This window comes from Spodoptera frugiperda, chromosome 12 (assembly GCF_023101765.2).
Source record: "Spodoptera frugiperda isolate SF20-4 chromosome 12, AGI-APGP_CSIRO_Sfru_2.0, whole genome shotgun sequence".
NCBI classification, from domain to species: domain Eukaryota; kingdom Metazoa; phylum Arthropoda; class Insecta; order Lepidoptera; family Noctuidae; genus Spodoptera; species Spodoptera frugiperda.
The window spans coordinates 10,363,282-10,634,373 of record NC_064223.1 but is presented as its reverse complement, the minus strand read 5'-3'; the positions used below and the strand labels follow the sequence as shown (position 1 = coordinate 10,634,373).

The 271,092-nt window shown below is 35.5% G+C and overlaps 20 protein-coding genes across 39 annotated transcripts; 10 read left to right on the top strand and 10 right to left on the bottom strand.

Annotated features, from left to right (window-relative positions):
* Positions 1-26,352: 26,352 nt before the first annotated feature.
* Positions 26,353-31,507, top strand: LOC118262941 (protein hunchback). Its single transcript, XM_035574647.2, has 3 exons — positions 26,353-26,618; positions 28,179-28,273; positions 28,423-31,507. Exons 2-3 carry the CDS (start codon positions 28,181-28,183, stop codon positions 30,190-30,192), a joined length of 1,863 nt encoding a protein of 620 aa, XP_035430540.2. The 5' UTR covers positions 26,353-26,618; positions 28,179-28,180; the 3' UTR covers positions 30,193-31,507.
* A 30,374-nt stretch (positions 31,508-61,881) lies between these two features.
* LOC118263013 (proteasome subunit beta type-6) lies at positions 61,882-63,900 on the top strand. The gene is made up of 4 exons (XM_050697771.1): positions 61,882-62,048; positions 62,248-62,517; positions 63,063-63,197; positions 63,567-63,900. Exons 2-4 carry the CDS (start codon positions 62,253-62,255, stop codon positions 63,842-63,844), a joined length of 678 nt encoding a protein of 225 aa, XP_050553728.1. The 5' UTR covers positions 61,882-62,048; positions 62,248-62,252; the 3' UTR covers positions 63,845-63,900.
* A 521-nt stretch (positions 63,901-64,421) lies between these two features.
* On the bottom strand, positions 64,422-75,589 carry LOC118262267 (PHD finger protein 20). Of its 6 annotated transcripts, none has more exons than XM_035573460.2 (19): positions 75,404-75,589; positions 74,550-74,782; positions 73,773-74,120; positions 73,495-73,636; positions 72,330-72,610; positions 71,667-72,071; positions 71,147-71,424; positions 71,018-71,062; positions 70,379-70,939; positions 70,111-70,205; positions 69,612-69,915; positions 69,401-69,509; positions 68,500-69,324; positions 68,047-68,198; positions 67,518-67,729; positions 66,956-67,165; positions 66,334-66,464; positions 65,829-65,978; positions 64,422-65,551 (listed from the first exon to the last, which is right to left on the bottom strand). In XM_035573460.2, exons 2-19 carry the CDS (start codon positions 74,779-74,781, stop codon positions 65,424-65,426), a joined length of 4,608 nt encoding a protein of 1,535 aa, XP_035429353.2. In that variant the 5' UTR covers position 74,782; positions 75,404-75,589; the 3' UTR covers positions 64,422-65,423. The 6 variants fall into 6 exon arrangements, with proteins under 6 accessions (XP_035429353.2, XP_035429355.2, XP_035429356.2 ...); XM_035573462.2 differs by having other exon boundaries at positions 71,018-71,059; XM_035573463.2 differs by having other exon boundaries at positions 71,147-71,421.
* A 525-nt stretch (positions 75,590-76,114) lies between these two features.
* LOC118262268 (small G protein signaling modulator 3 homolog) lies at positions 76,115-78,793 on the top strand. The gene has a single exon (XM_035573467.2). It carries the CDS (start codon positions 76,259-76,261, stop codon positions 78,647-78,649), a length of 2,391 nt encoding a protein of 796 aa, XP_035429360.2. The 5' UTR covers positions 76,115-76,258; the 3' UTR covers positions 78,650-78,793.
* Positions 78,794-79,495: 702 nt separating this feature from the next.
* Positions 79,496-80,811, top strand: LOC118262991 (60S acidic ribosomal protein P1). The gene is made up of 3 exons (XM_035574716.2): positions 79,496-79,689; positions 79,905-80,154; positions 80,702-80,811. The coding sequence occupies exons 1-3, from the start codon at positions 79,618-79,620 to the stop codon at positions 80,713-80,715; spliced, it is 336 nt and encodes a 111-aa protein (XP_035430609.1). The 5' UTR covers positions 79,496-79,617; the 3' UTR covers positions 80,716-80,811.
* A 548-nt stretch (positions 80,812-81,359) lies between these two features.
* Positions 81,360-82,505, bottom strand: LOC118262540 (28S ribosomal protein S14, mitochondrial). The gene is made up of 3 exons (XM_035573995.2): positions 82,329-82,505; positions 81,985-82,208; positions 81,360-81,535 (listed from the first exon to the last, which is right to left on the bottom strand). Exons 1-3 carry the CDS (start codon positions 82,392-82,394, stop codon positions 81,433-81,435), a joined length of 393 nt encoding a protein of 130 aa, XP_035429888.2. The 5' UTR covers positions 82,395-82,505; the 3' UTR covers positions 81,360-81,432.
* A 245-nt stretch (positions 82,506-82,750) lies between these two features.
* Positions 82,751-87,106, top strand: LOC118262539 (Fanconi anemia group D2 protein). The gene has a single exon (XM_035573994.2). It carries the CDS (start codon positions 82,893-82,895, stop codon positions 86,922-86,924), a length of 4,032 nt encoding a protein of 1,343 aa, XP_035429887.2. The 5' UTR covers positions 82,751-82,892; the 3' UTR covers positions 86,925-87,106.
* A 1,989-nt stretch (positions 87,107-89,095) lies between these two features.
* LOC118262859 (60S ribosomal protein L10a-like) lies at positions 89,096-91,127 on the bottom strand. 2 transcript variants are annotated; one of them, XM_035574491.2, is made up of 5 exons: positions 90,978-91,127; positions 90,644-90,799; positions 90,073-90,228; positions 89,601-89,766; positions 89,096-89,296 (listed from the first exon to the last, which is right to left on the bottom strand). In XM_035574491.2, exons 1-5 carry the CDS (start codon positions 90,980-90,982, stop codon positions 89,126-89,128), a joined length of 654 nt encoding a protein of 217 aa, XP_035430384.1. In that variant the 5' UTR covers positions 90,983-91,127; the 3' UTR covers positions 89,096-89,125. The 2 variants fall into 2 exon arrangements, with proteins under 2 accessions (XP_035430384.1, XP_050553729.1); XM_050697772.1 differs by lacking the exon at positions 90,978-91,127 and adding an exon at positions 90,904-90,970.
* A 228-nt stretch (positions 91,128-91,355) lies between these two features.
* LOC118262793 (uncharacterized) lies at positions 91,356-92,397 on the bottom strand. The gene is made up of 3 exons (XM_035574400.2): positions 92,058-92,397; positions 91,662-91,832; positions 91,356-91,552 (listed from the first exon to the last, which is right to left on the bottom strand). The coding sequence occupies exons 1-3, from the start codon at positions 92,199-92,201 to the stop codon at positions 91,412-91,414; spliced, it is 456 nt and encodes a 151-aa protein (XP_035430293.2). The 5' UTR covers positions 92,202-92,397; the 3' UTR covers positions 91,356-91,411.
* A 459-nt stretch (positions 92,398-92,856) lies between these two features.
* LOC118262791 (polyisoprenoid diphosphate/phosphate phosphohydrolase PLPP6) lies at positions 92,857-96,230 on the top strand. Of its 10 annotated transcripts, none has more exons than XM_035574394.2 (5): positions 92,923-92,993; positions 93,370-93,428; positions 94,168-94,320; positions 94,648-94,747; positions 95,409-96,230. In XM_035574394.2, exons 2-5 carry the CDS (start codon positions 93,420-93,422, stop codon positions 95,798-95,800), a joined length of 654 nt encoding a protein of 217 aa, XP_035430287.1. In that variant the 5' UTR covers positions 92,923-92,993; positions 93,370-93,419; the 3' UTR covers positions 95,801-96,230. The 10 variants fall into 10 exon arrangements, with proteins under 10 accessions (XP_035430292.1, XP_035430287.1, XP_035430291.1 ...); XM_035574395.2 differs by having other exon boundaries at positions 92,955-93,095; positions 93,407-93,428; XM_035574397.2 differs by having other exon boundaries at positions 92,975-92,993; positions 93,407-93,428.
* A 639-nt stretch (positions 96,231-96,869) lies between these two features.
* On the top strand, positions 96,870-97,668 carry LOC118262573 (single-pass membrane and coiled-coil domain-containing protein 4). The gene is made up of 2 exons (XM_035574055.2): positions 96,870-97,038; positions 97,186-97,668. Exon 2 carries the CDS (start codon positions 97,193-97,195, stop codon positions 97,373-97,375), a length of 183 nt encoding a protein of 60 aa, XP_035429948.1. The 5' UTR covers positions 96,870-97,038; positions 97,186-97,192; the 3' UTR covers positions 97,376-97,668.
* Positions 97,669-97,781: 113 nt separating this feature from the next.
* On the bottom strand, positions 97,782-112,099 carry LOC118262917 (thiamine transporter 2-like). The gene is made up of 7 exons (XM_035574588.2): positions 111,386-112,099; positions 106,708-106,838; positions 105,083-105,227; positions 104,348-104,469; positions 103,797-103,982; positions 101,074-101,291; positions 97,782-100,510 (listed from the first exon to the last, which is right to left on the bottom strand). Exons 1-7 carry the CDS (start codon positions 111,618-111,620, stop codon positions 100,261-100,263), a joined length of 1,287 nt encoding a protein of 428 aa, XP_035430481.1. The 5' UTR covers positions 111,621-112,099; the 3' UTR covers positions 97,782-100,260.
* A 245-nt stretch (positions 112,100-112,344) lies between these two features.
* Positions 112,345-116,463, top strand: LOC118263061 (zinc finger protein 16). The gene is made up of 6 exons (XM_035574832.2): positions 112,345-112,738; positions 113,271-113,392; positions 113,815-114,024; positions 114,457-114,591; positions 115,348-115,431; positions 115,653-116,463. The coding sequence occupies exons 1-6, from the start codon at positions 112,602-112,604 to the stop codon at positions 116,381-116,383; spliced, it is 1,419 nt and encodes a 472-aa protein (XP_035430725.2). The 5' UTR covers positions 112,345-112,601; the 3' UTR covers positions 116,384-116,463.
* A 58-nt stretch (positions 116,464-116,521) lies between these two features.
* Positions 116,522-189,571, bottom strand: LOC118263060 (uncharacterized). 2 transcript variants are annotated; one of them, XM_035574828.2, is made up of 7 exons: positions 189,395-189,571; positions 177,659-177,808; positions 143,440-143,808; positions 122,860-122,984; positions 121,913-122,182; positions 121,421-121,610; positions 116,522-121,255 (listed from the first exon to the last, which is right to left on the bottom strand). In XM_035574828.2, exons 3-7 carry the CDS (start codon positions 143,784-143,786, stop codon positions 117,307-117,309), a joined length of 4,881 nt encoding a protein of 1,626 aa, XP_035430721.2. In that variant the 5' UTR covers positions 143,787-143,808; positions 177,659-177,808; positions 189,395-189,571; the 3' UTR covers positions 116,522-117,306. The 2 variants fall into 2 exon arrangements, with proteins under 2 accessions (XP_035430721.2, XP_035430724.2); XM_035574831.2 differs by lacking the exons at positions 143,440-143,808; positions 177,659-177,808; positions 189,395-189,571 and adding an exon at positions 123,574-123,830.
* Positions 135,351-139,442, top strand: LOC126911298 (uncharacterized). The gene has a single exon (XM_050697753.1). The coding sequence runs from the start codon at positions 135,774-135,776 to the stop codon at positions 139,080-139,082; it is 3,309 nt and encodes a 1,102-aa protein (XP_050553710.1). The 5' UTR covers positions 135,351-135,773; the 3' UTR covers positions 139,083-139,442.
* Positions 189,572-211,179: 21,608 nt separating the features above from the next.
* LOC118263027 (MFS-type transporter SLC18B1-like) lies at positions 211,180-224,939 on the bottom strand. 4 transcript variants are annotated; one of them, XM_050697756.1, is made up of 12 exons: positions 224,613-224,939; positions 219,563-219,732; positions 218,951-219,098; positions 217,541-217,727; positions 216,594-216,709; positions 216,220-216,244; positions 215,905-216,073; positions 215,276-215,371; positions 213,990-214,158; positions 213,543-213,694; positions 212,979-213,062; positions 211,180-212,380 (listed from the first exon to the last, which is right to left on the bottom strand). In XM_050697756.1, the coding sequence occupies exons 1-12, from the start codon at positions 224,721-224,723 to the stop codon at positions 212,212-212,214; spliced, it is 1,596 nt and encodes a 531-aa protein (XP_050553713.1). In that variant the 5' UTR covers positions 224,724-224,939; the 3' UTR covers positions 211,180-212,211. The 4 variants fall into 4 exon arrangements, with proteins under 4 accessions (XP_050553713.1, XP_050553715.1, XP_035430660.1 ...); XM_050697758.1 differs by lacking the exon at positions 212,979-213,062 and having other exon boundaries at positions 211,180-212,392; XM_035574767.2 differs by lacking the exon at positions 216,220-216,244 and having other exon boundaries at positions 215,905-216,098.
* A 3,188-nt stretch (positions 224,940-228,127) lies between these two features.
* Positions 228,128-244,281, top strand: LOC118263038 (protein takeout). The gene is made up of 5 exons (XM_035574795.2): positions 228,128-228,694; positions 238,591-238,831; positions 240,571-240,704; positions 242,027-242,176; positions 242,593-244,281. Exons 1-5 carry the CDS (start codon positions 228,592-228,594, stop codon positions 242,742-242,744), a joined length of 780 nt encoding a protein of 259 aa, XP_035430688.2. The 5' UTR covers positions 228,128-228,591; the 3' UTR covers positions 242,745-244,281.
* Positions 244,282-245,362: 1,081 nt separating this feature from the next.
* On the bottom strand, positions 245,363-249,056 carry LOC118262843 (protein takeout-like). Its single transcript, XM_035574468.2, has 6 exons — positions 248,898-249,056; positions 248,332-248,421; positions 247,825-247,972; positions 247,213-247,346; positions 246,725-246,877; positions 245,363-245,531 (listed from the first exon to the last, which is right to left on the bottom strand). The coding sequence occupies exons 1-6, from the start codon at positions 248,962-248,964 to the stop codon at positions 245,380-245,382; spliced, it is 744 nt and encodes a 247-aa protein (XP_035430361.1). The 5' UTR covers positions 248,965-249,056; the 3' UTR covers positions 245,363-245,379.
* A 2,534-nt stretch (positions 249,057-251,590) lies between these two features.
* Positions 251,591-254,795, bottom strand: LOC118263018 (uncharacterized). The gene is made up of 5 exons (XM_035574751.2): positions 254,272-254,795; positions 253,705-253,948; positions 253,301-253,434; positions 252,429-252,569; positions 251,591-252,068 (listed from the first exon to the last, which is right to left on the bottom strand). Exons 1-5 carry the CDS (start codon positions 254,387-254,389, stop codon positions 251,917-251,919), a joined length of 789 nt encoding a protein of 262 aa, XP_035430644.2. The 5' UTR covers positions 254,390-254,795; the 3' UTR covers positions 251,591-251,916.
* A 777-nt stretch (positions 254,796-255,572) lies between these two features.
* Positions 255,573-266,823, bottom strand: LOC118263001 (circadian clock-controlled protein daywake). Its single transcript, XM_035574727.2, has 5 exons — positions 266,659-266,823; positions 261,095-261,335; positions 259,874-260,013; positions 257,861-258,004; positions 255,573-257,206 (listed from the first exon to the last, which is right to left on the bottom strand). Exons 1-5 carry the CDS (start codon positions 266,714-266,716, stop codon positions 257,037-257,039), a joined length of 753 nt encoding a protein of 250 aa, XP_035430620.1. The 5' UTR covers positions 266,717-266,823; the 3' UTR covers positions 255,573-257,036.
* Positions 266,824-271,092: the final 4,269 nt, after the last annotated feature.

The window sequence follows — 271,092 nt, the reverse complement described above, 5'->3', positions numbered from 1 at the left end:
AAGAAGTAAAACTACTTAGGCATATACGACAAACTACATTTGAACTTGAGAGTCTTGGAATAAAGACACTGATTGGCCGACGGGAGTGAGTTCCTCGTCAATCAGTTACGTGATTGAGCCGATAACATAATAATTAATTTAGTATGTAAGTCTCACGAAAGTTATAATAAAATTATATTCAAATCAAATAGTTATCTTTTCTTTGGAGATAATTACTATTATTGAACAGTAATTAGTACTACTGTGTAAATTAGTACTAAGTGTGGGAGAGCCATGCTTCGGCACAAATGGGCCGGCTCGACCGGAGTGATACCACGGCCTCACAGAAAACCAACGTGAAACAACGCTTGCGTCGTGTGAGTGAGGTTACCGGAGGCCCAATTCCCCCCTTCCCAATCCCCGATTCCCTAACAACTCTTAAATTCCTAACCCCCAAAAGGCCGGCTACGCACTTGTAACGCCTCTGGTGTCCATGGGCGGCGGCGATTGCTTACGATCAGGTGATACGTCTACACGTTTACCGATAAAAAAACTACAGTCATATTAATTCAATACAAATTACATGAATACATAGTTATTTTTTTCCGTTAACTGTCTAAATGTTTGTTAAGACATTGAACAGTAAATAAATACGTGTTTAATCTTTGACCCCATACCGTTTTGAACTTATTACAAAATCCACTAGTATTTTTTTACACGCCAACAATTTACATATTTTACATAACATGAACAAGTAACATACACAAATGTAAGTAAATGTTAATTTAACTGAAATGTTTAGGCTCAATAATATCACTTTAGACACTGACAAACGGTGAAGGAAAATATCGTAAGGAAACTTTGGCTTATAATTTCTAATTATAAGTTTGAAATCGCCAACCGGCATTGAGCAAGCATGGTGATTAATGCTCAAACCTTTTTTGTGTAAAAAGACGCTTTTGGTCAGTACTGGCCACATATAAGCTGTTGATGTATGTACCTATGTATGTTTAGGCTCAAACTGATAAAAGTGTAATTTATAAAGTCATCTTTAACTATTTAATCATTCTCAATTCCAATCATCTAATTTAATTATTATGTTATCGGCTTACTCACGTATTGATTTGACGAGGAACTCGACTAGTTTCAAGCCATGCTAGAGGCTCATATTCATGAGCAGCATTCCGCGACACACGACGCGGCGATTGTCGCGCTGCTACTCTAAATATAATAATTAATGCTACCATCATAATTAATTTAGTATGTCTCACGAAAGTTACAATAAAATAATCATCTAATTGTAAAAAAATTAAGATGGATTTGACTACCTAATATAGATTAGTTATGCACATGTTTGTTTTTTCTTATGTAATACTTAAATGCTTGCGTAAATGCTTACATTGAACCTAAGAATTTCTGGTTTTTCGCTATTCGTATTTAATATCATAGATATTTGTTGCAGACCTGACTATTCCTAGGTAAAACGTATGAAAAGATTAAAATGGCCTATAAATTCTCAATATGCGTAGTTTAAACTTAAATAGTTTAATCAACATTATACCTAGTCCATAATAATAGTTAAGTAGTAGTAATAGTTAAGTAGTAATAATAGTTAAGTTAATAAGTTCAGATCCATAATAATGACCAGGAAATAATAAAACAAACGAAACAAACACAGATTTTTACATATAACACAAATATACCAATATTGGTCATATTAATCGATGTAAACACACACATTAAACATCCTTCCCTGTTTTGAAAATAATCATAATTATGCTTTTTATGATGATAAATCAGGATAATGACATATTTAGCACAAACTATTCCGCATACGTAACAGGATATTACAATTTGGCACAAACAACAACAGCACTTAGGAACGTGAACCAATCAGTATTTGTTCAAAGAAAATAAAATCCACGAAACCTAAGATTCAAAAGCAAATATAGTTTTCGTGTCCCATAAAAATATTGATGCAGCTTTTAGCAGTAGACGGGGAGAGGGCGGTCCGCCGTTGCTATGGCGACGGGCGACCCTCCGAGGGGAAAAAACGGGTAAAAATTGCGGGAGCGAACGAACGCTGATTTTTTATGGCATCGTACATTTTTTCTAGTGAGCGCCGCGACGCCGACCACGGTCGTGTGGGTGTGAGCCAACGTACAGCGTGTGTCAAAAGTCAAGGCAATTTTCATGTACTATTATTTCTTTATTTATATTATGTTTAGTTTTTCCTTTGTTTTTTTCGACCCTTTGTTTCAGTATTGTCTTGTTTTTTTTGTTGAGCATTTTTTGTGTTTATAAATTAAGGATTAATTTGAATATTATTAACTGTTCGATAGTAATTTCATTACTGGCAAAATGCAAGATAAGTCACTTTTGTAGCATGAAATCGTTGTATTTTCTTTGATAGGACTAATATTTTTTTATCTCATACTGTATCTGACACTATACCTAGGTCTTTAAGTCGCTAGACAGTGTTTAAAAAGTTAATAAACTCTTCAATGTCCAAAACATCATCATAACGTATTCTGCGAACATTTTGTTTTATTCAACAACACAGGTGCGTCCTGACGCATGATTTTTTACGCATACGAAAAACGCATATTATCGGAACACGCGTGTAAATATTTACAGTTTTCTTCCCGAAAAAAAGCGAACGTGTCAATCAAATTCTTTAGGTATTCCATTCATTAATACGTAATCAATGTAAATTCATGTAATTATTTCGTATTGTAATGATATGTCGGCAACTGACATTTTGTATGCCTATAAAAAGATGTGCACTTGACTTGATTTATTTTTTGCACAGTATTCTAATAGTGGTGTTAAATTATTCATGTCTATGTCTGTGACAGACTGGTCTAAGATTAATACTCTTTTGTTTTTTCGCATTTCCCGTGTGTGTAGTTTAGAAAACATCACCTGGTTTGACGACCTCAATATTAAGAGGCTGCTAAGAGTTTCCTTTTTGTAGAACATTTTTTAATAGTATGAAAACCGTTAGATTTATAGTATTAACTACCTTGATTATGGAGTAAAAAATTATGAAAATGAAACCTCTTCAAACATCATACACCAATATAAGTTTTTAAACTGACATGGTCATTAACACTATTATTAGAACTTATGACGGGATATTTACTGCACTGTTGCAAGCGCCATGATCACGAATTGGCGTTACAACAGTGCCAAAATATCGGAAACTCATCGAAGTGAATAAACATGGTAAATATCCCGTCATAAGTTCTAATAATATCATACATCAATGACTTAAACGTGGCCTTCTAGCGTCTATAATAGTTAAAAGAAAATCTAGAAAACTGTTGTATTTACCATTAACGTTGCGTATTCATTAACATAAACTTACCTAACCTAAACAAATTCTTAATAAAAATTCTACACTTAAAAGTATAAAGAAGTATATTGAAACAGCCTGTACTCTGTCCGAACTCTCCATGGAGTGCTAAATCGTGTTTCGTATGTGTGAGTGTTGAGAGTGGAGGCTGCAAATATTATAAGTATGGATTTTATACCTCTCTCGTTCCCTCGTTTTCTATCTCAGTCTGACGTCGAAGGAAAAAATATTCTCGGAGGGAATCTAAAATTATGAGAGTAGAGGAAAGTTTCATGCGTTTATATGAAAAGGGAATGTTGGACCGAATCGGTTCATAAATCTTCTGATGTAGAAGGTATTCGATCGTTATTTAGCTTCGGTAAAATGTCGTTGGAGCAGTTTTACTTTCGCTCGAGAATTGATGAACGACGCAGGAAATGGTCTTTTAATGATACGTTATGATATTGTTGATTCGCTGTTATTTCGCGCTAGTGCTACAGAGGGCCTACGGCGTAGCAAGTTTATGTGCGCATTTTTGTTTTTGCTCTTGCTTGCTAATATACTTTTTATTTTGATAAGCCAGTTAGTTTTTTACAAGTCTTTGTAACTGTGCCTACTTTAAGTTATTGTAGACTAAAGTCTTTCGAAAGCATTACAGCGTTATTGTATGAAGACTATACCAACTATATTCTTTCTGAATCTCTCGGTAATTAGAAGAACTACGAGAGATTTGTATTGTCGAATGTTTGAATATTATCGAAGTCGACTGTAGTATAAGCTGACTACTACTCAAGTATACGCTTTCTATACTTGTATTGTTTAGTTAGGGCATCATGGATAAGAAGTGTATATAAGTAGGTAGATGCTATGTACTTTTCGTTACAAAACATATCTATAAGCCCATTTTCCTTATATTTTTCCATCGACGAAAGAAAACAAACGGGACGTTCGTCTGTTATCGATATTGATAATCGCTTGTTATTTTGTCATACTTACGTGATTTATAATAAAATTAGGCAAACATATAGTTAATGATATAATCGTTAAACATATAATATGTTTCAGGAAAACTCAATCATTAGTATGCACCCTTATTATATATATAATACTAATATAATAATAAACTAGCTGATGCCCGCGGCTTCACTCACGTGGATTATGAACTAAGTGAAAGTAACCTAAGTTACTCCTTAATACTTACATGAACTACACACTATATTTTGGTATGTATATTCAGCGGGTAGTTTAAAGCGGTTAGCACAATATTACAAACAGAATTTTGCATCTATATGCAAATGTATTTTTTGTTTATTTGTTTTTTGCCTCGTTGGTCGACTGACTGCAAGTGCGTCTGTCGGACAAGGGGTCTCGGGTTCGATTCCCGGATCGGGCAAAGCACTGTTGGGTTTTTTTCGGTTTTTTAAAAATTTCTCAGTAGTACACGGTGTCTAGAATTGTGCTCAATATATGGCAATAGGCGCACCCCCTATTACATGGGACTTATAACACAAATGGTGAAAAGTGTGTGTACATTATATAGAGGCATTACGTGCCGTAATGTACACCTCTGCCTACCTTCGGAGATAAAATACATGACATTGCATTGTCTTTGATTTTAACGAAGAGATTTCATAGTATAAATAGGCTGAAGTTTTTCTTTCACCCCGCGGACAAAACCGTAAGCTACATAATATTATGTACCATACATCTATATGTAACAAATAAATTATACTAGAAACATTAGATCGTAGTTCACACGATACTTTTAGGGGCGATGTGTCTGTCAATAAAAGGGTGCAATCTGAAATGATAACTCTTTTGTCTGACACCCCTTTCGCTCTGTCACTTTCGCAAATGAAAAAAGCTACCCCCTTTATATAGAGGATGATATATGGATAATAGTTACCTATATACTTAAATGCACATAGGATTAGTTCATAGTTTAATAGATTCAAACTCGTGATTAGAAATTTTTTAATAGACATTTGTTATTTTAATAAGACTACTTTCTGCTAGCAGCATTTACCGCGGTCTTGAAATTTGGCATACAGACATGGTATGAACAGGCTTGGGTGATACGATACTTTTTATCCTACGGGAACGCGGGCGATGCGGCTGGCAGAAGCTAGTTATCGTGAGACATATTAAATTAACTAAAAGATACTTCACGTGTATCAATGGAGAAAAGCTCTAAAAAAGATAAAGAGCCCCTCTGTGACTCGAAACTAGTAGAGCTTTTCTTCATTAATGTAAATAAATGTAAGGTAAGTATGTAATAAATAAATAAATTAAATCAAATAAAATAAATAAAAAATCTTATTGCGACCATATTTATCATTAGGTTAAATAAATACACTTGATTGAATACACAATGCATATTTTATTGTTTTAAGGACATACAAAGTACCCTAGACTGTAAAAATTGAATACAATTTGGGAATAATAGTCTAGACTAGACAGGAAACGTCGAACTTTACGTACGTCAAAGTCAAAGTCAAAGCCAATACATTTATTTAAATTAAACCATAAATGATACTTCTGAAAATTTATGTTTTCTGAATCAACTCTTTAATTAATTGATGCCGTATATCGTATGGAAGGTAATTAATACTTATAACAATTACCTTTAAAATTTGAGTCTTTTATTGCAAAACGAATTACCTCTTTTTAAGTTATAGATAGAGGGTTGTTTTAAAGAAAAAGAGACGCTAGAGTCTCTGTTTCTTTGCTCCCAACTGTATCAAAGTGTGATTTACTTCATACTATTTCATTACAGCTCTTACATCATTATTACATCACGCTACAAAACTCCTACAAAAAAATCATACAACAGCATTTTTCAAATCGTCTCAATCGAAAATTTCACCCATTGTGTTCGATAACACAATGCTCTCGAAAATTTCATAGACAACAGTTGCAATCCCAATATAACTGGCCGGTTACACAGAGAAAAAAAAATCGATACTCCCCTAACCCTTCGCGGATAGTGTCACAAAAAACTGAGGGGGAATCAAGCAGAATGGACCACATTTAATAAATCGAGGGAAAGGGTTACACGTACCCCCTACCCCTCACCTCCCACTCCTGTCAAACGGCCATGTTTTATTCATGACACGTTGAAGCCGAATCAGGATTGTATCGGAGATTGGAATCAAATCTTTTTGTTATTTAGCTATTTATGGGAATTCACCATAGTCTGCTTTGGGAATATATGTATTGTAGGTACATAATGTAATTCTGTAGAAATTGCTTTGATTATATGGAACCGAATCAATATATTACATACATAGTACAATATATAAAATACTCTACACATATGTACAGATAACCTACCAATCAAAATGAGCTCCTAAAGTAACAGCAGTGTGGATCATAATCAAATGCACGATTTGACATCTCAATAACATACATTCACTTTATTTACAATAAGAAATGAACATATCATAATAATTGATAATTAAGGATAAATTATGAAAATAATTGATTTTGACTTTGACCGTACGTACCTAACTGTACGATCGCACGAAATTATTGTAATTTTACAAAAAATTTAAGAACCTCAATTATTTCAATGACAAACTGGATTAATTGACCAATATAAATAACTGACTCACTTTATAGGTACCTAATAACTTTCAAACAATCGCTTAGTTTTTTTTCTTAACCATCCAATGTTTAGGGTACTGAAGCTTCAGCTTTATGTTGTGTTACCTACTACTCTATTTCACGAGAGGCAGTTTCCCGCCTCTCAAAAATGGAATAGTGGGAACAACCAATGACTTCTTCTTGGGCGAGGCGAAAGAGGGACTCTTACTGACTAAAAACCACCCCGTTCCTACTTCTGCTTTTTGAGCCGGAGCCCCGGTAACACGCTAGTAACATGACATTAAATACACACACTAATTTCACTTGAAACTGTTTACTACTGTTTAAACAATTTTGTGTTATAGTCACTTTTTACTTGATTAATATTAAATGACACACCTATTACATGGGACTTCAACATAAATTGTGAAAAGTGGGTGTACATTGTACAGTGGCATTATGCCATAATGTGCACCTCTGCCTACCTCTTCAGGGATTAAAGGCGTATGTATGTAGGTATTTTACTTGATTACTCTTTACTGCGGTCCTAAAGACCACACTCGACTGTTTGACGGTTAATCAGTCCTTTTTGAAGGTCAATGATTATAATGTATAATTCGCGTATTGTTATTTAAGTATCATTTAATTTATTTCGTCCGTAATTTCACCCCGTATTCCTGACTCAGTATTAGGATATTTCAATGTAGTCTATTTTTAACTCAACAATATTATTTCAATTAAATATACATACGTACTTTGTAATAAGTTTCAAGGCACACCTGCTTAAATAACTTTTATTGAAAAAAAAAATGGCAGTACAATAGATAAATGAAAAATAAATTCAGAACATTTTCGGGTTTAAATGAATAATCATGACTAAGATAGTTTTAAAGCAGTTTCGTCATTATTTTTAAAATAAATATATAAAGTAATAAAAATACCTAATAAAATAATCGTAAGATTCTCTTAGAAACAACACTTACGTTGTCAGAGTGAGCTTACTGGCTAATACCCAATTCCCCAACAACCCTTAAATTTCTAACTCCCAAAAGGCAACGCAGTTGTAACGCCTCTGCTGTGTCGGGTGTCCATGGACGGCGGCGATTGCTTGCCATCAGTTGATCTGTCTGATAAAAAAGAAACAAAACAAAACAATGCTGTCCAATTTTTGTTCATTAAAAATAACACTCCTATTTTTATTTTCTCAATACCAGACCAGAAGTAACCTGTATCCAAAAAGTGACGTAAAGAATAGTTCGGTTCGGTAACACAAAAAAAATACATATTATCCGTCATTACCGAGTAATTCTTAAAATTGCAGGTGGTAACTTATGCCATCGATCAAATGTGGCATTTACCGCCGATTCCTTTGCCAAACGATAAAACGATACAAAATGGACATTCCTAATCTTCCGTGTCCTTTTTAAAAAATAACAAAGGAGTTTCGTGTAAAAAGTTTGCTTCTGTGAAAAGACAACTTTATATTGCGTTCCAAAAACAAATTATAAGTTCTTATTGTAAGGACATAAAGCTTTATTTCCTTTGATTTTTCGTTTGTGAGTTACATTTGTGTTGTATTAAGTACACTGGCTACTAAAAAGTTGCCAATTATAAAAAAATCACATCGATCTTGCATCGGTTGGCAGTAAAATATTTCTTACTTATCATCCTACGTGCTTTGTGCACTGCGGAGGTGGCTTTTATTACGAAGGTGGCATACCTTTCCAGTAAAAAATAAGTAAATGTCCTTAATAAGTTAAATGCGGACATTTCAAATTGTTTGGTGGACTTGGGATACCATTAAATATTGGCACGTTTTATTTTTACTAAAAAAATTACTTATTTACCAATAAATGGACCCCTAAGATAAGTAAAGGATTTTTCTTGAAATGGAAAAACACAGTAATTACACTGCCGATGAAACATAACTAACGAAAATTATAAATACACTCTTGCCCATTCCTTCGCGAAATTACAAATATACCTACTGTCATATCAATATGACAATATAAAAAATATTTAAAAAAAAATATATCACAAATGGCTTCATTACAATTCAAATCAGCAGTGAACTTTGTCGCGCTGAAGTACTTTAATTACAAAAGCATACAAAATTAAAGATATCTCGAACATTCCCACAATTAAATTGTTCAATGTCAAAAAAGAAAAATGGTGTGTATGGACAGTCGATGCAACGGTTGCTCAGAATGCTTAGTTCCGCACGTTTGGACAAAATGTCGGAAACTTCACATATTGTGCAATAAATCGCACACGTCAAGGGGTATTTTTGAGCCATTTTTAATTTATCTGCCCCCGGCCATTATTTTAGACCGAGGGGTCAAGCACAATGACTTGCCATTTGGGTTCCATTCCCGGAGTGCGCTTTATTGCCGTTTCGAAATTTTACGTACACACATTTTATATACAAATACGAATAGTAAGTAAGTAAACCCATATATTACGCCCGCGGTAAAAAAAATAACAATTCATGTAATTAACAATTTTGAAAAATTCCATAATGTTTTAATATAAAATGGGGCCGTGTTTAATAAATTCAAAATACGTCTTTGCTTACTTGGGTCACTTTTTTGCTGTTGTTTGTCTTTATAATGAATAATTCAATAGTCAAGTAATTTACATCAAATTAATAGTTTAATATTCCGTATTCCTATTGAATATTGAAATGTAGTTATAACTATTTGTGTTGGTAAAAAATGTCCTCTAGACAGACGTCCTCGTGACACGATCTTTTTTGTTTCGTACGTACGTATGTTCATACTTCATACAAGTCAGTGTTCGTCCAACTATTTTGCTATTTCAAGTTTTCAACGTTCAAGGCCCGAGACCTGAATAAATTAAATACAAAAAAATGCAGTCTTGAATTTTTAATTTCAATTTTGCCTCAACATTACTTAACAATATGCATAATTATGTAAATAGACTTATGTAAAGGGACGAGTGCCTAACTTCCATGTATATTGAGCTACCGTCTCGTTTGCGACAATACGAAATGTTCGTTTATTTTGGTATTGGGGAAAAAAACGCAGAATTCCATTATTGTAATGACATAGAATTGTAAATCTTTCGAAATCCTCGTAGGACAGAGTCGATCACGAGTGAATCGGAGCGGTCGCAAATTGGTGCTAAGCCCGCTAGGGTCACCGACAATAGCACGGTCACACATATTGACACCCCAACAATAGCCAGGGGTCACTTTTATTTGTTGCAGAAACTTAATTTATAATCTTTTCATACACGCCATTAAGAAGATTACTAAAATCTACCCTTTTTCCTAAATAACAATTGTACATTGTTACATTTTGTGAAATGAAATAAAATAAAATAAAATAAATGTAACCGTACGACTATTGTGTGATGACCGTTGGTGTTCGATTTTTGACACATTTTCGATTTTCAAACTCCTTATGTTCGATCGTTTGATTTATGTTGTAAAGCGAGGATTATGTGAAACAGTATCGTTTAGGTGATGGGAGAGTGTTTAGGCCATGGGTCAATGGTGTCAATGGTGTTGAGATATTAATTGTATAACGGTCACAAGGTCGCACACTTCTTAAGTTCACTGGGGTTAACGGCCGAAGACGTTGGCAGGGTGATTTTTTGTTCCATACATGGTCATGATTAATATTTCAATTCAGTACATAGTTACTGGACTTCTCCAATAGTAGGTACCTACCTACATGATTATACTTATACATAAGTAGCTTTACAGAAACCATTGAAAAATATCTCCATGCTCCTATATCAGGTAAGAAATAAAAAGAGGTTGACAGAGGAAATTATTTCCTACTTCATTAGTGATAATTGTCAGTGTGAGGATGAATCGAGTATCATATCTCTTAAGTCTTAAAAGATTTAGATTTCAGCCATGATCGTCCCACTGCAGGGTAAAGGCCCCAATACCTTCCTTCCACTCCTCTCTGTGTAAAGCTTTTTACAGCCAATCCTTGTCATAGATGTCGAGTTCGTCCTGCCACCTCCTTTAATCCAGTGTTAAAAGTCAACTAAAAATTAATGGTATAACTAAACGAAATGACAGTAAAAATAATGAATAGCCAATGCTGTCCCACTGCTGAAACTGTTTAACTAATATTAATTAATAATTCGAAATAATTCAGTAGCACAAAATAAATCGTTGACCCAAAACTGAAATACAAAAGAGACGTATCACCGATGTTCTCATTTTACAATTTGACAACAATATCAAGGGTGTTACATTTTTGAAAAAAATCAATAAATCGGTTGGCCCCTGACCATTTTGACCCCTGGTCTATGGACAATAGTGGCCGACGTCTTAAAGGGACTGATCCGTAATAATAACTCCAATTACAATAGTTATTGAGATACCATAAATTATAAATTATTGCAATTTCCACAAAGGAACTGTAAAGGTCACATATAAATAAATTGTTCATGGTCCAACGGTCAAATTAGTGTGTATCTGTGTACTTTGTATGTGTTTGTGCATATGTTGTTATGGGATAAGTAGAGAAGTCAAAGTTGAATAATTTTTATATTAATTTTAAGAACAGTTGACAAGATATAACCCTAAATTAAAAGTTACTAGAGAAAAGTATGTAATAAAAAACATTAAGAGTATTGAACCGAATTTGAGGAAAAGCAATCTATTTAAAAAAACATTAACAGTTTTCAACACATAACATAACTTTTCATATGAACCTACAACCCAGATTACGTGTAAATTCTCACCTCAATCATTTAATCTCACCCACTAACATAACCTGTAACAAAATCCACCCTTACGACAGTTTAACAAAAAGGGCAAAAAACTGACTAAACAACGAAACTCATACATCAATATAATAAAACGACTCAATAAAAAGTAGACACGCGTAAACATACCCCTAATAAATAGGTATTAACACGATACTTTAAAAAACGTGAGAGAGATCGGTATCTCTACAAAAACCAACCCTCACTTTGCTAAGGTGGGTAAAAAGTACCCCAACAAAACGTTCAAAGGTAAAAAACCTGCCGCCGCTTTTTTACAAACCTGATCACATAAGCCACCCCTGTGTAGAACGTGATTCGGCTTTTTTCATTCATGTCAAAAGTGGTTTTTTGTGAGCTAATCGCATTTTTTGTGATTTTTATTAAGCTTTCGATTGTAGGGTGTCTTTTTATCCCTCTGTGTAAAGGTTAAATGGCTAATTTTGACACTTGATCTTTAATAAGCAAGTTGTTAATAGGGTTAATGACTAATTTTTATTGTATTGTCCGTTTTGTAGGTTATTTTAAAATATCAGCCTTCTATTTTTTGTTTTCTTACGGAAATAAATGCTTTCCAAGCTATATTGATTTGAAATATCGCATGGAAAGCATACTAGGTACGAAGTGCGTACGTTTTATACATAAAAATTACGTATTTGTAGGAGCAAATACATTAGTTTAAGAGTGGAAACTACGAAACTTTGATTCGTATTATCTTATATGACAAAATAAAAAAATACGTGTCTAACATTTTTTTATTACCTAGCTGGCAGACTAAGCAAATTTTTAATTTTCATATCCCGTCATCACCCGTATTCGATTCTTTATAGGTAGGTATTGTTTTTAAGAACATATACTGCATGTTAAATTTTAAACGATTTTTTTAAAGAACTTTCCGTTTCTTCTAAAAACACAAAAGATATTTAGCATTCACTTTCGCATTGTTTTGTGCAAAGACCTTCCAGGTACCCGGCAAATCTGCTACCGGGTTTACGACATCATTCTTTTAGAAAAATAATGTATAACAATAATATCTCAAACTGTAGCGAATATTCGAGTAAAAAATAACTAAAGCTTTTACTTTTGTTTCGCAAAAAAATCTTTTTGTAGCTAAGAAACAAACGAAGCCAAATTTGCATGCCGTGTTCGCAAAATGAAGTCTGCACTGCAAAAAACTTTCCCTTTTTATAGTTTTAATCTTAAACACTGGCTGCAAAAATATCGTATTCCAATAACTTTGAAACTCTGTTGATTTCTGGTGACAGCTTTCGAGAACCAATACTTTTGCATTTTTTTTTTTTTCGAATTCGGAAGAGGAAGCACGGCAGCTGCGTCTCGTGCCGACTAGAACTCGCGCCTGCGCTAGTTTTTACACGCTCCACTAACACGACAATTTTTTCCTCATTTTTTTGTTTTTCGAACGTTAGATACTGGTGCCTATTTTTTTTATTTTTAAAATAAGACGTTAGAATTCATATGTTTTCTGCTTTCCTACTAAAAAAACATTAACTTCTGTTTTGCAACATGTGTTATCAAAATATTTGCTGTTTAGTAGTTTGAATCTGTACAAATGCTTGTTCAGAAAGCACCCGTTTTATTTTTCCTTAATCCATTTTAATATTATATTCAATAGAAATAATATTAACCAAAAATGCTTTGACAGGAACTTTAATAATAAACCTAACATTTAAATCCACTACAACAAAACACCACAGTGGTAAATTATGTACCTAACCAAAATAGAAAAAAAGTGAAACTGGTCAGTCAAAAAATTAAAATAAAACAATTAAAATGTTGCAAAAGGTGCAAATGACGCCACAATGCATCGCAATTTGGGCTACTGAATGGGCAAGCAACTGATTTATGACCAGCAGCTGAGTCCACTGGTGGCATTCGCCATAATTTTGGAGCAAAAAATTGCAGTAAAACGACACTCGCTTTCATAGGTCAGTTTGGTAACTATGTGTGACGGGACGGTATTTAGTAAAAATAATTACAATTTTAACTACGTACATTCTTGGATCTTTTCCGCAACATCTATTACAAAAGTAACACTAAAAAGAGTATAACTTTTTACCATTTTAATCCGAAAGTATTAGAATTAAAAGGAACTAAACCGAAATGACAAAACGTAAGTAGTAGGACTACCTATTACCTTTGTTCTAACACAATGTTATCGTTATCCGATCACAGAATCCCTAATTTCATATAATCCCTGTAAGTCGGCTTTTTACGCTTATACCTAGGGTTTTATGCCGCAATATAAACATGCTGTCGAATAAAACGTGAACAATACTGGGTTGCGAAACGGACGCGGTCCCAAAGACCCCGCTGTCCGTCCGCCGGCGTCCAAAACAATCAGCCTCATTGTAGGGTTGCAATAAATTATTTTAGTTTAGCACAAAATGTTCACAATATAGGGGCACTTTCGCTTTTTGCTACTACCTACTTAGTTTTTTGTTTCCGGGTCGTATGCGCATGCGCAACAAGGCGGTGCATATCGACGGTGACACGTGGCCGTTATTAAGTTTGAACTTGGTTTTACTGGAGCATACATAATAGCTGTTAGGGAACGTTTTTTGGTTTTTGGTTTTAATTTTATGCTGATATTAGTTTTAATTATTGTGAAGAGTTTTTTTTTGCTTTTTTGCTGTAGCTCTTACATAGTTTTGTAATAAGTATCGCTCAGTTAATGCCGGTATAAATTAAACATACCTATATACCGACTACTAATCTTTTCATATTTTAACCGACTTCCCAAAAAGGAGGAGGTTATCGATACTATGGACAATGTTGGTATAGGTAGTATCAGTAAGTTATATTTTATTTTGGCACTATCTTTCTAAACTAGCAGTTGGTAGATACCGGCAGTACAATGAATAATAGTTATTTTTAGTATCTGGAAGTTGGTTTTTTTAAGTAACTAAAATGATTGCACAATCTAGAAAATTCTTACTATTTAAATATTGGGCGCATATCTCAAAAAGAACTCGCGTTCTCTATTTAAACATAAACTAATTAAATATTAAACATACGAAGGATAAAGTCAGTAAATAACAAACAAATGTGGTGTGATAGTTTTGGATGTGTGTTAAAATGTTAGTTAACAATAACTTAAGTAAATAATATTACACACATAGACATAGTACTCGTACAGTTCCCTTAGTACGAGTTTGCTTGATGTTGAACGAAAACGAAACGAGAGCGCGTTCGGCGCTCTGATTTGCCAATGCTAATAATCTAGCCAATCAGAGCGCCGAACGCGCTTGTACTAATTGTACAGAACACTGTGTACTAATTCTTGGTCTGAATGTAAAAATTACATATTATTATAGACTAACTTTATACATGTTTATTTAATGTTTGTTGTAAGAAATCGGTGTTCCAGTCTGTATTACTATCCGCAGCTGCGGACTGAAACGGAGTGGTTTTTAGTCAGTAACAGTCTGAAACTACCTCTCGCCTCGCCCAAGGAGAAGAAGTCACTGAATGATTTTCCCCTCTTAGAAAAATTAAAACAGGTCTATACTACTACGCTAACAAAATAGAACTGAAAACTTAAATCAATCACATATTATAGTGATTGATATTCACATTAAAAATTCAGAAGCATTGTATCAATCCCCTACATAACCTTTTCTCATACCTATATAGACCACAAAATCCAATCGATATTACAGAAAACTATCCCTAACCACAAAAGTAATCAATCTATTTCAAGAAAAACAAATATAAACATAGAGCAAAAATCCTTTCATCGTTATTAAAAAGCATTTTTCTTTGTTCAACGATACGAAATCTTGGCAGCAGCACTCAAAAGATTCATTTTACGGTGGTGTAGTTCAAGTCATTCATATAGCTTGGGTAGAGAGGACATTAGGAGGGTGGGAGGGAACCCGAGGGAGCGGCCCTCCGCCCGGGATAGATTTGAAGGTACAATCATTTTTTATGCGAGGGGAAATAATGCCAGGCTTGGGACATACACAGAGAAGATGTTGTTGTTTTTATTTTTATGTAGGGACCTCTAGTTTTACTATTTATATGTATTTGGGAAAAAATGTGACTGTTTTTAAGTTCAAGTCGATATATTATATTGTTTATTATGTTGTATACTTAACCTTAAAAGGTTCCTTTGCCGGAATTTCTACATTTGGTGGAATTTCCGAAGTGAAATTAAATAAGTTATAGTTATAAATTCAGTACTTTACCATTTTATTCATGGCCTATGTACACAAATGGTTATATTATCCATTTAGGTGATACTTTGTTTTAGTTGCACACAATTTGCTTCTTACAGTTAAAACCTTAAAAAACATATTACTTATCAAATAAGTAACAGTGAGACTTACGAAAATGTGCTCCACAGATCCGCTAAACAAAATTTTCCTTGAGTTCCAAATACATGTCAATTAATAAATAAAATTATCACTTAGAACTCAGTAAATAATTAAAACAAAACACATTTTAAGCGCCTCATTAAATAACTCTTCGTTATTGTTAGATAATAGATAATTTATTATAAATATCCATGCCCCTGGTCACGTAGGTTGAAAATAAAATTTATGTAATTATTGTAACATGCCTATATTTATGTGGTATTGTCAATTTGTATGAAAAAGTTGCTAAATATACAGTACCTTTAATGTATTTCTCGGTAATTTAATTCTCTAAACAAGGTGATGAGGAAAACATATGTACCTGTTTTAGTGAAGATATATATTATAAACGTGTATCTCCATTGCAGTAATTTAGTATTTAATTTTCCTATCCAATATATAAATATTCAATTTGGACAAAAAGTTATTTATACTTTTGCGAAGTATTAATGTAAAAGAGATATCTTTTTGAACAACCTTTTACAGAGTACCTACAAGTTATATATTCACCTATAGGTACCCACCGTTTACGGAATAAAAACAACAACATAATAACATATTATTAAACCAATTTTTATAGGAAAACTGTATAGGTAATGAACATAAATATATAATTTATTTATTTACACAAATTGAAAAATATGGGACTAATGGAAAATTTTACTGTCTAGTGGGTTACGTGGTTCTCGAAAAACAAGAGAAGGAATGGGGTGGTTTTTAGTCAGTAAGAGTCTGACATTCCCTCTCGCCTCGCCCAAGACGAGAGAAGTCAAAGGATGATTATATTCCCTTAAAAAAGAAAAGCCTTTCATCAAATTCGATAGGCACTAATTGTGCACTTTACCTAAATGCAATATCCAATTTAAACCTGTAAAACCCTATATATACAATGTGATAGGGGCGAGACTTCTAACCCGTTAAGGCTGAGTTCTACATCTAATTTTATCGACAAAAGTCGGGGGTCGAAGGGGTCGAATCCCCTCCCCCTAAAAATTATGGCTATTTTAATATTTTTTTTACTTTTTTTATATCAAAGGTTGTATGCGTCGTAGAAACAAAAAAAAACGACAAACGGTAGCTAATAACCTTGGCTAACTAATTCATTACTTTTTTCATATGTTTGATAATGTTTTGGTGAGAAAAAAATCATTTGTGAATTATTTTTACCGAATAAATCACTATTTTTCAATATTTTCAATTAGGGGTTCAACCGCCCATATCTTTTTTTTTTTGTCGATAAAATTAGATGTAGTACTCAGCCTTAACGGGTTAGAAGTCCCACACCTATCACATTGTATATTGGGGACAAACCTATAACTATACAAATTTTTAGTCAACATCATACCTATTACTGTGAATTTTTGTAAATGTCGGCAATACCATGACCAACGCGAGAATTCGACCTGTACCCTTAGTCCAAGTTTTCTGTTCATTTAAAGTAATCGAAACGAGAGCACGTTCGGCGCTCTGGTTGGTTGCTTTATTCGAGCCGGCCAATCATATCACTGAATGGCCTCTCGTTTCGATTACTTTAAACATAAAACAAACTCATAGTAAAGGTACTGAATGAAACGCCTAGAAGAATATGCAATGTGAAGTGAAGACTAGTTCGACTAAATATTATCTCCACGAGGGCAAAGCTGTTGCAGAACCTACTTAATTATAAATAATCGGTTATGCAATGTTTTTGCTCGCAAATATTATAAACTTTATAAACAATATATAACAATATAGGTATAAAAATAATAATATTATTTAATTTAATTTTAAATAATATTATTGAATAATTTTACTGCACAGGTGATAATAATGTGTTATATTTAATCATGTGTATGGTATATTTCAATACTAATTTATAATTAATACCTGGAAAAAACAATGACATTTACTTAGGTACTGAAAATCAAACTCGAGATTGTTTTTCAAACAATATTTAGTTATTCTACCACTGCAATAACTGTTCACTTTTAGATGTAAGGGCACATGGCACTATATAAGACATGTATAACGTATAATAATTAAAAGTATAAAAGGTTTTCCAAGTTATATGTACTTTCTAAGATTATTTAGACACCTCTGACAAACGATGAAGGAAAACATCGTGAGGAAACCTGGGCTCATAATTTCTAATTATAAGTTTGAAATCGCCAACCCGCATTGAGCAAGCGTGATTATTAATGCTCAAACCTTCTCCGTGTGAGAAGAGGCCTTTGGTCAACAGTGGCCACTTATAGGCTGTTGATGTAAGGATAATTTACAAAGACAACGTCAAAACGCGTTTTTATTTTTTGAGGGGTAATATCATCCAATGTCTTCTCCCGCCTTGGGCGCGGCGAGAGGGAGTGTCAGACTTTTACTGACTAAAAACCACCCCGTTCCTACTCCTGCTTTTCGAGCCGGAACCCCGGTAAACCCGCTAGGTAGTCCGCAGCTCCGGAGACAGAACGGAGTACAGTACTGCAGTAATTTTACAATATAATAGTACTTTCATAACCTAGGTGCATAACATTTTTTTTAATAAAAATATCAAAATTACTCATCAACTCTTTATTTCTATAAAACAATGAAATTTCCTGTCCAGTCCCTACCATGTGTATTATAAAAATATCAAAATTACTCATCACCTCTGCATTTTTATAAAAGAACTAGCTTTTGCCCGCGACTTCGTTCGCGTGGAATAGTGACTTCCGGCAAATTTTTGGTTTTAACCACATAGTTCCCGATCTCGCGGGATCTCTTCAAAAATGAGATGTGGAAGATATTCCAGGGAACTCTTCAAAAATCAACATAATGAGCTCTGCGTTTGAATTTAATAGATGTATACTCACTTAGGGCATTGAAAAAATAGTTTAAAAACGGACTTAAACTAACTTAAAACTAAAGAAAGCTACGAATTACGAATTTATAACAATTAAAAAAGAAACTATATTACAACCTATCCTCTATGCTATAATAACCAAGCTTAAACTAAATAATTTAAAAGAAACGACTTTAATCTAATTAATTTATAAATTAGACTTACAATTTTATTAAAAAAACTAACTACAGTAACTACTAATAATCGATATCAAACTAAACCTACGTTAAATAGTTTAACCAAAAAACCAGGAAAACCCAACAAATAAACTTATTAATTGACAAATACAACGAAACCAATTTAGAATATACGAAACAGCAGGACCACTACAGACAAATAATCATACGACTGATAATACACTTTTTCTACGATAGTACCGAAGCGCTCGGCCGATACCCAACCAAATGAATGTAACGAAACCATAGCGCGATCTATTTCGATCCCAACGCCATCTATCGAGGATAAAGACAACTTGGATTATTTATTTATACTCCGTTCGGGCATTTTCTTTGTACTAAAAGTTTAATTATATTGATATTATTTTTTTCATACCTTTTTACTATTTATTTACTTTTTTTCGATGAATTAAAACAATAACATGAACCGAAGTCGTGTAACGATCGACATAGAATTATCTATACTCCGTTAGAGCATTTTCTTTGTACTAAATGTTTTATTATATTGATATTATTTTTTTCATACTTTTTTACTATTTATTTACTTTTTTTCGATAAATTAAAACAATAACATGAACCGAAGTCGTGTAACGATCGACATAGAATTATTTATAAATAATTTATTTCTTATTTTTATTTTTTGATTTTTGAAATAAAAATATATCTATGTCCTTTCTAAGGTTCTAAACTATATCTGTACCAAATTTCAACCAAATCCGTCAAATAGTTGCGGAGATTAATGGTATAAGCATAGAATGTTCGACGTGATTCTTTAATTTGACATAACTTTTTTATTTATGAACCGATTGACATGAAACAAACACTAAATGTAAATTTAAGCATCCCACAATATATTCGTGAAAACCGCATCCAACTCGGATCAGCCGTTTCTGAGATTAGCGCGCACAGACGAACAGACAAACAGACAAACAGACAAACAGACAAACAGACAAACAGACAAAAAAAAAGTTAATTACATTTTTGGGTTCGACATCGACATAACAATAACCCCTGCTATTTTTTTTATTTTTATTTTCAATGTACAGACAGCACTTTTCTACGATTTTATTATATGTATAGATGGAATTTCCTCACCATTTCTCCCAGTGTACACCAAGCTTAACCCAAAGCCTTGCCCTCCGTAATAAAGAGCGTGTCTCGAAACTGCCATAAAGGCTGGACGCATTACTTTTTACTCGCTACGATAAGAACGCTGAACTGACTCGGACAAACGAACAAATGTATATACGCTACTGGCTATATACAAGCTCAGTATATAAGGTACAACTCAATATCAACGCTATAGCTTTGAGTATAAAGTTTATTATTAAAATTGTTATGTTAAAATGGATGTGGAAAGTTTTTAACGAAAATGTTAGGTAGGACCTATATGGTGTATATAAGGTTTAGGTACTTAACCGAATATCTGCGTTATGGCTTTTAGTATAGAGTTTATTATTCAAAAATCACATCCGAAGTAAATGGGAAAAAATATGAAGTGTATGCCATAATAAATAGTCATTATTAAATTAAAGCACATAATATTTATGTACGATGTGATTTTTATTATCCTTGATTAATTAGGTAATGGTATAAACAATGGGAATACTGTAACTATGGTAATTTAACTTACCTGTTTACTGATTTCAAAACTTAAAAGCAATGGAGCAGGATGTATGAAAACTGAAACCGAAAAACCTGGGGGCACGGGAGTGCCCCGCCAAGACGAGCGAAATAAATTATAATTTATTCCAATTTAACCACATTATACTTAGGTACTTTTGAAACGTCAACAAAGAGAGAAATAAATAATAGTCTGTCAGTTTGTCCGTCAGCGAATAATATTGACAGTCACTTGACATGAGTGTTGTCTAAAGGTGCTCCCACACAGCAGTTATATAATGTTATACAACATTGTGTAGCGTATAACATGCTCTACAACTACTGTTATAATTTGTTTAAATACAAATGTTAAGTCAGTCTCTAATGTTATATAACTGCTGTGTGGGAGCACCTTTATATTCACTTTTATGTTCATTGATTTTAAACTGTATATCACTAGAAGCTATACATGGTGCCTTTATGTTCTCAAACCTTGATCTCGTATGCCCGCAGCCTTCTCGCCCAAGCAGCGCATATTTTCGCGAGTGTACTGACCGGAAAATGGGAAATTTCTCCTTGCCTCGATCGAGGGTGGTTATTGCCAAAATATTAGATACCGCGCTCCTGTTCGAGCCGTTATCTGAATTTTAGTGGTTTTCTTACATACAGAGGGGAATTTGATGGAGAAACCACCCAAAAAATTACTGTTATTCTGCTTATCATTTTGAAGTTTCATTCCTTCTTCCATCCATCCATCGCCATTTCAGCCTTTACTTCGTGTAAATTGGGGATAATTCAAAATGTCAAAGCCAAAATGTCAAAGTCAAAATTATTTATTTCAATTAGACCGAGAAGACACTTTTGAACGCCAAAGCACAACAATCACAAGCAATCACAATATAATAAAAATCAAAATGTCTATCTGTCAGTCAGTCCTCTAGTGAAGCTATTTGCTCGATCCAAATTGCAGATTCCTATGGAGAAGAACAGCAAGAAACACTAAAGGTTACTCATTTTCAATCAGGTTAATTTATGACCTTATCCGGTGATGGCCGAGCCACATCACTAGAAGGACTGACAGCCGATGGACCAGGAAAGTGCTGGAATCAACTATAAGGGGGAGACAATTCTTCAGTGCCAGTGATGGACATCTTTAGGCTGATGATGGTCTTATCTAAATGGTCACACAAAGACTTGAAGCCTAGAGAAATACTCGCGCTGTATTCCGAGAGTCCATGGGCTGGTCTGATCGCTTACCATCAGGTAACCCGTCTGCTCGTTTGTCCACTATTCCTGATTATTCCATTAAAAATGGGTACTAACTTTAGGTGCTACGTGACACTTCTCTTAACAACAAAATAAGTTAATATTAAATTATTGATTCTAATTGACGTCATCGCTATCAAGAGCAAACATTAATATTTTTGTTATTGAACGTTTAAATTGATTGTGAACAAATAAAAAAATGGGTTAAAATTGATTATTTGAACTGAATAATAATACTCCTTTATGAAGTAAACTTTGTAGTCCAACAATACATAAGTAAGTGCATTCTTAATTTCTACATTTTCGTGTGGTGTGGTCGGATGTCCTGGTACAAAAAACTGGTGACATGGTCAGAGTCACAGATAAATAGATGAAAATGAAAAGGGCAAATTGTTGTTCGGTCTAGTGTGGCGGACTAAGCATAGGGTTAGCAGTGGATGATACTCACTCCCGGCTGACGATGATGATGAGACAAATACGTCCAAGCTATGAAATATCCAGTTATGAGTTTAACAAAAGAATTAGAAGCATTTATCCACCGCTGGCAGAAGTTAGTATTAATATAATTGTTGACCTAGTGAGTGCCTAGATCATGATAAATTTTATTTGTATTTTTTTATGGTAAAACCCGGTAAACAAACAGACGCATCACCTGATGGTAAGCAATCACCGCCGCCCATGGACACCCGAAACACGAGAGGCGTTACAAGTGCGTTGTTACTAGCCTTTTGGGGTGAATTTAAGCGTTGTTGGAGAATCGGGGTTTGGGAAGAGGGTCATTATTTTGTGGTTGCAATACAACATGAAACCTAGTCTAGGTAAACAATAGATTATGACTGTTATCTTTTGTCCCCAAACAAAACAATGTCTTTATCCAATAGTGTGGGAAAAGTGATACAACAGAGCACACATTTCGAATAGATAAAACTATATAACCAATAAAATATTAAATTAACACGTGTAGGAAGGAACAAGAAATAATCTAGAATAATTACTAAATCACATATAAGTATATCATCATGTAACATGAACGTACCATTATTTTGTAATTAATAAATTTGTTTTAGATAATAATTATGTTTGTTGGTCCACATCGTCCTATCTTTGAGTCATTTTTGAGTTCTAATTATTGTTACTCTTTATCGTAATTAGGGGTAAAAAGTGTCAGTAGTGGGTTGGATAGCGTAGTGTACACTGCTTCTAGGCAGAACGGTGACATAGGTACTTATCATTAGAATCATAGGCAACTGAATGGTGGTTTGAAGACTGTGAAGGATTATCCTTAAGTGTGTTAGACTAAGCGCTTGTTAAGTAATACCTACCTCATCTAAGTTTAAACACTACAGGTATGTCAAATTTTGTTTTTTTTTACGTGTATTTTCACAACAGATACAAATCCCAGGGTAAAATCATTCTTTATTTGAAAGTAGCTTCTGTCCGCGACTTCATGCCTACGCAAAAATCTGGTTTCTTTTTTAAATTTTCAGTCAAATCGATTTAGCCCTTCTTGAGTAGTGGATAGGTAAATAAAGTAACCAACTCGATTCCTTTAACATACAACATAGATAAAACTTTAGACAGTAATTTCGTAAAAAATTAAAACCTAAAGGACCAAATAATAAACCAAAAGGACCAAACTAAATTACCAATAAGTAAAACCTTTTTGGAACGGACAAAAAACTATCAAAACAAGTATTTCTAACCAGTATCAATAGACTGCATTGGCGCTTAAACATCAAAAAGGTTGGTAGCTATTTGATTGGTAAACCCATTAGTAATTACCGCTTTATTATAGTCAAATTATAGTTAAGTTGGTAGATAAAAAGATCCGACACGTTTGTTACCTAATGCACTAACGATGACAACTATTATTTTTTTATAACGACTTTTTTCCCTTTCATTTTGCCGACAGCGACGCCTTATTATCATCAACATAATGACTAAATTAATTATTTAACTAAATAAAAACCCGCCGGCAATTAGAAATAGTTAGAAAAACGATTAATTTATAACCAAAAGGAGTTTTTAATGCATTCGTTTATCGTGCGGCTTCCACGATACTATATTATTTGCATTTTGTTTAATTCAGTACCTACCTACTACCTACCTATCGTTAATAGGTGTTAATCTTTATGTTAGGAAACTGCATAGCAACATCATTAATTGTTTTTTTTAATTATTACGTAAGCAAAGAATCGCTTGGTATAAAAATCTAATATTTCACTTAGCCAAAAATTTTAAAAACTAATTAGTGTCAACATATTTTCACGTCCCAGTGATAATATCCGTAGAACTTTAAAAAATATATATATTTTATTCACAAGGAGTTAAGGCAAGTAGGTACCTACACTATCCATTGGTGAAAACCACATGAAAATGCGTTCAGTAGTTTCTGTGTTTTATGCAAGGTTTTATTAACAACATGACAATGATTATAAGATCAGTAACATATATAAGACGGCATTTGATGTCATCATCGATTTGAATATTGAATATTAAATAATAACTTGAATAAAGTAATAAAGCAAATAAAATAAACCTCTTTATATACAATATCAGTAAAAATCAACAAACTGAGTCGAAGCGTGACGCATTGCTTTACCTGACCTACCTATAACCTAGTTGTTACTCCATCACCCATAACCAACTCACTCATTTACACAGCTGAACAAAAAACATCACACATAGGGGAAGTCCCTAGTGGCGGACACCTAAGGTTATTTAAATAAAACAAAAACTATTTTAGGAATGTTTATTAAATTATGACTTATATTAGATAACAAAGTTAGAAATCAAATTAAATTAACAAAAATGCAACCCCTGCTAAAAAATAATAAATACCATCAATCAAACTTTGTTAACAAAAATCATAATTTTAAAAAGTGGCACCTAGTACCGGACGGATATTGTGCCATACCCCTAACACCGGAAAATTACAAAATAACCTGCATCGATCACATATGTAGCCATCTCCACACTCTGGAATGTCTTCACAAGCTTCATGTATCCATCCCCGACAGGATGAGCACTGGATCCAGTCTTCGTCAGTGTCTTCTAAGCAAACTACGCAAATTGTTATCAATAGCAGTTTGTAAGCCCTGTGGCTCCCAGGATCCTTTCTTTTTCTTCTCTTTCATTTTAATTATGTTCTTTCTTCTATACTCTAAAACAAAATTAAATAATTCGAATAAAATACGTCATTTCTTACAAGAAATATCGATATGTTTACTGTCCGGCACTAAGGGACGACTTAGTGTCCGGCGCTAAGGGACACACATGTTCGTTCATTAGGTGGTATCTACTAAAATTGTTTAAAAGATCTAATAATATTCTACCATTTTACGGATAACAATCGAGTACTGCTTTTATCTTTGAATACAACTCATATGTAAATGCATAAATATACTAGAATTACTTACATTGATATTTAGGTGACGCCGTGTTTTCACGCCTAAAACAGCAAACAGTTACTCCAGCCGCGGCCGTGTGCGTCCCTGGCGAGACCTGGCGCGTGATCCTGTACCTGTGTGCCCCCCGCGACCCTTTCACTTGTATTTTGAATTGAACTGCTTTATACTCGCTTGAATAGTACGAGTGTCCGGCGCTAGGTGCCGTCCGGCGTTACGGGACTTCCCCCTACAATGGTATATCTGACGTTAAAACAAACTATCAAGAACAATTAAAGATGTTTAAATAAAAATCGAAAAGTCTTATCAATACAATTTATGACCGCCGACCAATGCAGCCCCGCCAAGGCATAAATAGAAAACTAATTTTAATTGGTTGCTTGATACAGAAGAAAAAGTAAACGGCATTCCTTTTTTAATCTGCAGTCTGCTATTGGCTGGCGGTTGACGTAAAAAGCTCGACGCCCCTTCACCGCGTAGCCGCGCTACGAGTTTTTTATGATCCACCTTTTTTACGCTATAAAAAGTGGAGTAAATAGAGGGGACGGGATCTATACATAGGGGTTACTCTCATGTGGTTTTAAGGGACATAAACTCTAAAGTAAGCCTATTTACCACATACAAACGACTCATGAATGACAAACAAACAATCCATTTGTTTTAACGTTCGCCCTCAAATATTTTATTGTCTTACTTAATAAATGGGGTAAACATACATAAAAATCACATTATAACCGTAAACATTAAGTGATACAATACGAAAACAATCTAATTTCCCTACACGCAGTTTTATCGGGCAATAATACCCGATATAATACGGCCAGGCGGTATTACAATAACAACTGGCAAAATACGCGGGGTTGCTTATTTTTTATTATTAATATCGCATAAACAATAACTTAATAACTTGATCCCCACCCACCGAAGCTCGCATCGTATTGGTTCAAGTAAAAATAGGCTGTGGGGACGAGAGCGGAACAAACGTATCTATCAGTATTGCCGTCCCTGTCTGCCAAAGACGTCGCTTTCAAACATAGAATACATTTATCGATGTTTGGAGCATAAAAATTGACAGATTTTTTTCAGTTCATTGTGAGAAGTGGCGACGGGCAGACGTGTCCCGGCCGTCGCATCGAAGGGTTGTCTCAAAAAACGCTCAACGTTTTATCGTGTGTATGAAAAATAATTTAACTGTGTAACCAAGGACTAAAGTGAACTTTAAGGATTATTGCTAATGTTATTTATGTTGTGCTGTGTTTGAGTTACTTCGTTATAGTTAATAAGGTATGTGCTTTTTAAGTTATGACCAATTTTATTTTACTAATATTTAGGCTGATTTATTTACTCCTATAAATAAATTGGCCGATAATATGCTTTAGAAATAAGATTTAAAAATGTTTATTATTGTTTTGTTTAGAGAGGTTATCCCGGTGTTCAGCATCGATAGTGTTCCTATGTTATTTTTCTAAAATAACTTCATTGACGTTTATTACATAACGGCTGTTACAATTGTGGTTCGTTTTAAAATATGTTTTATCTAGGTTGTTTAAAAAAATAACTAGTTTACTTTTTACAATATTTGATAATAAATCAAAACGATAGTTAAATATAACATTCTATATTAAGGATTCAGCCAACATCATTAGATTAAAAAACTTAATTGAATAGAAGCTTTTGGTTGATAAATTATTGTTGGCTTTCAATACACCTCTGTCTACTCCTTTGAAGATGGAAAGGTGTAACGTTGTTCTATATTCAGAAGACTTAGTTCATAAACGATTCGTAAACTATATTATATATATTTTATATTTTACTTAAGTACCGACTTTGTGCTTTCTTACTATTCAACCTAAACTTGTAGTAGTACTCTTGTTTTTTAATCAACCTGTATATAGGTGGATAGTAATGGCGTCACCTACAATGGTTTCAATGTGATCTTAATAGATACAGCACCACATGCATCTTTTTAATCTCTTTTTAATATACGGTACCTAAACAGAGCTTGCCCTACAATATATGCCTATTAAATATAAATAACACGCATTCAATACATACAAAAGAATAATAAAAGGGTTATAAAACAATATTCATCTCAGTAGGTGCAGTAATATAAATTATGTCACCCATATAATATAATAGGTACTAATAATAAAATACCTAATATTACTAACACACAGGTAACACTTTGACTCACTCAAAACGATAAAATATAAAATTATTACAAAATAATTTACTAATTATCCTTCAGTTTCAAGACGTTTTGTTTAAATCAAGGAAAACTCTAGCAGTAATTTGTTGCAAATGTTAATTATTGATGTTGTACCATTCGTCACTCTTATTGTGTTGCGCCAAAAATGCAGCAGACATTGCTATTATCAGTATCCTCTAAGTCACCTTTAGAAATAACTCTAATTTTTTATTATAACCACGAATTTTACACTCATACATTAGCCAAGTATAATATACTCATAGAGTTGAAATAACCGCAAAACAATTAATATTTTTTGGCCTACATTTCCTCTGTACAGTAAATTGATCACGGTTACACAACCGCTGTATGTTTACAAACAAATATTATGCAAATATACGTAATATCGACACAAAATCTGTGCAAGTAGGTACTGGATCCAATATTCATTGCCAATACAAACGCTTGACACTGCAAAATGTATTGCAACTCTGTACTCTAAATACGAAATATGCCAATGTACGTGATTGTCGGAGTCGCATTTTTTACGTTACTTAGCAATCTAGTTACTGAGTTATTTTAATACTTATTTCACAATTGATTTACCTACTTTGTACCTAAGCTACGTTGTACTCATGAAGTTTTTCTTTCCCCAGGTATGATTAGCTGCGCATCCCCCGCTGGCATGCCGCCCGCGCATCACACGCCGCATCCCCAAGCCTGGGGATCACTGCTACAGCAGCCCACTGTGGTAAGTATCTTCACATTACATAACAACGTACAATTTTAAATGTTCATAGTGTCTTAAACAAACTTATTTGTATAGAAAAATAAATTAGTCTGACTCGTGAGATTTTTTCGGAACCTACTTGTGGTCTATAACAACTTTATTCTTTATAGAAATCCGAACCAATGGAAGACGGAAGCTTTATGAAAGACCAGACCAGCGGTTTCTACTCGGATGGCTTCCACAGCGCATCGCCCTCCTCCTCCAGCAAGGATTCAAACGGGCACTCGCCGCGTAGCGTCGGCAGTTCTGGAGAGCCTTCTCCATTCTACGACAACATGACGCTGAAAGCCAAAGCGAATCTGGGTATGCATCTGGACTCGTTCCGTAACAGTTTGCCGTACAGTCTACTCACACCGCCCGGCTTTGAACCCCGTAACAATGACGGACGCGAGCAATCGCCTGGCTATGAAACCTCTTACTCGCCGAGAAACTTGGCGCCGCCCGCGCATGTGTCCACGCCATTACCGCGTGCCGACGCTACGCCGCCGAAATCACCGCGAACGCCTTCCTCTCCAGATAGAGACCATGACAGAAGATCATATGAAAGGTACCAAGACTCTGGATACGATGGTGTTGGCCAGAAAAACGACGGTGACGATGGCCGAGATGGCTCCGGTGACGAAGACTTTGATGATGAACCCGGACTCCGCGTCCCCGCTGTGAACTCGCACGGCAAAGTCAAAACTTTCAAATGTAAGCAATGCGAATTTGTTGCCGTCACGAAACTAAGCTTTTGGGAACATAGCAAAGAACACATCAAACCAGAGAAGATGCTATGTTGCAGAAAGTGTCCGTTTGTCACGGAATACAAACATCACCTCGAATACCACATGAGGAACCATTTAGGATCGAAACCATTCCAGTGTAGTCAGTGCTCGTACTCATGTGTCAACAAGTCTATGCTCAACTCTCACTTGAAATCTCACTCCAACGTGTACCAGTACCGCTGCGCGGACTGCAACTACGCCACCAAGTACTGCCACTCTCTCAAACTGCACTTACGCAAGTACCAACACAACCCTGCCATGGTACTCAACCCCGACGGCACACCAAACCCATTGCCGATCATCGATGTGTACGGAACTCGGCGCGGACCGAAACAGAAGCCTTTATCTAAAATGTTCGACCATCCGTCGCCCATGAACAATAACACACAGCCGCAGGGACCCCCGCCGACGCACCCAATATTCGGCAATCACTTCCCCGTCAACTTGCCGTACCTCCCGCCGCTGCTACCTCACTCGTTCTTGTTCCCGCCGAACAATAACTATGAACACAGAACATCACCTAAACTACCTGAAATGGTAGCGGAGAAACCTCAAGAGATGTCACCTCCGCCTTCATTACTGCACCAACGGCTCGCGTACGCGGAGAGGGCGCTCGAGACTGGTACAACTTCGCCGCCTCCCTCTAAGTCACCTGCGAGCTTACCACAAACGCCAACAACTCCGCGAGAGACACCTGCGTCGGCGGGCAACGACGCTCTTGACCTTACCAACACAAAGACGAGCGAAGCAGGTACGCCACCCCCTAGCACAGAGCGAGTGACGCCGGTCACTCCGACCACAGCCCTGAAGAACAGAAGGAAAGGGCGCGCCTACAAGCTGCAGCCAGCAGCGCTGCGGCTGCAACACGAGGACGACAAAACTAAGGACATGGAGATCTCTGACAGTGAGTCGGACGGGTCGGTGGAAGCTGCGGCAACAAACCAGTCTTACTCTTGTCAGTACTGCGACATCACGTTCGGCGATCTGACGATGCACACGATCCACATGGGTTTCCATGGTTACAACGACCCGTTCATGTGTAACAAGTGCGGGGAGCGCAGCGCCGACCGCGTGGCGTTCTTCATCCACCTCGGCAGAGCGCAGCACGCCTAGCTGTGCTACACGCGCCGCAACGACGCTTAGCTAGAGGCTATCCCGTGTTAGAGTCAACTAAATTATTGTAGAGTATTTTATTATGGCCAAAGACTTTGTATTGTACATAATTATGTATGTAATAGTGCAAAAGTTCATCGGATAAAGTTTTCCTTTAAACTTTATCGCGATTAACTTTTGGCTTCACTAAAGTATGTTTAACTTGAAATTTTTTGAAATGTAAATAGGTGTATTTATGCTAACCTTAAAAGTATAGTCATAGTATAGTGTATGTACATAAAGTTGTATGTTAGCCTGTGTTTGAGTAGATCTAGACGAGAAGTAGTTACGAGTGACCAATGTATAAACAAGACTGTACCTCTCGATTAAGTACAAAACAGTTCATAATTCGTGTGTTACTTTAGCTTAGTTTTAAGTTATTAGCGAGTCAATGGAACTCACTGATTAAAGCACCATCTTAAACTTTGTTTAGTGTGTCCTATTTAACGTTTTTCTATATGTAACAACTTCATAACTACAGAAAAGGTCATAGAAAACATCAAATGACATGCTATTAATATATTATAACAATACCAGTCACATATGGTGTTAATTATTTTCGGTCTAAAAATAGCACGTTCTTTATTTGCGAGTGTTACATTATGGAAAAACAATTAGATAAGTTTCTGTACATTATTCTGCAAAACGGTGAAGTTACCTATTAGTCATAGCGGTATGTTAGTGTTTAACATAAAAAATACAATAACAATTAATGTATAAATTATAATTAGATCAGAGTGTATTTATAACGTATGAAAAAAGATTTTATTTTATTTATTTATCCTTATTCTGTATGTAGGGAGTAATTTGGTGTTTTGTCACATACATACACACATACCTACATTGATTTCAATTAATTTTGTAATGTATAATTTTAGCGAAAGTGTGTTGCAACCCGACCTTGCTTCGTAAACAATACTTTTGTTTTATAAAAATAATAAACGTCAGCATTATGGCATGACGTCTATATTGTCTACGGTGCATTTTTTAAAACCGCCATACTTGAAGTCTTTGACCTGTGACTTGAATTTCGAATGCAAAGTTTTCAAGGTTTTAAAACTAAATATTTAATTGAAATTAGGTATTCATGTGCATTCTTATTTTATTTAATAATTATTTTCATTTGTTAAATTGCATTATCATTGTAAATCTGTACAAATAGCTTGATGTTTAAGAAAAATATAAGAATCTATGAAACTCGAATGTTTCAAATAACAAATATAGTGACGAATAAATTGTGTGCTGGATACAAAATAAAATTGGAAGTTTTATCTCATTTTCTTTAGTTTTATTTCCACGTTTACAACTTTCAAGCCCTTTATTTTCTAAAGGAGTAAACAAAGGTTAAATATTAAAAATAACGGTACTTTTCTTCAGTTATGTTAAAAGAAAGAAAGGAGAAAGAAAAACAATTTATTTGCACCCTTGTAAGATATAAAATCCCAACATAATAGCTATAGATTATTGTCTGAATACCAAACACCAGAAATTTAAAACAAAGCACTTTTACTGAGAATTTTGTAAGACGAAAACCGACCAATGGACTTGATAATCAAACCAGCTTTTCTTAACTATTAGGTATCTACACTTGCAACCAAAATATAAATGCCTTCCTGCCAAAAGAAGCTAAGTGGCATTTTCTTACGATATTCAGTTATACACATCATTCGTTGGAGAAAAAATTAGCTGATTCCAAATATGTATATACATATGTAACTCAAAATTGCAAAAATAAAATCGCTTTTATAAAAGTAATGTAGAAGAGGATCTTTTGGCCGATAGGCATCGATATAACTATTTATCAATACACAAATTCCCATGATTAAAAGAACGCTGCCATGTATTGTTTATTTACCATAAATGTAAATGTTATCTACACCATGGTGTTGATGGCAATTTTACCACTCAATCACCCTGGAGGCTGGGAGAGTAAACAGTTCAAGTGATTCTGGTGATTGATGTCGAAATATGCCAAATACATTAGGTAAGAGGTACCTATTATTAATATAATTACAGTCAACTGTCGTTTAGTCTTTGACTGCCAATAGAAAACTGTTGAAGGCAAATCCTGCGCTAACGTCGGTCACCGGTGTCCACCACGGCGTTCAATGTGTTAAATCGAAACTAGAGAGACTTTCAAAATATTTCAAACTAGCTTCTGCCAGTGGCTTCGCCTGCGTTCCTGTGGAATAAAAAGTGTAAATGTGTTACGAATATTCCATTCTAGATCATAATCTACCCATGTTACAAATTTCCTCCCAATACCTTCAGCCGTTTTGACGTAATTGAGTAACAAACTCTAACTTACAATTAAGATTACCCAATGTTCGAAATATGAAATGGTCAAAAAAATAAACTAGCCTCAAAACTGATGTATAACTGACATATATTCGTAAACGAATACATGTATTTATAAATAATATTAATAGGATGTAGGAAATATTAGTTTAAACATAGAATATGTAATCTCAATTTATAATTAAAATAATTAGTCACCATAACATAGGGTTTAAATTGATTCGGTATAAATACTAATATTTGATACTTACAAGCGAATGCGACGCATTATGCGCGTGGTATTTTTTATACCTTTTTTTGAGGGGTAAAATCGTCCAATATCCAAGAGAAAAGCGTCCCGCAGTCTCTAGAAATCTACAACTAATATATTTAAAAAAACGTATGGGCCAATTATCTAGCTAGAATTTACACCTGTTTCGTGGATGCATTTACAAAAATACCAAAAATTTCACATAAACATGACACCCAGACCCGAAGCAACAATTTGTGGATCACATAAAGAGTTACTCCGTGCGGGAATAGACTCAGCTACCCGTTGCACCGCAGCCAGTTGCTGAGCAACCGCGTCAAACTTGCAGTCAATAAATATCATTGGTTTTATAGAACGTATTATATAGTTATTACATCTATCTATAATATTTTTAACCTATCAATTAGGGGAAGAATAGACAAAATAATCACGTGTCTATGATTTTTTTTCCTGTATTTTTTTCAGTTGTTATAGTATGTGCCAAAAATAGTAGCCATTAAATACAAGAAGACCGTTTTAAAAATAGTTTTTTTTAAACATTATCTTTACACAAGGTCGCATTATTTCAGAGTCCGAAATGTCCTTTCAAGTTCAAAAATCCCTAAGGCAACGGTTTTTTCGATAATTTGATTTTATAATAGTTTCGATTGGGAATATATTAGTAATTTAATAGTTTCATTAATAGACAATACATATTTAAAGATTGAAATATATTTTTTATTACTTATAGCTCAAAGTGAAAAAAAATATGAATAACGAATACAAAAATGTATCGTATTTTAGGGTCAAAGTCAAAATTATTTAATTAAAATAGGCCGGTAAGGAACTTTTGAACTTCATAGCAAATATTACAATATTAAACAGCCCTTATTAGGTATATTGCGGTTTTATTTCAGAGTCGGAATAGGTGCTCTCCTGTACAAACAACTATATCAATTTACGATACTAAAGTACAATGCGGTTTTATTAAGGAAATATTTATTATTGCTATCACGCGAATTTTGAACGCGCTAGGTAAGTTCGGTTAATTGGGAAAAATCCAGGTGTCCCATACCTAATTAAATAAATTAATTATTATCAACGCACTGCGGTTCATTACCACATCTTGTTTTCATATACTAACGAAAATTATACCTAGGTACTGCTAAAGTATGAATACTAAGGAATAAAGTCCCTGTCGAATAAAGTGGTCCCTGTCGTACTAAGGAATAAAGTGGTTTTCCCAGTAGGCTATATATGGGGTTATCCAAGAAGGGAGATAAGGCGCATGTAATGCCCCAAGTGTTGCAAGCGTTCATAGGTTAAGGCAACCACTTACCATCAGGTGGTCTGTGTGCTATCTTGCCACCGTCGTGGTATAATAAAGAAGTATGTATAAAAGGACAAACTTTTCTCTTTTAGAAATCAAATCCTTAATATGGTGAACGGCATGGACACAGTTGCTGCTTAGCATATATAAAAAATAGACAGATTTTTTTACCACTCGGTGGAAAAATATGTTTTTCTCAAGAAAGAAGTAACTAAAGGTCTAAAAGAAAGAAAGAAAAGGAAAAGTAACTAAAGGAAATTTTAAGAAATGCCTGAAAATCGAGCATTAAATACATCCCTAATTAGTACTTGCCACTCCAATCGATGAATAAAGTAGTCTATAATATAACAATTGAATCTGCCTTTAGCACAGAGAAGATTACGGTATAGATAAAACAGCCAGTAGCAACTACTCTTCCTTAATTACTTATTTTTTACTAACACACCGCCAAAGACGTTTGCAAGAGCCAGTTATGCAAAAAGCTCATTATTTTTTACTCCTAAATACGTACTGTTTTAAATGTTTTTCGTCATTACTACGTCATTCAAATGACATTTACATACAATGATTGCAGGCGACTGAGATTATTTTTACATTGAACACTACAATTGAGCTATTTTTATCTCTAAAATAAATGAGATTGTAACAATAGGTAGTGTATCTCGTGCCGATTGTCGAACTAACTCACGTGGGCAGAAGGATAATAGGGTAGTTATTATATCTATGCTTCTTTTTTCAATTTGTTGTTATTGTATTTATTTGATATTGATCACTAAACAATTAGCGTTGCTCATGAACACATAGACACATGCGTTTCCAGCTTTTTGGGGCGGGATGATTATCGCTTTCGGTAACCTCACTTACACAGCGAAACATAGTCCGAGTCATGTTCCACGTTGGTTTTCTGTGACGCAGCCAAAGACGTATGCAAGAGCCAGTTATGCAAAAAGCTCATTATTTTTTACTCCTAAATACGTACTGTTTTAAATGTTTTTCGTCATTACTACGTCATTCAAATGACATTTACATACAATGATTGCAGGCGACTGAGATTATTTTTACATTGAACACTACAATTGAGCTATTTTTATCTAAATAAATGAGATTGTAACAATAGGTAGTGTATCTCGTGCCGATTGTCGAACTAACTCACGTGGGATGAAGGAAAATAGGCTATCATTGCTTCTTTTTTCAATTTGTTTTATTGTATTTATTTGATATTGATGGAAACAATCAGCATTGCTCATGACTTCTCACATGCGTTTCCAGCTTTTTAGGCATGATTATCGCTTTCGGAGCCTCACTCACACAGCGAAACATAGTCTGAGATGTTCCACGTTGGTTTTCTGTGACTAAGTGGTACCATTCCGGGACCTTACTCGAGTTAGCTTTTCGTTTGCCGGAGAAACCCCGGAACCAACCCAGCTACGCCGAACGCTCCGTTAAACAAAGCTCCTAAGGATCAGGGTATCCAGCCTGATGACTACTGGGTCCCCATCTTCTACGTGGTCCTGCTGCATCTGCTTAATATTGCTATTGCTGTTTGATGTAAGTTGACAGATTGACATTCAGCGTGGCTGACTAAGGTGATCTTTCTTCATTAGACGTCTCTTGGCTTGACTGATGATGTCTGATGATGATCTTACTGCAGTGTAGTCTGAAAAGAAGATTTGAGGTACTTCAATTATTTATCTTTTTCAATGACATCATATTGGGTGTTTTGGACATTTTTGTAGGAAACCTTAGTTTTTTTTACCCATAATTTATCAGATAATTTTAACATTTAAGTACGCTTGCAATGGTATCAACATTGCAATATTTACATAGGATACCGTTATTAGGTTAGAAAGTTAGGTTAAGAAACTTGATTTTATTAGAAAAAACTACTTTATGTTAAAACTAAGTATCAAAATAAACTTTATCCATTTTTTTATTGAGGAAGGGGTAGACCTTGTAGGTCTTATCGTGTCGGTATTATTATAGATGAGAGTCATATTAAAAGATGTTAAGCTATTTTTAAGTAAACCCATTCATTGAAGCGGTAGATACTGTTTTACAGTATTTAGTGATACACTAACAAACGTATTATAAGGAAAAACAATGACTACATTTTAAAACGGTAACACATTGGCAGTGACGAAAGCATCCGTGTTGTAGACAACCGCACATCAACCTACCCTCCACTGTCACATTACTACAAAAGAAAATCGACTTTAACACAAAACAAATAAAGTTGAAAATCTTGTACCACGAAACTTGACAAGAATAACATATTCTTTTGTTTTTAAAATAATAGTTAACTTATTTATGAAGCGGAGTTATTTTTTTACGAAACAATACAATTTTTATGTCACCGTTACGGCTAAAAACTCAATATGAATATTCATAAATTCATACATGTTACGTAGGTACGTATGTATGTATGTGTGTATGTGTGTGTCGTACCATCAAAACGTTCTGAATATTTTTACTTAATTGTCTTACCACCGTACTCAGAGTCAATCAATGGTTACTTAACCCAGTCCTTAGCAATTATTTTCGATACAAAATCGTTACTAAGGTATAGTTTGAATGTCTCTGAGTGCGACAGTTACTCAAAAACATATGGAGATTCAGTTAGGAATTTGTCATTACGTCTATTTGTACGATTTTAGAATATTTGTTACTATTTTTAGATGCCATTGTTTTTCTAAAGTACCTTTGAGTCAATGTCAAAGCAGGTGATGTAGTTAGCCTCTTTATGTACCTTTTACAATACAGTACAATACAAATACGTGCGCACGTATTATTTTTTTCTTCATTATAGGTATCTACACCTTATTACATAAACAACACATAAGAGAATGACTTTGTAATATGGGGCAAGTATTTTATACATTTATTTTAGATTCTACATAAAACTCTTGTCCCTATATGAATTTAAATATTATTAAAATCACACCAATATTATTATATGTGAAAGTTTGTTTGTTTGGATCTTTGTCAGTCAATCACACTGAAACTACTGAACGGATTTTGATGAAATTTGGTATACAGGCAAGGTATGAGGTGACTTAAGTGATAGGATTCTTTTTATCCCTCAGGAACGCGGATGAAACCGCTGGGAGAAGCTAAATATACTATTACTAGCTCTACTATACTACCTTAATACTAGGTATATATGTATATGTATATTATTTCTGTATAATGCCTTTCTTTATTAATGATGTCTTCTAGACGACCAAAAGACGAATAAAGGACATTTGCTTACCTACAAGTGGTTAGGTCATGTAACTCTTACCTAGAAAATTTTATATTTCTTGTAAAATAAATAAAACCCTGTACAACGTGTAACAAAAAGGGGGTATACATATCAATTGTACGGCTTCTAGATAACATAACAAACGATACGGGAAGGGTTTTTTAAACTCATGTTTTCATGGTACCAAGTTATGAATTTTTCAAATCGCGCCGCCGCGTGATTCAAAATTAGGTAGACAGGTACTAGGCGATCAGATTGACAGAAGAAATGTTTCGTAATATTAGCGAGTGATCCCTGTAGTGTTGTGATACGTTTGTATGATTTAAAATCAAAAACCATGCGATACCAAGTATTTGGTACAATTTTTTTTTAAATCGTATTTTAAGCTGAAACTTCGTGTAGAGACTCTATTCAACCTGTATTCATCAGCCCTTCTTGATGTATATGGGTATTTTGTTACACGTTGTATAATTCAACCTAATCTAGACGTAGATCCATCATTAAACGGAATTCGCCCTCCGGAGCTGCGGACTACCTAGCGGGTTTACCGAGGCTCCGGCTCGAAAAGCAGGAGTAGGAACGAGGTGGTTTTTAGTCAGTAAGGGTCTGACACTCCCTCTCGCCTCGCCCAAGGCGAGAGAAGTCATATGATGATTTTCCCCTCCTAAACAAAACAAGACGGAGTACGTCCACGGCTATGAGCCCCTAGCGTGATTCGAAACTTGTTGAGTAACTTCGTTGTATAGGTAAATAAGTAAGCCGCCATTTAATAAAAATAAATAAACACAATAAAATATGTATGACGATAGTTACAACACAAAGCTGTATAAAAACGTTTAATAACGTTTTAAATAACCTTAATGACGTAACAGCGGTTATTTTTAGATATTATTTTAAACGTATAGTAGGTATTTTCTTCCAAATATAACTTGTAAGGTTCATGAAAAATAATGTCAACAGCGATCCAAGAATAGAATAACAACTAAAAATATCAATTGTCAGCGATAAATCATTTCATCCAAAGAGGTTTTCAGACCCATTATTCATCATATAATTTTAGATTTCCTGAAAACTCTTAATGATTTAAAAGGAATATTGTAATATTGTGGCTGACGAATGATAATAGGATTATCCCCTATTTCCCCTATTTTTTTAAGTGGAACATCATCCTCTGACTTCTCTCGCCTTGAGCAAGGCGAGAGGCAGTGTCAGACCCTTACTGACTAAAAACCACCTCGTTCCTGCTCCTGCTTTTCGAGCCGGAGCCCCGGTAACCCGCTAGGTAGTCCACAGCTCCGGGTCGGCATCAGCCCTACTGAGCCCCATTTCTGGTGGTCTGAAGGCTCTTAAGCACAGACGGGAGGATTATCTGTATGGAAGTCTAATATCTAATAAAGAAAGTCTAGTAAAAAATAGATATTACATCAAACACGTGCAATTTTTTGTGATCCCTGCTGACTTTGCTAAAATGACGTAAAATGACTTACAACCTTATTTCAATAAATATAAAAAAAAAACCAATTATGTAAATAACAACTGGTTCCAATTCTCACACTTGATAACTCAGTATCAGCGGTGTAAAAATAGACCGTGTCTTTATTTAGACAGTCTTAAATACACTTGCAAGTGAAATTACAAATAAAAAACTGTAACAACCTCGTTTTAACTTTTAAATAAGTACTTAAATTAGATACGGTGGGGTTTACCATACTTAAAACATTAAAATTCTAATTGATAGATGAAACTAAGGCTAGTCCTTCAATTAAACTTCAATTATAATGTGTTTCTAGGCTATTTTTAGACTATTTAGCCTTCACAAATGTATATAAGTAGTACTAGTACTAGACTATTTTTATTTTAACTTACGTGAGACATAGAAAATTAATTATCGGCGATTGTCGCGCTGCTACAAGCAACGCTCGCGTAGCAGTCGCCGTGTCGTGTGTCGCGGAACGCTGCTCATGAATATGAGCCTCTAACATGGCTTGAAACTAGTCGAGTTCCTCGTCAAACAGTTACGTGAGTAAGCCGATAACTTAATAATTAATCTAGACTATTTTTGCGTGTATTTGATTAGGTCTGATAGAATTAAAAAGAAATTTAATTACTTATGTTATTAGTAGGTAAATCTCATGTGTTCTGAATCTGAATGGTATTTAATTATGTGAGAGTACCTACTATTGGTTCTAATCTACCCTTTCTGTGGATAATGTGGGACGAACAGCTCTAAAAAACCTTTTTATTATTTCTGTACTGATTTTCATCGTGAGATTTTTTTCTATTTACCTAATAGCTGGCAAACGCGCAGACGGGCCACCTGGTGGTAAGCGATCAGCGCCGTCCATGGACACCCGCAACACCAGAGGAGCTACATGTGCGTTGCTTGCTTTTTAAAAAGGAATAATGCTGATAATTTTACAACACCGACTTGAACCACTTATACTTACTTCTCCAGATATGTGCTGCAGTCTCTAACAGGCGTTGCAAAGCGGGAGCTGGTATACTTAGAGGACTAGGAGCACCCTAGAGACCGGTGTCCTCCTACAGTGACCACTGTGCGGGGTGGTTTAGTGAGGTAAGAACCCCTAGTCTTTCTCTCTAGAAGTTGTAGATACCTTTTAGGGTCAATCTCCAAAACGGACGTATTCGTGTGATCACTCTGTCGCTTTACAGATAAAGATATTTAATGGTAATTATGTATCTCATTGAAAATAATGATATTCCAATATGTAGTATATTTTTTGTTATTTTCAATGTGAAACATAATAACCATTAAATATCTATATCTGGAAAGCAAAGTCGTGTGATCGCACGACTACGTTTTGGAGATTGATACTTTAAAGGTTTCTTATCATCATTTATTTGGTACTTGATCGCCATTTGGTGAATGTAGATTGTGCTAATGGTTTTGCATTGATTGTAAATGTGTGTCAGTCCCACAGAAATAAATACGTAAAAAAAAAAATTATTTAAGTAGACTATTTTCTCCGGCAACTGCTTGCTAACGCCCAGTTTCAATATTTAACCAAATAAATATTTGTTTATTTATTATTTAATAAAATTAGTAGTCATTATTGTTCAGAAGCTGGAATTCTGACCGGTGTGTGGTTTGGTTCAGGGATTTTCCTATAAAACTTGGGACTCAAAACAATGTGATAGGTGTTAACATTTCAATAATATTTGTACCTTTTCCCATAAAATAAAACAATACGCAGTTGTATTAATATTGTAATCGTATATGGAATAAATAACTAAAGGTTGGTTACATAAAAATGTTGACTGTGAAAAAGAAGTACCTACCTCACTGACGTCATCAGCTGCCCGTGCTTCGCTGGTCGTGTGGAAAATTTTCATACACTTGTATCACCAAAAAATAGTTTAAGTAAAACAATAGTCTTAAATATATAACTGCAGATAAAGCTACCCTTATCCATCCAACGATTGATTTTCAACCTTAAAACTATGTGAAAGAGTTGAAATTCTATTAGAACTTTGACGGTTTGGTATAGCTTCATATGCGTCCGTTATGCCGATTTGGCTGAATAAAAGAAACGGTTAGTTTAAAAAACATGTAGAAATGAATCATTGTTATGGAGTACGTGATGTTTTCTAAATTCTTTGTTATTATTTTGCGGTGGTTTCCATACTGATGCCATGACACCGTTTCTTTTTTTTTTAATAATAAGTATTATTTTGCTGATGCGGCACGGAAGCGTGGTCATCTTTTAACTAACTATGTAGATACTAATAGATATTAGTACACTCACCCTCTATTACAGGGGACTTATAACATAAATAGTGAAAAGTGGGTGTACATTGTACAGTGACATTACGTGCCGTAGTGTGCACCTCTGTCTACCCCTTAGGAGAGAGGCTTATATCCAGCAGTGGACGAACACGGGCTGATGATGATGATGACGATGATGTATGTATTTGTATTTATAGCAGTTCTTAGTTATACTCACAAATTATTCTATACACCTGCAAATGGGCATGCTACCTAAAAATCCTACATATTTATTGTATGATTGTAATCTTCGCAAATAGTGCGCGTCACCCACAATTGTCGCCTGACCCAAATCCAGGCGGATGTTGCAGTTTTCAATGAAAAGACCGTTTTTAGAAAAAAAATGCGCTTAAAAAGAATTCGGCTTAACTCCATACGAGTGGTATGGGAACAAAAATCTGTGGAAACGAAATGATACCTTATCTTTGGATTATAAAATAATTATAAGTGATGTTGGTTATAATTATTATATTTTATTTCTGTACTGTACAGCAACGTCAAAATCTTTTCGTCAAACATTTTACTTACAACCAAAACATATGGATAAAATATAGCTAATATGTTAAATTCTATAACTGAACTAAAATCGTAATTATTGTATCCAAAACCTTCGAAAAACAGGCAAATCCAAAAACAACAGATATATTTCTATCACTCACTAGGCCACTCCATCACCAAGAAATACATCTCCACACCATTCCTGTCCAAAAATCGTTTCCCAATAATTCAATGAATCGGTGTGGATGGAATAATGCGACTTTTTTGTCAGGTTCGTGCCACGCAGGTGCTGTATGGTAACCAATAAAAAAACTAAAGGACCTGCGTAAAACGTGCACTTCTATATAATGGTCCTTTAGCACAAAGGATTTTGGTAACTTATGTGTAACATATCGGACCATCCATTCAGTATTTTTGAAGTAGGTACGCATTGAAATTTGCCAGTCCACGAATGTAACCGGTTTTTTTAAATATAGGTATGGTGCAGATTCGTTTTAGAAATAACTTAACTTTTTTATGAAAATTCTTTAAGAAATAAATAGAATTAAATAACATAAAAAAACGTTTATTTTTTAATTATTTTTTACAAAGAATATGATTTTTTACTGTACCTACTCATAAAGTACATAAACTTAACCTTATAAGAAACTATTTGAAAATAAACACACGCTACATATTCACTTTATATAATGTGATAGTAAGAACCTCTCGTTCTCCAAGGGTGAAGGCCTCCTCTAGAGATTTCCACCTAAGTATGTCGCATGTTGTTGCTGTTCCATATATGTCCTTGTCCTTTGCTATTATTCTCCAAAAAGTATTTACCACACTGGTAATATCACGAAAACTACGCTCTTCACGATTAAAACGTGTTTTACTTCACTACCGCCACCAAATTGTATTCAAACCTCAAAGAAAATTTTAATCTATATTAATATTTAAAATTTTAATAAGTTTTGAAGACTTCCCTCTCAATATTAATCTTCACCATACTCCAGTACATGTGCCTAGAATATGATGAAGATACCTTTCAATACCTTTTCTACATGTTTCCCATAAATACGAAGAATTCGGAGAATTTCTCCTAAAAAATCCTAACTTTCACGCTAAAAGCCGCTCCACACTGCACATTCTACATTAAAAAACGCTGCCTAAAAGATAATTTAATAAGTCCATCAATTCTCAAAACCCATTTATCAAGAGGCGGCGCCAAAGCATCCTCGGATGCTGTGAGTCTAACAATAATACCTCTAATTTGTGATTTTTCACACACACCCTTATAATTTTCGCGTAAAATATTCTATTAAAAACGTTGCTTTCATTGATTGATTATATTTTTGGCAACTTTTTAATAAATCGGCAGTTATTTTGTCTTTTTTGTGAAAAAAATGGTGCTTTTTTTTCGTTAGTATAAAATATTGTTTGATGTAATGTTCCAGGTCTTATTACTATTTATCCAAATCGGTATATGTGTACCCCATATAAGTTGTGAACATCAAGATCCCAAATACGCAATGAATGACCGTTAGGTACCGCAATGAACTTGACGAAGATACAAATTCAGTTCAGGTACGAAAATTTTTTGAATATTTACATTATGTATCTAAAAATTATAAGTTTAATTACCTATACACCATATGGCTTACCAACTGACCACATGCGATACCGCTTAACCTACCAACCAATTTTCGGTAAAAATAAAAAGTAAATCTGCAAGTAAAAACTGCAGTAAGGGGCGTCCACGGGGCGGCACGCTCCGTAACCTCAAAATACGCGATTTTTTCCTAAAGCCCGTATATTTTTTTCTTTTCAAAAATCTATTTTTTTCTAAAGAAACCAGCTGTTGTTTGACCACTCGTACTGTCCAATTTTTTGTCCGGACCGACCGCTGAATGTTAACCGATACTTTGATTGAAGTGGATTGAACTTATAAAGACTGCAGATGTCTTTCAAAAGCTCACCGTTACTCCTAAGACCCTTTAGAGATTATTTTCGCTAATTTCCGTGCTTAGCTTAAGTAAAGAACAGCTTTGTAAATGAAAAAACGTACGTGTAATATGAATACTGGAGCTTTAAATAAACTAAATAGCTAAAAATTATCAAAAATCTACTCCAGTAGTTTCGAGTCACAGAGGGACTGAGGAAAGACACACCCTCTGTGACTCAAAACTAGTGGACCTTTCTCCATTCATTTACTTGAGTATACCGTGATTTTTAGTTAATTTAGTATGCCTCACGATAGTTATTTTAAAACAAAAATATATGCATCTACTTTCTAATTTTTATACAATGTTTTCTTTATTTAAAACATAAAAATGGAACTATAATCCTAACTCCTCCTTCGCATCATGTGGCCCAAAGCTAACCAGGTGCGCCTTTACAACTCTAGTTCCAAAAACACCGAAAATAGTCAGCAACAACATGCAAAAATATATTTTTTGTCACAAAAATGTATAAAAACGAGTTCCTAATCCCCAAAATAAGGAGAACGAAATGCAAAGGGGATGACATTAGAATAAAAATCGATTTCTCGTTTCTAGGAAGCGAGGCACTTGCTTAATCTGGCGACGCGCAAACTATTATTTTGTCACGACACGTGGGCCGCGTTAACTTTTTTTCTTTTTTTTCGTTTTAGAAAATTAATTCGTGTCTTTGCTCGTTCGTGCTGTTGAGTACGATTGTTTCTCGATTTCAACGAATAAAGAATGTCTAAACTGCACTTTTTATTTTTTTTTGTCTATTTTATTACGATTAACGTTAACTAAGAACTTTCCGCAGTAATAACGCAGAAATATTTTTTTTTCATACTAGCTGTTGCCCGTGACTTCGACCGCGTATTATAATAACCTCTGAGAGAATTTAGGTTTGAGATTCTTGTAAAATAAATGTAGCCTAAGTTACTCCTTAGTATATCAGCTACATACTAACAAAAGTCCCGTCGAAACAGTCCAGCCATTTCAGTGATTAGCCAGAACAAACAGCGGTTATTTCAATGTTACATACAGACACTCCAATTTTATTTATTACTCTAAATTTAGGCGCGGCAAAAACACATTGTCATAGCGCAAACAATCATATTTTTAATCCTAATTATCTAAACATAATAATTATTACAATTATTTAACAGATTCTCAATCGAGTTTCCTAGTCAACACACCGATAGTACGGACACAGACTCACTCCTCAACTCCTCACCAATATTGGTAAACAGTATCTATGTTGCAATCGACACCAACCACAGAGGATTAAAGCATTAAGGTTTTAACAACAAAACAGTTCTACAACTGTTTAATACTGATTTAATCTAAATCCATCTCCTAACTTATTCCTACAGACAGGTGACAATATTATCAATAATCAAGAATTCATTTTATCATATCTTAAAAAAAGGTTTTTAATCCCTGTCTTGTGTTGACGATGTAATTTTGAGATGTTACGCAAAATTAAAGTTTCATTTAAAACTGTTAAGCCGTTTTCAATGTTGTGTTTTTTAGTTTCATTTGTCATCATTTATTTAAGTTTTAGTGCTTGTGTCTAAAAATATTCGTTAGTTTTTAAGTTTATTAATAGCACAGAATTTGTTTTATTATAAGTATCTATGATTAATAACAATTGTTGACTCTTTCTAATATTATTACTACATACTATTGAAAACTAGGTGTACATTGTACAGTGGCATTACGTGCCGTAATTTGCACTTCTGCTTACCATTTCGGGGGTAAAAGGCGTGACGATACAATTTAACTACTACTTAGTTATACAATGCAATGGAATCCAGATCAAGCTTGAAGCTATTTAAAGACAAAAATGTACAATTAGGTAGTTTCCTCAGTCAAATATAAGTTATTTCGATAAAATATTAAAAAATAATCACACTTCCATTTATAGATTTGTAGATGTACAATTTCAATTTATCTAGCTATTTTTCTAGAAATAAGTCGCCTGTTTGACTCTAAAATCTGATGACGTCAAAACGCTTTTGCCTACGCATAACGCATAACTATATCGCACAAAATTCACGTTTCGAAAAAATCTTCCTAATCCCCGTTTCCCCAACAACCCTTAAATTCCTAACCCCCAAAAGGCCGGCAACGCACAAGGCGGGCGGCGGCGATTGCTTACCATCAGGTGATCCGTCTGCTCGTTTACCGGCTTATACAATAAAAAAGATAAATAAATAGAAAACTTTTTTTATCATAAAACATCAAAAAAGAAAGATTTCATTGCCTTTATACATAATGTATTACTTAAAGTACATACGGCTATAAGTCCCGTCTCCCAACACGATCGACCCCAGCAACAGTAATAGATGCACTGATTGGAAATTCAAATGAGACTGGCCGAATTTATGGCCCTCCGCCCTCGCAGTGAGGGAGCGCCCTCTTTTTACTTACAGGATCGATGTACGAGGAACTTTTATGAGCAACCTTCTTTGTTTTGTATCTAAATAAACGTCAATGATGGCCGAAAATATTTTTGGTGTTTTTTTTTTGTGGAAATAATCTATGAAAGGATTATTCAGACGGCTATAGGAAATTGAGAATTCAAATGTAAGCAAATGTTTCATTCTAAAATTCGCTAAGTATAAAAAAACACATAACATTCGGAACAATTATTATTTTAGATGAATCCTTGTCAAACGATGTCGGGATTATTTATTTAAAAGAAAGTTTTTATTGTAAAAAGCAAGGAAAGGAAATGCAAAAACGCGAGTACCTGCCCCGCACTGTCCCTTTGCAGCCACATGCGCATTCCATTTTTAAATGTTATTCCAGTGATTGCCACATCAAAAAAATATATCTTTCATAAACTATCAATCTTTGCCATGCGAAAAAATCCTTTGTCATTACATATTACGAACTCCTTTGTACAGTTATGTGGAAATTCGCAAAATATGCTCCAAATTATAATCCTTTTATGTTACGCTTGTATTTTTAATTTTGTTACAATATTGTAAAGCTCGTTCGGTTGATTAGACAAAGTAAATGTGACAACTTCGCACTACATTAAACACATTGGTTGTATTAAAAGCAAAAAATAAATACTATTACATAATATATAATGTATTCACATACCTAGTAGTCACATGTTGTAAAACGAAGTTGGTAGTTTGATAAGTCTACTAACCCAACCATTACTGAATTATCCGTAATATTGGCCACCAATGTTTAGTATTTTGATCCAGAACAAAGAAAGTAACATTTTATATTCTGGAATGTACCTATTTTGATGGCTGTATCTTTATCATTGGCATATAAGTAGATAGAATTATTCCGACTTCAATGTAGCTGGTATACGGCCAGAAAAATAAATAAGGATAGTGGACATCATATTTATTTTCTTCTTTTGTTGAAAAGGTCGCCAAGGAGGTTGAAAAGATCCCTAGACCATTCCGGTCTGGATCTGCGGACTGTCTAGTGGGTTACCGGGGCTCTGGCGCGAAAAGCAGGAGTAGGAACGAGGTAGTTTTTAGCCAGTAAGAGTTTGACATCCCTTCTCACCTCTCTCAAAGCGGGAGAAGGAATTGGATTATTTTCCTCTCTCAATATAGAAACTTAATTTGAAGTGATTTGAGTCTAGGTACGCACACCCAGACTTTGGTACTCAGAGCAAAAGGCTTAGTTTCATCAATTCCTATACCAAAAAATACATAAAAATCTTAGGATGCTGTTAAATTAAACATAAAGTTAGGAAGTATAACATTCCGTCAAATAACGACACAGACAACTGTTCCAAACTGAACAATACACCAAAACAGTAAAACCTCCATTCATACTCCATTGATTTGCATTTTATTATTTTAACTCTTTGTCAGTTTCTTAGACGTGTTCGAAATAAAATGTAGTTAACCCGTAAACAGTGGTGCGGGAACAAAATGCAAATCTTCGTGTTTAAATATGCAAATATATTACTTTAGAGTGAACAACAAAAGACGGCACCCGACTTCGTGGACCGTCGTAAAAAGCTTAGAAAATAACACAAAGAAATTGTTACAAATATTACCAAGGTAACGGTACCGCCGGCGGCCTCCGATAAAAAAAGGGTTGAACATTAAAAGCGGAGTTTTTGCAATAGAAAATCCTTTTAACTTGATTAATGGACAATGGTATTAATTTTTCAATGCTTTGTTTAGTTAGGCTGAGTAGAATAACGGGGAAACAAAACGCAGCCAAAACACTTTCATGTTCCCGAATGGCGCGCGTGCAAAAAAAAAAAAATTAACAGATTTAACCGTTTCCCTAATACCCTAAAGCGTACCGCCGAATTCTAAACCTATTTTAGTATTTTAATACATAACAGGATTATAAGTACATTCACAGTTTTTGTCAATTTCAATGACATTTACCTGTTCACTAATTATTGTGGAGTTCTCTGAATTAGCTGTAATATAATGACCCACCATCCCACCTACATAAACACCCATATAAGTATATATGAAAAATAAACATATTATTTAGGCAAGTACTAGATACCTATACCATTACCTACTTCATTAGGTAAATAAATTAACCCGATAACCCAAAACTTTAACAGGAAACTTGAAAATGTATTACAAGGGCACGGTCCAAGAGTCCGTGGAGAACTAATATACATAAATAGAATAAAAAAAAACAGGTAATTTACCAAAAAATGTACAGGACATGGACACATTAAGTTTTGATGATTATAAATATACTTATGTGTGTTTTTAATTGCAAATCGATTAGCACAAGGCACTTTACCAAGAGAAAGTATCCTTGGCGCAATTGATTTTATCAAAAGTTAACATGAACACTTTATCTATTTACTTGCCTAAGATATAGGTACCAACGACTAATTTCATAATAACTTAGGTTATCAGACTTGGCTATGGCTATGAGAGATTTAATACATTTTATCTAGATTTTATGTCAAAATTACAATCTATATCTACATATATGTATATGTAGATATAGATTAATCTTGGACAATAGATATTATTGTCCTATATTTACAACTAGTTTCTGCCAGTGGCTTCGCTTGCGTTCGCATGGGATAAAAAGTCCCCGTTTGTATACAAAATTTCATCAAAATCCGTTCAGTGGTTTCAGCGTTATTGACGGACAAACATCCAAACAAACAAACTTTCACATTATAATATTAATGTGGTCTACAGATATATTGTGATTAGCCGTAAATAATTTTTATCTAGATAAATACGTACTTCCCCATATAAAACCGTTGACTAAAATAAACACATCTTCCTTTCTTCCTTACAACATCTAAAGCTGTGACCCCAAGGAACTTTGGAATTAAAGAGGGTTGCACACAATGCCGGAAGCGTGCACACTTGACATTTACGCCCCGCGGTTAAAAACGCGCACGCGAGCGGTAAAAAAACGCACAATTATTTATTTATAACTTTTTAAACGCACCCTAATTTTTGAGGTGCGCTCCCTAACTACCTTTTTGCGGTTTTTTTTCTTCTTGTTAGTAAAAAAGTGACGAACGCGTGTAATTGTAATTTGATGATATGTGATTAGGGGGTTTTTAGTTGTGGTCGTGGTTTTTTTTAAGTTTATTTGGGGAATATTGGTGTTGATTTCTGACATGTGTATTTTTTTCAAATATTGTTGTTAGATGTAGTTTAAATGTTTTTTTAACGGATTATGTGAAACGTTACGTAGTACAGGATTACCGGGACTCCGGCTCGAAAAGCAGGAGTGGAGTAGAAACGGTGCAGTTTTTAGTCAGCAAGAGTTTGACTCTCGCCTAGCCCAAGGCGGGAGAAGTAATTGGATGATTCCCCCCTTAAGAAAAAAAAAGTACTAAGTAGAAATTTCAGTACCTATACCTAAGTAGCTAATTTCTTCAATTCTGTACGTCGTAGATTTTGCGTAACATAGTTAAACAACGAATTTCAATAGTAATTTCTTAACTCTTTTTTCCATTTTCCGGTCAAAACGGCGCCGCGGTGTAGGTACCTTATAGTACCTATTGCCACCCAGAAACAATAATGACATTAATGTAGTTGGGTGGCATTACACCTCTTTAACGACACCTCCATAAACCTGTGGTACAGACTGCCCCAATTTTTTACCGACAATAGTAAAAACTACATACAGTAAATAGAGGACACTTTTAACACGTTTTTACCACGCTTACGGGTAAAAAATCACCCTAGTTATCAAAAAAATAACATTATTAAAATAGGGAACTTTTTATAGCTACGCTAACAAAGCATGTCGCTCGGTATAATTAAACAATAAAAATAGGTTTAAGCTAAATATAAATGTATTTAACAGTCGTTTTTCTTGTTAAATAAATATGCAGACAATGTAAAACAAATAAAAAAAGTGTGATGACGTCTTTCGTATAATAGTAACCTTGTGTCCAAAACCTGTTCAAACTAGTTCTTTTAATTGCCAATATTGCCACATACTAACTTCATGCTTGTTACTCCCTGAAGGGTAAGCAGAGGACTCATTAAAATGCCCCATTTTTTAACAGTCCAAATTTCATTTTCATCTCAGGGCATGGCTCAACATTGTTTTACTGTAATTATGTTGTGAGACTTCAAAATCAATAGGCTCACCCCCTATTACATGGGACTTATAACACAAATGGTGAAAAGTTGGTGTACATTGTATAGTGGCATTACGTGTCGTAATGAGCACCTCTGCCTACCCCTTCGGGGTTAAAAGGCGTGACTTTAAAATCTGTAACAAACTGCTATTAGGATTTCCAATATGTATAATCAACAGCTTATTAGAATTACATTAAAAAATCAAGTAACTTATATTAGCCAAGGTTTCACCCACGTGGATGAACGGTTAAAGGAAAAAGAATTTGATAATACGTAATCACTCTACACGCAATACTTCTCCAGAGCCTCAAATCCATCACCAGATACCAAAATCATACAATAAACCGGGACCGGGGCTCCGGCTCGAAAAGCAGGAGTAGGAACGGGGTGGTTTTAGTCAGTAAGAGTCTCCCTCTCGCCTCGCCCAAAGCGGAAGACGTAATTAGATGATTATCGCCCCTCAAAAAAATAGCTACAAACATTCGCATTTACCTATAATAATATTAGTAAAGATTCATTAGCAAGATTATAAAACGTGTTAATTAGGTAACGAGGCAAAAACAATTGACGAACACTATTTATATTTTTGAAATCTATTTTCATATTTATTGCCCAAAAAAATTTACAAAAACTAGCGACTAAATACGTATTATCTACGTAATGTTTAATTAATTTTTTAATTTAATTCAGTGACAGACGTCATAGCTTAGCATAGGTAATAGAATTTACGAAAATAGGTACCTAAATACCTATCCAGACTTTTGTTAGTTTTTTGATGTAATTAATGTGCATTTTTGTATTAAAATTTTATATTTTGATTATCATATCTATCTATATTTAAAACAACACTGTCTGGAGCAATTCTCCTTGATAAGTCGGAAGCTTTTAAACTGCGATTTTTTTAATGGTATAAGCCGGTAAACGTGCATCGGATCATCTGATGACATCCGACACACCAGAGGCATTACAAGTGCGTCGCCGGCCTTTTGGGAGTTAAGAATTTAGGGGTTGTTGGAGAATCGGGGATTGAGAAAATAAAAGGTTGCGGCTAAGGTTATAATATCTACTAGTACATAATAATTCATTAGTTTTCTAGTACCAACCTAAGCAAATGCACGTTGCGTTGCTCGAGCGCAGCGTTTGTAAGCGCAAGAGCCATTAGACCACCACAGATAGGGTCCAGTAGAACTGATGCCTGACCCGGAGCTGCGATCTACCTAGCGGGCTACCGGAGCCAGCTTAAAGAGCAGGAACAGGGTGGTTTTCAGTCAGTCAGTAAGAGTCTGACACTCTCTCTCGCACACACACAACGACAACATGGGACTTACAAAATAAAATCTGGTGGTAACCGGCTGTCACATTGAGCTTGTAAGTTGGATGTAGGTTACCCATATTTCTAGGTATTATGAGAACATCGTGAGGAAACCTACGATTATAATTTCTAATTATAAGTTTGAAATCACCAACCCGCATTGAGCAAGCGTGGTAATTAAAGCTCAAACCTTCTCCGTGCGAGAAGAGGCTTTTGGTCAGCAGTGGCCACTTGCAGGCTGTTGATGTGATGTGTGCATGTACCCTACCCAACTTCTAATTGAAGTTTCCCTTCAAGGATTTCAATTACGTTATGACGTTATTTGTAATTAGGTACTTACAATGAAAAAACATTTCTAAACAAACTGATTTAATCAACCGACGTTCATAAACTTTTTTATCACCATTTCGAGTAAGTAGTCAACTCGGACCACATGCCTACGGCCCATTTGGGACGAGTTGCAGAAAATAAAATAAAATAATATTTTTAGTGGTCAACTCGTCCCACGTCGCTACCAGAATGAGATAAGGTACAGTCAGTAGCAAAAGGGTGGAATGGAAATAATAAAGTTCTATTACTTTGATGAAAACAAAAGATTTTCTAAGAACTTCATTATATCTATGTTATCATTTACTTCATAAGTGACCGCCATGACCATTGTTTAAGCCACACATGTTTACTATTCTTAGTAATTTTGGATAACACATGAATTTGTGCGATTGTTAAAAAAAATGAGCTAATAAATTATTTAACCGACACTAAAAAAAGAGGTTCTTACTTCGTAAGGATTTTGTAATACGAAATAATCTATGAACAAAACGAAAGTAAAGAAAAAAACTATAAAAAAATATTTTTAATCTTGTGTTGCTAACTGTACCAAACATTGATAAAGTTTAAAAATCCATACAAAAAAAAAAGTGGGACGAGTTGACCACTAAAAATTTAATATATTTTTAATTTCCCCAACTCGTCCCAAATGGGCCGTAGGCATGTGGTCCGAGTTGACTACTTACTCACCATTTCAAATGTAACACGTTTACATCACTAGAGGTGAATAAAAAAACAAATGACGAATGTACTTATCATTTTAATTGAATTAACATAATATTCACACATTTGTTAAACAAGAACTGGATAAAACTGACGAAAACGTACCAAAAACCTTAGACATGCTTAATGATTAAAGCTTAGTCTTAATATACATACATACAACTATTATAACAATCTCACACAGCTACAACTGCTTCGATGCCTGAGTGGTACAAAGATTGTGTGCGCAACTGTTGACCGTGAATTACTGAGGCACAAGGTTTTTGGTAAAAAATATTGTCGGTTGTTAGATTTTTAGCCTTAATGTAAATTTGTAATATGGCATAATCTTCTGGTTTAAATAGTACTCATTTAAATATCTTCGTTTTTTATGTTTTAATAGGGTAGATGACTAAGTTTATAATTTTAATGTCCGTCTTTTAGATTATTTTAAAACATTGGACACGTATAGTATTTATTTTCTTATGAAAACTTTCGCTGTTACATGTGCGTTGCCCTATTGGAAGATTGTTTGAAATTTGGGAATTGGTGAGTTTGGGGAGTGGGCTTAAGGGGATAATTTATTCAAACGTTTTGAGTTAGGTAAGGACCTTTTTTAATATCAAATCTATGCAGCGATGATTTAATATCTAGATAACTTAAAATACGCATTAATTCCTTTAAAAATACAGATGTTAAAACAGTCCAAACCATGCGAACATAAGTAAGTAAATAAAGCATCTAATCTACAGGGTTAAAGGGTAAGTCGACCTAAATCCTTTAAGACGTGATAGTTTACATCATTCCTGACTGATTTGACCATGGGACCCCATATCCCAAACTTAACCGTTTTCAAATTATCGGCATCTTAACCGTTTTCAAATTATCGGCAGCTCCGGATCAGGCATCAGCCCTACTGGGCTCCATCTGTGGTGGTCTGATACAGGTCCGCCTCTACCGATCCACTTATTGGGATAATTAGTGTCCAGTGCGGGCCTGCGTACGGTGAGCAAGGGTAGCTAGCCGCCCGACCAGAACCAGACCCGTGCGTACGACACGTTACGTTCCGCGCGCGCCTCAAAGAGCCATCAGACCACCACGGATGGGGCCCAGTAGGGCTGATGCCTGATCCGGAGCTGCGGACTACCTAGCGGGTTTACCGGGGCTCCGGCTCGAAAAGCAGGAGTAGGAACAGGGTGGTTTTTAGTCAGTAAGAGTCTGACACTCCCTCTCGCCTCGCCCAAAGTGGGAAAAGACATTGGATGATTTTCTCCACTCAAAAAAAAGCCACTCCCTGACACTCCTTCTGAAGTGAAGTGAACCAGTTTGTTTTATTTTGTTATCTGACTCAAGTTAAATTTGAAGCTTAAATATCGATATTCTTATTACTACCTTGTAGTACTTCATCGATATTTTGGCAAAGAATTCAAATTATTCCCTATCATGTTATACCTTATCGGAAAGCTGAAGAATTGTAGATATTTTAACGCACATTTGCAGAACAGTTGTCATAGACTTTTTTTTAAATATCTTACAAAGAAAAACAACTTATCACAAATTTATTTACTTTTTTTAACATTCGATCTTCTGCTACGACTCAGTTGGTACAGTTATTTACAGTTTTAGTTTTCTAAATAATAAAGCAACTAATCTACTACACAAAAAAGCAAAAACAAAACAAAATTTAGCCACCAAAGACAAAACAAGGGAGAAATAGCCAAAAAAATGGGAAATTTTATCAAAAAAGTTAAAATGCCGATAATTTGAAAACGGTTAAGTTTGGGATATGGGGTCCCATGGTCAAATCAGTCAGGAATGATGTAAACTATCACGTCTTAAAGGATTTAGATCGACTTACCCTTTAACCCTGTATATCAAATCACCAACGCAATTGAGCCTTCAAACTTTTTACTCCAAGAGATAACCAAAACCAATTTCACGAGTAATAAAACGTGTCTATCGGGAGATCTAAATCTGCATCTCTATCTTCACTGCACATTTCCAGGGCACTCGACGCGAAACCAAAATCAAGATGTAAGTTGTAACCGATCCTCAAATTGTAATCCGCCGTTACTTTATCCGTTTTTCAAAAACTCAAAAACGGTCAGTCAAGCCTCTCCTTTGTAACCTTTGTTACACTTTTTCGACTCCGGTCCACAATACGCAATAATCTCCAAAAAGTGACCCCAAAGTGTGCTCAGGGCTCGGCCCCTGAACACACTGCACACAGACACTGCAGCGGTGTGCACAAAAAAATATAATCGTCTATTTGTACAGAATTCTGATATTCACATACAGCGTGTTTTTATTTTTACCTGTTTGCTTCAGTAGATAGGTGTTTCATATACAACTTTTCGAAACTCTTTAAATTAATTCATCTGCATGTAACAACAGTTTTGTAAACAGGAAAAATATTACTTCTAGGTTACTCCAACATTTAAATTAATCTTCAAACTGTTAAAAGCTTGTTTTGTTAGCCAACAAAACAGTGTCATGCTATTTATATCGATTCTATTGCCACAAGTGTGCCTATCTATGACGTAGGTGCCACAAAATAACTCCGATATATAAATTTTATCACAAAAATATGGCCTTTATTTGAGTTTGTTTGGACTCGATTAAAACACAAGCTTAACAAAAACATTCACGGCTTATGTACGTCTTAAGGTCGAATGAAGGAAATTCTTTAGTGTTTTTCCAATATGCGTAGGTAACAAATTATTTACATAAGATGTTCAATACAGATGAAAAATATATACAATAGTTATGTAAGTACTACTAGATACTACATTGTTTGTATAAATACATTTATAACTATAATTTAAAATAAGTATGTTGGCATCCCCCTGTAGAGTGACATATGCCCGTGGTGTATGGCCGAGCAGCTTGTCCCGTCACATAATGGCATAAAGGATGGACGCGCGTCGGCCGCGCGCCAACCTCGCACCTGCTTGCATACTACTGCACACTGACTACCATGCATGACGCTAGATATAGCAAAAAACTGAGGCGTAAAGATCTTAATCAGTTATCCAATATTTCACATCAAATAAAAAAAACAAGAGTGATTAAAACGAATTATCTGCTTAGCTGAAGCCACAAACCGTTTCCATAACTTAAAACTTTCTGAATCGCTGACACCAGCTCCGAATAGACCAGAGATAAAAACGAAAGTCTCATAATTTTTTCCCAACTTTTCGTCCACTGATTACAGGCATCAGCAAAAATAAATCTCGAACGAAAAACTTGAGAATCCAAAGTATTATAGCGGAGAAAATATCGAGGGTATGTGAGAGGCGCAGTCTACTCTACAGCTTATAACATCTAACGCGAGGCGGATCAATATCGCGCGCCGTTTCATCACGTCGATGGGAAAAAAGAGGAAAAAAAATACATAACTTTTTAGGGGCGGCTTCCCCCCACCGACGGCCCGCCCGCCGCCGGTGCCACCTACCGAAATATATAAAAAATATCGACGCGAGCTACAACGCGTGCTCACAATACTCTATAAAATATCGTATCAAATTTATATAATGGGAAGTGCCTTTGTTGGCACGAGGAAAGAGGGAAAAAACTGCTATTGGGATAAAGGACCCGGACATTAGGGCTGTTTTGATGGATTTAGGGAAGCGAAGCGCGGATATTACTTAACGATCTGCTCAGATGGACTGAAGCTACGGTGTATTGGCGGCTGGAGAGCTTTGAATAGGCGACTCTTGGCCTTGGCACATAAGCCTTAAGTTCTTAACCGTGGTCCTTAACTTACCTACTTTAAATGACCAATGTTTTCAAATATCAAAAGTAAATGATTTTATCGGATATCTTGTTATTATAGGAACTGGAACTAACCACAACTTCAGCAATGGCTTCAGGCTTGTAACTATTGCTCTGCCATGCAGTTTGCACTTTCCAATTTAGTGTAAGTTTGTAACTATTATATCGTAATTTTACATTCAGGTAATGAAAGCTTCTTTTTCAAATGGGCTTATTCAGTTATCAGAGATTAAAACAAGTACCTTTCGATTAATAAATATAATCCATAATACAACATCAAAATTCTTTACAATTAAACAATATCGTAATACAAAAAACCGCAACAACCCCCACGTCTTTTACAAAGCGTATCGGAACTTTCAAAGTCAAAGGATAAAAGCACATAAGTGCTTATATTTCAGCAGCCGCCTGTGTAAGGTTTCAGCTATTTCTTCGAAGCGCAGCCTTTAAGCCTTCAGTAGGTTTCATAACACCCCAGTGCGCTACTGTAAAGTAAAAGTTTTTCGTACCTTGGGTGGAAGCCAGATAGCAGATTAAGTTCGATATAATCATTTTCCAGTGAAGTTAAGGGATAGATTAACTTGTTCTTATATCGGTGTCGATACATACCTACTTAGTGGTTACCTAACCATTAATCATTCGCTAGCTGTGTCATCGAGATAACTGGGTCAAGTATAAAAACAGCCGAAATATCTGAAATATTGGATAAGGGATACATTTTAGTAATTCACTAGCTGACCCGGCAAACTTCGTACCGCCTCAAACATTTTTTCTCACCTTTTAGACCTGCCCTGGACTTCCGCAAATATACCAAGATCAAAATTAGTCAAATCGATCCAGCCGTTCTCGAGTTTTAGCGAGACTAACGAACAGCAATTGATTTTTATATAGAGATATGCTTGTAACATAGGTAAGTTGAGCAAAAAGGTAGGTACACATCTTTCTGAAAAGCCATGTCAACTCAAAGTGTTCAAATTATTAAATTCGTTATTAATTTAATGAAGACACAATATTAAATATGTTCTAAAGATAATCACGTTTGGTTCTCTCGCAGGAAAACCGCATCTACATGTTTTTAAATAATTTTACATTAAATATCTAAATTCTAAACTCAATTTCGATGTAATAATATTCCTGAAATACGATGGAATTTTTAAAATAAATCTTATTTACCTGTATAACTTTGTACATATAAGGTAGGTACTTAAATTACATAATAATTATGTAGGAAAGATATCCACATAGGTAGGTAGGTAGGTACTTAGGTGTGCTTTGGTTACCAAGTCATTAATAGGATAGTAGGTAGTAGGCGGTAATACAAAGATTTTTTAATGTCCGTCTGGTAGATTATTTTTAAACATTACATCATATTTTACTTTTCTTTCAAAATTAAATACATTAATTTAAACTATCGTGTGACGTACGACCTCCCACTCTTAAACTTAACTCTCTTTCATTTAAGTATTGTAGCTTTTTATGAGATAATAAAAAAATACGTACTTAAGTAATGAAATTATCCGCGTTCCCGTCGGATAAAAATTCCTATCCTATCACTAACTCGTATTATTGTACCTTTTTATGAGAAAATAAAAAATATCTCCGTAAGTATGTAATAAAATTATCCGCGTTCCCGTCGGATAAAAAGTCCTATCCTATCACTCAAGTCAGCTCACCCCCTGTCTGAGCACCAAATTTCATCAAAATCCGTTCAGTAGTTTCAGCGTGATGGACGGCCAAACATGCAAACAAACAAACTATAATATTAGTTTGATGTAATAAAATAAATGTTGTACCTATATTTTGTATACCTAATATCTATTTACGTTATATATTTCACATTACATAACGTTGAAGGAATTATTATCATCAATGTAAGTAGGTACCTACTTCATAGGACTTCATAGTCATAAGTACTTTTTCAGGAATAAGAGTTAGATGGTCCCACACACAGACAAACAATCTTACTTTTAAGGTTTATTATTATGTATTAGGTACTAAATTAACCAAATAGGCACTAGACGACAACCACCAAAACCTCAAATTCCTGCGCAAATAAGTTTATGGTCAACAGTAAAATTGGTTGTGGGATTAGTAGGAATCGTTTTGGCAACTTAAATCTTCGACTCAGTAGCAACACGATTACATGTAAAGTTTATTTGGTCGCATTATTAGGTAAGTATACCTAATAAGGTACCGTACCTCCTATATCTAATAAATACATACATAAAATGGGGTGAATAGAAACAAATCGGGGGTGAATAGGAACATTTTGTTGTGTTTTCACGTAATTTAAAACTGTTTACCATTTACCATACCATTTAAATGTTTTAACAATATTAAAACCTAAAATGCTTTATTAAAACCAAAAATAAAAATTTTGTTTCTATTCCCCCCTGAGTTTCTATTCACCCCATTTTACCCGGTATATAAAAATGAATTGCTGTTCGTTAGTCGCTAAAACTCGAAAATGGTGGACGAATTCGGCTAATTTTCGTCTTGAATTATTTGTGAAAGTCCAGGGAAGGGATAAAAGGCATGAAAAAATGTTTGAAGTGGTATCTACGAAGTTTGTCGTCAAAAAATCTGTTTTTTCTGGCTAATCTCTTAAATTGCTAGACCAATTTTATTGGCTGGCGGTAGCTGCTGTACTAAGGAGTAGGTAATTTAGACTACTTTTATATGTCACAAAGTCCGTAATCCACGTGAGTGAAGCCGCGGTAAATAAGCTAGTGACCTAATTACCTATATAAAAAGTGAGATAAGGAATACTCTCATTACCTCCATAACAATTATTTAGTACCTATGTCAAAGGTAATTCACATCTATTGCTAAGTACATAACATAAGATCAAATTTTACGACCTCGTCATCAAACGGTAGTAGTACCTACCTACCTACCTAACTAAATATAATTTAGGTACCTATACTGTGTTTACTAGATGTAATAAATAGGATCACAACTCTGGGATCGCGTTTTGTATGGTCACCGTTAGGTATTCACTTAAAACAGTATTGTTGTTTTAATTTAGAGGAAAACCGACCTCTTGTATACCATATACCAGGTAGGTATTACTTCAGCTACCTATAAGTAATTACTTTAGTAGTTCACCTTTAAATAGATACTTAAACACTAAGGCGTTTAACAATTGTTTTATCCTGCATTTTATAAACTGCATTCAGTCATCCATTGCTATCTGAGCTAGTTTCCTATTTAGTTAATTACTTGATAGCTTCTTATACGTCATTTTGTTGTTAGATACCTATCAATTTATTTGTTACTTAGCTAGAAAACGAAATAAATGTTCATAAAGTAGCAAATGTCTAAATCTAAATGTCATCTCTCACTCGCAGTTCTCAGTTCTCGTAGCAGTTTTAATCGATAATGATAATTTGATGGAACGTAATGAATCGAGTGAACTTAACAAGGATCGACTGACAATTCAGCTGACGGTTAACTGAGGGTCCAACGGAAACTAGTATCGTGACAATGGCTATCGAAACTTAAAATACATTGTAATGTAGAAAAAAATATCAACATCTGGCCATTGTACGATTCGCGGGGGAGTCTCTGTGAAATAAATAAATAAATAACAAAACGTCGCCACCGCACGCGTCATTATTCAAGTGCGATTGACAGGCACTTCCACGGCGCGGGGTCGCGGCCACCTCAATAATACGCCTACTTATTGCCGCTGAGCAATGCGCGGCAACTACAGCGACTAAATACGTTTGATACTTTTTAAACTAAACCGCTTTGCTATCGAAATCGGAATACCACTGTTGAACAAGGGCTTTTTCTTAAGAGAGAATTTATCGTTACTAGGGATAATGACTAACCCGCTGTGCAAGTGGTTCAAGATTGCATCTAGCTAGGTTACTAACAACATAATTTTACCATCAGCAAAAGTGTATACTAATAAAGGATGACACTGTCTCCGTAGCTATTAACATAGCTAGATATCTACAGAACCAAGCTTAAAATGTAACAGTCTAAAAAGTAAAAACTGTGCACGTGGCTTTGCTGATGTAACAATTTTTTCATATTTTACGTTTTTAAGACAACAACTATTTCAAAACTAGCCAGCCATAAAAATTAAAAGCTTCTTAAGAACTCTACTAGCGCCACCGCATTAATAAATTGTAATTAAGCTAAATATTACGGCAAGTATCAAGACTAGTTACAAGTATGACGAAGGATTTTTCTAAGACGTGTGCTATCGTATTGAACAACGGTGGCGAATCGAAAACTTCATGAATAAATATAAATTCGATATTCTTTTTGAATGAAAACGTCGAATAAAAAGGTGATTTATCATAAATGTCGCGTGCTTTCAATGGAACCCAGTCTTTTATAACTTTTAAATAAACATCAGTTTTGGGGATGACGTACAAAATGGCGCGCAGCGAATCATTTTTTTTTTTACTGTCTTTTTAGTGGGACAAGGGATGCTAATGAGTGGAGGACACCCACGCAACGATGACAATGCGTTTTCTTTTTTAAACATAGATAATGTTTGCGAATCTTTCATGCGATGTGTGTTTTGTCTGACAGCGTTTAACAGCTGGAGTGCATACAGATCAAATAAATATAGATAAATACCTAGTGTGATAATACTCACCCAGAAAATACATTAATTAAATTTATTATAGAATAGATAATATCAACTTAGAGTTTATGTTTTTTTTATCACACCTCACTTTGGCATTTTACAAAATATTTAACTTTTTACTGATTTTTAAGATTCGAAACTGAACTTCCTTCACGTCGCGCGTCGGCCAGTTAGATAAAAAGGTGACACAAAACTACGTTCTGTTGCCTTAAAGCTGTTAAATGGTTATTTATAGCCCAAAAATGAGTGTGCAAACACAGGTGCACTAATAAAATTAGACCTCATTGAAAAGATATACCTGATATCAGTGGTGCAATTACCAAATTGTCCTTGAGTGAATTAGTAATTAACATACATTTTATGAGTACATATCATTATGAAAATAGCAATAATAAGAAACTTTGATCATTGAACATTGTAGGACTTACAAAAGAAAGAACCAATCCTCAAATACAAACGCTAAGTCCTCAAATCTTCGACTTCGAAATTCTAAAAGAGCCGGCAACGCACTTGTAACTTCTAACCGTCCATAGAGCAGCGCCAATTGACCTCTGTCCCATTAAACTTAATAAATAAAAGTGAACGTGACTCCCCTTCTAAATTAATAGAGTGCACCTATAAATAATATTAAAAAAATAATACGTGAATATTATTCATTACGCATAACTTAAAAAAAATATATGCTTATTCTAAAAAACATTAAATCAGTTAATATATGCGTATAGAGAAACGTTATAGTTACGTTCCGTTACGCGAAAATAATCCACCTTTTTGAATGCTCACACTAAAGAAGATTACGTTTAAAGGAACGTAGTTGACACTACGTTCCGTTACGCGTTAGATTGTTGATTGGTTTGAATGCTACTACAACCGTATATTCTAATCAACATATTAAAGGAATTAACATTTTGTTACAAATTAACATATTGTTAAATAAATATTTTTAATTTATTTACATAAATACATACCGTAAATAAAACAAAACAATTAAATATTTCCTAGTCAACAGTTACAATACTGCTTGTTACGGATTACGGGGCATGAGTTGATAGTTTCGATGACGTTCCAATTTGACAGTGACAAAAGAAATTGGTATTCACCGCATCAAACCGTGACTTTCATAAATTGTTTTAGCTAAATAATTGTTAAGTTTTTAGTGTAAATTCATGTAAGTATCAACTACCGACCGTCTTTCCTAAGTGCTTTATTCATATTTTCTGTTATTATAGACTATAACATGACATAAATGTTGCAATGACGCTACAACAAACAATTGAAAATGCTGTCTTCGGTGTTCTGATTATTGCTACTTTATGCACTATTCCATTATAGACGTTTATTAAATACCCTATTTCTGTTTATTCCAGTAAAAATGGCGGCATCAGTAGTGAACGCGTATAACGATCCTTGCATTCCTGAATGGATGAATGCGCCGCACAGCACAGGAACGTCTATCATGGCGTGTGAGTTCAACGGTGGAGTGGTCATTGGCGCCGACTCTCGCACCACGACCGGCGCCTACATTGCCAACAGAGTGACTGACAAACTCACCAGGATTACTGACCATATCTACTGCTGCAGATCTGGGTCGGCGGCTGATACCCAAGCCATTGCCGATATTGTTACTTATCATTTGAGTGAGTGAACCTTTTTTTAAAGTTCTTTATTCCTATTAGATGAAACAGGCATTTGAAACTTAATATTAAACTTATTGAGTAGAAACAAACATTAGAGTTAGAAATTTTTTATTAATCTTGAATGGGTAGAAGTAAACCGAGGAAGTCAAGCAATCCATTCTCTAGAAGAGTATAGTCATTATGCATACTGTAGCTTGGAATAAGCTTGTAGTCTACATTAGGTATCTTCAGTACCCATACATAGTTTCCTTCACATTTAAACTCATTAAAGTAATAGCACACTTGGCACTCTGATCGGCCAGTTCAAATAAACGAAATTACTCGTACCAAATGGTACAGATAGCCTATTGCTAATAAATCATTGAATGTCATCATAATCTACATTTATGCAAGTTCTCCCTTTAACAACCTTTGGTTAGCTAAAACATAGATCTATGCAGGACATTATATTACTGTCTATTGTGTCTCATTTACCTAGTTTAAAGTACCTGCCTCGAGTGTTTAATAGTAATAAAGAGTAATTATGTAACTGTGTTTGTTTTCAGATTTCCACAAGATGGAGCTGGGTGAGCCTCCCCTAGTCCACACGGCCGCTGCTATATTCCGTGAGCTCTGCTACAACTACCGTGACTCCCTGGTCGCTGGTATCCTGGTTGCTGGCTGGGATAAGAAGAATGGAGGTACTTCATTCACTTATTTTGTAATTACTTGCTATCTGCCCTGACACTCGTAAGAGTAGAATAGTAGAGTAAAATACTGATTTTTTACCTAATCTGATTTAGATCCAGAACTAATTAGGAAATGTGTGAAAGAAAGAATAGCCTGCCTTCTTGTGTGCAGTTTAAGATGCCTTATATAAATCTCATAGAAATACTGGGACAAAAAGTATCATATGAAAAGCTTTTTCCTGGAAAAGTAATATAATGTAAATAAGAGCTAGGTTTTTGATTTTTCGGCTGCTAATGTTTACCCTAAACTCCATAAAAAATATCGTTCTCAGCTGTTCTTTCAGACCTTTATTTGACTAAACAACTTTTCTGCCTTTTCAGGCCAAATCTACTCTGTCCCCATCGGTGGTATGGTGCAGCGCCAACAAGTTTCCATCGGCGGGTCCGGTTCTACCTACGTCTATGGTTACGTAGACGCTAACTTCAAGCCGAACATGACTAAGGAGGAAGCTATCAAGTTTGTCACCAACACCCTCACCCTTGCTATCCTGCGTGATGGCTCATCAGGAGGTGTTGTGAGGCTCGGAGTCATCACTGAAGCTGGTGTGGAGCGCTCCGTCATCCTAGGCGACCAGCTACCGAAATTCTATGAGGGTTAATTTGCATTTGCTCTTTGTACTTTTATTTTGTAAGTAATAAAACTTTTGGAAACAAGTATGTGGTTTTTTATACATAATAATGTATGTTATCTCACGCTGCACTGCACTCCTTGGTAAGAGAACAGAGAACCCCCTCAACCCGTTGTTTGTCGGAAAGCAGATCTACGCGAGCGAGACACGATGTGTTTGCTCTTGTTTCTCATATACCTACATACCAACAGACAAGAAGTTAATCCAGCTTACATTTTGAGATTCATATTTTTCCTTATGATCTAAAATTATTGTTGTCCCTACATCACATGAAAATCTTCCAATATCTCAAAATCTAGAGGTCCTGTCTTTCGTTATTTACTTTAGATCTTTTTGCTGATTGGTGATGTATAGTGTTAATGACAATGGCCTGAATAGGCCAACATTTTGTAAATGATAGATCTCAAAAGTGATGTACACTATAAACTTTCACTAAACTGAAACTGGCTCCTATGCGAGCGAAATTAAACTAACTTATTATAACAGGCGCGGCCCTGAACGCGTTCCACTTTATTATCTGACAAGTAGTTAAAAATAAAAGAAATGCTATTTGTGCAGTCCTTTATTTCTATTTTGGTATCATCACATACAACATCATTAGATATTATAATATTACCTACATATTATATTTATATCAACAGGCATATAGACTTTCTGAAAACATTTTCATTTATGACTTAGTATTTGTAATAACACTTAGAACAGATATATTTATGGCAATTTCTTCGCAGTAATTTATTTACAGACAATAGTTTTTATACAAAATAATACATCAATTTCTGTTCTCACTAAAACTTGGGAATGGCTGGACCAAATTATGTAAGGTGAGAAATCCCTAAAATTGTTACGTAAATATATATTCTCGCGTGGGCAAAGCCGCGGGCACAACTATTACCAAATATATAAGCTTACATAGTTTACAGCAATTAGCTAGCTTACCTAAGATATACATTAAAGCTTTTTTAATTTACATAAACCCTAAAATATGGTTTGTCAACATTTCATTTACTTCCTAACTTCCAATATTGTTTGCCTCATCGTGAAAGTTTACTTATGGAACAAAATATCATTATAGTCATCAGTATACTTACTGAATAAGTATGTGTGTGTAAAAGTCGGTGGTATAACTTATAGTTCATTTTAAACAAGGCACTACTTGCTTGCTTGCTTTTGTCCAAAATTAAGGTCTAGGCCGCACTACGGTTATACTGTAGCGGTTTTCAATATTAGTTGATTGTCTTGATTACTGAATTAATTAAACAACAACACGAATAGGTACTTGCGGTATTTATCCGCGACTAATTTTAAAACCGTGAACAATGTATTGAACTTAGTTAGGACTTAGGGATAAAATTGCAGATGCTTTAGCCGTTTATAACCAATGATCATGGTAATGGCAAATGGCATTTCAAAAGATATATCGAGGTAAACTCCTTTGGGAAAATACCGTACTGCGACCTAAACCTTATAAGACAACTGTGTGTAATAAATTCATATTGTAATGCTTATTACTACACTTCCTTTCATTAATTGCTTGTGATGTATAATTCTACGTGATGACTCCCAACTCCTCCATGGTCTCGAGATCTCTCATCAGCATCTGCACCGTCTGCTTGGTGCGCGGGAAGTACTCGGCTGTCTCGTCGTCCTCGAATGACGGGTCTTGAGATTCTAGTTCTGGGAATTGGAAATAAGTTACAAAGTGTTTAAGAGACAAATCTAATAAATAGCTTTGTAAATTAACTACCAATACCAAGTAGCAAATCTATTAAATAGAAAACTGTTGTACAGTCAATAAATTCTTTACTTTACACCGCGTCTGCCCCAGGCCCCAGGACGACGAGCAACATTTTTTTTTACAATGTACCACTGTCTAAATATTATATATTTAACAGACAAATGGGGCTATCAATGACTTTTTTATTACTTGGTTAATATTATTTAAATAATTTACCTGCAACCTGCGCCTCGATGGAGTCTAGCCTGGCGTCTATAAGTGCCTGGCAGCGTTGTAAGTGTTTCAGTAGCTGGCGACGACAGGTCGCGTTCTCTATGGGAGGCTCGGGCTGAGGGGCTACTATCATGGCGCGTTGGGCTTCTTGCTCTGTGAAAATGTAATATATTGAGGTTACATTACAATTTACAAGTATAAACATTGGCTTGATTCCAAACTATAACACATATAAACATTTTTATAGATAACGATTTAGATTTTCAATATAATTGGTTGAAAAATAAATAGGTGTTAGCTGGAATAGAGCATGTAATTGGTATCTGTACACTTCAGTTAGTATTCAATCTGACCGAAAATAAATACTACTGCGATAAACGGACTAATAGCAGCTCATAACAAATTGGCGTTTCAATCCCAATATTCACTAGTAGACCCTAGATCAGTAAAAACTGAGGTATGTGTAATTACAGGTATCATAACTTAAGTAGGTAATATATAAGCTCACCTTGAACAGATATAGCGAGCCGTTCCAACTCAGATGTGCTGATGGGCAAGTCCAGTGAAGCATCGCCCGGACTCGACAGTAACCCACTCAGCAACGACTGAGCGCCCAGCTGTGCATCCTTATGTGAATACCTGTAAGTGCAAGAAGAAAATATATAAGTTATGAAAATGTGTTTTTCTGTTACATTCGACATTTAAACTAAAAACTAACAGACCTGTTTTAATATTTATTTTGATAGGACTGTAACGATTATTAAGGACACAACGATAACGAGTTACCATATCGAACAGCTACGTGAGTAAGCGGTTAAACAATTAATTAATATAGACTTATTATCCATTAATATATTTAACTAGCTGACCCGGCAAGCTTCGTTCAATAATTATTTTCTCACTTTTTTAAACCTTCCCTGGACCAATAATTCAAGACCAAAATTTGCCAAATCGGTCCAGCCATTCTCGAGTTTTAGCGAGACTAACAAACAGTAATTGATTTTTATATATAGAGAAGATTATTCATACTAACAAAACTGAACAACAAATAAGTTTCTCCATATTTTAATACCCGACAGCATCACGTAAAGGACAGTAATGTGTTTATCACCAATATTTGGATCACTTACCTTTCCTGATCCTGTTCTTCAGAAGGCGGCGTCTTGAGGTCCAGTTGTATATCCTTCACGTCTTCCGGCTTAATAGGTTTGTTCTCCTTGTCCATATTGATCATAATGTTCAGGTCTGAATAGTCAGAGTTCAGCTTCTCCTGCGTGTTCTGAATCTCAAGCTGCTCCCAATCCTTGGCCCATAGGTATAACTTTGGATGGTCTTTCTTGCTGTGGAATTAAAAATTATGTTTTATTAAAGTCTGTTATATTTTATTTAGTTAACGGGCTATAAATTAGCATTGTTAAAAACAAATAGTGGTATTTCCTATTTGACTATATCGAGAAGAAAAACTCATACGTAAAAATTCTGAGTATCATCAATCATTGGCCAGCGCGAATAAACTAACCAATCACAACGCCGAACGCACTCTGCTTCGATTATTTTAAACGTACTGTAAACTCGTACTAAGTACTTAAATTTGGACATTAAGTAAACTATGCAAGTTTATTATAAAAAAATAAATAATATCTGAGCTACATTATAAACTATGTACAAAAAACAGCAACAATCAACACTTACGTAGCAACATAGTACTTGACTCTGAGCGCATGTAATGCATCCTCGATGCGCAGTAGATTGCCGGCGAGTTCGTGAGAGCGGCGTAACGTCTCACACGGCTTCCCGCCCGGCAGTAAACCTTCGTACATGCGATCCTGGTCGTGGAGGAAGCGCTGGGATCTACGCCCGCGGCGGGGGTTTAGGCATATGCTGCATGTGTATTTTTCGGGAACCTGTAATGTAAAATACATTAGATATTAGATTTTTTTCAATACATATATAAAAATACCTCTGGACTTTCTCTTATAAGCGAGAAACTGTCAGAGAGCAAAACGTAACTGAAACTACTGCATGTAGGAAGTTATTATAATTTTTTCTGTGTATGGTTTAATAAAACTGGGCTTTTTGAAATTTTTATGTGAATAGAGAATAACGGCAAAGTACTTTTGAGCGTAAAATTATGCGTTCAAATAAGTTCATATAAAGCAATTACGTGACAAACTAACCAACTATTAAAATATAGGAGTATAAGCAGTAGAAATAAACTCACATCGCACTCCCTCTGTATGTTGTGGCAGAGCGCGTGCTGCCAGCAGAGACAGAGCTCGCACTGCACCATGAGCCCGTCCTCCTCGCGGAACCCGCAGTGGCAGTTGATTATCTCCTCGCGCTTCATGTGCACTATCTTTATGCGCTCGCCGTCTGAACCAGGACATACATAATTATTTTAACAATACAAGCATACAGGTTTCAGACCAATGCAAAAAAAACATCAATGTACTGCACTAAGTTTAATCTTCATTAAGTTGATATCGCAAAACTATTTTAAAGAGCACACTACAAGCAAAAATCTTGTCCAAAAAGTTTATGATATTTCTTGACTTATGCGAATTTATCTGAGCGCTAGAAGGTGGTTGCAGAAACCAACGATATTTTTGGGAACTAAAATGAATCATAGCACAATCTAGACCTAAATTAGCGTTTTTTGTAAATAAGTACTTACTCTCAGTATACATATACATATTAGAGTCTTTATTCTCTTCATTAGACTCGGAAGACACCGGCGCGACCTTGAGGTCGGCTTTAGAGTCGGGCGTTCCAGACCGCGGGAAGCTTGACCGCGTGTCAAAGTCAGAATTAGCTCCCAACCAATCTTCTTCCTCACTTGCAGGCCTTTTAGCGGCCATAGCAAAGGTCTTACGTTTCTTCTCAGACTTTCTCTTCTTCTCAATGATAGGTTTGGTGACTGTGTGCGTAGATATCGCACTCTCAAAGTCCAGTGCCATGTCCAAAGGCGGGATCTCCATGACAGGCTCGATGTTCTCAGTGTTCTCCACATCTACGTCCTCGTTCACTGGTTCGGGCAATACTGGCTCTGGATCAGGTCTTCTAACGGGCAGTAACACCCGCGGTCTCTTCACTGGCTTGTTGCTCAAAGCCTGGCGAAGTTTGGGCGAGTCCTGACTCCTTGGTATTGGCAACTCAGGCTCCTTGACTGGAGGAACTGGTGTTGTATCCACTTGCAATTCAGGTTTAACTTCTTTCACTTCCTGTTTAGGTTCCTCCCGTTTCGGAGGTCTCGGTATCTTCACTTTGATGACCTTGTCGTTGGTAACTCTAGGGCTCTCTAACTCAATGGGCTGCTTGGTCCTTGCGTACGCGAGGTCTAGAACTTTCGGTGTGTCGCCCAACATCTTCCGTAGTTCTCTATGATAGTGTTTGATATGCATTTGTATTAGAGTGTTGTTTCGGAAGTTTTTGTAGCAACCTTCAGCTGGACATCGGAGGAGATTCTCGATGATTTGGACTTTCAATGAGCCGACGTACACTGAAAGTATAATTAAGCATTAATATTCTGTTATGATATAAAAATTTACTCATATGTGAAGCATGTAGCAACATACCATATCCGTCTTCCAAAGGAGGAACCTCTACGGCAGGTTCTGGCGCTGGAGAGTTATCATTGGCGCTTAATAAACTTGAAGAAGAGACAGGATCCTCTGATGGTGGGAGCTATACAAAAACAAAATAGGGATTAAAGTCGAAATCTTCATAACTTAATGTACAAATAAAAGCTAACATCAAAATTTATCTACAAAACCAATCAACACTTACATCCTTTGGCACCTTCATTTTGATGGTAATTTTGGGTCTCTTTTCTTTGCCATCTCTCTTCTTCTTAAGGGAGAGTTTCTTCCGTTTGTATAGCGGGGAGGTACAGCTGAGAGTGCCGGCGGGGAGTGGCGCTGCAGAGGGCACTCCCTCCGCGGTGTGAGTGATCCACCCCATACGCCGCGCCAACTTTAGGTGCACGCCAAAATCCGTTAACACGTGTTCATATCCTTCGGTTACTAGCGACGGATTATTCTCTAAATACGTTCGCATCTCGTTCTTCGTGTGGAACCGCCGGTTGTCGGGGCTAGTGGGAAAAGAGGTATTAGTATTTACGAGACTAAATTAAGATAATGAATATAAACTCTGTAATTTTTCCCATACATACTACGCTATGATTCAAAAATACATATTTATCTAGTATTTTTATCATACTTATAAGTTATACATCTGGTTATACGAGTAATACATCCTCCCTCTCAACCTTACATAGAAATATTACCTGACTAACACTACGTCCCACTTGCCCGCAGAATTCCCGAAGCTCCTACGAACCATGTGTTTCGTCCAACCTTCAGGTAATCTCTTGTCTTCAACCTACAAAATAAATAAACGTTAATAATTTTATGAAAACTTGTTCTTCCAATGCCAACTATAGTTATATTGTAGACTCTGATTATAATATGCTCCTAGATTGCTGAATTTGATGAAATATTGGTCGCAGAAAGTTACACACAAAAAAGTAGAGAGAATGTCGTTAAAATATGTACCTGTACACTTCTCCTGGGTAGAGGCGGCTTGCTACCAGGCTCCTGTTGTTTAACCTCACACTCTATCTCACTGACTGTACCTAAAGGTTGGCCATTGACCCATCGGCAACACCATTCATTAGGCAACAGAGTTTCAGGCATTGTGGGCTCCGGTGTTATTTGTGTAAAGTCTGGCCTCAATATCTCTTTCCGCATTTCAGACATCTGTAATTTCACCTTTTCTAATTCATGTTTCACATTCTCCACGTTTTTATTGACTTTCTTCTCCCGCAACAATCTCAACTTCTTTCCTTTCTTAACCTTTCCTAGTTTCTTCTTATCTTTCTCTGTTTGTTCTCCTGTTATCTTGTCACTCTCTTCTTTAACTTCTGCAGGTTTTACTTCAGGAGAAAATATTTCTTCTTTCAATTCTACTTCTACTTTCGGTGAGTTAACCTTTTCAATTTGACTCAAACCATCTTCCAATTTGTTTATAACTTCTTTGATTCTGTCTATAACTTCCTCGTGTCTCACATCGTCTTGTTTCTCAAACTTTTCTAGTTTCACTTCTTCATCTAAAACCTGTGAATTAAATCATTATTATAAATTCCTATCAACACAGAAACAATGCTTGATTAAAACATAGTAGAAATTATGTACCGGTTTATTACTATCACTCACTTCCACAACTGTATTTCCAGGCTGCTTGGAAACAAACATTTTCATATGAATTTTATGATTATGAAGGAACATATTTAGTCAATCAAAAGTATTAAGAATTCCACTTACTGGGTCTAGTTCGCCTTTCAAATCTTCTAACTGTATGAGATCATCTTCATTGTCATTCTGTTTAATGGATTCTTCAGTGGAGTTCAGGCCTTCTGTTTCAGTCTCCATCTTTTTATCATCAAAAGGCTCTGGTTGCGGTTGTACTTCTTCTACTTTCTTACTCTCCTCTTGTACCGGGTCTGGTGTTACTTCGGTTAGCTTTTCTTCTTCTTTAACTTCTATATTTGCTGTGTCTTCTTTACTTACAGTACCAATGATTGAAGCTACTGCATCTACTGCTGCAAATTGTGTCAGTCTTAAGTACAACTGCCATTCAAGAGCTTTGGGATATATACCATAGTTTTTACAAGTGAGATAAGTATTTTTCCAAAAAATCTTTATTATGGGAATTATGTTTATGTTTAGATATTGACATACTTATATTTAGTATCTAACATCTCTACTTACCCTCTTTGTGGAATAAAAGATGCAATTCTACGCTAAAGTTCTCACATTATGAACAAAAACTAATAATACTAACCTGGCACTTCGGTTATAGGTTCCGTTTTAATTTCACTCTCAAGCTTCAACTTGACGGGCCTTTCCCGCCTCTTTTTCAAAATCCGCGGTTTCCTTTCCACAGTTTTATGAGGTTTTTCATCCGGACCCTTCTGTTTCCGAGACTTTTTCTGTCCTATATTAAATATTTCTTTTATATTTAATTTGCGTTTCATTTCGCGACGTTCGCTTTTTGAGCCTAGATAGTCCCGTGTGGGGTCAAAAAGGTGTGTGTGGAAGGCAGTCTGTATGTTCGCGTTTGATGGCCCCGGCCCATACGAAAGGGAGGTCGATGGTGTACCACTTCCCTGTTTCGACCGCAGCTTATGCAACCGAGACGTATTACACGTCCAGTTGCAACCGTCGTCGAAAACTATTTCGTAATTGCCTGTTAAAAAAATAATAAAAATAAATACAAATAAGAAATATGAGTAAACTTTTGGCCTTTTCCATAGTTACTTATAGAGTCAGTATGTTTTTTTATATTCTCTCATCCAATGAAATTACATCTCCAAAATTATTTTCATGCCTCACACCTCACACAGCACAATCGGGCATTCCTCTTCCTTTCATCCACATTTAAAATTCATCTTACTTTATCATATGATACCGAGATACAACCTATAAATAACTTTAAAAAACTCACCATCCCCCAGATCTTTCAGAATAGTAGCAACGAAGCGTCTATTATCCCGCCATCTCGCAAGACATCGCTCCCCAACCTCGTAAGACAGTTTAATCTTCTCTTCTGTCTTTATTTCTTTCGATTCTTCTTTCAGAGAAGATATGGGCAGTGTGTCTGTGAGACTCTCTTCTGAACTGGGCCCAGGTTTGACTGTGACTGTTGAACTTGTGCCGCTACTGGTACCTGAGGCCTCATTGACAGGCCTTAGACGAGGACTGCTCACGCTTATCCATTCGTCGTGTCTGTAATAAATTATTATATAATAATACGTAAGTAGACTAGGCAGTACCATATTTCGGGTTGTGGTTGTCTCATATTCCTATTATTTGAACAACCTCCATTAACCGCGGAATTCATATTCGACGTTGCAATTTGGTGTTGGTTTTTTTTTAAATATACCTAGTTATCATTTTTAATAATTGGGAAAAGCAAATTACGCAAAGGTATTAAAAATAGACACGAAATTGTAAACCAAAATCATTCAATAATAACCCGCGTATTTCAAATGTAATGTGTAGGAAGCCATGTCGACTCAATTTCTTTTATTCAAATTAAGAAAGACGATTTCTCAGAAAACACCAGAAAATGTTCCAAAAGTAAATAAATAATAAAGTTTTTATAAATACCTGCGTCCTTCACGCAATGCTTTATTACGCGTATTATAAGTAAAAGACATTTTTTAAATTACTTATAAATTAATTACGTTAATTTCACGAAAAAACGTTCATTACGCAACCATGGATTAATAGAACTGTTTTATTTTTTAAATTGCTGTCATCTTTTTAATTTTGGCATTCCAGCCAGTAATCTTTTACAAGAAAAAAAAAATTTATTCCGTTTTGTTTTTTTTTTCAATGTTTTGGCGTGAGGTGCAAAATATACCAATGAACAGAATAAATGGGAAGTGGTTCCGACTATTACGTGGTAAAATTTTGTTTGGCTTACAAATTTTTTTAAAGATTGTGGAGATTTTAATTTCATGTTCCTAAATATGAGAAATGTCGTTCTAATTCGTTAATAGATAGTAAGACAAACTCAAAACGTATTTTGGGACACATGCACTACTTGTATGAGGAAAAATTTGGAGAACAGAGATCAACGTCATAAATAACGCAAACAAACTTACTTTTTCCTATCAATTTCATAATGTATGAGTACTTCCATCTCTTCATAGTCAACTTCTATAATTTCTGCAGTATGCCATTTCTCTTCAAAATCCTTTGCTTCGACTTTTGATCCTATTGAGAGGGCCATAGTACTGTTGTTACCTGTAAACAAGAGAATACATTTTTTAGGCCGAAATTACATAATTTCCTATTAGAAAACCATTACAAATGCAGTAAATGAAGTAAACATTAAATTGTTTATTTTTTTCTTTGATGATATCTTATTTAAATCCCCTACCTTTGTCTACTGGACTTAATAACTGTTTACATGCAACATCTTTTTTCTTAGATATGTCTATATCAGTCTCAGACTCGCTGTGTATCATGCCCATCACAGCGCCAGGCTCGCACACAGTCTCACTATGACATGGAACAGTACTATCAGTTGTGTCATTACTTTTCTCACTGATATTAAAGTCAGCAAGTTTCTGTTCCTGCAATTCCTTCTCTTGTGCTTCTATAAACTTCTTAATCGCATCAACATTCTCAACTTCACAGTCCGCACTGAAACCTTCAACTGGTGCGCTTATGTCTTCCATTTCTTCGTCAGTATCGGAATCCCATGGAAATATTGAAGGGACTGCGTCTGGAATCAACTATACCATCAATGTCTGATTTATTTGTGTAATGTTGGCACCATGCAGTAATAATACAGAAGAATACAGTAACAATCCTTAAATACTTCAACATTTCATACAGTTTTCGTCTAATGACAGCAATGACAATAAATATGACAGAAAACCAAAAAGTATCAATCAAATAAGAAGCATAGTTTCTAAACTAAAAATAAGTTTTACATTCAAATGTTTAGCAAGATTATTTGATTAGCAAATATGATGAAATAAAAGTGAAAAGTTGAGACACAGCTCCTACAGTGCTCTAGCAACCAAAATCTACAAATAACATTCAATACAATACAAATCTACATGTCTACGTAAAAAAAAAGAATAGAAACAAACTAAAACATTGATATAAATAAGAAACCATCAAGCAATAAGGACATTCTACTAAATACCTGTTTTCAATTTGTATTTAGAGTCCTTGTAACTTTGAAAATCATTTTTACAGAAATGCCGTGAGCACACAAAGTGCGGCAACTCTGTGCCAGTGTGTTTGTAATGTGTGACCGCAACCCAAATGTCACGTAAATTATCGTTTTTTGGGAACTTGTGATATGTTACACCTTTATCCTCCTTTCTTGTAGAACATGAGTTACAGTTGTCAATGCAACATTTTTTTACAGCCATCCTAATGTTAATATACTATGTAATTAGTGTTTAATTGTGAAGACAATTAGTAAAGAGAAACTACTAAACAAATCTGTCCATTACACAAAACCTCTCTTATGCTAGTATTTAGAAAACACATTGTGTCTCATGTGGATCTGTGTTCCAGCACATGAAGGGTTAAGGGTACATTCTTAAATTAACAAATATTTAGTTACATCCTTAATGGAACAAGTCTCATTATGTACAACCAGTTTGTAATCAATGTTAGTGGTTTTTATTTGAACCAAAAGTAATTACTCTTTTAAATGTCTATTTACATGTTTAGAACATAAGTATTATATTATCACAGTGCGAAATTAACCCAATGGACACTAGCCCTTTATTTAGGCAGGTTAGTTCAGTGTATTTGGCGTCCCATTTGTTCCTAGCAAATACTGAAACCATATAAATGATTCTATTTTACCAGAAATAATAATCATACGATATATATTTGATATGGTGTAAGCAGCTTATATGGTGAAATGTTAACAAACGATGTTTCTCTCTGTACTTAATCTATTTTCTTATTATAATCCAGTTTCATTTAGTAAACAAATTATATTATTAGATTTTTAGTAGTAAGAAATTGATGTATACAAACCTGTTAGCCACAATTTATCACGGTATTAATGCCGTAAGGTTTGTCCCAAGCAACGTGTGCTTGTTAAATCCTAAAGTAGTATATATTGAAATAACAAAACTCGCTCAAATTATTATAACCAAAATACAATACACAAACTGACATTCATTACGCATTACGCCATGACAGTGGTAAAGACTCTTCCACAGACTGCCATAACCATAGCCATAGAGTATGTTGGTCTTTGTCTATAAACTTTGAATTAAATGATCGTTGTTTTATACAAAATAATAAAGATAAAAAATATCAAATTAGACCTATTATTTTGTACAAAGCTGCTGTCTGATACTAATAAACGTTGTTAATTTTTTTATAAAACGAATTTTCTTCTTCACAAATCACGAACTGATGAATAACACATATCACTTAACTTTATCATTATTTAGTTGTATTGAGTTACTTAAGATTATTAACTATTGCTAAAATTATAATAAAAATATTATCTACATTTGTCTGTGAGATAAATTAGGGTAATGAGCTACGGAAATAAAAATCAATAGCTGCCAACACCGAAAAGCCAAATTACTTTTGCGGCCAAAAATGTTATTGACGTAGCATCAACGTGCGAAACGACAGCGACAGCATATACGAAACGTTTGAGTATGACAAGGACGCCAATAAAATTGCAGATGTTAGCAAAGGTTTACAATGTTCTACTCTTATCTTTGCTGTGGAATCAGTGCTTATTGACGTTTGACCTTTATTTATGTTGACGTTTACTATACAAGAATGAGTGTACGTGAAATTGTTTTGTAAAGGGAAAGCCTAGAAATAGAATAAATACTTGATCAAACGCGAAATCTTACTTAAAATAAAATGGATCTAGCAAAATCCTTGTTTAGTTCTCGCGATCATGTTGGTTACGTGGGCCGTGAAGACCATGAACGTAAAATAAGTGCTGCATTAGCTGATGATGATCCTGAGGACATGATTGATGCCATACGAGGACTAAACATCGCTGACGAACTACTTCCAGCGCCGGGCGGCCCATTTTCAGCATTGACACCTAGTATGGTACCCCAAGACATAATGGCTAAATTAGCACAACCAGAATCTGAAGGTCACGGTGGTGGTCTCCCGGATTACAGATTTGACGAGTTTGGGTTTTGTGTTGAAGAAGAAGATGGACCAGAACAGAGTTCGAACAAATTACTAGCAGATGCTTTTGTTGAAGATGACCAACACCGTCTACAATGGGAATTTTACAGCAAAGAAATAAACTTTTCTGAAGGTGAAGGGAAGCTTGAGAAAACGGACAAATTGCAGAAAATGGTAAAAGATGGTGTACCCCATTCACTTCGCCCTCAGGTTTGGATGCATTTGTGTGGTGCTAATAAAAAAAGAGCTTCAACTGAAATAACATACCATGAAATTGTACGAGCATCTAGTGATGATGGACTGGTAACTAGTAAACAAATAGAAAAGGATTTGGTGCAAATATTACCTAATAATGTTTGCTTCTCACACCCAACCAGTACAGGTGTGCCAAGATTACGTAGAATACTGAGGGCTCTAGCGTGGCTATATCCTGACATTGGTTACTGCCAGGGAACTGGAATGATTGCAGCCTCATTATTACTTTTAATGGAAGAAGAAGATGCATTTTGGATAATGTGTACTACAGTGGAAGATTTACTGCCAGCATCATATTACTCATCCACATTGATAGGAATACAAGCTGACCAAAAAGTATTAAGAAGTCTTATTTCAACATATTTGCCTGGCATAGACCAGGTTTTAAATGCCCATGACATTGAACTCTCTTTAATAACAATGCATTGGTTTTTGACCCTGTATGCCAATGTTGTGCATATGAAAATATTACTAAGGATTTGGGATCTCTTCTTCTTGGATGGTTCTTTGGTCCTATTCAAGATCACCTTGGCCATGTTGAAAATTAAAGAAAACCGTTTTACTGAAATATCTAATTCTGCACAAATTTTTAATGCACTGTCTGACATTCCTGGTGAAATTGATGATGTTGATGTTCTTATTAAAACCATTGATGAAGTTTGTGGAGATACTCTAAGCCCAACATTGATTGATACTCACAGAAGGAGACATCTAGCATACCTTATGGCAGATCAGGGTGCTTTGGTAGGCAATCCTAGTGCTGTACCTAATTTGCCAAAGCAACAGCTACAAAGACGCCAAATAAAGAAAAGTAAGTCAGTGATACAAACAATACTATTTGGAGAAGATAGTAACAATGAGGATGCAGTTTCCAAAAATGTCAAACAGACAGAAATATTAGTTGATCTCAGAGAGGCTATTTTGCAAGTTGCACGACATTTTCTAGCTCTAGAACCACAACTAGCTTCTGAAGTCCAACTGACAGCAGATTACACAATGCAAAGTCATGCAGCTGACAGGGAAAGGTATGTCAATGTCTCAAGAAGCAAAAGGAGACGAGCAAAAGCACTGTTAGACTTTGAAAGAAGAGATGGAGATGAATTAGGATTTCGTAAAAATGATGTCATTGAGGTGATTAGCTCAAGAGATGAACATTGTTGGATTGGTGAGCTAAATGGCCTTCGAGGTTGGTTCCCAGCCCGATTTGTGAAGCTTTTAGATGAGAAAGGCGTAAAATACAGCAGAGCTGGAGATGACTCTGTAACAGAAAAAGCTGCACATCTAGTCAGAGGAGTATTAGCTCCAGCTTTCAAAAGGGTTCTTCTGCATGGAATAAAACGGCCTAGTTTCTTGGATGGGCCATGTCATCCTTGGCTTTTTATAGAAGAAGCATCTTCTCGAGAAGTTGAAAAAGACTTTAATTCAGTTTATAGTCGACTGGTATTGTGTAAAACATATCGTTTGGATGAAGATGGCAAGGTACTTACGCCAGAAGAGTTACTGTACAGATGTGTCCAAGCCATTAACTTGTCACATGACAATGCACATGCTCAAATGGACGTTAAATTACGCACATTGATTTGTATGGGCCTAAATGAAGAAGCTTTACATTTGTGGCTTGAAGTATTATGCTCCTGTGTAGATGTTGTCCAAAAATGGTACCATCCCTGGTCATTTATTAATTCGCCAGGATGGGTACAAATTAAATGTGAATTACGAATCCTTTCACAATTTGGATTTAATTTAAATCCAGATTGGGAGCTACCCTTAAAGAAAGATACGCAAAATCAACCCTTAAAAGAAGGAGTGCGAGATATGCTTGTAAAACATCACTTATTTTCGTGGGACTTGTAAATTATTTTATTAATAAATTTTATCCTTAACAATTATCAATGCTATCTGTAAATAGAAATATATGTACCTGTGCACTGTTTGTCTATTATATTATATCAATTTACAATTTGCTTATAAGCTAAATAAAATTTATGCCTATAATTTTATAGTTTTAATTTTCAAAAATGAGCACAAAAATAAATGTAAAGCCCGTAGGATATTCTCCTATGTCGTGGATGCGTTTAAAAACATACAAGGTCATTTGTGGGAATGACAGAGTTCACCATACACATTCTGTTTGCCAAAAATGAGCACAAAAATAAATGTAAAGCCCGTAGGATATTCTCCTATGTCGTGGATGCGTTTAAAAACATACAAGGTCACACCGAACCCAGACCCGAAACAACAATTTGTGGATCACACAAAGAGTTACTTCGAACGGAAATCGAACCCGCTACTCGTTCCGAAAAACATGGACCACCCTGGGAATCGAAACCAAGACCTTCGTTCTTGTCACCGACGAAGTATAATCGAAAAAACGTAAACTCAAGCCAAATATAAATACAGGGCATATTCTAAATGAATACTTCATTGCACTGCCCTAATATTAAGAAAAAGCTCTTCTAACAGTGTAACTGTTTGTCTCTTTTTACCCATTACCCCTCATTCTTATTGTACCGTGTATGGATTCCATCAAATCGATTATCTGTACTAATATTTCTCGTATTTTTTGGCAATTGTAACACTATTTGAAACGTTCCAGGTACAACAATGCACATTTTGAGCATAATATAATTCTCGCGCTCTTTCTTTCGTACTGGTTAAAAAGAGATGCCAAACAGATAGACTTTTGATCACAGACGAGTTTGACAGATACGAATGCTTTGACAGGTTCTAGCCTCTTTGTTTCTCTTCAATTCGAGAAGTCAAACGTGCTTGTTCTCTGAGAGCTAAGGCCTGTTGGCGACTTGCACGTCTTATAATTAAAAATGGCATCAAAGGCTGAATTAGCTTGCGTTTACTCCGCTCTCATCCTCGTTGATGATGACGTTGCCGTAACTGTAAGTATTATTGTGTTTTTCATAAATTTCGTTTTAGGTTATGTTCTACTCATGAGATTATCCATTTTCATCGTGTCTGTTTCTATAAAAACAATGAGTAAAATGACCTGAAACGGTCCTATAAGTGATATTACATACATGTGTCCTAATATTTTACAGCCCCGTGTTGTAATTGTCATGGCGCGAATCTTATTTGTTGATGTTGTGTTTTGTAGGGTGAGAAGATCTCCACCATCCTGAAGGCGGCCAACGTTGATGTAGAGCCCTACTGGCCTGGTCTGTTCGCGAAGGCGCTGGAAGGCATCAACGTGCGCGACCTGATCACCAACATCGGATCCGGCGTGGGAGCTGCCCCGGCTGCCGGCGCTGCGCCCGCCGCTGCCGCCGCAGCACCCGCTGCTGAGGCTAAGGAGGAGAAGAAGAAGGAGGAAGAACCTGAGGAGTCCGACGACGACATGGGCTTCGGTAAGCATATATTTTAAAACTATTTTCGTGATATTATTGAATATGGTGTACATACAGTGCCTACACGACTGCTAACCCTACTACTCGGAAAAAAAGCCATGTTGTTGAAATTAGAACTATTGTGTACATTATCAGAGCCATTAATTAATAACATCTAAGACAGTATCTTACAAGAATAAGATTAAATAAATTCATGTATTAAATTAGATCAGATACCTTGTTAGTTTTTGGTATTAATTGTTACATGGATTTGTACTAATATCTGATATTGATATGTACTATACTAAGGCAAATGTGTATGCATTGTAGTACACCTCTACGTTAGTCACCTTTGAAGTGAAATATGGTGCTGATGCCAGGAGTATAATAATAATCATAAACACCTGGCAATCATTACTAATTCTTGTATTACCAATTCCAATGATGTTTGCATGTATTAGCTTCAGAATCTAATGATTGATAAACTTTACCACTGAGAAAAATCTTTAAAAATGTAGATGTTACATTTTTAAAGGACATCAACTAATTTCAATGTCTCTTGTTTCAGGTCTCTTCGACTAAAAAGCTTTGTGTTGGAGCTGGAATATTCCATTTTAAGCTTTATCAAGCTTATTTAGTTGTAAGACAAAAATGACTTTATAATAAAGTTTTTTTAAACTGAAATTTTGTTTTTATGTGAATTTAATATACAACCCTGCCAGAATGTATGTTTGTGCGCGATTATCTCGCGTTTTGCTGAACCGATTGTGATCCGGTTTTCAGATTTAGAAGGTTGTAGGGATATAACTTAAAAAATAGAAGTAGTAAAGAAAATAGTAGGCAGTTCCCTTTTTTAAAGTAAAATGGTGCTTTGAACAGTATAAGTGATTATTCTCCATTATAAAATAGCTTGTGGCTACAAGTATCATAAACTAACCAACTTGCAGGCCAAATTAAGAACCTCCTCTTTTTTGGAATCAAAATATCCTAGATTCAAGTAAACATGCTTGACCTAGACATCAGATAATATTAAGTGCAATTTTCAAGTAAAGGTTGGTCACTGATCAAAACAGTATTTACATGCGTAGACTATGGTTGGAAAACTGGCTACATAGTCACAGCTTCAATTCACATCTCATTCTTAGGTAAGTGAAGTGAATGTTTGTAAACACACTTATAGGTCTTGTAACAGGAGAATATTGTATTCAAAAAATGAAAATAACAGGTAAAGCAATAACAATTTATTTTATTCTACAATAGACATAATCATTATCTAATTACACACTATATTATAATAATTTATCCCCACATAGCTCTCTGTACTCCGGAGAGTTTGTTGTAGTCTGCCAGGTGTCTCCATACAATACGACTCATTCTCCATTCCCTCACAATACCGCGAGGTCTGAAAAAAGAAACAGCATAAATCAATAATTAGTTTGTTGTTATTTTGTCTCTGTACCCCTAATATAAGACTGTCCACATAATAAAATCACATAGGATACTGTACTATACTGTCTTATCGCAGCACAAGGCTGATCGCTAACAGACAACCTTTGAATGGAGTTGTAAGAATATTGCCAAATGTGCAAAGAGTTTTTCATACATTTTTACCCTTCCAATGTGAACTTATGATAATAATTTCACCATACCCAATGCAGCCAGTATACTGTAACATTTAGGATGCTTATAGTTCTTATTTATTTATAATTATATATATCATACCTTTTAGCTCTTGGAGGCAATTAGCAAAAGTTCACAAATTGAACACCTAAATTTTACAAGTTTTTATCCTAAATGAGTTCTGTTATTTCATTTTGATTTTGAGTGATAAAAATATTCTTTAAACTGTACCTTGAAGTGATAACACATCTGTCGTTAATTCTGAGTGGGATGGCATTCATTTCGAACTTGTTTATGTCTTTATCAGCCAGCTCTCTGATTTCCACGGGTAAGATGTCATTTTTCCTCATCGCATTGATTCGAGTCCTTTCTAGATAGTTTTCAGCACTCATACGGCGCCTTTTCACGTCTCGGATCATAAGCCAATTAGACCACTTGTTACGCACTTGTTGGAACTGTGAAGTCAATAAATAATAACATTCTAGTTATACATTTTTATACATAACAGAGAGTCAGAGTAGTAATTAATAAAATGTTATTCAACATTTTGCAAAGTAAAGAAATGTACAACTTACCCCGAATCCAGCGACATTTTGAGTTTTCCAAACATATTTTGTAACTCCAGATATATTAAGGTTCATGTTTTAAACCAGTTTGTCTTTGTTTATAATACTTTTAATTGTATATTTTCAGAAAAAATATTTCGATATTATTTTGAATTGAGGTTATGAGTTTTGACATTAGACCATAGAGCATAATAGGTAGTCAATCATTGATGTAAATGATCGTCTATCGGCAGATAAATACTTAACATGGATAAATATCGAATAAATCTTAGTATTTATTATTGATTTATAAATCTCTATTTTGAGTCTTTATCTGAAAAAATTACCATTTCCAATTTCGGGAGTCGAGAATGTGTACGTCAGTACTTATTCATCTATGGCCGCATGCGTGATTTTATTGACAGCTGTTACAGAGATCATTCTATATGTGACGGATTATAATAGGCTTCTAAATTGACAGTGTTGACAGTTCTCAAAAACTGTTCAAGTTCAAACAAGTGGCGAGGACGCGCAGTTGTAAACAAAGAGTGTATTAAATTCGGGAACTGTAACAGGCTGATACAAAACTCAAACATGTCTAAAAGAGTTACATCTGATAATACAAGCCCGAACAAGAAATCTAAAGCAATAGATGTAAGTAGCACGTATTTTCATGTGTCTTTGCGAGAAAGCGGGCTAATTTTGAAACACCCTCCGGAAAAATGTACAGCTTCCTATGACACCATACAAATCATCCGTAATATAAAAAAAAATCTTGAAAAGCATTTTGATTACCCAAGAAACTTGACTGACTTTTTTATGAATTTAGAGGAAGAGTGTAAAGATTTAGAAGTATTCAAACATTACCTGTACCCTAATATTTTGAGGATTACCGGAGACAGTGCGGAAGAGCACCTTGTGAGCGACAGCGTCATTAAGATACTACTTAGTGTCCCAGCCATCCAGAACAAAGTAAGTGATTACATATTTGAAAAAGCAATTGATTTGGCCGCTGAATCCAAGTGTGGACCCTGGATACGGATGATACTTAAATGCTTCTCCTCTCTGGACAGTATTGTAACACCAGATAAGATATCCACTCATCTAATAAACCTCTTAGATGTTGCTTCAGAGAAAATGGTAAAACTGGAGATAATAACGGCAATACCTGATATAATTGGAGATCAAGAGCATGACAATGTTGCTAATGAAATGAGCAGAATTCTGAGTGAAGATCGGGATTTGATACCTGCTATATTAGATTGTCTTTCCTACTTATGTTTATCTGACGAGCAGTATGTCAGGTTACAGCAAAAATCACTGAATCTCTTATCAAGTCTCTCCAGATGTATTAATTTCCCTAATTATGTTAAATTCCTGTTAATGCCTGGCAAAATGAGTGACGCTTCTTATTTGGAAACAGTGCAAGGCTTGAGAAATGCTCTAGGATGGACTATGTCTATGAATCATGATGAGAGAACCACAAGCCAGGTACTCACTGCTACAGCTATAAGGAATTCTATGGTTTCATCTAAAGTCATCAGTAATTCATGGTTAAAAGCAATATCTCTATGTAAAGAGTCTACATCCTACAAGCCTATTGATTTTATTGTTTTACTCATTGCATATTCAACAACAGATGACAAACGAAAACAAGTAGAAAACTTAATTAGAAAACAAGTCAAATTGAATATTCTCAAAATGGAGTTATTGGACCAAGTCTTCATTCATTTCACACCAATACTAAGGGAATATTTGAAACATTTAATTGATCTTACTAATTCACTGTTAAAAACAAATGCTGACCCATCTAGCGGTCTGGATGTATTTGCTGGTCGTATATACACTCACATGTTAAAATATTTAAATGATTGTCGTGAGATAGCTGTTGCAGCATTACTACAGTTGGGGCTTGACTCCAAGCAGTGTGTTATGAAGACTCTCGTTATTTTAGATAATACTTTTCGCCATGAATTTGCTCTTTTGAGATCACAAAGTGTTCAAATGCTGACGCTGCTAGACAGATTGGATACTATGTCTCTGGATGAAGTAAGAGCTGTGATGAATGTGCTATGTGCATTAGCCTATTCTGTTAGAGACTCAATGATAAGAGATGACCTCCATATGATAATTAGAAAAGAATTAGGATCTTCTAATCCACGAATAAAAGTTCAGGGCATTCTGGCGGGAGTCTATGCAGTTAAGTACCTACTGTATGAAAACACAAGTGTCGTCGTGCAATATGACCAGCACGGCAATCGCACTACCCTGTCTACTGATCTAGAAAGTAATGCCCGTGATACAGCACAAATAGTAGAACTATTAAGCCAAAGCACTAAACAATACCCAGACATGACTGCTTTCTTTTATGATGAATTGTCGAAAGTAGTATTGAAAGCATCACTCTCAAATAAGAAAGCTTTGTTATGGCTTACTGAAGCGGTGACCAATGATTTACAACAAAACTTTATTGTGGACTCAATCGAAGTTGATAAAATTAATGATTTGAAGTTAAGTATGCAATACTGTCTTAACACAGAGGGTGAAATTGATGAGTTGATTGCTATTAACATTGCTGGCTTAACTTTGAGCTCCAAGTCTGAAGTGTACATTGGCATCTTGTCTCCCCTCTTTCAACTTGTCCAAACATTGCATTATAGGCAATATGACGGCAGTTTATCAAGCATAGATGCTCTATTAGGATGCCCCATTGTTATGCCAAAGTTTGACATAGACTTAATTGAAGATATGGACTCAGTAAAAATTAGTAACATTTTAGATTGCTTAGTTCATTGTATAAATTGGTTTATCGAATTAATCAATGCTTTTGCAACTCAAAATGATAGAGAATTGGACTTAAAGATATTAAAAAGAATAGTACAGCTTGAGGAGTTGGAAACAACTGTTAAAGAAATTCTTATCAGAAGTAAGATTTCTTATAAACCACCTATTTGTACTTTTAACGTTAATAAATATACTGGTGAACAACATGAGGTGAAATCCATAAAAGCACAAACTAGTAAACAGAAAGGATCAACAAAGAAGCCCGGCCAAGATGATAGTGTGCTACCACAAACTGCCAGGTCTCAAGCCACACAAAACAATGCCTCCGTCAAAAGTAGTCTAGAACTGAGTCACAATATACCAGGCAGACAGTTTAATATAAATATAATACATTTACTCAAAACTGAAATGACTGAGGACAAAGCATCAACATCGGAACTTACAGTAAAAACTCTGATATTTTTGTTAAAAAGTCTAAACACTAACATAGAGAAAGTGTTGTTATCCAAATTTAAAAGAACAACATTTCTATCGAACCAACACAGTGTGGTGTATGATGCTTACGAAGCTGAAAAATGCGCCGCCACTGTTAAAGAAGTACTGCCACAAATGGTAGAACATTTGAAATTCGTAACTTTATCGATGGATAAATGTATTGGAACTCAAGACGAAAATGAAGTTGCATACACACTTGATTTACTCAATCTAATCACTTGCTTGGAGTGCATCTTCAATTTCTTCACTATATATTTTAAATGGGTAGGTTTTAAACAAATTGTTCATGGTCCTTTACTGAAGAGTTCTCTGAGTACTCTAGCAAACACAAGTGATGATACAGTGACTACAAGAGACCTTCTAATCACTGTTGCTCAGAATCTGCAGAAATATGAAAAATATTGTTTACAAATGTCTACTGCAATATCTCTCATAGAGTTTTTGAAAAGTATAGAAATCCATTCTGATAGCCGAGTTATACTCAACATTTTAAAGACACTAGCTGAGAATTTCTTATCGCGGCAGTGGAAAACTCCTGAAGGAATATTAGAAAAGGGATTACTTTACAACCAAAGCGTAGATCTTTTGGCATCTATTTACTTCAAAAATAAAGAAGTGTTAGCACTGAAAAATTTGACTCTGCAGCTATCAGAAGATATAAAGTTGCTCAAAAGTAATAAAAATACTTTAAACACTTTCAAGTGCATAAACAAAAGCAATTTCCCCATATTGTACAGAAACCTGGGCTCTGCACTTCATGATGCAACTAAAGCTGGTTTAGAGAAAGGTATGACTAACTCTGAGCATGTGCAATTGTGGAAAGAAGTAGCTACTATATTGAAACACATGTCTGATATTGCAAAAGTCCTCGAAAACAGAAATAATTTGACTGCGTTCTTTAAGAAATCGTTACCAGTTCTAAAACTTTTCATATCACAAGGAATTCCTATTTTGGAAATTCAATTTAAAAGCGAAAACCAAGAAATTTTGGAAATTCTTAAAATTCTTCAGCAGTCCACGAGATTTTTGCAAACATTATGTTGCCATTCAAGACTGAAGAAAGATACTGTACTGATGAGTAAGGTCCCACATACGAGACAACTTCTCGAAACTTTGATTTATAAAGTAAAAGCTGTATTAGCTGCGAATAAGTGTTCAGAGGCTTTTTGGATGGGAAACCTCAAGAACAAAGATATTCATGGAGAAGTTATTGCGTCTCAACAAAGTATTGCAAGCGATGACTCTGTAGAAGATTGCGATGAACAGTTGCCTGAAGATGAAGATAGTGACGACTCAGACGATGAAATGCTAAATCCTGATTCTAGAAGTGTAAGTGACATTGTATGACGGTCTCGTTAATCGAGGAAGATTTTTTAACCAGGCACTGTGCTCACCACATGAATGACTGATAACGTAACTGAGCCAAAGTGGTGCCATAGTATTATAATTTTATTATTCTCCATATAATCTTAAGAAACAAATGTATGACGTGTATTTTGAATTAAATAAATAAGTGTACTTTTCCTAAATTCGTATTTTATTTTATTGTTCTGAACCACAACAATTGAGGGTCGGTTCATATTTGACGGAACATGCGTCGCGTATTATCGGTCGCGTAACGCCAGAACAGACAAATGTATAGAAAAACAGTTGACCGTTCACACTCAACCGATGATACGCTCGACGTATTTTACGTCAGATATGAACCGACCCTTACTCCTTTTTTAATAACGAGGTAAGAACATGAAAATAATTTGATGATATGAACTACTAACTTTTTAGTTAAAATCGAGACTACCTACTTATAAAATTATGAGAGTGGTGAACCAGGTCTTTGCCGTTACAAACTGCCTCATTGGTCGAGTGGTCGCAAGTATGACTGCTGGGCAAGGTGATTTGGGTTCGATTCCACGGTCGAGCAAAGTATTACTGGGCTTTTAACAGTTTTCGAAAATTTCTCAGTAGTAGCACGGAGTCTGGAGTTGTGTCCAAGATATGGCAGGCTTACATTACAATACATGGGACTTAATAACACAAGTGGTGAAAAGTGGGTGTAGGTTCATTGTACAGCAGCATTATGTTTCGTAAACTGCAGGTAGTGATCCTATCTAGACCTGTGACTTGGTCTGGTACCATAGCACGTGGGACAAATAGGTTATACTGGCTCGGTGATATGTTTACCGGGCCAGATGACAAATCGAATGTCAGCAGCCGCCACTGGAAAAAGGATACCCCTCGTAATTTGTGAAATACTAACTTCATGCATCTGTGGAAGGGATTGAACTTATCAAACTGCTTAGTATAAAATAATTTCGGATCGTCGAAAATACTTTTCTAATGTAAGGAAGTAATTGTGTATTGTTTTAATATCTATCAGATGAACATTAACCGTTTCCGTGCGGATGATGCCGCACAGGCACCATGTAAATCTATTGCGTATGGCGTATGGTGCCCGAGAGGATACAAAACTAAATCATACAAAACTCGGCTTAAACGACATTCGTCAAAAAAGCCCCCTGAATAAAAGTGTCTTTATTTGTCACCTTTATCATGCCCACAGTGTTCGTTTTAAGTAATTTCGCAAATTAGCTGACATCAGGGGTTGTAAACCAAGTTGCCGACACATTTTATTATTGATTATAATTCTAACAGCCCACTTTCTGGAATGTTTCTCAAAAATCAAATGCTTTTGTCATAAGGTTCATTGTTGCCTAAAAACGTACAAAGAGTGCGCTGTTCGCCGGCCCTTCGCCTACGTAGTACCGTATTTCCTTGCGTATACGGTTGATTATTGTTTAAAACTACGCCGTTCATAATTGTTTGCGCCGGCGCACAGTATAATATTTTGATAAACTAGACGGACAAAAGTCAATTTAGGACATGTCTTAAATGATCCTTCTAACGCCAAAGAATCAAGACAAGCTGCTTTGCTCTGGTATTGGTACAAAATAATTTTGTCCCGCTAGTTTTTCATACTAACTGTGCGGTGCATAACTATTTCACCCCGGCCGGGGCGGCGGGGCCCCGCACTTCTGTCTTGCTGCCCTTAGTAAACATAAAACTTATAAACATATAACTTGAATAAATAAATCCATGAAATAATGCAAAAAGGTTTACGACCCCTAATATAAATTAGTCACTTACCTTCCATTTCCATAAAAACACACAGATCGTCACTTTTAAACGCACTGAACGAATTTACTGACTGCCTACGTTAGATACACAATGTCAAATGATTATTTTAGCAAGTAGAAACACGAAAACAAGCTAAAAGTGACAATTCATGGCGGATGATTCCCCAGGGGAATCATCAAACTTTCTGGCGCTTGGTGCCTCAGAGGCATCACAGAATTTTTGTTTGACGCCAGGCACTAAAGATTGCTAAAAAGACTTCCGCACGGAATCGGTTAAAATAAAAATTAGTCATCTGCCATATGTCAGTGTTGTGTGTCCATAGGTGATGATAATTGCTTGCTATAAGGTGACACTGTAGACATTCGTAAAATAAAAGAAATATATACAGTTAAGTCAAGTTTATTGATACAGGCTTAGTACAATCTCTGGGGTGGGCCCATGGTGGACTTCATATGCAGGGAGCGCACGTTTTGCCAGTGCTTCTTGAGCAGGGACACCAGGAAGTTGATTGACAAGTGCACGTTCTGTGCAAGCTCATCAGGGGTCATGTCCACATGGCCTACAGCCACAGACAGGCACAATACCTGGAATAGACAGAATTATTTACATGATTAGCAAATATTTATAATTGAATTATAATTATACAATACAAAATATATAAGTTGTAGAAGAGCAACTTTAAATTTGTTAAAGCTATTAGATTAGACATTAGATTTTAGATTGATGTTTGGTAATATGCAGTTACAATCAAACTGAAATTTTAAATATCCACTGTTGTATTATTACAACAAATTGACTTATTTTCACTAATATATAATCTAAATGATAATCTATCTTTGTAAAAGAGTGTACTATTTAAAAAAAAAAAGCAAACAAACAATGACATACCTTCTTCATCTGGAACTTGATGGTCGCTTTGACTTCATCAATCTTCTGTGTCATGGACTCCTGGTGGGAGAGGAGACCAGGGAATTTACCAGCCTTGTTCAGACCGGGACCCAACAGACGTGGGATCTGCTTGATGAGGGATTCTGACGCAAGGAAGGCATCATACCTGAAAGAGATAGCATTTACATTAGCATGTACTTAATAGGCCCTAAATGTTGGCTAGGTACTCTTAAATTGATGGTTGCAAATTGATTTGAGGGTTAAATTGTAAATACCCCACATTTGAAACATTTTTAATAAAAAACAGAATCTAATAGAGCTTTTTTCCATTAATTTACATGAGTAAACAGTAATTTTTGGTTAATTTAGTATGTCTCATGATAGTTATTAGGAAACTGAATTGATCAGGTCAAATACCCTCATACAACATGTAAATCTCAATAATACTTGGTGTTATATGTGCAATACTCACTTCTTTGCTAGTTTCTTGACAAGCTTCTTGTTCTTGTTCAGTTTTTTGAGTGCCTCAGCATCCATGCAGGGTACAGTCAGACTCTTAGCCTCGTCACAGTGCTGTTGGTCTCCAAGCACGCACACTTGCATCTTGGGGCGGGGAATGTACTTCAACCTGAAATGTACCTCGATTATTAATTATGGTCAACCACATGGTGTAAAAATTAAAATTTTAATCATCATGGTCAGTAGTGTAAATCTTCATCAATATCAACAGATAATACATGCAATTTTGAACATCATTCAATTAAATTATTGGGTATGGTTGCCGATAATCATATCCTGTTGATCCCCACACAAGATAAAAAGTTACACTTTAAACTACTCAATGGTTCTTAAATCCTAAGGCATACCTGAGGCCATGTTTTCATCGTCTTAACCTAAATCGGAAGGCCGAAGCCTTCCTACCCGATATTTTAAGACTCTGGGTCGAGTCCCGTCGGTTTTCACCGACTCCCTGTCCAGATTCATCTTGGTGGGGCTATAAACAAAACACATCCCACTAAAATGCTCTTTCCAGGTAAACGTACTTGACGGTGCCTGAGAAACGCTTGTCCTTCTGGGGGTCATAGTTCTTCAGACCAATTTGGAGTTCCACTGTCTCCAAGAAGTTACGTTTCTTGTCCTTCGATGCCTGGAGGACGGCATTTACGCACTCGTAAAGCGTATCACGCGATACCTTAGACCTAAAACATAGAATTTACACATGAAACATCTTACAGGTAGTGATTAAAATTTTGCTAAGTACGACATCAAACGAAAAAATAATATATGGTATTTGTAGATTTACATCTTAAATGTAGAACGTGGCACACGTGTATCAGAAAGAGTTATCGATTTATAAAATAATTAAAGATTACTTACGACATGGTGGAAGAGTTGTCCTCTCTTCACGTTGTCAATGAACTGAAAGAAAGATTTTTGACTTTGACGTTTGAGCTGTATTAGCTTTCAACTAGTGATGCTACAAATATTAGTCGATATTTTTAGTAACTGTCAGTTAATAGTTGACTTTTAGTAAACGAAATACTTACTAATTGACGATAAAAATTCAATATACTATTATTCGCTACAATTAAAATTTACACGACTTAAATACAATATTTTCCACAATCACAAGTTTGTGATTTAGTTTAATACTAATTAGTTTAAGTACATTTTTTATTCTGCACTTTTTAACGAACTGTATCTAATCTAGTACCTTTATTATGTCGAACATTAGCAATAAATAACACCAACCAGTTATTAAATCATAAATATATAATTTTATTTCATGAAACAATAAAACCTGATCAGAATCAAAACAGAGTTGCGTATTTATTATTTTTGCGCACTTTATCCAAAATCAAAGTATTCGGTGATGCAGGTTGAGGGAACCTTGGATATGTTACGTACCAATCCGATTTCAATAGAGCTGGATCATGTTGCCACCAACCGACCTGAAATTATTTTTTGTAAGTAGCAAAAGCGCTATTACAATAAAGCTATTTTTTAAACTTACGAGGTAGTGTGGTGATGTGGTCAGTGAGTACGAGAACGAGTACCTACTTCTTGAAAGGTGGTTGGCGGAAATCTATACATATCACAAGGAAAAGGCGGTTTTATAACTCCTTTACGTTTCATTCTCACAAATCTTTCCATAGAACCGTAAGCAAAGCCATTTACTCTTCCCATATAAACATCTATAAATCGAATCACATCTGCATCCGGACGTTGTATCTGTTCAACAAGTGTAAAAAATTAAAAATGGTTGTAAAAAAGAAGATCAATCATCCTGATTCAACCTGTACTGTAACAAACTAATAATGGGTTCGACTTCCGCACGGAGCAACTCTTTGTTTGATCCACAAATTTTTGGTTTGGGTCTGGATAGTGGTCTTATCAAAAATTTCATTATTACATGTCTGTTGACATAATATATCGTAAAAGTAAAGTATTAGTTACCGTTTTAGGAAGAGTGGAATACTGTTTTACTCTTTCCATTAAAGGTTGTACTTCTTCTTTAATCATTGGTTCTTTATATTGGTCTATCATTACATCGTGGATATAATTCTGGGGACCATACATAGTAATTCCAAAGAACTCCATGATTACAAAGAAATAGTTTGTCAAAAGTATCGAAAATTTTATTAAACGGTATGAACCGGTATATTTTAATAATAAATATTATGAAATAAATAGCTGTGACAGCAAATATAAAATGACAGATATTTCAAAAACTAAAAAATTAAAGCGTCTGTCTTTGGGCCAAAGGAATGCGTTACTATACTAACGTTCCACAAAAATAAAAAAATAACCAACTAAAAAGTGGTAAATTACCACCATGGTAGGAATCAGAATGATTAAATTAAAAAACGTTATGACTTATGTTTAGTCATTTGGTAATTTTTGCATGGAAAGTTTTCGGGGAGTTTTGGAAAAATAGCGGCCCGAGCATGACATATGTAGGTATGATGTGGCAAAATTGAAATTTGGAAAGAGCATAATATTAAAATTCGAGTACGTAAAATCTATAAAATTGCCCAATTCATAAAGTCCCGGTCTAAACCAAATATCACGCATCTTCAGAGAGATAATATGCTTCGGCATCGGCACGAATGGGTCAACTCAACTGGAGTGATAGCACGGTCCTACAGCAACCAGCGAGAAAACAACGTTTACGTTGTATTTCGCCCTGCCATTCTCAGTCCATGAAAGTCTTTTCAAAATATAGGTACCTACTACACGAGCGCCAATCTGGACGATAGTTGAACTTTTGTTCCTTTTATGTTGTGTCATTCAATTGCATCAGAAAACCGGTAAAACGATATTGTTATGGTTCATTCATCATTCCAATTGGGTGGGCAGGCTGGGCAAGTGCAACACTAGCTGACACGACAGGTGTGCATTTTTTGTACATTACTTATTTTTTCTTATTTATTTTCATCTTCAGTCTGTGAATCGGAACCTAGTGATTTACATTGATTGGCTGATTGCTTGCAGGTAGTTCGTCATCATATTTGTATGCTCTGTGCATCTTACTATGACGTCATTTAACAAGAATGGAATACAATATCAAATAAGTAGTGAAGAGTTGGCTAACCATTATTTTAAACACATTAATATTTGCCGGTGTGACACACAAAAGTGTCAAGTAAGATAAATAATTAAAGTTTTGTTATTGAATGTATATACCTCTCCATACTTCTATTTATTTGCCCATATTTATACATTTGTTTTGCAATCTCTATTGTAGTTATCGCTTACGTTTGTACAGGTGTGCACTAATTTATTGAAAATCTCCCTTCCCGTAGAATACACGGCAGCATGGAGGAGGTAAGACACGACACTTACGCATGCGTATTGTATTAGGAGCCCTGTTTCATTAGGACACCGTGAACGCTGGTCTTAGCCAGGCCGGTAACAAACAGAATAAGGATACAGTTGTATGTAATGGTGGTAAAAAAAGCTAGTGTAAACGTTGTCGGCGACTAAATCATTCGCACAACCACTACAGTATCTCACTATGTAGCACTGCACCTACTGCAACCAGTTGCGCGACTATTGACTATTTTTCACTTTGGATGTACAGCAAAAGAATTCAGTGTAATGTTCATTTGCAACTGACAGCTCTGGTGTTTGTTTTGGTGACTTGCCAGGCTGCTCTAGACGTGGCAATGAAATTGGGCTCTTAATGACATTATCCTTTTTCTGTCGCACTACTACTGTTATTCCTATGCTACTGGCATATCCATATTTAGAATGTATGCATTGCCTGCTTTACTGCCATCAGGAATTTAATCCACAAGCTTGCTATTAGCCATAATAATCATACAACAACATGTACAGGAAAAGCATTGGATCTAATTAATTACCCAGCTGTATAAAAATAGTAATAAATGTTAAATGTTTACAATGAAATCAAACCCAATTACTATGAAATCTATCCTTTAGAAATTAGTTTTATTTGTATTAGAGAGATTCTTTTGCAAAAAAATCCATACTATATTTGAAATTCTTTATAGTATTCTTATAATGTCTAATCATTAATTTATATCTTAATTAATATTTTCAGTTAATTGGTAGTGACAGCCAGTCCAAGAGGAACGTACCACCAATGTTGAAGAAAATACTGCAGAATGATGTACAGCTCACAAAGAAACTTGTTGAGTCCGCAACAAGGGTTACATGGACCAGATCTCTCCGCAATCATTCTAAATTATTTGAGGTATTACTTTTTTTATAATATTACAGCATATCTAAGGGTTCTTCCAGTTAGAATATTTGTAAGAGATCTGTAAACAAACATGACAATGACATAGCCCAGCAGATTGGGGAGGATATAGTGCATAAAAGTAATGGTTGATGAAACAGAAAACTTCTTGACTGTCTTGAATGAAGGCAACATGCAACCAATGGTAACTTGATAGCAAAACTTTGCATTTCACTATAATATTAAATTACTTCATTTAGAAGTGTAATTTCCATTACATTACTTGTATTTTGTACAAGTTTTAGAAATGTGTGTATTATTGTTATCTCTCTTTGTTTGCAGGTGTCTTGCCATGGGATCGTGTGGTTGGCTGCCTGGCTCACGTTTATCTGGCTATTTAACAAGCCAGACCTCTATCAGTTGCAAGTTAATATGCTCATAGGTATGTTGACATTTAAATGTGTTGTAAACTTCACATCTTTGTTTTAAAACGCATCTCTTATCTTAGATAAATAAATCTTAACATAATTGTTATGAAATTTAAAGTTCTCTGTCATGTCTGGGATGTGATAAACTCAAAAACTTGCAGAAAGTTTTGTAAGTTTTGTAACTTGTTATTATTTTAAAATTCGATGGCAATGCAGCGGGTTAAATGTTAGGTTGCAAAGCTAATTATTCTAAGCGACAGTTTTATGCTATATTTATATTTATTATACATATTCATCGATTTTTTCTACCTATTGATGAATCAGTACACAATTATTTAGCTTGTTCCACCTACAAGTAAATATAAGACTTACTCATAAAATTTTGTATTCTCAAGGTGACATCCCATTCTATTTATATTAGAATGTTAAGGTCATTTCGTATTATTTTTAGACTTTAGGAAGGATAAAATTAATTGTAGGTTTACAGAGAAATCCTGTATTATGAGTGTGTAATGAAATGAAAAATGTAATTATATTCCTGAATTAATTCTGCAATAACTGATTGACTTTGTTTCATAGTTTACTGGCTAACCCAGGCCCAGGATTATTTCATTGTTTTTGTAGCTATTTTCTAATTAATAAATTCTAATTTTATTTTTTTCATATTTTCTCCAGCGCTCATCTTGGACATCATAGTTATAGCAGTACTGAAGGCATTTGTCCGTCGTCGGCGACCCGTGCCTATGAACAAGCTGCTTGAAGTTGGACCGGACAAGTTCTCCTTCCCGTCTGGACATGCTAGTAGAGCCTGTATGGTGGCCACCATACTTATATTTAATGAAATACCTATCTTCTGTCTCCCACCTCTTCTTGCGTGGGTGACTACGGTGTCCCTCACGAGAGTGCTGGCTGAAAGGCACTACATCCTGGATGTATTGTGTGGCATGGTGATCGGCATCCAAGAAGGTTTACTAATGTATGTGCTGTGGCTGTCCCAAAGCACCTGTGCCTATGTCATAAGTTCCTTATCTGATGAGAAAGTTGATGGAGGAGAATATCATGTGTGATTGTATTTCTTAGTCCTACTTTTAAATAAAATCCCTTAGATCTATAATGCTATGATCAAAACCAAATAATCAAGGTCAAAGCTTTTAATATGGCTACACTTTCTATTTTATGTCTAATAATAAAAAATATTTATGGATTGTTTTAACACCAAATTCAAGATGTTTACTATGAATTAATAAAATCGAATACCTAAATTATTTATAAATGTGTTTTGCATCTTTATATTACGTAAAATATGTTATTGTCATAATTACCTAATATACCTAACACATTTCGATACCTGTGATGAGGATTTACCTACATTATTATATAAGTAGAATAGTAGAACTAGAACTAATTTTTTAAATATCTGATAACCGTGTGTTTAAGTTAAAGGAGTGAGCTTATAATATACATATTCATGTAATGAATAAATGTGATTAGCTAATATACAGTTTTGTTTTTTTATCAACTGATCAATCGATCTATTTTTCATATCCATGGTTTTAAATGCAATGTAGCAAAGAAGCAAACAATATTGGCGACAACAGTTAGGCATTGAGTTGCTGCTAATCGTGTCGCCGGTTCCATTCCCGTACGGATTTTCTGTGTGATATAAAAATCTTTCTAGGCTGGGTGATAATGATGATGAGGGAGTAGGTAATCCTAATTCCTAGTGTTAGGTCTTAAAAAAATAGTACCAACACAAGTAACGAATAAACCGCCCAAATTTAGTGAAAAAATAACGTTTGTTGTGGTTGTTGCCCCCCTTTTTTTAACGTATTTGTGTTGCTATTATCAGTGCAAGCAAGCCAGTGGGTGCCATACAAACTTAGGTAAGGACCGATATACCGATTGTGGAAAATTTGTCGTTATAAGTGCACGGAACTACATAAAAACAACGACAGAATATTATTTTTAACTAAAAAAAACGATTGAATTTGAAAGATCCGCTTCCAAGTAAAATGATTTTTTTATAGGAGCGTTCAGAATAAATTATTTTAATCTTGTTTTCTTATTTTTAGGGTATTATTTGTAAACCAATAGCATCGTCCTGTGGTGTCAAACAATGTCAAAATTATATTTTTCTGTCAAACTGTCAGTGTCAAAATTACAATAACCCAAACTCCAAACCCAATCTATCACACTGACGTCTTGCGGTGTGACGTGTGTTTTCGGCTAAATTTTTATAGTATCGTATGAAAAATAATTCACATATTAAATTAAGAAGTTCTTAATCGAGTATCTTCATTTAAAGGTAGCTGTTGATATATCGTTGATTATTAACTTTTATCTGATAAACCAATGTTTTTGTTTTGGACGTATGGTCTGATAACATTACATATTGATATGTAATTGGACGTGGCAAAGTTCTACAATATTCTATGTGTGATTTTATTTCCAGCACAATCATGAGGAAGCTTAAAGGTGCAGTGAAAGAAACCGCCAGACAAAAGCGGGAGAGAAAGCAGGAGTTTGCAAAAATGCGCCAGCAGATACACACAGTTGTTTTACCTACTTTCGCGGTAATATTTCTGTTAATTTGCGTATACGTGTATCTAAAAACCAGGCCGACGTCGATGCAGTACGCGTAACATAACTAGATATTAAGGTGTGAAAATTGTAAATAGTTATTATAAAACCATGAGTTTATAGTGGTTTGGGGAAATTTATTTAAAGTATCTTAAGGTTGTGAGCTCAAGTATATTCTATGTGCTGAGTATTTATTGACACTGTATTTATAAAATATTTAAATGTGTTGAAACATTCCGCGTTATTCGTCCACATATCATCTTTAATTTATTTTCTCTATTCTCTATCTCTATAATTTATTTTCTCTATTATGACAAAATTAATGTAAATATAAGAATAAAGTGATAAAATTATATTACTTTGTTTCATTCACCAACAACTATTCAATTAGACTTAATTATTTTCTTTGAATAAGCATTAGTAGGTTACTTTAAATTTTTAAACAGAATCAAATTAAAACAAATAAGATTTGATTAATAAAAATATATTTCTTGGTCCTAGGGTAGAGCTAAAAGATATAGCAATATAATATAATATACATTTTGCACAATTAATCTTGAGAATTTAATAAAAAGCCACCATTACTGAAATAAATAACTAAATATAAAATACATAATATCTAAGTATTAGATTAATAAAAAGAAAGTCTTAGTGTATCACCAAAAACATGTGACAAGTTTGTTCGATTAAAAACTAATTATAGATACCTACACATTAAATAAAATTAGAATTTTAGATTTTCTCTAGTCTTATTTGTAGTTAAATAAATAAATTAACTTTTAAATAATCTATGTATATGTAAAGTTATTGAAGCATGATACAGTTTTATGTGGTAATCGGAACACCTGTACTACCATCAAACATTTGTGTCAATATAATTTTATTTGTTATCTTTTATAGAAACTGTACAAAATACTTTTAAAAACCTTGAGCAAGTTTGCTTTCAACAAAGAGTTTGAACAGATAAAATCAATATCCAAAATGTTCAATAACTTTTATCTTTTTTATTCTAGTCTGTCCAACAAATACTAAACTTAATTGGCCTAGAACAGATTCATAATTTTATTCAAAATTGAATTTTGCGCAATTTATAAGTTATTTTTTTTAAACATTGATTTTAGGATTTTCTCTTTTTTCCTGTGTCGTGGGTCCGTTACAAACATACAAGTTCACATTCATATCACACCCAGCCCGAGACATTTAGAAGTTATAGGTTTTTTTTATACATATTTTAAATATGACAAGTGCAATAAGACATTGTAGAACCTACAACCTATGTTGATAGTGATATTTGCACTATTTTGTCCAATTCACAAATAAACATAGCTTTCATTTCATGACAGCTTTTATAACATGTTATGTCCATTTGCTATTTCATTTATAAATATTAAATACATACAATACAACAAATGATTATCAGGAAAACTCATTTCACAGCCATTTTGAAAATGATTGAATGTGATGTTTCTACTACACACTTTATTCACCCTACATGCAATTGGAACCTTTGAATAATAAATAAATTAACTTATTTTAGTTTGATAACTTATCAAATCAAAATGGTAAGTACCTATGCGATTATAAATCATAAATATTAATAACATGTATGTATGTGAAGTGTTATACACGACATAATTATTCACATTAAATAAAGTGCATAACATTACACCTGCTATTTCTGACATGACATGAAGGCGTATACAGAGGTTTACAACCATTCTACACCCTGTAAACCTGACCTAAGTACGCTTTTATAGTTCCTAGAGCTTTATTATCCCTAAGGCATATTAGGCAAGTACCTACGGCGCTAGGTTACAGATATGGGCTGCGACATAGTAACAGCGGCGCTAAAGAAAATTAAGGACCGCTTTTGAGGTGCTTGCCTAGCGCGCTCTCTGGGTTTAATTTTTTTTTTGCGAATTCTAATGATTAATTATAAATAATAATAAGTGAATCTATTGAAAACACTTGCGATAATTTCAGACTATGCAATTTTGGTAACATCCCGTGAAATCGAGTAAAAAAAAACAGCAATATATTAAAGTTCTATGACGTGGTAAAAGATGAATAAGGAAGAGTGTCTTATGCATCTTCTACTTATGATAAGGTACCGGGTATCAAGGCACTAAGTTTGAACAAATGATAACTACACATATTCTTACATGTAATAGATTAAAAAGGACATACCATTACTCCTGTTGACCGATCACTGGGTAAGTAGTCCATTAGGTAGGCAGTTAGAAAACCACAGACTTTGTAGCAGAAAGTGCTTTAAAACTCGTAGTTTAAAAAAAATAGCTGTCAAACATTTACGCGGGAAATCAGCCTAAGACCATGGAGTATAGACAGTTAGGAGTACTAACTTTTGTATCTGAAAAACATCTGTTAAATCAGAGGCAAAACTCTCCAGAAGCAAGAGTAACAACTTTTCTTCAATTAACAACCATTTTTCGCCGTACATACCTATTCTATTTTCTCTTTCTTTCTTTGTGACCCAAATTCACTTCAAAAACATTATAGACTTACTTATGTGACAGTTCTCCTTAATTCTATACTCCATAGCCCCGAGCTTCGTAATAGCATACAACACTGAAAGAGGTAGCTATGTCACTTTCAAAATTCGTTCTTTTCATTACTATATGTACAATTAACTACATACAAAAGGGATATGTTAAAGCAGTGCCGGCGTAAGGGCCACTGACACCCCGGGCGAAAATATTGTGGCGCCCACTTGAGGGAAGCAATATCAAGTGTTAGTAGTAGTTTTTCATTTTATTGGCGCCCCCAGACTTTGTCGCCCTGGGCCATCGGCCCATGTCGCCCCCCTAACGCCGGCACTGTGTTAAAGTTAAAAAAGGTTATTACTTCTCGTAACGCTTCATAGCAAGACAGCCTTTAAAAATAAAGTTAATGTAAATAAATCCATACAATATGATTATATTGTGTATCAATACTGGTTGTCGACGTTAATACTTCGTTTTTGGCGGCACGTGGTGATCATCCAGCCGAGGAGCCATGTAGAAGCCAGTAGAAGGTAGAGGCCACTGATGGCGAAGTACTGGGAGGCTATCGGCAGCTTCAGGCTTTGGATGAGGACTAGAGTTAGTATGGACTGCAGTCCCGTACCAATGAGGGTGTTGATACCAAATATCAGACCGAAGCAGCTCTCATCGCTTAGTTGACCCGCTATTTTTGCACTAGAAAAGAAAAATGTTGATTAGCAAACAAGTACACAATTATTTTGTATCAAATCCGTATTTTGAATTAATGGTCGCAAGTGCGATTGCCGCACAGACAGTCAGAGCACAGAGAGTAGACAAGGGGTTTAGAGTTTGATTACCGGGTCGGGTAAAGTATTACTGGGCCTTTTTCGGTTTTTAGAAAATTTCACCAGTTCGTAAGTACCATGTAATAGAGAGTGAATATATTATCACATAGTCTTTTCTTTATTATCCTTTATTAATTTAGGGACTTTTGGTCACAGTAAGACCATGCCAGCCCCATCGTAACCTAATACAAGTAACATTTAAACACCTTATTACCTATTAGTAGGCTCTAAAACCTTATTCACTATTTTATAAACAGCTACAGCCGCATTAGAGAGGGGTTCGGACAATGTACTCTGGATAAAACCAACATCTATCAAATTAATTTTGAAGGTATTCATCAGCACCTCTCTAGCAGCTCGTGATCACATAGTCTATACATTAAATGTAAAACCCTCTATTTTCTTAACATTCCAAAAAAATGAAATAGTTACCTGGCCAAAGTGATAGTATAGTGGAACAGCATGCCCATCACGATATACCCGGCGTAGGACACGAACACGTTGTTCACGAAGGTGGCCAGGAAGACTGCGACTCCTTGCACGGCCGCCACCGGCGCTGGTACTCCGGACGATGAGTACATTGACGCTATGAATGCACCTCCCGCGCCTAGGAGAGTTTGCACTGCTTCCACTGCACCGTTGTACGCCACCTGAGAGTTATTAGGTAATTTAAATAAATGTGTTTGTAAATACAAGTTTTCTAGTAAAGGTGAGTGAGTCTTTGAGTGCCCATATAGGGCTAAAATTGCTGGTGAATAGTTATAATTCGGTTAAGTTAAGTAGGGAACGAGTTTAGGTAGGTTTTTCTTATAATAGGTAGGTATAGAAGTGTGTAGTGATACATTGTAGAAGTAAGTCCAATACTTAGTTAGATACTTAACCAGTTAATTTGTATTGCTTATGATATGAAAGGATAGTAAAATTTTGGAAATAATAAACAATTATTCACAGTTTCGATACAAAACATAGTAAGACGAGAAGTTTTTTTATCAAAGAGTGCAAGTCTCAAGTCTTTATATACAAAGGTCGAAAACCTCTCACACTCAAAACCAGATGAAGATTACTCACACATACCTAGAATTTTGAAAGTTCTACTAACACTACTAACACACTAACATAACATACTCGAGATTATCTGAGATAAAGATAAAGATAAATATAGCCGAGTAAATTAGTAAAGTACATAGACTTAAACTGTATGGAGACAAGAGACAGACAAACATTGTACAAAGCACAAAGACATAATATAGTAAATCTTTCGTTTATTTAATAACTAGTCACTATGCAAGCTGATATTTATTCTTAGTACAGACATAACAGTAGGTACGTAGTAGTTACACCGTTACAATGAACGTCAAAATATGTGACGAAGGAATAGATAGCATAAACTACTCAATGGAAAAAGACCAACATTCACACTACAATAAATTTTTTTTGCGCTATCCTAGTTTTCTGAGCGCCTAGTACGAGTTTGTTTGACGTTTAACGAGATCGAAACGTTACCGCGTACGGCGCTCTGATTGGCCTGCTCCAATGAACCAACCAATCAGAGAACTAGACGCGATAACCGATAACCTCGTACTAAGCCCTCTGCCGTCAATACAATGAGACATCGTCACTCAGACGTCTTTTTATCAAAATAACTAGATTTGATTCCATAAAATGCACTCACGACAAGGACGTTAATAACGCAAGCTTATGTCACAAGATAATTGAGATTAGATATAGCATAGTGATTGTTTATAATTATGCTTATTATCATATTGTTTATACCTACTCGCGTGATAAGCTCGTTCACTAGTCATGTCCCAAATAATTTCGTGATAAGAGGTGTGGCGGATGTGCGCACTAGTTGGGATTGGGAAAGACCGGTGAAGATTATTAGATTTTAATCGATTATAACAATAGCTTTAGATAATTAATGTATAATAGGTCATAAAAATAATAATAACTAAAGTAACGTAGATTTGTGTGATTCTTATCCGCTTTTCCTTTTTGGAATCTATGTTTTGGAATTAGAAAATAACTTCACCATGAGATATTTGAATGTTTGATTAAGTCCCCATATTCACGATTGCGTGCGCGGCGGGACTTAGTGAATACGAGGCCCAGTGTGGCTTGTAAAAATAAATAAGTGAATGTAATGAGAGTTAAAGAAGTATGCGTTACTTTCAATTCGAAAGATTGAAGTGAACTCGATCGCGGTCGGCCATGGGTTTGAGAATAATCTCGACCACTGATAGGCGAAAATGCGATTGAGCTTCGTAAGTTCGAATTGACAACTACAGAATAACCTAGCTGCACTAAAAAGCTGTCTTTTCTGATGCAGGCTAAAGGAAAAACGCGAGTTCAATATCAATGCGAATCAAATCAATTAATTACTGTTATAGATTGGAATCGATGTTTGGCAATGAGCTTGAGCCCTTATCGATGCAGGAAATTAAATGACGCACTCATGATAACAGCTTTCTTCTTACGTGTAGAATATAAACTTATTTATACAATTTTAAATCTGTCAAGTATTTGGAGTCACGAATCTGCATAAAATTCGACATATATATTTTAATCTAGGATAACACATAGGTTAACTAGGTACCTATGTATATACGACTGCACGGTAAGCGTGGTGCCTGGGCAACTGGCTGCCGTGCAACGAGCGGGTGGATCACACAAATTGTTGTTCCGGGTCTAGGTGTCATGTGTATGTGAACTTGTATGTTTGTAAACGCATTCACGACACAGTAGAAAATCTTAGTGTGGGGTAACGTTTTTTAGAGAAAGAAAGAAAGAAAGAAAGTGCATGTATAACATTTCGGTGCGATTAAAATAGCACACGGGCTGAAACCGATACCAAATAGCAGCTACGAATATTCTTCTTCTAAATATCTAACGTCTCATACATCATACAGGCAGACAATACAAAGGGCCATCTATTACAAACATAGTACCATTCATACATGTGATCATACAAAATAGTTAAGAATAACAATCTTACTAACACTTGGCTTATTTTGTCTCATCTCTCATCTAGCCATAACAAAACTTTGTTATTGTTTTCACTGTGAAAGACGATTTAGACACTTTGGTAGCAGCGGTAAAGTATGTCGTCAAATTGGAAAAGACGAAAGATTTAAAGAAAATAATGTTAAACTCACCGGCGAATCAGTGTCCTCCTGTATCTGTTTCCATAGCAACTGCATGTAGATCTGAGCTTGGACGAACAATGCGAGGGCTACTGCGTACAATGCTGACCACGCCAGTACTTTCGGTCTGGTGTAAGCTGAGCGAGCGTGTCGGGCGATCAGCGTGGACGCTTCTACCACGTTGGAGCGCAGTAGATGCTGGAATGTTAATGGAAGGAATGATTTAGAAAGCATTTTGGTATAATATTATGAAGAGAAACTATGATGCCTTGTGTAAAGCTCATACCTCATGGGTTGTGAGATGCATATACTTTGTTTTATGAGGGAATCGAACTCAACTCAATTATTATCATTCACCATCTAAGGTCACTTACTATGATCATTGGATGTCTACCAAAAATTAAATAGCAATAATAAGAATGTGTCATGTAACTGCATAAAGCTTAATTGGCCTTAATATAGATAGCCACTATTACATTTCTTTTCGTATATTTCAAATACTCGGTTGCAATCAAGAAGAGAAAAACAAACCATATTTGAAATAAAATGATGTGTCTACTCACCCCATTAGGTGGATGTAGATCTTTGTCCAACGGCGGGTTGCCAGTGGACGACTTGCGATGGAAGTAGATGCCGTACTGCACGGTGGGCAGCCACAGCGCCCAGAATGTCGCCATAATCTGAGCTAAGACAGTACAGTGTTACATTCACGGTACATTACAGTTTTCTAAACCTAGACTTATCCTAAATTCACCGAAGGGAAAAAATTATCGTATCTTCTCCTCTAATAATATTTTCTGATATATTTCATTGCGGGATCCAAGACAATTATTCATGCCCCTTTGACGCGCCAGATTCCTACTATAGATCCTGGCTTACAGGAGTTGTAACGGCTTAGGAAAGTTGATGCGGGCGGGCTTGTTCCAAAAATAAGATTTATTATAGACGGATATCTTTAAGGTAAGCTGATACCTTACGCCTAAGTCTATCTAAGTTTGAATGTAGAGAGCCTTCGTTGTATGGGACACAGGACTAGCTAAGCTAGCTAGCTAGTAAGCTATTAGATGGGGCCCAGCAGGGCTGATGCCTGATCCGGAGCTGCGGACTACCTAGCGGGTTTACCGGGGCCTCCGGCTCGAAAAGCAGGAGTAGGAACGGGGTGGTTTTTAGTCAGTAAGAGTCTGACACTCCCTCTCTCCTCGCCCAAGGCGAGAAAAGTCATTGGATGATTTTCCCCCTCAAAAAAAAAAGCTAGTAAGCTATTTCTTTACTAATCGCAAAATACAAGGTAAGTATACCTGTAAATGTGATGTAGTTGAGGTCCCTGTAGTCCATGAGTCCGAAGTGTGTGAGCAGTTGTGAGCTGACGCCCGACAGGAACCGACCAGTCAGTGCTGCGATACGGGTGTACGAGGATACGCGGGGATACTTCGCTGGGTCCACCTTGAATGTTAAATGAGGTACGTTAGTAAGGTCAAGTAAGATGCATCTTGTCTCGATAACTATAAGAAGGTATTGGTGTATAATGTCTTCTTGATCTTGTATGAAAAAAATCAATGCAATTTCTCGCAAAATGTTGACGTTATTGGGCTCTTCTCTTTCCAGTGTGGGGAAAAGAAAGCAAGAAAGAAAACATTTAATTTTGACTTTAGCTGGACGCATAACAAGAGACAGTTACCTTGTGCATCGTGGGTAGAAAAGGGGTGGTCTCAAGTCTTTGTTAAAAGTGGTATTTGTCTATGTATGTTCTGTATGTGTCTATGTTTTTGTCCTTCTCTACTATAGCATTGCAAAACATTCCTAATTAGCAAAGAGACTACTCTTTGTCAGTAGTGGTTACATTTAGGTAATAAACCTATGCATTTTCACTCTTCGGGAAAAAGGTAAACAGAAACATCCTTCTTCCACCAATACCATAACTTAAGCCCCAGTGACATAAGTCGAGTCTACTGCCACACATGGGGCACATATGTATTTATCTTGTTTAGTGCTGGGTATTTCCAAATAATACATTACTTGCCCGCCAGACAGGCGAAAGAGAGGTTGTCATAATGTAGGTACACATTGTAAATACTTAAAGGATAATGATGCATAATTAAGCGATACGTTTCGTGCCGTCTCCGGTATTAAAGAAATTTGACTAAGATAAGAATTAAGATTGTTGGTCTGATTAGTTAATTTTCGTCTACCTGTATATAAGATGACGTCACGTCACGTTTTACATTTCCGGAGGGCACACACTGACACACAGACGCACATGATAGCAACCATTATTCAAAAATTAAACACCTTTGTTCAAGCCAGCAATTATTACTGGTCTAATAAAGCTGAAGTTAGATCTCTTGGCAAGTAGGTAGATCTCTTGGGAACGAAGGGATTTTAAAAAATCCCTTTTGGCACTTAGAGGTCTTAAAATCCCTTAGTGGAACATTAGGAAGATTTGTCAAAAAAATTGTTGAAGCGGTATTTTCAAAAGTACAAGAATAATAGTAGTGGCACAAGTATATTTATTTTCGTCTACCAACTCTTATCTAACAGCGGTTATTCCAGTTTGAGACAGTTGCATAGCACTAGTTATACATAGGTATTCTGATGCAAATGTCAGCGCAGATGCAGGTGGACATTTATGGCACGCCTTCAGAGAGCGCAGTCACAATTTTGGAATACTATCGATAGACGACATCAGAAGTAATCACCTGTTATGTCTTCGGGACATACGAGGCTACTCAATGGTATCATTGTGAGGAATGAAGTACAATCAGGAAAGCAAAAACCCCTTAAACCTTCGTCCGATCCGAAAATAGGTCATTTTGGACATGACTCTTCAATCGCAACCGACCACCATCTTAGGAAAGCATTTGTTTTTTTTCTCTTTGAGCCAATGACGTATAAGACTGCGTCCGAATATCTATAAATAGCTTACCTTTGCGTAAATATAAGTGTAGTAGGCGACTTCTGTGGCCATGTAGAGACCGTAGAAGAACTGGGACGCCTGCAGCCATTCCAGACTCGTTGTCCATAGCAAGATGGCGTACACTGCTATACCACTTAAACCTGTAACAAGTGAAATAGGCTGATGATGTTTGAGCCTATACCGAAGAGGAGTTAAATACATTGAAGAAATAATTTGTTTCATAAACATATCTGTTCGTTCTAAACACGATTGGCAGGGGTTTATTTAAAGTATATGTCCTCTTGTTTCATTGTTAGACAGGTACTTTTATTTGTAACAGAGGATTTATTTTCATTTCTATTGGCAATTAAACCTTATTATAACTTCACGCTATACGCAACTGCGAATATCGGAATGTAAAATCACTGTAACTATATATGCGCTTTTGCTCAACACGAGCATTTGATGATGATCATGAGAGATTAGAATACAACACGAAACTAATGTAGTTAAACCAAAAAGAAATAGAATGGGGTGATCTTATCACTTAACAGTGAACCACCTACAGACAACCTTTAAATATATAAGAAAGAAATAAAAATATGCAAAGAAAAGATCGTGTATTATAGGTAGGTAGGTAAGTTACGAAGTATACAGTATGTATCTTTCTACATATGTATAAGGTACCTACTACCTACTATTTACTACCTTCAAGCAAAGAAATGTTTTAAATAGCATTTTATAACTAAGAATCAAAATCGAAGATTCTGTTCTAGCAATACATCATTCAGAGACCCGGTACGAACACGTGCTCATACATCTTGCACATTGATAAATTAAAGTATATTAACCGACTATTCTGAGCAATTAGATTGGTTGCTTGTGTCTTGATTTTTTATGAATAAATTGTTCACAATTATCAAACAGATCTCATGTATTTTGTCTAGACATTTTATATCATTATTGTTGTTTCAGCTTATAGATAAATCTACCTAGGTATCACCAAATCCGCATGCAGTACCTAGAGATAACTTTTTTTATTGAGTAATTAAGATAACGCGAAGGAAACCTGTTTTGTTCGGATGTAGGTAAGCTAGATTAAGTGTGGACCTGGCACTGTAAATCGCATTTTAATTACTGACGTAGATTACATACGAATAGTATTTTTGTTTGTTGAGACAGTAACAAACTTTTACATAACTGACGAGTTTATAAATCGAATACTTTTTGGTTCAATCAACGGTGATCGAAATGACTAACCGCGGTACTGAGTAGCGGTACTCAGAGTGATTTAATCATAGATTTATTTTCTCTTTACACAAAAGATCATTTTACACAATAATACGATACAAAAGATGCAAACATTTTGCTCATTTGTGAGAGTCCATGGAGTCCATTTTAGGATTCCCTGCGTGCTGGTGATGCTTAACCCAATCCTTACCAATTGTTTTCGGAACAAAATCGTTACTTTTAATACAGTGTCAGTGTCTGTAGTCTGTACGTAATGTCTCTGAGCATCATCATCATATTAGCCACAAGACGTCCACTGCTGAACATAGGCCTCCCCCAATGACTTTCAGATAGGCCGGTTGGAAGTGACCTGCATCCAGCGGCTCCCTGCGACCTTAATTAGGTCGTCTATCTACCTTGTGGGTGGATAGTCTCTGATTATGGCATTAAGAAAATCTAAGAAAATTTCGGTTGGTACATCTACCTACTATTTTTTGTGATACATTCGTGAATCATTTCAACCTCGAAACAGTTCACATCTTTTTACTAAAGTTTACTAGACGACTATTTATAGATTTCAAATAGTTGCAGCAGCTGTAGTAGCTGCAAAAGTGTGTAGGTTGCATAAAATATTTTTTCGTTGCGTTTTTTGGCACCTTCTGTATAACATGTCGAGATGGTTGCTCCTTAGACACGTGCTTTAGTCTCATGATTTCAAATAGTGTAGTTATAGTGTAAAGTACCTGTATCTATCGTAGTTATTACTATTTGTATACTTATAATAATATATCGTGGTTATTATTAAATGTTTGTAGGTATCTTTAGCATAAAATTGTATATTAATGGTGGTGACGTCATTTTATAGTCTTGTATCGTTTTTTTAATTCTTAGAACCTTATTTCTTTAGGACGGCCGTATGACTTGTTCGAAGTATACTTTAGAGCGTTGAGGTTGTGGGAGATAAGAGGCTGTTTTAAGGGTACATCGGCTCTGGCTCGAAAAGCAGGAGTAGGAACGGGGTGGTTTTTAGTCAGTAAGAGTCTGACACTACCTTTCGCTTCGCCCAAGGCGAGAGAAGTCATTGGATGATTTTCCCCCTTAAAAAAAGGGTATAACTATCTGATGTTATCTAATTTTTTATGCTGGATGTGCAACAAACTGGTTGTCGACAGAGTAACTCTAATATTAGTTTCGATGTCTTTTTGTAGACACTAATTGTGTTCTGGGTACGACCATTGTGTCCAAATGAAATATGGCCCTTAGTACAATAATGTTTTATTAGGTACTGAATGTCAGGACAACGTCTCAGGCCGTAATTTACGAGACAGTTCGCAAAGACAACTGTTGATAGAGTCCCGATAAAAACCATGTTTATTAAATTAAATGCATTCATTATACTATCAGAATGAAAACTTTTGATTTAGTGCTTTTCACACATCGTGTGGGTATCATTATCTACGATCAATTGTTTACAAAATACACCTAATTTTAGAGATCGATATTTGTGAACGGTCAAGGGAAGGGCAACTGATAGCAAGTTAAGATAGGTCGTGCTTTGATTCCGTTGACATAATTCGACAGTTATTGAATGATTATCATAGACGCCTCTTGTTTCCTGATGAAGTAGACAGAGTACTATACGCAGTTTTGAGGGGGCATAATCATCCAATGATTTCTCCTGCCTTGGGTGAGGCGTGAGGGAGTGTCAGACTGTTATTGACTAAATATCAACCCGTTCCTACTTCTGCTTTACGACCCGAAGCTCCGGCAACACGTTAACATTTCCGCGGTTCAGTAGAAAAGAAACACTTTATTTATATATCTAACTAATTATGTACTACAATTTGTATTATGTACTAATTTGTAGATTAACATGTCTGTTTTCGAAGAATTTGTTAAACTACATAATGCACATACATGAAATAACTATCCAGATGTAACAGTATCAATATTGATAACTTTTGCAAAAAGTTTCAATTGGACTTGGTTACAACAGGTCAATAAAGATATAACAACCATGGAGTTGTGTAATCAGTTAAAGACTGATAACTTTGATCCCTCATTGCATTTGATCATTATCTTGTATCACAGAGTCAATATTGAATAAACTCAAACATACACATTTCAAGCAAATCTCTTTAATCTTGCTTTTATTTTCTAACATCTTTTTTATTTGCTTCTGGATAAAGAAATATGTGCAAATGTTTGGTTTGTGTTCTTTATTCTTTTTCCTGTTCTGTTGTATTGTTTCTTTTTTTGTTATTTATTGTCTGTCTCCATGCTACACTATTTGTGTTGCAGTGTAAAATAAAAAATAACTTTATCATTAGTGATGAGATACATCTATTTGTGAGATTTCAGAGATTTAAAATCATCAGAAAAATATAATAAAATAAATAAATAGAAACTGGTAAGAAATGCTAAAAAAGTTACTTGTTACTAGTGTTGAATTTTTAAAATTCTTTATCTGCGCAGATACATTTTACGACATAAGCAGTCTAGTTTCTGCAAGTTAAAATTATGTCAAACAACAAAATAAACTTCCCTGTTTGCAATGAAGCAAAAACTGAGGAAACAAGTAACAAGATTTTTTGTAGGTAAACATTTTTTTCTCTTTGTACACTTTAATTTTTTTTTGTGTATTTTTCCTTGATAGTTCTAAAAACTAATTTTAAAAAATATTTTAAATATGTTATTAATTTGCATAATGTTTAGAGTTTGTTTGTGATTGATTAAATGTGCTAATCTCTCAACTATTGATCCAATTTGAACAATTATTTTTGTGTTGGATAGAGCATTTATAAAGGAAGACCATAGGCTATAAATAATCATGTTAAGATCAAAAGAAGCCGAGCAGAATGGGGAAACCGTGTGAAACTAGTTAGTGATAAATAATTTTAATTTATTTGATTTGTAAAAGTCATATTATATTCATATCTGGAATTTATAGAGATTTCAGAATCATTCATTATGAAATATGTAGTTACTAGGTACTCATAAAAACGAATAATTAACCAGAAATTATTGATGACAAGCTTATAAACTGAACAATAAATTATTTATTTTTAATGCAAATAGCATGAAATTAATATAATATAAGATGGCATGGTTAAATCATGAATGGGTTGACTGTAATCATATAATTATGGATCCCACTCATTATGATAAGGATTCTTTCATAAATTGCATTGATTACAATTATTATTCTTAAGATTATCAATTCATATTCTGTTCAGTTGTTAAGTGGATGTTTTAATTTGTAACTTCATACATTATCTACCGTCTACTTGTTTATCTAGTTATCTAAAGTAATTAAGGACAGCTTCTTACACAGGTTTAAAATGTTATAAAAACTGTGATTTAAAAATTCAACTTGCTTGAAGTAACTTAACATAAGTAAAAAATAACTGGTAATGTAGGTCGTTGACATCTAAACAAACTCATGCAATGCACAATTGAAGTAAAAATGTAAACTCACCAGACAATACAATGACAGGCTTGAATCTCAGGAAGTCTGTGATGAGGAAGACCACAACAAGCAGTCCCAGGTAGCAGTATGTCCCCACAGGGTACACATCTCTGTTCAGTTGCTCCTCAGTTATGTTCCTCCACTCTCCCAATAGGAACTCGGAAACGAAGGGCTCTGACGGTCGTATCTCCCGAAGCAGGCCGACAGCACATAACATAAGAGTAACTTGAACCCACGGCAACATCTTACGACACAAATTTATGTAATAATTGTGGGAAAATGTGCTCGCGTAAGTTTGCCCTTGACCGCCGTGAGCGACCGTGCAGTGTGTTCACGTGCCGCGTAGAGACTGATGAGGCGGCGCCGCGCTCGCCTCGCTCTCGCTCCCTGCATTTCTCAATGACGCTCGTTCTAACATCAGCCTTTCGCGCCAAATCTACGTAAAGCCGAAACTCACTCACTTTCTGTTTAAACTTCTGTGCAAATATCGTTCGTTACAGTATCCTGTATGCTTCAGTCTGATGTTACATAAGAATTTATTTGTTTAATAAATTTTACAGTTGAGCGTTCTTGAATGAACTTCTATATACGTTGTTCAATTCAACGATTTTTTTGTTACATTCGTTTTATTTTGGTACAATCACATGACGGCAAGAAAAGTTGTAGCAATGCAGCTGGTTATAGGTTATGTCACGATCACAACAACACAAACGTCACAACACCGTCATGAATGTCAATTAGCGTTTTAACGTCATTATCACTTGAATCGTCATGGAATTCCTATAAACATAATAATATTGTATAATATGCGTTCTTACAATATATATAATAAAGCTTTATAATATTGTAGAGTACAATTTACACAATAATGCTATATCTTTCGTAATAAAAAAAAAATTATTTTAGGTCTTCGACCTGGTTTTGTTTCCGAACGAAGATTATCAGCTGATTAGGGCACTTGACATTTCGTAGCGCTGGCCTAAAAATGTGACACATTGCTGTCATTCAGTTGTGTGTTTTGGTTTCGCACTGTATTTCTTATTACGTTATTTGGTGGATTTTTTGTGTTAGATATTTGATTAGATGTTTAGCTAAGTTTCTTGTGCATGTATAGTTTTTAGAACATACCATGCAAAACCTATTACGCAATTACTCGCCATAAATCAGCGTTATTAGCACTATCATCGTAAAGTCAATCTATCGTCAAGAGGATTTTGATTATAAAATGCCTGATAAGACAATAATATTGAAATGTCGGCACTGTTCGAAGAGCTTCAAATATGACAGTGAGAGGAGACGGCATGAGCAAAGCCATAGTCCTCAATTTCAGTGCAAAATCTGCAATAAAAACTTTAGTTTTATGTAAGTATGAACACATTTTGTTCACTTTGTGAAGACGATTTGCATTAAATCAATACATTTATCGGTGTGTTATCTGTACCGTTTATCAGTCATGTATTGTGTTGCAAGTTACTATCTGTTAAGTCCATGTAATCCAGAATAGACTATGCTAATACTGGGGGTAAAGTTCATTAATAGGTGGTATCTGACCAAACACCTATTTAAGGAAAACTTGTGATTGCATCATAATGTTGTATATGAGTTATTAGTAGTAACTTATTAATGTTTATATTGTTCCATTTAACTGTATGATGAATGTGTTGATTGTAGATCTACTCTCCGTTGCCATCGAAAATTTCTCAGTACTAGCATGGAGTCTGCGATTGTGCCCAATATATGGCAATAGGCTCACCCCTTATTACATGGGAATTATGACTTTGTGTAGCAGTATTATGTGCTGTAACATGCACTTCTGCCTATCCCTTCGGCAATAAAAGGCGTGACTTTTCATATATTGTTCCATTTCACTGTATGATCAATGTGTTGATTGCAGATCTGCCCTCCGTCGCCATGAGAAACAGCACGAGAGGACCGGCAGTGTGCAGTGCTCAGAGTGCAGCAGAGAATTTAGAGACAATATACTCCTTAAAAGACATATCAAATATGCTCATGGAGGTAGTTTTTATTTTCATTCTTATTTTGATTATAATACTGTTTACTTTGCTTTGGACTACCTTGATACTAACTTAGTTGCCTGTAAATATTGAGCAAGGGGTTTGAGGTGGGATTCTCAGTTTTTAGAGAATTTTGTACCCTTCGATCCAGTGTTAGGCAATAAGCTCACTCACTATTACATAGGATGTATAACATAATTAAATAAAAAGTCAAATTAGTTTAAAAATTTATATAATTAAACTAGCGGACCCGACAGACGTTGTCCTGTCTACACGTCTGATTAATTAAAAAAACATTGTCCAGCGGACAAAATTGTGAATCTAAACCATTCTCAGATCCTCTTGAACACACACAAAAAGTTTCATCAAAATTGATCTAGATGTTTGCCTTTATTTGAAATATTTCCATTAAATAAATTACAGGGACATACACATGTGCGAAGTGTTCAGCTGTGTTCAGCAGTGAGCCAGCTCTTAAGACACACATGAAGACTCACAAGTCACAGTCGGAGAGACGGTACCAGTGCAGCTTCACCGGCTGCACAAAGAAATTCAACTTTGCACACCATTTGAAACACCATGAGATGACACACACAAACACTAAACAGCATTTTTGTAAAATTTGTAATAAAGGTAAGTTATTTACTAGGACTCTGGCCCAGTTTCATTAGCTCTGCTCGGCTCCTATCAAATCAAACAAACATACAAACAAACTCTTCATCTTTATATATTAGTATATGACCAGTTGGCATTGCACCTGCAGTCTCATCTGCAGTACTCAAATTGATAAGATATGAATTTTATTGAGATAGACTGACTTCTTTTAGATCTCAAGCGTCATTTAAAAACTTTCAAATTTTTTTTCAGATTGTTTCTTACTTTTTTGCATGGTCAGAGAGCCAAGCTATGTATTGATGGATTTTTATAATCCTGTTGAGTCCAGTGTCCGTTAATGCAGAGCAGGAGTTAGATTCCTGGGTTTAAATGGTTATGTTATTATGTTATTGTATGTTTTCCAATTTAACTCTTAATTGTAACAATAACAATATAATTTTAATATTCCAGGTTTCATACAATCACATCATTTGAAGACCCACATGAAGACTCACACATCCGACTCCTCACTGCACTGCTCCTTCGAAAATTGTGGGAAGAAATTCTCCACGGAATACGCTAAGAAGAGACATTTGGCTAAATATCGTAAGTAACTGTAGTAAATATTATTTTACCATTACTTATATAAAACTGGCTTCTCTTATTGGAGATCGCATTGAGATCCATCTTCATTTGAAGTGGCCTGTCAATAGATGAAATGAAATAAATCTTACATAATAATATGTGTATGTAATGCACATACATATAATTATAAACTTATGCGTTTCTTTATAACATATATTACAAAGCGCTAACTACGATCCTGGCATGCTTGATACGTCAGTTAAGCATACACTCATAGCCTTTTGTTAAAATCAATTGGATGATATCATCATTGTAAAAAATCACTCTAATTGGTTGCTTTATTGATCTTATGATCACGCAAACGACTGTTTTTTTGCAAGCTTTTTCTATTGCGAAGTCTTATGTAATATAACATCAATCCTTCTCTAAAATGGGTAGGTAGAAGTGTGTCTGGTGCACATATTAAATGTAACACCTATTTTAAACTGGTTATGTTATGAGATACAATGTTACCTTATTATTAATTATTGCCATAAATTAGGCACAATTTCAAACTCTGCTTCTCTGAGAATTTTCGACAAACCAAAACAACTCAAGAGTACTTTGCTCGACCTGGGAATCGAACCAAAGACCCCTTACTCGGCAACTGTGCTTGCGACATCTTGTTACATTTTTATTTACGATTTGAGATTGTTTTGTAGTAACAGGGTTGAATTGTGTCTACCGGTTAAATATGTCCGAAAAAAAGACCTAAGAATGATATGTTTTTGTTTTTAGATTTTAAACCAGACAGCGGGATATCATCGGATTCTAACTCGGCATGTGATTTCTCATCTATGGCAAAGTTGAAAAATGAAAATGGTAAGTGTTGTTGGTAGTTAATGTTTTAATTAATTATGCTTCACAAATCATGCTTATAACTACTGCCTTTCAGTATTTATTTGGCACAATCACTTACATTTACATAATCTAAAGAGCAAAGGTACCTACATCCTTTGCATACCCATTACCTACTTGACACATCATATTAGAAACTGTTATAACTTTAAACTGGATAAAGGATTTTCTTAATCGAATTTCAGATTCCGTAACATGTCCATCTTGTGGCCAGCTTATAGCTACGACTCAGTATGAAGAACACACATTCAATTGTATACAAAACGTTAAAAATGAAGTAACTAAAGAAGTACCAGCTAATATTTTTGATAACAGTGTTGACAGTAATTTTGTAGATACAACAACTGATAATGAATATGTAGCTCATTGCAAACTAATGATCGGGGGATGTATTATGAACGAGAGAGGCGAGAAATGTGTGTGTGCACAAATAACTAAGACTGTTGATGAAGAATACGATTTTACACCAATAGATAATGAACCTCTAGACATGAGTAAGACAGAGGTCGTTACAAGTAGTATAACAAATACAAATGCTAATAACAATACGTGTGAGGGCTGTGAATGTTCCCAACGCTGCGGCGTCAACATGAACGCTGCAACTAACTATCAGGACGACACTGCAGTTGTAGAATACAAACCTGATGGTACAGTGAAACTAAAAGATATATTTGAAATGGACATTCCTTCCATGAACACAGTTAAAGATGTTAAGCCAGAAAAAGCTAAGGCCAATGAAGTCAATGCTTTGCCTTACAATAGTTGCAAGGAGGTGCTGGGTAATTGTATTGTTAGTGGGAACGGTATGATGGGCGATGGATGTCTGTGCGCGAGGATGCTACTGGACGACCAAGTCACCGCACAAGAAATAGACGACATCACGCCACGACCAAACAATGAAATATTCTGTGATTGAAACAAACTGTTACTTAAATATTGTTGTTTATCTAAGAGTTATATTGCTTGTTGGTACTTAATAAAGTCTCGATATTTTTATCATGTTGTATCATTACAACAGCTATGTGTCATTGGGAAGGTAATTAACACTCCAATATAATTATTATTAACTTTATATTTATTTACAACATAATTCAATTATTTTACAAATCAACCATTTATACAAAATATTTATCTTAGTTAACAATTACTAAATTAATTATTATTTTACAATCAGACCTCACTTCTGTGTAATATCACTACGTTAATAAGTACGAACGGAATGTATAGTTTATCTGCGAGTTATCACATACGGCATGGCAGACAATCACAAGGAAATAACAAACGCCGTCTAACGGTTACACCACAATGTTTCAACTCGTTACAGCGTCCGATTCAAGAATCATTTAAAATAAAATAATATACATTTAGCTATGGTAACAATTACAAGATAGGACCGTCAGGTAATCCTCGAGACCGAGGGCGCAATATTACAGGACCTAAGGCTTTAGTGTACGTTCAGAGCGTGCATCGCGTAAAATACTTAAAGTACATACGTTTTACCAGATATTTATACATTTTACGCTATCTGCTTATTTTTTATAGACAAAGCAATAAATAAATCTAAATCTTTCTTTCAAGACGATGACTCTTCCTAGTTTGACTAGTCTAATGAATAAATTGTTCACGATAATATGAATAGGACATTAATATAAGGTACTGTGCAAGTTTCTAACAATCGAAACCCAGTATATTGAATGCAGTAATAAAATTGCATTAAAATTGGTACAAATTAAAAAATAATCTATTGAGAATAATTTGATCGATAGTGTCAACGGAATCACAGGAAATGGGAAAATAACTTTTATAACTAATTGTGTTGAGTTAAAATTGAGCTGCAGACTACGCTTCATTATTAATTACTGAATCATCTAGTGTCCTCTTATCACTTTTTGGCAAATCACTTATGTCATTGATGTCTTCAATGTTTTCACTTTTGTGCTGTTGCAGCAAATCTTTTTCCTCTTCAATGGGTACCACGCTGAGGTACCCTTCATTGTTGGCTGCGGGCGCAGATGTCGTAGGGCTCGCAGATTCCACATTTACGTCCAAGTTATTTGTGGTTGTAGTGGGCTCTCTTTTAGTAACGAGGTCATCAGTGTCCAATAGGAACGTGGAGACAGGTAGTGGTTCACTTTCCTTGGGTATAGATATCTTCACCTCACTTTTCATTTGGTCCAGTGTCGCCGGTGTTGTTGCAGCATCATTATCTGTTGTGTTCATGGTCTGAGTAACATTTTTCTCACTTTCATGAGCATTCACGTTCATGAGCAATTCATTAAATGAAGTGTCGTCTTCTGTCACTGGTGTTGAACTTACTACTTCTTGATTTTTGTTGCTTGTCTCAACTTCTTTACCGATTACTGTTAATGAGTCTTTGTTAGTCATTCCTTCCGAAAGGCTTGAGACATGTTCTTCCGTGTTATCGTTTTGAGTCTCTGTAAGATTGTTGGGTTCAAGATCATGACCTTCTTGAAGTTTTTTAACTAAACTCTTGTTGTTTTCTACTTCTGGTAGGAAAGGATTCATTTCTGTTTCGTGATCCTCATACTCTGCCGACTGAGCATTCGCAGATTTTGCTGAGTTAACTGAATTATTACCATTATGGCTTGGTATTTCGTATATATTTACATTGAGGTTACTTAATTGTGTGTTATTAGTTTCGTAAATATTTTCAGGTTCGACCATTGAGGAATTCGTGAAGATTACATCCATCGGCGCCATTGTAGTTGGTGTACTAGTGGTAGATGGCATTATTATTTCATCAACCATGACCGGGTGCTGAGGCTCTTCTATTTTTTTTGGTAATTCTTGGACAGTTAAATATTTATCAGCTTCGGACTCCTCCCAAACGGGTGCGGGTACAACATCGGTAGGTTTTTCTATCTCGATATTTTTAACTGAAGCAGTTTCATAATTTGTTTCTTTCGTTACAGTAGTCATATCAGAATTTGAGTTATCGGTTACTGTTTCATTATCATTCATTTCAGTAACTTGGGGAACGGTACCGGACTTTTCAGCGACTTTGTAAATATATGCTGTGATTGTAGTAGTTTCAATAGGCACATTAGTGGTTGTAGGTACTTCAGACTTTTCTTTTACATCAGCTGTCTCACCTGTTGCTTCTGTGGCAACAATTTTGGGTGTTTCAGTTGTAGCTTCTTTATTTACTCTTTTAAAACGTGAATCTTCATTATCGTAATCATGTGCCATTCCATATAACGGTTCGTCTGATTCTTGTTTGTTTCCTGTTGATCCCATATTGTTTAAGTAATCTGGTTCAAAATCATCGGTCTTCACTAAACCGTGGTGCATTAGGTCATCAACTTTGTGAATAATGGGTTCTGTAGGTTCATTTTTAGACATTTTGTTCATAGCCTCATTGTAGTTTATTTCAGTGACAGCTTCTGAGAGCCAATCCGAGTCAGTGGAAGTCGATACTGTAGCCTCACTTGGGTCAATTTCTTCAGTAGTAACAGTAACGGTAATGTCTGCAGTAGTATTCTCTGGTGTCACGGGTGGCTTTTCAATGGACTTAGAGGAACGATTGTAAAGCATGTTTATGGCGTCGAAAGTTATATCCATACCTTCTTCAGGTTCCCGTTCTCGTTCGCGTTCGGTTGATGTTTCGTTACTCGGTTTGTTCTCCAATACTTTCATTATTTTATCTTCTTCGGTTTCTTGATAGTGTTTGTTAATTGAAAATTGCGTAATAGTTTCAGGTTCTGCAGTTGTTGTTTGTTCTGATGGCATCGATTTATTAGTATCTAATGACTTGGCTTCCTCTAGGATGGAAGTTATCATAGGTCCCTTTTCAGGTTCTGGTTCGTCGTCGTCTGGGAAAGGCTTTTCAGTTTCCTGTTTTGGTTCAGGTTCAACAGTGGTTGTTGGGATTTGTGTAGTTGTCGGTACTACTTTATTCATTTCTCCTTCATCTATTTCCGCACTTACAGGCAAAATTGAAGCAGCCACTTTGCTGACCTCTTCTATTCTTCTCGTTATTTCTGTGCTTGGAGTTGTCACATCTTTCTTGGTTTCATCATGCGACTCGCTTTCGAAAACTGACTTTGAGTTAATTGCAGTAGTGGTTTCATACAAGAAATCATCATCAAATCCTTTAAATGACCTTTGTTCTGATTCGTGCATAATTTTGTTCACATTGTTAGTGAGGATTTCATCGAAATCAGTTTGGTTATGTTCGTCAGATTTACCAATATTATGATATTCCAGCCAATCACTTATTTCAGTGGTGGTAGTTTCTGTAGTACGATTCTCTTCTGATGGATGTTCAGTTCGTTGTTTGGCACTTAAAATTGAGATTATTTCAGGTTTCGGCTCATATGACGGCTCATTGATAAGGTTTGGTTCAGATATAGAAATGCGTCTTGTAGTCATCTCCGAATCTTCTGGCTTATACGCAAATTTACCCTTGTTGGTATATAAAATAGATTTTTCTTCTGAATTTTCTGTTATGTCATGGGCAGAGTGCTGGTTGTTGCCTGCGGCTGTAGACGTGCTGGACGTTTCGGTAACCGGAGAAGTATCGTGTTCTGATTCAAAACCCATTTCATGCATCTGGGTTATAAACGTATCTAGAGTGTGATTGATTTCAGTTGTCTTTGACGTAGTTGTTTGTGATGGTTCGGGTTCAGAGGTTGGTTCTGGCTCAGAAGTTGACATTGTTCTCTGTTTCTCGCGTTCTATGAAGGCAGGATTTAATGCAACAGGTTCTGGAGTAATTGTGGTGGTGGTGGGCTCGGGTTCAGGTTCAGGTTCGATTTCTGGATCCGATTCTTGTTTTGGTTCAGGAGACGGTTCAGGCTGAGACTTCGGTTCAGGTTCTGATTCTGGTTCCATGTCATGTTCAGGTTTAGATGTTGTTTCAGATTCAAGTCCAAATTTCACGGCCGCTTCTGGTTCTGCGGTCGGTTCTGGTTCAGCTTTAGGCTCAGGTTCTGGTTCTGCTGTAGCGATGGGTTCAGGTGTTGGTTCTACTGTTGGATGAGGCTCAGCTGTTGGTTCAGGCTCTGCTGCTGGTTCAGGCTCTGCTGCTGGCTCAGGCTCTGCTGCTGGTTCAGGCTCTGCTGATGGTTCAGGCTCAGCGGTTGGCTCTGGCTCAGGTTTGGGTTCTGGCTCTGGTTTAGGTTCTGGCTCTGGTTTGGGCTCAGGTTCAGCTTTAGGTTCTGGCTCAGGTGTTGGATGATGTTCTTCACTCGAATCAGGCTTGGTGGTTTCAGACTGTTCTTGATTATTATTTGTGTTACCGAAAATGTGAGAGAAATTAACATCTGCCTCACTTTCAGTGGTCGTTTCTGGCATCATATGATGGGTTTCTTTCCAGTCGAAAGTATGTTCGTGAGAAGTAGCTGCTTCAGTAGTAGGTTTTTCTTCTATGGGGACTATTTTTGTAGTCATTGGTTTGGCATCTACTGTAAGAACCGTGATGTCTTTTCCGTGTTCAGTTTCGGAATCTAATAATGAGATACACTTTTTAGGATTCGACATGTCTAGTATTTGGCCATGAGGACACGTGCAGGTGAAATCTAGAGTCATTTCATCGAATTCGCATCCATGTTCACAACCGTTTTTGTTTATTTGACAGATATCTAGCACTGGTCTGGTAGCTATTTTGTCTTCGGCGATGTGGTAAACGTTGATCATTCGGTTGTTCTTGGAGAGATAGTCATCGAGTCTTGCCTCAAGTTTGTTTGCGTTAAGCAGATCTTCTGTGGGTTCAGTGTGCAGCTTGGGCTTCCAGTGGACTCTGTAGGTGACGATGATTGAGCCCTTCCTGTAATTTATAAATGTAAATATTATTGATTGTTTCTCTATTGTGTGGGCATTTGAATATAAATAACCATTGTTCTGTATGCAAGTCGGTAGGGGATTTGAACCTGATTAGTGGCAATGGGAATAGCGATAAGTTTGGCAGGTATACATAAAAACGTTTGCTTACTTCAGCTGTGTTACTTCGACTGTGATCTCATTGGCTCCGTTGTCGAGGTCGTTCCTATCGAAAAGTGCTCGCTTTATTCCATCAACGAAGTTGGTGACAAATTCTCTATATTCGTTGCTCTCAGGGTCTTGAAGCGCGCTAGAGAATTCTTCATTGTCAATCTTCAGCTCGCCTTCCACAGTTCTGGGTACTGAAGTAAAAAATAATACAGTTAATTTTTGTTACATTGACCGTGATACAGCTATGGTAAGTAGCTGTACCTATAGTGAAACTAATATTAGGGTAATTATACGCGATGTTTCCATCTTCGCAACAATAGATACAGAAAAACCGGTGGACGCTTTCTCAATTTAAAAATCGAAATACGACCATAGGTAAATAAGGTATCAATAATTTCTTGCTGCCGCAAGTTTAAAGAAGATGTGTCTATTTGAGGCACTTTACAAGAAATTGAAAAACTAGAAGCTGCCAAAATACGCGTATTTTACTCACCATACATAGCGAAGTCGCCGGTTTCCTCCGAAAGACCGGAGGGTTCGTGAGCTTCATCGCTCTGTGGTTCTGGTCCGTGTTGATGCTCCGTCGTCGTCTCCATGCTATGGTCCTGTTCAGCACTGTGGTGGTCTTCGGTATGGTCGTGGTGTTGGTGATCAGATCCATGGTCGTGGTGAACGTGGCCGATCCCACCTAGCGCCCGCGCTGAATTCACCGATGCGTTGTATTGCTCCAATGGAGTTGGTGAGCCCGTGAATAGGATACCCGCTGAAAAAATTAATAGGTTAGGTTTAGTATGTGTATGTGGTGTTGGTGATTGTCTTAGCACCTAGGAACTCTTCTTTAACGAAAATCTGTCCATGAAAAAAATCGTACCTACATTGGACTTATATACGACTGGTGAAGAGTGTGTGCATCTCTGCCTACCTCTTCTCCCGAAGACGACGTACTATGTATGTTATATGAAAAGCAATTAATTCTATGTACCTTCATCAACACATACTTAGTATTTAGAAAGTAAAAACAAGTTACGTATACTGATGGGTAATGAATGACTCATTTCATCTCATTTACTCATACGTAAACGTTCTCAGAAGATATTCTATATGATCTAACGACCACATTCACTTAGTCTAATCGTATTCAAAGAAATACAGGTATTCAAGTTAGGGGACATTTTTTAAATAAAATAGTAAGGTGGGTAGATTTAGACTACAATTTTAACATAACTACATGACACAAGACGCATTTTATATTGTATCGTCACGCCTTTTTATCTCCGAAGGGTTATGCAGAGGTGCAATTTACAGCACGTAATGCCACTGTACAGTGTACACTATTCACCATTTGCGTTATAAGTCCCATGTAATAGAGGGTGAGGCTACTGCCATATACTGGAGAAAATTTCACATTTTGTATTATAAAAGAAAGGTAGATATACTCACTTGCTGCTAGAACGATGATGGCGACTATAGCTGCGACGACCAATCCCAGCAGGGTCCAGCAGAGAGGTCGCTTGCAACCCCCCTTCTCACCCCGTTTGTCGGCTGTCACGTACAATTTCTCGCCTCTGTGAAAAAAAAGAGAATTAAATGATGAGAATTTCAATATAGGTATCTAATTATAATTATAGGTATTCCTTTATAAAATCTTTATCGATCGACTACCTACTATTAAATAGCGATTGATTATATTAAGGATTTTTTTATACGTCGGTAGACACAAGAATAAAGTGTGAAATTGAATCAATGTATTTGTTTTTCGATATAATAAACGATTGCCTGTACCTATCTATTAATTTAGACGAATATAATCCCTTACTTGTATCTATCAAATTCAGACGAATAAATTAAACAAATATCAAAGAAATTACATGTTATATCGCAACAAAAAACCATCGATAGTTAACAAAATCATGGTCATTTTCATCAACATTTTTAGTAAGAATTGCTCCACCGGCCATATAACTAAACAAATAATTACCATCACTTCTATCTATCTACATGGACAAAGAAAAAAAAAACTATCAATTAATGTCCAATTACGAAACAGATTGCATAATTACACGGTGGGCAAAATCAAGCGGCGTAGCGTAACCGGAGAGGTCACAAAACATGGTTGATTTGCATAAAAATATAACCAAACTTAATTACACGCACTTCTCAGCATCTGCATTGGGATTATGTCGCTGACAACAACTGAGACTGTGAGAGGTTAAAAAACTTTCCGAGGATTTTTCCATAATTTCTTGCGCCGCCGAAGCTGGGCGGCTTTCAAAGGAATTGTCCATTATCTCCTGCGCAGTCGAGAGAGGACGTTTCTCGTTGGATTTTTCCATCGTTTCCTGGATTCACTTGACACTAGTGATTCACTTATGACCCGGCGCGGCAGCCGAACGGGCACCTACTAAAGCTTTCTACGCCGTCATCATGTTAATTTCTGCCGATCAGAGGTTTTATCGTCTACCTGCATAAGTTACAATATGAATGAAATGTCATCAAAGTTAATGTTGCCAATGCACGTGGCTGTTTATAGAATATCTAATTACATTCGTGATTCGATTGTAGGTACCTATGTATCTATATAATACAGAAAAGAAAGTTCTCGTTTATTACACCGTCCATATTTAGCAAAACGGATTAATTTTATATTTCTAGTAATTGCACTCGTTAGAATAAATTGGTATGAGTACACACATACTACACACCTATCAATTAATTAACGTAGCATGAAATTATTTATTTCCATCTACAATCTTAAGACAATAGGTAAAATGTGAAGTATTTACTATTATAAATATGACAACAGCTAAAACAATTCATAACTTTAATGTAATAAAGATCAAAATTCCATAGCTTTATGTGACATACCTTCTGGTTTAAATTCTGATTTCGGATGCACCTATGCAAATACATGGGTTGAGTTATTTGAAGGTCGGAAGGCAAGAGTCAAGGCGCGGCGCATTCCGTGCTTAAACAGTTGCCTTATAAGAAACCGAATGCTTAGTATCTAAGTGGATAAAGTGAATGTCTCTGATCATATTATTATTATTTAGAAGTTATTTATAAGTCGATTAGATTAATGATTAAGATTTCTTTAGGTTGGTATTGGCTGCGTATTAGTTGGTTTGGTACTTAGATATAAATAAATTACTTATGTATTTCTTTTTGGATAGGTATCGTCATGCCTTATTAGGTATCCCCAAAGGGGTAGGCTGAAGTAGTTACACATTAAGGCACGCAATGCCACGGTACAATGTACACCCACTTTTCACCATTGCGTTATAAGTCCCATATAATAGAGGGTGAACTTAGATACAATCAATCAGTTACTACATTTTTAATCACTTACTTACATTTTAAAGAATATTATTTACAAAGTTGAAACGTTTAGGTATACACATTTGCATAAAGCGAAAACACAGTCAGTCGCGACAGACTATTATAAACAAGCATGGCGGCTACGTTAGATACAGCATTATTTTTACTGAGGTTTTTAAATCGCAATGTCGTAATAGACAGAACATAATATTGCCAGGTGCTCTAAGCAGAACTAGTTTTCTTCAATTAAGTTTTAATGTAAGCACTAAGCAGCTGGACTAGACCACTTGTTTTTCTAAGGACTTGAATTACTTGGATAGATTTTGTCTTTACTTATATACATAAAATGATATTAGGTATCTAAGCTAGTCAGCACCTAAGTATTAAGCTAATTCGGTTCGAACTAATTCATGATTAAAAGTAGGTACCTATTCAGGAATATAATGTTGTTTTAATTTATTTGCACTTATGTCATTAGTGGAATTATTCATTCAGACATTTGAGCTTAGTGTAGGTACCTAAGTATATTCACATGATGATACCGGATCTAATGATTCAATATTTGCGGTAAAACTAATCACTCTGTCATTTTTAATCTTTTATCTTTAGTCATTTGTATTGGAGACTCGGTTGCCATTCAAGGAAGAAAGAAAAAGCCTTTATGTATTGGAAACAACTTGTTAACTCGCCAAATCACCATCTACCATAGTAGTCTACACGTCTACCTCTAGTAGTAGCACGTCTACCATAATAGTAGTAAAATTGGTTTATCTATCTCCAATTTTTCATTAATGAAACAACAGGGGTCACTCAATGCAAGTGTAGTTCATATAGTGCAAGCATGAATAGTTGTGTTATGTTAGCATACGTTCACATGTAGGTAAGTAGTATAATACTTCTCTTTCACGCCCGCGACAAGCCTCGGTGTGGAACTAAGAAGTAAGACATGTTATAGAGCTGAGAAACTAAGACATGTCGGTTATTATAAAATCCGCCGGTGGTCGCGAGGTGAGCGCGGTCGCCGGGTCGTCGCCCTGCGCTTTGTTCCCCGCCCCTCTACCCGCGACCCGCTGGACGCCCCTACCGGAACAACTCCTGCACCTTATGTCCCTTCAGATCGGTACTAGGCAGTATCGTCACACTATTGACATGATTGTCTTTAAGTCTATGTGGCTGTAGACTTGTGACAGATTGTGCTTAAATCTCTTTGTCCTAAGCTTGAGTCTATTTAGTTACAAATCTGTATTAACTGCGCGTAACACACATCTAACATTAACCTCGAACGTTATTTCTAGTTTTGGCAACAGCAACTGACACACCCATATTTGGAGATTTAGCATTAAGCAAATTATCTTAAAAGTCTAATGAGGTCGATTCTTTAATCCGCGCACGGACTTGTCATTGGTTGCGTAATTACAAACATTACTCCATAGTCAAATGCGATTTTATGGCAATTAGCTGGTGCAAAACCAGTCTTGTCTCAGCGCAGTCAAAAGTTGACAACAGCAACGCCAGTGACCCACATTCTGAGTGTGTGCGATCAGTGATCAATCGGAGCACGAGCCATTGAGCAAGCCTCTGTCTATTCAGATCATGAATGGGCTCAAATATCAGTGTGTCGTTTGGATTTACGCAATATGAGAGAAAACTGTATGTTTGTGTGTTTGTTTTAATTTGGGATTCTAGTATTTTTAGGTTAATTATTGTTTTATTTTAATATGTAACACGTGTGTGAATAACAAATTACTAATGCACTCAAATAAAATAAGTAAAAAACTTTTTTTTTTTATTATTATCTAACCTAACTATCGTGCGACGTACATACACGACGTAAATTGCATGCTGCTCATGATGAAGACTCCCACTGGCACTCGAAACTAGTAGAGCTTTTCTCCATTAATGTGCATGAGTAAACCGTGTTTTTTAGTTAGTTAAACAAACGTCATTTAAACCGACTTGACTTCGATGTTTTAATAAAACAATAGCTTCTCTTCCTTTCTTAAGGACCAGTGTCTAGTATACATACTCTGCAATGCAGATTGTCAAGTTCAATACAAGATATTAAAGACTTCAGTCCTGTAGTTGTTTCAACTGACACATTTCATCTTGAGTACCGTTTCGCAAGGCAAGGGCTTGCGAAATTGTTTAGGAAATGATCTCCATATGACTAGGTAACCGTTATTTTTCGTGCTGACATCGTTTCCTTGGCTGTTTGGTTTTCTATTGTTAAATAAGGGGTCTTGGAAATATTGGTTTGTGTCTAGATAAGGGCTTTATGTTATATTTAACTAACTTAATTTTCCATGTTGGAGAATAAAAATACATGATATTATGACAATGGAGATAATGATGGGGTACAAAAATTATAAATCTAATTAGTCCTTCAGTTAAATATTATATTTAAAATCGAAATATCTTGTCTGTTTGCGTAGGAAAATAAAAAATACGTGTCTAATGTTTTAAAATAATCTACAAGATGGACATTAAATCACAAATATCATCTATCTATCGACAAAGACATCTACACTATCGGCAGTGATTTTGTTTAGAATTTAAGTTTATTAGTACCTTTTCCTGCTGTAAACAACTTAGGATGAGTAAGAAAAAGTTTAATTAACACAACTGTGTCTAGTAAATTAAGAACGGTACTCCAAAGACCTCAATCTTCGCCGCGAGCTTTTGTCTTCGTATGTAAAAACCAGCGTGACATCGAGCATGACCAACGATACACTCTTTTGTTTTTTTTTAAACAATAGACTGAACTATGTGCTTCATCCTCTTTGGAAGTGTGGAGAGAAATTTAAAAAATCGTTCGAACATTGTATGTGGTTTGTTAAAGAAGAGAGTATGTTATGTTAGATGTTATTACATGGGACTTATAACACAAATGGTGAAAAGTGGGTCTACATTGTATAACGGTATTAAGTGCCCGTAATGTACACCTCTACCTAATCCTTCGGGGATAAAAGGCGTGATGTTGTGTTAGATGTCATTAACAAGTCTATAATATTAGTTGATTTTTACAGATTAATATTATGGTTATAAATAGTATCGACAAATCTTGAATACATACATAAACATTGGTTCTTTCGGATTTAATAACGTTGATACAAGACACCGATATACAGATAAGAAACCTTGTCATTTTATAGATATTTTAATAACAAAATATACAAGTATAATATCAATATTAATGGCTAAACATGTTAGTATAGAATTTCCAACAGAAAATGTAAACTAAAGTTTACAAACATCATGTGAGGTCCACTTTGTATTCCTTGGGGTGCTACGCCGGCGCATTTTCGGCTTCTCCCATACTTACGAACGCGGTTTGAATGCAATATACACTATAATGAATACTCAGAGCAAATTAATTAATTATTTAACACGTTACATTACAGTTTACTGTTGGTTTTGATAGTTAGAATTGGTTTTACGGCTAACGGGGCCGGTAGATGAGTTGGATTGCTGTGAACATCTTTTATAGACATTAGCTAGGTATTTAAGTGTTTGAGTAGGTGTGAACTGGAGACATCAAGCATAGCAAGTTACTCCAAATATTTAGATAGGCAATAGATTTTCAAAAGGTTGGGTTTGTAATAAAGTTGAGAATCAGGTGAAAAGTTTTCAGAGGAAAAAGAGTGATCTATGGAGTTTCTTGCTGATTCTTCTCCATAGGAATCTACACTTTGGAACAAACAAATAGTTTCACTAGAGAACGGACCGACAGACAGACATTTTTAATATTTTTGTATTTGCTTTGACGTTAGAAAGTGCTTCCTGGTGTATTATAAATAAATTATTTTGACTTTAACGGTTTAAAGTAAAATAATGGTAAATTCCATAGAGAAGGTGAATTAATCTTATTAGAGGCAGTTTCAGTAGTCTTATTAGAGACATGTCGAAAAAAATGCTTTTAGCTTTTATTTCAGTTATAAAAGATAATGTTGTCACATTGCTCTTTTAACAAAGATCATTCGAATGCCTTCAAACTTGAAGTTTGGAACAGTTTTTTGTCTGGATCGTGAGTCACGAACTAATCGAGTAGTTGCGACTGTGTCTAAGTCTGTGGCGACTAAACAATCGATTGTAGCGGATCCAAATTTAATTACAATCTTTGTTACAGTAAGACCAAGGCTTTAAAGAGCAATGTTTTCGTCATGGCGACTTCCAATACTTCAAATACTTTAAACGAACTACATTTCTTATTGTTAGTTATCTCTTTCAGTCGACGACAAAGTCTTTGTTAAATTACATTTAAATATTCAACGGCTTTCTCGACAATGTCATAGAGTAACATGTTATTTTTTTTTTGTTTACAACTAGACCAAGTTGTTTGCCTTTTCAGCCGGATTCTCGTTGGTGTAACAATGATAGTTAACAGTTGTGCAACCTAAAAGTGTTTGGTTCGGTTCGGTTCAGGCACGTTATTTGAAAGTCAAGGAAACTAATCGAGTTAGCTCGCCTTTGTTAATATTATTGGTGCACATTTACTTAACCAGACAAACCATTTTAGTAAATTGATTTTATTTCTTTCTTTAAATAAAATTGAATTGCACTTTTGTTAAAAGATTGCAATTCAATTTATATTTATTTATTTTTTCTTAGCAATGGAAGCGATATTTTATTTTAAGTAATGAGTTTAGTTTCTTCTGTTTCTAGATACATAGATTAATTTTGAACACATGATAATCAATCTAGTTTGCATGTAGATATTAAAAACTGCTTATGATAATAATCGAGTATCTGTCATAACTACGGAGGAAAGTGTAAACTACAATAATTGGAAAGCAGCAAGTTATTAATGTATTCTTTGAAGTATGAGTTAGCTTTCTAATTAACGATGACACTGCTGAACATCGGACGAGGGGACAATCATCTGAGAATAATGAACTAAAGTAAAAGTGTAAGCAGAAATACATATTGTTTTTAATTAAACACAAGTATGTATTTTGTTACCAAAATTAAATTAGCAATCGAAAAGAATAGCTCTTTTGCCAACTGTCATTAGTTTGAATTAAGAATGTAAATATTTCAGTCTAAATAATCTATGGTCGAGCAAAGGCATGCAGCTATTCAGCCTTGTTTCGAACGAAGTAACAACAAAGAAGGTTTTATAACATAACCTAACAAAGTGAACATCCTTATGGATGAGCCGTGAGTGGACGACAGAGAACATGTTGCATAATGGAACAAGTCGTGATGTGCACTTCCTGGCTTCCGGCCTTTCAACAATACTCATCTGTCGTGGGATCAACTTGTTCTGTTAATATTTTGCCATTATTTTGAAGGTGAAAGTAAAGTAACACATTGTTTTAGATGTAGAATCATTCTAAACTTGATGTGGGAAGCTTATTTGTTCTAGTTGCTAAATGTACTAGGTTACCTGTATAATGATGTCAATATAATTGCTTGTTGCTTTTCAGTTCCCAAAATAATAAACATTTTGTCTAATGAATGGTTATGATGTCATGTGTTTAATATCTACTTGCCTCTCTATAGACTGCCTGAGACAATGGGTCTCGGGTTCGATTCCCGAGTCGGGCAAACTATTATTGGGCTTTTTTTGGTTATCGAAAACTACTCAGTAGTAGCACGGAGTCTGGAAAGTGCCCGGTATATGGCAATAGGCTCACCCTATTACATGGGACTTATAACACAAATGGCGAAAAGTAGGTGTACATTGTATAGCGGCATTACGTGCCGTAATGTGCACCTTTGCCTAACCCTTTGGGGATAAAAGGCGTTGAGTTATATGTTTTGTAAGTAGATATTATTACTTTAATAGAGCTATCAATTTAGGAATGCCATTCGGACGAATCATGTGACATTATTGTAAATCTAACTATTCTTCTATTAGATTAAGGATGCGTCACTCCGGATGTCATGCATACCTTACGCGTTTGAATGCCACAGAAGATAATGTTGGTTTACGTGGGCTATCGACAATGATGACACTTGTGTTAGGAGACTAAATTAAGAACTTACCTACAATTGAACTGTTGGGAAGGCAATAGGGTAGTTGATTAATTTTTATTTTAATGTCCGTCTTGTAGATTCTTTTTTAATATTCGATGCGTATTTTGTGTTTTTTGTTACGGTAACTAGCACTTTCGAAGATATATCGATTTGCTATATCGCGTGAAGGCACTTCTAGAGACATTTTATACGTATAAATGAAGTAATTTGCTCCTACTTTTGCAACTACAACAACTGCAACTCCTAAATTTTGATTCATTTTATTAATGTATTGGTATATGACTAAACTAGCTACTTTCGCGCGGTTTCACCCGCTCTGCTCGGCTCCTATTGGTCATAGCGTGATGTTTTATAGCCTATAGCCTTCCTCGATAAATGCACTATCTAACACGAAAAGAATTATTCAAATCGGACCAGTTCCGGAGATTAGCGCGTTCAAACAAACAAACAAACTCTTCAGCTTTATAATATTAGTAAGTATAGATAAAAAAATACATATCTAATATTTTTTTCATTACTTCACTGATGGACTAAATAGATTTCTAATTCCCTATATTTCTAAAGTTACACTAAGCTTTAGTTAGACTTTGTAGCAAAAATATTACAGAAACTCAAAACTAAATAGTCACTAAGTAGCAAGGAGGCTTATAAAAGTACACAGTAAGTATTAAAAGAGTTAACTATTAATGCTTCGGTTAATTACAACATTAAACCTTACGTTTCATAGCCCAACCACATATGATCAGGTGGTTATCTCCTACACTACAAGTATTGTAATTAAAACTAAGATTTTATTATCGTTACTTAGTTGCTGTCTCAAATTATTTAGTTATGCGTATAAGTGTACCCTTAGTATGAGTTTGCTTTACGTTTAAAGTAGTTTCGGTGCTTTGATTGGCCGGCTCGAATAAACCAACCAATTAGAGCGCTGAACGCGCTCCGTAACGTAAAAATCAAAATCATATTAAGGGTACAAGTAGGAGTACTATACCTAATACAGTCATGAATATCTTGGTACAATTTAAATATCTTTGCATATAACGTTTAGTTTGAGTATCGTATTTTAACTTAGGTAGGTTAGAATGACAAACAGCTGCATAAATACTTAGATTAAAGCTCATGCACCGGAATTTCACAAATGAAGACCTCTTTACTGAGATCAATTAAATTAACTGAGGAAATTACTAGTTAATAGTAATGCTAACTTAAATCAATTTAACTTAAACGTATATTTCCGACGACGATTACGCCATCTAGCGTCTAACACCGGACCTAAATCTGCACCTACCTATAATTAACCAATCTATTTCAGTGTTTTTTGTATAAAAAAACCGAATGATACGAACCGATTGCTAAGGAAACAATTCGTTCAAGTAAGTAAACGTGTTCGAACTTTTTAGAATGTTAATTGTAGCGGGTGACCTTCAACCGTTTTATACGGACCAAGTTACCGACGCAGGCGCCGATGTAAAGAAATTGTCAGATATTGATCTCCACGTGACGAATTACGGATTTAATGGCTCGATAAAAGTGTTTAAGAACTGTTGTAAAATAGCTGTTTAAAGAAATCATGTGGCAAGGTCGTTTGTAGCCAGTTTTGTAGAAGCCTACTTAAACATACAGCTTGAATAGTTTATGTTCATCCTTGAATTCTAGTTTATCTAATTAAGTTTATAGCAAGGCTTAGAATTATAAACGCGATATTTTAAATCGATATATCTTCGAAAGGATTTGTTTCTGTATGAAAATAAAAAATAAGTGTTTAATATATTAAAATATTAAACACAAGACGGATATTAAAATAAAAAATAGTCATATACCCAATTCTAGTTTACCTTATTAAGGTTAGAATTGTAAATAACGCTATTAATGTGAAACACAATAAAATTAAGAAATCCTTACAAAGTCATTTCTGAAAATAAGTACACTAAGTTATAATTTCAGGAAAAGGATATAAGTTGTTATATGGTTATGGTTTCCTAGAGATATCCTTCATAGTAGGAAATATTAATTTTACACCTCTTCGGTCGAGTGATGAACGAGACTGCTGAGCGAGGGGTCTCCGATTGAGCAAAGCATCATCAAGCATTCTACCATTCTTTGAAAATTTTCAGTAATAGTACTTATTTGTTTCTTTAAGGGTGGAAAATCATCCAATGACTGGGCGAGGCGACAGGGAGTGTGAGAATTTTACTGATTAAAAACCACCCCGTTCCTGCTCTTGCTTTTCGAACCGGAGCCCTGGTAAACCCGCTAGGTAGTCCGCAGTCCGCAATTGTTCCTGATGCGTGGCAGTAGATTCATTACATTGGATTATTGTCATTAAAACATTGTATTATTAATTTAAGTTCCAACGGAAATTAATTTAAGTACCAACTATTACCGAGTTTTATTATCTTTAATTAATGAAACAGATTCGTAGATACGTTTCATTACAACAAAAATCAACATGACTACGGCTAATTTCGGTCAAAATTCTTTGGGAGACGTTACTAATTTGCAATTCAGAGGAGCTTTTATGGACGTGATGATACGCAACGGAATTCTGTCAAGGTCGCAGATTACATTAACAATATTAAATTGTTCTTGTGTCGCGACGGTAACCGTTTTTATATGTTTTGAAATCTAATTCTGACAAAAATCACTTTCAATTTTAAGCCTTTAATAATTAACCAATTTTGAAATACTTTTTATTTAGAATATAGACGTCAGGGGTGCACAATACTAGCTACGGATTATTTAGTGGGTTATCGGGTCTCCGGTTTCAAGTACAGGAGTAGGAACGGGGTGGTAAGTATTTAGTCAGTAGGAATCTGACACTCTTTCTCGACTCACCCTAGGCGGGATAAGTCATTGGATGATATTCTCCCTCAAAAAAAGGGATACACTTCTGTCTATCTAATTCGCATCAGTACCAATTAGGGTATTCGGAAGTAAAGCTGCCATAGCCATAATTGCAAGCAATAAATGTTTGAAAAATCAACTTAGCTTGACCATGAGAATTGATTTAGACTAGTATCCAAGAAAACTTATTTTCTTAACTTATTATCAAAAATTATGACAGTTAGCTAATATTGTACGTAATTCAATGATGTAATTAGACATCTAATTATAAACCTTAAGTTAGGTAATTATTAAAGCGTTATAATTTTGATTATTAAGTTAATAGCTATTGTAGTTAGTATTACAGTAAAATTACGAAAATATTCTCATTATTGGTGTCAGATAGTTAAAGAATGGTTTGGTTTAAAGTAAATCAATGCAGTGTTTCGTTTAGTAACATCATGGGTCATTGCTTCGGTTGCATAATGTCAACCGCATCGAACTTTGGAAACTGTTTTGTGGCAGATGACACTCGTACTTGAAAGTTTGTTACTAAAATAGTGGTCTTATTTTCGCTTTGTTTTAATAGTTTATTTTTTGTATCACATTAGGATTTTCTCCTATGTCGTGGGCTGTGGGTGTGTTTACAAACATACAATTTAATATACATATGACATCCAGTGCGGAACAAAAATTGGTGGGTCATACAAAGAGTTGTTCCGTGCGAGATCGAACCCGCAACCAGCAACTGTTTAATTCTACAATTTTGATTGTGTTTGCTGTGTTGATTTCGTGCATTTTGATTGAAGCTGAAGTTTGATAATTGAATGAATGAAGAATTAGTTGATTTTCATGTTTACTAAACTATATTCTACGTGCGTAATATTAGGTTACGGCTTACCTCCGAGATGGTTATCCATAGATGAAAACGCTCTGTTTCGCATTTACAATATTAGTAAGGAAAGTGTAGTCAACACTTAAGATAACAGAGAATAAGTTAAATAAACACAGGTCCTTGTGCTTTGCAATGTAGACAGTGCCATCTTGGTTTTGTTGACACTAGGATCAAAGTTAGTCACTAAGTCAACTACATTATATCTAGAAAGACTGTTTATAAAGTGGTGAAATTATAATACTGACTGTGAGCTAGCTATTATCTTGAGTACAATTTACTGGTTAACAGCAATAGCTGATAGTTATAAGATACTAGCTTCTGCCAGCAGCTTCACCCGTGTTCCCATAGGATATAAATTCCCATAGTATGAGCTGATTTGGGTGATAGGTCACCCAAATCAGCTCATACCCTGACTATACTAAATTTCATCAATATCCGTTCAATTCGTATAGTAGTTTCAGCATGATTGAGGGACAAACATCCAAACAAACAAATTTTCGTGTTGTGATTTTTTGTCGTTAAAATCATAATCAAAAATATGTAGTTTATTAGGTATGGCTAGGCTATGGATACTGTCTCTGTACTAGGTCAATCATCACATTCTTACTTGCATACCAAATAGTTTTGTTTTGCTAATTATAAGTATATTAGTATTATTTATAAATATTCCCTACGTATTATACTCATAGTTCACTATTCCAAACAGAATTTCATAAATTTAATTGTGTTTGTCATTTAATTTATGTTTACATACCAAAGAGGTCGCGTTGTGTGAACCTTTTTGCTGAGTTGCGCAAACGCAGCGCATCGACACGGCACGAAGCCATAATTGAACGGTTCATTGGGTGTTGTAATGATGAATTACTTCATTTTGACGGTTTTTGTAATAATTACTTTAACAATAATTAAATTATATAAGGCGAACGTCCGCGCCACGGCCGTTTGAATATTCGCGCCGCGACCGTTTGAATTTCGCGCCAACAGCGCGCTCGTGGTTTTCCGCTGTGCTTCGTACTCGGTCGGCGCCGCCGCGCCGCCGCGCAGCCTCGCCGCCCGCGCCCCGCGCACAAGCCAGTAGCGTACGATCTCGCGCCGCTTACGCGTCGTTAGCGAACATATCTATGTCCCACGCCTATTCTTCCCAAAAACTATTGTAACTACAAATGTCTGTATCTAATTATTGTGTAAAGTTTGTGATTAATGGTAAATAAAGACCTTACAACCATTACAGTGGCTGCCCAACTCGTGGCTTCGAATTCACGAGAACTTTGTCGCGAATGCCGCGATAGATGCCTACCTATTTCAAATCGTGAAAAGTTAAGTTACGTGAAGAACTGTTGCCATGGAACTAAGAAACGCGAAAGTTATATCTCGCGAAGATATTATGAGTGACGACGCGAGTGAGCCCGAATACTACGACCAGGCGGAGCAGAGCGCTGCAAGCGCCCCCGCCCCCGTCCCCGCCGGGGCGCATGGGCGCGTCGGCGGCGCTTCGACGAGCGCGACCACCGAGACCGTCTTAGCCGGTTTCATGGAGTCCTTCGTGAGAATGCAGGCGGAGACCAACAGAACCCTAGTCGAAACCCTGAGGGCTTTCAACGGCTCCGGGAAACCACCGACTTCGACGCCAACGCCCGACTCCCGTCCGCCCAGCGTCTACCCGTCCGCGGTCACAGGCAACTTCGCCAAGTGCACTGCACGTTTCGACGGGAAGTCGCGCGACGCGGAGGTACTGGAGGCGTTCATCGATGCGGTGCAGGTGTACAAGGAGTGCGCGGGCGTCAGCGATGAGCACGCGCTGCGCGGCCTGCCGATTCTGCTGGAGGGCGACGCGGCCGTGTGGTGGCGCGGCGCGCGCGCTAACGTGCACGCCTGGCCGGACGCCGTGGCGCGCTTGCGTGCCATGTACGGGATGCAGCTGCCGCCATACAAAGTCCTACGAGAGATCGTCGACACGAACCAGAAAGACTCTGAACGTGCAGAAGTGTTTATGTGCAAAGTGCGATCATTGTTTACAAAATTACCGTACGCGGTGCCTATGCGTATACAACTAGATATAATTTACGGCCTTCTACATCGACGAGTTAGAAAACGTTTACCTAGAGACGATGTCGACAATATCGATCTTATGTTAGAAAAGGTGAGGGCCATAGAAGATTCTATTGTCGAATTAAATCTTAGAACGTACGCCGCGAACCCGATCGTTTCTACGTCGAAATCGACAAGTCAAAACTTGTCGAGATCGCAAGACGCGCCGCGCGACCGAGCTCGCGAACCCGAGTCGAGCGAGCGCGAACGCAGCGTTACCACGAGTTCGAACGGTACTAGTGTCGCGAAACTCACTCCAAACTCGAACGAGAATTTGAAACGTGATAAACGCGTTCGATGTTCGTTTTGCAAATTTTATGGTCACGTTTTAACAGATTGTCGCAATTTCCAAAATAAAAATAATAAACCACAACCAACTAGTGCGCTTTCTAGTAGTGGGCCTAATAATTTGCGTTGTTACGGATGTGGCCAACCCGGTGTTGTAAAGTCTAAATGTGAAAATTGTAGCGGAAAACAGTTACCCGCGACGCGATGCGATTTTAATATGGTGAACGGCGAGAACGACTTACGCGAAGCTCACGCGGCGACGCCGTCACACGCTATGGTATCGGTCACTATCGCGAATAGGGTAGGTGCCGCAATACTCGACACGGGGGCTACGTGCTGCGTTGCCGGTTCCTTGTTATACTCTATCTTAACATCGGTTGGGGTACAATTTCACGAGGCGGAGCGAACCATAGGACTCGCGATTGGTTCCCGCCAAACGAAAACAGTCCTCACGGCGACAGTACCCGTAATTTTAGAGGGAAGGCAAATCGATACTGAGTTCATAGTATTTCCAGGTGAGAGTACTCGAACGTTGTTAGGTCGCGATTTTATTACTAAGGCTGGGGTTACATTAGACTTGTCACAGGAGTCATGGTTCTTTGCTGATAACCCTGAGCAGATTTTTCCTCTCGTGCAATCTTTTAGTCTAAATAGCACAGAACTGATGCAGGCAGATATCTCCGACGTCGCCTTGCGCGACGCCGAGGGAACGAACTTACCACCAGAGCACAGGAACGCGCTCAACGCATTTCTGCGTAGCAGAGCGAACCAGTTTGCTGCGGATGGACCTCCCACGGATTTTGCCTGTCATAAAATTAAGGTAAGAGAGAATCAGGAACCCCTTGCCTCCCCACCATACAGGTTGTCGCCGTCCAAGAAAGAAGCCTTAGAAAAGGAGCTGCAAAAGCTACTCAGCGCCGACGTTATCGAGGAGTGCGAGTCACCATGGGCCTCCAACGTCGTCCTGGTGAAGAAGAAGGATGGGAGCTACAGGCTTTGCGTGGACTACCGCAAGCTCAACGCGGTCACGGAGCCTGACCGATACCCACTTCCCAGGATCGAAGATGTGCTCCATGCGGCGAAAACCTCCAAGTACATGTCTACACTGGACCTGCGTTCCGGATATTTTCAGGTGAGCGTTGACCCTGATCATAGGGACTTTACCTCGTTCACGACACCGCTGGGCACCTTCAGGTTCAAGCGCATGCCCATGGGCCTCCGGAATTCAGGAGCAACCTTCCAGAGATTGATCGACCGGTTCAAATCCAACTTACCAGGTATAACCTTGCTCGCATATCTGGACGATCTGTTGGTGCTGTCTGAAGACTCGTTCGAAAGGCACCTCGCAGACCTGGAAACCGTGTTCGACCGCCTTGCTATGTTTAACCTGCGGGTGAACCGAGAGAAGAGCCACTTCGCCCGAGATGCCGTGAAGTTTCTAGGTCATGTCATCGTACCAGGTGGTATTCACATGGACCCAGAAAAGACGTCTGCTATAACTGGCATGCCGCCCCCTCAGAACGTGAGGCAGCTGAAGTGTTTCCTGCAAACCTCGAGCTGGTTCAGGCGCTTCATACCGGGTTATGCCGAGGTGAGTAGGCCTTTGACTTCTCTGCTGAAGAAAGGGAACACCTGGGAGTGGGGCCCCGAACAGCAGAACGCTTTCGAGACCATCAAGTCCCTCCTAACATCGGCTCCTATTCTCCGTCAGGCTGACGGGACGAAACCATTCGTCCTTAGAACCGACAGCAGCGGCTACGCGCTTGGAGCGGCTCTACTCCAGGGGGAGGGGACCGATGAGCGACCCGTCGAGTACGCCAGTCGCCTCCTCACAGCCGCTGAAAAGAATTATAATACGACGGAGAGAGAGGCACTGGCTGTAGTATGGGCGGTGTCGAAATTTAGGGGGTATATTGACGGCGCCGATGTGACAGTTAAGTCCGATCACCAGCCGCTTAGGTGGCTCATGAGTTTGAAGTCACCAAGCGGCCGCCTGGCCCGGTGGGCGCTCAGTCTTCAGGAATATAACCTGAAGATCGAGTACACTCCTGGTAAGGCAAACGTGATCGCAGACACGCTGTCACGTCCTGTATGCGCGACGGAGGATATTGAGGGGACTGAGTGCGACTTGCGCCTCGCCGTGGTTGACATACCCTTTATCTGCCCAGGACCTCCCCCTAAAGGGGTCGTCGGATTCCAACGCCTCGACGATCTTGCGAATCTCCGGGTCCTTCATCTGGCCGTCTCTGACGTCCCTAGGGCTGCGCGAGGGTAGGTCCTGGGCAGATAAAGGGTATGTAGTAGTCGACGGCGTGTTGTACCGTTATGGTCCCGACAACGAAGAAGATGATGACGCCAGCTTGGTGGTACCGGAACATGAGCGCAAGGACGTGCTAGCCGAGTACCACGACGCTCCCACAGCCGGCCATTTCGGGGTGGAGCGAACTTTGCATCGTCTCGCAGGTAAGTATTACTGGCCCGGGATGCGGGCTTACGTTACTCAGTACGTCAAAAACTGTGCAGCGTGTCAACGATACAAAGTGGACACGCGAAAACCCGCTGGCCTGCTGCAAGTTCCAGCTATGTCACGCCGCTTCGAAGTGTTCGCCGTAGACCTGTTCGGGCCATTACCGGAGACACCCTCCGGCAACAAATGGATCCTCATAGTGGAAGACACTTGTACAAGGTGGGTTGAGTTATTTGCCCTTTCATCCGCTACCAGCGAAGAGTGCGCCAAAACACTGGTGAACGAGGTGTACCTACGTTATGGGACGCCCAGAAGACTCATCAGCGACAACGGCGTGCAGTTTGTGAGCGAAGTGATGCAGCAGACGTGCCACGCCATGGGCATCAAGCAGGCCCTCACGTCGTTTTACCACCCGGAGTCCAACCCTGTCGAACGAAAGAACCGCGACCTTAAGCCACAGCTTGCTATACTGGTTGGTAAGGATCATGATTCCTGGGATAGCCATCTTCCCGCTATTCGGTTCGCCATGAACTCTGCGTTCACTGCAAGCACGGGGCATTCCCCCGCTTTTCTCAACTTCGGGCGTGAGATACGCGCTCCCGCCGACGTGTTGTCTGAGATGCGCGCCATCGTCGAGAACGATAATGTGGTCTTGTCTATTACCCCGTTCCTTAGGAAGCTTTCAGCCGTGCTGCTCGATGCACGGGATGTGCATGAGAAAGCCCAGGAAGCTCAGAAGAAGTACGCTGATGAGAGTCGTCGCCCAGCGCCAGACTATAAGGTAGGGGATCTCGTACTGCTTAAGACTCAGGGCTCTAACGATACGATCAAGGGGCAGACTCCGAAGTTCATCCCCCGCCGGGATGGACCGTATCGCATTCAGGAGGTGATAGGTAGCACGACATACGCTTTGGAGCGTATAAGTGACGGCGTCTCGCTAGGGAGGTATCACGTTTCTTTGTTAACACCGTTCGTTGGTCCCATCCAAGATCCCATTCAGGAGAAGCGTAAGAGGGGGAGACCTCGTAAGGCTAACCCGGCTTCGGGGACGCAACGCCTGGGTTAGAGGGGGAGGATATAAGGCGAACGTCCGCGCCACGGCCGTTTGAATATTCGCGCCGCGACCGTTTGAATTTCGCGCCAACAGCGCGCTCGTGGTTTTCCGCTGTGCTTCGTACTCGGTCGGCGCCGCCGCGCCGCCGCGCAGCCTCGCCGCCCGCGCCCCGCGCACAAGCCAGTAGCGTACGATCTCGCGCCGCTTACGCGTCGTTAGCGAACATATCTATGTCCCACGCCTATTCTTCCCAAAAACTATTGTAACTACAAATGTCTGTATCTAATTATTGTGTAAAGTTTGTGATTAATGGTAAATAAAGACCTTACAACCATTACAATTATTACTTTTGTTTGATTATTGAAGTGGAAAATATTACTAGCGTTTCTGAAGGTGTTAGAAAGTTTGGAATTGCAATATACATACATAATATATGTAACATCTGTCACGTTTTTAATGGCTAAAGGCGTAGGCAGATGTCCCACATATTAACTGTAACACCCACTATAGATACCTACTATCACTTTCAACTTATATACCCTTATTTCCCACCAGAGATGTGATATGTTACGTCGTATATCATAGCTTAGCACTGGCGGAAACGGACTCAGCTACGGCATGTTTTTTATATGGAAATATACGTGCTATAGATGGCTTATATACCATCGATATATCGCATACTTGAGCTGCGCATCTTCCTCGCACAGTTACATAACTTAGTATCAGTGGAAACGGTCACATATTTTCACAGCTTAGCTATTACATCTTCGTAGCATAGCTATGTACATAGCACATTTCTGTTGGAAAAGCATACTAAATCATAGATGTTTATACTTTACGTACCATATCAATAAATCTCGTCAATCATACTTTGACCAGCGATGTGGAACGTCTAATTTTGACTACCGATACAAAAGTATTTGTCTAGGCTGCCAGGTGTGCGAAAATAAAGCAAATTCTCAATGAATTGTTTTTATATATTTAGACAAGGAAATGCTAATTACAATTTCACAGTTCGGTCGTGTACCTGAGGACTAAGACTTGAGACTATTCAGGAGTTTCTAGCGATGCGGAAACTGTGTGACCAATAGAAGATACGCTTGGTGGAGAAGAGTTTCATGTCCTCTGAATCGGTTTGTGAAAAAACTGATGGTGAATTTTGGATTTACGACGTGAAGTATCATAAAGAGCCTTGTAGGGAAAGAACTTTAAAGAAAATAAAGATTGAAAAGAAGAGTTTAACTATACTCCAAGTATATTTGAATAATTTATATTGATTACTAATATAATGTCTCATTGATTCAAATTTTTGTGGATTCTAACAAGAATGAAGAACAATTGAATTGTATTAACTTTTAAGAAGATTTTCTTACTGCCGTACTCAGAGACATTTAATGATTACTTAAACTATGCCTTAGTAACGAATTTGTTTTGAAAATAATTGCTAAGGTCTGGTTTGAAGTAACCATAACATACAGAGTGCAGCGAATAGTTTAAGGGCCACATTAAGTGTAGTTACATTACAGAATGGTATCTGTTCTGGAAAACTGTTAATATCTAAGAAACTGTCTGTTACCGATAATTAAAACAATTAACAAGCTGGAGTAGGTGTATCAACCTTGAGTGGTTTAAATGTTTCACTGTTGCAAACTATGTTTACAGATTGACGAAATCATAACTTGTTATTTATTAAAGTAGGTACTTGTTCAAAGTAAGATTTTGTGCAATGTTTTAAGATAAAAATGAGTAAGTATACCTAATTAGGCTGGGTTGGGTAACTTGAATTGCGCTCGTTTTTGTTATTGGCCGTGATTTAAATAGACTTGTTGTTTGCTGTTCGACTTATTTTCGGTAGTGAAAGAATTAAGTTCCTGTTTTACAAAATTAAACATAGATTATAAGATTATTTTTTATTAATCTCCAATAACTATACTTTATTTAATCTAAAGCAAATTTCTAAGTGATATATTATTTACCGGATTTGTAAATACTGAGACTATCAACTATTGCCAAGAACTGGGACAGTAAACATTTTTTATCTCCTATACATATAAAAATTAATTGCTGTTCGTAAGTCTTGCTAAAACTCGAAAACAGCTGGACCGATTTGGCAAATTTTGATCTTGAATTATTTGTAGAAGTCCAGAGAAATTTTAAACCTTTATTAAAGGTGAGAAAAATTATGTTTGAGGCAGTACGAAGTTTGCCGGGCCAGCTAGTTAATTTAAATTTTTATCGATTTGAAAATTAATCTACTCTTCAAGGTAATCAAATTATGTAAGGGCTACCAACAGTCATTCTTCCATAATTCTATTAAATAATAATTTTACGCCATCATCGAGTAATTTGTAACTGAAGTTAACGTAATATTAAGGTCTGTATAGCTTCAAAGTTTAGTATTACACAATAAAGAGCACACAGTCATTAGCCGTGACATTATATGCTGAGCAAAAACAAGAAACATTATTTAATGTACCGCACACTATGATATATAGAAGGCAATTATTGAGAACATTGAACCTATGAGAATTTAGCACTCAGCCTTACTGTAGCTTATTCATTTAATAATGATGTTCTTTCAAAATGAGGTTGAGATAGATACGTAATAAAATAAGATAGATAATGTTATTATTTGTAAGTGTGTGTGGATAGGTTACATTCTTAGAGGGATCGTATGTACTTTTTAAAAAGGTCCCATATTGCAGAGATTTTAATGCAGTTCCTATCCTATTATCCATCTAAAAGCTTTATTACGTTGTTGTTTACAAGATCGTCAAAGAGGAATAACTAAAATTCAAATAAAAAGGTCATTGTATCCATGCACGGTATCCGCAAGATCTTACGAGTAATCGAGTAACGGTCATTAGAGCAGTGCACAAAATTCTATCCGAGTTCATCGTAATCGATTAACGTATTTAATCGAAATTTAAATCGCAATTAGTGTCACCAAACATGTTGTGCATTTTGTTGAATGCTAATGAAAACAGGATCGTGTGTCTCGAGATTGATGTCGCGGCGGTTGTTTGTACGTACAAAGTATTTTTCAAACAAATACTTGAATCGATTGTTTTATAAATGCCGATGTCAGCAACAATAGCAACATCCACTAACCTCATGTATTTCCTATGTTCGTTGACTGGCACGAAGTATTCGTCGTAAGGGTTGGTGGCATTCATGTCCACCTCCACATCCTTCTTCTTCGCGTTACCATTCTTGGGCGTGAGGTTGATCAGTTCTAAGTTGACTGCTTCCAGGGTTTTGGTTTCACCATTTGGTTCTTTCGTGTGCCCGTTCTGTTGTGGACCGTTTGAGGCGAAGGAGTCGTTATGGTTGGGGTCTGATTCGTCGTGTTGGTAGGCCCTGTTGTCGAAGGCGCCTGGCGAGGACGGCGGGGAGGGAGGTCGATGTTGCGGCCTCATGGGCTCGCGCGGCGACGCCGATCTACTGTGGCTATCCATTACTTTCGGAGCGGACTGACATCTGCAAACAAATTAACGTGGTTAGTCAAGCGAGCCTATCTCATCGTTGTACTATTATACAATTTAAGTAGTGATTTCCATATGTGGGTCATTAATGCGGACATTATGTTTGGATTACGCTAATGTCTTCGGAATTACACGGAGTACTTATTAGGTATTATTATTTTATCACAATTATTGTTGTTATTCGGTAGGTAACCGACTATTTGTACTTCATCGTTGGAGCTGACATTTTTAAATTGCTAGTCATGTGCGGTGGTTCCGTGATCAATGATGTTTGCGTTAGGTAATCGTGTGAAAGGTCACTGGCGGTGTTCTGATAGGGAATGTGCTGCCATCATTGTGCCGAGTTCATTTGTAATCAGATGAACAATTGGGGAGTTATAAGGGCACTAAAGTTCAAGAACGTAGGTACTTATTAACAGTCGATACTGTTGTACGTAACATGTCTCCAAAAATGCGACATGACGTGACATTTAGATCACATTGCACAAGGTATTCAAATGAGTGCGGAAGTGGTTGTAGTCCCAATAAAAACGTTTGCCGTGCTAAATTAGAATGTTTCGAATAACGTGGAGCCATTCGGTCACGGTCGAGTGTACCGTACAATAATAACCATGGGGTCTAGCCGGTTAGGTTGCTGACTGCAACGAAATCTAGCGTGGCGGAGTTGCCGGAGTGTCGGCGATAAGGATAAATTGGAGCTTTGCGAAGTTGAAGCATCATTAGACCGCTATGATGTATATTGTTGTGTAGATAAATACCTAAATGTAATACAAGATGATGAATGACCGAAGTTTCAATTTATTAATTTTTTGCACAAAGTGAACTTTTAAGGCCATTTTTTGGCAGTCCTTTAATAGGTGTTAGAAATCTTGCTGTACCTATAGAGATATATAGCCTTAGGTAGAAGTATTTAAGATCATATAAGATTTACTTAAGAAATCTGATCATATTAATATGAAAATACAGTTTTTAGAATATGTTGCATTAGGTATTCGATTTTTACACAGCACACTGCTTCATCAGTACTTTAAAACGGCACTACGTACTTAAAGAAAGTAGCTGGCGTGATAAGAATCAAATTCAATTCTAATTTCAGTTTCAGAATGAGCGGTTTGTATTGTACCGTTATCTCTCTGATGTAGCGGCTTCGCTTAATCAAAATGCCTTAGGCACAGTCGACCTTTGTTTGAGGCAAGCTTCTAGCCAATCTAGACTACAATGATGATTTAATTTGCCAATTTGAGCCTTACATACGGTAGTTTGTGTATCATTAAATTCGTTTATTACTTAACGTTATTGTGGCTGATGCTGTGTGGATTGGTTGAGGTCTTTTTATAATAGTCAGTTATGTGATGATAACCCTGTATCAAGGTATCAATCTGTTGCTGACATACATTTTAGGCACAACCCTACAGATAAAGTGTTGGTTCTACAAAAGAATATATGTAACTAGAGGGCTTCAGGGAAAAGGGTACCTAAACATCATAATAACAAAGCTTAATTCAGATAATCTGCATATTAATTAAGAAGATGTAGTAATGTGTCAACGTGGGTATCAAAATAACGATCACGATCAATGGTGAGTTCATAACAACGGGTTTGTCCTTACTCCCAATACGAGCTCTCGAGGCTAGCCACCTTTTACTGAACCTATGCTCATTGCTCAGTGATAATTGTACCAGTTACACTGTTAGAGGTCGGGGTTCACTTCAGTCGAGAAAGGCTTACATAACCTTTGTGGTCTATGAAGTGGAGTTTCAAATCTTCAACTGATGTTCTGCAGTTGTTTATGTGTTGGTGTGTTCATATTCGGTTTTGAACTGCGATATTCAGTACAGGTATAGTACGATGTTGGATAGTATATAAGTAGGACTTTAGTAGAATGGAAATTCAGTCAGTGTATACAATTGCGCAAGAAAAGAAAGCATGTTCTTTATCTGCTGTGACGAAATAATGCATTTTCAATTCCTAAATTCTTTTTAAGGAACTAAATAGTAGTCCTATTCAGAGACATTTAATAATTATTCAAACTATTCCTTAGTAACGATTTTGTTTCGAAAACAATGGCTAAGGATGTAGAGGACTGACTGAATAGATAAGGACTGGGTTAAGTAACCATTAAATGACTCTATGTGCAGTGGTAAAGGAAGTATTTTTTCAAAAGATGACATCATTTTATTTCTTTGCCTAGACATTACACAATTTGTATTAGGAGCCAAACGTTGATTACAATTCATAATTTGGATTATAGATACATTTAAGACAGACAAAAGCACTGGAGGACCGGTTTAAAACAATAGTTTGTTTGTCAATACGTATTGATGTTTATGTACGTAAAAATAAACTGGTGCGCATTTGGTACATAATGGGTGAGCTAGACAATAGATTGAGAGAGAGAGAAAGAGAGAATAGAATGGTCAGTGACGAATTTGATCGGAGCGGAAACTATACGTATTTCATCTTTCTATTAAAGAATGTAAATCTTCATGCTAATGCCGGTCAGTTTTGCCCCCTATGAGGTTTAAAATGTTATTGTGACTACTGAAGACATTGACCATAATGAGGTGGTTGATCATGACCATGGATGGATCATGGAGGCTATCACGAATGAGGAACACGACACGAGAAGGAACATTTTAGTACTATTTGCCCTAAGGGACAATCTTTCGCGATGCGACATATATTACTTGTAATATCTATTTTTAGAATACAGAATTTATTTTAAATGTATCTTCTACGTTTTGTTACAGATGAGCTTTTAACTATACGTCGTGTAGCGAGTCTGTTTCTACAACTGCAAACATAGTGCTTTTCTGAAATTATTTCACCTGTCGAAAAATTTCTTAATATTTTGGTAGTCATGGTTATCCCAAAAGACTAATGACAGTATATCTATTCAATTGTGAGAAAAACACGGCTACATTGGCTTATTTATTTTATTAGAAATTTAACCTTACTGTTTTGTTATAAAGTCGAATTCCTATTGAAGAAATTTCACAGGTAGCTTCGTTTGCTGGCTCTAAATGTTCATAAATTCCAAATTGGATAACAATCAGAGCCTTAGCTGCAGAGTATAGAGTAACCTTTAGCTGTATTCCGTTGGCATCTTCGACAATGTTGCAATAGTTAAACGCGTGCCCTTAGTCGAGAGAATGCTCAAATACTATTATGTTGGTATAATACAGATATTTATATAATCTACGAAGTTTTGGTACTGATATTACTTATTAACATATAGCAAAACTTTTATCAAAACTGAACTCTCCAGGAGCTTTTTGGTTTTCATCGTTACCTACATCGCTTTGTAAGTAAATGCACATGTTTGTGAAATTAGATGGTAGTTTAATTGTTACTCTTTCCTAATTACAATAGTTATTGTCCATTATAATTTTACCATTCAACGCCGAATCGTTTAAATTTTGGGTAATCCATTATCCTCGGTCGAAAATGTTGCTGTATGTGTAGGATTAATCTCACCTTAGCCGAGGTGTGTTAGGTCTTTTCCTAATTGGTGAGTCCAACACCAGAGACCTAGTGTAGTAGTATCGCGCATGCGCAGTACGTGGTGTGCGCGGCGCCTTTCGGAACCTCTCGGTCCTCACCAAGTTCCCTCCTCCCGGCATGGTGCACTCACATCCTATCTTCTACACTGAATAATGCACATTTTGTGCTTTTACACCAATAATGTGGTGATTTGATCGATACTGTTGTATTACTGACGTGCGCGCGGCTCGCGGTGCGTCCGTATTCAGGTGACGAAGAAAACAATCATGTAAACAATAATATTGTTCTGTTTCGCGACATACGGGATGTTCTAAAATATGTCGCGTGCATTACACCGCTATACAGCGCGATACACCAGCCGTGATCGGTAAAATTTTATAAAGTTTGTCAACCGGTTATGGGTTTCCTCAAGGGCCGTTATTAGGTCCCGTTGAACAATATCATAGTGCAAACTTGTTGTAAGTTTACATTTCAAAATCAGTAGTGCATGCATTCTTAACTTAGGTTAAAGTGGGTATTTTAGAATGTGTTTTAAATCAATGTCAAGGTAAATCGACGGCGACGTCGAATGTACGCTGACTCACAATGCAGTTTTAAGTTTATAACGTATCTACGTACAAATCCGGATATTGGTTGAATTATCTACTAATTGATTGGTCCAGATTTCAGTTCTGAACGAAAAATATTTTCCTAGAAGTGACTCAGACTGAAATAAGACACTGCAAATTACGTCATAGATGTTTCAGTAGAAGCAAAGGGAGAGAATATCAACATCCTGTATGAAGATATTTTCAACATCAATGACTTCATGCTAAAAGTATACAGCAGAGACGGCTGAATGCGTTACCATTCAAAGAATATTGTGATCACTCAACAAATTGACGCATAATCGAGTTATTACTATAAAATGTACGTAATTCGGAAATTTGCATCATTGTCATATACAAAATTGTATGCATAACAATTTCAACCACGCATAGACGATATTTGTCTTTAGGTACTGCTCGTGTAAACAAAGGAACTTTAACTCTTATTCTGTTTCTTACGGCAACAACAGTTATTTGGTTATTTAATAGATTACATTTCATAACATAGAGCTTGTTTTTGAATACAAATATCGTCATCGATTAAAATTGTACAATTGACAAACGTATACCTATCAACATGTTTGTAAAGTAAAACACGTCGGTAGCTCGGTGTCTCAGTACTGAGTTGTTGGTGCAGGCGCGGTTTTGCTCGATAGCAAGAATGTTAAGCACGCTGTTGTGAAAGGCCCAACAGCCTTAGCAAATACTAGACTAACTGCATTTCAATCTATGACGTACGATGCCACCTGTTCGCTACAACTAATTACTATCCTAGATATATCTACGTACTTAAGTAGCCTGTTTAGTGTTGGTGTTGCTTAAATTGTTTTTAATGGTCTTTCTTTTTTTGTCGTTTTCATATTGGCAATGTTCAGTTATACTTTCAGGAGCATTTGTTACATAATCGACTTACTTTACCTGAGATTTTTTTATTAGTATAATACACATTTATAGTTATGATAGTCGTTACTTTTAGATTGAAGTCTGAACGCCATACAAAAAACAAGAACAAACTCTCGTGGGTCGCTTGCAGACGTCAAATGCTTCATGTTAAACAGATATTTAGTATCTACAATTATCCAGTTACTACTAACGGTCCTAAGTATCAATTTAATAGCCTTTAAACTAGCTTTGAAATGTTTGTTCATTCTTTTTCTTCATTTTCCCTAACATTTTAGCGTCATTCAGTAATTGTGAAACTGTTGGCACGAAATCCATTGTCAGCTACGCTTTGGAATGGGCCATGAAGATGGACGATGCATCGGTATGGACTAGAGACGCTAGCCTTAAAAACCAGGGCAAATCTTTTGCAATCTCATGTCTTATTCAAGTGTCCCACTTCTTTCATTCTTAAATCAATCAGCTTGAATCGTATGTACTCGTATCACGTTAGTTACTGGCCACCTACATCAGGGACACCGCTTGCAACTTGCACTTTCACGTGTTGGCATGCAACCTGCAGATTAGTCTCGCTGTTTCATACAGTTTCAATGCTAAACTCCGTGTTGAATTCATAATAATCAGTGATAACCTTCATTGTCTTAGTTTTGTTATTGTTATGTGAATATTTTGGTTGCGCGGAAAGGGAGAGTGAGACCCTATTGTCTTTTTGAAATTTATTGCTGTTGTCAACTGTTTGGTAAGAACTTTCGTTTAAGTTACGTAATATTAAGGTGTTTATTATATTTATTTTTTATATTAAACGCTTTATAAGGATCCAAGGAATGTTTCCGATGTTTACGTAAGGATTTTTTTTATTCTTTTTTGTTTTAAAACGTTGTCTTAATTAAGTTTTGATTGAAGCACGATTTTTTCTTGTCTCCATCCATTACGTTTAGTCTTGGTGCACTTAAATTTAGACGTCTTTAGTTTTTTGTTTCTTAGATCTATTACCTAAAGTTACGTAAACGGTGTGAAAGTGTAACGCAATTCATTGATGTACCTACTGTAAGCATAAAATATTATTGATTGAAGAATATTTTGAGTTCTGTTTTGGAATTTTTATGGTATGCGTAATTTTGGTATAACTATTATATTAGTCTATCTCCAACTGAAACGAAAGACAAGGGATAATGATTTTATATGAAGAAGAAACAAAGATTGCTCAGTAGATAGCTACTTAAAGGAATTATATCAAACTGGCTGAAGAATTTCAATCAAAGTGTAAGTGATATTGATAAAGTCCTTGAAATCGATACGGTATATCAAAGTAGATTTCCAATTTGTTTTAGCTGTTTCCTCATAGCCTAGGTTTGCTATTTCAGTTTAGTAATAATCGCCTAGACGAATCAAAATCAAGGTTTCAAGTATTTCGTACGATCTTTTGGTTTGATAAATAACTAACTGAATTATATTATTACAATAGATATTTGCAACCATTTAGGTATTTTGTAACGTTTCCGTACCTAGATGGAATTTGTTGGTTTCGATATCAATTTACGATAATTGTAAACGTATACGAAATCTTAAGTAATGTGTATTTTGTCCAAAATCTAAATTTAATATGTAACTTTTCCGAAATAATTAATTCATGCATTTGTTTAAAGTATAACAATTTTTCTGTACTATGAAAGGTAAAACTGTAGTTGTACTTGAAAATATTGTTTTAAATAGGTATCTACAATTTAGATTGTCAGAAGGAAAACAATTACGGTAAATTAAAAATATTGAACCATTTATTTTGTTAATAAACTGTGCCACTTCTCATCACGTTTCTTTTGTTTTAGTAACCCAGTAAATGAAATCAATTAATGACGTAAATTAATGTCGAGCAGAAAATTATAATCCGTAACGGCGGAAGATGATTATTAGAAATTAAGGAAATGGATAACTAAGATAATGCTTCGAAGAAAAAAAAAGAAGTATTATTTAATTAGGCCAATAATATAATTATGATATCAGTGACACTTATTTCCTAACTGAAAGGCTAGGTTGGAACAGTGTATGTTTCTGGGTGTCCATCTGCGATAAATGAATTGCGATTTTTGATTTTCGTACAGAATATTTTTGTGTAACCTAAAAATTGTTGTTCCATTTATATGAGGTGATTACGGGATATTTTGTGTTTCTGAATCAATTTACAATACTGGACATAATTGAGTAAACCATCAGGTGCGTTGCCACCTTTTTAGGGGTTAGAAATTTAAGTTGTAGTTGAGGAATCGCGGATTGTTAAGGGTGTAACTGGGCCTCACTCACACAACACAAGCGTTGTTTCACGTCGGTATTTCTGTGAATCTGGGGTATCACTCCGGTCGAGCTGGCTCATTCGTGCTGAAACATAGCTGTAGTCTGTAGCAATGTCGTAACCGTAAGTAAAGATACCCATCTTTTTATCGGATAAATAAACACAGAGCATTTATCCGTTTTCACTTGATTACAAATGGCCATCTCAAGTCGTAACCAATAGACGCGTTTGTCTATCTCCTTATGGATGAGGTTATATGTTATAGGTACATAATGTTGTCAATAGTTCACGTTCGCTGTTCGCAGTGAGTATGTGGAACGTTGGCCAACACTACCTAATTACATAGCATGAAGTTTACACCCTGTTTCACAAAGGTTCTGCATATTTGTAACGTTACGTCATATTTCAGTTTCAATTATAATTTTGTTATGATAGTTTTTGTTTACTTATTAATGTTAATTAGTATTCTTAAAGAGTTAATAAAATGTAGTTAAGTATGTATTTTTGTCTAAAACTTCTGCCTCGTAAGTCATAAGAGCGACTGCTGAACAAGAGATCTTTGGATTTGATTCAAGTGTTTTGTAAGGATATTTTCAGTTTGCCGCTAATCAATAAAACAAGATTGGATTGTATCTTTGACTATTCCTTATTAACTTTTTATGTTAATAGTTTCTATGTTTTTCATACTAATGATTTAAAAGAATATTACTCAAGTTTAGTCTAATTTCAAATAATAAAAACACGAAAGTCGACTGCAACACAGCTATTAAATAGTCGATGATAAAAAAGCATTGCATCTGCAGTCTTCGGGTTCGCTAAATCTAGATAAGCCTTGTGCAGTCCAGTGTAATGATCATGACTAATCTCAGCACAAATAGCATTAAGGTGCATGTCCTCGCTTTACGTAATCTCAGGTCGTTGACTTTGGAGCAAAAACCGATCGTTTTTAGCTGCATTCTGGTCATTAAAGAGGTTGCTTTTTTACACATTAATTTGTATTTTGTAATTAAGTTGAGACATTTAAATTAGTTACTTAATTTAGTGTCTAATGTTATTTGATTTTGTGTAATTTTGATCTTCTTTTTTGTGACTTGGGTAAAATTGTATCTTAATCAGATCGGATTTATTCTAAAGAGTTCTTTCTGTTCTTTCTTTTATCAATCAATCAGGTCATTCTTTTCATTTTGGATTTAAATAAACACAAATCACATTATCAGAATTAAATAAACACTGACATCTAATTTAATCTGGTGAAGAACTATAAGATGATTAGACTGTAGTCTAGCTCCGAACTTTTTTTAAAGAAAACTAAGAATATAATTACAGAACTATTCTAGTATCGGAAGCCGTAATTATGTAGATGCTAATCGTTTAGTATTTATCTGCTTAATGATAGATAATATTTAAAATATGTCTATTCATACCGGTTTTTTTACCTCCCACATTTAGAATGCCTAGGATGCCTTGATAGGTAACTGATGTTTTTTAAATGTCTTTCAGATGCGCCGTAAAGATGAAAGATTAAGATGTGAGCGGTAATCGAACGTTGTATCGTGTTTATCTCGGTAATTTGCCGTGATTGCATACTTGTGTCCAGTTAGTTATCTATAGTTTTTTTTAAGTTTCTAAATAGATATAATCACTAGAATTTTAACTTTTATAATATGAATTTTCTGTGTTTATTATGTAAAGTGATTGTGGATAAGTGACTATTCATCCGTGTATTTAATAATGGCGATGCAATAGTGTCAAAATATTGGTAAGTAACTTATCGTAATTTTATTTAAGGTTGACGCAGTGGCTGGGCTTCTCCCAAATCTAGCAATTATTTGTGTGATTCATTAATTATTGTTTAAGGATATCTATACAGGGTGTAAACGGAACGCTCCCGAAAAACGTTTAATTTTTGTTTGTTTTTATAATTTTAATCGTTTTTGTTTTCGTGTTTTTCATGCGACATCAGCCTTAAGTACTTGATTAAAACTGTTATTACATAAAATAAATATTGAATTCCTTATTTTTTTTTTGTACTTATTTAAACAAAACTCATTTTTTACCATCACCTGTTTGCAGCGTTTTAAGAATTTTGTATATGCAATCAATTGTATAACTATCATCAACCAATTTCAATAAGACCGTTCTCATAATAGCTTTAGTTCAGTTCTAGTGCCTAAGTATTAGTATTTTCTCTGCAGTCTAGCCAGCTCAGTTGCTTTGTGTCGGTGAAGTGAACCGAGCCATTATTTGCAGTGAAAGGTATGAGGTCACAACACTTGCCTGCTGTAGTTTGCAGAGGTTTGGTAAAGAATATAATGTTTTTAGTTAATTTTCGTAGGATTTGTGAAATGAACGGTAAACTATGGATGCATTAAAGTGATTTGATTTTGATTTTGATCAATATTTTCCTTATGATTTGGATTTGTAGAAGAAAAATAATATACACGATTTTTATTATATCTACGTATATTTTTCATCGACACAAATAGAATAGAATAAAAAGGAAAAGGCAAATAAAAATACATAGTTGTAAAACTACTAGATGGTAGATTCCTAGAAATACATTTTTATCCGTACAAAATGTGTTAAAATTCGAACACTAGTAAGGAAACAGATACATACCTACATAGATTATTATTGGACCTGGCCTCTTCTTTTGAACAAAATATACCAAGGAAACATAACTAAAAGAGTTCTATATATAACCTCGTTGGTTGAGTGCACCTCTGCCTACCCCTTCGGGGATAAAAGGCGTGACGTTGCATAGGAAATAGGAATTCTATATATAAAAAAGTTTTGTATATTTAGTGACAATAAAACACCAGCGTCATATAATAAAACGTTCACAATGACAGCTTACCTGCCAGTCTGTCTATTTGTAAAAAGCTTCGGTGTGCCTGCGCATCCGGGTGTGACCGGAATCTTTAGAGGTGACATCAGTTGTTAGCTGCAGGCTATATTACATATTATCTGCTTATTAAGTTTGTATGTGTGTGAAAGTTCAATATGTATATTGATATTTCTATATTTTTTATTTAGTTTCATGAATGACATATTTTTATTTAAGTACTCTAGTTTTACGAGCTTAAATTATTAAAAAAATAGGTGCTGCATTAAATATGTTCATCTCTGCCTGATTAGGAAATGAATTATGTTATTAATTTTTTTTTAATTTAAAGTTTGTATCATTAAGTCCATTAAATGGATATAAAATACAGCCTTGCTCATCACACTGATATTGAAGGCTTGTCAGGTTGTCTGATCAGTTTGCAATGTCATTAATATGTTCCCACAGATCCATTGAGGTTTTATTGTCGTCACTCTGGTTTCTGGAAACACCAGACTATAAAATGGAACAAAGGCAGAAGGAAAACCCGTTTGTGAGTCAAAGCCTCAAGTGGCTCGGAAGGCATTGAGAAAATCATCAAGTATTATTTTTTCCTGATCTTGATTGTAACCTAGGCCTTGTAGTGTCGCAGGTGATTAATATACAGATAAGTAGGGGACAGGAAATTAAAAGGATTAATTGACTCGTTTTAAGACAAATAAAAGTAAGTAACTCTGCAATAAGTATTATCCTGTTAACCATCCATTAACTCCACTATTCATAAAAGTACCTGAAGGCGATGACATTTACAACGTTCGAAACGAACATTAAAGATGCACTCAACAATTTACCCAATCGCCCTTAAATATAGCCTTCGAACAACAATCGGAATTCCGCGCATGTTCCTTCAAGGCCGTAAGGTCTATATCGACACCAGCAATTTATACTACGCTAACTCGAAATTTGGAAAAAACTTTTTTTATGCCAAGTTGCTTAAAATGTGGGTTTACATACGTCATAAAAAAATTGAGAAGAAATATGCAAAAATAAGAAAGTTACAAATCTTATAAAACGCTAAGTAAAGGTACTTTTTGAAATCACTCGATTTATATTACGCCAACTATTATTAGCGGAGTGTGCCCGGAGATCACTTTGGTCAAAATCTGTGCAACACTGCGCTAACTCATAGTTAGCGTAGTTTAGTGCGTTCTTGTGTATACTTGTTCGTTTGTACAATGAACGACTTAGCGACTTTTACATAGTAAATACTTATGTGTTAACGTATTAATTAGTTTATTAATGGTACGTTGACTATTCTTTTTGTAAGTAAGTACATGTTCTTTATAAAAATATTGAAATATGCATCAGATGATTAATCATGCACTACGACCCCCGACTACACTACGCTAACATAAGTTAGACGTGTATAAGATGTAACATTTTTTTGATGAATTACGTTTATATACGGCTAACTTGCGCTAAATCAAAAAATAGAAATAAGTAAGGAAATATAAATATGAGATATTACAATGAATAAATTAAATATTAAGCATACCAAATTTCAAAAAAGTATCTTAATTAATGTAAAAGTTATCACGTTTTTCCCTTTAAACGCCTCTACTGTAAAGTACGCTTTTTGAGTTAGCGTAGTATAAATTGCTGGTGTCGATATTTCCATGTCTTGTTTACAAATTGGCCCCATCAGAGATTCACGGCGGTGGTGCAGTCAGTCGGCAATATTAGGCAATTCCGATCATGTCTTGCGACACAACATCTACATACAATCGGGGATTGAGGCAGCCACTTCTATTATGTTTCGAACGATTTGCAAGCTCGTGGTTCGAACTTAGTTTTCCCTTTTAGGGCGGCTCATAGCTGAATTATGTAGAGCAGATCGACGGATTACTGTTGCTAAACTGACAGCTGGTATTTTGAAGACGGAATAACGGATATTACAGGACTTTATACTTGCGCATACGTTGTGCGATCTTAAATTTCTGACTTAGTCAGGTCAATAAGCCTATTCACTATCAACAAATGTGTGTTATTTGAACTTCCAACAGGTCCCATATTTGATATTTAAGCGTACTTCAGCATTGCGCTAATTACCCTTATCTGAAAGGCATCAATCAAACTATTTTGGCAAATTAATTGTTCAATGACCTTCGTGATCTTAATTGTGATAATTGTTCAAAGATAACGGTGCCTAGTTTGTTTCTCAGGTGTCCGTGGGAGCTAAGAATTGTTTGGCTCTGCCTCTAAAGTTACCCACGCGCCCCCAAGCGGTGAGTCTACGAAACTGACGTACGGTTCTTGCGCAACAAATTGAATTAAAGATTAGATGAGTTAAGCTCGCATATATTATGTGGTTAGATGATGATTCTGTTTTATTGGGGTTTTCCTGACTATTTATTATTGTAAGATTGTAATTGTAAGCTGTTTTGAAGTGGAAACACGTGTTTTATATTGGTTAGTGGGTGATCTAACGCAGTATATAAATGAACACTTCGTAAACGTTGTAGGAGCACTTATACTTAGAGATAAAACCATAAAATACTTTGTAATGTATATATGGATCTGCAATGTAATTACAATGGGGCTGTCGGTAGAGAGCGCCCAAGGTGGACATATAGAGACCAAATTGGCAATATATTAAAGAAGGGCCAAATTAAAAGTATCTTTAACCGACGACCATGTATGAAAAGACTGATAACTCTTGATGAAGCGAAAGAGGTGTGTAAGATTCATAGTAATTGGCGTTCCATTGTCTGTGCCCATGAGGGTCATGGGAAACAGGCGTGGGGTAAATGTATGCATGTATGTATGTATGTATCATCCTTCACTATATGTTTCAAGTTTAGCCATCATTGTGTTTACTAACCTTAGGATATATGCTCTCCAATCCTATTTTGTTCAAAAAAGCATATCATAAAAGAACTATGGGTAATCATTGATGGCAACAAAAAATCATTGATTGATTTTAAATACCCACGACTGAAGAAACTTTTTGAAATTCCTATCTACAATAATAAGACAAATTCTTGTAGGCCAAGGATAGGAAGAAGAGGCCTACTCATCCTAGAACATGACACATCATCACACCAACGCAAATACCACACAGTTCTAAGTAATTATTAGTTTGAGTACCTACGCAGCGAGCTAAGAAAGCCTCTTATCTTAATCCATCGAACAATAGCAGGGTAGCTTTGGCTTGAGGTCGTATGAACAAACACACATACATATACATATACATACATATATGCAGCTATGACTCATTATATGAAGTCAGTTTGTATAATACCTGGTACCACGCTCTGTTACCTATGTATGTGGGCTTTTGTTGATAAACTTCAAACTTGGGAAGGTTTTTGATTAAATTATGCTTTTATAGTTAAACGTCTTAAAAGTGAGTGTTTTTTCAGAATGATCACTGCATTATTTAACCATCACTTGATAAAAACTATTTTGCTAATATTATTGCTTATTTACACCTAAGCTCTGACAATCTTGGGCAACCGCATGCAAAGGTCACATGACTCAGAAGCTATTCACTCTACTCTCCTCTGCCTTCGTCAAGGCAGTCTCTCTATATAAACCACTATTTCCTATGTATCAAAAAGATATAATGCTACTGAAGACATTAATACGAGTACTACGTATTTAAAATCTAAGCTCTAGTGCTTCTTATACACAAAAACTTACTTTTACTTAAAAAAAATAAAATCATCACACAGATAGAAAAAAGGTATTGAAAAAAAGTTTTTAGGCAGTCGAATCTAACATCAAGTTTAAATATTTCTGGCCACACAAAATACTCTATTCTTATCACGGAATCTTATTCATAAGAAAAAAATAATGAACACGTTCGAAATTCGAATCTGACCTATTTGAATCGTCTTCAATCGGCCATCTTGCGACGTGGTAGGCTAAAGGTGAATTATTTGATAGATTCATCACATTTGTGGAATAAAGAAGTGTGTCAAAGTAAAATACACATTACAGGTATGTATTTAGAGTGGTGTTTCGCAACAGCATCAAGTGTCGTGACTCCGGTCGACCTCGGTACGACTTTGAGAGCTAGCACTCGAAATCGTAGAACTTGAATTTAGGTATTGGTTAGCTGTTTGCGTCTCGTACAGACCTATATTTGCTTTTGTAACTGTAAACGGTATGCCTAACTGGGGTTACCGTTTTTCTTAAGATCAAAACTGAAGTTTCCGTGTGAGTAAACCGTAGTATGAAAAAAAGATTTTAGCTTTTAAATTTTCGACACATACTTATACAAATACGGATCCCTGATTTGTAGTTGCTAAAAATATAGATTGCATGCATAGTGAATAGGTTGCTTTTGGGCAGACGTGCTCCATCGTAGGCCGCATTATCACTTACCATCAGGCGAGATAGCGGCCAAACGTAGACCCATCAAATTTATAAAAAAAGGATATATCGAAGATTGAAGTTCTTGTGATATTTAAGTATCAAAAATTTAATATCAGATCAGATAGTTGTTTCAGAAAATATCTAAATGTGAAGGAGATTTTAACAAAGCTTTATAGACTAATACTTTAAGTGACTTATACTCTATACAATCAAAATGTTGTGACATAAATAGTGCCTACTTAAAGTACCTATTAAAGAAAAGCGTGACCTATTAATTTGGCAAAGTAAGTACCTATGTACCTATGTAAACGTCACAAGATGTCGTGCGGAGTGCGACCCTGGCATAACTCAGTATACGAGATTTATATTATTCTGTGATTGTACAGGAAATCGATCTAACTTGGCTTATTCATATTTCTATAGACATTTATTTGTATTTAATAAGGGCAATGCAATAGTCCCGGTTAGCTTTTTATGGTTGGGTATAAAAATTAATGCTTACTATGGTAAGTGGTATGGTAACTTACTATGGTATGTGACATCATAGCATTAGATTACGCGTATATTATTTTCCAAAGTAGACACATTTTTAATGACTAATACATAATATTTTAAGATGATAACTGATGAGCCTGTTTTAAAATACTGAATATAGGTTCATTTCAAACTTATAATAATTTAAGTTGTTCATTATATTACTTAGAATAGAAGAACTAGGTTTATAAACCTAGTATTGCCTAAGTATTATTTTATACACGTATTTATACAAAAGAAGATCTATCTCTATGTTGATTTTCATCAAAATTTGTTCAGTAGTTTATGAGTGTGAACTGTAGAATAAGCTTCTCCTTTAGTCTTCGAAGTGAGGTAAATAAACACTTCCATTTATTAAAAGTAATTGCGTTGCGTGGCAGAGTCGTACGCAAATATTTGTATTTTACAGTAATAATTGTCAATGTTGGCAATACTATGTAATGACTATGTATTGCCATACTTAAGCACGGTTTGTGTGGGTAGCGTGTAATTACTTTATGTAATTGTTAGTAGTTGCATTCAATGAGTAGCTATGTGATGATTATAAGCAAATAAGAATATATTCTGCTCTTTTAGGTATGTTAGAATTGTATCAGGTAATTTGTTATAGCTGTACAGTAATTGATTTGTATAATTGGAATCAAATACTTTCGTACTGGTTTGTTACTTTGATACACAACTAAAAAAATTAAGGCTTTTTCGTTTTTTCTTTCTTCTTTAAAAAGGTTTGATTTGAAAGTTGATATGGTGTCGGATTTAATAAAAAAATAAAATAAAGAAAAATGGCGCGGATTCCACATTTAAAATAAGACGCGTGTGGCACACACTAAGTGCAAAAGCTCTATTATTTCTCTAATAGTTTTATTACCGTGCATTTACTTATTGGCAAAAAGTACAGTTATCAAAAAATATCCAGTGTCTATACTTGTGATTGGAATTATTCGGTATTTATTCGGACGGTCGTGTGATTGATCACCGCCATTACCGAGTGGTCACGTAGTCGGAAACGATTCCGTGTCTCGGCTCGTTTCGGGCGTAACTGTAGTGTGTGGTCACTGACCACAGGGCTGCCAGGGCAATATGGGACTAGACTAACTGGCTATTAAGCTGCGCAATGTCAAATGGGAGTCCATATAAAACGAAATCGATTCGAGTGACTTTAGAACTGACTTGAGTACGTAGTTACTATGAGAGATATTAAACTGTGATCACGTATTACGTGTTTAGATAGATAAACAGTTTATATTTTGTTCTTTAAAACAGAAATCTTCTTTACGCATTCCTGTTTAGCAAACCACATCGATTACTTCGAGACCCGGACATACCGCGAGTGTATACTGCACCGACAGGCGGCGTACAAGTTGCTAATTTGCACATTCAATTAATTCCTATTGGACAGCACTGCCAACCATAGACATCCAATGACAGACAGTAATGAGGAGACCAGAGGTAATCGAACCTTCTTGCGTGGGAGTGGTTCGAAATCGCGCCTGCTTAGACGCAATCATGTTTTATTGGGAAGTTAAAATGTATTCCATCCAGTTTTACGATACGAGTCGACAGATACGAGTAGATGCTGGGTTTATTGCTTGAGAATTGTGCCTGTAGGAGACATATTGGATCGAAATTATAACATTCGATTCTGACATTCGTATTAATCGAATTTATGGAGTCGATAAACAGGAAGTAGGCAGGTAGGCTTGGTGAAGGTTTGTTTCACAAGAAATTTGGAAATAAATAAGTCTTGTGTGAATGGCACAATCACATTACCTACCTGTTTATATCATAATATATTATATTTATGTAGGTCATACACACGAATATAGTTCCTCAACCCTGAGCATTAAAAGTGAATGTTCCGGTGAGGTAAAGCATTTTAATCTCACAATAACAAACGTGCTCTCATTGTGTTCCTGGTTTTACTTTTAATAGAAAAATATAATTTCCTATGAGCATGATTATTTCTTGTAATTAATTGGAAATAGCCTTAAGTATGGAGTGTTTAAGGTAAGTCGCCGTTTATGAGTTGAATAAGGAAGGATCTTAATGATTATGCTATTTAATTTTATTCTATGACTAATCTTTTTATATTTATTTTTTATAGAGGTTAAGCCACCGCACTTACCATGCAGTTAAATCGAATTAATAGCGACTTTTGTTTTAGGTGTCTAATTAATATTTTTTTACTGCTATGTTTTCTTTTTTTTTTAATAACATCTTCTGATTGCGGAATCCAAGACAGTCATTCATGTCCCTAGGACGAGCCGAACTTAGTGTTCCAGTGTTTTCATGGTTATATGTATCTACTGTAGATTCTGGCTTACAGGACTTACAGCGGAATAGGAGGTGGTGGCGGGTTTGTCCCATTAAAAATAAAACTGTCTTTTCTTTCATATCCATTGGCAGCACTATCGCTTTATATCACTACACTCAGTAACTAAGCATTTATTATAAGAAATATTCTTCTTTGTTAGCCACCGGAAAGATATTTCCTTGTCCACGACAAAAGTGACCGGTGTCTGGTCTATTCAGCTTGCAAGACAAGGCCGCACCCGCGTTCCTGGCTACCGATGTAATAAATCACTCCGTATCGATCGTGTCTTGACGATTGGTGACCAATGCAACTTGTTTTCTTTGCAATGGAGCTTTGTGAGATAGAAGTACTACTTTTGTAGAGGATTTTATTCATGCTTTAACACACTTATAGTTAAGAAAGCGACGATAGATTTTAAAGACTGGGAAAAGATATGGAGATATTGTTTCATTAAAACTGACTTCGAAAAATGGAGGTTCTGCTATTGCCCTGTATGTATGTATGTTTGTGCGCGATTATCTCGCGTTTGGCTAAACCGATTTTGATGCAGAGACTTTAGAGAAGGTTTTAGGGATATTATCTGACTTAAAAAAATGGGGTTAAATAAAATTAAAGGCGGTTCCCTTTTTATGTTATATTTGGGAAATTATGTTCTTAAATTAGGTATCTATTCTTAATACTACTTGTCATGTTTAAGTATCAAAACAAAGTTGGACTTTTGTTTTTGTATTTAACTTGTCTTTGATATCAACTGCAGTTAGCGCGTAATGCGGAAATGTCACAATTAATGATCAAGTGATAATATTAATCAAGAAATCTTTTGTAATAACTTTATTATGCTTTGTCACTTCGATAAAGGACTATGTGCAAGTTGAATTATAAAAGGAAATATTTTTCATTAGGTAATTTATTTGTTTTAATTATGAAAGATCATGTTTTCTTTACTAACACATCTTCTGATGCGATATTATCAATCACACTCACAGCATATATAATCCCATATCAAGACCAAACTTATAACAAAATCTCCAACCGAAAAAAAAAACAACTACGACAAACCTCACTCCACTTAAATCCGTTGAAGGTTCGCATTGCGCATGACTAACTCCACAACACCACTCGATTATGACACTTGCCCGTAAGCTGTCAGTGCGCAAGAATTCGGGCGCAGGCGCTGGCCCCGCCCCTTCACACAATGGAGCTGTTCTGAATGAGCTGGGCTGATTAGCATCAAAAGAGACGCGGAGAGAATGATACAAGACGTTGTTAAGAGGCAGTGTGCTAATCTTTTCGTTCTAAGAAAGGGCGAGGTGATTGAAGGTTAAATCATTTTGTCGAGGAAGCTATTATAGAATTCGTAGTAGTTACATTATTACAAAATTTTGATTTAAAACGATTGTTCGCGATAGTAACTTGTACTTGAACTTGTATGAATCACAATTTTAAAGTCTCGATGGTTATTTATGAGATCAGAACATGTAATAGTTTAGAGCTTTTGGGTGAAACAGTTTCAAAAATAAACCAAAGGAATCTTTCAAGTTTTAAAGGTATCTATTGGTTGGAGATTTTTTAATACATATTTATGATCGTATGGTATGACACGACTTTAACCCATTTTATTCAGCCATCAGACTATCACAGATGCATGCAGGAAAAGACATTGGATGCTTTATCTTCCTTAAAAACAACCCCACTTTATTCATTTAATCTATAACTGTAATCTATGTAAACTTGCACGGTCAACAGTCAACTTCTGTTGCGTAAACATGTATTGCAACTTTTACTTGACAATGAACTGAGATTATATAGTCACTGACCTTGTGTCCAGCCCCTGTTGCTCTATATTCTGTATGATAGGGCTGTCAATACTGATTAATGGTTTAAACACCGTAATCAGATGACAGAGGGCTATTGGCAATAGTCATATGTTTGTTGATAGTATCAACGCTATTGGTTATTGCTTTAAGGTCGTTAATGGTTTGCTAATCGTCTATAAACTGTTCAGTTTTGATTGCAAGACTTTTTTCATGTTTTGCTTTCTTCAATTCGTCTCCAAATGTAGTTCATTTTCTTATTGTTGTCATTGCAGATTGGATCTTGTATTCAAAATTCTGTTATCTTTGTTAACCAATAGTTCTCATAATTTATTACGTTTATAATAAGCTAAAATAGGACAATGTTTTAAATATCTAGTTTACAGTATTGTACTAATCAAGGTCAACCACGAACACTCTCGCTTCATCGTGCATCGATACAAAGTAAAACTTTCAATGTCTATCACGTAGCGATGAATTTAGTTCATAAACGTGATTTAATTATATAAATCTATATATATATATAATAGATTATGTATAAACATCTTAGATCACAACCCTATATGCGCACGCGACGTTTGACCGTTACTTCCGTTGCAACCGGATGTATAAATGTGAATGGTACGTATAGCCAATAGCCAACGGCCATCGAAAGCTACCTTCAATCATTCCTCAACTTATATTAAATGCTAGCCAAATATAACTATAGCAATTAAATAGATATTTTCTATCAAATTTTTAGAAACTGTATTAGCGTGTAATCATGAAATTGATCTTTAATATTATGATGTTAAAGGTTCACTTTCTCTTGATGATGCTGATTTTGTAACTGTTAAGCTTATCGCTTATGTAATGTGCGTAATAAATACTTATTAGGAAACAACAGTTAGGTCCGTGTGTGCTAAAGACCTAGAATATGTTTACAACAATACATCACCTATTAGTATTTTCACAAGTACCAAGATTTACCTTCGTACTCAGAGTCATTTAATAGTTACTTAACCCATTCCTTAGCGATTATTTTCCATACAAAATCATTACTAAGTAATAGTTTAAGATCATTAAACTACTCTGAGTATGGCGGTTAGTCAGAAAACATAGATACCTCACTAGTATTTCTCAAGTATCAAAACTAGGCCTATAGAACCCAATATCATCTATCTAAACAAACAGCCTACGACATCAATACCAACCTCCACCTACTTGGAAACCACGCAAACGCCATTTAATTTAAACACATTCTTAAACGTCTACAGAACTCTTACAAAAGCAAGGGATAAGAAATAAACATTAAACTATAAAAACTACGATTACGATGCATGTTTGTATGTTTGTTCCACTTACAATCGCCTATCACCTACATAAAAAACGTTTTACATCACGTAACTTTTACTATCATTGAATATTCGTCAACTCTTACGCATGTGGTGTTGAAAACGAGAGTGATGCGTGGGCGTCGACCCTGGGCGAGTTACTGACGAGCTTAGAACGTAACGTACATTGTTAAGCCGTTAATAATATATGAACAATCAGATTTAATTGATAATCTTAAGGTGATGACTGATGAGCAATCTGTAAGCTATGGAAGTGATGACGTCATGGAAGTGACCTATCTTATTGATGAAGGTGTAGTTGTAGACGGAGCAGTAGTTGATTGGTAAGATGATGGAGGAGAGATAGATGAAGAAACAAGTGAAGGTTGTAAACTAAAGCCGGTTCATTGTTATTCTGTTTTTTACTGTAATATGCAAATGAAGAACTTATCGGGTTTCCACGGCTCCGACTCAAAGCGGGGGTATGAACGGGGTGGTTTTTAGCCAGTAAGAGTCTGACATTGTGTCGTCTCAACCTAGGCGTAAGAAGATTTTTTCTCCCTTCGACTAAAATGAGGGAGTTAGTCTAGGCTTTCAAACAGATGGTTTCGAACAGGAATATGCTTCATTACAGAAAAAGGTCAAATAAGACTGTCCACACCACGACACTATATATTATTCAGTCGACACAGTACAAGAAACCGCAGGGCAGAACTACACACGTACCTACATATAGTTTGTAGTCTGTAATATGTCATGTCATAGTCATGAATGTCTACTGACGCTTGACAGTTTATCACATATCCCTTGGGCAGAGAAGGTGAAAGTTTGTGTGTTTAAGTAAATTAGCGTACTGTTGTCCGAAGGTAAATGGAAAACTGGGAAGTGAAGAGTTAAACACTCTTACTTATTGTGGAGGTCGAAGATATCTTAAGCATCGATATTGTATGGAATTTTATTATTATCGTCTTCAATGCTTGTCATTGTCATAATGAAGCATTACTGCACTAACAATTACGGTACTTCTATTTGGCGAAATAGGTTTAGTTTAAATCTTCTTCTAATACTTCTTGAATAAAATATTGTCCTACAGTGGCATTGGTCTCGCAAACCGTGGGTGGCCTTTTAGTGAAGGTCCCATCCACAACATGTGACTTAGCTTTCGACCGCCCAGTCACACTGTTCAATCATTAATTAATTTAAAGTTAATCTTATAGCATTAATATAATCAGTTTCCCATTTTCACGTCAGTATCTGTTCCAATAATGCTAAGTAGAGAAATATATTGGACAACACTTCTGTAATTTCACCGACTGTCACACTTTTCACCCAACCACAGGTGTGGTCCGACCATAATGAGCCAGCGAGTAAGCTAACACCATTTCGTTTTGGTCTAGTGTTGAAACTGCATAATTTATTAACTTCTTAGCATTTTGGGTAAATTGTATAATATTGTAAGCAACACTCTTATGATCTTAGTCTAGAAAGCTTGTAAGCTTTGTAATAAATGCAATTTTAAAATTAATGTGTTCAATATTGTGTAACGGTGATGTATGGGATTGCTGCACCTATCACCTGTTTAAACAAATATAGTATAATTTATACGCAGATGAAATTGTGATTTATTATTTATATATTAAAGTCTTCTTTTGATAAAACTGCTTTAGATTGGATAGATTTATTTTTTTAAATTTACTGTTGATTTGCAGTTCAATCTCTAACAACCCTTACAAGACCATCTTTCATATTAGAAGACAAATTACTCGAGCCTACGATCATTGGTGTTGGTGCAACAATAACAGATATTTCTTAAGCCCACAGCAGTACTAGGATAATTGATAGAAATGACTTCACATTATGTATCTAGGTTCACAATTACGCATGCATTATGTATGTTATGTGCTCTTAGTCAAATGTTTGCGTTGCGTCTGTTTGACTGGCATCAATAGCTTTTGTCATGTCTGTCTGTGATAAGTGAAAGTCTGCTTCAATCGTTTGTGCTGGTAGCGATTTGGGCGGGTCACGTAATTGTGGTTCTTAATCAAATTAGCGTGTCACTGCTACATTGAAAATAGTTTGTACGTTTTCAGCAACACTTACTGTTTTATTGTCATTAGTAAGTACAGTTTTAATGGATTTAGATTGTGCGATATGATTGAGGAAAATATCTATTCTAGTCTTTCCTTGTGTATTTTTTTTGCACTTACCATTAATTGCATGTTCATCAAGATTCAATTCAGCACCATTTTAACCTTCTTGGACTATTACGAACTTCATCAAGGCTGTTCGCAATGACAAAGAATATCCTGTACTTAAGATCCATACGTAATTCCTACTCGTATGTAAGTTGGTCACAGGAAGGAAATAGTGTTTATATATGTACGTTCATTTATCTGATTATTCAATTCCTCATGTGTTTGTGTGAAGGTTAATTCTTTCGTGTATTTGTTTAATGAGAGTTTTATGGGTGATTTTTTGTTATATTATTCTAGGAAGGTATAGGAAGATATAAATAGGAATTGAGGTTGGTTGAGCAATAGTTTTCTATTGATATAAAACTTTAGATCCTCAAGATTACTCAAGAAATTACAAAAAGATACGCAGACAGAAATATATCCGAAGAAAAAGATATGTATCTGATAATTGATAAGGCAACGTAGAGTAGGTTTTAAAGACCAATGATCAGAAGATGGACTAAAAAAAAACAATTTAAACCATCACAAATTTCACCAGCTACTAACTAAAAAAAAAAAACATCCTAAGACACGAGCCAAGATAATAAATCTAACACCTACAGCCAATATAGCAAAACCAACACCACATTAGCATAAAGTCCGCCCGTCTGTCTGTAAACTGCAATCGAATGCTAAATTGATTGTATAATGCACTGTAAACTGAAGTGTTTACTCGTTACGTCACATACCTGACTTTCTACATGAGAAGACACCTCGGATTGAGAACAAGTCGGTAATGATGGAAAGTATTGAGCACTCGGTGTCGTTTAGTGGGTGTGTGTGAGGTTTACACGCCTGTGACTTGAGAGTTTCAGTGTTATGGAATGTTGAAGGTAAGGTAGTGGTTGTTTTTGCAGATGTTAAGGAGCTTTTGAATTCCTTTAAGCCTTATTGTCAATGAGTTTTTTATTATTTGTAGCTATCAAGTTATATGGGGTCAGGGTAGGGCTGATGCTCGATCCAGAGCTGCGGACTACGTAACAGGTTACTGGGGTTCCGGCTCAAAGCAGGAGAAGGGACGGGGTGGTTTTTAGTCAGTAAGATTCTGACACTCTCTCGCCTCACACAAGGAGGAGATTGAATTAAAAGATTTTCCCTCTTTAAGAAAAACTAAGTTATGGGAAGAAGTTTCGTTTTATGCGTCTTTGTTGAACTGTTAAAATTTTGTTCCAAAACAGTGACGAAGGAAAGCTTGCCATTGATGTATCAAAATGACAATTTGAATATGTTACTACAAAGCCTTAGATATAAACATCAAACGAATTTAATTAAAAGAACAATAACATCAACCAGTTAAAGCCTCACAATAAGATCAAAATGAAACAGCAACAGCAAGCGTAAAATGACCAATAAAACAGCGTTTAGATCGCTATAACACTAATTGAATTTTAGATTGTTGCGCCTGAGCACATCGCGTGTTCCAGATGACATAAGATGGGGTACTGAAGACCGTGCTTGCGTGTAAGTGATAAAAATGCTCAGAAATACGAAAGTGCCTTCAGACTGCCTCGTTGGTTGAGTAGTCGCAAGTGTGATTGCCCAACAAGAGGTCTTCTTTATTCCCGAGTCGGGCAAAGTATTACTGGGCCTTTTTTCGGTTGCTCGAAAATTTCTCAGTAGTAGCACGGAGTCTGGAATTGTGCCCAGTAGGTATATGGCAATAGGCTCACCCCCTATTACATGGGACTTATAACACAAATGATGAAAATTGGGTGTACATTGTATAGCGCCATTAAGTGCCGTAATGTGCACCTCTGCCTACCTCTTTGGAGATTAAAGGCGTGACGTTGTACAGTACAGAACAAATACGAAAGTTGCAAGTTTTGTTACCTCAGTACTCATTGAGTGAGAGACAATACAGAGAAGAATTTTAGTGAAAAGGCGGAACTGTTTGGCTTTTAAATACTTACATATATACTTATTTATCTCGTATTCATTATAGGCGAAGTTAAAGATTATTATTAACGTGGGAAGTTTTGTATGTTACATTTTAATGGTCTTTTGATTGGCGTACGTTTCTTTCTTGTTATGTAATGTGTGGATACATTGTGTTTATCCTCCTAAATACTGGCAATGTCCCTACATTGCGAGTATTTAGGATTATAAAATCCACCACAGATGGGGCCCAGTACGGCTGATGCCTGATATGAAGCTGTGGACAACCTAGCGGGTTTACCGGGGCTCCGGTTCGAAAAGCAGGAGTAGGAACGGGGTGGTTCTTAGTCAGTAAAAGTCTGACACTCCCTCTCGCCTCGCTCAAGGCGGGAGAAGTTAAGCTTGGAATCCTTTTTATATTATCTACAGAAATAAAGCAAATCTCACTATACCCAAAATAGCGACTCCACTTAATCCGATCTAATTGCAACTCAAGTAAAATTACCCCAAGGTTATTGACCGGTAAGAAACAGTTGAATAACTATGTATTAGTTATAGGTACGTACATATATACTGTTATGTCCATTAGCAGGAACTAATGTAACAGTCTATAACTGGGCGTACGTTGGGTTGGAAACAAAACAATACAATGTGGTATAGAAAGCTTCGGTATCAGTGAATGGATCTATATATCTATCTATATCTATATATCTTTCTATCTAGTTTTTACTAGGAACTTGTTACCGTTGTTATAGCTGATTGATACAGTTTTATGTTTGTTCTTGGTATCTATGTTTTTGGTTCATTTAAGCTCTGTTTTATCTCAGTTATGTATTGCTTCAGTTATTTTTTGATGAAGCATCTATTTTGAAGCTGATTGTTACTGTTACAAGTTATATTCACGGAAATTGTCTAGCATGTAATGAACTTGTATAAGAAGATTTTTGTAAGTCAGTTGTATGATTTTGAAATTGAAAACACGATTTTCTAGTCTTACCACAAAATGATTATTAGGTACCAAAATATTAGTGTCGGTGCATTTCAAATTAAACATGCTGTTAGATAAATTAAATAATACGATGACACTGTTTATTTTTATTTCGTAACCGAAATTTTTATTTTTAATATTAAAACCTCGACAAAACGAGATCAAAAGAAGAATCTAGAATATTTCAAAAATACAATTTCGAATTTAAAAATGAATAAAATTTATTGTTATTGGTATGATTCAGATATTACGATAGTGTCACTTACATACATAATTTTATTTAAACAGTCATAATGGACACGAAAATAGGAATAATTTGCATAACGTTGTAGACACAAGTGTAATAATGTAGTCAGATAAGGCTTAAACAGCCATAAACAAGTTCTGTTTCTAGGATTTCGGTCAGTAGGCAGTCTAGTCTATGTTTGGAGTCTCTCAATTACAAATTAGGTTTCAGACTTATATTTTGACTTCTATCAGGGAAGTGTTGTAGCTGATTAAGTATTAGTCGCAATTATGGCTTATCTATTAATTATCTATCTGTCTAGAAAATCTTAAAATAATATGAATATGAGTATAAGGACGCGTGGACGATCACCGATGCCATGGGCAGATCAAGTAAAGATCATTTTGGGCATGCTAATACATGAATGCAAAAAATATCGGTTAGCCAGGAGAGATGGCGGAACATCGTGTGTATGGTCGGACTCATCAAGTTAACCACACTGTCAAGTGCGATACGGCTGAGAACAATAAGCAGAAAAAACATGCAGACAATACAAACAGTATCTAGTATGAAAGTTTCTCCAGAGCTGCAGACTACCTAGCGGGTTTACCGGGGCTCAAACTACAACACAACACCCCGTTCGTAGGAACGGGGTGGTATATAGTCAGTAAGAGTCTGATACTCCCTCTCGCCTCGCGAGAAGACATTGAATGATTTGCCCCCCTTAAAAAAAAAAAACATTAAACTTTCCAAGTTCTTAGCTATCAAACAAGATATCTATCAAGTTTTATTTATTTACTCCATATAAGATGTTATAGGAGAAAAACAACACAAGCTCGTCCCAAGTTCAATCAACTATACCAGTTTGTATACATACTCGTACTATGGTCAGCAATTAGTTTGAGTAAAAGCGAATCTGCTTGCTTAAGATGTAACGGGTCACTTTCGCACGGAGTTTTCTCATTATACCATACTTGTAATCTCACACGTCATGGGTGCTGAGGAGTTGGATCGAAGAGGTTTCTAAGTCTCGCTGATTGTAATTTAAAAGATGGAGTAACGATCTTAAATGTATTTGTCAGGTTAATATAGCTTTGTTTTGAGAGGTGATGTGAGTGATGTGTTAAAATGCAGTTTGGTCTAACTTAATACCTATTCAGAAAGGTCTTGATAGATATTTTCGTCTATTACTTCTCCGACAGTCTCTTCGTTATTGGTCTAACATAATCATCCAACATATTCAGAAAGGTCTTGATCTGATATTTTCGTCTATAGCTGGGCCTCTCCGACAGTCTCATCGTTAGTATACAATTAAAATTGAGAATGAAAACATTTTTTTAATAGACAGAAGATAGCTAAAATAATATTTCGTTTACACGTTAACCGTTACCGCTTAGCGTAGGATTTGCCTTCTTTATAATAGTTTTCTTTCGGCAGTTAATGCAGTTGGTGCAACTGCTACATTCAGACATTACTATGTATAACCGAAATCAGTGCAGCTCTTATCATGGTTCTTCGTAACTTCAAAGGCTTGTCTCTCTATCACACCTTACCTTGGATATTTCATTTAGGTTTTTATACCGTTTACAAGCATGGTTTCCACAGTAACCTAATGGGCACATCACATACCTACGTAACAGCTAGTTATTGACACGTTTCGTCAGAGATGAGATGATCACGAGGCGCCGGCACGACCTATGTTTGCGATTTCACTAACTTCTAAACATTTGCAACCATCTTTAGTATTTATTTGAGATGCTAAAGATCTATTCACGACTGTTTTTCAGCGACGAAAATTATTGGAGGTTTATGTAAGATGTCATGTATGTTTGTATGTATGAAGGCGTAGCACCTAAAATACTTCATACTTTTGAATAATTTTATATAATTTTTGAGGAAAATTTTGGTGTTTGGTCTCATGGTTTACAGTCAAAATACTGTTTTGTCAATGGTATTTAAAATAACTGGTTGTATTTGCGATATATTATATATTCTAGAGTCTCAAAATAGAGCCTAGAGCCAGCATCAGAATACCTTTTCCTCCTTCACTAAAAGACATAAGATTTACAATTAAAGAGTTATAAAATAAAGTAAGAGACAAACAAGAAAATATTTTTAAACAAATGAAATGCGTAGTTATTAGGTAACCTATAGCTACAATAAAGCACAGTAAACCAATACGGTTTGCAACTATTATAAAGTTTTAGTTACGTTGTCACCGGCACCTATAAACGGCATTCTACCAGTTAGCACGGGTTCCGTGTACCAATAGTGCGTGAGATACGAATCGTGATCTCCATAGCATTGCACATTGGCGAGGTTTGTCAATTATTTTCTATTTCTACGTTCTAAATATAAGTAACTTGAACCCCTATCACATGAATTAATAGTTGTTGAGAAGAATCGACCATTAAACTCTCCCAAAATGGATTTTGAACTTAATAACAATAGGTTAAAGTGTAAAATCTATTGAACCTTCTTAAACTATCCCAAAATGGATTTTGAACTTAATGACAATTAGGTTAAAGTGTAAAATCTATTGTAGCTTCGTGTACTAGTCATTACGAGGCCTCAATTTTGTACTAAATTCAATGTAAGTAAGACTAATCTTGATCATGTTTTTGTATGAAGATTATTATGAACTTAATGTAGGTATACTTTGACGTATGTCCATGATCAGATGCGTGACAAATAAGTGTAACTATGTTGACAGAACTAATTTGATAGTGTCCGCCAAAATCGTTTTTGTGTCTCCGTCCCGTCGTGAGATGCGCATAGATATTCGTATAAATATTTAATAGTGGTTATTTTGATGATGCGAGGTTGTTTTTTTTTAATAAAACTAGATTTTATGTCACTGCTTTGTGTTTTTTTTATATACATATAATATCACGTCTTCTCTGTCTTTATATGTATAGGTAGAAGTGCATATGATAAGATAATACCTCGTTTTACTGATACTACTGATTAATCACCGTACTTAGTCATTTATACTCATTCAATTGTTACTTAACACAGTCCTTAGCAATAGTTTTCGGAACAAAATCGTTACTAAGGAACAGTTTAAGTATCTAATCATTGTCCTTGAGTAGGCAGGAAGTAGCGGATAATTTGGCAGTGCTTAAGCAGACCCTAAATGTAGATACTTAATAAGCATTTAACGACATGCATCGTGGTATGTATGGTTAAAGATGGTTTATAATTTCATGATTGGGACATGCGCTTCGTGATTGGCAAGGCAATCTAGTTTAGCATTTATGGGGTATTTAAATAGAACCATTTCAATTTAAACAAAGTCGATCTATGAAAGTAGTACAAGTTTGGCATAATGACATTGTAGGCTGAATATTTGTGGCCTCATAACCATGACATATAAAACAATTTGCATATTATTCATAAAACTGTGAGGAATGCCAATCAGCTATTTTATTAACTGCTTATACATGAATTTTAGAATTAAATTATTCGCATATTATGTTAGTAAATCTGTGATTATTGTGAGCTAAAAAAAGACCATCGTTATCTTTGAATTCGTTATAATTTAAGAATCTTATAGCATTAATTGCCGAAAGAAAACTGTTGAAGACAAATCCTCCGCTATGTGTGGCGGTTAACGTGTTAAATACCTTTTTTATTTTTATTAAATGAACCTACAAAGTAAAGATTCGTAATAATTATCTTGAAAATGTTAAATAAATACTTACATATACTCGGTGTTGTAATGAAAAGATTTAATTAATTATTTCTTAATGTCGTCGGCCGAAGACTTGGAAAGCAGTACCGCCATATTGGGAAAATATTAACTACAAGCACTTTCTGCTCTCCTGGTACCGATAAACGAAACGTTCAATATGTTTTTCACTTTTCGCTTTATTTTGAAAGTTCTACCGTTCAGAATTATTCGTTTTTAATTGTTATTTGATGGTTCTAGGAAAGTTGTTTGTTTAGTCGATTAATAAAAGCTTGTTTTTAATCGATTGATGCTACGTTTCGAAGAATATTTATAGTCAAAGTAAGTTGTGAAGCTTGTTACAAATGTTGCTCTAGTGAATTTTTGGTTAAGGGCCGAAAAAGTGTTGAAAAGTAGGTCTTAAAAGTTGTATAAGTTTTTTTTTGTCTAAGAAATAAAGAATGTTGTTTTACTTTTATGAAAAACGATTAATATTTTAGAAATAACAGTTTATGTGTAGATTAGAGTAGACTGATCTTTCTTTAGCATCAATTTCAAAGTTATTAATTAATTAGATATATTTACAAACCATACCTTAGCTATAAAAACCTAATTATGTTTTCACGAAGTATTCCGTCATTGCTACAAAGGTAAGTATCGTTAATACCTATATTTTATTTGTATTATATTGTTTAGGATAAGTGCCAACGTTAAAATCATAGAAACACTTCCAGGTACAGCCATTTAATCTACGAATACAATTCACTTTCGCTTGTAACTTGTTTTATTATAATTCCATTACAGAATACTGTTACTCCGTTATAGATATTTCTCAGTTCACTTACCTTTGTTGTTAGCAAAAATAGAAAAAACTAAATGACGAAACTTTAGCATTATGACTTGAGATTTCCTACGCTGTCATTGGCGCCTTATTTGTCTCGAATGCAAAATTGCATTCACGTAATATTTTTCAAACCAGATCGAGGCCAGTCTTTATTTTTTGGTCTGAATTAGGTTTCGTACTGGTCTGTGTATTGATTTGAATATTTGAATGTTAGTGAATGTACTTGAGAAGTATATAATGTGTTAATTGAACCGTAGAACGCGTGATTTGTAACGATTGCAGAATTGTAACTTTTTTGTGGCTTGCAACGTGCTATGATAAGTAAATAGATCTATCAATTTATTATTTGCTAGCGTCACTTAGCGCCTTGGCCCACGGTACCACGGCAAAAGCGTAGCGTATCTGTGCGATTCATCCCGAATAGTTCAATATTTTTTGTATGCAAGAGTAACAAACACAATATCTTTAGCATTTTTTATATTTTATCATTGGACTATGGCTTTGCCCATGGTACCAGAATAAAAGAAAAAAAAAATCATCCTGAATAGTTCAATATTTTTTGCATTCAAGACTAAAAACACATATCTTTCGCATTTTTTACCATTTTATTTTTGAACTATGAAATAAATCAACTAGTTTTTAGAATTCCAAACCTATTTACGGCATTCAATCCTAAAGTCTTTGAATATCATTGATTATAATGCTAATTAATTTGTAAGTAGGTTAAGCCGTCTCATTTAATTTTGTTGTCAATGCTAAATTCTTTGGCTAACATTCGAATACTTATTACGTTAATTAGGTATACGTAATATAACATAACTTATTACACCAGTCTTTACACGGTAATTATAGGCGTGACGTAATAGCAAACACGATAACTTGGAAGCCGCGGGTTCTAGTCCTGATTTGCAATTGTTTTTCGAAACTTCTAATTATAACTATCATTATCAAAGACATCCTAACACTATGAGAGTATGAAGCGAAGCACGTACACATAATCACACATGTATGCACTTCAGATATCTCCGTGTCGATCGCGTTTCTTCTTACATAAGCTCGCTTAACCTGTAAACGCACGCACCCTGCAAATTGTGGCCGGTTCCATCTTTAGCAGTAATTCGGAAATATTTGTAAGTGATAAAGGCAGCGAGAGTTGGAATTATGTAAAAGCGTTGGAACGGGTTCGGTTCTCGTTGTAAGTGGGTCGGCGAGCTTTCTGCGCATGCACAGGTCTCTGCCCCCGCTCGCAACTGCCGGCTGAATAGTTTACGATCCTGTGCATACCTTTCTGTTGCGGGCTAGGTGTTAACTTAATGCTCTTATTTAGAACTTCAATAGCTGTTTAATGCGTTTTACTTGATTAGCATTCTACTGAACAGGATTGCTTTTTGAAATAGTGTTTTAATTTAAAGTTGTTTGATTCTATCTGAAGTTTTGATAGATGTAGTAGATATAAGCTTAATTGATTTCTAGTCCATGTAATAATGCGTATACTTACTATTTACAAACGGAACATTAAGCAATATTCTTTCTCAACATGAAATATCACACCTTACAATTATCTCACACATGTCCACACGGAAGCTTATAAATTCAGCGTATTATGCAAAAACATTCGCGATAATTACACACACCCAGTTCTGATAAATTTTCCTGTCTTGTGGTAATATTCCATAACCGTGCGTGGTCGCCACTCCCATACTTTCCCTGCGATCCCACGATGCATGGGCACAACTGGTCAGTGATCAGTGATCACTGGCGTCTCGCCTCAGGGATCACATATGCGTGAGACTGAGACCACACTGAGAAAATGACGAATGACGTCATTAGTCCTGAGAATCTGACGCATCGCCGTCCCAGGGTTAAATTTTCCTGCTAACTTCTTATTGGTTGTTAAATCGCTATTAACACATTGAACGCCGTGGTGGTCACCGGTGACCGACATTGGCGGAGGATTTGTCTTTAACAGTTTTCTATTGGCAGTCAAAGACTTAAGGTTATTTTGAATTTAAGCTCGCAAGATACGATAAGGTTTGAACTTAAATATTGATTTAATTGCTTACTTTGGATGCGTAAATAGGTTTTGATTGTTATCAAATTGTGATTTGTGAATGTTATTTTTTTTATATTCAAGGTTAAATAAATGTCTTCTTAATGTAAGTCTGTATGAACATTTGTATCGATATGATAGAATGAGATCTTTCTTTGATTTGAAACACCCTTTTATATAGGTGATTTGCGTGACTAAACCAATACGTACACGCGAATAATTTCTCATAGTGATCAGTCCACAACCTTGGCCATTGTAGTCAAGGACGGTAATCACATCACACAGCGGAAACATTGCCGGAACAGCCCCATCATGGTGACAGACGCGCAGCCGCCATATTGCCCGCCATAATTACAAGAACGCGGGAAAATAGTGCTGTCAACGAACCGAGTTTCATAATCGATTCATAGTTACTGTAATCTGTTAATTGTTGTTTGGTAATTATTCGTTGTTCCAATAAAATGTGTTGTTGTATGATTGCTTGAATTCGCCGTGAAGTTATGAAAGGTTAGGTTAGGTTTTTGCAATTTATTTCGTCAGTTTTTTTAGTTGTATGTAGGTAGGTAGATATTTGGCAAGTAACGTAGGTAAATAAAATGCGTAAAGGATATTTCTAATGTCCGTTGGGTTATGTTAATGTTTGCAAGACTGCAGTTAATTTGTGTGGATCGATGGAAGCTATTGATCAAAGTCTTAGTCGGTAAAAAGTTGATGAGAAAAAAATTATACAAGTTGAATCGTAGCCGGATGCGTGAACCGGTGTAGAAGACGTCTGCGGACATCATCAGTTAGCATAACGTTACATAACAAATATACTGTTCTTGAGAGAAGATTTCAGTCGGAACTTTCATGAGAAGAATGTTTACTCTTCAAAAGACACCGTGAGGATAACTAAGGATATTTTCATTTTTATTATGACTCATTTCTATTATAGCTCCCATATTATAGTTAGGTTGTAATTCCCCATCACTGAGCAATTATTATTACACCGATTAGATTTTTTTGCACATAATTGCTATATTACGATTTATATCACGTGCTAAACATATGAAAAATAAATATATAGAGCTGGTGTTATTGTATAATAGGTGCATTAAAGCGTGGTATATTTTTAAAAACTTGTTTGGTTAGTAAAACCATTCTCTATTAAAAAAAAAGACTTTCCATAATCTAGTTTTGGATGCAGTTTATAGTCTAAAAAAGACGCTACACGGACATACACATGACTAGAGCTTCAAATAAATAAAAAAAATAAACTGTAGGTCTTCTCTGGTTCTTAATTGCGAAGTTTCGGTCATAGGTTTTATTCATTTACTAATACAATAATCGATTTATTTTTATTTTTATTTAAAACCTATTTATTTATTTTCATTTCATTTGATAAATTTTGTTCACGAAAGTTCGCAATTAACGGAAATTGTAGTACGAAATTTGCGAAGTTTCGGAGGAAATTTAGTTTTGCGTTGAATTAGAGTAGACCTTAGGTCTTGTATTAACTTACCAAGGCAAAACAGGCCGATATGGAAGCGCCGTCCAATGTATCCAGGACACTGACACTGCACTACAGTCGGTTATCACGGTTCCTACACACGATCTTATTGACAAACACACTCTCTTAACATTTCACAGTCTGCCACTACTCCTCTTTGATCTGTAACAAGGAGAAAAGGACTTTATTAGTTTAAGCATAAAGTATAAAATTCTTTATCAGGATTGTTTAGATACTAATCAAAGAAAAATCCACAGGTTTGAAATAGATGTAGACGTCTGTTTGTGATGATAACAGAACTATGATTGCAAATACGGAAACTGGATATGGAACTGCTAATAAATTTCACAACGAAGTAATAATTGCCTTCCTTACTTATTGCTAACCTTAATAATAAATAATATTAACGAGGAGAACATAAAAATGTAGTTATGACCCTTTCATTATCCTCCAATGACAACGCTGTGGCAATGGTTAAAGAAACAACGTCTGTTTGTTTTACAATATAATAGTTTTTTTAATTCTGTAGTGTTAGTACAGGCAATCGTAATATTACAATAAGCAAACAGACTGGCCTGGCCTAATAGCCTAATTACCAATCTAATTAATTACCGAATTGCAGAATTGCGAAAATTCTTATTTAGTAAACGCGATTGCAAATTGTGAACTCGTTCGTATTCGATTTTCGAGACAAATAAGTTGTTCGAAAAATGATAATATTGATATTTAAAAAGTCTGGTGTGTTCCATGAATTTTTAATGTATTTGGTATCTTCTTTTTAGCAAGTCCAACTTTTTGAAAAGAGTAACAATGGAGTTTTTTTGTTCGTTCCTCTCTATTCGAAGCTACACTTTGGAACGAGCACCCAGCTTCACTGACAGACAGACTGATGGAAGTTTCAAAAGTGATTAAGAATTAATTGAAATAAATGCTTTGTCTTTGACATTGACAACAAAACAGGATTGCATTTATAGGTACTGTTGATGATTCCCAGAGTTTCCCGGATGTGGTGAGAAAATCATTGAAAAATTGAGTCATAATGAAGGTTAGGTTAGTTGCATGACAAGAAATTGTTATTAGTAGGTGCAGTAGCAGCTCACTTTTACGACCTTTGTGTATCGAGTTACAAGTATGCTAAACGAACAACGGCTGCGCAAAATATTTACTAGTATAATATTCATGACAAAGCGCATTTATTTCTTTTTTATTATAGCATTGTTGTAGTAAAAATGGGTGATTTATATTTTAATTCATTCTGTTCTTACATGTGCAATGTGCATCTGTAGTATCGCGTGCAATTTTTCTATTTAGCATTCACTACATCTGTTCAAAATTTTATCGAACAATCTAGCTGAGATTGTTCGATAAAATTTTCGTTCGTTAGAGAATATTAGCTGAAACATTTTCATTTTAAATCAGCATATGGAACTATTCTTTTGGTTAAGGTGACAATTTTCAATGGCTAGAATTAGAGCTGCTAGTCTCTATAGCGCAGATAGAATAAAAATCCGTTCCAAACATACTGACCGATACGTTAACATGAGTGTTCCACAAGGCTCCATTCTTGGCCCTTTCTAATTATTGAGCTATAAATATTTCGGTGACCTTGTTGGTAATTCGGTTTTATTAGCACTTAATGAAACTTTAAATATAGACTTTATATGTTTACCTTGCCACTCTATACGTGGAAAATCCATCATGGTGTTAATTGTTTAAGGCAACAGTGTACGATATTATACACCATTGTGAGATAAATCACTAATCTTTGGATTATGGTTCTCTGAACTCGACCTGTAGTACCCTTAGTACGAGTTTCACATTATATCGAAAAATAAAAAAACGAAACGAGAGCGCGTTCGGCGGTCTGATTGGTTGGTTCAATCGCACTGGCCAATCAAAGCGCCAATCGCACTCTCGTTTCGTTTTCGTTCGACGCAAAGCAAACTTGTACTAGGGGCACTGGTTTGGCCTCCGGGTCTGCGTAAAATATGGCGGTTTCTTGTAAACTTCATGACATGAATATATTTATGTTTTATGGACAGGTTTGCCTTTTGGCAAGTTATATGTGGCGTGGGCGACGGTCAGACAAATTGTTACTATTATTCCGAGGACAATTTTCATCTATTAAGTCGACTAGATCCGTATAATTTGTATGTCCGAGTTTATTTTTTATAATCTATGTAAGTATGGGCGTTATTTAAAATATCATCGGTGGGTAAACAATTTGCGATCCATTGAGTTATAGAACGCTCGAAAGTAAACTGATTTGGATTATAGAAGATATGTAAAAGAGAGATTTTAACATAAACACAAATTGAATTGAATTCTTGTTGTTTATTGTTGTCTGATAATTCAGACGATAAAGTACATGTTATCCTTTCAATACCAATAACTCTGCTTTAGTATGAACCGAATATTGGTTGGTAAGTAATAAAACAAACAGTTTTTCAATATTTTATGCAAATACCCAAAAAAACTACTAATATTTCCAGATTCGAACGACAATACTGGTTTCTCAACCAGTTCATTACAAAAAAGGCGCCAGAACACGAAATTAGCAACGAAAACCAGCACAGAACGACTATTATTGCTTGTTATATTAAATACGATTTAATTTTAGACAACATTGACGATTTCAATCTAAATATTTAATACTTAAAAACTAAATTAGATTTTGATAAAAAAGAAAGTGAAAAATCAAAGCCGCCATATTGGTTTTATCGTAAACCACAGATTATAGATAACATATTAAATTACTATTACACAGATTATTCATAGTAACAACATGTAGGTACCTATCATTAAAAACTAATTACGAAATGTAAGATAAAGCACGCGAGAATTACATTCAGGTATTTTAAACTTATTTCTTAATCCGCGGCCGTATTACGTGTGACATGTAGTATTACGTAAAGTTCTTAAATACAGGCAGGTGGCAGCACTGGGTCAACATTGCTGTGACGAGGACATCCAGTGGCCATTTGACATTTTAAATTTGGAATCCGACAAAGGATTGTGGTTTAGTCGAGTGCGAGTAAATTGTGTAAGGTTGGTAACAGACGAGCCTATGATGTGCGATTTTGTAGACAGTTATGATTAATTGAAACGTTTGAAACTGTGATTGTTGTTTATCCTCAAATCTGGGTTTGAAAATGAAACACAAGCATAATTCATTGAGTTTAAGTTACTTGACCGACGAAAGAAGGCTGTCTGACAAGACTGTACCTTGAACTGTGTTGATATCTATAACCCGCTATTACAAAAACACCAACCGCTAGGTAAATCATAGAAACTTATCAATTTCTCGTTCCCATTACATCGAATACCATGTAAAAATAATTAATTCCACCAATTTGCCAATCAATTACGATGTACATAGGTACCTTCGCAACAGCAATTACGACGCATCAGCGAATTTATAAGCTCATGCATCTAGTTCAAACGCAACTGATTGCCTCGCATCATGTTTGCGACATGGAATTCGTGGTTAGTCGTGCGTTTCTGACCGTTTTGTGTTGGTGCACCTTTATAATCGATTATAACATATCATCGATTCGAACGCATCGATTTTGTATGAATGGGTCAGCTCGTCTCTAGTCTAAGATGAAGAAAATTGTTTTTGTATTGGTTTAAGAATCGAATATTGTAAATAAAGAAATACTTTTTTTAAATAAGTTTTGTAATTCATTACCTACAGCTGCACAATATAGATAAACAATGGTTAGTTTGTAGTTCAGTGTCACAATTTAACAAATAATCTTATTATCTATTATTAAAAGTATTTATAATTTTTCAAATAACATTTCTTCATTCACAGAAATAAGTTTCAAAACTTCGATATCAAAACAATCAGTGGTATCGATTTCGTTTCGATCACGTTTCGATTATCGTTATCTAATAATCGAGTCGAATCGAATCGCCGCCGTTCAAAATCCATGCGCCTAGTTGACCCGAATTATTTGTACCTGGTAATTACACGTAATTACTAGTCACAGCACATCAACCTACACTATCAAACTTCAAAAGATTTTCGTCTATATTTCAAGAGTAATAAAGTTGAAAATCTAATAAGGATATTCGAATGATGGGGTAGGTTGACCTGCAATCCGTACTGTCTTTTTATATACAGGAATGCACATTAATTGTAATTGTATAATTATGGTAATAACTTGGGCTATTTGGAAAATCACCGAGTTTACATACGATACGAATAACGTACTAAATATATTGTTATTATATTATGCAGATATAAAATAATGCAGTCAATTATTGCGTCTCAATTTATGAAGAGGCATCTTGACGTGTCACAACAGATATCTATACAATGTATAACAAACATAAAGTATATAAGTAGGTATATATGTACTTACAAACATCGTTTGTGTATTTAACTAGTAATACAGGTTTTAAAATCCAAATCTTAGCGTTAGCTCAGAAGTAGAGCTACTTACATCTTGTCATTCAATATTTGACAACTTGAAACGAGAACAACTTCACAGCTACAAGTCCGAATCAAACTACTTACATACTTAAAGCGAAAATAAACAAACATATTCTTAACTCAATTGTTGAGGTCGATATCAAAACTTTAACCTTAAAAAGTTTAGAAGTCGAACATAAAGGTCAATAAATAAATACACATTTATAAACATGACTAAGTACAAAACACTCATAAGGGTCTTCATCACCACTTACATCCTAAAATAATATTTAGCAAAGACTACACTGAACGGAAACCTCTTTAGTAAATAAACGAAGTTTTTAAAGAACAAAAACGTTAATCGTTGCAGTACATTGACCGCAAATTGAGACAATAAATCTTTTGCCAAAAAAAAGCAAGCACTAGTTACCGTAAAAGGAGGAGTAACAAAGCAAGATGTTTATTTGACTGCGAATGTACAAGTAATGTATGTTTTTATTTAACAGAAGGAGCTTTGGATACATATATTGAAGTTGCTGTCTTTGCTCTACGCTGAAACTACAGAGTGCCACTCACGTGCACCAAATTTGAATTGATCTCTAGGTTGTTCTCAATCCAAACTCTGTCATTTAAAGAATCTGTATCCTTAATACGAGTTTGCTTTACGTTTAAAGTAGTTGAAACGAAAGCGCGTACGGTGCTCTGATTGGTGAGCACGTATAAACCAACCAATGAAACAGAGCAAACTCAAACTGAGGGTATGTTAGACTATTCTGTCCCTTAAATTCGAAATATCCTTAAGGAATTCGATAGCGATTCGCCATATCATTGGTTGTGAAAATAATCTCGACCAATGATGGGCGAAATTGCGATTGACAGAATAGCATAGTTGCTGTGGACGAAATCTGAATGCTCTTTGAACTCTTAAATGCAATAATCATCTTACAGTGGCGTTGGTATAGAAAAGGTGAAAAACTAAATAGTATTAGAGATAAGATCATTTTGCTGTTTTAACAAAACGCCAATTTGTACCCTTATCAATATTTAAATCATAGCCGATGGTAAGTTGTCGGAAAATATCTTAATTGAATTACATTAAACGGCTTTTCCTACCCGGTTATAGTGAAAAGTGGTTTGTCACGTCCGTACCACATGTTATCAGGACCGGTTACATCGAGACTCTGATTTACATATTTGCGTCATTCAATTTTTTTTTTTATTACAACTTGTAGCCTAAGGACGTCAGGACACGATGATACGAGACTATCTAATAATAAAAGTAAGAGTTAAATAATAAGTTGGCTATAAATAAACGTGGGTTTTATTAGAAAAGGAATAATAATAACAGATAGAAAATATGTGAGTATTTAAATAAAATGTGTAGGTACCTATTTGAATGGAAACTTATGGTAGACTTTTAAAGACCTTTGGTAATGGTGGTAAGTCTAAAACGTCTAAAATATGAACAACGTTTTTAGTAATATCATTAGAACTGAAAACGGGATATTTACCATGTTTATTAGTTTTTGTGAATTTCCGATATTTCGGCACTGTTGCAAGCTCAATGATCACGGACAAACTCGCAAAAAAACGAATAAACATGGTAAATATCCCGTTTTAAGTTCTAATGATATATGACTAGTGACCACGTTAGTTACAAAACTTATAATGTTTAGTTCTCTGCAAATATTACCTTTTTTATTCACATATGACTCAGAGGAAAATTGGCAATAAAAATTAAATATGATCATGTTTATAACACAACGAAATTTACAAAAAATCCCCGATACTAGGAACGAAGCCATCACTCAAAGTATCAGACTATTGTAGATGTACTAGCTGCATATTAACCTACCTCAAACCATGAAATAGCTGTAAAATACTCTCAACTTTACCTACGGGTAGTAAGGTCGAAAGTCTAATATAGGATTTGTGTCTATACCTAATAACTTTACACGTTCATAGAAAACTATTCATCATTTGTCTACGAGATGAGACCTAGTAATTGAATCTGCACTGTGGAATCTCCATCAATCAGAATTAGGTTCATAATATTAAAGGTCTCGGTTGGGAGTTTTTGTAATTATGTTCCTTAACGTGTTATGATTAAGGTTTAGTTTTATATGTTAAATGCAGTCTCCTTGTTTTTATGTTTTCGCTGTGAATTCAAAAATATCTGATGTAAATAAATGATGGAAACAAATCCTTTTTCAAAAGTTATGTTTTGGTAACTAACTGGTTGATAACGACAAAATTTGCTCAAAATTCTTAAGAAGATGTGTTTGTCTGTCTGTCTTGCATGTCGCCGCCACAAACCGTTTTTCTATCATTGTGTCTAAAGATAATTAGGAGGCTGGCTGGACATTGATGTAGGTTACTTTGTTTTTGACCACACAGGCAAAGCCGCAAGCAGAAAATTAGTCATAAGTAAGTAGTAAAACGTACCTATCGGAAACACAGTGTTAATTCTACGACTTCAAAGTAAAAACCACAGAGGTGATTGCTCTTTACCTATTAAAAGAATCATAGAATTCCTAAATAATTACAATAATCATTTATATGACTTAATGACTCATCTCACACGTGATTCAGTTTGAAATTATAATCATAATGGGTTTAATAAAAATGTTTGAAGTGATTCACACAAAACTTCAAAGATACCTATCTTTAAAGGTTCATGATATCCGAATACAAGGATGATGTCAGATGCAAAATATTTTGTTACTTTTATCAAAATTGTTGAATGTTCAAAAAGTTTTTGTAGCCTATGGATTTTTAATATTTTAGTTTATAATAAAATATGAACAGATACTTTTATTCCACAAGGTTGGATAAAAATAACAGAGCGCCACCTGCTGCTATCCTTACATACATCTGTCATACAAGCACGCGCCAATTAAAAATACATCACACATCGCCTTTCATAGAATTGTTCCAATATTCACATTTAATTATTTGTTCAAAGCCTACCATTAAAACTGGCAAAAAGACTCAAAATTCTTTGAAACGTAATTACTCTACTGTTATACTTCCTACCTGTCCAAATTACTAAGAAATATATCAGATAAAATCAGGTAAACGCCAAGAGAGTTATCTGAGTGCGATTTGGAGCAATAATTGAATAGCATGGCAAGCCGACTGCAATACGAAAGTAAGCGGCCGACAACCGGTCGCCCGAAGGCCGCCCGCCCGCTTTTGTCTAACGCTTGTACATAAGGCATAGGAGACAGCGAGAAACGAAAGCATATTCTTGATGCTATGAACACTTTTGTTAGACCACGTGAGGTTTCATATGAGGAACTACAGTGTGACTCAGGTATAGGTACACTATAGTAATGAATTATGGATTAAATCTTATTGATAACGGATTAAAATTAAACCAGTTTATCCGTGATCATGGCGCTTGCAAAAGCGGCGCGTGCCGAAATATTGAAATCTCATACACAGACATAAACATGGTAAATATCCCGTTTTAAATTCTAATGTTAGTATGGATTAAAGTTTTGTATATCAATAAATATTGTCAATATACCATTTGCTAAAACCGTCTCATAATATTCTAACCCTCCACCCTCTCCTATCTTACACCACACCCCACATTGCAGAAATGCAGCCGCAAAAACGCATAGTGCACGCTTGCAAGTCGCACTACAGCCGAAACATGTTCCCTCTCCCTTGCACACTATACCCGTTCTTGTCCCACCTCATGACGGGGACACGGTGTTTGTAAATACGGTATTGGGAATAAGGCTTGAGGACTAAGGTCTATAAAAAGTACTGGCAGCACCCAGGGACCAATAGTAAGGGTTTGGAAGTCGGGAATGTTAAAGAAAAAGCAAAAATGTTGTGGTACTCAAAGCCAGATTTCTGATATTCGGTTGGTTGTGCAAAATGTATTATGGTTAATGGAGACGGAGATGGAGATGACATCAATGCTGCAGAAGAAAATAAAACAAATAAATATAATAAATAAAATAACAATCCTAAAGAAATTAAACATCGCAATAATTTGAGCAATAACCATAATAATAGTAGTGTAGAGGCACTGGATAAACATGCAAATGTGTGCAAGAGAAACAAGGTGGATGAGTGTACCAGTTGTTATATCAATACAGGAAACGACAAATTATGGGGTGGGTGAACACGACGTAACTATGGGGTAGCGATTAAATGCTATTATTCTTGTTATTAAAGCTTTTACAGGAATTAAAGACATAATGGACGTGAATAGCCATTTCGAGATTGTTACAATAAAATTAATGGTAGTGGTGTTGTCGTTCAAAAGTAATTGGATAAAAAAGATTTTAAAACAGGTAATGTTAAGACTGAGACTGTAAGCAGTAAATGAAGAAAATATAACACGTTAAATTCAAAGTCTGCTGTTTATTCTGAATCACTTTTGCCAAAAAATGGCCTAAGGATATACAATTTTGCGAACACAATTAAATATTTCACATTTAGAGCTAGTTTGTGTCCAGCCTTGGTTTTTAGTAGAAGGTAATTAAAAACAGCTAATAACTTGTAGAGGTCGTTGATTTCATCTAATTTTATCTTTAGATAATCGCTTTATTGTAGTAGCAATAAACGTACATAATATTATGATTTACTTTAGCAATTAAGGAAATGTAGAATCATTCAAGTAATAGAGAACTGTTAAAAGGAAGTATTCTACTTTTAATCGATTTTTGTAATATAACATTTTACAATACCAATGAATAAATTCTGTCACACTCTATTTAACATTATTGCAATGTAAATGATCTGATTGATGTTCATCATTATAAAGCCAAAAGCCAACTTTTTATAACGAGACACTTTTTTAAACATATTTTATTTATTTTTATTAAAATTAAACTTAGTCTTAAAGATGTTACAACTTTTGCTATATTTTATACGACTATGGTTCCAGATATTATTTTGCAAGGAATGGAAACTTTTGCATCAAAACATGGAACAGGTTTTCAAGTTCAAACTTTGTTGGATTCTTGACCTTCATTTAATGGTGCTTTTTGTTTAGCACATTTTATTTGACAATCTTTATTCACATCCTTATTTGGTGTTTTATTTTTAAATGCATTTAAATAATTGGAATCATCGGTAGTTTTTGGTGTCGTTTTTCATATAATCCAAAATTGACGATTTTTATTGTATAGTATTCACAAATTGGAAATGATATTTTTTCTATTAGTTGATGAAATATTAAATGATTATTATTGCTGTTTCTGATTATCAATGCTTGATTTGATGTTGACTATGATTGCTTTGTATTATTTATGTGCGTAATTTCGTCATCTGTTTTGGCTTAGTCCACAGTCTTGTTGACTTTGTTCTCTCTTGCTCTTAACACACTTATCTTTGACAAATCATCGTGTTACCCACTATTAACATTCACTGCAGGTTTCAGTGTGTTCTCATTATCTATTATATAATCGCTCTCTCCGAATCTTGTCAAAAGTGACGCGACGAGCAAATTGATTTCCTTTCCCTCTGCATTATATGAATGCTTTGATTAATTGTTTGTTTCATTAGTCATATGAATTATTAATCTGTTAAGTTTTGAATTCTTCTACAGCATGCGTATGTTCTCTAATGTTAGGGCCATTGACGGATTCCAACGTTTTGTCATTTGTTACTGTTAGTTGTTTTAGCGACGTTTGGCAACAAATAATTGAACCATTACACTAATTTATGTAGCGTTTTAATAGCCATAATTGACATTTTATATTCATTAATGTCCATTATCTTTTAATAATTTCTTTCTATCTATTTTATTATCTTTGATATTTTCCTCAAATGTTTGTTCGTGGTTACAAATGGATAAGGTGATTACTGCAAGCAGATTGACATTTTGCGTATAAGTAGTTGCGCCATGGACGTGAACATGATCAAACAAATACCTACTTCTTACCATCAACTCTTCACCGCTAAGTAGGTGACGCAATGGCACTTTTAAAAAGTGGTTATAGCCAATATTGTGGATTTTGAAAGCAATATTTGTCCGATTGGGACAGTTTTACGGTATTTTTAGGGGTTTGGCTTAATTCTTTTATATTATGGTGTTTTTAAATTACAGATTTTTTAGTATTTGTGGTCTATTTCACATTTTGATCGAATATTTATTGATGCAACGAATATTTTATCAATTCATAATACAATTTCTTAATAAGTTTCCGACATCGTGCCACAACTTATTACATAAGTACATATTTAATAGTAAATATATGTAATTATTACTTTGCTTATATAAATGGTAAATAGCAAGTGATGTGTTACCGTGATCCGTAGTCACGTCTTCACGTTTAGCGCCTTAAAAACTTAATCTGTGTAATTTGTATTTAATGTATGTTATCTATTCATGTATTTAAAAGCAAAAACTCCTTTTGAAATATACTCTATGGCACAAAAAAGAGGTTGTACGTCTGCAGATCTGTTATCCTTTTGAATATTGTTTATGGCATTCGATTTTTGAATTGATAAGTTCATTATCTTTCTCTCTGTCTACCTTAACAGTTAACTATTCTTTTTTATCTTCTTTTGTTTAAATACTAAGGGTCTGGTACAGTCATTATTCTGTTCCTTTAGGCTCCGTTGCAGTTACACGTCTACTCAAGAATACATTAAGAGCGGCTAACGTCTAGCGGTGAAGGCATTGACCAGCGATCAAATGGTCACGGGTTCATGTCCTGTCCCGTTGAACCTTGCCTATGAACCTTTTCCGTGTGCACGCATACTTAGCAACTCTTATATTTATGGGCGGCTTTAGCAAACGATTTCATGATTTACATTTGGTTTTAAAAATACCACGAAACTATTAAGAAGGTGTTTTTTTTTTGTAATAAAAAGACATACATTTTGGAAATGCTTATTATGCTAAGAAGTAGTACGATTATAATTTCTTCCTCATATTTCATAAGTCGGTTAAAAGTTTATGTAAAACCAATAAATCGGTTGACGGTTTAATCCGAGCGTTACGTAATGATGTAATAAATCGAATCATAAATCTGTATTTAATATTCGTATTAAACCTCCATTGGATACTTAAGTATTGTTATTAAAACATTTCATGTTTCCGTCCGTTGACGACCGGCAAAGCTCGCTACAGCGACACACGATGCTCGTTGAAATCTTTTCTTAAGACGTTCGTGGTAAGAAAAATTAAGCTCGAATAATTCCATGTGTGATTTTTTTCCCTATTGTCTTTTGATGTAGACACTTTTAATTTGTAATTACATATATACTGACTTCACTTGAATAATTTTAATATTTATTATAGGTACATAAAATGTAATGTTAAATATACTTTTTATATAAAATAGAAATCAACAAACCTGTATAAAAACAGGTACAACACAATATCACCAACACTGGCACAAAATCCTCGGTTAGCAAAAAGTTCGTTGCACAAGCACTTCGAATTTTAAATATTTGAATTAACGGTCGGACGGTCCGCGTTCGATTTTCGAAGCGGCGGCTATGGCGGCGCGCGCGCGAATGGCGGCCAGTCACGTGCAGGCGTAGAGTGGCACCTGTTACCCAACCAAGTTGTATAGAGTTGCACCCTAATCGTTGGTTTTTTCCCTTTTCCGCTTCCTTTTGTCGGGGCTTTATCTTTGACTCCTTGGTTGGGGGCTTGAGGACAGGTTGATTGGTGTAGGTAGGGGACGATTTATGTTTTGTTTTTAGTATTTGTGATTAGAATTTTTTAATGTAATTATTAATTTAAACTTGATTATTTTTAATATTTTGCATTGCATGTGTTGTTTGATAGTGCAATTCTAATATTCTTCGTAGTTTTTTAGAAATCTTCAGTTTAATTTTATTACATTTTAATATTAGGCCATTTTTTTTATAATTATTATGGACGCATAGCTAGGTACTATACATATAAAGTAAACTTAACAAAAAACTATTTCTAAAAACAAATCACAGTGAGCACTAATTTAGTAATTTCTTTAATAAGACATGGTCACAGTTAAATAAACATGGAAAGGTTAATTCTAAACCAACATAATTTATTTACAATTGTACCTGAAAATAATCCTTAGTTCCTTTCTAATTAGTTTAAATGACTGTAATGTAAAAACGTTCAAGGTTAAACTAAACTTTCAATAAGTTTTTAATACGGAAAGACAATATCCGCTCCTAGGACATGCGTTTCATTAATTAAAACCGAAGTTATGGTAATCGATACTTCTATCTATCGACTAAGTATCGTGACACTAACTAATCTAATAACTACATCTAATTTAACAACTATATTGGGATATGTCTTGTTGGGATCTGAAGAAAGGGTGCTGGAGACTGATATTGTATCATTATTTTATTGTTTTGTGTATATTAAAGATTACATAAATAAATAAATATTGACTAGTTTTTGAAGTCTGTATTTCGTTTAGAATCGTGCCCAGTATATGGCAATAAGCTCACTCCCTATTACATGGGACTTATAACACAAATGGTGAGAAGTAGGTGTACATTGTATAGCGGCATTACGTGCCGTAATGTGAACCTCTGCCTTCCTCTTCGGGGATAAAAGGTGGCACTTGCATTTATCCTTGCGTCTCTTTTTTTTATAAAAATCCTGATTACATTTTAAATTGTATCATTCGAATATAAAACAAATACACACTACAGAAAACAGAAAATCAAAGCTCGCAGCTTCTCAATTCGTCCGGTTAATACTGAGCTTGCAAAAGCTCGTTCAGGTATGAACTTATTGTCGTACGAACACTCGGCAATACTCGGAACTCGGGTATCATCGCGTTTCGTGTGTAACTCACTGTATTGTGTCGCTTCCTTTAAACCTAACGGATATCATGAGATCATACACTTTAGTAGCTTTTAGAAATCGTATGTTTAAGTTTATATGATAATGTGATATGATTTTGGAAATCAACCGTATGACTATTATTGTGTTTGATATGTGGCTTAAGAATCTTTATACCATTTAGCTATTGTCACATAACATCGTTATTTTGAATAAGCTACGATGAGTTTTTAGTTTAGTTTAGTTTAGTTAATACATTAAACCATGCTGCAATGTTAATACATACATGCTATGCAAGTATCGGCCAAATGTGTGAGTCTATTTATGCTTGTAAGAACTGTATGTACTTACCGTATTTGTTGCAATGAATGTACTTAAATTGCATAAGTACCCATATGTGTCTCTCTAGGCATTAATTAGTGCCAAAAAATGCACAACATTATTACCGAAAATTTTGCTCTTCTTAGCCCAACAATTGTGCTAAGTACTTGAAATCAATAAGACAGCCATATATATATATTTGAGTAAAACCTATTCCAAAATACATGAGTAAGAGCTTAACAACGAAACTATGATATTTGTAAGCAAAGTCATACAAAAGGAATTACAAACATTCAATGGTGATACACGAACATAATTGGAGTCATTCATATTGTTTTTACACCCATAACTAGCAATACAAAGACTATCGTATATACTAATATTTTGTATCTGTTTCAAATAGAACTATTGTATTATTCCCTTTGTTTTCTAATAAATAATAGGCAATGTGAACTAACAATTATTGAGATTGAACTAAAAGTATCGAAGCACATCAAGATACACCATTGTGCCAAATGTTTGTTGGATTTTCAATTTCATTACTATGTAGTTTAAGGTTGAATTTGTTGGGGTATTTTCAGGTGCTGTTTGTATTTATGTATTTTAGTTTTTTGTGTAGCAATCCCGTTAGTTCACAGATCAATCATATTTTTAAGTTTTTGACTTGGAACTTGTTAAAATTGACGCTAAGATGTTATTTGTCTTTATTTAAATAAAAATCTTTTCTTTATCTTGGCCTTTTTACCTCTTTAGGCTTAAACCAAAAAAAGCTCTCAAATAGTGTTCGTTATAATTATACTCAAATCGATTCTCCAGTTAGAATTATATATATCTTTGCTGAGACCAAAGATTTGTTTACTTTATTGTTTTTAGAATGAAAAAGGCAGTTCCAAAAGTTAGTTTATATAATTGAAATCCACGGGCGGCGGCGATTGCTTTCGATCAGGAGATCAGGACGATTGTTTACCGGCTTATACCTAAAAAAAATGAAGATTGAAAACTCAAAATATACCAAAATATGAAGTTTATATTCGTGTAACAACAACAATATAAGCTTACTAGACATGTCTAGTAGACAACTACTTAGCGTAATGACGTCACAACAAGGTAACCATAGAGTAATTTTCAATTACAGTAATTGGTAGCCGGCGCGAGTCATGTAGCAAATGATGGAAAGCTTTCAAATATCCTCACAATATACGCCATAACACGCTGTGAACATTATAAACTGATGAGAAACTTAATTGAAAATGTTAGTGAAGAAATGTTTTGGTTTGTAAAACTGACTGAACAAAGTAAGCTATGGAATAGGCGATATTTTGTGAAATAGTTTCAAGTAGTGCGGGTATCGTAAAACGAGTTTGTATCATAGCTTTTTTTAAGGGGGTAAAATCCTCCAATGACTTCTCCCGCCTTGGGTGAGGGAGTGTCAGACTCTTACTGACTAAAAACCACCCCGTTCCTTCTCCTGCTTTGAGCCGGAGCCCGGTAACCTTTTAGGTTGTCCGCAGCTCCGAATGGTTTGTATCATAGCTAGCAGCATAGTTCAAAAAAGCACTTATTTTTAACTTTGGTTTCTTGAATTAGAGAGCAACTAAACCTAAATTAGAAATTCAATTTATTATCTACTAGCTTTTGCCCGCGACTTCGTTCGCGTGGAATAGTGACTTCCGGCAAATTTTTGGTTTTAACCACATAGTTCCCGATCTCGCGGGATCTCTTCAAAAATGAGATGTGGAAGATATTCCAGGCAACTCTACAAAAATCAACATAATGAGCTCTGCGTTTGAATTTAATAGATGTATACTCACTTAGGGCATTGAAAAAATAGTTTAAAAACTAACTTAAAACTAAAGAAAGCTACGAATTACGAATTTATAACAATTAAAAAAGAAACTATATTACAACCTATCCTCTATGCTATAATAACCAAGCTTAAACTAAATAATTTAAAAGAAACGACTTAAATCTAATCTAATTAATTTATAAATTAGACTTACAATTTTATTAAAAAAACTAACTACAGTAACTACTAATAATCGATATCAAACTAAACCTACGTTAAATAGTTTAACCAAAAAACCAGGAAAACCCAACAAATAAACTTATTAATTGACAAATACAACGAAACCAATTTAGAATATACGAAACAGCAGGACCACTACAGACAAATAATCATACGACTGATAATACACTTTTTCTACGATAGTACCGAAGCGCTCGGCCGATACCCAACCAAATGAATGTAACGAAACCATAGCGCGATCTATTTCGATCCCAACGCTATTTTATTTATACTCCGTTCGGGCATTTTCTTTGTACTAAAAGTTTAATTATATTGATATTATTTTTTTCATACCTTTTTACTATTTATTTACTTTTTTCGATGAATTAAAACAATAACATGAACCGAAGTCGTGTAACGATCGACATAGAATTATCTATACTACGTTAGAGCATTTTCTTTGTAATAAATGTTTTATTATATTGATATTATTTTTTTCATACCTTTTTACTATTTATTTACTTTTTTTCGATGAATTAAAACAATAACATGAACCGAAGTCGTGTAACGATCGACATAGAATTATTTATAAATAATTTATTTCTTATTTTTATTTTTTGATTTTTGAAATAAAAATATATCTATGTCCTTTCTAAGGTTCTAAACTATATCTGTACCAAATTTCAACCAAATCCGTCAAATAGTTGCGGAGATTAATGGTATAAGCATAGAATGTTCGACGTGATTCTTTAATTTGACATAACTTTTTTATTTATGAACCGATTGACATGAAACAAACACTAAATGTAAATTTAAGCATCCCACAATATATTCGTGAAAACCGCATCCAACTCGGATCAGCCGTTTCTGAGATTAGCGCGCACAGACGAACAGACAAACAGACAAACAGACAAACAGACAAACAGACAAACAGACAAAAAAAAAGTTAATTACATTTTTGGGTTCGACATCGACATCAATAACCCCTGCTATTTTTTTTATTTTTATTTTCAATGTACAGACAGCACTTTTCTACGATTTTATTATATGTATAGATTGATACTCACTTCCTCTTCTCAGTCATACGCTCTTGACTGTCAAGATCATGATGGTGGTCGTCCATGGCAGTTCAGTATTGCTCTTACGATACCGATACGTCGTAACAGGATGTTTGGCTGAGTGAGAATAGTCACTTGAGGAGTACATATTTGAATTGCAAGTCTGTGATATCCAATAGGCCGAAGATAACAGTTCGCGCTCAGCACCTATAAATATGTATGTATTGCAAAATACTTCTATCATTCAACTTAGCAGAATGTATCTTCAATCCTTCCTCCATTCAAAACAAACTGAGGCCAATAAACCTTCACACTTTCTTCACAGCATACAGAATATCATATTAAGTGGAACGCACACATGACAATCAGGCCCTGGCCCTACGGCAGGAAGTGGAGGGCGACTCAACTGTGTCGAGACGATGCGCCTGCGCACCCGAGCGGCGCGACCACTCAACCTGCTACCCTACTTGTTGTTTACTGTCGTAACCTTGGAATGATTTGGTGTAGAGTGTGACATATATAAGACATTAGCTGCTTCCGCGCGGTTTTACCCGCTCTGCTCGGTTCCTATTGATAGGTGCGTGATGTTTTATAGCCTATAACCTTCCTCGATAAATGCGCTATCCAACACAAAAAGAATTATTCTAATCGGACCAGTAGTTCCGGAGATTAGCGCGTTCAAACAAACAAACAAACTCTTCAGCTTTATAATATTAGTAAGTATTAGTATAGATTACATATTAAATGTAATAAACTCAATTTTGATTATTATTGTGACAATTGGCGACCCCGCTTGCAAACTCGATCATCGAGAGTGTCAATAGGAATAAAGATATTCTTCAATGAAACAAAGTTCAATGGTCTTTTCGAGATTAATCTTTGTGTAATATCTAACCGCCATACTCAGAGTCATTTAAAGGTTACTTACGCCAGTCCTTAGCAATTGTTTTCGGAACAAAATCGTTACTTATTAATAGTTTAAGTAATCATTAAATTACTCTGAGTGCGGCAGTAAAGATATTTTGCATTTTTATAAATGAAAATCGATCACATCTCTGGACAATAGTCACTATAGGTGCAATAGAGAATAGTCACTGAGGAAATACACTTAAAACAATAAAAAAATCATCTCGCTTGTTAGATTTTCAATTGCATTTTTTTAAAGAGAAACATACAATTTAACATAATAAGGATGTTACGGTAATGTAATCAGTTTTCTATTACTGAGGAGGAACCAATATAATTGTGTACGAAGGTTTACTCGCTTAGCAGTTAATTAACTTGTATTGCTGTAATTTATGTTGTTAATTAGTTAATTGATTATGTTGCTTCATAATCGACTTTCATACAATCAGCGGTTGTTAATGCTGTTATGCAATTTATGTGGTATATCGTCATTTTAATTATTTGTTTGGTTGGCTAAGTGGTTGTGTCTTACTGCAGTCAAAATATTAATTGTGGAAGATGTTAAACATGGATACCCATGAAGAAGTTCATATCAGTTGAGATGCATATCAGTTGATACTCTGCTAGACTGCTGCGCGACGTTGCCGCGTCTGCGCCCGCTGCTCATGATGAAGACTACTCTGTGACTCGACACTAGTAGAGCTCGTGATTTTTAGTTTAGTATGTGTCAAGACAATTATTATAAAATTCTGATGGTTTGGATATCAAGTCCTTAGTTGGGAGTGAAAATGTCATACATATACATAATTTTGGCACAAGTCTACTAAAATTTTAATTGCCTTCTATAAACTCTTGTTTGAACGAGACAGCTTACTTAAGCTTCAGTATAAGACTCCAATTAACAGTATTTTTGAATACTAAACACCAATGACTCGTCTCAGACATATCAGGTATAAACACTAGTCCTACTAAAACATATAAATGTACAGGTTGACCTCGAATAAAGGTGAGACTACACTCTTAGTCTCAGACACGCGAGACCAGCCGGAGACAGTCTCAGGCCTTAGGCGAAACATTTGCTCGGATCACGAAACATAATCTCATAATATGGCGATGCGAATTTTTAATAATATTTACTACGGTGAAAAGTAGAATGTTGGCACGTTAAACTGATGATTTGAAACAATTTTTGCTATTAAATTGTGTAGTTTAGGTTGAGAGCATGTTATTGTGTTTTATTTTTCTTCGCGTGGGTGCAATGGTGATATATTATGCATGTATTATACATGTAAACCTTCCTGTTGAATTACTCTATCTTTTAGAAAAAAGGCTTCAAAATCCGTTGCGTAGTTTTAAAGATTTAAGCATACAAAGGAACGTAGGGACAGAGAAAGCGACTTTGTTTTATACTATGTAGTGATTATCACAAGGTTTTGTTTACAGTATTTTAAATGTTGTATTGAATTTATTCAAGTATATCGTAATATACGGTTTGGCTTAACCATTCACACTTGAGACTGTCGATAAAATGATAAATTGTAGAAAATCGGATAGGTAATGTTAACTGTCAACTCAACGCAATAGAAACGCTCTTTGCAAACACTTATTAACGTTAATTTTTTCTCAGACCCTTAACAAACAATTATCATTGTACCACCATCAATATAACTCCAAGAACTCAGAAATTCCAAGAAAGGATTCCACCACATCTCAAATACAATTCACCAACTCTCACGCAATCTGCAGACACTAAAGCTGTTTACACACTACAACTGATCGGTCATGGCACATGTGTAGTGAATGGCAAAAGTCGGACGTGTGTATCCAGCTTAAGGCTACCTGCAGACGAACAATGAGTCTTGCTTTATATCGAAGTGATCTACCTGATGTGTGGAGTATGAATGAGAGGATGTGCCACTGCAGTGTGCAGGGAAGCGAATCCTCCAGCCTCAGTGATATCGTCAGTCAACCACAGTGATGTTGATGGTACTTTGTTTTAAGAATGTAAATTACGTGTGTTGATATGAAAAAATGTTCTATGTATTGTAAATGCTTTTGTGTTATATTGCTGTTTGTTGTTGATTATTTTATTTAGTTAGATCAATAAGACATTTTTGAAAGGTATTCAAAATTCTTTTTATCCCCGAAGAGGTAGGCAGAGGTGCATATGCCGCTTATGCGGTACGTAATGCCGCTTTTTTAACCATCAGTGTTAGGTATAAGTCCCATGTAATAGAGGGTGAGTAATCAAAACATTGAAAGATAAAAGCATCAGGCTGTTGGTCAGTTTCGAAGATATTTGCTTCTTACAAAGTATAGATTTTCATTGAAAAGGTTGGGATAAGTTCTTGCGCAAATTAATGTTATTAAAAGGAAAATCGAAATTAGAAAATTTTCCCATTTGCACAAGAACTAATAATAATTTACATTATCATAAAATACATTAGAATACGGATTTGAATATTAAGGAAAATCGTGGGTTTCTCTACAGTTACAAAAGCAAAGTAATCAAAGATTTTTACGATTTTCCTTACATTACTTGTATTAGCTAGAAAGATCCTTCCTTGATGTATCAAAAGGTATCTCGATTGACGGAACTACCGAAGCTAAAGAGCCCTTTACACAATAACAAAAGTACCAAAGCATCGAGATTTTAATCTCCTTTAAGTAAATCGCCGACACGAATCCCGTGTGAACTATCAAATTGTCCTGTTTACATCAATTGTGAAAATAATTAAACCAAGTTTTTTAGATGGGATATTAGACCTTATTCGCGAGGTACGAGATATTTTAAAATTGTGCTTTGACTTGATACTATAAGTAAAATAGAGGTAAGTCATAACATAAGAGATGATAGGCGATGATTGACTATTTAGTGGTTTCTTTAGTATACCTAGTGTGAAACTGAAGAATTTGTGCAGACATCCTCTACCGGTTTTTATATAGTCTTAGTATGCTTGTGTAGTATTAGAGAAGTAGTTATGAAGAGGTCTAGGGGAAATAAGCAAACGACTAGAAGACACCAATTAATTAAGTGAAGAGTTTCCATGAAGATAGATTGAATTTATGCAAATTGACTACATTTGATCAAAACAAAATCGTATCATGACTCATCATACACATCGTCACACAACCGTTTAAATCACCCAACAATATATTCATAAAAATCCAACGAAAAGCGACTCCAAAGCATTCATAAAATTCTCCAAACTAAACTTGGATTCACAAAAGATAAATAAAAGGAATGCTTTGTTCAAACTTCCGTGAAGATGCGAAGTCGGGTGTATCGTGAAGCTATGAATAAAAAAAGCGTGGCGTCTGGCCCCGTGAGGTGATCCCGACCGTTTGCGTAGACCGTTGGACCGATGACTCATCCACTGGTTTTTTTAGTTTCATGGCATTGTTGTATCTAAAGCAACGATCATGTTTTTGTTTATTCATTCATCTATATTACATAGTGATATTGTAAAGAGCAAAGATTTGATTGTTGGTTTGTTTATTCTAGACCGATTCAAAATGACTAGACCGCTTTGAAAAGTCAACGCTAAAAAACATTGAATAGCTTACTATTTTTGGAGTAGCTAGGCTGTTTTGTGGTCCTACTTTAGATGGGAACTAAAATCCACGCAGGTACCTAAGACTACTGGCGTTAAGCTGGTTTTTATAAGACTAATTCAAAGCTCTTGTGATAATCATCTTTTGTTTTTTAACCGACTTCCCAAAAAGGAGGAGGTTATCAATTCGACCGGTATGTTTTTTTTTTATCTTTATGATATAATAGTTTTAATTGTTATTGTAGAGTAGTGGTAGGTAGGCCAAACATTGGGTTTATACAATTTGAAATAGTACGGAATCTACATTCTTCTTCTTCTCACGAAAGTTACAATATAATAATATGGCTTGGAGTAAGAAAATAAGGATTTCTTTTTGCTTTATACTTGGTTATTTAAGTAGGTGCCAGAGGTATCACACACATGACGTCATTGTATTCAAGTTTAATAAAATATTTTATCTTAAAATGTATCTCTGAATGAGGAAAATGCATATTGCGCAGTTGACTGTGATAGATTTAATAAGAATCTATTATAATATTAATTTGAATGCGATCTCTATCAAGGAACTCTGTAGTAAACAGCTAGATCAGGTTTAAGGAGATAATAATTCTGACATATCCTAGTATATAGCTGAAAGTCGATGTCAAAATCATTTATTCAATTAGACTAAGAAGGCAGTTTCTGAACGTCAAGCAAAAAATTTATTAATTTAAAAGTGTTAGTCTGTCTGTCGGTTAGTCCTCTAGTGAAGCTATTTGCTCGTTCCAAAGTGTAGATTCCTATGAAGAAGAACAAGCAAGAAACTCTATAGGTTTCTCTTTTTCAATCAGGTTCACAATACATTCCTTAGTTACATTATTTTGTTAACACTACATATGCATATGAGTATTCTAAGCCCTCTGTAACAAGGACCTCTTATAACATTTAAAAAGTAAACTAATATTTAACAACTTGTTTCACAGTAATCTCTAAACATAACCTACTACTAAACCTCAATAATTGTAGCTAGAAATTCATTACACAATTTTTTTACAGCGTCAGTCTTCACGCCTTGAAATAGGTCCTAATGATTCACTTAGATCCAAGGTAAAGGCTGTATAATAGGTCGTTAATGCCTATTATAATGAAAAAAAAACCAGATACTCTATGACTCAGCTTGAAGATCTCTGTCTTCGTTATGACGTCAGACCGTGTATTCTTTTTAAACCATTTTTTTATGCCATGACGTATGTTAGTTGCTGTTTAAAGTAAATCATGTTTCTTATTTTTTTGTGTTTGGGTTATCCTAATATTTTTTTAGGATTGAAGATAAGTAAGTATGTATGGGTTTTAGTTTTGAGCTAGTTATTTTATGAAAGAAAATATTGCAAGGATGTTTTAAAATTGTTGTTTGTATTGAACGCCCAATGGTGTGACACTAGCTTATTCTATCTGCCTATTCCCTATTGGACGACGAACGAGAGGTTCACACTAGTGCCATTTCTTGGTCCCATTCCTTCTCCGTGTTAGAAGAAACCTTTGCTAGTACTGTTCTAAACCCCTTTTAACTTTAATTTTCTTGGTTCTCATGATTCATGAAGTAGCCCACAAAAGATTTTTCATAATGAATCGAAGGAAAAGGTACTACTTACATACCTTCTATTATTACAGGGTCAATTAATAGTACGTAAGTACGTATACTTATTGTATTTTTGATTAAAGGTACAAACCTAAATCGAGGGTCATTGCCGGTTTGCCATAAACTTCCTATAATTATGACACATTGATACTTTTTATTGGATGTTTTGTCCTTAGAGTAGGTACCTACTCTATGACCTTAATTATAAAAATAAATACAATCATAATTTCCTTATAGGATTTTATACTTATTGTAAATGATGATAAAATAAACGATAGGAACTAAAATAAAACTTTAATGTTATAAAAGTAAATATGATAAATATTAATAAAAGAGACATACCGCAGCACCCAGAGTCATTTAATGGTTACTTAACTCAGTCCTTAGCAATTGTTTTCGATACAAAATCGTTACTAAGGAATAGTTTAAGTAATAATTAAATGTCTCTGAGTGCGGCAGTTTGGTACACTCAAAACATAAATAGGTATAATACATACAAGGGAATTTAAGGACTTTCTTTTATACCGATTTAAGTGAAAACAGTGTATTTCATCGATTCTTGTAACATATCACTACTTTCCCTCGCAAGATAACACTTCCACAATAAATAAATAAAACAAAATAAAGTAATACTTTACGTGAATATACTACAAGCTCATAATTTCTCACAAACTGAGATAAAATACCCAATAAGTCCTTAAAGAAGGTAAGGTTTGTTGTCACAAACTGCATTGACAAAAAATACTTTTATTTTTTGTAAAGGTTTATTTAGTTTCGTAAATACACTTAGATCTGTAAACCCATTCGATAATTGAACGCGGGACCCCTTAAGTAGACCCACAAGAAAACTCTTAGAAAATGGGAAATTGCATGTTATAATCAACTATGTACTTCATTAACTTGCTTTAATTTTTTTTAAGCGTTTCCCCACTCTAGGCTTTTCTCCTGTGTCGAGTGCGTTTACAAACATACAATTTTACATGCAAAAGACACCTAGAACCAAAACAACAATCTGTGGATCACATAAAGAGTTGCTCTGTGCGAGAATCGAACTCTTTACACGTTGCACGGCAGCCATTTGCCAAGCAAGCCTTACAATTATTTACAAATATTAATTAATATGAATACTATAACAATTTAACAATTATGTATGATACTAGCGGACCCGACAGACGTTGTCCTGTCTACACGTCTTTAATTTGAAAATTTTAAACTTTTTTTAATAAGCTAAAACATTCTGGACCTTTTTGATGAAAATTGTTATTCAAATGTTATGACAATATCTAACGTCATTAATATTTGACACTGCGATGGTAGCGCCGTCTGTCGGATCCAATGTAAAACATTCCAAAATCAACAACTACTAATAAATTAAAAACTAATTAAAAAAACATTGTCCAGCGGACAAAATTGTGAATCTAAACCATTCTCAGATCCCCTTGAACACACACAAAAAAGTTCATCAAAATCGGTCCACTCGTTTAAGAGAAGTTCAGTGACATACACACTTACAGAAGAATTATATATATAAAGATTTAACATAGGTATTCAAGTGAAGTACTAGGATCGCATCACCCGTCAGGAGATGACACCGTAACCTATATACTCACTTAGTTTACGAGCGGAATGTCTAACTAACTCATGCACCTATATACTCATGGATTTTATTGACATTTTCCTGTATAATTTACATGATTACCTAATCATTTATTTATTAGAAAGATCACCTTTATTCTTTATGTTCATGATTTTTTTATGTAATGTTCTAGTTTGATGGTTCTTAATATGTTTTATTTACAAACAAATAATAACATATCTAGGAAATAACCGCGCGTGTCTCAAAGAGCCATCAGACCACCTCAGATGGTGTCTAGTATGGCTGATGCCTGATCCCGAGCTGCGCACTACCTAGAGGGTTTACTGGGGCTCCGGTTCGACAAGCAGAAGTAGGAAAGGGGTGGTTTTTAGCCAAGGCGAGAGAAGTCATTGGATGACTTCTTGAGCGTATTCAGCATGGAAATTATTGTTGTTGGATATCGCAGTTTTAAAGGCTCAGGTTTAAAATGGGGGAATTTTTACCATTACCTTACATTACTATCGGTTGTTTATATCGCCAATGTTACAAAAGATTGCAAATCGTCTGTCCATAATAATTTGCGAAGCACAAGTCGTCTCTGCATAATATCTCTGTCTCCTTTTGGGGAAATACAATCGTGACGTTACTTTATCAAATACCTCTTGAATCTGTAACAGTAATTTGAATAATATTGGAGTGTATGACATTAGGTACAAATTAGGTAATGGACGCGCCCACACGCCGCTTGATCTGACCTGCGTAGGACGCAACAGCTGACGTGTCCAGCTTTGGCTAAATCTTGCTGCCGTTAATTTCGATTTAATTCTTTTATGCACTTGTTTCTTTGTTTATAAATGTTTCTTTGAGTTTAATTGCCATGGAGGTAAAGATGATTCGGAGTTAAGGACTACCTAGCGGGTTTACCGTAGCTCCGGCTCGTCAAGCAGGAGTAGGAACGGGGTGGTTTTTAGTCAGTAAGAGTCTGACACTCCCTCTCGCCTAGCCCAAGGCGGAAGGAGACATTGCATGATTTTGCCTCTTAAAAAAGTGAGCAAAGATATATTTAGTTTAATATTCTCATTTGCAGCATGGAGGCTGAAATTCTGAAATTGTCCTCTATTCGACTGACCCACTAAGTGTCAATACTTAATAAAAGGTCCCCTATTGGACTATTGCCTTTCTCTGCGTAAAAAAGATATTTTTATACTTAACAGGATGGCGTTTGGCCACCATCTCGCCTGCTGGTTAGCGATGATGATGGGATTGCTATAAACTGCACGCTCTCGACTGACGGATTGGAGATCGCGGGGAAAAATCGAGTTGAAAAGGTTCAGGTTTATCAGGCTTTAAAAATAAAAGGATACAAATGTATTCTTACCCGGCTTACTACCAACAATTATCATCAAAATATTTATTCAGTGTCTTCAAAAGCTAATATTAATATTATTCAAAAATATCTCGGAGTATATTGCACTGCCCTCCGCCCTTGAATTTGTGATGACGTCACCTTCTCAACAGGATCGTTGAAAAGAAACGCACAAGAGTTTGCAAATTGATCAGAGGTGCCCAACAATGAATCATTTTTGTTTTTTTAGTTACTGGGTGGGTATTCTGTTGTATGGACCAAAAGTTAATGCAAATCTATCTGTAATAATAACGGACCTGTAACTGTCCTACAGAATAAAAAGAAACTATACTAGGTTTTAGATGATCATTCTTAATAGATACTATTTTAAAATATAAAGCTTAAATTATGTATACAAAATGAGAAATAGCTATATTATTTAGACGTCGCCTCTATTAATATTAAGTAGAAAATTAATATTACGTAAATTTCAATGTTAACTTTTCCTCATACAACATATAAGTAGTAGGTACCTAATACAAAAGTATCTAAAACCGAAATATTATATATTTTTGTCACAACAACTTGGTTGACATTTGCAGGAAGTGTCAAGGCTGGAACTTCTATGTTTATGTATGTATTTATAGAACCGGTCACTGATGCCCCAATATAACGTATTGGTTTTTTAGTTAGTCGCTTTTTTTACCTTGGTATTTAACCGTTTTGTTTAGGTGCTAGCGGGAATGGTAAGTTAAAGTTTTGAATCTGGGCATACTGCGCCAAAAGTGTACCTACCTAATTAGGATATTTTGAAAAGCTCAATAGTGATGGAAAATGGAAGGCATTGTGGCAGGTTTTTTGCCAAGGATATGAGGTAAACCACCTGGGAGTAAGTTACCAGTACCCTAAGTACAGGTTTGCTTTACGTTTAAAGTAATCGAAACGAGAGCACGTTCGGCACTCTCTGATTAGTTGGTTTATTCGAGAAATCCAATTAGTGCCGAACGCGCTCTCGTTTCGATTACTTTAAACGTAGGTAAAGCAAACTCATACTAAGACTACAGCACTGCCTGACAAGACCAGAATTCTTGCTAGAGCGTTACTATCATTCATGGGGTTTTACCATGAACTAATCGATAGTTTTTACTTTTGGGTATAAAAAGTGTGACTGTATGAATAGTTATGTCTGAGATTTTTGCAATAAGATACAAACACATACTCGATCATAGAACATCGACTACTTATAATAGTAACTTTGTAATGAATAAACATAAGATGTATGAAATGCAAGACTCGTTTTGTATTAATTTGCAACTGCTGTGCTTGTGTGTGTGTGTATGGTAATAAGTCGATGATTTAACATGCCTTGTTTGTGTAGTCTGTTTGCTGTTAATATCCGTTTATTGCATGTTAGGTTCCTATGTTTGTTTATACTTAAAGTTTGTTATGGTTAAAATAATAAACAATCTATGTGTAATGGAAAAGTCATGTCACACACATTAGTTTCCTTATTTTATTGAGAAAAGTATATTATCATAGGTACTTTTTTTAAAGGGGGAAAATCTTGCAAATACTTCTCCCACCCTGGGTGAGATGAGAGGGAATGTCAGATGCTTACTAACTAAAAAACACCCCGTTCCTCCTCTTGCTTTTTAAGCCGGAGCCCCGGTAAACCCGCTAAGTAGTCCGCAGCTCCGGATCAGGCATCAGCCTTACTGGGGGCCCCATCTGTTAGTTCCGTTACTGAGTTTTCATTTTTATGAAATATATTGTGTAGCCCTATCGATATCACACTCAATGTGATCTAGAAATAGTAATTATCCCAAAAACTTTAACGAATTAGTAGTAAAAATAAATGTTCTAGAATCTACATCCAAAGGTTGCGCACCCCATCTAAAGGAAAGTTACAAGATGTATGTGTCAGGTGTGGTCAACTTATGACTCGCACTTGACTCTCTGTCACTCAATGAAATACTGCCCAAACTGACCTCCTTACAATGTTACAGCCCCACCATTTTATGTTGATACCTGGTCAAATGTGGAACGGAAAAATGTTCTGATTCTTTCCTTTAAATTTTCCGTCACCTTGACGCTCTAGCGCCTTTTTCAACTGTCAAGTTATACTGGTCTTTCTCAAAGACTCCTTTGTGCTCGTTTTTCTTCTGGCGACCGTTCAAGAATTCGCTTTTGTTTCAAGTCTATGTTAGAATAATGATTGACTTTTGTTTCTTGTTAATTAGAGAAAGGAAATTCTTGACTAACTTTCCTGTGAATTCTCAACTCGATGCCTATGTACCTAATCTGATGGATTTGACAATGTTATTCTAAGCTGTAACTTGAAGATGTTCCTCTTTATAAATTACAAAATTTAGTTCATATTTATTCAGTTCGAGGCTTATATAATTTACATTAATATATCGCAAATCGGAGGCGCAGGACAACCTTAATTATGTTACACCATTCATTCATTCAGCAACATTTCATCAGATTTTGACAGTCAATAACCATGTACAAACAAACTAATATTCTGTATTTATTTAACAAACTCTCTCAACCCCTTTAACCACCATCTTAACTTAACCCATAATAAATAAATAAAGGCCAAGTTTTACTACTGTATTTTAAACGTAACGTGTTTAAATAACCTCAAACTGTTTTACCTCTTTGCACGTTTCGCGGTATATTTAGTCTTAGGTCGAAACGGTTCGAAATTTGAAGCCAAACTCGTGACTCAGGGCCCGTCAGACGGGTTCCAATATGGCGGAGCGGCCACAGTCGTAAGGTGAACAGCAATAATGTCGGCACTGTAATTGATTGGTCGAGAATTTTAATGGCGCTCTCAATCAAACCTCGCGTTTTCAAAAAGATGCACAAACTTGTTGGTTTTATGCAATTTCGTGGTTTTTGCTGCTACCGAACTTTTAAGGTCTGAATTTTAAAATTTATATTCATCGTCTACACATTTGTAGCATAAACATGCATACCTATGTATGGCAGGCCTGATTGTATGGAACTGTGTAATTTTACGCTACCGACCATAGTATTAAGTACCTATAGTTTTTTATCATCAACACTATAAATAAGATTAGATCAATGAACATAATTTACATAAAAAATCCACTAAAAATCATCACCAAAATTCTGTAAACACCATATTTTTAAGAAATAACACCGTATTTTTATATAAATGGTATCCCTACCTCGCCTAGCGGTTCTTCACTGATGATATCTCCCCCTTCCTATTGCCCTGGTACTCGCAACTTTACGCCAAGACCCGGTTTTAGCACTATCCACCCACACTCTTGTTTCGTGTGGTCATCAAAACACATAGGTTAAAACGAATGACATAAAATAAATCTCAAAGAAAAAAGTAAAAAAGAACCTGTATTTTATTTACGTTTTTTTGCTAACCATCTAGAATTTTTTAGTCAATATGAATAAGCTTTTAGTTAGAAAAACTCTTTTCTTTAAGTAGCATAAAAAGTACATGTTTTTAGTTTCATATATATAATAATTTTACATAATATCTACGTATAATTAAGTCTGTATTAAATCAAGTTTCATCTCTTGCACATAGATTAAACTGTTGAAAGAACTGTCAAAACCTTTTGTCAGCTTTTTGCTCTATTAACGTAATAAGATGCCAGTAACGAATTTTAATCGCGGATACCTTTTTTTATAATATTTTGGCACGTTTAAACCATGGATTAATTATTCATTATGTATCTTCAAAGTATAGACGAAACAGCACGTGTAAATAAGACACGAAACCGTTAAAATTCATTAATGAAATTGAGACTTTATTGCGAAAAGCTAAGGACGGAAATCAATTATAGAGTTAGGTGTATCTTGAAGTGCTGTCCGTCCGTGTCCGTATCTAAAATTATTTTGTGAGAACCATAATATTTTTTACGCTTACGTAGTGTATCGCGAAGAAACAACGGTGGTCGATCCAACGGCTGATTTCAAAGAAGTACAATACAATACAAGCCACACAATGCTGGGAAAGGATAAACATCATCATGACTCAGGCTCGTAAGCTTCTGATGACGAACTGATTACAACTGGTTTTGGAAGATAACAGAAAAAAAAACATTGTGAATCAATTCATCGCCGTCATCGAGTATTTTTGTGAAAAGTCCCGGTTATCGAAGCTTGGGGGGAATCTTATGTTGGTTTGAAGATAAGAACCGTGGTATTTTCAATAAATAGATATAGGTAGGGGTATAATTGTTTAGTATGTTTTTACATCGATATTATGTTTTGATTTTATTGTCACTTTCGTGAGACATACTAAATTAATTATTATGTTATCGGCTTACTCACGCGGCGATTGTCAGTAGCAGCGCGACAATCGCCGCGTCGTGTGTCGCGGAATGCTGCTCATGAATATGAGCCTCTAGCATGGCTTGAAACTAGTCGAGTTCCTCGTCAAAACAGTACGTGAGTAAGCCGATAACATAATAATTAAGATATTATGTTTTGTTGTACTTATAACCTATGGATATTATCAATGGCTTCTACCGCCTAGGGTGAGCCGGGAGGGAGTGTCAGACTCTTACTGACTAAAATGCAACCCGTTCCAACTCCTGCTCTTCGAGCCGGAGCTTCGGTGACCCACTTGGTAATCCGCAGCTCCGAGTCTGGTCATCAGCCCATGTAGGTAAGTCCTCAGTTGGATTAAAAACCTCCTCTAGGTTCATACTTACGAGGGATTCAGAAGGGTAGCTAAGAGGGGTAAGAGGGGTAAGGAACCTTCTCTATGTAATCTCCACTTTTGTAGACGGGTTGCATATTGCAGTAATATTCAGGTTTATCACAGAGTGCTGAAACTCAGTTATTATCAAAGTCTGCAATATTCAGGTTAATCATAGAGTGCCAATGCCCAATTATTATCTATCAAAAGGCGACATTAGTTTAATATTTTAGCAGTCTATCTGAAGACAAGCCCGTCTCCGTTGTTTTAAAGTTTATATCAAATTCTGAATATAATGCCTGTTCACCTTGTGATTTGATGACCATATTAGCCTAGGCGTTAGAATAACATGACATAATAAAATGTCATTAGTGATTGATTTATCCTCCAATCGATTGATTTTTAATAAATTGTCAAAAGTTCAAAGTTATCGGTTTTGAAGGCCGTTCAGTTATTGTATCTTATATTAGATGAATACTAGATTTTTATTTATGTTCTTCCGTGGTGGGATAGGCCAATCGTGTTTTGTTTTTTTAATAAAAATTTTGATAGTCGTACGGCATGAATATTGCGATTAATTCTAAACTCTACACCAATACTAGTTGCTATTCTAGAATTCGAATAAGTAGTTTATCGGCACATTTTGGCAGTTCTGCCGTCATTCCCCAAACAGGGCCACGTAGAGAGGTATCATTGCAATTAAGCACTTTTGATAGATTGTTTTCAATCTATACTAATATTATAAAGCTGAAGAGTTTGTTTGTTTGTTTGTTTGAACGCGCTAATCTCCGGAACTACTGGTCCGAATTGAATAATTCTTTTTGTGTTGGATAGTCCATTTATCGAGGAAGGCTATAGGCTATAAAACATCACGCTATGACCAATAGGAACCGAGCAGAGCGGGTGAAACCGCGCGGAAGTAGCTAGTACCATTATAAAGAGGGTTAAACAGTTGTAGACAGTTCTAGACACCCAATACTGTAATTGGTTTTCTATCGTTCCTGACTGTTAATTGAAAGAAATAATATGTAATAAAATAACACCAGATACAAATCTCATGTTTTCTTTAGTACCTATCTACTATACCTCACCTACAAAATGCTTGTGTACCACGTAAATGCATACCTAGCTGTATGAAACAACTTTAACACAAACTTTCACGGATTCTATCCTATTATTATGTATATTACACATTGCCGCGCCTGCGCAGTGCGCGCCATGTCAAGTGTGCCTCGACCTCTGCCCACCTTCGCTGTGGGTATCTGACCTTTATGCATGGGAACTACTCATCTCTTGAAATTATCGCATTGGATGGTGTCCATTGCTTGTTTTGTATAAGATGTCGTTTATGTGCGGTGTAGTTAACGAGCATTGGAAGTGTTTGTTGTTATGTGTGTCTGTGTGTGTGTGTGCTTACATTGTCTCTTCTTGAGTGATGGTAATGTTGTTTATAAGTATGTACGTAGTCTGTAATAAGTTTTCTTTATGTATAGGATGCTTACATTAAAGGAAAATATTTAATGGTCTAGGCGATTGAACCCAGGAAGTGCGCTAATCCCATTTTTGATATACTTATCTAATAATGGATATTACTGATTGCTATTTTATTTAATTACAACACATTAAACAGCGAGAGTTAGCAGACAGATAAATGAAGAAGATTTCACGAAGTGACGACTTAGCTTAGCTGCTTAGCCCAACCTATTCTCGGACCTGCTCATTTCCTAGCAGGTTTGCCGGGGATCCGGTACGTCCCTGACACTACCTAAGTACGAGTCTGACACTACCTCCCGCCTCACCCAAGTCGGGTCATTGGATGATTTTCCCCCCTTAATTAAATACTTCAACAGCCCAACCTACATATTGTTATTAAAAGGAAATACCAGAAGAAAGAAAATTTTACAAGAATAGACAGATTATAAAATCATCAACATCTCATTCACCTAAGTACTTATGCAAGTAAATTAATAATTCAAAACAAACTACCACATAGACATACAAACACGTTTTCATTATTCATAATTATCTATGTAAAGCTGGTTAGTGTAGCGTCCGAAATGGAATATTAATTCGCAAATGCAATGTAAGGATAAGGTCAAACTGTGGTATAAATTGTGACATTACCGCTAATAAGTGTGACTGTAAAATTGGTGCAATGACTGACCAACCTGCTGCTTCGATACCATCCAAGCCACGGAGTCAGTAGGTACTTATCCATCTAGTGACAGTGTGTTCAAAACTCGAACCCAAAGGAGTAGGCAGAGGTGAACATTATGGCACTCCGTGATACTACTGAAAAATTTAAGAAGGCCGAAGGCCTGACCCGGTAGTCGAAACCAAGACCCCTTGCCTGGCAGTCGTACTTGCGAACAGTCGACCAACGAGGCAGTCTTTAAATTCAAAGAAAATAATCACATAAAAGATATTCACATCATAGTTTTACACTATCTCCATGTTGTTTTAATAATTATCAGAACTATTCAGAAATTCAGACACTCACATTTATAAAAGACAATTAAATCCATTATATTTCAATAGTTTAAAACAATCTGTCCAAAGTCTAAACTTACCTTAACTGTCTGTCAAATGCATAAATTCCATCGCAAACATGTCTAGGCGTCTCGACACTCATACATAGCTGCAGTGTCCCCATTAAGGAGGAGGAGTTGTAATTACGTGCATCATTACTAAACTTGTTGCTAATATACTTATTTTAATGCTACATTTTAATCATTATACGTAATTGCTTCATAATATTGCGAATCGTCATATCGTCGGCAGAGGGCGCCCTAGACGAACATATAGAGACCAGATTGGCGATTAAAGAAGTGTGCCGTTACAAAAAAATACTAACACGTAATTGCTTCTTAATATTCCGAATGCCGTCGGTAGAGGGCGCCCTAGACGGACATAATATAGAGACCAGATTGGCGATATATTGAAGGTGGGCCAAATTAAAAGTACCCTTAACCGACGAGCATGCATGCAAAGATTGTTGACTGTTGATGAAGCGAAAGAGGTGTGTAAGATTCGTAGCCATTGGTGTTCCATTGTCTCTACCTAAGTGCCTACCCCCATGGGAGACAGGCGTGAGGTTATGTATGTATTGGGAATGCGCAAATGGGTTTGGGTAAAGTATTATCAGAAAACAATATTCCATAATGGACGCGATGGATGGAGTCTTGATTTTCCTAGGAGTCAATTTATATAAAAGGTTAAATTCGTTTAATACGTCTAAGGAAATCATGGGAAAGTAAACTGCATTAGTAAAGTAATAAAGAATCTTTATTTAACTAAATTATTTTCACAGAAAAATAAAACTAGAAATATGATACATATTTACAGGATTATTTATATTGGTAACTATATAAAGAATTATAATCAAACGGTACTTATGTAGAACATAAACTAGACTCATTAACATTATATACTATTTTCCTATAATAAAATATTTATAAACTTCAGTAAAATTACTGCTTAGCTACATATCTTCGTAATGCTAAGCACCTTCAGATTCATTGTCTCGGGTAGTCAAATAATTAAATGTCACAAAATAAATATTAAAGGAATACCTACAGTTACTTTCTATCAAATTGAGCAATTTTAACAAAAAAGGAGTAATAACGTTTAAGATCTTCAACCAGCTGCCGTGCAACGAGTTCGATTTTCGCACGGAGCAAATCTTTGTGTGATCCACAAATTGTTGTTTCGGGTCTGAGTGTCATGTGTATATGAACTTCTATGTTTGTAAAGTCACCCACGACACAAAGAAAATCTTAGTGAGGGCACCGTTAAAAGAAATTAAACTATCTTTGGTATTAAACCCAAATATGACGTCAAAAATCATAAAGAGCTCATCCTCTCTTTATCTCTCTCATCTCATAAATATTTTTTATCTAGATATTTGGTATATAGCCGTATGAATAACTTTTCTCCCTAATAAGATTCTGTTACTTAACTAAAAATCAACTAATTAAAAATCAATAAACAAAATCGATAATTTTGGATAGTTTGATCTCTAATTTTATTATAACTTTCGTGAGACATACTAAATTAATTATTATGTTATCGGCTTACTCACGTACTGTTTTGACGAGGAACTCGACTAGTTTCAAGCCATGCTAGAGGCTCATATTCATGAGCAGCATTCCGCGACACACGACACGGCGATTGTCGCGCTGGTACGTCAGTAGCAAGTAATAATTAATTCAGTTTGATCTCTACTCATAACGCAAAAATATAGGTACAGATAATAATAAAGTTCCTAACTAAACTTATTTTACAACATTTTAAATTAACTTATGTGTTATAAGCGCCCCTGTACCTATGGTCGAGGCTGCCGTAAGTGGGCCTGTACCGAGGAGTGCGCTGGCTCCAGGGACTCCTCCTGTTCTTATAGCTGGAGCAGGCGATCAGGCTGTTCATGGCAGGAGGCCGAGACTGCTCCACGCTGATACCGCAGCGGCGGCTGCAAGAGAGACTGCGGTTAGACAGAGAGATTATTGGATATGATTGCTAAATGAATAATGGGTTTTAGTGAGTGTTCTCGTCGGGACATAGTTTAATAAACTAACTGTTTAATGAACTAAGCGATGATTTGGAGCGCTTAGTTTCGCAGATAACGGCAAAGCTAAAAATAGGGTTGAAAAAAGTTCGAAATGTTTTCTCAGTAAGTTAAGAATAATGTCATAAAAGTTCTGAATTGTAACAAACGAAAGAGGATGACTAACGACTAATTTCATTTACCTACCTCTATTTGCCTTATGAACTGAAGCATTTTGTATGGAGCATATGTCAAAATACTATATCTCTACAGGTAGATAGATTATTGAAATTGGCCGTAAAAGATCGATAGGTTGAGTGAGGAATGGCATGAAAGAAAGCGGTTATGAGTTGTGACTGTACGAAGTTTATTAAGAATAGTGAAAAAGGAATGTTCTCTACATTGCGTCGACCCGGAGTAATTTAGAATAAGGACACAGAAACAGAAATATAAAGAAGATACCACAATCCTATCTTATGATAAAAAATAAACCAGATACATAAAGCCACTGGTACCACATTACCTTCTCGTCCTTTGCTCTTGTAGATTGTCACCGATGACCATGTTTTCGACCAGAGGATCCTCCACCTGACTTCGGCTCGCCCATCTTTGACATACGATAAATAAATAAATAATATATGACCGTCACGCTTTGCCACGTCGGAAATTGAAATGGGACAAAGATTTTTTGGTGCAATGAGTTAATTGCAATACACTACACGTGCAAAATCATGGAATCAAAACCACCACCAATCATTTCGCGAAAAAGGGACACAAGAGGTCTTTAAAACAGAAAAGTCAGTCAATACTACATGGAAAACATTCTCAAAGAATATATAAAAAGAAATAGGAGATAAATGACATGCAGAAGACATACCACGCTAAGGAATTGAAAGTACTTTTCAAAGAATATAAAGAATTTTTGATGTGATCATCAACTAAAGACTGTATATAGGAATGTATACGAAAAATAGGATCTCTATCTTATAAGTCAGTGTCAGGCGTAACGGTCACTTATCATACTACCTGTTGCTCTCAGGAACTGCAAGCACATGCATGGGACATTCCAGAATCTACCAGAACTTACCTCTTGGTCCTCGGAGGAGGCAGGAACTTGTCTCCAATGAGCACACTCTCGTCCAGTGTCCCGTCGATCTGCAGTAAGTCTCCAGCAGATACGGATACATCCATCTTGGAGGAGCGGTCACAAGTCCAGGTGAACATTAGCATCATCACCATCTGGGAATAATAGGAAGGTGTTAGAGTCCGGAGACAATCTGCTTTTTGGCTATTTTGCTTAAATGGCTGTCTGGAGTACGTCTTGCTTTTTCAAAATGGTTATCTCGAATAATTCCAGGAGATTGCCAAAAATGGAATATTAACGGACAGTCAGCGTGTTAAATTCGCCTTCCCAATAAAAATATCGTGTTTTATGCATAAATAACTCGCTGGCTTATTGACTCAAACTCAATAAAGATGGCTCTCGATTGCACGACCATTCAAAAAGCCTTTTCGTCCTTATATCCTTACTTACCACAACCAGATGCAGGATGAACACGAAGAGTGTGGAGCTGCGGAACCCGATGGAGTCGAACAGCAGCCCCGACACGGTGGGCCCGATGAACGCGCCCAGGGCGAACGTGGACGTCCACATGCCTGACACCAGCCCGTACGTCTCTATGGAGTTCGGGAGACCACTGGCTCTGCGGAAGGGAATACAAATTTATGAGTGGCCTGCTTCACTGCCTTGTTGATGGAGTCACTAATATCAGTGTCGAGTGCGATTCTTGGGCTGGATTATTAAAAGTATTATTGAGTATTCCCTTGTAAGACTTTCAGTAGGTACTTTGGAAATTATTGTGACAATAGACTCGCTCCTTATTAAGAAAATGGCACCTGTTAAATGTTGTGTGCCTCAAATAGTAAAGTAAGACAATGTGTGATGAAGAAAAGAGGCTGTATGATGATGATGAAAAGGAGCTGTCATGTTATTATTAAGAAAAAAATAAGGTAACACATTGAACGTCGTGGCGGTCACCGGTGACCGACGTTAGCGGAGGATTTGCCATCAACAGGTTTCTATTGGCAGTCAAAGACTTAAAAAATAAGTTATTTTTGATAATAGTAGCAAAGAGATATTATCACGAATTGATGTTAAATGCAAGTGAATATTTCGTGAAAAATGTGAATGATTTGTTCGTCGGGTAGCGACGGTCATTATATTACGATTAGACAGGAATTTCTTTCCTTAATGATAAGGTTGCTTTTTGTGTTGTCTTGAGTCATTAGGACAAAAAATGTGACAGACGGTGCAGTTTTTAACAAGTTCTGAAAAAATCGTTCAATGTGTAATTATGTTGTGGTGGGTGGCGACTGGCGACTTTACTAGCGGCCGATATTAATAACCGGCCATCAAAAATAAAAATTTCTATCGATGGAACTTATCAAAATTAACTAAAAATCGCCGCGTCTGCGCACGCCACTCATGATGAAGGGTCCCTCCGTGACTCTAAACTAGTAGAGCTTTTCTCCATTAACCCTTCGTATGTTTAAAACGTGGATCCACACGAGACACAATGTGTTTTCTATTGTTGCTTTATATACGGTGGTTAACAATACGTGAGAATACCGTGATTTTAAGTTAATTCTTCCTATCTCTATTGATTTTAGATCGATTTTTGACCATCGTAGTATGAAAAGTTTAATTTAATAATGTAAAAAGCATCTTGTTTACATTATTTCATATTGTTTTATTTTATATTTAGCACTCTTAGCAACAAGTTTTAAATCCTCAACTTAAAGATACATATAGGTACTTACATAGCCGTTCCGAGTGCATCAGAGAACGATGCGACGAGCTGACTGCCCATACCCAAACCGTGCAGCATCAAGCCAAGTATCACCGCCCACATTTGGCTGGAAAATTAAAAACAAACAGTTATGTTTACGTTAGTTAATTTTTTGTTAGTAGTTAAAATATATATGTACTTTGTTTTTTTTTTAGTTTTTATGTCTATCTGCAAGAATGAAGTTTGCTATTACTTTTTCGAAAGGCGCTTAATCAACAGAAAGGTCATTTATTATCAAGAATACTAACTTCAATGCCTGACATGCAGTGAAAAAAATATAATTAGCGCCTATTCGTGGTCTGAGTCTCATTAAGAATGTACCTAATTATAACATCATCGACATAGAAAGCAGTTCCTTTATATAAAATACTGACACACAGTTTCAACTGCGAATATTATGAAAAAGAAGACAGCAATATTTACAATCAATTTATCATTATGTTATCGGCTTACTCACGTACTGTTTTGACGAGGAACTCGACTAGTTTCAAGCCATGCTAGAGGCTCAAAACAGTACGTGAGTAAGCCGATAACATAATAATTAATTTAGTATGTCTCACGAAAGTTACAATAAAATCAATTTATCTTTCCTATACTTACGTTTCCATATCAAAGAACGGCGCAGGTCCAATGAGGAGGAACCCAGCGGACACGAAGGCGCATCCTACAGCGATGACGTACTTCTGCTTGATGGCTGGATGGTCGCACAGCCATCCCCAGCCGGGCGCGGACACCGCGTACACTCCGCCGTTGATCACAAACATCAGACCTAGCACCATGGAGGAGAACTGGAACTGGGGGTGGAAAGGAAAGAGTTAGTGCTAAGGTAAAATGTAACGTAAGTTGCAGAGAATAAGGTTGATTAGTGACTACAGTCGACACATTTGGCTTCATCACTTATGTTTCTCGTGAGACCTAGCACCATGGATGAGAACTGGAACTGGGGGTGTGAAGGAAAGAGTTAGTGCTAAGGTAAAATGTGACGTTAGTCGGAGAGAATAATGACGATCAGGAGTGCAGTGCAGTCCATTTGAAAGTGACACAGGGTCATTCCTGGTCTAAGGAGTCCTCTACGTAACAATATGAAACAAACAAATTGATAATGGGGATCGCTGTTTCATAACTTAAAGTTTAGTAGAGAGCGCAGCAGCAAATGTGTAGGTAACCCCAAAGTTGAATCTTATGACACCCGCGGCAAGAGTAGAGGGTGGTTTTAAATGTATTCGACTTTGCTGTAATAGTTTTTAATATTCCAGTATAGAATAAAACATGTTATATAAAATGCTTACTTGACGTAGATGTGGTTCAAGAGTCGCCTGCAGGAATCCAATGCTCATACTGGTCATCATAATACTGAGTGCGGACAGCAGTACTCCAGGCACCTTCAGGAGCGATAGCATTGATGCTGTGAACAAGACGAGTATTGATTTCCTGGGTCATAAATCTAAGTTGATCCATTGGTTTTGTTGCTGTCGTCTTAGTTTTTTTTTTCAATAACGACTGTAAAGTAAACTATTTACCTATCTATAGGTACATAATTAAACACTATGGTGGAGCTACAAAAACAAGTTACGAGCAAGAATCAATTTGACAAATGGTTGCATTTATATTTTTTAACTAAACTTTTCTAACTTAACCGTAAAACATTTTGGTTGATATTCTGTAACTACTATAAGGTTCTATAATGGAAAAATAGGTTTAAAAATAATATAATATATGCCACCTCTTTGGATAGGTATAATGTAAAAAAGCTACTGGTGATTTTACGAGAAAAAGTGATAGATGCCATTAGCGATTTACTTTTAATATTTTTTCCTTTGCAAAAATATGGCTATTTTATATTTTTTGCGGTCTAGCAGCCAGTTAGGTATATGTCTCACTTAAAAAAGTATTTATTGTAATCACTTTAAAATGTCTGGCAATTTTTAGCGAGGAAAATGAACGGATGCCATTAGAAATTTATTCTTTAAACACATTTTTTTGCATAAAAATATGGCCGTTGGAATTTATTTTTGGGTTGGTTCAGTCAACCAGTTTCACTAAAATTATATAGGTTGTATTATGTATTAAAAACGTTTTGTCAATAAATGAAGAGCTAGAGATAATCAATCAAATCACACAATTTAATATAAATTATTAATTATCAAACTTATTACTATTAAATTAAGGTTGAATATTGATTAACAAAAACATATCTCAATCTATACATATAATATTCAATAACTATAGTACTCACGTCCACTGGGCTTCAGATCCTCATCATCATGACTCTTGGGCAGCACCAAGCAGCTCATGACAGCTGCACAGAACAGAGCTGATCCCAGCACAGCGAAAGGTAAGCTGTAGCCTCCGAAGTCGTATAGAGCACCTCCCAACGTTGGACCGACGATCAGACCCAGACCGAAGAAGGTTTCTAGGGAAGCCTGGAATAAGTATATGAATGATATTTATGTTAGAGTGTCAAAGAAAGCGTAGATTGACATCTTTGCTATGTTATTTTCATAAGGCGTTAAAATATCAAAATTATAAAAAGTAAAAAAATTGGTGATAAAATCACATTATTACACTCTATTACATGGGATTTATAACACAAATGGTGAGTAGTGGGTGTGCATTGTAAAATGGCATTACGTGCCGAAAATTATGTGCATTTCTGCCATCGGGGATAAAAAGGCGTGACGATATGATAAATTCACGTTATTGCAGTAGCTAGGTAATAAAAACAATTTGTATTTTTAAGTTTAAACCACCTTTTTCCTGACTTTTATACGTAAAGTGTCAGAAACATAATAATCCTAATACGAGTAAGTAGCTAGATAAATTCAATCGATTCGATTCGATCGTAATCGATGCGACATTCTTCTCAAAAGTATCTCGTTTCCTCGTGTCGCGAAATGCTCATGAATATGAGCCTCTAGCATGGCTTGAAACTAGCCGAGTTCCTCGTCAAACAGTTACTTGAATAAGCCGATAACATAATAATTAATAAGAAAATACTTTGGACCTCTAATACTAATAGTAATTACAGTTTAGTTACGAATCAGGCAGGTCAATAGCACGTTATCTCGATCAAACGGGATCAATGTTTAATGTTTAAAACAATTACGACCCGGACCAAGCGGCTAATCTCGGCAATACGAGTGATATCTGATGTAATAGTAACTGTTTCATGGTTATATTACGTGATTCTTATGTGGTTGGTTGTGGTAAAGGAAAATGGTTTTTCATATAAAGGAAAATATATTTAAAATGGCTGTTGAAAAGTTTAAAAATGGCAACTACATATGTTGAACTAAAGGTAAAACGAGGTGAATAGAATTCGATGGGTGAATAGATACAGAAAGGGGGGAAATATATGTTGGGAAAATGTTCTAACATCTATTCAACCCATGCCTGTATCTATCTGTTCACCCTTTGAATTCTATTCAGCCCGCTTTACGATACGTAGCTTTCTGTCAACAGTCTTGATTATATTTTTTAAGAATCAACCAATATCCAGATGCTACAGAATATAAAATTCATCGACAAGTTTTTGGGCCAACCGCGAAAACATAGACGTGGAAAAAATATTTCTAAGTGACAGTTGGATTTAAAATGTTGTCGAGATGGAAGTGTGAATAATGTGAATGTAAAAGTCAATACTTACAAACATGGTGGCGACATTGTTAGGGAACTCCTTGGCGATGATCGCGAAGGAGGCTGTGAGGAACGCAGCATTCCCCATGGCTTCTACAATTCGGATGATGAAGCTCAATGTGATGAAGGGAACATGGCCTTCAACTTTATCCAGCATTCTGTGGAGGATAAATCAAGGCTCAGTAAAACATTAAATTACTTTTATCCAACCTCTTTGGTTTGTAGAGTACAAAGTAACTGGCCATTTTGCAGTATAATAATCTCGGATGCCTTTAGAGATTTGTTTTTAATATTTTTTTTCTTTCACAAAAATATAGCTGTTACATTTTATTTTTGATTTACTGCCAGTCATATTTTTTTATTGAAAAAGTATTTATTTAATAAGTAATAATACTTAAGTATTTATTTAATAGTAATGTTACTGACAACTTGTGGCCAATAAAATAAATAGATATGCCAAGAGGTCGGAGAGAATTCAATGGATTTTTGTATTGAAAGAGCCAGATTTTTAAATTAATTTTGTGAAAACCTTTTTGTTTTTAAATTTAAATTAACATACACATTTTTTTATAAATTGATCAATACAATTTAATGAAATGTGATCTAACAATTTCTCACTTACCCGAATAAAATGGCACATGTGCCCGTCGTGAGGATACCTCCATTGAACAGCAGCTTGGGGCCCAGTTTGTTGAGGTGGGCGCCATAAATAGGACTGACTAGAAACACCACTAACTCAAACACACCGAACACCAGCCCAAACTCTGTGGCTGTACATCCTTTCTTCTCTGCCTGGAATTTAAAAAAAAAGTTATTACATTTGAGAAACTAATAATGTCCACACATAGTCCGTGACAGTCAATCCCTGACCACGGATGGATTATTATTCCTCTACACTCTACACCTTAAAGATAAAGGGTCTGCTAGAAATTTCCGCACGTGACAGGCGAGTTACCTATTCCTACTGCTAATTTCAATTACCGATCTTACTCCAAAATGTTTTGATCTTGATCTGAATTTTTGACAAAAACTCTATAGAACGAATGTCAAAAATCGATCTTAATCTAAAGATTTTGGATTGAGATCGGCATTTGGAGATCGTGGTTTAAAAGATCGTGGTCTCCAGACCATGTTGAATGTGTAGACCATTATTGAATGATGGTTTCTTATCTCTTATCGTACCCTTAGTACGAGTTTGCTTTTAGTCTGCCAATAGATACCACACGATAACCAATGTAAGAAAAAATAATGAAACTCTTTTAAAATACATACAAAATAGCCTTAACATGTACCCTTATGTACTTAAGCAGAAGCACAATCTATAATATAAAAATAAGTCGGGTTTTCCTTCCTGACGTTATAACTCCAGAACGCACAAACCGATTTCCACGGTTTTGCATTCGTTGGGAAGGTCTCGGGCTCCGTGAGGTTTATAGCAAAGAAAATTCAGGAAAACTTAACATTGGTGGCGAAACGGAGTTCGCTGGGTTTGCTTGTTACTTATATAAAATTATCCCCTACTGATAAATTCATCACGTGTTATCTAGACATTGTAATACTAATGTGCAATACTGATGCAAGATCCAAACCTCGTGCTGCACTCCACACGTAATTGATATAACCGCGATAGTTACAAGACCTAATTAAATAAATCAATTATAAATCATTAATCTCTGTTACACGTCATAATATCAAGGGTCGTAGAAATTAACCTTTACAGATTATTGATTTAAAGTTGTTACTTAGTTCATTTGCTAATAGAAATATTGTTAAAATATTTTTTTTTTATTTTTAAGTGAAAGAATCGGGTAAACATGTGGTAAAGAAAAGATGTTAGATTTCTCCCTTAAATCATATTTTTGAAAAATGTAAAAGTGCATTAATATAGACCTATACTATTGTTCAGCGACGTATTCTGGTCGATGACTGGTTTTTTTAAATCATTTTATCAATATTTCATTTTATTTAATTTCACGTGAATCTTGGCCAGCAGCCAAGATTCTATAAGATATACTAGATAAGAAGTAACATAGTTCATTAATGTACTAATCAAGAACATTTTTTCCCGAATCCAACACACCCGACGAATTAACAACTCATTAACATTTTATTAAGTAAGTAATCAATTCTCCATAAGAAAATTTTAAGCCTCGAGCCTTCTTTCTCTTATAGGTGCTGATGGCAACCGGTGTGGTATAAACGAGGTAAGAATTCATCCACTCTTCCAAGTCTTTTGTCTAGTCTAGTAATCTAGTGAAGTTCCACGAAAGTTAGCCGTCTTTTAAATATCTCCCTTCGTTATCAAAAAAGGCCAATACCAATATAAACGTCTGATATAATTCAACCAATTAAAATGTTAATGAAAATCCCAGTTTATCATTCAAGTACGCGCCCTAATTGTTTCATTCCAGAACAAATTGGAGATAAGATGAGATCGGATTTGTACCCGTTTCTTGTTTGTACACAATCACATGACGGACGGACGAAGCTCGAACGTTCCAATGTGATTTATTGATATAGGCTTGTTGATTTGTTTGTTTGTTTTATTTTAAGACGGTTAATGAGGTGATTAAAGTGTTATAATATGTAGTAATTGAGTTTGTTGTTTTTGTTTGTTGGTTTAGCTTGGGTTAATCTGTAACCCTGTATGTGTATTGAGGGTTACAGATTGACGATCAGAGTTAATACTCGTAGTTGATCTTAAAGCAATTTTTTTTATTAGGATTGATCATATCTATTGAGTTTCTATCAAACCATGGATAAGAGATTTTGGATTAAAGTTAAGAGGTTGTTGTATTGGTAATAAAGCTAGCGCCTATGCCACGGTAACCCACCGTGACTTTGGCTAAAATAGCAGAAGTAGGAGCAGGGAGGTTTTTAGTCTATAAGAGTCTGACACTCCTTCTTGCCTTGCCCAAAGCAGGAAAAATCATTTGATGATCTTCCCCCATAAAAACAGAAGTATTAGCTATATAAACTTCAGAAATCATCATAATAATAAATGGGTGAGTTAAAAAACCGAAGCGTCTATAAAAGTCATTCAAAACAAACTATAAAATATGATGCATTTGAGTATACTGTCATAATTTATATAACCATATAACAGAATATAACCTCCAATATAATTTTATTTTATAATCTTATAATTTGCGTAATTAATATGCAGAAAATATTTTTGTTAGTTCTAGAAACTATAAAATATGCATGATGATCGAAAAAATTAAAATAATAATAATATGCATAAATATTGATCTGTGAAACATTGGAATGTTTGAAGCACAATCTTATGATAAAACGAATATAACTATACATAATATTAAGCATTATCTAGGTAAAATATATAGAACATTTTATAAAAATTGCCTGGTAGTTCATATATTCTGACAAAGATGGAATTCAAAAGCCTTGCTCAGCCCTACTAAAAAAAAAACAATCTAAAACATTTATTTTACTCAAACACAGTATTTTTACGATATCAAAATCTGTCTGGAAGTAAGACAGCCACATTATGTAAGTCAGTGCTAACTTATACATGTAGGTATATAAGAGAGCGCCTGGCGATTGTATTGTGTTGATAACAGTCGACTTTTTGCTCGAAGGTTATCACGGCTGCTCAGACTGTACTACAAACTGTCCATTTCTGCTGTCTCTGTCACTACCTTCAGCTTTCGTCAGCCGCTGGGATTATATAGGTATCCTAATGTTAAAGAATTTGATATGTTTTTTGTATGGTATAAGTCGACAAACGAGCAGGATCATGTGATGGTAAGCAATCGCCGCCGCCCATGGACACCTGAGGCGTTACAAGTGCGTTAGTGCCAGCCTTTTGGGGAGTTAGTAATTGAAAGGCTGTTGGTGAATCGGGGATTGGGGAGAAGAGTAATTGAGCCTCCGGTAACCTCACTTACACAACGAAACACAACGCAAGCGTTGTTTCACGTCGGTTTTCTTTGAGGCCGTGGTATCACAACAGTCGAGTCGGCCCATTTATGCATGACTCTCCTATACTTAAAATGTTCATGTCCACGTTCAGGACGCTTCATAAAGCCGTTGGTTCACTATTGTTTAAAATTGACTGATCAGATACATCCAGACAGTTTAAATAATCATAATGTAATAATGGATGTAAACAAAGTAATTAGTCCACATTAGATGTGAGTCTAGGTCTCAAAGTGCGGGCTTCATTCATAATTGAATTGAAATTATTGTGTACGCCTCATGCCTTTAGTTGGAATGGATTTTTCTCAATCGTCGCCTGATGTGAACTCTATCCTTCCGACAAATAATTATTATCGTTATATTTATTGTATATTTAAGTATCGTTGATGTTGACTTACCTAATGATTGTCAAAATCAAAAAATTCTAATGATATGTCTTTTCTATACATCAAAATAGAAATTTCTCTCAGCTACAACATTAATGTCTGCTAATACCAAACCACATCCGTATGGTCTATGGAGAAAAACGAGCAAGAAACTACATTGTTGTTATAGGGGAAAGGGAGAGAGAGTGTCAGACTCCTAACTAAAAATCACCCCGTTCCTATTCCTGCTTTCCGAACCGGAGCCCCGGTAACCCGCTAAGTAGTCTGCCGCTTAAGGCAGTCCGCAGCTTAACTAAGTAATTACTTTGTTTTTTTTTTAAGGTATTGTGTATAATAATATTTTTTTATAGAACACAGAACACAGTTCTTTGATGGCCCCAGACTAGGTATTTAAGAAGTATTATCATATTGTAATCCTTAGTTTTCGATGTCGAAACATTAGAGAGTGGATCGGCCGCCCGTTCAAGGACGCCGGTGGGTACGTGGGCTAAAATGTTTTTGGAAAAAGTTATATAACCAGCTTTACCTATATGTAGAAGTATATTTACGATTTCAACAATATTTGAGTGGCGTGAGAAATGCCATCGAGTGTTTGTTTTTTTTTTCTTGTGTTCATGTCTTTATGGGTTTGGGCACCAGTATGTTCGCACTATCATAAGATATCTGTGGACTTTATTTATTGACTTATAAGCCTCTGTGTGAATAGAGCTTGTAGTTTTTTACTTTTAAGATGGTTCGACTATTATTTGCTTTAAGTATAAGATTTATGGAAGTGTTATGATAATTAAGTAGGCACTTAATTATTCATAGAGTCAAATGAGACAAAATAAAAATCGCGTTTTCGAGTTAATGTCAGCAGAAAATGTCAGGTTCAGATTTCTGATAAGGTAGTCTACAATTAGGGGTTATACTCTCAATCCTTTTCACGTGGTTCTTATCTACAGTTAAAATATAGGAAAAACTAAGTACCTGCAATTGTGACTACGTACAAAGACAAACGTCCGTACATACACTTTGTACCGAGCATATAGTTTCACAAGACCGTCATACGAACATTTTTTTTAATATTATTATATTCACTCTGACATTTATTTATTCATTCTCTTTTTATTCAACTGGACTACCTATAAATTAATACTAACATAGTTTTTAAGATAAATTAAAACTAACAAATTATGGACTAGAATTTTATTTATATTTTTTTTATTCAAAAGTGCCTTCCTGGTGTATTTGAAAAAATAATTTTGACTTCGACCTTTGACGTAGCTTTACTTTTGGTTACTCCTTTCAAGCATTAAAATATGTTGTTAAGTGTTAAAAAAAGTAATAGGTAATAAAAAAACCAACCTCTTGTGGGTAAAATGGTGCCTGCAGAGCGACGCAGATAGCATTGCAGAAGTCTGCAATAGATATTACAACTATTGTCAACCACTGCCTTCGCGAAAAGTCGAAACCCATCTTGAATTTTATATTCAGTCTTTAAAATAAAATTTAATAAAAAAGGCCTAATAAATGAACACTTTAAAATTAAAATTAATTTATTATCCACTAATTTTTCAAAATGTCCGCGACATTATTCGAATTTCAAAACTGTCTTCGTTCTAATTTTGACTTTTTAACACTGCCACTTTTGGTTACGCGTTGAGCTTTTGTCTCGAAGGCGGGAATAGCACTAAGTCAAGACACATCGTTTTCTGGATAACAAGTAAATTATTACTCTAATAACAGCTACCCAGTTATCGCTGTGTTCCCATGGACTTTCAACTCTATTGTACAAACAAGTATACATTGCGCAGTTTGTTAAACATTCCTCTTAATGTACCCCTAATGAGTGTTCAATGTACATTGAATTCTCGAAGATTCCACTATCACAAAGATTAGTTTGGTACATAACGAGTAATCAGTGAAGAAGTAATGACCGCAGTTTACGATAACCGAGACTAAAATATCAGCGACAGATAATATATTGTCATTTTAATAACTACTTTAACGGTAATTAGTTCTCTTGTAAACAATTGACTTGATTTTTATTAAGTAACGCCAATGATGGCTTCAATTGTCGAAAGAAATCATATTGTTAGATAATTATAGAAACAGTTAGGTATAGACATCTTTAGTGACACGAAGACACCACTTCAAGTGAAATCTCTGAAAAAGATGATGATTAATCGCCGTACTCAGAGTCACTTTAACCCAGTCCTTAGCAATAAGACCCGAGCGTACGGCGCGTCTCGTTTCGTGTGCGCTTCAAAGAGCCATCAGACCACCACAGATGAGGCCCAGTAGGGCTGATGCCTGATCCGAAGCTGTGAACTACCTGACGGGTTTACCGGAGCTCCGGTTCAAAGAGCAGGAGTAGGAACGGGGTGGATTTTAGTCAGTAAGAGTCTAACACTCCCTCTCGCCTCACTCAAGGTTCATTAGTCGATTGGTTATTTAGTCGATTACGATTTCGATGGCCTAAACAGAGACTATAACCTAACCCTAACTAGAACTAATAACAGAAGATACACAAGGTGCACTCTTTGGCATTCTCATTTAGATTTAGAAACTTAAAGTTTCAATTGAAATACAGTAGATTTTTTATTTATACTATTTCCACTACCTTTGTAGTAAAACTTAAGTTAGTATAAATGTTAAAATAATCTTATAAATTATTACAAAACACATTGACATTTTACGTATTTTCATTGAATACATTTCGTGTTTGTACATTATGCACAATTACGTACCGCGATATATCATTATGTATATTACATAATCAATATGTAAGTATTATAATAATAAGGTAAGACAGTAAAGACAGTAGTAAAATAAAGATGTCTCGCTCTTTTTCTCTCCGTTTTCGTGGAAACTGACGTCCAAGCTGATTGCAGTTCCTTAATTAAGTTGTCATGATGACTTTCCGTCAGTCAAAGAAGTTATTCCGACTGCACCATCACATTGGACAATCAATTTTTGACAGCTACATACGGTGATCAAAGCAAAGGTACGCGTCCACAGGCCCGCATCGTACGCATCGGACCCACCGCACGCAACGGATTTTAGTTTGTCTTGTATAGAAACTAATACAACTGCGTCCACTGATCCGCATCGTACGCACCGCATCATCAGCTATGCCTACATGCGATGCGTGCTAATGACGTCATACGGAATGCGAACGATGCGTACGTTGCGTACGATGCAGGCCTGTGGATACTTACCTTAACACGTTAACTGCCACGTAGGTGACCTATGTTAGTGGAGGATTTGCCTTCAACGGTTTTCTGACGGCAGTTAAAGGTTTAAAATAACCTTACGCTACATCAGCACCCTCTTGGGAGTAAAAAATCGATAGTACTCATACTTTACATGTGACTGGAGTAATGTTTTGGTGTTCGCTATCTGTATCACGTGTATACATCGTAAAATATTTTGTCACTGAATTATTGTAATTTTTAACAATATCTTATCTCAATATTTAATTGGTTTTTGTTAGGGTGAGTTTAAAATGATAGAAATTTTGAACTGGTTGTAGAACGCTTAGTAAGTACTTGTATTCTATACATCGTTGTTATTGAATATGAGTCCCGTCATTATTTGAAATTAGTAGAGGCTTTTTCTCAATTAGCAAGCCGTTTTAGATTTTTGTTTTAGATTATGCCGGTGGTGATGGAAGTGCAGTAGCGTTTTTCGCCTTCCCGCATCTGCTGTGAGATCCGAATTTTTTTATCTACTTAATTTTCGGGGTTTTTAATTAATAGCCTACGTCAGCCCCATCGTATGTGTGAGCCGATACAGAGATTACATTAGATAGGGATCTTTCGGACGCTCCAAAACATTGCTCCGCACTAGGATCATCTCCTAGTGGGTGCCTGTTATGAACAGAGGAGGTTACATGATAGCCCACCAACGAATTTGTGGATCACTCTTAAGAGTTGCTTCGGGAATCAAACACACTACACGCTACACAGCAACCAGTTGCCCAGGCACCGCGCCAATCGTGAACTTAAATAATTTGTATCATATTCCAATGGTTGTCATGCTACCATTTCTAAAACAACTGCTCACAAACTTAAGAACAAAAAACCTTTAATTTCTTCGAACCCATTAATTATTTTACTACTATTTACATTAAAAGCATATCTCATGCGGTTGTTGCCATGATAACACTTCTTATTCTGTTCCTACGCCGTAACGGGAGAGGTCGTGTAGTGACACTAGTGACCCGTGACGTACCGCGGTTAGTGACGGCTCGTGATTATCATTATGTCACACCATGTGCTTTTGGGATGTTAGCGTCATGTACGGACATACTTGCTTATTATGTTTTTTTTTATCAACGAATTCCTTGAAATATATTTTTGGTTATGCATTCATATGCCAAAGTAAATTACCTAATTGTTTTTTTTCCATTTTCAATATGGGTTATTGGTTGATTACTCTTTTCCACTTCTGGTAAGGCCCTATGCCACAATTTTATTAAAAATAATGTCTAGTTTCAGGACTGAAGATTCTCAACTTTGATCAATTCCCTAACTTTTCAAGTTGATTTTTCTGAAAAATGTTCCTTAAAGAAATCTTTGTGCGAACAGAAAGCACAATTTTACGTATTCATTCATAATACTAAAATATGTACGGTACTGCAGGAAAAATCTTACGACGGAAATTCACTGTCGAATTATTTTCAAGAACTGCACGCAACCACAGGGACGCAATAAAATTCATAGTTCCTCGAACAACATAGAGACAATCAGCTATAAAATTGCGAGCAAATTGACGAGGTTGTATGTACTTTTAGGGCATGTCCAACTGTAGGAAGCAAACACTATTAGCAAAGACGTGTCCTCTTTGTTCAAGCACTCGCTCGCATGACACAACCATAATTACTCATCAACTTGCTCGTACACCATAAAGAACCTCACATAGATCCTACAATTTCTTCGTCCTGGCACATTGACTTAGTAAATAGTTCGAAGGCGGTGGGGAGTCCACTCAGGGATGTCGAAAATCTTGAGCGAATAAAACACATAGCTCCTTGCTTTCACCTCAAACAAAATGAGTCGAGCGCCCGTCCGCCTACCATCCAACCGCGAGCCTATTGCTAACTAAAACCGCACTACAACGGACGCGGACAAATTTAAAAAATTCGAACGTCAAAAAAGTTTGTATTAAAATAAAAAAGAAAAATAAATAAAAAATAAAATCAAAGTGCTATTCGAATATCGAACGTTCAGTGAAAAATGGATTGATTGTTTGAATCAAGAAAAAAGTTTGAAAAATTTTTATTTTCGTATTTGAAATTCATTTTGTTAGTTATTAAAATATTAATAAATATTTAACAAAAATGAAGATGGCCGACCGTTGTGTTTTGTCTTTGTTGATGTTATGTTTGACTGTTATATGCCACACTGGAGAAGCTGCGGAAAATTCAAATGCAGCTGCTATACGTGAGTATTCTTTTCCATTTAATTTTAATTAGCATAGAAAGTACTACTTCTGCTCTATACTAGACGTATACACAATTAAATTGATTTTATACTCTAATAGTATTTTTATGATTAAATATACTTTACTTATCGCTGTAAAGTTAGAGTTTTCAAGATAGCCATAGCTGAATTTCATTAAAAAAATAACATAAACAATGCATTCTTTTAAAAACTCGAACGTAATAACCACATGTTTATTAATTTATCTTATTAGTAATTTGTAAAATTATTATATTAGCAAATCGATAGGTCGATGAATTAGCCACATTTTTGTATTAATCATTATTCCAAACATTACATTTCAACAGGTAAACTATACAACATAGGTAACATAACTCTCAAACACCCATTAATATGGTATTGACAAGTCAACAAGTGACATAATAGGAATGTCAAAATAAGCCTACCATGCCCTCTGGTTATGTCCGACATCACATAACTTAGGTAATCGTAGATAATGAAGTTATAATTGCTCTTGTAGTAATCAGATTTTTTTAATACTGTTACTTTATGTTTAATTGCGGTTTTAAAACTTCAAAACGTGGACGATATTTGTAATTAGATGGTAGTAAAGATTTAAAAACGACTGTGGTTTCGACATATAATATAGATTTAGATAATTTGGTTATGATGTAGCAAACGGTATAATAATTTGCATGTGTTAGTCAAATGCACTGATATTATTATGTAATTATCGTTACAACTTTTTAGCGTGTGTGATAAATACATGCATCGCATAAAATAACATGTCACTGGTAGACAAATATGAATATTAAAATAATTTCAACATTTTGGCTATGCATTGGCAATGCGGTAGTTTCGTACTAGTCGAATTCAATACTTTTATCGTAATGTCAAAAACGTTACTTTTCTATGAATTTTGTCGAAGATCGCAAATTAAGACTTCATATTCATTTTGGGTCAAATAGCATACTTATTTCTCTAAAATTAGTTATAAAAATTGAAATAAATAATTATATCGTCAAATGAATGAATGAAATTACGATTGGAATATTTTATTATAATTATTGAAATGACAAAATAATTTATTTTCGACCTAAGAAACTAGACTATTTTTTATTTTTTTTAATATCGAACTTTATTCATGCATCAGCTTCGCTCAAATAAAGAACATTTTAACTAGTTCGAAATTCGAACATAATTTACCATAGCGTCTTGCACTTTTTTTAAGGCAACGGATGCCAGACTATACAGCCATGGGCAGTATTCAAATCGTGTTATGAAATGGTGTAGATCATATTTTGTCTGTGGCGAGATGTGGTGAAACAGCGTGTTGCAACTAGCTTTTCGAAAATATTAACCTTTAGACGTTGCACTAGCATTCAAAATAATACATGGAGCATTTACGTTGTCACAGCGTGGTTGAAGTATAAGTGAATCACGCGGTTCTGATTATAATTGAATGATTTCTCACGTACGTAGTTGATTTATTTTGTGCCTGCGAATTGTACGAATAACTAATATTATTTCTGTGTTTTTGCAGAAAATTCCTATTAGAAAAGCATCTAGTAAGTTATAACAGCTTAGTTTCTAGTGTAAAAGTGCGTTTTCAGTAATCCATTAATAATTTACTTGAGGTATGATGACTTAAGTCTAGGAAGACCATTAATTGAAAAATAAAATCTAATATTAAAATATTTGCAAGCGCTTCTTTCAAATCAATTCACTTTTTACGACCAGTGATAATAAAACTTTATGCACGTAACTACGAGTATATTTTATTATTGTCAATTCACACGTCATAACAATTAAAGTAACGATAAGGTGTTAAAATATCGATTAATTGGTGCCAGGGTTAAGGTCTCTACAGTTATAAATATTATGTATAGACAAAATATATATTTTTATCGTTTGAACTAAGCACCACTAAACTACTTCGTATAATTATGATCAGATCAGTTACTGTTATTACGGCCGCTTGGTAGGAATAATTTTATTATGAACTTTTTCAATGCAAGATTATGAATCAACTAGCTTCTGCCAGCGGCTTCACACGCGTTCCCGTGGGATAAAAAGTATCCAATCACCCAAGTCAGCTCATACCCTGTTTGTATACCAAATGTCACCAAAACCGTTCAGTAGTTTCAGCGTGATTGACGGATAGATTGTTCTTTATTTTGTGGTTATGGATAGAAATCCCTTTAGCTTCCTCCCCTAGTCAAAGCTCTTTTGTACATAATTATTATTTGATGTTTTTCCATCACCATCTAGGTACATCCCCATTCTTAGTTTCTTGGATTGGGCACAATATGCACTTTTTATCTATTTCTCTATCAAAGGTTAGGTTAAGTATACAAAAAACTTTTCTTTCATATCTTTCCTCATGTAATCTTTTATATTTTTGTACAACATATTTTTATCATCATACCTATTTCTCTCACAATATGTATCTAGTCTACCTCTATGTAATGCGACCTATCTTGATAAAACCAAGGTCCAAGACAATAGACCGGTGCACAAGACCAATCTCACAAAATTGCTCAAAATTATAGAAAAAATCTACAATTGTGCAGTTATGTAGTATTCAAGTTATTCAACTAATGAAGCTTGGTCGGTTATTGTCAAAATTGTGATCTTCTGATGTGTGTCAAGGATAGGCGACGGTGTCCGCTGTTGTAACCGGCAGAGGTGGGCAATTAGCAAACATGTTAAACGTCCGCTGGTTATTTAAAATTTCATGTTTGCAGAAAAACCCATGTTTGCTTTCGTGCGTGGGTCGTGTTGTGTTTACAAGTACTTACGAATATTTGGTACGAAAATTGTTTGAGTACTAGATAAACATAAACATGTAACTTCAAGGTCATTCTAAAAGTATTCTCACAATAATTATGCAAAGAATCGATTCGTTTTCACTGTATTTTTTATGCAGAATCAACGTATCAATCATTGAAATTGCATAAAAAAATCTAAAATTGCCATAACTATAATAATAGGTTTTTTTGGAAAACATTAGGTGAAGAGACATTATATAGGCTTGAAGTTACCACTTCAGTAAACCGTTTACCATTTTGTCCATACAAATTGTAGCAATAATCACATAAATAACTACACCATCCATAATGAAATTCAACCTATTATAACATCAGAACAACTAGATAACTCATACACCTACCAAGGAAACATCTCAATTACATTACTAGGAAACAATTTGCATATACCTATATCGGAGACTAGAGACCGAACCAAACCCGATCTGAATATTTCACTGTGATATAACGTTCTCGCGTGACATTTCTTTGTAAGTCTTCGTCTTCCTAGTTATACAATGCTAAGTCAACGTCACGGCCTAGCTGCTGACTGCCTCCATTGCCCAAGGCCTCTTGGGTAACCATTAACCATGCTCTTATCTTACACTTTATTAACTTACTTTGTAATTGTTTTCGAGATTAAGACGGTTTTAGAAGATTAGTAGTTGTTTTGCGAAAGATTTTGTTTGTAGTAGATAGTTGTATGTTTGATTGAGATGCAAAATATATCTTTTGGTACCCACATAGGTAGGTGTTTAGACAAATCTTAAACATTGGTGTGAATAAGTACAAAGTTTCTAGATATTTTAATATTATTCCATTGTTTGATATTATTGATTAGTTTCCTTTTAATTTGCATTCTGTATGTAGTTTTCCTTCCTTCTTCGCTAATCTTGATTCTTAATCTTTCTGTATACCATATATATCTGATTGATTTAAAATTTACCTCTATGCAGTCCCTTTTAATATTACCGATGAGGATTTTCCGGAAAACCCTTAAGAATACAAATTGCAATATTTACCTAATAGTCCGCTGCTTCTACTCATAAAATATAAGTTTAGTTATTATCCTTCTAAAAATGATATAAATTAAAAGGGACTTTATATTACTTATTCTCTACGATAAAATAAAAACAATCCGATGAACGAATACTGCGCATATGTAACTGTGGAAATGATTTAGTGCGCAAATACGTTTATTACTTATTATGTCTTAGGTCAAAGCTAAAGTTCACGTGAACTGAAGTAGGTACATTTTTATCTATCAATAATTCGGCATTTACGTATCAGAGTGACGAATGAATGAATGGAAATTACGCGCAGATTATACTAGACTTCATCTTAGACGTTTCAGCTTTTTTCAGAATATTATGTACGTGATATTAGTTACTTAAATACTGTTTTATATTTACATATTACATACATGTATACATTAGGTCATTCCATTTGCCTAGTGAACACCATCAAAAAAATTATCCTTATATGCATTGTTTAGCTTCCATTTTATCTTTTCAACAAAGTACCTACATTGCCCTTTTTTAGTATCGACTCAAATTATATCGGCACTCACTCTTCAATGTATATCATTAATTAATTAAAATTAATATACAGAGTTGATCACATTGAATAGGCGTGAATTTAGAGGTCAATAACCTGCCAGAGACGCTTATTGATAAATGATTCGTTTGTATTAAGAAATAATATTAATGTCTAATCTGTCAGATGTGAAAAATTCCATTAATTTTATCATTTTTCTCACGTAATTTCAGTTTCATCTAACAAGCTGTTGTGTTACTAACTGACTAGGCTTACAAATTATTGTTCATAAGACATTTAACTATGATGTATTATTGTGGTTTTTATGATGTAAATCTTAATATAATGTGTAACTATATGTGTTGGTGCAGTGGCTGGGTAACCGGCTGCCGCGCAATATGTAACAGGTTTGTTGTTGCGGTTCTGGGTGTTAGGTGAAGTCGTATGTTTATCACAACACAGGAGAATTTCTAAGTATGGAGCATCGTTTATAAATACAGAGATAGGCTATAAAAATCCGTCTAACTCGAAAATATTTGAGGATGATCGACAAGTTTCAAGCCATGATCGGAGTTCGTAATTGTTGGCTGTACGTGTTACAACAGACGTCAATGCAATCGCCTAACTACGTTTACCTAGACGCAGTTGCTACTGTAAAAAAGTCTACCAAAACGGTAACCCTGTGACAACTACAAGAATTTCATTTATCAGCATATAGGTACGTAACACAATATAATATTATTTAAATTCTACAATACTTAGTTTAAAACGTTGCTGTCAGCCTCATAGAGTTTGGGCTCGCTATCAGTAAAGCGCTAAGTCCCGTCTTTAGCTATCAGACCACCACGGTTGGGGGGCTGATGCCCAGCCAAAGCTGCGGACTGCCTAGCTGGTTACCGGGGCTCCTGTTTGAAAAGCAGGAGTAGTCATTGAATGATTATCTCCTCTCAAAAGAGAAGCTTCTTAGATTAATACACTGGAAATGGTTTTGTGACCAAAAACGTAACAAGAACTTCGTACCTAATATAACTTAAGGGGAAAATTTCAAACAACAAATCACAGGAGATCTAAAAATAAAACAATAGCAAATAACCCGTGCTTTGAACGTACGATCCTTGACAGATAGAGTGACAATGAAAGATTGCTTTGCTGTCCACAACGCCTGACCAGCATAATTATATCGATATATTATGTTCCCGGTGAAGATAGTCAGGTGCGACCTTGGTGCTCCTTTTGTGATACATATAACATTTTAATGGGTGCTCCATACGTGTGGAGAATGATTGTAGATTGGGCAATGGCTACTTGATTAGTAGGCTGACTCAGGGGGATTGAGGAAGGCATGGAGTACTAATCAATCATTCGGTGTTTTTTGATGATGGATGTGGTTCTATGAACAAATAATGTGATCTATGTATCACTATCACAATCTATATAATATCTATCTCTAAATCTAAAAGACAAAAGCGCTAAAAAGTATAAATAGTGTAAAGTATACCTAAAGGGTCCAAAAGAACCACGATTGTATCATCAATTCTGAGCGGAATCAATATTCATTGTCTTCAAATGTAATTTCTGTGACTTTGTGGTACTGAATGATTCATCCTATACTCTATAATAATAGTTTATTTGACCTTTACAACAATTGTTTCTATCGAATAGCAATTGCATGTGAATAAATCGGTAATTATCATTTTAACGGTCGTTTTCTGCATGAATATCAATAACCTCAGTCCAATATCTTTTATAACCGAAACATCGATGATTTACATATCAATCTGTTGCATTGATGAATTGGTATAGGTATCATTAACAAAATTATCATTCTACAATTTGTAAATGGATAGAAATCAATTCTAAATTTGGCAGACTGCGTTGTAATCGTCACAAGTCACAACATTGCAAAGGTGACGTATTTTCGAAACACAAAATTCACGTAGGTAACCGGTCAGTCGGTCCGTGCCCGCGCGAGCGCAGCCTTGACACCGGTGTTGCATCACACGTTGCGACATCCTGTCACAAGTCACCTCACGATCTCCCTGCTTTATGATCAACCTTGGAACTTTGATATGATATAATGGAATGGGTGCCGAATAAATGTCAAGCGAATTACAATTTAAATTGTTTCGGAAACATGTGGGTTAATCACGTTTTGGCACAACATATTGCGGAAAATGGCATTTAAATTAATTCTATTGTAACGTTCGATTTGTCATCAACATTATTGTTTGGTCAAAGGTCAGCAGCGTATGGACTGTCGGCTGAGTATTGCATGTTGCATGTCCCTCTTGGTTACAAATGAGTTACACCATTGATGACTAGCAGTTAGTTCATCACCGGTCATAGGCACCTGGTTTATTTGCATGAAATATTTGTGTGAACGAAAGTTGCAATATTTTCTGAGAATTTTATCAAAATTCATCATCCAATATGTCGACAGGTGTAATAAATGCATTTAATAAATCTATTAATAAAACCATTCACCAGCTATTTGACACGGTTGCGTGCTCGGTGCAACCACAGATTCATCAATCAAATGCTTCGTTGCAGCGGGCATGCAAGCTCGCTTATTTAGACGATACCCCTTCATTATACGACATAATGACATTACTGCTGCAGTCACACTTTGCGAAACATAGCTGGAAATTTTGTTCTCTTCTCTCGAAATAGTTTCGTCAGCGGATAGAAAGTAGCACACGGGTTTTAATGTGTTGAGGAGAGGAATGCAATCGTTTTATTAAACCTGCTTGCATATTTTTGGTAAAGGAGTTATAGTTTCTGTTGGCTAAGAAAGGCAATCAAAGTTACTCACACTGTATTGAGTATAAGCATGAGTCATTTATCATTAACCTAAAGTATGTATTTAATCTGCAGCTCTTTAGAATTTATATTGATCTTACGTTTACCCAACGTCTTTAATTATACGTACAAAAATTATAAAGAGATATAAAATCGTCAATGATTATAGTTATTTGTTGATCGAAAAACAAATATCTACAACTAAATAAAACCACTAAAACATACACAGCAAAGCAATTTAGTAACATTGCACCATTGTTGATAACCATCGGCACTGAAATATTATCTGATTCACAGCGTACCTAAGTTTGTAAGCATTTCACAAGTGCAAAGAGGAACCAAGTACTGTTACATTAGGTACGTTACATTTGATACCGCATTACGCTGTTACGTGACCGATACAGTTTCGTTACAACACCCGCATTTTGACCAACACATCATAGATCAATTGCACCTCTTTGAAGTACACATCGAAAGTGGAACTAACTTGGTGAAGTGCTGAAGTTGTTTTGGTTTACGTAAATAGTATATTTACGTATTATTGCATTGTTTTTCTACTACGGGATTATGTAGGAAGTGAAGAGTCTATGGTGTCATAGATTTTCATTGCCAATTTTTTATTTGTTCTTAATTTTACCTCATTGAAAACCGACGCCCAATTAACAACCTTTAAATTCCTAACCCACAAAAGGCCGGTAACGCACTTGTAACTCGACTGGTATTACGTCGGACCTAATTTAAATTTACTATAGAATCCAAAAAAAAAACTATTTTCTGAATCATTAACTAATAAAATGAGTCCAAGTACAACGATAACCAAATACTTAAATAAAAGCCGAAACCACAAAACAGTTGATATAAAATAACAGGTAATTTAAGATAATAACCAAGAGATTGAAAATCTTACGATCAAGTTACAATCGTAGAAACTGCAATTGAATCATCGAGCAGGCGTAATGTGACGCAATGAAAAACACACAAAAATCACCCGATTTGATTATGTACATATTCTGAATTCCATCATAATTTGTATGGGTGTTTCTCAAAATACTGTATAGTGGTAAGTCGGTCACTGTGTCAGCAATAAGTTGTATAACCCTTATGTAACGGATGACCTTGTGAAACAGCGCCGCGTTCGTTCAAGTTCAGCGTCCATTTTATTTTTATATATTATGCCGTATAGTTTTGATGGTTGTTTTTTGTTATGGTTGAGAAAATAATATGTGTCTTAATTTATTTATTTGTGTGGTGTGCTCTTTTTTTGGCTGATCTTACAAGTTGTTAGTCTTAAGTTTTTATTATTTTAAATAAATCGAGTGAGATCCTATCCTTTTTGGTATTCGGGAAATTTAATTTAAAATGCAATTGATATATATACATATATGTATAAATTAGAAAATAAGAGCATTACTTTTATTTTAACCAAATCATTCAGAGATCATTATAATCATTAGTTTCTATCCTATGTTATCTTTTATCTTATGTTAACAGCGCATTTTTAGTTGATTAGTAATAAAATACCTACACCTAGTAATTTTAAATGACTTCAAACAACAATGTCGTCCTTATTTAATATTTAGTTCACATAATCATTCGACTACATTACCAAGCCATTTCCTAGTTCACACACATTCCTAAACCATATATTTATGCGACAACAGCACCTTGTCAAGAATTCCTTATAATGTCTTGATTAGAAATCATATACTCGAGTATTCAACGTGATGCGAATTACTCTTAAGATTATCATAATTAGATAGGTATACACTGAGTATTATTTTGCAAGTATAAGGTACATAAGGATATTTTATTTACTGTATATTTATACTAATCTAAATATTTGATTTCATATTATAGATGTTTGATATGCAATTACTCACTGTTTATTGTTTAAATTATTGGTGTTTATGCGGTTTGGTAGAATGATATTAGATATTATGCATCTTATCTTACCCTCATGTTAATGTGTATATTATAATTTTGATTATAGCAGTAAGATTTTAACAATAAATAGTTAATTAAATTAAATACATTCTAGAAGTTTACCAAGTTGTCGCTAATATTTGAAAGTTCTGTGATTGGTCAGCCTCACCTTGTGTGCTTTACGTAACAGTTACTTCGCTTATGTATGCATTGTTTATGTTTGTATGCAAATACTATGTTTTGAAACGTCTCGATTTGGGTGGCGCATGGCGTCGAGAGCAAGAGTGTTGTCATTAAACATGCCCTGCGCTGTGCATGTTGATTGCAATCTCTTGTCATCTAGCTGTCTAGGTTTTTATAACTGAAATTAATTGCATTGATTGTGCAAGTTTTTAAATGTTGTTTTGGACCAATTGTGCCTAAGGGTTTTTGTCATATTAGGTGCCTTGAATTCATTGCCTAGATTAGGTAACTGCTTCTATTGATTAGAGCGTGATGTTTATATATAGCCTATATACTTACTTACTTACTTGATAAATGGACTGTCACACAAATATAATTTTCTCCATCAAACAAGTAATTTCTTAGATTAGCACCTTCAACTAAACAGACAAACTCTTATTAAATATTAATGAAGATGTTATCTACATCTTCCTTCCTTCAGAAACCTTATCTAGGGTTTCTCCTAAAAAGACAGAGACTACAGAGTACACTTTTCATGATACCAGAAGAACAGAAATATATAGGTAGTAACTAACCTATTTATTTCAGGAAAATTGTACCATCATCACAAACACCACAATTTCAACAAAACCCTTCTCCATTTTCCAGCGGAGTACATACTACCATGCAGTCAAACGGATCCTGGACTAGACACCTGCATCAAGAACTCGTTCAACCACCTTCGACCGTATCTGTCGAGGGGTATCCCAGAGCTGGGGGTACCTCCAGTGGAACCGCTCTTCATCGACCGCCTGGTGATGGAGAACGATGCTGGCCCCGTCAGGGTCACCGCAGCCTTCAGCAACATCACTGTTGTTGGACCTAGTAATTATACCATTACTAAGATCAGGTACGACTGTTGTTATTAGTTTATTTGGATATCCGTATTGCACTCTATGTAGATTTATGTTAGCTTTTTAAGGCTATATAGTTGGGGTCTGCCATTGTACTTAGTTAGTTATGTAGGTATAATTACCACGATTAATGTGCGTTGTGCATGGTGTTACACTTTGAAAAAATATGTATTACTTCATCTAACTAACTTCATGATCAAGATGATAATTGTAAGACAAGACCAACTTTTCGAAAAATCTAAAACTGCACTAAATCTGAAATACGCTATGCTAAAAACCGCATCAGAATCGATTCAGCCAAACGTGAGACAATGGCACATAAATATACAAACATGCATAGATACATACAGGTCAAACTGAAATCCTGCTTTTTGTAGTCGGTTTAAAAACTTTTTAGTTCGTAGATTGAGTCTACTTATTTAATTTATTATAAATTTCTTAAAATAGAAAACAGTGCCTAATAAACAACAATCTAGAACTATAGGTCAATTACAAGTTACAAGGCGACATTTCGAAATGTTTAATTAGAAACGTTAATTTTGTGGTGGACTGAAAATCTTAGAAGAGGGAAACCAGGTCAAGTCTGCGTTCGCTATTGGCAAGATATAAGTGTAAAAATTGGCAAAATGTTGTAAGAGACGCGTTAACAGCAAGTCAACTGAATTGCGACAAGTTTTCGTAATATGTGATCATTACAGTTGACGATATTGCCAAAATTATCATAATTATACTCTAGAAAATGATCTACATTTTGCTGATGAGAAATTTCAAATTAACATTACCCAACGACATTATACAACGCAACACCACCAGTTATGATCCTCACATACTGCTTAAGCTTCATGCATCAAAGCTGATGGTATTAGTATAATAACAAGTCGAACAACAACCGGGCAAGTTCCATACTTAATTGGCTATTGCATATCTTTTAGTACCTCGCTAAACCTTTCTGCACACATTAGTTTCTGCATAATACTGCAGATTCTGCATATAGGTACTATCTACATAGCTTTAGTGTTTGTCCTATAATATTTACTTTACCTATAACATCATTATCGTAAAGTATCAATATCTTGATAATGTTTGAGTCATCGCCATAAATGTTACATCGCATATTATATTTACCAAACACGTGGTTCTAAAGTTCTATCATTCCCAAATAATAATTATTATTACGAGTAATTACTAGAATCTAAAACTGTTACGAACGAAGAATCTCCAAATAACAGCCATCAGCATTACAAAATAAGATAATATTGCATTACCAGTAAAAACGGTGGGAAGTTTAACATAATGGAAAACAAAACATTTCCCAAGTTTGGAGCAGCGTGAGACAATTCGAGCGTAAAGGCCGAATTTTGTAACTAAAAGCACAAAGGGACAGATGAAATAGTTCACTCCGTTCTACTTAAATTGTCACGCTTTAAAAGGCGGTTCATCTCAGCTAGACAATTTATAAAATTATGTTTTCTTAATGCACTGCAGATACCATAAATGGTAATGTCTTGGTCTCCTTGCTGGTAAAATAAATGAATTGTCGACATGAGTTATCATAAAAACAAACTTAGCACCATTTAGCTTAAGAATCATTTTATTAGGTAGATGGAAACAAAAGAAGTGAATTTTAAGTTCCCTGGACTTAAAAGAATAGGTAGACCGCTATCATAATTGTGACAAAAAACTGAACACATTGTTTTGTAATTAATCCTAAATTAACCTAAACTCCTATAAACAGGTCTGACTTGAAGAAACTGCGTATTGACATGGGTCTGGTCCTGCCCCGCATCGAGATCACTGGCAGATACGAGGTGTCTGGACAGGTGCTGCTGTTCCCAGTCAGGTCACAGGGAGACTTCTGGGCATCATTCGGTAAGTAGTACAGTGTCCTTAGTTCGGTAGAAAATGTCAGATATTTTTCCGTTTCTAACTACTACATGATCTCCTAACACAGGCATATCTTACTTAAAACGAGTCCCCAAACACGATTAGTCTTCACTTACTTGATTTAAAGTCCTATGTCCCTTAGATAGAGCAGACGGCTTCCAGAGAGGTCCTCCATTTCGTTCGGTCTTGAGCTTCCTGCTTCCTCGCTCCACGTCATTTCAATGGCCGCTGTTCTGCTATCACTGATCGCAGTGACAGTGAATACGATGACTCAATGTTTTCGAATTGCAAAAATATTTTCATTTTCTACCACAAAGGCTTCTCCAGCAAGCGTAATCTATCTATGCCAATAACAATAACATAATCTTTGGAAAATTCTTACCTGCCCGTGAAATTAGACTATTTTATTAATAGACGAATTAATAGTTCAGAAATTAGTATTCTTAATTCGAATTCTCAATATTTGCACGCTTTTATTGACCCGATTTAATAATTTGCCAAAAATCGAAGGTTAACGTTAATGCACTAAAAGCGTTTATTTTGCACAAAAACGAGACAATATTTAGATTAATGATTCCGGAGTCATTAATATTTCCGGGTCCAATACATATTTATGAGCTACTTAACTGCTATTTGTTTTGGATAAGCATATTTGTGCAAGTAATGGCCAAGATGACAATGACAAATTATGTTTTGAGGAAATGGTTTAATGTTAAGGCCAAATAACTTTTTTGTTTTAACTAGTTTGTTATTTTGGTGTGATTTATAGTAGTTTGCTATTTTACTTACCTCGGATGACATTAACAATGTTTTTCTTACAATTCAACATCAGACACAAATTATTAGATATTCCTTGAATGCAATTATTTTCTTTCATTAGTATTGTTGTGATTTCACATGGCCTTGTGTCATTTATTTTTTTTGGTATGACTTTATTCTTGTATTTTAAACAGTATGATGATAATTGATGGTTTATTTTAAAACTAATTTGGAGATTTGAAAAATAAGATCCTTATTACTCTTAATATTGATTGATTTCAAGTTTAGTTTCCTCATCTTCACACAGTTTTGAAAACGTCTTTAGTCAAGTTATCTTGCAAGCAGATTTGTCTTTATGCAAACAACAACAAATTTAATTTGTTTATATAATTAGAAAATATAAAACGAAGATGTGAAAATAGGTATAAAATTAAGAGCGCTATCCCCGCCGTCAAACAGTCTTAACAGTTTGGTGGGTTTATGTATGTATAATGTTTTGTAAAACAAAACGAATCTACAATAACGTGAAATGTTGATCATGCTTCTAGGTGATGTGGTGGCGATCGCGAAGATCTTCGGCAAGGAGACGGAACGAGACAATGTGAAGTACATGTTGGCTGACAGACTGCTGGTCGACTTCAAGTTGAGGACTTCCAGGTTCAAAGTAAAGGATACCGTCAACCACGGTAGCGTTATTGGTGAGTCTTCTTCGCTTAGATACACATATTTTAGTAAATATCATCTTGATATTTATTCATTTGGGTATCTTAGGAGTTTGATATGAATTTTTATTGTTTTATTTTAGTCATATTTGGTTATTGACATGTGAATGTAATGTGATTTGACGATAGAATATTTTTTTCATATTTCACATCTATTGTCCATGTTTCTCATCCTTAATAATGATCAAAATAGAAATTGCATTGATTTTAATCATTAAATCTGAATACAATCAGAGTTTAATACTGTATATTTATAACCAATTTCCTAAAACGGAGAAGATTCTCATTAAACCAACATTACAACTTTTTCAGTATTATGGTTGCACTTACAACCATTACGCACACAAAACACATTTCTTTTCCTTACATAACAAATGCCTTCAAAATTCCAGGTGAAGCGATGAATCAGTTCTTGAACAACAATGCAGCTGAGATCATCGAGGAGATGAGGCCGGCTGCCTCCGCGTCCATAGCTAAGCACTTCCAGGCGTTTGTCAACGCCGCCTTCTCTAAGATCCCCATTGATGTTTGGCTCACACCTTAAATCAGTTCTAGGGAAGTCAATGTTCTACTATTTAGTTCCTGGATTCTTATCTTTGTAGTTTGTGAATTCTTCAGTGGTTATAATTTTAGAGACGTTTTTATTGGAAACAATACTCTCGGTCAGTATGGTGAAAATCAGTTATTCTGTTACCTATGGAATGACTTTAATACGGCCTCACATAATACAGGCGTTAAACGGCGTTAGTGTGAGTTAAGTCATCGGCATCCCTCTCTCCCTTGTCAATGTTCTTATCCCAATTCTCCAACACTAATCCCCATTACCTAATCCTCAATTCCCAATCTCCAAACCTCAATTCCCAATCCCTAACCACCAAATTCAATCATAAACTCCCAATCCCCAATCCCCAATCCTCATTCCCCAATCCCCAATACCCAATCCCCAATTCCCCAAATTCTCCAATCCTTAAACTCACTTTCTAAAAAAGGCCGGCAACGTACTTTTATTAATGTACCATTAAAGAATTTACAAATGAGTAATTTCGGAGTCCGGTATGTTTAGTGTTGTGATGTGTTCCAACAACATTAATTGTCACCGTTTTATAGACTTTATCTCGACTTATGGTAGTTTCGTCTGAATGCATACATAGTACAGACATAGTACAAATTATATGATTTTTTTTTCAACATTTTCTCCATTTTATGTGTTTAGCATGTTCGATAGACTGTACTTTTTGGAAACATCTTTGAAACAATTTTATTTAACCACCGCGTTTGTTTGTTAATACGATTTTTCAGTGTTCAAAGATCTCAATTTTATTTTTCGACAATGATTTTATTATTAGTTTTCGAACAAAATCTTATGAATAGGTATTTTTATGCGACTTTTATTCAATATTTCTTCTTATAAAATGTTTAGACGATACTTAAATAGTCTTTGATACGAATTAATTGTATGCAATGTTGTACACAATGGCATTAATTTAAACAAAAATCTACATTGAATCATCAATAGGGATAATGACGAGGTATAAAAGTTAAAAATATATTTAGTCCGTCAGTTAAGTGATGAAAAAAATATTAGACACGTTCCTATTTTTTTATTTTGTCTTATAACATAACGATACTTGGATAAAACGAATCAAAGTTTAGGAGTACAAGCAAATACGTCATTTCTTCGTATAAAACGTACTTAGAAGTGTCGCGACGCGATATTTCAAATAAATATATCTTCGAACGTATTTGTTTCCCTAAGAAAAAAAAAATACGTGTCTAATATTTTAAAATAATCTACAAGACGGACATTAAAATGAAAATTAGTCATCTACCTTATTACTTTATTTTCTTAAATCCTTTATATACAAAAACAGCGATGAATACTAAAGTAATGCCACTGTGTACAAGTCAACTAGCCATGCAAAGGGCATAAGCTTTATTTATTTAAGTTACTAAGTGATCACCCGATACTTTATAAATATACTTAAACATTATACATAAGACATTAGGATAAAATATTTGTAATAACAATTGTGATGATTAAACTGTACTCAGTTGTAAGAATATATTATTATTTACAAAGATTTCTTTGTTTTATTATTATATCTTGCCACGTTCTACGAATTTGATAATGTGTTAGAGATTGGTAAGTTTGGTCAATGATATAAATTAATTAAATATTGGTTAATTAGAATGGATCACATAACAAAAAGGGATAATAATATAATAAATGTAATAATGCTAGACTTTAGCACTATAATAAAACCACCAGAAGATTAATAGCTGAGTTGTGAAACTATGTGACCGTTTCCACTGATACTAAGCTATATAGCTGTGCGAGGAAGATGCGCAGCTCGAGTATGCAATGTATTGACAGTTTCTTTCCGTATAACAAAAGCTTAGCTCTGTCCGTTTCCACCAGTGCTATGTGTACCAATGAATATGATTTGTGGAAGCCCAACGCATCCACAGTAACGTAGCATAGCAAGTCTCTGGTTGAAATCGCCCTAAATCCCATATTACTATTGATAGTTTTCAATGCAGACTATACAAATATAAATACCTATTATCGACATAAATCATAATATCATCGACTAAGGAAAAACAACGTTAACATATACAATGTGATAGGGGCGAGACTTCTAACCCGTTAAGGCTGAATACTACATCTAATTTTATCGACAAAAGTCCTGGGTCGAAGGGGTCGAATCCTCTCCCCCTAAAAATTATGGCTATTTTAATATTTTTATTACTTTTTTTGATATCAAAGGTTGTATGCGTCGTAGAAACAAAAAAAAGACGACAACCGGTAGCTAATAACCTTGGCTAATTAATTCATTACTTTTTTCATATGTTTGATAATGTTTTGGTGAGAAAAAAAAACATTTGTGAATTATTCTTACCGAAAAAATCACTATTTTTCAATATTTTCAATTAGGGGTTCAACCCCCCATATTATATTTTTATTATTATATTTTTTTGTCGATAAAATTAGATGTAGTACTCAGCCTTAACGGGTTAGAAGTCCCACCCCTATCACATTGTATAATTCAAGAAATAAAACAAAAAGTAAACATTATAAAAATAATTTAATTTAAATAAATTAGTAAACAACTAACATTTAAACTAAAGAGATTCTACAAACGATATTCCTTGAGATCCTCATTATCATCATGTCTTCATTAATTGGACAGAATATCATCAGCGTTAAGAGTGGCGAAGGTGTGGTCTGCTAGAGGCTTCAGGAAGTCCCTCAGAGCTACCTCCATAGGCGTCTGCAACTCTTCGATCAACTTCTGCCAGTTGTCATTCAGGAATTGGTTTAGTGAGTGACCTAGAACAAAAAGATATTTGAATATTTGCAAATCATTTGTAAGAAAGACAAGATAATGGTTGGTTATGTGTCGAAAAGTAAGAAATAGTATACATATACTAGATGACCGGCAAACTTCGTACCACCTAAAACATTAATTTGTTCTTATCTTTCAAACCTTAAAAAACCACAAATAATACAAGACCAATATTAGCCGAATCGATTCAGCCGATCTCGAGTTTTAGGGAGACTAACGAACAGCAATTGTTTTTATTATATAGTGGTTATTATTACCTACGTTGGCAAAGATCAAAAGATCCTATATCACCCTTCAATCCTACCTCTTTTTTTAAGGGGGGAAGATGATACAATGAGTTCTCCCACCTTGGGCGAGGCGAGACTAAAAACTACCCCGTTCCTACTCCCACGCCTACGCCCTTCGAGCCGGAGCTCCGATAAACCGTTAGGTTGTCCGCAGCTCCGGAGTATGAGTCTCCTACCTTCACATTTAAATAACTTCATTCATTTAAAGACCTATGCAGATGCACGAATAAATACAGTATTACATAGTCATATGTTTCTTTTAAATCTATTCGCTAGAAGTTTCTTGTATAAATTATTATATACAGCAAAGGCATCTGGTTAGGAAACAGAATATAACATATGTAGTTGGCACATAGTTAATTCTCGATATTATTTCTTAACTGGCTCCTTATATAATAATGTTCATAATAATATATTATATTTTAAACAACGTAACACGTATTATTATTAGAGTTAGCTTTACGTAAGTACATTGTCTTGTTTTAATAAGTTATATTATTAATAAGTTATTGTAATACTGTAATTAACGTGTGTAGCTCTAAAATAAAGAAAGGAGTTTATTTCTTTGTAATTATAGTCTTGTGAAACATGAAAAATATGAATGAAATAGTAAAATATGAATTTTACTCTTAAAAATTTTTACACGTTGTCTAAAAATGATCTACCACAACTTTTTATCCTTATTGTATTGTATAATTATTATGCCTCAATCGCAATTCCAACAAAGGATAAGACACTAATTAACTATCCAGGGAGGAATATGATATGTAGTTACTTGATTAAAATAATTCTGGCCAAAATAATTGTGGCCCGGAAGCTTAAGACGCCCGCTTCTCATGCATGAGGGTGCAGTTTCGAAAAACAAATACCTAATAGATAAGTATACTTACTGAACTCATCGTCAGCACCAAATAGGTTGCCAAGTTTCATGGTGGCGTGTCCGACGTGGAAGGAGACTGCCAGGTCTTCACATTTGAGGGCATCTACTCCGGTGGGGCGAGGCTGACGACCTAATATTATCGTCACTGTCGCGTCTATGTCACCTGGTGAAATAGACAAATAATGAACATTAAAACAAAACCTTTTGGATGCATTATGGCATAGATTTTTAGATCATCCTGTTTTTCATCATAGGTGTAGGTCACTGGAGTCATTTCCAGTCTCAAATCCTATTAGGTATTAAGTTGTAATCACGTGACCTATTCGGAAGGAAATAATTTTATGTTTCCTTCGGATATGCTTAGGCATAACCCATCCAGGAACAAACTAATTCTAAGTTCTTCTTCCTCATAACTTTAATGATTAAAATAACACATCAACATTATGTTATAGAACAATATAAAATATCTGTATGTACAAGTTTTTTAGTAACAATTACCATATTTAGCAGCGAACTGCCCCTGTCCATCGATGGGCAACATGAGCAGCTTGCCCGTCACCCGGTAGTTGCCTGTCATCTGCAGGTCCGGGATGTACAGCCTCGCTACCACGCGGTGCAGCTGTGTGTTTACGCTGCAACAATTAATTAAGTATTTATTATTTGGTTGTCATTTTATTTGTATAGTTTTTATGTTTACCCAGCTGTCCTATATGCTAGGTAGTGCTAGCGGAGTAGAATTTATTATTTGGTTGTCATTTCATTTGTATAGTTTTTATGTTTACCGTAGCTATATGATGTGTAGAGCTGGTGGAGTGGAAAACATTGGTCATTATCTCTACTGTTCCCGAGGATCTCCTGTACCCTTAGTACGAGTATCTTAACGTTTAAAGTAGTTGTAACGAGATTTGTTGGTTGGTTTATTCGGACAAGCAAAGCGCCGATAACTTTAAACTTAAAGCAAACTTATATTATGGGTACTGTAAGGGACTATAATTACATTTCACAGAAACATATTTTTCTATTTCCAAACTCTCTGCTAATATATTTCACAGAAACATATTTATTATTTTCCAAACTCTCTGTTAATAAGGGGAAATTAAAAATACTCACTCAACATCCTTGACCCTCATTTTGGAAGGTCCTTTCACTGTCACGTTGGAGTAACTGGACCTCACAGATATGGGGCCTGACGACTGCTGGATGGACAGAGCTGGCACTATCAGGGGCTCACATGGTGGCACTCCGTATTCTGGCACTCCTATAATTTGCAAAATATATTCAGTACAGTAGTTCAAATAAAACTTACATATAAGTTTTTAAATGTTTAATTAACATCATCTCTTTGCTAAATTAGTATATTAAATTAGTAAGCAAGAAATCTGCTACGAATCAAGCAACATACCTGCTGAGAACGTATGAAAATAATAATTCCAAGTAACTTGGTAATTTACGAATCACAATAAAATAATAATGAATACAAATAGCATTTACTCACTCACATATAGGTACCACTGAATAACATTAAATAATAAAATAAAGAAGCAAAATTAAAACCATCTAGTTTTCTACATTTTGTTAAAGACAGGTTGCTCATTCATAATGTTGCATTCTCCATACCTGTTGCTAGTTGTGGTATGTAGGCGTTCAGCGCGTCTCGCAGACATCTGCCTAGTGCTTTCTCTTCTCTGGGACACTCGAATTCACCGACTGTTAGGAAAACAAATACTTATATTAATTAAACACGTTTCATTTAATTTACATTACAAAATGTATAATTATTAGAAATATTGAAGCCGTTTGTCTGCGTCACATGAATAGTGTTATTTTTCTAGATTTCTGATTACGATTTTTTCTGGGTCTCTACCCATGATAAATTTCCCAACAGTAGTCTATTTTGCAAGTCAAATTGAGTGGGGTAATCATCCAACGACTTCTCCTGCCTAGGGTGAGGCGAGCGGGATTGTCAGACTCTTACTGAATATAAACCACCCCGTTCCTTCTCCTGCTTTGAGCCGGAACCCCGGTATACTGCTAGACTGTCTGCAACTCAGGGCACTGTTCTAATATACGATGTTAAGAGCCTACAGTAAAATTGGATCACGATCATAACGCCTTGATTTTGAAATAAATTTTCTCAGCTAAAGCCAAAAACCTTTTTTGAAGAGAAAAGCCTCAATACTCACAATTAATAAAGTCCTTCTCAGCACCAGCTACTAACGGAACCAGAACGAGACACACCACGAACCACATCTTCTACAACTACTAACAACTACAAACTAAGAACACTGTAACAAATTAGGACCTACAAGTGATTTAAATATAAAAATGGGACGTGATGATAATCGGAATCAACGCTATCGTCATCTCAATGAGAGATAGCGCGCGATCATTGAGGAAATCAATGTCACATGTACGAATGCATACTGCATAGGCGGATAATTTTGTTAAGCAATCGTTTTTTCTTATCTCCCTAAGTTGGACGTTTTGCGTAATGTTATAAGATTCCTATGTACATGTTCTGATCAATCAGAGATCGTTTGATGTTGGGTAATATTCCTATCTGAAGTACGATAAAAATTATGGCTATGTAAGAAATGATATGTAAGAAAAAGTATATTTAACTAGGATTTTAGGAAACTGTATTTGATGTGATGTATGCGCGAAACTGGTTGGATGCAACCTTTTTTTAAATGGGTTTTATCATCCAATGACTTTTCCCGCATTGGGCAAGGCGACCACACCGCAATCACACCATTCCTATTCTTGCTTTTCGAGCCGGAGCCCCGGTACCCGGTAATAAGCAGTCCGCAGCTCTGGGGGCTGGATGTACCCTTAATGTTTGAATGGAAATAACTAGTTTTCTGTATTCCGTGGGAAATAAGAAGGCGTATTTTAGCGGCCCATAAATAACTTTCTGCTGAAATAGGAAGAAAACGAAGAAGGCTAAGAGTACACCGAGAAAAATGTTATTACTTAATGTCTTATGTATAACTTTGGAAGACTAGAAACTCTATTTCATAACAAGTTTGTCAACCACATTAAAATGCCTAGACTGTTGTAAATTCACTCAGAACGCTTATTAAATTATTACGAAATTAAGTCTTATAATTAGCGTATTAAATCATATTTTCCAACACTTCGAGCGTAATTAAATATTAAATAATTTGCGACCGTAAGAAGTAACAAACAGAGACGAAAGGGGACAATGCAAGTTGCATTTTAGTGTCGCGATGACGGGTTATTGACCTAAAAAACGACGTAATACCATGTAATTTGAACCTTGGGTTTATTTAAAATAGAGTTGATATTAATTCGGTGTGTTTAATGTTGTAAGTCTGATGTAAGTGGTAGGCTTGGCCCAGTCGGCACATTGGCACACTTTAGGCTCGTTACACAATCAGCTTTTTGTTGTAGTAACGCAGTTGAAATACTATCACATCGTGATCATCAAAAATTGAAATGTTCTGTTTTACTTATTTCTTTCTATTGCAAAATATTATTCTATTCAATGGGATATTTCCGTTAGTTCAGTATTCTGAAAAGCGATTGTTGTTGAGGTTCAGAGTTCGATTCTGATTTAGTGAATGGCAAGCCTAAAGATTTTCTTAGGCAGTGCCTTTGGTTCAATGTGTTTTCTTAAAATTGTATATGTATATGTCTTTAGGCATTAGACATCTATCTACTGACCTACCGACTGCCTCGTTGGTCAAGTGGTCCCAAGTGCGACTGCCGGACAAGGGGTCTCGGGTTCGATTCCGGGGTCGGGCATAGCAATTGCTGGACATTTTTCGGTTTTTCAAAAATTTCTCAGTAGTAGCACGGAATCTGGAATTGTGCCTAGTAGGTATATGACAATAACCTCAGACCTATTAAAATGAGACTTATAACGCAAATCATAAAAAATATACAAAGTACAGTAGCATTACGTGCCGTAAAGTGCACATCTGCCTACCCTTTCGGGAATAAAACGCATGACGATACGCCGACAACATCAACCAGCTCGCAAACAACTTGAACTTGTATCATCACCATCAATCTACACAAACCAGATAGGTACTAAACATCACACTATTACTAAAATAATCACTCACATTAAAAACCCAACATCCGGTGTTTCTTAAGAAAAAGCAAGAAACCTAAGTGCAATATTGCAATACGTGTATAAACACGAATAAGTAATAGTGTTCACTAAATATTAATTAGAACGTGACCGATGTATGGGCACCCATCTTTCTTGTTACCTTCGTGATAGTCATTTATTCATGTAACCCTTCCCTTCCTATGTAATTTTGAAATTGTGATAGTATATTTAATTACTATGTACTCATTGGTATTCTGTATTCCTTTAGATATGTATCTTATAAAGTATAGTATGATAATCTTGAAGACGAAAACAATTATTCATACAAATTCATCATCATCATCAACAGCCTATACGTGGCCACTGCTCACCAAAATCCTCTTCTCGTACGGGGAAGTTGTGAGCATTAATCACAACGCTTGCTCAATGCGGGTTGGCGATTTCTTTTTTTTTTTTTTTTTTTTTATTGTTAAATGGGACGACGTTTGGCCGCTATCTCAAACTTAATAATTAATTAGAAATTATAATCTTAAAAGTATACATAAATAACTCGGAAAAGTCACGTATGTACTTGCCGTTTGTAGGTTTCGAAGTCTTAATCCTACATAACATGCGATTTTAAGTACGATTGAATCTCACCTCGCCCAAGTCGGGAGAAAAGATTGAATAATTATTATCGTTTATGCATATAAACAGCAAAGAAAGAGAATTTCAAATAACAATACAATGTTTATTCCATTTCATTTTAATAAATTAATAAATTACACCCATTTTTAAAACTATATACGTAAAGTTGAAATAAATATTTAAATAATTACATCACTGAATTACATGTAAACTACACGTAACTTATGATAATTAAAAAAATATAACATTGAAATAAAGCAAACAAAAAGACTTCCATTCATACAGCGCCTGTTGCTATTTTAATAGCAACAGAATCTACAGCAGTTTTACAAAAATATTTGTACTTGACGTTATCAAATGCAACTGTTTTAATTTTGACACAAAAAATATGACAAATATATTATTTACGTCATGTCATTTACATAATGCTTATTACCCGAAAGACCTGACCAGTTTTCATCAGTTTTCTTTATGAAAATCATCAATTTACTCATTTAATTCGCAAAGACCATGTCTGGAGGGATATGCTTAAGGAACTTGTTGGCTACATCTTCCAAGACCATGGCAAGTGCTGTCTCCACAGCAGGCTGGACCTCCTTGGCGATATCCATCGAGTGCATCTGTGCTATGTGGTCCGTTATCATTTCTGGAAAGTAAAGAAGATGAGGAATACGGCTTTAAATCAATAGTTAAAGTCACATGTTTGATTGATTTAATATAGGAATATGTATGATGTATATTAGTGAAAAAAAATAATAGAGAAACAGTCACGTCTTTAAAGCAAAAATTGGACTTTGGATTTGTGATAAACATTAAACATACTTGGAGACAAAAATATTGTAAAAAGACTGTCATACAACAGAGGTCGACCCTATTACCATTGACTAGTTCGAATCCTAATATTTTTTTCCAAATTATTGGTACTTTGGTCAATGCTTTGCTGCTTTCATAGCACCGTCGTGGTATCAAAAAAAATGTAGGGACCTAATAAAGAATAATCACTCACCCATTTCTCCAGTAGTAGAGTGTGCCTCCATGAGGCTTGCTTTCAAAGGTCCCGTACACCTCAGATGTACACTTGCATCACGGATCACCATCCTCTTGTGTACTCTGGCTCCCAAAGCTTCCAAAGCGGCAGTGCATTCGGCTAAAGGAAAAAAGAATCGATAATTTGAGGACGTATCTTTCTTTATGGTATAAGCCGATAAACAAGCAGACGGATCACCTGATGATAAGCAATCTCCCACCTCTGGTGTTTCGAGTGTATAACATGTTTGTGTTACAAGTGCATTGTGCCGATTTTAGGGTTAGGAATTTAAGGGTTGTTGAGGAATTGGGTATTAGGAAGATTGAGAAGGGTGGTAATTGGGCGTCCGGTAACCTCACTCACCCAACGAAACACTATGCAAGTTGTTTTCTGAGACTCCGGTCCAGTTGGTCCATTCGTGCCAAAGCATGGCTCACCCACACTTTCTTTTGACCTTGACGCAAAAAAGTAAGCTAAACAAAATATATCCAGGTCAAAATATACAAAACTAGTTTAAATAGAACCTAAGTGTGTTACTAAGCCGATGCCGACTGTCCTTGACCACACGCGACGTATTGTATTGGTTTATATAACAAAATCTGTAATGATCATGTCTTCCTGCTTCTTAAGCATGTTTGACGGAATTTAGTTTTTAAGAAGCACATTTCATAAACCACTAAGGAAGACACCTCATTATAGATTAGATCTAACATCTTAAACGGACAACATATGTAGGTGTTGTGGGTGTCTATAAGCGATCACGCTTACCATCAGGTGACCCGTCTGCTCGTTTGCCCCCTATTCCACAAAAAAAAAACATTAAAATCGCGCGTTTTCATTTGGCTACTCACTAAAGTTAGCGGCCATCTTCCCCGTAGACTCGACGGGCAGCATCTGGAAGTCTCCCAGCACCACGTAGTCTCCAGACATCATCAGGTGTGGTAGACTGATATTAGCTGTCACCTTCAACTCTTCAGGATAAACGCTGGACGATGAAGAAACAATACAAAATTATTAAGGTAGGATGGATGGGTTTAACGATACTGGTAGGATTCGTTAGCATAATTAATTTTATGTAGGTAAAGAATTTTCAATGCATCTTTTCCTTAGCACACGAAATCGTATCGAAAGCGTATCGCTATGAGGTACTGCTATTGCAATTACTATAAACATTTTCACTCATATTTTACGTATCATGTAACTATTTAGGAAAATAATTGGCGCCAGTTAACTAGTTACACAAGACTATACTCACTCCAATTTATTAAACGTATAATTGGTAAGTCCTTCCAAGGCAACATCAGACAGCCAGGCGTCGTACTTGAAGCTGTTCTGTGGCATATTGTGCTGCCGCAACCTGATGCTGGGGATCTTGAGAGGTTCCAGCGGCTGGATGTTCAGGGAAGGTACTCCTTGCGCCAGGAGCTGCCTCGCTTGTTCTGCTATGCGCTGGATGCATTCCGCTACGTTTGGATCCGTGTAGTGACAGGCTGATTTACCTTGAAAATGGGATTTAAAATTGATTTAACTTGATGATTCTTTCCCTATCCGATCAAACCCAGGACCTTAATCACCAAATTCGTTTCCATCTATGTAACTCAGAGCAGGATGCAGGCTCTCAACAATCACATTATAAGAATAATGAAACATATTTTAGGACACTACGGATATAAAAACAACAAGAGAGCATGCTTGAAAAGACTGATGCCTGTTGATGACTGATTGACTGATGACTGATTCCTAGCAATTGACGTTCCATTGTCTCTACTTGCCCCCATGGGAGACAGGCGTGAGGTTATGTATATATGTATGTATTACTTACTTATACTAGATGCATCACTACTATCGTGATAGCTCGTCTCATTTCGGCTTTGTTCAACCCTTCTTCCGTATACACAATTCACGTAAATAACTAAAAGTATTAACTTTAAATAATTCATTTTAACACCGATTTGGTCTAGATTTCTACTTCATCTATGGGTCAGAATGGAATAAAGTCCCTTATATTAGTTCTGATGGCAGTACCAGTTACCATATGAGGTATAGGACCTTAGAAAAGGTCGGAAGGGCGAGAAATGATTGCAATTACAAATGCCTGGCTCGAAGTTGTTTAGAGTCATTTGAAATATGCACATATGCAGTGGACATTAATTAATAAGGCCACATAGATCTTTGCGAGTCATTCAGATCAGGTTGCATGTGTTTGTAAAACGTCAGTGTGCGCTTGTAAATGCGCTCGACCTCCTGATTTAAACTTTCTCCTCTATACAGTGTAGCCACCAAGATTATTAGGTAGGGCGACCGGCTCCTAGCTGCTAGCTGATTGGTCACTGGACTCCCGCAACACCAGAGGAGTCACAGGTTTCGAGTCTTGGGTGTCATGTGAAATTGTATGTATGTTAACGCACCCATGATACAGGAGAAAAACATAGTGTGGGGCAACGTTTATTTTTTTTCAAAATAAACAAAACTGATGTAAGTATCTTATTTATGAAAATAAAAAAGTATAGTTATCATAATAAATCCGCAACCTATTTATACACAATCGTGCTCCACATACATATGTAGGTAGATGCGATCAGGAAGTAGTGCACTCGATGTAAGAAGGAAATAAGGAAAAGAGTGCAGTGTGACCTTAACCTTACGTGAGGCTGTCACGGTCCGGTGTATTTACATCCTTATATTCAGGATTATTCATCAGATATATAATAATTTATAAACATCTGGAGACAGTCCACTGGTGGACTACGATCCTGCTCTACATAAGAGGGTTTACTATATTTTTTTGTATACCAGACTGGTTGGTTGATCGTAGTTTAAAAATTAGATCGTAGTTTATCAGAGAGCACTGCTGCTGTCTGTAGGCTCATCCGTGCTCAGGCTGTATCCTTAGTACGAGTTTGCATTACGCTGAACGAAAACTAAACGAAAGCGCGTTCAGCGCTTCGATTGGTTGGTTCTTTCGAACCGGCCAATCAGAGAGCCGAACGCTCTCTTGTTTCGATTTCATTAAACTCTCGTACTAAGGGTTAACTTTTACAACAGTGACTGAAATATTTCATGGTATTTATTACCAAATCAAATACTAAAAACATACATTTTTACATAAATAAAACAAATAAACAGTGGTAAATTATACATTTTATTTACAATCCTTAATCCTAATTAGACAGCCTTCATCAAATTCCAGGTACAATTCTTTATTTAATACCTTACAAACGACGTTGATGAAAAAATCTATACAATTCTGTTTAGTAGTTTGGTAGTATGTAGTACACAAACAATCTAGCTTTGGACTCTTCAGTTACAACACAATATATCAACACAGTGTAAATGTCTAATACGATACTTAAAAACTATACATTTTATGAAAGAAAGTCCCTAACACTTATGAACGCGACAAACTCAGAAACTGCTGGACTGGATTTTTACAGTTCTAATCACATATGGATAGTATGACGCCTGAAGAAAGTTTAGTATCATTTCTTATACTTTTGTGCCCAGATGTTTCGTACTTCTCATGCATGAATGTGCAATGTGCATGTTCGAAATATACAAACGGCAAGTACCAATGTGCCTATTTACGAGTTATATAATGTACTTTCTGAAATTATTTAGACACCACTGACAAACGATGAAGAAAAACATCGTGAGGAAATCTGGGCTTATAATTTCTAATTATAAGTTTGAAATCGTCAACCCGCATTGAGCAAGCGTGGTGATTAATGCTCAAACCTTCTGTGGGAGAAGAGGCATTTGGTCAGCAGTGGCCACTTATAGGCTGGTAATGTGTGTGTGTGTGTGTGTGTGTTTTGTGCCTAGACAGGCAAAAGCTTTAGTAGAAATATAAATCTATACACACACACATATCTATTATCTATGTCATGATATTCACAGCTTCACACTAAAGCAATCCTTGACAATGTAACAATATGTTTTTGTAATCAATAAATATTCTATCGCCTATTTCTTAACTAGACTAACACTAAGTGAGAGGTGTTACATAAGTAGTCATACTAAGTATATGAAGTAACATATCATTAAGTACACTTCATACACTTTATAATGAGTCATCAATAAAACGGTTGTTTAGGAACGACAGTAAAAGAGCTAATTGGGTACATTTTATAGTCATCAATAAACTTCATTTTACTTATGGCTTTACTTTTTGATAAATACTAGGTATATGTACTTATAAGTCTGTATTAAGTAGGTACTTTATTTACTTTATAAAACGTTTCTATTAAACCTGAGCTTCCAACGGATTGAATCCAGCAAATCTCAGAAATTATTATTAAAATCTCCATGTTTCTGATGTTAGTACGAATTTGCTTTACTTTAGCTGGCTCTAATAAACCAACCAATCAGAGCGCCGAACGCGCTCTCGTTTCGATTCCTTTTATATGTAAAGCAAACTCATACACACTGTTCTCCGACTGCCAATCAGATATTGGCTTGTTTAATAAATGCATCACCTACCCAAGATACATTTTAAGTCAAACTTCATACGAGACCACCAATTAAAAATTCACCTTTTCAAACAACCTCTCAAAAACTAAATAAAACCTATGTATCGTAACCTACAGTTTATGCGGCAGGAGTATCGTCATCTGTCAACACTTCATTGATGGGTATACTGCCCAGGACTTTGTTCACGAAGGCCTTGATGACTGCAGCTGCGGTCTCCTCGATCAGAGGGTTTAGGATGTCCAGTACCACGTTGGGGCTGGCGTTGAAGAATGACACTGCTGATGCCGCTGTGGAAAAAAAGATGGTAAGTGGGCTGTTAACTTGAGCACCTAGTTTCACTGACAGACAGACTGCGGGACAATTCAATTTGACGTTCCAAAAGTGCCTCATTAAGGATTAATTGAAATAAATGCTTTGACTTTGATTTTAATGGGGCTTATAGCTTACTCAAAGACCTTCTAAATTATACTTAAATAAGGTTCAAATACAGTAGAATAAGACTGGTCGTGCGTTATGTAGGTACATATGCATAATTAAAATACTATAAGCAACTTTAGTTTAACCTGACATCAGCTCATAGTCAATAAATTCAAAACCCATAATAAAAATAAGCATAGATGTAAATTTTTCTCACTAGTGTCATCTAGTGAACTTAGTTAGGAAGTTAGTATGAAAAATGAAATCATTCTTTATTTAAAAACGAACGTTGTCCCACACTATGATTGTCTCCTGTGTCGTTGGTGTGTTTGTAAACATACAATTTCACATACACACGACACCCAGACCTGCAGCAACTATTTGTGGATCATACAAAGAGTTGCTTCGTGCGAGAATCGAATCCGTTACCCGTTGCACGGCTGCCAGTTACCCAGCCACCACGTCGTACCCAGTCAAATAAAAATCGTGCATTATACTGAAACATCATAAATTATGACAATTACCAGCTTGCGGCCGCTCACTGTCGTCGATGGCAATGTGTGCGTGGTTGATCCTGACTTTGGAGACAATCTTGTCGACCTGCAAGTACTCCGCACCATCCCTGGAGATGGGCTTCGCGATACCCTTCGCTAGGACTGTGATGCCAGCTGAAATGATAATTGTTCATTTGTTAATTTAGAGGAAAAGTAAAATGGATTCATTCAATCATTCAGCAACAGCCGTCAGCTGAGCTAATTGTAAACTGACACATGCGTGCTGCCATCTGAACAGGTCCGCTCAAACTGCTGTGGTTCTTTCCTCAAAAGACCACTACAGAATCAACTTGCACGGTTCTCCGACATCTTTAATTGATTTTATCTGGACTTTAAAAGAGACTATGACCTCTGAGTTTATTTCGGCATTTCTTCTCAGAGTAGTCCGATAGGAAATGCCGGCCTCATCTAGTTATTTAAGAGATTGTCGTATAAAAGTGTTATTTTAAAACCTATTTGCAAAATAAATATCATTTATTTTATCATTTACTTGACATTACTTATCATTAGAACTTGAGACGGGATATTTATCATGTTTATGTACAGTGGCGAATATCGGAAACTCATAGACATAAATAAATATGTTAAATATCCCGTCTCTAAAAACTTATATTGATCTTACTTATAATTTTTTTATTAAAAAATTAAACCTGCCGAAAGTATTTATTGAAATGTATGAACTAATTAAATTAAAAAAATATTTTATCAATGATTCCATCTATCAAAACGCAGACATTTGTAATGATTCCATTTAAATAATGATTAAATTGTTAATCACTTGGAAATAAAAACGTGTAACAGCTACTGTTGAATAAAAAAAGAAACATGCTTGACACAACAATGAAAAAAAACCGTTCGAATTTTGAAATTGCACGATTGTTTCTATAGCGTCAATCTTGGCAATCAGTAAACACGCCACGATTATACAAAATTAAAAGAATATAATTTATTAATATTTAAAAGATACAAAAGTCCACAGAAGCTAAGAAACACTAAGATTTTTTTAAACCACCATCTAAATACGCACTGAATTTGAATAAGGTTCAGTATGATTTTTACTATTATCTTCATATAATACGCATACAGTGTGTATACGTGTATAGTGTGTACATATGTGTATTCGTTATTTCTAAAGTAGGCTAGTTTAAAATTGATAAGTACCTACTTTTATTTTCAGTATCCTCTAAGACTAAGGAAATAAGTAGTCTTAGGACCGGACCAATCAACAGATAACTTTTATTCCTAGAATAAAATTGAAGTCTGACAGTTTCAGTATGGAAAAACTGTCTATTCAAAATTGATCCTACGATAAAGTTATCTGGCGTTGGAAAAGTCTGCTCAATGACTAAGCTCATCTAAAACAACAACGCAAGAGAATTATACACTTCGAGTTGAAGCTAAGCGATTTTTAATCTGTGCATTAAAACATCAGTGTGCAAATAACTGAAATCCGCTATTATCCGCGGTTCTTGTTTTTGATAACATCATTTATGCTGGAAGTTTCTAAACTGGCAAAAGGAGTTATATAATCATCATTTAACTGGCTTAGCAGAGACAGCGAATTACGATTAATCGGGCCTTGAGATATTTGTTCTAGTTGTTGAATCATGTCCAAGCTTAGGTCCAGATATATTGAATTACATGCCACACTCACAGACATTTAACATGGGTTCAGTAACCAATAAATGACTCTGAGTACCGCAGTAAGACTGGTTATTTATTTATTTTTTTAAACGTTTTACATTAGGATTTTCTCCTGTATCGTGGATACTTAAACTGGATGGGTTCAGTAACCAATAAATGACTCTGAGTACCGCAGTAAGAACAATTTGTGGATCACATTTCAGCGAGTAAGCTCCGTAAAGGTTTCGAACCCGCTACCCGTATGTTTGGAAGCCAGTGGATCCACGCCACCGCACACAACCGTGTTTTCACAACTATTAATTGTCAGCGATATACGTGCATACGAGAGGTTTAACTTACTGAAGTTTCCACGCAGGCGTCCCTTGCCGTTGATGTCCAGCACGAGGAGTCTGGATCCCTTCACGTCGTAGTTGGCGACCACCATCAGCCTGGGCAGCGTCAGCTTCAGCTCTCCAGCATATTTGTTGTTCAGGTTCAGTCTGGAAACGATTGGGTAAATGGTGAGTTTCCGTTTAAAAATTATAGGTACATTTTGGGGTTCAGTAGATGTGGCTATTTATTAAATATTTAGTGATAATTTAAATAAAAAAATATGGTTTACTCACGTACATTAAAAGGAAAGCTCTACTGGTTTCAAGTCACAGAGGGAGTCTTCATCATGATAAAGAGTCCCTCATTAATGTACGCGAATAACGCCCGAATACTCAAACGCTACTCAATTTTAAGTTGTATTTAAATATCGTGCTATCTCTGTCATTTTATAAAGAATTGATAGTGACAGAACTACATTTGAGAGCGTCTTAAAATTGAGTAGCTTTTGAGTATTCGGGCATAAACCGTGATTCTTTAATTAATTCAATTCATACTGATAGTTCAGTTCATGATGATACTCACGATAGTTATTACATAAATATTTAGTGCTATCTACAGAATCACAAAAAATAGCAAGTCACAGTTACCGCATTTATGTGGCGCACACGCATACCGTAACAAAACTGCACAAACTAGGATTCTGGTACATTACGAGTATAGTATGTAATCTAGATACTATTATATAACTTTATTTCCTCTTGTTAAATTATTTACTACATACCTACATAATAATACAGTCATAACCAACCAAAACTATTTTTTATGGGATTATAGTAAACGAGATGACGGATCACTTGATGTAAGTAATCGCTGCCGCCCATGGACACCCGAAACACCAAAGGCGTAACAAATGCGTTTCACATTGGAGATTCGGGGATTGGGGAGATTGGGGAAGGAGGGAATTGAGCATTCGATAACCACACTCACACGACAAAAGAAAACGCAAGGGTTGTTTCACGTCGGTTTTCTGTGAAGCCATGGTTTCACTCCGGTCATGATTGATCCACACTGATTTATCAGTATCACAAATAAAGAAATAATATTGGCGTGACATTTAAGGAACAGCAGCCATATCTACAAAGCCGGTGCAAGCGGCTGGTTGAGCAAAGCGATTTACAACAGATAGTTGATTTTATCTACAAATAAAGTTTTATATACAATCTACATAGTATACAAATCATGTCTTACTTCAGTTTCTCAATCTTGAAGTCGCTGCCGCCGTATGCCTTCGCGTTCTTGACAGTTGCCTTCAACCTTAGATTAGGAGCAGTCCTGTCGAGCTTCAGGGTCGGTACGGTGAAGGGCTCTAGGGCAGGGATGTTCACGTCAGGTATACCTTCCCTCAGACGCGGTCTCATGGCTTCCAGGCCATCGAGAACACATTTCTCGATTTGAGGATCGCTTCTCTTGCATGATGGGAAGTAGTCCGCTGTGGATTTAGAAATTGGGTGGTTAAATTAAATTAATCTACGGTTTAGTAATTGAAGGGATTCAATGACAAAATCTAAAGTTTTAAGAGTAGCAAATCTAATTGTTTTTTTTTTTAATTATAGGTACATATTGTTGATGAAGTATCATTAACTCCTAAATGTTGAGAATCAAATTGTATACCAGAAGAAAAAAATACTTCATACGATCGGATGAATTTTATCACTTAGTAGATATTTTCACATAGCTTTAGAAGCTTATCGGTAGAGAAATTATAGATAGGAGTGGATTCAATCTATGCGAATATAAGTTTTATGTCTATTATAATAAAAAGTAATGTTGGAATAAATTGTCAGTTAAGAAGATCAGGTACTTCACCGACGATATAATATGTTTGTCAGTCGGATAACATGTGTCCGAAAACAATAAGCACTAATATTTTCTAGACACTCAGTCATAAGACCAATATTAGGTATGTGCAACAGATTGCATCAAGTCAAATATTTAGCTTATGAAATGCTCAATAATAAGTTTGGAGTATGAACCTTGCTAAGTGTTTCGTAATAACACTGTATGGTTAGAGGTGTCCTCCAATAACAATAGGACTAGATATTAGATAATGACTCTATAGGTCATAAGTCGAGGACATTACATGACCGACATAATACATAGCTTCATTATTAATATATACTAGCGCCGGATATTAAACCCAGTTTACAAAATGATTGTGGTAAACTATTTAATGAACACATGACGTAACATCACGCGTTTTTTCCGAAAAAATAAACAGTATATACATAATAACAACGTCACGCCCCTTCATCCCCGAAGGGGTAGGCAGAGGAGCACAATACGGCACGTAATGCCGCTATACAATGTACACCCACTTTTCACCATGTGTGTTATAAGTCACATGTAATAAGGGGTGAGCCTGTTGCCATTTACTGGACACAATTCCACACTTCTTGCTACTGCTGAGAAATTTTCGAGAAAAAATAAACAGAAGTGCCATAATAAAAGATTGATTACAGTTTATCACTAATCCGAAACTACAATATGACCAACGAGACAGTAACTACTATTTTATTTACCCTTCATAACGATTAACCAACTTACGAACACAAATCTTGAAGTAACCACGCAAAAACAAAACAAAACGCAAGTAAATTAGATAATACTGGCTTCGTAACGGAAAAAGCGTATTAAGACAGTAGTGGTGGTAATAACCTGATGGTTTCACATTAATTTAGCTGAGCACCCAACCATACCCTTCCTGTCACCACTTGGCGACAAAATAATCGTCAAGTGTGACCCAAACTTTATAAGGGCCGCAGTGAATGGACCCAGCCTTGGGCTAGTTGCATTTCCTTTGCGTAAAGCCCGTTACACACCTGCGATTTTACGCATGGATTCAATTTAGACAAATATGTATTAGTTACACCAATGTCGTTTGTATAATTTTGTAAATAACATCCTGTGATATTCACATAGTGCAATTTATGTAAAGGCTGCGTAAAAACTAAATCTTTTAGCAGACTAACATGTCTGCATTTTTAGGTGTGGATTTGTGCATGAAATCGAACTATTTATAATAACAGTTTGCTAATACGGCAGTTTCCAACTAGTCAAATTCAATACTTTTATCAAAATGTCAAAAAACATGAATTTTTAGGAGATCGCTACTTCTTGTACAGCCTCTAAAAGCCTCTTCTCGTACGGAGAAGGTTTGAGCATTAATCACCACGCTTGCTATATGCGGGTTGGTGATTTTAAACTAATAGAAATTTTAAGGTGTCCTCGCAATGTTTTTCTTCACCGTTTGTCAGGGGTGTCAAAATAATCTTAGAGAGTACATATAACTTGGAAAAAGTCTTATTGCCATTGGCAGGTTTCAAACCCGAGTCGCGTACAAACCTCCGGGCTACCACGACATTTTTACGGGAAATTTTATGATAATAAAAAACGCATAATATGAAGGTGCATTTATGCTTATATACATAAGTATATGACTTAAGTTGGTAATAACAATAGGTAGTAACTCATATCACCGATGGAAAATTTTTATTTAACACCACCATGGATGATCCAACACAAACTTAACTTATACAGAATCCAAATAGCTCATTATAATAAAAGAATAATGCCATATCTATTCAATAAGCTGCCACTATATTTCAATACATTATGTATTAAGCCTTAAATCACATGCTTGAACTGATCATGCACGTAACGATTGGTAAATGACCGAGTTGTTTATATCCTTGAGATGTATGTATCACGTGTTTTATATTGGTTTTTATGTAACACACTGTTTGTCTTAAAGAAGAGATGTTTTTTTTTTAATAAAATATATTTTTTTGTGTAAGCCGGTAAACGATCAGACAGATCACCTGGTGGTAAGCAATCGCCTTCGCAATTGACACCCAAAACACTAGAGGCGTTACAAGTACGTTGCCGGCCTTTTAGGGGTTAGGAGTTTAAGGGTTGTTGGGTTTTGAAAGATTGGAAAATGGGTTAATTGGGCCTCCGATAACCTCACTCACACAACGAAACACAACGCAAGTGTTGTTTTCTGTAAGGCCATAGTGTTTTTAAACAAATACCCCTAAATACTCGTATAATAAAAAAATAAACCTTATTTTTAAAACTACACTTTCCATTTTCTTGCATCTTGCATTCGAAATAGGTTTACAACAATAATATAACAATCAGATTTAATGATTTATTTAATAAAACATACAAATTACCTATCGACCGGCAAATCAGACGTGGGAAACGTGTTCGCAATGATTTAAATTAAGTTCGCCTAAAACGGTAGTTAGCGTAACAGGTTAAGGTAAACAACGACCTGTAGCTGCTTAGATAAGTGTATCAATTAGAAAACTCGACAGAAAGACAGATATACACACAAATAAGTAAATACTTATTATAAAAGTATTCTTATTTTCTCTAGTCGCCTACAAAGTATAGAGATTACGGAAATGCCTCTCGTGTAGAATCTCAACTTTACCTTCTGTTAGGGCCAAAATTTATTATCGATTTTAATTGAAAATTTCTGGATCGATCTCTGTTTATCTGCCGATTTCAATAAATTATCTCAAACCAAAGTCTTTAGATTAAGATCGTTTTCTATAGTTTGAGTTTCTGTTAAAATAGAAGACTGATCCAAGCATTTTGGATGAACCTCTTGTAGGCCAGTATATGGGACACAATAAAGAGCACATTGTGCTCGCGTAGTACCTACTTCCCTCCAGGCATTCTATGGGTTAAGATTAAGATCGTTTTAAATTACTATTCACTTGTATTAGAACTCGAAACGGGATATTTACCATGTTTTTCTATTTCTATGAGTTTCCGATATTTCGGCACTTTTGCAAGCGCCATGATCACGGATGAACTCTTTGTCTGAGTTCTAATACTAGTGTTAGTGACCATGTCAGTTTAAAAACTTATACTATTCACTTATTGAAATTAGTTGTATAAGAATAATACCAAATGTCAAAAATCTATCAGTCTATCAGCGGCTACACACCTTACGATTTAACTATGCACTTTTAATTATATACTTATAGGTATACTAGACAAGGAGAGAGTTTACTAAACAAACAGACCTTAAGAAACTCTATCAACAATACGAACGGCCACAAACCAGTAAGTACTCTAGATATTACACAGTTAGGTCTCGTTTACATAAACAACGCCGGCTAACTGGTGTCGTAACCGCCACAATGCAATCTCTAAATTTGAGGCTGATAAATAGAGCAAAACATGCCTCTAGCATACAGCAGCGTAATGAAATTATTTGTAAGTTTTGAACAAGATAGTAAATACATTAATCTCTAATTCAGGTTATTATAATCATTTTGTTAAGTAACTAGTTACTTCCGTTCGTATTCACCTACTCTGCTCGGCTCCTTTTAGTCCTGGCGTGGTGTTATATAGTCTATAACTTTCTCCAATAAATGGACTATTCAACAAAAAAAGACTAATTCAAATCGAACCAGTACTTCCTAAGATTAGCGCGTTCAAAACAACAAGCAAACTCTTCAGCTTTATATAAATAGTACACAAGTAAATTATACAAGATGAATAGAAATAATTAACCTTTAAAATGTTGAATGAGAAACATTATCCAATGACTTCTCCCGCCTTGGCTGAGGCGAGAGACAGTGTCAGACTGACTAAAAACCACCCCGTTCCTACTCCTGCTTCGAGCTAGAGCCCTGGTTACTCGTTAGGCCGCCCGCAGCTCCGGGAGGAAGCATTAATTGACCTATGGTAATAGGTTCACCCGCTACCACATAGGATACGTAACGTAACTGACATTTAATATGCATCCTCTGCCTACGTTCTCTAGTGACGTAAGTTATGTCATCTTTATCTCCTAATGCTAAGGTTGAAAATTGAGAAATTAATATAAAATTTAATATATTTTGTACACCGCTTTAGTATTGTCAATATTTTTTCAGTAATGGGTTTATACTGTCGATCATTTAACACTAATAATTTGACACATTTCTAGTTGTTTTACCGCCAATCAACAACAAACATTAGCAATGGTTTATGGAACAAAATCGTTCCTAAAGAATAGTTTAAGTAAGCATTAAATGTCTCTAACCGCCATACTCAGAATAGTTTAAAAGTTACTTAACCAATCCTTAGCAATTGTTTTCGATTCAAAATTGTTGATATTAGTTTAAGTTATCATTCTCTTTGTGTACGACAGTAAGTACGGCAATTATTTTTTTTTTCCAAAGTTTAACAATTACGTAAATAATAAGTAAACATGTGCCCAAAAATATGACGTCAATCTTTCTATTAATCTGATAACAAGCAGTCGTAAAATGAAAATTAATCAGCATTAAGATTAAGCAATAAAACAACAACGGAAATGATCATAAAATGAGTTTAAGGTAAAAAGTTAGCTATGAAGCGATTTCTCGATGAAATTACACTGAAAATGCACTTGATTGAAATTTAATTACCGTGCCGAAATTTTTATGTATTTTTAGGTACTTTTTTGTTTACCTAAATAAATATCGATAATTTTCAAATATTATAACAGACTAGCTACTTCCGCGCGGTTTCACCCGCTCTGCTTGGCTCCTATTGGTCATAGCGTGATGTTTTATAACATATAGCCTTCTTCGATAAATGCACTATCCAACACAAAAATAATCATTAAAATCGGACCAGTAGTTCCGGAGATTAGCGCGTTCAAACAAACAAACTCTTCAGCTTTATAATATTAGTATAGATAGTATAGATTCTGTTAGATAATTTATCAATTTTCCCGTATATAAGATTAAAAATATGATACTTACGCGTCACTCTAGCGTACGCACAAACAACACAAAACAAGAAAACTAATATCACTTTCATTGTGTATGTCGGTTAAAACTGAATGCAATTATTGGTGAGTTTGCAACGGCAGGTTGTACGCGAATGAGCGCACGCGCCGAATAAACGGATATTTGTACCAGCGAGCCGCCCCGAAGTGACAAGCTTGGGCAACTTTGGGAAAAACTATTTTGGGAATTACCAATTTTTTTTATTAATTAAATATATGTACATACATTACATACACTTATACATAATACATTACATACTTATACATAAGTTTACTTTAACATAAATGTAACAGGATATAATTTTCTGTATCTAAGCACCTGAAAATACGAAACATGGTACTTATCTTAAAGGTCAATGAGAACTAAGATATAATCTTAATATAAACGTACTTCGTTGCTTTGAATTTAAGATTCGAGTATTCTTAAAACTACAAATACTCATAAAACAAACAGATATACTGTACATACAATGTAAATGTTGTTTAAACTTAATTCAGAATACAGGTTTATTGTTTACAAACAGCTTTTTTAAACCTTGATTTTTATACACTTTTATTTTTAGGAAATCAAAGTTCAGTTTAGTTATGATAACGTTTAATAGTAATTATTTTCACAGATTCATTTCACATATTTTTTTAAACGTGGCTTTTGATTTAGCTGCGGACTACGTAATTGGTTACCGATCTTCGGCTCAGAGCAGGAGTAGGAACGGGGTAGTTTTAGTCAGTAAGAATCTGACACTCCCTCCCGCCTCAGCCAAGGCGGGAGAAGTAATTGGACGATTTTCCGATTAAAAAACAAAAAGGTTTTTCTCCTGTATCGTGTGTGCGTTTACAAACATACAAATTTATATACACATGACACCCAAACTCGAGACAACAATTTGTAGATCACACAAAGAGTTGCTTCGTGTGGGAATCGAACCCACTACACGTTGTGAGACAGCCAGTTGCTCTGCCATTACTGTTTATTCCCTGAAAGGATAGGAGAGAGTGTGATGCTCAAGTTGTATGACATTTTAGAATTTAACATTTTATTATTATATTAGTATATTAATTGAGGAAGCAACCCTAATAGATTAAAAAAACAATATTTCTATATTAAACTCGTTTAAAAACGAAAGTGGAATCCGTTTCCGTCATATTTTTCGGAAATAATATTAATTTATAAAAAAAACTTAAATTAAACTGACAAATGTGACAAGTTTACAAAACAATACAATACACAATTAATGAGCTGAATCTAATTTCAGATGCTGTGAATAATATTATGTCATTTAAAGTTGTTATAATAAAGTGAGATTATAAAAAACTAATTTGAAAGATTCAAATATTAAAGCAGCACAAGAGTTTTATTGACCCTCCTAGATCAGATGACTGTACGGTTGGCGCGGTGGCTGGGCAACTGGCTGCCGTGCAACGGGTAGCGGGTTCGATTCCCGCACGGAGCAACTCTTTGTGTGATCCACAAATTGTTGTTTCGGGTCTGGGTGTGATGTGCATGTGAAATTGTATGTTTGTAAACGCACCCACGACACAGGAGAAAATCCTAATGTGGGGCAATGTTTTAAAAAACAAAACAAAAAAAGAAAAGAAAAGATTCCATGTTCATAGTCTTAGTATTTTCCTTTAGGCAGGTCTGTAACACGAACATTAAAACGATGTGTGTTCATTTAATACACTTTTATTTAAGTACGGTACGAAAAGTCATGTTTTTGCACGAATGAGTGGAGCCACACAAAGACTGGAGTGAGACTGGAGTGATACCTTTGCCGGCTCGACTGGAGTGATACCACAGCCTCACAGAAAACCGAGGTTACCGGTGGCCCAATTACCCCCCTTCCCAATCTTCCTAATCCCCGGTTCACCAACAATCCTTAAATCCCTAACACCCCAAAAGACCGGCAAAGCACTTGTGTCCATGGGCGGCGGCGATTGCTTATTATCAGGTGATCCGTCTGCTCGTTTACTGGCCTATACCATAAAAAAACTTTGAATAAATTTGGATTTTTTTTTATGTTTTTGATAACAAATAAAAAGATACTCCTAAACCTCTGTAAGACTGTATATTCTATTATAGAACATAAGACACATACTAAATGTTACGAAAAAAATTATGGCATAAGTACCAACAACATCCTATTGATCCACATTAAATCCAAAAAGACAAGATTTCCATGAGAATTAAACTAATTAGTTATCAATTTCATAAGCAGTTACACATTTCCTTTGAAACTTTGGAATATTTATATAAAAACTATGTTATTATTCAAATTAGTCACGGTGTTTGACGTAATATTAACAAAGTTATCTCGGTCTGTTTATTTAGTTTATTTCAATATATGTACATAAAAGTATTGCAATAGGTTTTTTAAGGGGGGAAAATCATCCAATGAGTTCTCTCGAAGCGAGAGGGAGTGTTAGACTCTTACTGACTAAAAACCACCCCGTTCCTACTCCTGCTTTTCGAGCCGGAACCCCGGTAAACCCACCAGGTAGTCTACAGCTCCGGATCAGGCATTAGCCCTACTCGGCCCCATTTGAGGTGGTTTGATGGCTCTAAGCGGCGCGCGCAGAATGTGACGCGCCGTACATACGGTTCTGGTTGGGCGGCGATATTGCTATAAGTAATCGTTTAAATAAGTAAGGAAAGGTGTAGATTTTGTACTTAGAAATTTTTGCCACTCAAATTATTGTTCTTCTATCATTATCATCATCATCATGATTCTGAGGGTTTGCCATAATGCTCACGTTTGACAGGCTCTTTAGGGATCACGGTTCAATAGGATAAACTTTTAAAGATATTGCTCCCTTCGATTGGTGGTTGGTCGCAGTTCGAAGACATAGACACGTACTTAAATTCAATTGTACTTCATAATTTAAAAAACTCCTGTAACAACCCTATATCTTACATTAACTCCTCAGAGAGAGAGAGAGAGAGAGAAAAAGAGAGAGAGAGTTATTTTATTTTATCATTAAATTTTATTAATGCATAGTTAATGCTCATTTACTTGAGCAAGGATCTTAATCGACAGTGGCGACATCTACAGAACGCAAAAATGCCAGTACTCATTTAAGAAATGAAGCTAAGTGATATAACCTCAACCTGTTTGAACTTATTGCTTGAATGAGTGAGTTAAGTGTAATCTGTAATCGTCTCACATTACCATATTCTCATGGTGTCCATATTTAAATGCGTATTATATTAGGTTAGTTATTTAATGCTTGAGGAAAACTTATCTGTCAATATTCGCTGAATTAATATTCTGGTAAAGAAGCATTTATTGAGGAAAATGTTTTATTAGTAAAGGATTAAGAATTTTAACAGACTACTTTTTTGATTTCATGTCACACGCACTTTATTGAGGAAAATACATTGTTTTAGTTTCGTATCATATTGTCATATCAAGGGCCCTAATCGCCTCTATGTTTGTCAAAATTCAAAACGATAACTTTAGATGGAATGTTATGACCTAATGTGTAAAAATTATAGTGTTAAAATTAATAAAAGTAATATCAGCCCTTAGCTGACTATGACTACATACTATCTTTCAACTGTTACCAGATGCACCTCCAAAAATCATCGGAATAACAGTTACTAACAGAGATCGGGGAGCATCGGTCTCTAAAAAACCTCTTTTTTTGGTATAGACGAGCATGCGGATCAGCTGATGATAAGCTAACGCCGCCGCCCATGGACACCCGACACACCAGTCGGATTTCTGTGAAGCCAGGGTATCACTCCGGTCGTGCTAGCCTATTCGTGCCAAAGCATGGCTCTCCCACACTTATTTCAAACTGCGATCTCCAACTTGCCTGCCGCGGTAATTATGACAAAACCTTCTTTTATCAAGAAAGCCATTAGTCCAACAGTGAAATCTCATGGTCTTTTAATAATAATAGGGACATAACAAAGACTTGCGACAAATATAAACCCTACAACAACATAGACGCTCATCACGTCATTATCAGGAAACACGAACCTTCCCTTATGTAAACGCTGCCCGCCTACTGATCAGCTCATCACGGACATGATATGGATGCTAACGATTACATTTTTATCTAATTACAACCTCCATAATGATTAGAAGTCGCTTCACTTCATAGTATTTAACATAATGTTATGTGGATGATCTGTGGATTAAGTAAACACAAACAATTCTGTTTAGAATATAAGAATGTAAGTACATACGTGATTTGTAACAATTAGATATCATGGATCTAAACATAAGAATGGCCCGGTAGTGCTGATGCCTGATCCGGAGCTGCGGACTACCTAGCGGGTTTACCAGGGCTCCAGCTAGAAAAACAGGAGTAGGAACGGGGTGGTTTTTAGTCAGTAATAGTATGACACTCCCTCTCGCCTCGCTCAAGACGGGAGAAGTCATTGGATGATTTTCTCCCCTAA

Bases quoted from the DNA above. Each gene is read 5' to 3' on its own strand.
- LOC118262941 (XM_035574647.2), top strand. From the start codon at position 28,181: ATGATTAGCTGCGCATCCCCCGCTGGCATGCCGCCCGCGCATCACACG. The intron at 28,274-28,422 runs GTAAGTATCTTC...TATTCTTTATAG, and splicing joins TGCTACAGCAGCCCACTGTG to AAATCCGAACCAATGGAAGA.
- LOC118263013 (XM_050697771.1), top strand. From the start codon at position 62,253: ATGGCGGCATCAGTAGTGAACGCGTATAACGATCCTTGCATTCCTGAA. The intron at 62,518-63,062 runs GTGAGTGAACCT...GTTTGTTTTCAG, and splicing joins TATTGTTACTTATCATTTGA to ATTTCCACAAGATGGAGCTG. The intron at 63,198-63,566 runs GTACTTCATTCA...CTGCCTTTTCAG, and splicing joins CTGGGATAAGAAGAATGGAG to GCCAAATCTACTCTGTCCCC.
- LOC118262267 (XM_035573460.2), bottom strand. From the start codon at position 74,781: ATGGCTGTAAAAAAATGTTGCATTGACAACTGTAACTCATGTTCTACA. The intron at 71,063-71,146 runs GTAAGTGGAATT...TTTGTTTCCAAG, and splicing joins TGAAAGGCGAACTAGACCCA to CAGCCTGGAAATACAGTTGT. The intron at 65,979-66,333 runs GTGAGCTTATAT...ACATTTTCACAG, and splicing joins GCTCGCTATATCTGTTCAAG to AGCAAGAAGCCCAACGCGCC.
- LOC118262268 (XM_035573467.2), top strand. From the start codon at position 76,259: ATGGATCTAGCAAAATCCTTGTTTAGTTCTCGCGATCATGTTGGTTAC.
- LOC118262991 (XM_035574716.2), top strand. From the start codon at position 79,618: ATGGCATCAAAGGCTGAATTAGCTTGCGTTTACTCCGCTCTCATCCTC. The intron at 79,690-79,904 runs GTAAGTATTATT...TGTGTTTTGTAG, and splicing joins ATGATGACGTTGCCGTAACT to GGTGAGAAGATCTCCACCAT.
- LOC118262540 (XM_035573995.2), bottom strand. From the start codon at position 82,394: ATGAACCTTAATATATCTGGAGTTACAAAATATGTTTGGAAAACTCAA. The intron at 82,209-82,328 runs GTAAGTTGTACA...TTGACTTCACAG, and splicing joins AAAATGTCGCTGGATTCGGG to TTCCAACAAGTGCGTAACAA. The intron at 81,536-81,984 runs GTACAGTTTAAA...TTCTTTTTTCAG, and splicing joins AGATGTGTTATCACTTCAAG to ACCTCGCGGTATTGTGAGGG.
- LOC118262539 (XM_035573994.2), top strand. From the start codon at position 82,893: ATGTCTAAAAGAGTTACATCTGATAATACAAGCCCGAACAAGAAATCT.
- LOC118262859 (XM_035574491.2), bottom strand. The intron at 90,229-90,643 runs GTACGTTTACCT...GGTACATTTCAG, and splicing joins CGTTTCTCAGGCACCGTCAA to GTTGAAGTACATTCCCCGCC. The intron at 89,297-89,600 runs GTATGTCATTGT...TGTCTATTCCAG, and splicing joins TCAAGTTCCAGATGAAGAAG to GTATTGTGCCTGTCTGTGGC.
- LOC118262793 (XM_035574400.2), bottom strand. From the start codon at position 92,201: ATGGAGTTCTTTGGAATTACTATGTATGGTCCCCAGAATTATATCCAC. The intron at 91,833-92,057 runs GTAACTAATACT...CTTGTTGAACAG, and splicing joins ATTCCACTCTTCCTAAAACG to ATACAACGTCCGGATGCAGA. The intron at 91,553-91,661 runs GTAGGTACTCGT...AAATAATTTCAG, and splicing joins CGCCAACCACCTTTCAAGAA to GTCGGTTGGTGGCAACATGA.
- LOC118262791 (XM_035574390.2), top strand. From the start codon at position 93,136: ATGACGTCATTTAACAAGAATGGAATACAATATCAAATAAGTAGTGAA. The intron at 94,321-94,647 runs GTATTACTTTTT...CTTTGTTTGCAG, and splicing joins ATCATTCTAAATTATTTGAG to GTGTCTTGCCATGGGATCGT. The intron at 94,748-95,408 runs GTATGTTGACAT...TATTTTCTCCAG, and splicing joins GCAAGTTAATATGCTCATAG to CGCTCATCTTGGACATCATA.
- LOC118262573 (XM_035574055.2), top strand. From the start codon at position 97,193: ATGAGGAAGCTTAAAGGTGCAGTGAAAGAAACCGCCAGACAAAAGCGG.
- LOC118262917 (XM_035574588.2), bottom strand. From the start codon at position 111,620: ATGTTGCCGTGGGTTCAAGTTACTCTTATGTTATGTGCTGTCGGCCTG. The intron at 104,470-105,082 runs GTATACTTACCT...GTACTGTCTTAG, and splicing joins CAACTACATCACATTTACAG to CTCAGATTATGGCGACATTC. The intron at 100,511-101,073 runs GTAACTATTTCA...TTTCTTTTCTAG, and splicing joins TATACTATCACTTTGGCCAG to TGCAAAAATAGCGGGTCAAC.
- LOC118263061 (XM_035574832.2), top strand. From the start codon at position 112,602: ATGCCTGATAAGACAATAATATTGAAATGTCGGCACTGTTCGAAGAGC. The intron at 112,739-113,270 runs GTAAGTATGAAC...TGTTGATTGCAG, and splicing joins AATAAAAACTTTAGTTTTAT to ATCTGCCCTCCGTCGCCATG. The intron at 115,432-115,652 runs GTAAGTGTTGTT...ATCGAATTTCAG, and splicing joins AAAGTTGAAAAATGAAAATG to ATTCCGTAACATGTCCATCT.
- LOC126911298 (XM_050697753.1), top strand. From the start codon at position 135,774: ATGGAACTAAGAAACGCGAAAGTTATATCTCGCGAAGATATTATGAGT.
- LOC118263060 (XM_035574828.2), bottom strand. From the start codon at position 143,786: ATGGATAGCCACAGTAGATCGGCGTCGCCGCGCGAGCCCATGAGGCCG. The intron at 122,985-143,439 runs GTTAGTGGATGT...TTTTTTTCACAG, and splicing joins GAACATAGGAAATACATGAG to AGGCGAGAAATTGTACGTGA. The intron at 122,183-122,859 runs GTGAGTATATCT...TAATTTTTTCAG, and splicing joins CATCATCGTTCTAGCAGCAA to CGGGTATCCTATTCACGGGC.
- LOC118263027 (XM_050697756.1), bottom strand. From the start codon at position 224,723: ATGGGTTTCGACTTTTCGCGAAGGCAGTGGTTGACAATAGTTGTAATA. The intron at 219,733-224,612 runs GTTGGTTTTTTT...TTTAAATTCCAG, and splicing joins CACCATTTTACCCACAAGAG to GCAGAGAAGAAAGGATGTAC. The intron at 213,063-213,542 runs GTAAGTTCTGGT...CGTATGTCAAAG, and splicing joins CCTCCTCCGAGGACCAAGAG to ATGGGCGAGCCGAAGTCAGG.
- LOC118263038 (XM_035574795.2), top strand. From the start codon at position 228,592: ATGAAGATGGCCGACCGTTGTGTTTTGTCTTTGTTGATGTTATGTTTG. The intron at 238,832-240,570 runs GTACGACTGTTG...TCCTATAAACAG, and splicing joins TATACCATTACTAAGATCAG to GTCTGACTTGAAGAAACTGC. The intron at 242,177-242,592 runs GTGAGTCTTCTT...TCAAAATTCCAG, and splicing joins CAACCACGGTAGCGTTATTG to GTGAAGCGATGAATCAGTTC.
- LOC118262843 (XM_035574468.2), bottom strand. From the start codon at position 248,964: ATGTGGTTCGTGGTGTGTCTCGTTCTGGTTCCGTTAGTAGCTGGTGCT. The intron at 247,973-248,331 runs GTATGGAGAATG...TGCAAATTATAG, and splicing joins CATACCACAACTAGCAACAG to GAGTGCCAGAATACGGAGTG. The intron at 245,532-246,724 runs GTAAGTATACTT...TTTTTGTTCTAG, and splicing joins TGGTGCTGACGATGAGTTCA to GTCACTCACTAAACCAATTC.
- LOC118263018 (XM_035574751.2), bottom strand. From the start codon at position 254,389: ATGAATTATTTAAAGTTAATACTTTTAGTTATTTACGTGAATTGTGTA. The intron at 253,435-253,704 runs GTGAGTATAGTC...TTCATCGTCCAG, and splicing joins TATACGTTTAATAAATTGGA to CGTTTATCCTGAAGAGTTGA. The intron at 252,069-252,428 runs GTGAGTGATTAT...TTTACTTTCCAG, and splicing joins CTCTACTACTGGAGAAATGG to AAATGATAACGGACCACATA.
- LOC118263001 (XM_035574727.2), bottom strand. From the start codon at position 266,716: ATGAAAGTGATATTAGTTTTCTTGTTTTGTGTTGTTTGTGCGTACGCT. The intron at 261,336-266,658 runs GTAAGTATCATA...CTAAATCCACAG, and splicing joins TGCGTACGCTAGAGTGACGC to CGGACTACTTCCCATCATGC. The intron at 258,005-259,873 runs GTAAGTTAAACC...TTATCATTTCAG, and splicing joins ACGCCTGCGTGGAAACTTCA to CTGGCATCACAGTCCTAGCG.